Raw genomic sequence first — 275,896 nt, 5'->3', positions numbered from 1 at the left:
CTACATAGACCAAAAGGGAACCTGAGGGCGGGTCTTCTGTCGCCAGTACCCTTTGCAAGTCTTCAGATGTAAAATCCTTAAAAAGTCTCCGAATGTCCAGTTTCTTAGACTTCTTTGAGACTTGTGTTGTACCGTTTATAACTATAACAATGAAGGCAAACAAGATCCACCTTTTAACACAGCTGGGAAATTTAGTCTGGAAGCAAACATTTACTACAGGCTGTGGTGCATCCACTACCATATCTTCACTAGCATCACTTGTTTTCTCTGTTCTTTTAATTGCCTCCACAGGAGATTCAATTGACCGCCCTAACTTTTGCCACCTCAATCCCCTTCACTCTTACAGGGCACTCCAGGAACTCGGGATCATGATTCCCACCACAATTGCAACCCCGTCGTCCTTCTACACATCGTTCTTCAGTATACTCTGTCCATCTGCACACACTTGAAACATGGCCAAATCATTTACAATTCGTATACTTCAAAATCGAATTTTATTAGTCACATGCGCTGGTTAGTTGAGGTAATATGTACATGTAGGTAGAGTTAAAGTGACTATGCATAGATGATAACAACAGAGAGTAGCAGCAGTGTAAAGGGGGGGGGGATGCAAATAGTCTGGGTAGCCATTTGATTAGGTGTTCACTAGTCTTGTGGTTTGAGGGCAGAAGTGCTCTTACAGCGTATCTTATATAACCAAGCTACACATGCGTAGATATTTGCTCTTTATCAAAAACAACAGAGCCCACAGACTTTCTTCTTCTTCTCCATTCACCCAGCGGGTCAGACGCTGGGCACCAACTACACCTGGAATTCTCTTCAGGTATTCAACCGGAATATCTGTCACGCTTAAGGGACTCCTTTGACGGGTGGTCTTCTCCAAAGTTCGAAACACAACATTTATGTTGGCCCACTGCAATCTTCCTCTGTTCTTTAGAAATACAATTCATCAAAATAAGATCACTCTGACAGACTCCACTTTTACAAGCACATACTTCATCATTTTCAACACCTCTCCCACATATGCATCCTTACTTAACAAACGCATCTCAGCAAGAAGCGATTCATTATCATCCATACACGTATCCTCCACTCCATTTTGAGACAATTTCCTTTTTGTTTCAGTTTTCGATACTACTGTTGTCCCTTCAGAACATTTGTCTTCGCCTACTTTGCTCGACGCGCTGCTTGATTCGAATTTAGCATCCACTTCCGCCATCTTCTCCGCAGAGACGTCCAGACACGCTGACATAACTGGAAATTCCTAACGCATTCCAGATTTTACAATGCCTGGATAGTTTATGTATCAGCTACTGGGAACTGGGAACAAAACTAAAAAACAAGGTCAAATCTTGACGTCAGCGACCTTCAGGTCGGAAAGTTGGAGCTTGAGAAAGAGGCCCCGTTCCCGACTTGGAATTCCGAGTTGGAAAACCATTCAAAGCTATTTTTTCTCAGTCTGAGCTCTTTTTTTTCATAGTTCCCAGTTGACTTAAATGCAATGAATTCGGAAGTTGGAGATTTCCCAGTTCCCAGTTGTTTTGAACAAGGCATAGCAATCTGTTGCCCGACGGCACAGTCGATAAAGTGGCATGCTAATGTAACGGATGTGAAACGGCTAGCTTAGTTAGTGGTGTGCGCTAAATAGCGTTTCAATCGGTTACGTCACTTGCTCTGAGACCTTGAAGTAGTAGTTCCCCTTGCTCTGCAAGGGCCGCGGCTTTTGTGGAGCGATGGGTAACGATGCTTCGAGGGTGAGTGTTGTCGATGTGTGCAGAAGGTCCCTGGTTCGCGGCTTTTGTGAAGCGATGGGTAACGATGCTTCGAGGGTGACTGTTGTCGATGTGTGCAGAGGGTCCCTGGTTCGCTCCCGGGTATGGGCGAGGGGACGGTTTAAAATTATACTGTTACATTAACATTGGTTGATGCATGCGATATCTGCGCAGGGGAACGCGACCAATATGACAGCGCTATGGAACGCCGTTTGGGTCTTTGCGTGTCAAAAAAGATACACATCAAATAATACTATTTGAGGTGTCAAATAATCTTGTTGACCAATCAGGACCTGAATATGACTGTACGTCACGTAATAATTAAACGCGTTCATATTTTTTTTCAAGTAGTTATTACACATTGATTACACTATCACTCGTATTTCATGCCACAACCTTGTTTAACATGATTTAGTCTAAATATGTTATGATTCCACCAATTGTAACCTTCTGCATACCTTTCAAAGAGGTACTTTTATTTTGAAGGCAAACCGCAAATTCCACTGTTGTGTCTAATCGTTATTGTGGCTATTTTCACAACACATAACCCGGTCCGGTCGAGCCTCACTGGCCTGATAAAGCTAGCTTGCTGCTTATAACGTTATAGCTTTGGGCAGCACGGTTAAGTAGCTGGCTAGCTATTTATTTTCATGAACTGAAGTTCAATTTCAATTGGCGAACAGCAGGTGGCTACCTAGCTAATACTTGCTCACAATGATTCATAAATCATTGCAAAGAATAATGAAAATGACTGCAGTTTCTAAGTTACTGGTCATTGCTTTTATTCTGTTTGTATTGGTGCTAGTTTGGTACCAAATTAAAGCTAGCTACCCCATAAGTTGCAGTCGAACAAATAATACTTTATTACCAACGCGGTATTGTAAAACATCGTTCGTGGCCGGTGTTTGCTTTGTTTGCAGACTTTTTTGTACAGCTTTGGCAGTGCTACTGATAGTAGTGGTGGCGCTTGGCTTGCGGACGTGTCAAATTAAAAGCTTTAGAAATTTGTTTAAATTTAAAGCTTATTTAACGCATCAAATAGTGTTAATTGACGTGTATCCGTTTTGACACGTAAAGACCCAAACGGCGTTCCATTCGGGGCGGCCGGTCACGTGATGGGTCATAGCCGGGTCAAATATTATGGATCTACTGACGAGACACTCGGCTGTCAATGTGAGTCATTCTCCACAAAGCGACACGGCGGGCTGTCTAGATCCCACCTAATCCTTTCTTTGGATTGGTGGATATATTTCATTAATAATATATATATATATATTTTTTGAATAATCGATGAGGGTTGTTGACCTCAACCGCCGGTATTCATTTGAGAGAGATGCTGTGCTATTAGCCTCATTGACATTGATATAATGCATAGCCATCTCGATATAAAAAAAAAAATATTTTTTTTCTCAATGTTGCCGGGATGTCACATGTCCTATTTATATCAGTGCACTTGTAACAGTTTAAGCATTTTGAAACTTATATTTGTTCACATAGACCTCACGTTGCAAATAAGCCATTACATTTTTTGTTGACAAATTCGACACTCATTGACCTCCATACAAAAACTCATTGCTTTGGTGAGCGAAACAATGAAAAAACGCCACCTGCTGGAAGGAGATAGATGGTCCGCCGAGTTGGTCCTCTCTCGTCCTCATCTTCTCTGGCCGGGTTCAACCCGGGCAGTTTAATCTAATCCCCTCCTTCTTGCTAGCTAGCCTCGAGCCATAGCCGAAGATATTGGATAAATGAAGATGTCCCAATGTGGGACGTTAACCATTGAAAAAGTTGTCAGGTCCGGTCTGCTTAATGTGGTGGCTCCAATGATGTATATAAACCATGGCCATTTATTTGTTATTTATATTTTTTATTTAACCTTTATTTAACTAGGCAAGTCAGTTAAGAACAAGTTCTTATTTTATTTTTGTTTAGCTCACATAATATAATTTAAAAGTATGCATTATGGTGTCTGTAATAAAATAAATGTGGCAAAAAAATTATGTAGACATTAATAATATGCATAATATGCATTCTACAGCATAGAAAATATTTTTCACAACAGTGGGGGAGTGACAAGATGGAGGCACGCCTTGTCCTAGAGAGATTTACAAGGTTATCAAAACGTCACGTAAAGCCGACACAAAACACAGTTCTTCTTTTAAGTGTTTCTAAAATCCTCTTTGGGAAAAATGAACAGTGGAAAAATGTTTGGAACCATTTCCCTGTTTGACCGCTAGGTTTTATGGGTTATTATGACTCACACTGTGGTACTCTGCATAGCAGCCGGGTCTGGAAAAAAATAGGCAGTGTGATGTCTCACTTCCTCTTCCTTCTCTGCCATAGCCCTATAGGGGTACACTTATTTCAAGAGATGACACTGGCTGGAATGTCCTGCTTTACTTGGCATCCTTTTTTATTGTTGATTGTACCATATGAACCAAATCCATAATACGATTTTGGTGGGGTTTGTTTTAAACAACATTTTAAGTATATTAAAAAACACTGTACTTTAAACTCAATTGCAGACAAAAAATATATACTGAACAAAAAATATAAACACAACATGCAACAATCTCAAAGATTTTACTGAGTTACAGTTCATATACGGAAATCAGTCAAATTGAAATAAATAAATAAATTAGGCCTTAATCTATGGATTTCACATGACTAGTCAGGGGGAAGCCTAGCTCAGCCAATCAGAATGAGTTTTTCCCCACAAAAGGCTTTATTATGGACAGAAGTACTCCTTTAACAAATTGGCATTTTTTTCAAATTTCAGCTCATGAAACATGGGACCAACACTTAACATCTTGCGTTTAAATTCTTGTTCAGTATATTTTGCAATTATATTGATTTATTATTCATAATGTCTCAACTGTTCTTGGCTCCCTAATACTGTCTACCTCGATTACTAACCTATGTCTTGCATGCATTGTGCTTTGCATGTGCAAAAGATCAGTCAAATTGCCAAAAGTTCTCATGACCAAGGGCGCAACTTTGATTTTAGAAATGGGGGGACATTCTTTTTTTAATCCAGTCGGATAAACACTCCAAATCAAATCAAATTTTATTTGTCACATACACATGGTTAGCAGATGTTAATGCGAGTGTAGCGAAATGCTTGTGCTTCTAGTTCCGACAATGCAGTGATAACCAACAAGTAATCTAACTAACAATTCCAAAACTACTGTCTTATACACAGTGTAAGGGGATAAAGAATATGTACATAAGGATATATGAATGAGTGATGGTACAGAGCAGCATACAGTAGATGGTATCGAGTACAGTATATACATATGAGATGAGTATGTAGACAAAGTAAACAAAGTGACATAGTTAAAGTGGCTAGTGATACATGTATTACATAAGGATACAGTCGATGGTGTAGAGTACAGTATATACGTATGCATATGAGATGAATAATGTAGGGTAAGTAACATTATATAAGGTAGCATTGTTTAAAGTGGCTAGTGATATTTACATAATTTCCCATCAATTCCCATTATTAGAGTGGCTGGAGTTGGGTCAGTGTCAATGACAGTGTGTTGGCAGCAGCCACTCAATGTTAGTGGTAGCTGTTTAACAGTCTGATGGCCTTGAGATAGAAGCTGTTTTTCAGTCTCTCAGTCCCAGCTTTGATGCACCTGTACTGACCTCGCCTTCTGGATGATAGCGGGGTGAACAGGCAGTGGCTCGGGTGGTTGATGTCCTTGATGATCTTTATGGCCTTCCTGTAACATCGGGTGGTGTAGGTGTCCTGGAGGGCAGGTAGTTTGCCCCCGGTGATGCGTTGTGCAGACCTCACTACCCTCTGGAGAGCCTTACGGTTGAGGGCGGAGCAGTTGCTGTACCAGGCGGTGATACAGCCCGCCAGGATGCTCTCGATTGTGCATCTGTAGAAGTTTGTGAGTGCTTTTGGTGACAAGCCGAATTTCTTCAGCCTCCTGAGGTTGAAGAGGCGCTGCTGCGCCTTCTTCACGACGCTGTCAGTGTGAGTGGACCAATTCAGTTTGTCTGTGATGTGTATGCCGAGGAACTTAAAACTTGCTAGCCTCTCCACTACTGTTCCATCGATGTGGATAGGGGGGTGTTCCCTCTGCTGTTTCCTGAAGTCCACAATCATCTCCTTAGTTTTGTTGACGTTGAGTGTGAGGTTATTTTCCTGACACCACACTCCGAGGGCCCTCACCTCCTCCCTGTAGGCCGTCTCATCGTTGTTGGTAATCAAGCCTACCACTGTTGTGTCGTCCGCAAACTTGATGATTGAGTTGGAGGCGTGCGTGGCCACGCAGTCGTGGGTGAGCAGGGAGTACAGGAGAGGGCTCAGAACGCACCCTTGTGGGGCCCCCGTGTTGAGGATCAGCGGGGAGGAGATGTTGTTGCCTAACGTCACCACCTGGGGGCGGCCCGTCAAGAAGTCCAGTACCCAGTTGCAGAGGGCGGGGTCGAGACCCAGGGTCTCGAGCTTGATGATGAGCTTGGAGGGTACTATGGTGTTGAATGCCGAGCTGTAGTCGATGAACAGCATTCTCACATAGGTATTCCTCTTGTCCAGGTGGGTTAGGGCAGTGTGCAGTGTGGTTGAGATTGCATCGTCTGTGGACCTATTTGGGCGGTAAGCAAATTGGAGTGGGTCTAGGGTGTCAGGTAGGGTGGAGGTGATATGGTCCTTGACTAGTCTCTCAAAGCACTTCATGATGACGGAAGTGAGTGCTACGGGGCGGTAGTTGTTTAGCTCAGTTACCTTAGCTTTCTTGGGAACAGGAACAATGGTGGCCCTCTTGAAGCATGTGGGAACAGCAGACTGGTATAGGGATTGATTGAATATGTCCGTAAACACACCGGCCAGCTGGGCTGCGCATGCTCTGAGGGCGCGGCTGGGGATGCCGTCTGGGCCTGCAGCCTTGCGAGGGTTAACACGTTTAAATGTCTTACTCACCTCGGCTGCAGTGAAGGAGAGACCGCATATTTTCGTTGCAGGCCGTGTCAGTGGCACTGTATTGTCCTCAAAGCGGGCAAAAAAGTTATTTAGTCTGCCTGGGAGCAAGACATCCTGGTCCGTGACTGGGCTGGGTTTCTTCTTGTAGTCCGTGATTGACTGTAGACCCTGCCACATGCCTCTTGTGTCTGAGCCGTTGAATTGAGATTCTACTTTGTCTCTGTACTGACGCTTAGCTTGTTTAATAGCCTTGCGGAGGGAATAGCTGCACTGTTTGTATTCGGTCATGTTGCCAGACACCTTGCCCTGATTAAAAGCAATGGTTCGCGCTTTCAGTTTCACGCGAATGCTGCCATCAATCCACGGTTTCTGGTTAGGGAATGTTTTTATCGTTGCTATGGGAACGACATCTTCAACGCACGTTCTAATGAACTCGCACACCGAATCAGCGTATTCGTCAATATTTTTATCTGACGCAATACGAAACATGTCCCAGTCCACGTGATGGAAGCAGTCTTGGAGTGTGGAGTCCGCTGCCTGGAGCAGCCTATCATCACCTTCTAGTACTTGTTTGTCTGTACTGTCCTCTGCTGTTTGACAGCAGTTTTCACCAAAGTAATCCTCCCTGTCTGTGTTTTGACATTTCAACTGAACTCACCTTATCTATATGTTGACCTTTCACCTATAGTGCTTCACCCCAATACTATTGAGTGCAGTGAGAATGTTTGTAGTTGACACTTCAACATAGCCATATCTGGCTAGCAGGTTGCTCGTTCCAGACCCAAGATGGTAACCGAAAGATCAAAACAAAGCTAATCATGTACACAATTAAATGTTGGATGTAAATATCTTATCTAAAAGCAGATATGTGAAAGGTGACCAGGTTGAGAGTTTCAAGTTCCTTGATGTCCACATCACCAACAAACTAACATGGTCCAAGCACACCAAGGCAGTCATGAAGAGGGCATGACAAAACCTATTCCCCCTCAGGAGACTGAAAAGATTTGGCATGTGTCCTCAGATCCTCAAAAGGTTCTACAGCTTCCCCATCGAGAGAATCACTGCCTAGTTTGGCCGGTCTAGGCAATCATTGTAAATAAGAATTTATTCTTAACTGACTTGCCTCGTTAAATTAAGAAAGTCCAAATGCACTGTTGCCATTTAGTGGCAAAAATCAAAATTTCACCTAACCTGGAATAATACATTGTGATCTTGGTCTTGCATTTCAAAGATTATGGAAAAATATATATCTTACCAGATCTTATCTTTTACCAGATTCCAATCCCCCAAACTTAACACTTTGTATTCAGGACAGAAAGTGAATTGCTTTGCCACATTTTTTTGCAGTATTACTTTAGTGCCTTGTAACAAACAGGATGCATGTTTTGGAATATTTTTATTCTGTATTGGCTTCCTTCTGTTCACTCTGTTAGTATATACGTCAGTGTTGTGGAGTAGCTACAATGTTGTTGATCCATCCTCAGTTTTCTCCTATCACAGCCATTATACTCTGTAACTGTTTTAAAGTTACCATTGGCCTCTTGGTGAAATCCATGAGAGGTTTCCTTCCTCTCCGGCAACTGAGTTGGGAAGGACGCCTGTATCTTTGTAGTGACTGGGTATACTGATACACTATCCATAACTTCACCATGCTCAAATAGATATTCAATGTCTCCTATCAATTGGTGCCTTCTTTGCGAGGCATTGGAAAACGTCCCTAGTCTTTGTGGTTGAATCTGTTTGAAATGCACTACTCGGCTGAGGGACCTTACAGATAGTTGTATGCGTGGGCTACAGAGATGAAGTAGTTAATCAAATGTTATTTGTCACATGCACCGAGTAGACCTTACAGTGAAATGCTTACTTAAGAATATATATTTTAAAGTAGTGTCCTTTTAAAAAATAATAATACTTTGCCTTGGACCATTTTGTATTGGTACAAATATAGCTTAGCGCCCTTAACCAACAATGCATTTTAAAAAAATACAACCAAAGAAAGTAACAAATAATTCATAAGTACCCGTCTCCATATTTTCAAATCTGCTTCAAAACAGTTGTTTAGAAATGAACCATCAATTTGACAGAGCTCGTAGAATTTTTTAAAGAATAAAATGGGCAAATTTGGCACGATCCAGTTGTGAAAAGCTCTTTGAGTTACCTAGATAGAGTCACTTCCAAAGGTGTTTCTACAAAGTAATGACTCAGGAGTGTGAATACCTATGTATTTCATTTTCAATAAATGTGTAAGAATGTCAAAAATCATGCTTTCACTTTGTCAATATGGGGTATTGTGTGGTGGGTGAGAAAAAAATACATTTAATCAATTTTAAATTCAGGCTGTAACACAACATTTGGAATACGTCACGGGGTATGAATACTTTCTGAAGGCACTAAATGTAGGGATAAAGTGATTGAGCAACAGGATAATAAACAGTAACAGCAGCGTATGTGATGAGTCTAACGAGTTCGTCTAAAAACAGTCAATGCAGATAATCAATAGCTATCCGGACAAACTATTTAGCAGTCTTATGGCTTGGCGGTAGAAGCTGTTCAGGTTCTTGTTGGTTCCAGACTTAGTGCGTTGATACTGCTTACCATGCGGTAGCACAGAAAACAGTCTGACTTGGGTGGCTGGAGATTGACAATTTCTAGAGCCTTCCTCTGACACCGCCTGGTATAGAGGTCCTGGATGGCAGAGAGCTCAGCCCTAGTGATGTACTGGGCCATAAGCACTACCCTCTGTAGCACTTCGCAAAAAAATACCAAGTGGTGTACAGCCAGTCAAGATTCTCTCAAGGGTGTAGCTGTAGAACTTTGAGGATCTGATGACCCACGCTGAATCTTTTCAGCCTCATGCAGGGGATGAGGCGTTGTCATTCCCTTTTCACGACTGTGTTGGTGGTTGTGGACCATGATAATTATTTTGTGACTTGGACACTGAGGAACTTGACTCTGTCAACCTGCTGCATTACAGACCCTTTGATGTGGATGGGGGCGTGCTCGGCCCTTCGTTTCCTGTAGTCCACGATGAGCTCCTTTGACTTTCTGATGTTGAGGGAGAGGTTGTTGTCCTGGCACCACACTGCAAGGTCTGACCTCCTCCCTGCAGGCCATCTCATTGTCGTCAGTGTACAGGCCTATCACCGTCGTGTCGTCTGCAAACTTGGTGTTGAAGTTAAGCGTGACCAAGCAGTTGTGGGTGAACGGAGTACAGGAGGGGACTTAGCACCCATCCCTGAGAATCCCCCGTGTTGAGGGTCATTGTGGTGGATGTGTTGTTGCCTACCCTCACCACATGGGGGCGGCCAGTAAGAATGTCCAGGATCCAGTTGGAGAGGGAGGTGTTTAATCCCAAGGTCTTTACCTTTATGATGAGCTTGGAGGGCACTATGGTGTTGAAAGCTGAGTTGTAGTCAATGAATAGCATTCTCACAGGTGTTAATTTTGCCCAGGTAGAAGTGTAATATAGATTGTGTCATCTATGGATCTATTGGGGCACTATGCAAATTGGAGAGGGTCCAGGGTGTCTGGGATGATGGTGTTGATGTGAGCCATGAGAGATTAGAAACCCAAATTGGTCTAATCAGACAAGTTCTGGCCTAGTTTAGATCTTATCTGTCAGAAAGATATCAGTTTGTCTCTGTGAATGGTTTGTCCTCTGACAAACTGTAAATTTCAATGTTCCTCAAGGTTCCGTTTTTAGGACCACTATTGTTTTCATTATATATTTTACCTCTTGGGGATGTCATTCAAAAACAATGTTAACTTTCACTGCTATGCAGATGACACGAAGCTGTACATTTCAATGAAACATGGTGAAGCCCCAAAATTGCCCTCGCTAGAAGCCTGTGTTTCAGACATAAGGAAGTGGATGGCTGCAAACTTTCTACTTTTAAACTCGGACAAAACAGAGATGCTTGTTCTAGGTCCCAAGAAACAAAGAGGTATCCTGTTGAATCTGACAATTAATCTTGATGGTTGTACAGTCGTCTCAAATAAAACTGAAGGACCTCGGCGTTACTCTGGACCCTGATCTCTCTTTTGACGAACATATCAAGACTGTTTCAAGGACAGCTTTTTTCCATTGCAAAAATGAGAAACTTTTTGTCCAAAAATGATGCATAAAAATTAATCCATGCTTTTGTTACTTCTAGGTTAGACTACTGCAATGCTCTACTTTCTGGCTACCCAGATAAAGCACTAAATAGACTTCAGTTAGTGCTATATACGGCTGCTAGAATCCTGACTAGAACCAAAAATAAATATCATATTACTCCAGTGCTAGCCTCCCTACACTCCTGGCAAGGGCTGATTTCAAGGTTTTACTGCTAACCTACAAAGCATGACATGGGCTTGCTCCTACCTATCTCTCTGATTTGGTCCTGCCGTACATACCTACACATACGCTAGTCACAAGACGCAGGCCTCCTAATTGTCCCTAGAATTTATAAGCAAACAGCTGGAGGTAGGGCTTTCTCCTATAGAGCTCCATTTTTATGGAATGGTCTGCCTACCCATGTGAGAGACACAGACTCGGTCTCAACCTTTAAGTCTTTACTGAAGACGCATCTCTTCAGTAGGTCATATGATTCAGTGTAGTCTGGCCCAGGAGTGTGAAGGTGAATGGAAAGGCTCTGGAGCAAGGAACCGCCCTTGCTGTCTCTGCCTGGCCGGTTCCCCTCTCTACACTGGGATTCTCTGCCTCTAACCCTATTACAGGGGCTGAGTCACTGGCTTACTGGCAGTCACTGGTGCTCTTCCATGCCATCTCTAGGAGGGGTGCGTCACTTGAGTGGGTTGAGTCACTGACGTGATCTTCCTGTCTGGGTTGGCGCCCCCCCCCTTGGGTTGTGTCGTGGCGGAGATCTTTGTGGGCTATACTTGGCCTTGTCTCAGGATGGTGAGTTGGTGGTTGAAGATATCCCTCTAGTGGTGTGGGGGCTGTGCTAGGGCAAAGTGGGTGGGGTTATATCCTGCCTGTTTGGCCCTGTCTGGGGGTATCATCGGATGGGGCCACAGTGTCTCCTGACCCCTCCTGTCTCAGCCTCCAGTATTTATGCTGCAGTAGTTTGTGTCGGGGGGCTAGGGTCAGTCTGTTATATCTGGAGTACTTCTCCTGTCTTATCCGGTGTCCTGTGTTAGTTTAAGTATTCTCTCTCGAATTCTCTCTGAGGACCAGAGCCCTAGGACCATGCCTCAGGACTACTTGGCATGATGGTTCCTTGCAGTCCCCAGTCCACTTGGCCGTGCTACTGCTCCAGTTTCAACAGTTCTGCCTGCGGCTATGGAATCCTTCCCTGTTCACCGGACGTGCTACCTGTCCCAGACCTGCAGTTTTCAACTCTCTAGAGACAGCAGGAGCGGCAGAGATACTCTTAATGATCTGCCTTGAAAAGCCAACTGACATTTACTCCTGAGGTGCTGACTTGCTGCACCCTCGACAACTACTGTGATTGTTATTTGACCATGCTGGTCATTTATGAACATTTGAACATCTTGGTCATGTTCTGTTATAATCTCCACCCGGCACAGCCAGAAGAGGACTGGCCACCCCTCATAGCCTGGTTCCTCTTTAGGTTTCTTCCTAGGTTTTGGCCTTTCTAGGGAGTTTTTCCTAGTCACCGTGCTTCTACACCTGCATTGCTTGCCGTTTGAGATTTTAGGCTGGGTTTCTGTATAGCACTTTGAGATATCGGCTGATGTCTATATAAATACATTTGGTTTGACCAGCCTTCCAAAGCATTTCATGGCTGCAGATGTAAGTGCAACGGGGCGATAGTCATTTAGAGACTGGTTACCTTGGCGTTCTTGGGTCTGCTTGAAACATGTAGGTATAATCCATGATAGTTTGAAAGCCCTGCCACATCCGACAAGCATCAGATCCTGTGTAGTATGATTCTATCTTGGTCCAGTGTTGACACTTTGCCTGTTTGATGGTTCGGAGAGTGTAGTGGGATTTCTAAGCGTCTGGATTAGTGTCCCTGCTCCATGAAAGTGGCAGCTCTATTCTTTAGCTCATTGTGGATGTTACCTGTACATTTACATTTACATTTAAGTCATTTAGCAGACGCTCTTATCCAGAGCGACTTACAAATTGGAATCCAAAACTTCTGTTTGGTATATGTTCGTAATGTATGTTCACTGTGGGGACGACGTCGTCGCACTTATTAATTAAGCCTGTGACTGTGGTAAACTCCTCAACGGTGTCAGATGAATCCCAGAACATATTCCAGTCTGTGCTAGCAAAGACAGTCCTGTAGCTTAGCATCTGCTTCATTGGTCCACTTCCATATTGAACGAGTCACTGGTACATCACAAATGAATCCATTATCTGTGTCAGGCCTTGTGTGCCGGTGTAATTGCAGGTGAGTTACTACTCTCCCCTCAGCAGCAGAGTCTCTCCAGCAACCCAAACAGACAAAGACAATCTACACACAAAATGTGCATCTGTATTTGGCTTGCAGCAACATTCAAATGAAAGGCTCTAAAGCCTTACCAACCTGAAAACCCCTTTTAAATAGAAATTCCTATCCAATCAGATTCCTAACTCAGATTGAGCCCAGGTGTGATGAATTACATATGCCCATATGTGGAGTTCCTGCTAGGCCCATATCGGGAGATCCTGATAGGGCACCAATTCAACACACATTTTCCAGGAGCCAGCTATGCCCAGATATGGAGTTTCTGTCAGGGGCCCCATTTCAACATGAATTTGACCCAAATAAGACAGTCAGCTCATGACATTTGCATTTGGGTTAATTTAATTAATGTAATGTGTAATGTATTTTCATGATAAAGCTTCCTGTTTCCTGTTCCAGACATACATTTTGGGGGGTTCTTTCTGTAACACATATACATTGTATAATAGTGAGTTTATAGCCTATAATGTTTCTTTAAGTTCAAACGAAAGGTATTTTTACCCTAATGCTGCATTCGTAAACAAGTGGGAAGTGGGAATTTACCACATACAAATGGCAGAAAAATCACTTGAATGCCCTTCGAACAATACTATCTATCGCATCTTAGCCTATGTTGCTCTGACATTGCTCATCCATATATTTATATTTATACATTCTTATTCCATTCCTTTACTTAGATTTGTGTGTAGTAGGTATTTGTTGTGGAATTGTTCGATATTACTTGTTAGATATTGCTGCACTGTCAGAACTAAAAGCACAAGCATTTCGCTACACGCACAATAACATCTGCTAACCATGTGTATGTGACCAATACAATTTGACTTGATTTGAACTGATAATTAATAGGGGAAAACTAGTATATCATTCCTGAGCTCCAACTTCTCCCACATGTTGACTTCTGACATCGCCTACTAAGTAAATGACCTTGTTAACAGAATTTTCGACAGTTAAATGTAACAAGAAAACATGATTTATAAAAAGCAATCTATTAATATGGTTTCTAAAATCTATAATTTGTTTACAAGCATTATAGCTGTACTTTTGGTTTATGGTTGACACAGCTTGTTGGCCATTAGCCAATCGGCATTTCTCAACGAGTTCAAAGCACGTCAGTGCATACAACTGGTTTTTACGCCTTCACAACTGGTAAATTCCCACCTCCCACTTGGTTATGAACGCAGCAAGTTTATCTTTCTCTTAACAGCAATCGTTTACTCGTAACTGGACTTTGTCACATTACTCATTGTCTTATGGCTTACTGATTGTCCTATATATTTTTTATGTTAATATGATACTTCACTTCACTCAAAGACCAAATCTGGAGAGCACAAAAAAAGACAAAAAATAAGAGAAAATAAAAACCTTTCAAAAATGTGCCTTTTTTAATACATAACCATCAGTTGACTTTATTCTTTCACTATGGGCCATGTCTCTCCATCTCTTCTCGGTAAATGGTGTGAGGCAAGACGTCCTAAGTGTAAATCATTTCTGTGGAACACATGTCCCCTGTGTAATTTGCTTGCTTGGGGCATTTTATTTCTTCTCATTTTTTTTATCTGCTTAACCCTTTGAAGAACCCTTTTGGGCTCCAGGTAGAGCCTTTTGGGTTCCATGTAGAACCCTTTCCACAGAGGGTTTTTACATGGAACCCAAAAGGGTTCTTATTTTGGAACCCTTTTTTCTAAGAGTGTACTAATCATAGACGCGAATGTAAAGCTGACATTTAAATGAAGCATATTTGGCATATGATTTATCTGGACAGTTGATGGTGTCTACAACAGTCTTAGCTATGCATTACAGAGTTCTATGTGCAGAACTGATGTATTGAAGCATGATCATCTTTATAAGTCATCCATTTGTTAAATACAGGAAATAAACTAAAACTGCAATATTTAAAACACACAACTGAAACATTTGAATATCCAAGAATAATAGGCATTGTACTGTACAGTATATCATAAGTATTCATACCCCTTGGATTTCTTCACATTTTATTGTGTTACATAGTGGGATTAAAATTGATTTAATTGTATTCTTTTTGTCGACAATTTACACAAAATACTCTTTAATGTCAAAGTGGAAATAATTTTATTTTTTTATATGAATGAATCTGGCCTCTTTCTAGAGCTACGACCTGAAGATCAATGACATCATCATGATTCGACCTGGTCTTTCTCCGAGTTCTCAGTTGTTTTGAAAGCACCATAAATCCAGAGAATGCCAGACTTTGATGACAAAATTTTCCCATGAAGGACCGCCGCGCCACCTTCCTGTTCAAGTGAGCACAACAAGGTGAGCTCAAAAATGTATTGTATGCATAGGTTGTTGTGACAGAGTCAAAAGTGGCTGAATGATTATCCCCCTTTGAGATGCACGGGGGCTTTCAGGCTGGTTGTGCCTGTTTATGTGCCTTCATTAAGTTACCCGCCTATAAGTTCTAAATGTTCTGAATCATGTATATTCATCCTCTTGTTCTGTGAGCCATCATGAAGTCATCATGAGACATTTTGACACATGACTGTTTCCACCGTCTTTGACCATTTTGGCACAGTTAGCTGCCATCAACTCTATCACAGTGAGTGACGTGTGTGAGGTGAGGGGGTGGAGGAAGGTAGACACCATTGGTCAGTCGATAATGAGGGCTAAACCCCTCCCTACTGAATATAAAACAGTCCAGGACATATTAACCATCAATCCCACCATGGCCATTTAACCTGGGTTACTTCTCTAGAGCCCACGCCTGGGATTGTCTTCAACAATATTCATTGGCCAGTGGACCATCAGTCACACCGTTACTCTTTTGTCTGAAGATCTTACCAACTTCAGTAGAAAGCACTCTATTGTACACAATGAGTAACATGGTGACAGAGATTTTGGCCTTTATTCTCACCACCTCTGGCTGGGTCCTGATCTCCTCCACCATACCCACGGATTACTGGAAGGTGTCCTCTCTGGATGGCACGGTCATCACCACAGCTACCTTCTGGTCCAACCTGTGGAAGACCTGTGTCACTGATTCAACAGGAGTCTCCAACTGCAAGGACTTTCCCTCCATGCTGGCACTGGACGGTCTGCTCAAAGTTTATTTCTTGTCATTGGGAAAGGGTCTTATAGCAGCTGCTTTGCAAGCGTAAGAGGGCCTACTTGCCTATGGTGATACAATACACAGCTTTTAAACTGTAAGAGCTCCATATTACTGTGATTTCTAATGCCCTCATTGTGTAAATGTATAGTTATTCCCATTTTTTGATCCAGTTGATCAAGTTATTACATCTTAATACATTCATTATGTATGGACTAGTTGTAAAAGCCTGTTACATGGATTGTACTCAACTTCATGGGTGCTAATGAAAGTGTAGTCTGCAGGCTAGCAGTGTTTCAGCATCTGGTCAGTGTGTCTCAGATGAGGGTCAGTGGATCTGCCACATCAGTGTAACTGTGCCACAGTTCAATTTCAAGCTCATTACTTGGAAAGAGAAGGGCTCATTACTTGGAAAGAGAAGTGCTCAGAGCTTGCCAGTGCTAATAGATTTTAGGGGAAGGTACAATGCAGGTTTTCTCCCAGGGACAACTCATCTACCTTCAGAGATGTCAATGTTTAGCCTAACTTCATGGGAGTTGAAGGCTATAAATTAGATTTACTGGCAGCTTGGGGCTTTCTGCCATGGTTGGCTAATTTCTGGGGTTTACCACCAAGCTAATATTTGCCTGTTAATCACATCTCAAAGGCAGCTCCAATTTCAAGACTACAAAAAAAATATATGTTTTATTGTCACATACGCCGGATAGGTGCAGTGAAATGTGTTGTTTTACAGGGTCTGCCATAGTAGTACGGCACCCCTGGAGCAAATTAAGGTTGTGCCTTGCTCAAGGGCACATCGGCAAAATTAGCATATCTCTTTACTAAGAAACAATTACTGGTTATGCTTACAAGTCTAAGCAAGCCTAAATATCTTACATTGAGTGATAATTCACTTAAAATGTGTGTTTTTTTACTACCAAGCTACAATATTGGCAAGATATTTTACCTTAAGACGATTAAGGTAAAAAAATCTTGAAATAAGATAAATTACATGAATTAAGCCTTTTATTGGTTAAAATAAGCACAATTGTTAAAATAAGCAAAATTATCTGCCAATGATAATTTAGCTTTCACTTTTTGATGTGTGGTAATTCTGTATGTTGGTGTAATGAGATGGGGAGGGCATTGGGGGAAATGGCTGGGGGACATTTAGCTATTGGGAACGCTTCGACTATGCTTACAACTACAGCTGACCATGCATCAAATCAAGAAGCATGGCCTAAAGGTATGTGTAACAGATGTCTGACGTGGTCGACGCTTGTTCTTCCAGGCTACATCCAGGCCTGCCGGGGTCTGATGATCACTGCTGTATGTTTGGGCTTCTTTGGTGCTGTCTTCGCCTTGGTTGGAATGAAGTGCACCAAGATTGGGGGATCAGACCAAAGCAAGGCCAGGACAGCTTGCATCGCCGGAGTCAATTTCATACTCAGCGGTAACTATCATGTCACAGCCATTGATGGACAATACTGGCATAGTTTACCAAGTCTGCAGCACTGAACGCTCTTTTCTTCTCTGCAGGTCTCTGCTCGTTGTCTGCATGCTCCCTGTATGCACACAGGATAACATCTGAGTTTTTTAACCCCATGTTTGTCGCTCAGAAGTGAGTAACTAATTTGATGTACAGGATCAGACATACAGTGCCTTGCAAAAATATTCATCCCCATTGGTGTTTTTCCTATTTTGTTGCATTACAACCTGTAATTTAAATGGGTTTTAATTTGGATTTCATGTAATGGATATACACAAAATTGTCCAAATTGGTGAAGTGACATGTAAAAAATTACTTGTTTCAAAAAATGATATATATAACAAAAACAGAAAAGTGGTGCGTGCATATGAAGCCCCTAAATAAGATCTGGTGCAACCAATTACCTTCAGAAGTCACATAATTAGTTAAATAAGTCCGCCTGTGTCCAATCTAAGTGTCACATGGTCTGGCACATGATCTCAGTATATATACACCTGTTCCGAAAGGCCCCAGAGTCTGCAACACCACCAAGCAAGGGGCACCACCAAGCAAGCGGCACCATGAAGACCAAGGAGCTCTCCAAACAGGTCAGGGACAAAGATGTGGAGAAGTACAGATCAGGTTTGGGTTATAAAAAAATATAAAAAATGTTGAACATCCCATGGAGCACCATTACATCCATTATTAAAAAATATGGCTCCACAACAAACCTGCCAAGGAGGGCTGCTCATGGACCAGGCAAGGAGGGTGTTAATCAGAGGCAACAAAGAGACCAAAGATAACCCTGAAGGAGCTGCAAAGCTCCACAGCGGAAATTGGAGTATCTGTCCATAGGACTACTTTAAGCCATACACTCCACAGAGCTGGGCTTTACAGAAGAGTGGCCAGATAAAAGCCCTTGCTTAAAGAAGAAAAATGAGCAAATACGTTTGGTGTTCGCTAAAAGGCATGTGGGAGACTCCCCAAACATATGGAAGAAGGTACTCTGGTCAGATGAGACTAAAATTGAGCTTTTTGGACATCAAGGAAAACACTATGTGGGAATGTTTTTCATCGACCGGGACTGGGAAACTGGTCAGAATTGAAGGAATGATGGCTGGCGCTAAATACAGGGATATTCTTGCGGGAAACCTGTTTTTCCTATTTGTTGAAAGGCAACAAATAGGAAAAAATGCCAAGGGGGGGGGGGGGGGGTGAATGCCAAGGGGGGGGTGAATACTTTCACAATCCACTGTACAGCAGTGACCCACATGATCATGGATGAAGTAATGCTGCTGTTAAATAACTAGTCTCCTTTGTTCCCCTGTTTTGCAGGTATGAACTGGGGGTTGCCTTGTTCATTGGTTGGGCAGGATCTATTCTTTGTATTCTGGGAGGGGTGATACTCTGCTTCTCAATAGCAGATAGTTCCACTACAAGGTAAGTCATAAAGTTCAATAATATGTAATGACATTTGGTCAATTACATTATTGGTTTACTTAACATTTTTCTCTCTCTACTCTCCCTCTAGTCACACTGGCTATGCCTACAGAGGAGCTACCTCTGCCTCTAATGTTTCTTCTCACCCTAGAGGGCATGCACAGCCCATGAGCCAGAGGCCTCCACCAGAGTACAGTAGCTCTTCTAGAGTACAGCACTTTGATAAGAATGCCTATGTGTAAGGGATGATAGGACAAATGCAGAACCTGAACAGTGGCATGGTCTCGAGAGGCCAATATACTGACATACCAGTTAAGAGGAGAAAGAATGTGTTACGTGACTGGCTGGCCCATTGTGTCACAAATTATGACAGATCAGAAAGAGATCACTTTATATTGGAGTTGATCCCCATGTTCACCTATTTATGACAGCACTCATTTCTAGTCCAATGGAAATCAGAGCTTTTTTGAGTTCGTAGAAGATTTGCTGAGATTTGAGGCTCTGATATTTACTTTATAATAAAATGTGAGCCTTCTGGTAGACCTACGCTGCGAATCGAAATAGTGTCAATAATAACCACTTTTCTGTACAATTGTTGATTTTTTTTTAATTTTATTTTTTGATAATTGTTTGACATTAAAGTGAGGATGTGAACTGTTATATTGTCTTGTCTTGCCTGTCTCTTTATCTGCTAGACAAACATTAAAATGCTGTTAATCTTTAATGACAGACCATTTAAAACTATGTTTAACATCGACAACATCATGTTTCTAACCTACCATTGACATAACCATAAACTACAGCATGTTTTATAATCAACATATCTTTGAGGTCACTTTTGCAAAAGTGTTATCCAGTTACAGTACCTCTTGTATATTTCAAGAACTCATTATTTACAGTCCAATTTCAACTGGCACCTATTTCAGAAAATCCTAAACAACTTATATTTAGCCTATTATAAAATCCTGTGTATTTGTGCTTGTTTCAAATAATCCTCTCTCCCTAAAATATGATGTAATTACTATGCCATTACAATAGTACAAAGTGAATTACTACCACTAAATATAGAAAGTCTATAATATATGTTTTTTCAGAATATTACATATTAAATTAAACAAAGGGTTTTACCAGCATGGTTCAAATGAAACACATGCCCTTTGTGTAAAGCTGTCAGTGATGTGATTAATTTCAAGTTGGACCCACACTCCTTACAGTTTACAGTAAACAGCTTCCATCATGGTTTTGACAACAGAGTCCACATCAACACTCTCCTATACACACACACCATGTCATCCAGTCCAGAGAGACATGTTATCACCTACTGAAACAAGACAAGCACCAACATCCTACAGCAGTCCCGGCATCACGTGTGTCCTGAGTCTCGACCCTCACGCGCACCTCTTCAGGAGTGCCGAGGAGCAGCAGGTTAGCACACCCATCCTTTCTCATCTGGAACCATGAGGAAAAGGCTGATCCAGGTTTCTGGTTTCTTGATCTCAACGCTGGGATGGCTTTTTGTACTTTGTACTATGGCAATGGATTACTGGAGGATCACCCAGATAGGTGGCCAGGGAGGTTCATTCATTATCAAGGTGGCCTGGTACTGGTCCAACCTGTGGCAGGACTGCTTCACAGACTCGACAGCAGTCACCAACTGCAGAGACTACCCTGTGCTGTGGTCTGTCAAACGTAAGAACATTGTTCAAACATCTGACTTTCTGGTATATTAATTACATTGTAGGATCTCTGTAAATTGATCACCATCCTGTTGCATTATTTCATACTCAAACATGATTTGAATTCTTGAGAGCTTGTTGAGCTTTTCTAATGGAAAGAGCAACAACCAAAACGTTGTGCTGACCGATGATATGTTGACTCATATCTTCTCCTTTTATTTAAAAAAAAAATATATATATTATTTTACAGCTATCGTCCAGGGAGTGAGAGGCCTGCTGATGTGTGGACTAACCCTTGGGTTTTTTGGTGCAATATTTTGCTTTGTTGGCATGGAGTGCACTTATATTGGAGGAGGGGGAAAAAACAAGGATATGCTTTTGTTCGCTGGATCCGTATTTCACTTTGTCGGTGGTAAGTACTGTCCATGGTATGTTCATTTCTCCAGATGACTTGTTTTTTTCCCATCAACATTTCCAAGTATGACTGAAACCTCTTCACACAGGTGTGTCAGACTTAGCTGCATACTGCTTATACATCAACAAAGTCGCAAGGACAACTTTCACTCAATCTTCGCCAGGAATCCTAAAGTAAGATTAATATTTCAAATAATCTGTTTGAAATTAGAAATACAAATTAACAGCTGCACATGTTAGTAACTGTACTGATGTATGCTTTCTACTATTTTCTAAGGTATGACTTAGGACCTCCCATTTTTATAGGATTGGTTGGGTCTTTCTGCATCCTCTTAGGGGGCATTCTCTACGCTGTGACTGTATACAAAGTCCTATTCCCTAAAGCAAAGTAAGAAAACTGTTTTGAACAAGTCATTTGATCAGAATGATAGATATTCATTATATCTCTGAACGGTAAGATCCCATCATTCTAGTGTGCCATCGTTGTATTGCCTTCATTGAATAATGAAAACAATGAGAAATATGTTTTACTGTGTGTCTCATTATTTCAGAGTGGTGCTCGCCCATGGTGGTACTAGAACACGAACATACATGGCCTCTCGGGCCGGAGGCAGAACCCTTTACACTGGATACTACAGACCACCCAGACAGTACAGATCCTACGGCTCAGGGATAACCAGCAGCTCTAAACTCACTAGGATCTCCCAGATAACACCTGAGAAGCTGTCAGACAGAGATGCTTTTGTGTAGTGGCATTGGCTACAGTACTAGTTTCAGACAATGTGTTTGTAAATACCATTAAGATAAAGTCTATTAAGGAAATTGTGAACATTGTTTTTTTCCCCAGCTACATTATTTGATCTAGTCTTTTCAGGTCAATTTTCATTTGATCACTCTGTTGTTGTAGAGAATTTTCCTGCACAGAAGGAAATGCTAATTCTAGTGTATTTGAGGTTTTAAAAGGTTTCTAAAGTTTGTCATGTCCATGTTAAAATGTCAGATTTGCTTTATCATAACGAAAAATGTATCAACGCCGACAAAAAAAGTCCATTAATTTCAATCCACATAATAATTCACATTTCCTGTCCCTGCAGGATTATTTTCCTGCTGTTTAACTGGTCAAATTAAGATAGTATTGCTATGTATTGTATTGCTATGCCATAGGTTTTAATTTACAAATCTGCCACATACTGTTAAGCCTATCTGTTTTCTGTCTGTATGATTGATACACCCAGAAAAGATGAGATTCTGTGAAAGTATGACATGAGAAGGATCTTTGTATGCAATTATGATATGTTTCATATTTTGATGAATATAAATACAACTTTGGATATACAATAGAAATAATGGAGTGATTATTGCAGACACAACTATTTCGTAAAACCTCTATTGCAGACTGAAACCTATAAGGAAAACCATGGCCCTAGGACCGTGCCCCAGGACTACCTGACATGATGGCTCCTTGCTGTCCCCAGTCCACCTGACTGTGCTGCTGCTCCAGTTTCAACTGTTCTGCCTTATTATTATTTGACCATGCTGGTCATTTATGAACATTTGAACATCTTGGTCATGTTCTGTTATAATCTCTACCCGGCACAGCCAGAAGAGGACTGGCCACCCCACATAGCCCGGTTCCTCTCTAGGTTTCTTCCTAGGTTTTGGCCTTTCTAGGGAGTTTTTCCTAGCCACCGTGCTTTTACACCTGCATTGTTTGCTGTTTGGGGTTTTAGGCTGGGTTTCTGTACAGCACTTTGAGATATCAGCTGATGTACGAAGGGCTATATAAATAAATTTGATTTGATTTGATGGCAAAGCCATAACATGAACACAACCTGTGTTTTTAGGCCTATACGAAACAAACTTAATGTTGGTAGAATCCTGGATATTGTACCAATAACAAACATGGCATGCCCTCATGGGGAGAAAAGTCATCGGTCAGCATACACCTTGCCTCTTTTTCCATCCGTTTGGAGAGAGGAGGTGTGATGATATACACAAAGACACGCTCTCAATGCGTTGAGGAGAGGTGGGGGTGGTGGAAGAAGGTGAGCCTTCATTCTCCCGATAGCTCACAGTTCTTCTCAGTTTGAGTTCTGAAAGGGACGGCAACAGCTCAACTGTCATTACTTGGCTTTCTCCCTCTGCCTGGTGTCTGTTGCATACAGAGAGGCAGCAATCAACTACAGAACAGTAGCAATGTGCATGGAGATTGGCTGCTTAGTGCTCTGTGTGAGTGGATGGATCCTGGTCTGCTCTACAATGCCACTGAGATCTGGACCTGCTCTGAGGTAGACAGCATCGTTCTGACCACTTCAAACTACTTCTCCAATCTCTGGAAGGATTGCACTTCTGATTCAACAGGAGTGTTCAACTGCAAGGGTATCCCATCAATGTTCGCATTGAACTGTAAGTGAACAATTCAAGTGGATGAAGGAGTCTTTTTTTAAATGATAACAGTATGTCAAAATAATGAAACTGCATTAGGTTCATTGAGAGGTAAGAGGAAAATGTACTCCGGTATCTTAATGCTGTACAACAATGGATGAGGTATTGTGCAGTAGTGAATTGAAAGGCTTGTGACTAAACCATGGTCTCTTTGTTCCTCCTGGACAGGGGGCATCCATGTGCTCCGGGCTCTGATTATCACCTCTATTATCTTTGGATTCTGAGATAGGAGGATCTTCTGCACTAAGATAGGAGGATCTGAGATTGGATCTGAAAAGTGGGACTTTTGATGGATGGATTAACTATCTTGTGTCTGGTAAACATTTATTTTTGTTGATGTGGTTATTCTGATCATTGGGTTCCTGGGTGAACTCAAACAGTCGAGTTGTCTTGTTTCAGGGTTGTGTTCCATGACTGCATTCTCTTATTATGGAAACAAAGTAAGAGCAGAATTTCAGGATCTCAATTTCAGGGCACAAGAGTTAGTAGACATTTATCAATTCTATGTAGATCCAATACTTAAACTGGCGTTTAGATTTGTACTCAGTAATATATGAAAACACGTCACAGCTATTATAGTATAAGGGAGGGACATGGAGTTGTAAACAATGAAAATGAATGACACACCTTCATGGTATTTTTTAAAAATCAGATACTAATAGGTAAAGAAATCGAAGTAGGTGTTTCCATTGGATGTGGAGGCTCGAACCTACTGGTCGTTGGGGGCCTCATTTGCAGTTTCTTTGCACATAAGGGAGGGTGTCAATCAAGGTGTGTTTTATAGATTTTATTTTTTAAATGACATGCTCTAGATTTCAAATCATGTGCCTAATTAGGGTATCTAATGATGGTTCCATCTCCAATCCAACCTTCACAGATCAAAGAACAAACACATGCCTGTCTACAAGTTCCCTGATAGCTACATGGCACCTCCATCTAAACAGAGGTACCTACCTGTGTCAACAGAACTCACAGAGGGTGGAGAGAGCATAAGACCAAGACCAGCAGTAAGACTAGGAGCATAAGGAGCAGCAGCAAGACACCCTCCAGTTTGAACACGTATGTGTTGTGACCTGCAGTTTGACATTTGTAAAAAAAACAAAAAATAAAATAAAAACATTAAGCTCTTTCTATGAGACTGACCAGGTGAAAGCTAAGATCCCTTATTGGTGTCACTTGTTAAATCCACTTCAATCAGTGTATATGAAGGGAAGGAGACAGGTTAAAGATGGATTTTTAAGCATTGAGACAATTGAGACATGGATTGTATATGTGTGCCATTCAAAGGGTGAATGGACAAGACCAAAGATTTAAGTGCTTTTGAACTGGTTGTGGTAGTAGGTACCAGGCACACCGGTTTGTGTGTGTCAAGAACTGCAACGCTGCTGGGTTTTTCCATGCTCAACAATTTCCTGTGTGTATCAAGAACGGTCCACCCGCCATAGGACACCCAGCCAACTTGACACAACTGTGGGAAGCATTGGAGTCAACATGGGCCAGCATCCCTGTGGAACGCTTTTGACAGCTTGTAGAGTCCATGCCCCGACTAATTGAGGCTGTTCTGGGGGCAGAAGGGCATGCAACTCAATATTAAGGTGTTCCAAATGTTTTGTACACTCATAAGATATTTGTATTGTATTCATATATTGCTGTGAAGCCTTAAACTCTAAATTACACTGTGAAGGTATTAATCAATGGTCAACTGTTTTTCCATTGTACGCTTTGTATTGCATCCCATGTCCTGAAATGTATTTTATATGTGAATAAAAGATCCCAAACATTGATCATATGTTCCAATCATTCATAACACTACCTAACCTAAATCGTACTTGATTTCCATTGCACCCCGTATCAATAAGCATCTTCATCAGTTTAGGCTACAGCAGAGACAAATATTTAATTGTTGGCTGAGCCTTCTATTCAAAACCGTGACTGAACATGCCTACAGCTAGATAGATGCTTTTTCATACTAGCCTCTGGCCCTTCACTGAATGACACGCACTTACTGCTTACTTTTGTGCTGCCGTGGCTCGATTCCGTTGAACGAACAGTGGGGGGCGGAGTTTTCCAACAAATGGCCCAATCAGAGTAACCCACGACCGGTGGACTCGCTTTATGTCTGGTTGGTTAACTGAGTAACGTTAGCTGTCATCTAGCTAAAAATGGGACTGTCAAGTGTTTCGTGAGAGTTTGAATTGTCGTAGGTAGTATTTTCCTTTATTTCTAAGAACTAAGACAGTTACATTATGGTTGCAATAAACCCAGTTGTGCACAAAATAATAAGTTATGTTCCTTTTCTTCTTGTTTTGATTGACCTGCGATACGAAGGTAAGCCTTCTCAGACAATGGATTTCAACCTATGTTTTATTACAGTTATGCTACCAGGTTCAGTAACCTGCCATACAGACTAACTACAACAAGTATATTAGCTAGAACAGATAACTAGCTAGGTTGCCGGATTGAGTTTCATGGAAGATAGCCTTACAAACTAGCTAACGGTTAACAACAGCATGTGCTTCATGTATTCCATCATTTGTGTTGGCATTTGCATACATGCAGTACGTTTGTTTGCTAACTAGGTACCTGGCTTGCTAACGTTACACCACCGAGTTGTATTTACATGGCAACAATGTTGCTACTTTCACAGCTGCGGTAAGTTGCTTTTAGCAACGCGGGTGTATTTACATACACTAGCTTTGCTTTCAGTTGTACTGGGTTGCACAAACAGTCCGCCAGAAGTTGAAATAAACTTATTTAAACTTACTGTACCGGTGGGCGGGACTGTTGGTCATTATGACGGGGGGAATTTGATACAAATGATCGTATTATTTAACATACTTTCCAAACGTGGGTCTGTTGTATTCCCACGTCCTCTCTGCTGACCTCATGCCAAAATCAAAGTACTGCACGTGCGCCATGTGGACAAAAATAATTGACTTGTGGGGGACTTTTAGACTCATTTCCCCCTCATAGAAACCAACCGAAAATGGTCCACACCCACGTTTGGAAAGTGTTTTAATAATACGATCCTTTAGATATTGTCTCAACCCCCCCCCCATAATAACCAACCGCCCTGCCCACCGGTACAGTAAAATTGAGACAGAGTTGTTTAACTAGGGGAGAATGACTGCCCCCTAATTGAAGCCATGGTAGTTCTAGGCCAGCTGCTGGCTATACTGCAGGCATTCTTAGCAGCAAGCAGGATCCCCATTATAGTGAACGGAAAGTTGCATTCTTAGTGGGCAGCACTGAGCTAGCCTGCAACATCACTTCCTGGAGTAACTCAAGTTGTGGATATACATTCTTCCATGAGATGCCTTCTCACAAATAAAACAGATATTTCACCGGCTATATAAATGTGAAGTATCCGCTTACCGTTTCCACTCATATGGTAGTGAGAGGAAGCCCAGCGGCCGGCAGTGGGAGAAGATGGAAAGAGATGGATTTTGTCTGACATTCTGCTAATTTTCTCATTGAAACATTTGATCCCAATACAGTTTTATGTTCTCAAAACTAAAAATATGTTGTTAACTAAGCTTTGTAGACTTTACCCGTTGCCAAAGTTTAAACAATGGTGGTGTTTAGGAGTGCAAAGGTGAATTGCTTTATTGCACACGCGCACTTGGCAGAGTGGGTGTTCCCTAACGGAAATATGCAAATGTATGCTAGAACGCACCAATAGGATCTCGCTAGCTCATGCTTGGCTCTGCCCACCTCCTTGCTTGTCCTTGCTGCCCACTATGACTCATTTGTTTCCAATTGAATCGACACACCGTCTATCTTTGTTATAACTAAACCGACTTAATTTATCTTCAATGCGCTATTGAGTCCTCGCATAGGAATGCATGGTGTCACGTGATTGATTGGCAGTCATTGTATTTAACATCTGGCGTCCAATGGACTGTTTTTGTGCAACCTAATGCAATTGAAAACAACGCTAGTGTATGTAAATACACCCGAGTTGCTAAAAGCACCTAAGCGGTCACCATACTTTAATCATCAGTGAAGTAGCTACCTAGCCACTTTGTATCAAATCACAATGCAATGGAAGACTAGCTACGAGGTGGAAATACTGTAATATGCACAAATCGTGGTTACTTACATTTTGGATGACATTCTCCTTGGTTTCAGGGGTATGTGGCAAGGATGGAAGTTTGGAGAACCATTTGGAGATGGGGAAGAAACTCCTTGCTGCTGGACAGCTGGCTGATGCACTCTCTCATTTCCATGCTGCTATTGGTCAGTACTGAAGGGTTTACATTGTTGACAGTAAAATCAAACTGAATATTCATGTGTGCTTTTTAAAATAAAAAGTGTTTTATGATTAACAGATATTTTATAATTTGTTTAATATGTATATATTGTTTTGTCATTGCCTGTGTTTGATCATGTTCAGATGGGGATCCAAAGAACTACATGGCCTACTACAGGAGAGCGACAGTCTACCTGGCCATGGGCAAATCTAAATCTGCTCTGCCGGATCTGAGCAAAGTCATTGAACTCAAACCAGACTTTACATCGGTGAGTCCACTGTCTACTTTTAGCAGCAGAAACATAAGAGGAAGAGTGTTTGTCTTACGGTTTCAAGGTCAGTGTATGCTTGAAATGTTTATTAACAGTAGTTTACTGTTAATATGTTTTAAAGTATTTTTCGACTAGAAGAAGACTAACTAAAGTCAATTTGATTAAGATCAACCGCAAACGCGCACTTATCTCGTCTATCACTCTTCCAACAGGCAAGACTTCAGAGAGGCAATCTACTCCTGAAGCAGGGGAGACTAGATGAAGCAGAGAGTGACTTTAAGAAAGTTGTAAGTAATGCCAACATACAGTAACCATCTCACTGGAAGTGACTTGCAGTGGTGGAAAAAGTACCCAATTGTCATACTTGAGTATATTTAAAAACAAATATGTTTTTACTCAAGTATCAAAAATAAATGGAATTTCTAAAATGTACTTAAGTATAATCCATTTCAAATTCCTTATAAATTCCAAACCAGACGGCATAATTTTATTTTTGTTATTGATTGGCGGATAGCCAGGGGCACACTCCAACATTAATTACCAAATGAAGCATTTGTGTTTAGTGAGTCCTCCAGATCAAAAGCAGGTAGGGATGACAAGGGATGTTCTCTTGATAAGTGTGTGAATTGGACCAGTTTCCTGTCAAAATGTAACGAGTACTTTTGGGTGTTAGAGGAAAATGTATGGTGTAAAAAGTACATTATTTTATTTAGGAATGTAGTGAAGTAAAAGTAGTCAAATATAAACAATAAAGTACAGATACTACTTACGTAGTACTTTAAAGTCTTTTTACTTAAGTACTTTACACCACTGGTGACTTTAAGGAGTAGCAGCCAGGAGATGTCGGTATTGACCAGTGGAAACAGCTCCATCTACAGTACATCCCTCAACAACAAAAAATTCTTCAGATCAACCTAATGCACTTGCGCTAATGTAGATACTGGCGTTGTTGTTTGCCATATTCATTGGCAAATATCCTAAGGCTAAGATTTAACAATGCCTACCTGAACAGGAATAAGGATAATGAAATACAGTTATGAAATTAGATGGCCTGGTATTTTTATCATTTATATCAGACATATTCAATAAGCCAAATTAACATTGGAAATGTGAAATTGTCTGTCCTACTGAACACAATGTACAAACCAGGCTTAATTGAATGTCTAGTCATCTCTCCTCTCCTCTTGCCCATCGGGGATAGTTTTCAGGTGCCCATTTTATTTTAAGGATGAAGAGTGAAAATCACTGATAGATTTTCCATTAGTGTTACCGTTATGCCCGGAGCCTCATAACATTGCCAGAAGACATAAATGCCCTTGCAGTTCTACTTTTAATGATTTGACTCCATTAAGTGGGTAGGTATATGCAGTGGAAATGTTGAAGTAGCCTAATTCTTCTAGCAGTAGAGTTTGAATTTTAGCCACTTGTCACCTTAGGTATTGTCCTGGGTCTGCAGCCCCTTGGGCCTTTGTCATTTACACATCCCTCTTCAGATACAGGGAGGGGACGCAATGAGGAACACTATGCAAAATAATGTACTTTATTACAATGTAGAATAGCAGGATTGAGAGTGTTTTGTTTGGCTTAAAATGATGTATTCAAGGACACTTCCCAGGTGGCTTCCCAGACACAATGTAATGCTGGTTTTTAAAACGCTAGTAGAAGTAGATTTTAAGAGACCGCTCAAGGTGTGGAAAGTTCCATAATTGAAGTCAACTATCATGCTATTGCGTGGCACTGAGTCATAGCTGGAGGGCAATATGCATTTGGACCTGTACAGTTTTATGTGCCATATTTTGCCAATATGTTGTGGACAACTATGGCTAGAGGTGCATGCGCTCCTGCTGCTTCAGCAGTTTACTACACAGGCATGCTGTAACGCATCACACTTATTCATCACTCCCCTGCTTAGGGCTGAGCTAGCAAGAAATCCTCATAGGATAGCCAAGTCTATTTGTAAAGTATGTCCCATTAACTAAGATTGCTATCATGGCGATGATGAGCACAATGCTGGTGAATAATGGGTTCAGGGATCAGGACTGTAAGTACAGGGAGGAGTGATGGGTAAAAGCTTTTAAGAATGAGTGTTATTTTAAGTGTATTTGCAATAGTGGGTTCATCCTTTCAAGGAATGTTACTTTTTTTCCCAAGTAAATAGGCTGTAGTATCTAGTGTGCTTCCTTCCCTTTTTTACTGGTTAAAAGGAATGGTTCTCTCTTCCAGCTCAATTCGAACCCTAGTGACAAAGATGAGAAGGAGGCCCAAAGTCGTCTCAAGACCTCTGATGAAATCCAGAGGTGGGTGACTCAGTCACGGGCTAACTTTGACCGCAAGGATTACATCACCGCCGCTGCCCAACTGGACCTAATTATTGAAGTGAGTGGCACACCTGACTCAACTCCTAATGTCAGAGATAAAGCAAGTCTTGCTAGTACACTATGATCTGTGGCTGTTCTTCCTGAGACTAGATGTTGTCACTGTCATCACTAACATAACATTATACCAAGTCTGTTGACACATATTGAGCTGTACTGCTTCCCTGCCAGACGTGTGTGTGGGACGTCAGCTCTAGAGAGCTGCGGGCAGAGTGCTTCATCCAGATGGGAGAGATGGGAAAGGCCATCAGTGACCTGACGGCTGCCTCCAAACTGAAGAGTGACAACACCCAGGCCTTTTACAAACTCAGCACCATCTACTACCACCTGGGTGACCACGAAATGTCCCTCAAGTAAGACTGTCTGTGAATGTGAGATTGACACACACATTACTTTTGGACAAAGCTGCATCCCTAGATGGTTGTGTTTCCTCTCTGTCTCCAGTGAGGTTCGAGAATGTCTGAAGCTGGACCCAGACCATGAACAGTGTTACAGCCACTACAAACAAGTCAAGAAGCTCAACAAACACATCCAGTCTGCAGAGGAGTTGATCCAGCAGCAGAGGTGTGTCCCTGTGTGTCCCTGTGTGTCCCTGTGTGTCCCTGTGTGTCCCTGTGTGTCCCTGTGTGTCCCTGTGTGTCCCTGTGTGTCCCTGTGTGTCCCTGTGTGTCCCTGTGTGTCCCTGTGTGTCCCTGTGTGTCCCTGTGTGTCCCTGTGTGTCCCTGTGTGTCCCTGTGTGTCCCTGTGTGTCCCTGTGTGTCCCTGTGTGTCCCTGTGTGTGTATTAATAATATACCCTTGGATCAGCAGAGAACACATCCATTGTAGATACTGTGTGTATCCTATAAATGATTTATTTCTCCTCTCATACATATCCTCTCCCCCAATAAGCTATTAAAAGCAGACTCTCTCTAAATGGATCTGACATCACATTTAGCATCATCGGTACCAGTCAAAAAGGTGAACACATTCATTCAAGTTTTTTGAAAATATTGTAGAATAATAGTGAAGACATCAAAACTATGAAATAACACATCTGGAATCATGTAGTAACCAAAAGTGTTAAGTTTTTCAAAGTAGCCACCCTTTGCCTTGATTGTCAAAGAGTGTGCAAAGCTGCATTCTCTCAACCAGCTTTGAGGAATTATTCTCCAACAGTCTTTTGAAGGTGTTCCCACATATGTTGAGCACTTGTTGGCTGCTTTTCCTTCACTCTGTGCACCAACTCATTCCAAATAATCTAAATTGGGTTATTGTGGAGGTCATCTGATGTAGCACTCCATCACTCTCCTTCTTGGTCAAACAGCCCTTACACAGCCTGGATGATAGTCCCACTAAGCGCAAACCAGATGGGATGGTGTATCGCAGCAGAATGCCGTGGTAGCCATACTGGTTAAGTGTGCTTTGAATTCTAAATAAATCACCGACAGTGTCACCAGCAAAGCACCATCACACCAAACCTCCATGCTTCACAGTGGGAACCATACATGCAGAGATCATCCGCTCACCTACTCTGTGTCTCACAAAGACACGGCGGTTGGAACCAAAGGACAGATTTCCACCGGTCTAATGTCCATTGTTCGTGTTTCTTGGCCCAAACAAGTCTCTTCTTCTTATTGGTTTCTTTGCAGCAAGTTGACCATGAAGGCCTGATTCAGTCTCCTTTGAACAGTTGAGGTGTCTGTTACTTGAACTCTGAAGCATTTATTGTAGCTGCAATCTGATATGCTGTTAACTCTAATGAACTTATCCTCTGCAGCAAACGTAACTCTGGGTGTTCCTTTCCTGTGGCCAGTTGAGAGACAGTTTTGTCATAACGCTTGGTTTTTGCGACTGCACTTAAAGAAACTTTCAAAGTTCTTGAAATGTTCTAGATCTATTATTCGACAATGTAGAATAGTCAAAATTAAGAAAAACCCTTGAATGAGTAGGCGTGTCCAAACTTTTGACTGGTACTGTAGGTCTGGGGGTGTGGTGATATTCTCGGCAACGGTTGTGTAAAATTCTAGCGGCAAGACGTCACTAAGACTCCTATTTTACCCCAAACCCACGTGTAGGTATGGAGATGCAGTGAGTAAATACGAGTCCGTGATTAAGACTGAGCCAAATGTTCCCCAGTACTCGCACCATGCAAAGGAGCGCATCTGCCACTGTCTGGCACAGGTATGACTATCTGTCTAATGCAGATTTGACAGGACAATAAAGTTTTTTTTGAATTACTAATGAAATGTAGACTTGTCTTTTGACTGAGTTTGGTTTTGTAGTATGAGCATGTCCCTTCGTGTCCTTGTTCAGGAGCAGCAGGATGTAAGCAGAGCCATCACAGTGTGCAGTGAGGTCCTTCAGTCTGACCCTCAGAATGTGAATGTGTTGAAGGACAGAGCAGAGGCCTACCTACTGGATGAACAGTACGAGGAAGGTAATATCTAATTCATTTGTAATAATTGAATGGCTTTACAGTGTATAATTTACAGTGCATTCGGAAAGTATTGAAACCCCTGGACTTGTTCCACATTTTGTTGCATTACAGCCTTATTCTAAAATGGATGAATTCGTTTTTTTCCTTCCCTCAATCTACATACAATATGTCATAATGACACTTTTTGTTTTGTTAATTTGTGTATACATGCATACATAGTTGGAGTTTACATACACTTAGGTTGGAGTCATTTAAAACTAGTTTTTCAACTTAAAAATTTCTTGTTAACAAACTATGGTTTTGGCAAGTCGGTTAGGACATCTACTTTGTGCATGACACAAGTCATTTTTGCAACAATTGTTGAAAAACAAAAAGACTTATTATTTCACTATCACAATTCCAGTGGGTCAGAAGTTTACATTCACTAAGTTGACTGTGCCTTTAAACTACTTGGAAAATTCCAGGAAAGGATGTCATGGCTTTAAAAACTTCTGATATGCTAATTTATATAATTTGAGTCAATAGGAGGTGTACCTGTGGATGTATTTCAAGGCCTACCTTCAAACTCAGTGCCTCTTTGCTTGACATCATGTGAAAATCAAAAGAAATCAGCCAAGACCTCAGAAAAAAAAGAATTGTAGACCTCCGCAAGTCTGGTTCATCCTTAGGAGCAATTTCCAAACACCTGAAGGTACCACGTTCATCTGTACAAACAATAGTATGCAAGTATAAACACCATGGGACCACGCAGCCGTCATACTGCTCAGGAAGGAGACACGTTCTGTTTCCTAGAGATGGATAAACTTTGGTGCGAAAAGTGTAAATCAATCCCAGAACTACAGCAAAGGACCTTGTGAAGATGCTGGAGGAAACAGGTACAAAAGTATCTATATCCACAGTTAAACGAGTCCTATATTGACATAACCTGAAAGGCCGCTCAGCCACTGCTCCAAAACCGTCATAAAAAAGCTAGACTACGGTTTGCAACTGCGTTTGGGGACAAAGATCTTACTTTTTGGAGAAATGTCCTCTAATGCAACAACAAAAATAGAACTGTTTGGTCATAATGACCATCGTTATGTTTGTAGGAAAAAGGGGGAGGCTTGCAAGCCGAAGAACAACATCCCACCAGTGAAGCACGGGGGTGGCAGCATGTTGTGGGGGTGCTTTGCTGCAGGAGGGACTGGTGCACTTCACAAAATAGATAGCTTCACGAGGAAGGAAAATTGTGGATATATTGAGCAACATCTCAAGACATCAGTCAGGAAGTTAAAGCGTGGTCGTAAATGGGTCTTCCAAATGGACAATGACCCCAAACATACTTCCAAAGTTGTGGCAAAATGGCTTAAGGACAACAAAGTCAAGGTATTGGAGTGGCCATCACAAAGCCCTGACCTCAATCCCATGGAACATTTGTGGGCAGAACTGAAAAAGCGTGTGTGAGCAAGGAGGCCTACAAACTCGACTTCGTTATACCAGCTCTGTCAGGAGGAATGGTCCAAAATTCAGCCAATTTATTGTGGGAAGCTTGTAGAAGGCTACCTGAAACGTTTGTCCCAAGTGAAACAATTAAAGGCAATGCTACCAAATACTAATTGAGTGTAGTGTAAACTTCTGAACCACTGGGAATATGATGAAAGAAATGAAAGCTGAAATAAATCCTTCTATTATTCTGGCATTTCAGATTCTTAAAATAAAGTGGTGATCCTAACTGACTTAAGACGGGGAATATTTACTAGGATTAAATGTCAGGAATTGTGAAACTGAGTTTAAATGTATTTGGCTACGGTGTATGTAAACTTCTGACTTCAACCTGACCTTTACATAACTATTCAGCCTAGAGTCTTCTTGGATATGACGCTACAAGCTTGGCACACCTGTATTTGGGGAGTTTCTCCCATTCTTCTCGACAGATCCTTTCAGGCTCTGTCAGGTTGGATGGGAGCATCGCTGCACAGCTATTTTCAGTCTCTCCAGAGACGTTAGATAGGGTTTCTGGCTGGGCCACTCAAGGACATCCAGAAACTTGTTCCCGAAGCCACTCAAATCAAATCAAATCAAATTTATTTATATAGCCCTTCGTACATCAGCTGATATCTCAAAGTGCTGTACAGAAACCCAGCCTAAAACCCCAAACAGCAAACAATGCAGGTGTAAAAGCACGGTGGCTAGGAAAAACTCCCTAGAAAGGCCAAAACCTAGGAAGAAACCTAGAGAGGAACCGGGCTATGTGGGGTGGCCAGTCCTCTTCTGGCTGTGCCGGGTAGAGATTATAACAGAAAATGACCAAGATGTTCAAATGTTCATAAATGACCAGCATGGTCAAATAATAATAAGGCAGAACAGTTGAAACTGGAGCAGCAGCACAGTCAGGTGGACTGGGGACAGCAAGGAGCCATCATGTCAGGTAGTCCTGGGGCACGGTCCTAGGGCTCAGGTCCTCCGAGAGAGAGAAAGAAAGAGAGAATTAGAGAGAGCATATGTGGGGTGGCCAGTCCTCTTCTGGCTGTGCCGGGTGGAGATTATAACAGAACGTGCGTGGCCACTCCTGCATCGTCTTTACTCTGCTTAGGGTCATTGTCCTGTTGGAAGGTGAACCTTCACCCAAGTCTGAGCGCTTTGGAGCAGGTTTTTTATTTTATTATCAGGGATCTCTCTGTACTTTGCTCTGTTCATCTTTCCCTCGATCCTGACTAGTTTCCCAGTCCCTGCTGCTGAAACATCCCCACAGCATGATGCTGCCACCGATACTTCACCAAAGGGATGGTGCCAGGTCTCCTCCAGACGTGACTCTTGGCGTTCAGGTCAAAGAGTTGAATCTCGGTTTCATCAGACCAGAGAATCTTGTTTCGAGCGTCTTTAGGTGCCTTTTGGTGAACTCAAGCAGGCTGTCATGTGCCCTTTTACTGAGGAGTGGTTTATGTCTGGCCACCCTGCCATCAAGGCCTGATTGGTGGAGTGCTACAGAGATGGTTGTCCCATCTTCACATAGGAACTCAGGAGCTCTGTCAGTGATCATCAGATTTATGGTCACCTCCCTGACCAAGGCCCTATTCCCCCTATTTCTCAGTTTTGCTGGGTGGTCAGCTCTAGTAAGGTTGTTGGTGGTTCTAAAATTCTTCCACTTAAGAATGACTGAGGCCACTGTGTTCTTGGGGACCTTCAATGCTGCAGAATTGTTGTTGGTACCCTTCCCCAGATCTGTGCCTTGACACAATCCTGTCTTGGAGCTCTACGGACAATTCCTTCAACCTCATGGCTTGGTTTTTGCTCTGACATGCACTGTCAACTGTGGGACCTGATATAGACGCGTGTGCCTTTCCAAATCATGTCCAATCTTTTGAATTTACCACAGGTGGACTCCAATCAAGTTGTAGAAACCTCCTCATAGATGATCAATTGAAACTGAATTAACCTGAGCTCAATTTTGAGTCTCATAGCAAAGGGTATAAATACTTGTAAGGTATTTTGTTTTTTATTTAATACATTTGCAAACATTCCTAAACCTATTTTCACTTCACCATTATGGGGTGTTGTGTGTCAATAAGGATTAAAACAAATGTGTATATATATGTATGTATTTTTTAGAATAAGGCTGTAACTTTTTACAATGTGGAAAAAGGGAAGGGGTCTGAATATTTCCGGAATGCATTTATATAGTGCTCTTTCCAGTGTTTAAAGCACTTTTACATTAGTATGGGAGGAACTCTCCTCTTCTCTAATTGCATCTGACTTTTTCCTGACATGGATGAGTCTGTCCATACAACATGCTGAACAGTGGAATCTTGTCAGGTTTGCTGTTCAACATTGTCTTGGCTTCAGTTTTTTTGGAGTGGTGTTGAGGCTTTGTAGACTGAATTATTCTGAAGGATAACTAGAGGGCACTGTTTTACTATCGGAGTAATGTTCATCTATAGTCTATGAAAAACAATCATTTGTTAGACGCATTGCTACTACAATTTTTTTTAAAGGATGGGAGGAAAAATATGTACTAACTTTAAGTTTTCTGTTCAACAGTGATTTAGTCAGCTCAAAGTGATGCAATAGTATTATAAATGCAGAGGGAGCAATTTCCCCTCTAATCTGGACCCTAGTAAGCAGTAAGCAAAACCTGGAGTGATATACAGCTCTGCTGCCTCCCAGGCTGCACAGCCACTCGTTAATCAAGCCACTAGCAATTCAGTGGTGGCAGAGCCAACACACTCACACAGGCTCAGTGGTGCCATCTGTACCGGTCCAATCGGAAGGGACCTTAACACTTTGCCAAGTCTTACCTGTGGTCTCTGGAGTTGTTGCTACAGTGTAGGTGTGTACTTCCAATCCTACTGCTACGCTAGACCAACAATTCTCACTACCAACGATTCTCATGACAAATTGTTGAAAGGCTAGTCATGGATGTAGACTTGAAATAGTACATTTTTATACAAGGGTGCTAACATTTTTAAAAGGAGGAAAGTGTGAATGGAATTGTTCCATAACAATCTGGTGATTTTAGAAAGCTCCCTCTTAGCCTCGAAGGCGTGTTTGTGTGGTGAGTGTCTTTGCGGTGTATAAATAGCGTGGATGTGTGGCTGGCTGCGATGCGGCTCAGGCAGCTTCCATGTAGCCACAGGCGATCTGGGCAGTCGGAACTGCGCGCGCTACCCGCACCAGGGCTCCATCTCCTAAACACCAGCCTAGCAACCGCAGGGGATGTTGACTGGGCAGCAAAGGAGGCGTAAATTGTCATTAAGGCACTTTATCTGCTTAGGCGTGAACACCGAGAGCGGCGGGTGGGTGGTAGCATCACAGACTCGGTCATGTGGGCTTTTAAACTGTCAGGCTCCACAGGGCGCAGTAAACCGCAGCATCTCTTAAATCCTCCCTCTCGCCCAGCCGCCCGCCCGTCCGCCTCACAGAGTACGGCTGCCTTCAACCACCACACGCCACCTTCTAGTCCACACAGGCTGCTGGAATTGATGCACATCACACTGAACTTAAGATGATTGGGTTTACTCCATGACGAGACAGCGTATTATACAGACCTGGTTAATCACCAGAACCAGACTTCGGTACTGCAAAAATAATGGGGGTATTGTATAGACCCCCCCCCCCAATTGAATACACACGTATTACAGGTTATTTATGGGGGTTTACTCTCTCTGCAGCTATCAAGGACTATGAGACTGCCCGCGAGCACAGTGAGAATGACCGGCAGATCAAGGAAGGGCTTGAGAAAGCACAGCGCCTCCTCAAACAGTCCCAGAAGAGAGACTACTACAAGATCCTGGGCATTAAGAGGTGCATTACAAACTGCTATGGTGGTCGGGACTGGGGTGCTCTGCTAGTCATAGCTCATGTAGAACACTGTCGAGTAGAACCAAATTGTATTACCTCTGTTTGTCCCTGTCGCAGGACTGCCCAGAAGAAGGAGATCGTAAAGGCCTACAGGAAGCAGGCGCAGCAGTGGCACCCAGACAACTTCCAGGATCCTGTGGAGAAGAAGAAGGCAGAGAAGAAGTTCATTGACATTGTTCAGGCCAAGGAAGTGCTCACTGATCCAGGTAAATGGGCAGAGCTTACTCCCCCCTCAGCAGCTGTTCACTAACCAGATGTCAATGAAGACTGAAGCAGACAGATGTATAGGGTCAGATAACCCAGAGTTCATCATGCACCACTCTGTACAGACCCAAGTTCTCTAGTGCATTTTCAACGCAGTAGAAATGTTTATCCTTCAACTGCCAATCAATACTTTCATGACATTCTATATAAAATGTCACTTAGTATACTTCTAGGATTTATTTGGGCATATTGTATGCATCACCCTCTGTCTTCCTACCTGTTCAATTAATATCAAATGGTGTCTCCTGTCATATGGATGAAAAACTAGTCACCTGTCAAATATGCGTAGGGTTCTCAACTGCTCTCGATCTTTCAGTTTCAAAACGCTGAATGCCTCCACTCAGTCTATTGTTGCTCTGTTAACAGCGTTAACATTGCTGTGTCTGTGCCTGTACAGAGATGCGGCAGAAGTTTGACAATGGCGAGGACCCCATGGACCCAGAGAGCCAGCAGGGTGGACACCATCACAACTTTCACAGTGGTTTCCAGGGCTTTAACCCCTTCAGCTCCGGACAGTTCAACTTCAAATTCAACTACCAGTGAGCCTTAAGAGAGGAGCTTCTGGGCATTGATCCAGTATGGTTGTAGCTTAACCTCTCTCTCGTTCAGGGAGAGCACAATTACTTTCATGATGACATGTCTGAGACAACTTGAACAGATTAAAGATGTCTTTGCTGTTGAACGATATGTTTTTGGAGCTACATTCTCTGATGCAACTGACTTTTTAAAATGTTTAATCTTTGCAGCAACTCTCATCTTCAATTTGAGTTCTGGGTTAATTCCAAAGAGACGACACCTTTTGTGGTGTACACTGAAAATTGGTATCCATTCCTAATGTGTACATAGATACAGTACTATTTTTATATGAATGGAGTCATTGCGAATTGTAAATAAAGATCTATTTATGCTTCTAGTATCATGGCATTCCTTTTGGAATTCAGTAATGTCCCATTTACAGTGCCTTCAGAAAGTATTCAGACCCCTTGATTTTTCCACATTTTGTTTCGTTACAGCCTTTTGTAAAAGGGATTAAATAAATGCTTTCCCTCAATCTACACACAATACCCAATAATGACAAAGCAAATCAGGATTTTAGAAATGTTTGCTAATTTATTAAAAATAAAACACTTATGTAAGTTTTCAGCTCCTTTTGGCAGTGACTACAGCCTCTAGGCTTTTTGCGTGTGATGCTACAAGCTTGGCACACCTGTATTTGGGGTGTTTCTCCTGGCTGCCATCTGGCCACTCTACCATAAAGGCCTGATTGGTGGAGTGCTGCAGAGATGGTTGTCCTTCTGGAAGGTTCTCCCAGCTCCATATAGGAATTATAGAGCTCTGTCAGACTGACCATTGGGTGCTTGGTCACCTCAATGACCAAGGCCCCTCTTCCCCCGGTTGTTCAGTTTGGCCAGGTGGCCAACTCTAAGTCTTGGTTGTTCCAAACTTCTTCCTTTTAAGAATGGAGGCCACCAATGCTGCAGAACTTTTTTGGTACCCTTCCCCACATCTGTACCTCGATGGAATCCTTTCTCAGCTCTGCAAAAAAATCCCTACAACCTGGGCTTGGTTTTTGTCCTGACATGCACTGTCAACTGTGGGACCTTATCTAGACCGGTGTTTATAGACTTTTCCAATCAATTGAATTTGCCACAGGTGGACTTCAAGCTGTAGAAACAAAGGGTGATCAATGGAAACAGGATGCACCGGAGCTCAATTTTTAGTCTCATAGCAAAGGGTCTGAATACTTATGTAAATATTAACCGCTCAATATACAAGTGCTGACTGTAAAGGGTACAACGTGCTTTTAAATCTCTCCTTTCTCCCGAAGTGTGCACTTCTAGAATTCTCCCACGCTGCGGCAAAAATGGATATGCAAGGTATCCTGGACACGCCTAGGCCACCCACTCGAGGACAAGGAAGAGAGAAGGGTAAAACCGAAGATGGTGCTATATAATATACTGACTCAAGGCAGGGAACATATCGACGACAGTGTTACTGTTATAAATTACAAGGGTTATGGCTGAGTCATGAATAGGCTACGTTGCAAAATAGTCTGCCGAGATGAGTCGCTGTCTGAGCATTAGCAAACAGCGTCTGCATCAACTCCTAGATATTAGTCTCGAGCTGCAAAATACTGAACATGTATCCATTGCGGGCCGTAAAGAACACATTTTAATAGTGAATGTCCGAATCCAGCAACTTGGGCCTACGAGACTTTATGTAAGGGAAATGGCACGATAGTTACACATGATGTTGGGGCTCATCACACAGTGACCTCAACCTAATATTCTGTTTGTGGAGTGCAGAGACTGCAAGTGAATTAGAATGGGTCGTGATAACCAGTTTGAAAATATCAGAATACACTCTCAGACAAGTAATATTAGAATTCATATTCATAAGCATGTTCTGTACCTCTGCCAGGGCACACATCACACCTCCATCAATCACACTGACACAATGGCAGTTCATATACATAATGAGGTTTTGGTAGCAAAGAGATTTTATTCCTCACACCTGAAAATGACAAAGACAAGAAACACCTTCATTTGACACACTGAGGTGAAAGCTGAACTTTAAGAGCAAGCTATTGGCTGTTAAGACAAGACCGTGACAGGTATAAAAGGAGTTTTGATAATGCATCAACACCTATTTAATTCCTGAGAAGATTTGCTGTACATTAAGGTATTGAAAAATGCAGTCTAAAATATACATTAACCAACAAACACAAGGTATGTAAACAATGATAACTTAATTGTTTGAGATTGTACATATATTCGTAAATGGATAGTGAAATGCTTAGATCTATGTCCTCCCAGTGATTACAGGAAAAGGTGATCCCTATCTGGCAACAAAGCATTTGCAGTATTGCATCACTTGGCAGAGAATTGAAATGGTTGGTGAAGCAATCATTCAGACAGACAGCATTGTGGGACTCTCGGACCAGTGTGTGTAGTGTTGATTACATCCCCTATACAGCAGAGCACATTAATGTACAGATATGAGCCATGTGAGCCTCCATTACAATTGTTTGCAAGTAGTGCAAGAAATCAATTATCAAAATGTAACATTGTCTCCAAGCGCTGATGGGCATTTAAGTCAATGGCAATATCACACCAATCAATAACAGACAAACTGAAAAGGCCCATTAGCAGCCTACATTGCCAGGCAATTTAGATGTGGCTTGGTGCTCGAAAATGCTAAGAATGTTGTCATATAAAAATTCAAATGTCAGCTGAGCTTAACAGATCACAGAGACCACAAAGTCAGCTTATGAATGAGCCGTATTCATTTGATTCTTTGCATACAGTATCAGTGCAATCATTTCAAATGCCTTTTACAGACTGCAAATGGCTTTCACCAACAGTGACCTCTTAACCCTTTATACTTCTTTACATAAGAGAAGACCATGAAGCAAACTACTGTTCATAAAGTTTATATTAGACCACAAGAAAGGGTTACGTCAAATGATTTCCTTCGTAGGACTCCTTCGTTATAAAAATAATAATAATTCTCGTGTCTCTCTGTCTTTTCAAAGGGAGGGCGTAATACTTCTTGGCTAAGTACGTTTGTGGGAAATGTACATCATCTTTGTAGTCTTCAAGCTTCATTGGAGAATTAGGTGCAAATATGCCTCTCTCCTCTTCAGCAGTGTGGGCAGGTGCTAGAGTTCATCACGCTCGCTGCCTGGAAGTTAGACGGTGAGAAATGACTGCTGTTATCGGGTTACAGTTTAGACTTGTTAGGACATTGGGTTGTATTTGATGTAACTGTAAATAAGTAGAGAAAACTACATCAAAAAAGCTAAAAGAAAGGGACGAAAATAAATGGATACACACATCCCACTGGGCACACAATGGTTGAGTCAACATTTTTTCCATGTCATTTCAATGAAGTTTCGTTGAACCAACGTGGAATAGGATGTCGAATTGGCATCTGTGCCCATTGGGATATAGATTGATATGTTCAGAGACTTCTCTCCTGTATGGGAGCAGCTATAACGGGACTAGAAACTGAGTGACTCTGTATACTAACCCGTCTTCTCTGGAGAGGAGGAGGGTGCAGGCATCGGGCTCTGTGTCTGCGTCGCTCGGTCATTGTCTTTCTGCTCCTGGACGTCTCTCAGTAACTGTTTTATCTTGTTGTCGTACTCCACCCACTCGGGCACAATCCTCACGGCCGCTGACAGCTTGGGCTCCTTGGTCTTGGGGTTATTACACTGCAGATAACGCAGACACACACATCAGTCATGACTTCTTCCACCAGAACAATGTACCCCCCCCCCCCCCCCCCCCCAGTGTCTGCAGCTACCATTTAAAGCTGATCCGATTTCCTTCTCCATTAAAGAGACATTAGTCTTTCTCATGTATCGGTGGTGCCCAGTGGTGTCTCAGGGTCAGAAAATAGTATGCTTCACTTTCCAGTCATTGTGAGCCTGTCAGATATTCCCACAGCCAATTCTTCACTCTGTACTCATAATTAGTTTAGGAGATGGGGGAAATAACACCAATTTCCCATATTTTCTACTGTCATCACAAAAACTTAGAGCCGATAAATGCCAAACACATTAGCATTACTGGATGGATGATAGAAGTTATGGAGCCTAAGAGGATATGCAATAAAACAGTCAAAATCATGGACTTTACATAAGATTCACACTCGATAATGCATACTAAGGATATTGGCACTTAGTGTGAACTGCTCTTCCTCAATAAAAATGAATATGGGAGGTTGTTAGCACTTCTACGTTTTACAAGATCTTGAGGAATAGACTAAGAAAATGATGGCCTCCTCTTTGCACAAGTGGAATCGCAGCTATAGTCCCAATGCGGAAGTTGCTACGACTGTCAGGTTGTAACTGATAAAGCCACACTAGGACGGTCAACTGCTACTGTATAAAAATGTACTTTACTCTATATAATCCCATAACTAAACAAAAATATATATATATTTTTTTTTTGCAGCTCACAGCAGTGGAATTGAATGTGTAAATGACACTTCTATTCTTGACTATGTTAGCTGGTAAATATCAGCTAGGATTATTCTTGCTTCCTGCAGGGGTAGAGGATGGAGACTTCCATCAGTAAGAGTATGTCTGGCATAGTAATGAGATTCCCTTCCTCAGTCAGTCAGATAGATAGAAAATAGACCCACCAGGTCAATGGTCTTGGCGGTGGTCTTGGATGCGTTGTCACACCAAGTCTCACACCAAAGCCACTCCTGGGGCAGGGACTTGATGGCCACCTGGTGGATCATGTTGTTGGGCAGGTCCTATCAGAATGAAATCAAACATTTACTCTACATTTCAATGAATAGTAATTAGACATTTACTGACGGAATTGTCAAAAGGTAAGTGGAAACAGATCCTCTGCTACGGGGATGTCATTGTAACTCAGTAGTTGTCCTGCCATTGAGACAGAGAGAAGTGTGTGATGTCCCCTCTCACCTGGTCCAGGTTGGACAGACTGTTGGGGTCCTGGCTCAGGGCTTGGTACTGGCCACGCAGTCGGTCTCCTGCTGCTATCTTGCGGAACTTCTTCAGATCTACCACATACAGAGCACTGGACAGAGAGAGAGAAAGAGGTGACGTTTCTGAAATAATCAAAATGCTTTGAAATGGATGACCCACCAAGAGGGAAATACTGCTATCATAAACCAAAGCTAAATGTCCCAGTCATCCACATTTATAAGTGTATCTAGTGTAGCATGTTAACATACACAAAGGTGCCACGTACCGTGGCAAGAAAAAGTATGTGAACCCTTTGGAATTACTTTGGGTTTCCTGCATAAATTGGTAATCAAATTCGATTGGATCTTCATCTAAGTCACAACAATAGACAAACATAGAAAACTAATAACACACAAATGATTGTAATCTTCTTGTCTATATTGAATACATCATTTAAACATTCACAGTCTAGGTTGGAAAAAGTGTGTGGCTAATGACTTCAATACAAGCTAATTGGAGTCAGGAGTCAGCTAACCTGGATTCCAATCAATGCGATGAGATTGGAGATGCTGGTTAGAGCTTCCTTGCCCCATAAAAAAAACTCACAAAAAGCATTACCTGATGAGAACCATGCCTCGAACAAAAGAGATCTCAGAAGACCTAAGATCAATAATTGTTGACTTGCATAAAGCTGGAAAGGGTTACAAAAGTATCTCTAAAAGCCTTGATATTCATCAGTCCACAGTAAGACAAATTGTCTATAAATGGAGAAAGTTCAGCACTGTTGCTATTCTCCCTATGAGTGGCCTTCCTGCAAAGATGACTGCAAGAGCACAGCGCAGAATACTTAATGAGGTTAAGAAGAATCCTAGAGTGTCAGCTAAAGACTTACATAAATCTCTGGGACATGCTATCATCTCTGTTGACGAGTCTACGATACGTAAAACACTAAACAAGACTGTTGTTCATGGGACGACACCACGGAAGAAGCCACTGCTGTCAAAAAAAACATTGTCTGAAGTTTGCTTTGCTGCCTCAGGGCCTGGACAGCTGGACAGCTTGCTGTCAGACGGAAAAACGAATTCCCAAGTTTACCAAGACATTATGCAGGAGAATGTAAGGCTATCTGTCCGCCAATTGAAGCTCAACAGAAGTTGGGTGATGCAACAGGACAACGACCCAAAACACAGAAGTAAATCAACAACAGAATGGCTTCAACAGAAGAAAATACGCCTCCTGGAGTGGCCCAGTCAGTCCTGACCTCAACCCGATTGAGATGCTGTGGCATGACCTCAAGAGAGCGGTTCACACCAGACATCTCAAGAATATAGCTGAACTGAAATTCCTCCTTTCCCTTGTGCAGGTCTGATCTGCAACTACAGAAGACGTTTAGTTGAAGTTATTGCTGCCATAGAGGGTCAACCAGTTATTACATCTAAGGGTTCACATACCTTTCCCACCCTGCACTGTGAATGTTTACACGGTGTGTTCAATAAAGACATGAACACGTGTAAATTGTTTGTGTGTTACTGTTTGTCTACTTCTGTGACCTAGATGAAGATCAAATGTTATGATCAATTTATGCAGAAATCCAGGTATTTCCAAAGGGTTCACAACCGTTTTCTTGCCACTGTACTTAATGTGCCATGACTCCCATCACAGATCATGACAGTCTAAATTAAATTGGACTCATGCAGGAGAATTTACTAGCATTTCAGCAAGCTGTGTGGTTTGATTCATGTCACACCCTGTCCACCCTGCCTGGCTGCGGTTGGCCCCATGCAGCTGTGCAGCCCGCTGGAATCCAATACAAATGTTCCTGATTCGCTGGCGGCCTTTGTTCCAGCTAGCTAGCCTCCCAGGCAGTGGACTCCTGGCCCAGTGGATAGAGCATCTTGCTGGGGAGCTTAATCTGTTCAGCTGGCTGGCTGAATTAAGCCACTTCAAAATGGGCCACCAGCGCCCCCACACTCCCAACAAGGAACCAGTGCACTAGTCCCTTTACCACGCCTAGTTATTCATGTATAGCAATGCGGATACAGGGCCGTAAACATTGAAGCTGAAGTAAAGCTATTTCCTCACTTCTGGAAGTAACGGTCTCTTCAATGTGGTGTTCCACATACATATTGTATGGCTTTCATGGTTTAGCCTCACAGAGTGCAAGGAATAACACAACATGTTAGTGAAGACCAACCCCAAGCAGCGAACAGAGGTGCGATACTGTAGTTGTGATACAAATATTCCCGTCTGCGTGAGAGAGAAAGGGAATGTTTTATCAGAGGAGGTAATTTATCGATGCAGAGAGGGTAGCATCCTGCTGCATCTTCCTCACCCACTGTTCCCTCTGAGAACCATGTTATGCCTCGTTGTGAAGGACAGGAAATAAATCGATGAGCGTTTCTGTATGAACCGCCAACAGCCGACTCAAAGGAGTCACTGTCAAATAGTGAACGTTAATGTTTTCAAATGTATGCATTTATTCTGCTGAATACATTGAGAGGGAACACATTTTCCTTCAATTGTATTTTCCTTCATATGTTCTGTGAATAACTTAAATGAAATATCAATACAATGACAGTAGATCGGCCAGTAGATCAGGAGGATACCATAACTGTCAAGCTTGTATGAATTAGCAAAGAATATGTGTTTACTACGCAATAGTAACATTGTAAATATGCACTTCCAGTGGCTGGTGGACATTAATGGCATACACAGCACTACAAATCAAAATGTCAAACTGTGTAGGTATTGTAGCGGGGTTTACCTAATGTGGTATCTCCTGTTCCCCAGATGTGAGGCCCAGTAGCCAGTCTTCCAGAAGCGGTAGCCCTCCATCTCCTTCCGACTGTCACAGAAGGGAGTGTACCCATAGGGGGCGCCCTCCAGGTTCAAATCCCTCAGCTCCTTCAGATCGGCCCTAACTATCTGCGAGGACCAGGAACAACTGTGAATCAGCACCACGGACAGCACTAAAACCGTGTGGTTGCCTTGCACAAATCCTGCAGGTCTACTTCTAGATGATTTACTATTTTTATTATGGGTATGCATTTGGTTTTGTAAGAGCGGTATCAGTTACCTGGTCAGCATCCACAAAGATGATTTTGTCCACAGCCAGGGGGAAGAGGACATCCAGGAAGAGGATCTTGTAACCCCAGATGATCCTCTGTTTCTCAGTCTGCTGGTGGAGCCAGCGGGGCCATTTGTACTGGACCAGCTCATACTGGAAACCATAGGCCTCAGCCATGTAAGGTATGGACTCCTAAAGACACATAAAACCTCATATAATGAGAGGAAAAATATATCGCGCCCGGGCAGAAAACGATGATTTTTTCTCTCTTTAGGTTTATGAGAAAATGTACAATATGTCCTGACATTTGGTCTTAGGAAATAATTATTGTGAGAAACTGACTAAAATACATAAAAAACAGCAGCAATATTTTGAGCACTTGATCAGTGTAAATATATAGACACTGAGCACTTGGTAATGCACATTTCACAGATCAAGCAGAATGCCCTTGAGGCATAAAATAGTCGCATAAAAATATTTCATAAGTAGTGAAACATTCCAAATGCAGAACATTTTCATAATACTCGCCCTTTCCTGTGGCTCGTTTGACTATTTTAGATACATATGATGTAGCTTAGTAGGTGTTCATGTATATGGACTCATCCCTATAGTGGGAAGAACAGATGGATAAAAAGAGCACAATCACAAAGGAGAAGGCCTCCCGCAGTTCCTTTCATCCCTCAACACAAACAAATCTATTTCTCCCAGGGGTCGCGCTGCAGCGAGGAGAAAGTTATCACGACAATGCAGGAAGGCAGAAAGTTTGTGTGGAGTCAAGCCGTGAGGCGGTTACCTTGAAGGACGGAGAGAGGTAATTCTTGAGGAACCAAAACTTCACAGGGGTTTTGGTGTGCTGGAGGACGGACAGCATCATTATTCTGGAACAGGAGGAGTGAGAGGGAGAGAAAGAAACCGAACGAGAGGGAGGGAGGGAGAGAGGGAGTAAGTCTCAGAGGATGAGGGCTAAGAAAAGGCAAGAAGCGCGTGGGGCCTCCAGACCAGCAGTGTATGTCTCTGTGTGTGTGTGGGAGTCTCACCTCAGGAAGCGCTCGTATAGATGGCCTGAGGCCACAGAGAAGATGTTGAGCACATCTTCCCTGTTCTTCTCTCCGTCCTCTGAACTGGACCCACCACCTGCGATGCTACAAAGGACCATAGGTGTTACATAACCCGGATTGAAGTAGACTGCTCAGTAACCTCCTCAGACAAACACTACTACCTCAGTCATAATACACCACATCAGTAACAGAGATGATTCTCCAACCATAAATCCCTTATATTTACACTTGAGTAGTGTTTACTTGTGCGACAGAATGACAAAAGATCCTGACACCCCTCTGGTAGACCTAGATTGTTGTTACTGTCTGTCTACAGCAGAAAGTGCCACTGCTCTCCTGCTGGCTCTCCTCCAGAATAATCAACTGATTACAGCAGAGACACAATAAAAAGGCAGCTGTAATTTTTATGGGGCCCCTTCTGTTTTCCTCCACAAATATCAAATAAAGAACAGATAATGAAATAGACTCTCGCAACACCTCCAGAGCACGAGCTCCTCTCCATCCCCACACGGCTGCTAATGGCAGATGTTTTTGGACTAAAGTCATGAGATTGGTGAACCCTCTGGGATAGTCAGGTGTATTGACTGAATGGATATATTGTGGACATGGCATGTGAACAGAGTATTTGAGACGCGTTCAAGCCCCAGAAGCTGGGCAGGAAGTGCTGTATCCAGGTTCTAATCATTTTCCAATCCAAATCTAGCCTACACTGATCTGATAGTGTGTAGTATAAAAACAGTAGAATAAACTAAATGAAATCATTAACTTGTGTAAGCACTGTAAAAATAAACTGTTAAAAAAACAGTCAAAAAAAAGATGCCTTGAACTAATAATAATAATATTAATAATAATAATATTAATATAATAATAATATATGCCATTTAGCAGACGCTTTTATCCAAAGCGACTTACAGTCATGTGTGCATACATTCTACGTATGGGTGGTCCCGGGAATCGAACCCACTACCCTGGCGTTACAAGCGCCATGCTCTACCAACTGAGCTACACAAGGACTAAGATTAAAGGTAGGAATACAGGCAAGTGTTTATCAAACCAGGCACTGTCCAAACTCATAAGATCATGCAGGGCACATTTGGAGGAAACCAATCAGGGCTTGTGCTTGGGGCAGTGATGTCTGCAGTCAAACTGTGTGTCCTTCTCTGTAACAGACTGCTGATGAGGGGAGTCTCTCCTCCCACACTCAATCAGCAGTGCAAAGAAAGGCCCAGAGGCTCCAGCGCACAGAATTGAAGAGGGAAAGAAAGTCTCTCTGCCCTCACACACAATACTGTAGCAACCCTCCCTCCATGTCATACAAGGCTAAAGCCTGCCTCTCTTCCATCTCTCTATGTCTCATACAAGAGCCAGCCTCATAGTGTTACTGTAAGCCCCACCAATGCACTGCTGCTTGCCCTGGTGAGCTGGCTGCTGGGCCATCACCGCTGTGGTCCGGAGGATGCCTTGTGCCTGGCCTGGCTAAGCCTGTCATTATGGAGGGGGCGACGGCTGAGGGGCGCGAGGCGGCCTCCATTGTGAGGGCCAGATAATGCCATCTGCAGTGCTCCACTCCAGCGGGACCCCAGATAAGCAGCTTTAGGTTTTCAGCTTTTCAGGTGAGGGCCGGTTTGGCCGACATGCACCAGATAATCCAGACCTCTGGAAGGACCCAACCCCCAGAGTACTCTCCGGCCGTCCTCAGCCCGAGTACAATTACAGAGGAACGAACTCCAGAGCTGGATTGTAACTCTCCACATTTCAGTTCCTACTACAGCCACAACAACGTCAGTTTACTGTGTGGGCAGTCCTAGCAGCATTTCTCTACGCCAAAAGCATATTATATTCATTAGAAAATATCATTTTCAATAAAATAAGGGTTTATACCAGTGACTTGAAGTTCAATGTGACAGCAAGAAAATAACCAATGTCCCAAAAATATATACAAAAATAAAGCATAAATATCATTAGGAACTGAGCCTGGGAAGCAACCAATATTTACTTACAAAACACTTCTATGTTAATCAATATGGTAAACAGACAGGTTAAGTAGTTGCAGCAATACACGTCCTACCTTTTCTCAAAAGTGCTCCACACACTTCACACAGCAAGCATTAGGTGAGGAGACAGATCACACAGTTAGGGTGTGTCAATGGAAACACAACATGCTCCACACACACACACACATACACACATACCTAGGTCTACAGTAGCACATTTTTTTGGCAATAGATTTTACAGAGTAATATCTCAGCCTGGCTCCGAGGGCACCATCTCTCCTGCTGAAACCGCAGCATTATTAGTGTCCATCGATAGTGGATCAACTCGCCCACAAATCAATGCTCTTACCACCATTCTATTGATGTAACTTGATCGAATGAAGTCTATGTAACATATAGCTACTGCAAGTGAGAATGCGCCACACTCTTACCTAGCGATGGAGTCCCATATTCCCTTGTTCTCTGTGGCTTCACTTAGGAGGTCCTCGCTGATTCTGTCAGACTTTTTCTGAACCTACAGTGGGGAATTAGACAGAGGCACACTGTTTATTTATTTATTTTTCTCTCTGAAGCTGGGAAGTACACTTGAATCCATGCAACATCCTTAGATTAGGAGATGACACATTACACTAAGACAAATGGATGAATATCTCCAAACTACACTGTCTTGGAGTGTGTGCCTGTGTTAGAGCTACACTACATGAATAAAAGTACGTGGACAGCTGCTCGTCGAACATCTCATTCCAAAATCATGGGCATTATTATGGAGTTGGTCCCCGCGTTGCTGCTATAACAGCCTCCATTCTTCTGGGAAGGCTTTCCACTAGATGTTGGAACATTGCTGCGGGGGACTTGCATCCATTCATCCACAAGAGCATTAGTGAGGTCGTGCACTGATGTTGGGCGATTAGGCCTGGCTCGCAGTCGCCGTACCAATCCATTCCATAGGTGTTGATGGGGTTGAGGTCAGGGCTCTGTGCAGGCCATTCAAGTTAAAAGCGTCTGCTAAATGGCATATATTATTATTATTATTCTTCCACACCAATCTCGACACACTATTTCTGTATGGACCTCGCTTTGTGCACAGGGGCATTGTCATGCTGAAACAGGAATGGGCCTTACCTAACGGCCCTTACCTTTTGCCACAAAGTTGGAAGCACAGGATCGTCTAGGTCATTGTATGCTGTAGTGTTAAGATTTCCCTTCACTAGCCCCAGAACATTATTCCTCCTCCACCAAACTTTACAGTTGGCACTATGCATTGGGACAGGTAACGTATTCCTGGCATTCACCATTGCCAGGTGGTGAAGTGTGATTCATCACTCCAGAGAACGTGTTTCCACTGCTCCAGAGTCCATTGTGCGTGGTGATCCAAGGCTTGTGTGCGGCTGCTCGGCCATGGAAAATAATTTCATGAAGCTCCCGACAAACAGTTCTTGTGCTGAAGTTGCTTCCAGAGGCAGTTTGGATCTCGGTAGTGACTGTTGCAATCGAGGACCGGCGATTTTTACGAGCTACGCGTTTCAGCACTCGCCGACTATAGTTCTGTGAGCTTGTGTGGCCTACCACTTCGCAGCTGAGCTGTTGTTGCTCCTAGACATTTCCACTTCACAATAACAGCACTTACAGTTGACCGGGGCAGCTCTAGCAGGACAGACATTTTACAAACTGACTTGTTGGAAAGGTTGCATTTCTATGACAGTGCCACGTTGAAAGTCATCAGTAAGGCCATTCCACTGGCAATGTTTGTCTTTGGAGATTGCATGGCTGTGTGCTTGAATTTATACACCTGTCAACAGTAGGTGTGGCTAAAAATAGCCAAATCCTCTAATTTGAAGGGGTGTCCACATATCTTTGTATTTATAGTGTATGTGGTTAGAGAATACATACCCTGACTTTGATGATCTTGCTATGGAAGCTGTTCAGCACAACTTTAACGTCACCAGAATCAGCGGGAGAATCAGTCCCATCATGCCTGTCAGAGAGACAAGAATTAGGGGGAAATAGTTGTAATAGTATATAGTTATAACATGGACATAGTATTCCCAGAACAGCATTTGCCTCTCCCTCTATACCCTGTGAAAGGAATAGCTACAGTACCAGTCAAAAGTTTGGACACGCCTACTCATTCAAGGGTTTTTCCTTTATTTGTACCATTTTCTACATTGTCCAGTAGAATAATAGAAGACATCAAAACTATGAAATAACACAATGGAATCATGTAGTAACCAAAAAATGGTTAAACAAATGAAAATATATTTTAAATTTGAGATTCTTCAAAGTAGCCACCCTTTGCCTTGATGACAGCTCTGCACACTCTTGGCATTCTCTCAACCAGCTTCATGAGGTAGTTACCTGGAATGCATTTCAATTAACAGGTGTGCCTTGATAAAAGTTAATTTGTGGAATACCTTTCCTTCTTATTGCATTTGAGCCAATCAGTTGTGTTGTGACAAGGTAAGGTTGGTATACATAAGATATCCCTATTTGGTAGAAGACCAAGTTCATATTATGGCAAGAACAGATCAAATAAGCAAAGAGAAACGACAGTCCATCATTACTTTAAGACATGAAGGTCAGTCAATCTGGAAAATTTCAAGAACTTTTAAAGTTTCTTCAGGTGCAGTCGCAAAAACCATCAAGTGCTATGATGAAACTGGCTCTCATGAGAACCACCACAAGAGAGGAAGAGCCAGAGTTACCTCTGCTGAAGAGGAGAAGTTCATTAAAGTTACCAGCCTCAGAAATGGGCAATTAACTGCACCTCAGATTGCAGTTCAAGTAACAGACACATCTCAACATCAACTTTTCAGATGAGACTGCGTGAATCAGGCCTTCATGGTCAAATTGCTGCAAAGAAAACACTACTAAAGGACACCACTAAGAAGAGACTTGCTTGGGCCAAGAAACACAAGCAATAGACATTAGACCGGTGGAAATTTGTCCATTGGTCTGATGAGTCCATATTTGAGATTTTTGGTTCTAACTGCTGTGTCTTTGTGAGACACAGAGTAGGTGAATGGATGATCTCCGCATGTCATGTTTGTCATTTATTATCATGTCTTGTCCCTGTGCTCCCCATTCTATTCGTTTCCCTCTGCTGGTCTTATTAGGTTCTTTCCCTCTTTCTATCCCTCTCTCTCCCCCTCCCTCTCTCACTCTCTCGCTCTCTCTTCTCTCTATCGTTCCGTTCCTGCTCCCAGCTGTTCCTATTCCCCTAATCATCATTTAGTCTTCCCACACCTGTTCCCGATCCTTTCCCCTGATTAGAGTCCCTATTTCTTCCTTTGTGTTCCGTTCCTGTCCTGTCGGTTCCTTGTTTAGAATTCACCGTGCTGTGATTGTGTATCGCCCTGTCCTGTCGTGTTTTTGCCTTCATCAGATGCTGCGTGTGAGCAGGTGTCTCTGTCAGCTACGGCCTGCGCCTACCCGAAGCGACCTGCAGTCTGTGGCCGCTTCTCCTGTTATTCCCCTCTACAGACTAGAGGATTTCTGTTATTCCCTGTTTGGACATTTCCTGTTAAGGATTCAGGATTTGTCGTTTTCTGTTTGGACTTGAATAAACTCTGTTTCTGTTAAGTCGCTTTTGGGTCCTCTTTCACCTGCATGACAGAAGGAACCGACCAAGGAATGGACCCAGCGACTTCAGACGCTCGTTACACTGCCGTCGAGATCCAGGGAGCCATGCTCGGCAGACACGAGCAGGAATTGTCTGCTGCTCGCCATGCCGTGGAGAACCTGGCCGCTCAGGTTTCCGACCTCTCTGGACAGTTCCAGAGTCTACGTCTCGTGCCACCTGTTACTTCCTGGCCTGCCGAGCCTCCAGAACCTAGGGTTAATAACCCACCTTGCTACTCCGGGCAGCCCACTGAGTGCCGCTCCTTTCTCACGCAGTGTGAGATTGTGTTCTCTCTCCAACCCAACACATACTCTAGAGAGAGAGCTCGGGTTGCTTACGTCATTTCACTCCTTACTGGCCGGGCTCGAGAATGGGGCACAGCTATCTGGGAGGCAAGGGCTGATTGCTCTAACAAGTTCCAGAACTTTAAAGAGGAGATGATTCGGGTTTTTGACCGTTCAGTTTTTGGTGGGGAGGCTTCTAGGGCCCTGGCTTCCTTATGCCAAGGTGAACGGTCCATAACGGATTATTCTATTGAGTTTCGCACTCTTGCTGCCTCTAGTGAGTGGAACGAGCCGGCGCTGCTCGCTCGTTTTCTGGAGGGACTCCACGCAGTGGTTAAGGATGAGATTCTCTCCCGGGAGGTTCCTTCAGATGTGGACTCTTTGATTGCTCTCGCCATCCGCATAGAACGACGGGTAGATCTTCGTCACCGGGCTCGTGGAAGAGAGCTCGCATCAACGGTGTTTCCCTGCTCCGCATCGCAACCATCTCCCTCCTCTGGCTTTGAGACTGAGCCCATGCAGCTGGGAGGGATTCGCATCTCGACTAAGGAGAGGGAACGGAGGATCACCAACCGCCTGTGCCTCTATTGCGGAGTTGCTGGACATTTTGTTAATTCATGTCCAGTAAAAGCCAGAGCTCATCTGTAAGCGGAGGGCTACAGGTGAGCGCAACTACTCAAGTCTCTCCATCAAAATCCTGTACTACTTTGTCGGTCCATCTACGCTGGACCGGTTCGGGTGCTACATGTAGTGCCTTGATAGACTCTGGGGCTGAGGGTTGTTTCATGGACGAAGCATGGGTTCGGAAACATGACATTCCTTTCAGAGAGTTAGAGAAGCCTACGCCCATGTTCGCCTTAGATGGTAGTCATCTTCCCAGTATCAGATTTGAGACACTACCTTTAACCCTCACAGTATCTGGTAACCACAGTGAGACTATTTCTTTTTTGATTTTCCGTTCACCGTTTACACCTGTTGTTTTGGGTCATCCCTGGCTAGTATGTCATAATCCTTCTATTAATTGGTCTAGTAATTCTATCCTATCCTGGAACGTTTCTTGTCATGTGAAGTGTTTAATGTCTGCCATCCCTCCCGTTTCTTCTGTTCCTACTTCTCAGGAGGAACCTGGCGATTTGACAGGAGTGCCGGAGGAATATCATGATCTGCGCACGGTCTTCAGTCGGTCCCGAGCCAACTCCCTTCCTCCTCACCGGTCGTATGATTGTAGTATTGATCTCCTTCCGGGGACCACTCCTCCTCGAGGTAGACTATACTCTCTGTCGGCTCCCGAACGTAAGGCTCTCGAGGATTATTTGTCTGTGTCTCTTGACGCCGGTACCATAGTGCCTTCTTCCTCTCCGGCCGGGGCGGGGTTCTTTTTGTTAAGAAGAAGGACGGTACTCTGCGCCCCTGCGTGGATTATCGAGGGCTGAATGACATAACGGTTAAGAATCGTTATCCGCTTCCCCTTATGTCATCAGCCTTCGAGATTCTGCAGGGAGCCAGGTGCTTTACTAAGTTGGACCTTCGTAACGCTTACCATCTCGTGCGCATCAGAGAGGGGGACGAGTGGAAAACGGCGTTTAACACTCCGTTAGGGCATTTTGAGTACCGGGTTCTGCCGTTCGGTCTCGCCAATGCGCCAGCTGTTTTTCAGGCATTAGTTAATGATGTTCTGAGAGACATGCTGAACATCTTTGTTTTTGTCTATCTTGACGATATCCTGATTTTTTCTCCGTCACTCGAGATTCATGTTCAGCACGTTCGACGTGTTCTACAGCGCCTTTTAGAGAATTGTCTCTACGTAAAGGCTGAGAAGTGCTCTTTTCATGTCTCCTCCGTTACTTTTCTCGGTTCCGTTATTTCCGCTGAAGGCATTCAGATGGATTCCGCTAAGGTCCAAGCTGTCAGTGATTGGCCCGTTCCAAGGTCACGTGTCGAGTTGCAGCGCTTTTTAGGTTTCGCTAATTTCTATCGGCGTTTCATTCGTAATTTCGGTCAAGTTGCTGCCCCTCTCACAGCTCTTACTTCTGTCAAGACGTGTTTTAAGTGGTCCGGTTCCGCCCAGGGAGCTTTTGATCTTCTAAAAGAACGTTTTACGTCCGCTCCTATCCTCGTTACTCCTGACGTCACTAGACAATTCATTGTCGAGGTTGACCTTCAGAGGTAGGCGTGGGAGCCATTCTATCCCAGCGCTTCCAGTCTGACGATAAGGTTCATCCTTGCGCTTATTTTTCTCATCGCCTGTCGCCATCTGAGCGCAACTATGATGTGGGTAACCGTGAACTGCTCGCCATCCGCTTAGCCCTAGGCGAATGGCGACAGTGGTTGGAGGGGGCGACCGTTCCTTTTGTCGTTTGGACAGACCATAAGAACCTTGAGTACATCCGTTCTGCCAAACGACTTAATGCCCGTCAAGCTCGTTGGGCGTTGTTTTTCGCTCGCTTCGAGTTTGTGATTTCTTACCGTCCGGGTAGCAAGAACACCAAGCCTGATGCCTTATCCCGTCTGTTTAGTTCTTCTGTGGCTTCTACTGATCCCGAGGGGATTCTTCCTTATGGGCGTGTTGTCGGGTTAACAGTCTGGGGAATTGAAAGACAGGTTAAGCAAGCACTCACGCACACTGCGTCGCCGCGCGTTGTCCTAGTAACCTCCTTTTCGTTCCTGTTTCCACTCGTCTGGCTGTTCTTCAGTGGGCTCACTCTGCCAAGTTAGCTGGTCATCCCGGTGTTCGAGGCACTCTTGCGTCTATTCGCCAGCGCTTTTGGTGGCCGACTCAGGAGCGTGACACGCGCCGTTTCGTGGCTGCTTGTTCGGACTGCGCGCAGACTAAGTCGGGTAACTCTCCTCCTGCCGGTCGTCTCAGACCGCTCCCCATTCCTTCTCGACCATGGTCTCACATCGCCTTAGACTTCATTACCGGTCTGCCTTTGTCTGCGGGGAAGACTGTGATTCTTACGGTTGTCGATAGGTTCTCTAAGGCGGCACATTTCATTCCCCTCGCTAAACTTCCTTCCGCTAAGGAGACGGCACAAATCATTATTGAGAATGTATTCAGAATTCATGGCCTCCCGTTAGACGCCGTTTCAGACAGAGGCCCGCAATTCACGTCACAGTTTTGGAGGGAGTTCTGTCGTTTGATTGGTGCGTCCGTCAGTCTCTCTTCCGGGTTTCATCCCCAGTCTAACGGTCAAGCAGAGAGGGCCAATCAGACGATTGGTCGCATACTACGCAGCCTTTCTTTCAGAAACCCTGCGTCTTGGGCAGAACAGCTCCCTGGGCAGAATACGCTCACAATTCGCTTCCTTCGTCTGCTACCGGGTTATCTCCGTTTCAGAGTAGTCTGGGTTACCAGCCTCCTCTGTTCTCATCCCAGCTTGCCGAGTCCAGCGTTCCCTCCGCTCAAGCGTTTGTCCAACGTTGTGAGCGCACCTGGAGGAGGGTGAGGTCTGCACTTTGCCGTTACAGGGCACAGACGGTGAGAGCCGCCAATAAACGCAGGATTAAGAGTCCAAGGTATTGTTGCGGCCAGAGAGTGTGGCTTTCCACTCGCAACCTTCCTCTTACGACAGCTTCTCGTAAGTTGACTCCGCGGTTCATTGGTCCGTTCCGTGTCTCCCAGGTCGTCAATCCTGTCGCTGTGCGACTGCTTCTTCCGCGACATCTTCGTCGCGTCCATCCTGTCTTCCATGTCTCCTGTGTTAAGCCCTTTCTTCGCACCCCCGTTCGTCTTCCCTCCCCCCTCCCGTCCTTGTCGAGAGCGCACCTATTTACAAGGTACATAAGATCATGGACATGCGTTCTCGGGACGGGGTCACCAATACTTAGTGAATTGGGAGGGTTACGGTCCTGAGGAGAGGAGTTGGGTTCCGTCTCGGGACGTGCTGGACCGTTCACTCATCGATGATTTCCTCCGTTGCCGCCAGGATTCCTCCTCGAGTGCGCCAGGAGGCGCTCGGTGAGTGGGGGGTACTGTCATGTTTGTCATTTATTATCATGTCTTGTCCCTGTGCTCCCCATTCTATTCGTTTCCCTCTGCTGGTCTTATTAGGTTCTTTCCCTCTTTCTATCCCTCTCTCTCCCCCTCCCTCTCTCACTCTCTCGCTCTCTCTTCTCTCTATCGTTCCGTTCCTGCTCCCAGCTGTTCCTATTCCCCTAATCATCATTTAGTCTTCCCACACCTGTTCCCGATCCTTTCCCCTGATTAGAGTCCCTATTTCTTCCTTTGTGTTCCGTTCCTGTCCTGTCGGTTCCTTGTTTAGAATTCACCGTGCTGTGATTGTGTATCGCCCTGTCCTGTCGTGTTTTTGCCTTCATCAGATGCTGCGTGTGAGCAGGTGTCTCTGTCAGCTACGGCCTGCGCCTACCCGAAGCGACCTGCAGTCTGTGGCCGCTTCTCCTGTTATTCCCCTCTACAGACTAGAGGAATTCTGTTATTCCCTGTTTGGACATTTCCTGTTAAGGATTCAGGATTTGTCGTTTTCTGTTTGGACTTGAATAAACTCTGTTTCTGTTAAGTCGCTTTTGGGTCCTCTTTCACCTGCATGACACCGCATGTGTGGTTCCCACCGTGAAGCATGGAGGAGGAGGTGTGAGGGTGACACTGCCTGTGATTTATTTTGAATTCAAGGCACACTTAACAATCATGGCTACCGCAGCATTCTGCAGTGATATGCAATCCCATCTGGTTTGAGCTTAGTGGGACGATCATTTGTTTTCAACTTGACAATGACCCAAAATACACCTCCAGGCTGTGTAAGGGCTATTTGACCAAGGAGAGTGATGGAGTGCTGCATCGGATGACCTTGCCTCCACAATCACCCGACCTCAACCCAATTGAAATGGTTTGGGATGAGTTGGAAAAGCAGCCAACAAGTGCTCAGCTATGTGGGAACTCCTTCAAGACTGTTGTAAAAGCATTCCTCGTGAAGCTGGTTGAGAGAATGCGAAGAGTGTGCAAAGCTGTCATCAAGGCAAAGGGTGCCTATTTTGAAGAATCTAAAATCTAAAATATATTTTCATTTGTTTAACACTTTTTTGGTTACTACATGATTCTGTATGTGTTATTTCATAGGTTTGATCTCTTCACTATTATTCTACAATGTAGAAAATAGTCAAAATAATGGAAAACCCTTTGAATGAGTTGGTGTCCAAACTTTTGACTGGTACTGTATATAAAATTATATTTGAGTTTGTGGATGAATTTACATCTGCGTTTTATGACGATTTTGCTCTGAAGACCACTGCACTATGTTTTTGCCCATTGAATACAATTCAAACAGTCTAGGAAAAAAATTAAAGTCTGCTTCCTGGAAAACAACGCATCACTTGCGTAGCATATTGCTCTATATATCCACACACACATAGGCCACCAGCTAACATGTGTCATTAACTGTGAAGAAGCCCACAGTACGAGTGTCCCACACCCAGCCAAACCCATCAATCTAGAGGGAGGGGGGAAAAAACACAAGGACAACAACAAAGGTTATGCTCAGGAAGAAAACACACGGTGAGAGAAAAGCACTGGGGACCACCGACAAGGCATACATTGACAGACAACAGAATGATGCATGCAAACAGGCCTTTCTGGGAACTCCGCCAAGGTCTCGCTCTGATCATATTAATCCCCCCCCCTCCCCCCTACTCGTCATTCAACATCCCCTTTATTCCATTTTTATCAGTCGTTATTTTCCAACCGTGCTTTCGGTTTTATCCATTGACACATTCTTTATGCGGAACCACCTGTAGTGTCAATGGCGTGGCCACTGGACTTTGGTTGTGATTGTTTTAAGATGACCCAGTGTTCTGGTCTTAACACTTGTGCGGTGGAGAGTGTCTCTGTAGGGTAAGTAACATTAGACACCTCAGGTCTGAGGGTTAGAACGCCACTGAACAACCTGCAGCCAGAGATGATCAATAGGCTGTGGCTCAGCAAACCATCATCACTTCAGCGCTTACTAAAGGCAGAGAATTAACCGTATCACCATGATAAATGTCAGCCCTCATTGGGCACAAAGTGCATTTTCCCCAGCCGGAAAGTGCTGTTTGGTTTGGACTGGCACACTGTCGCCTCCGCCGAGGCCATTAGGTGCTGTGGTGGGAAAAGCGCAAGAGATCAATTTGTATCCGGGGACAGCTGGGCGTCTCATTCATCGCTGTCAGGGCCAGTACGCTACAGGAGAGGGCACGGCGTTGGGACTCGCAGTGAACAGACACTCCCACTCGGCTCCGATCGGCCCCCCTAACCAGAGCAGAGCGCCATTAACCGCAAGAATAATGGCGCTGCCAAGGTGAAAAATGACATCACCTTTTAGCTTCACCTGGAGGATTGGGGAATAACTCTTGTTGTCTGATATGATTGTGGTGGAATCCAGGGCTGGAGGTGTCCTAAATCTTCCCTGTGTGGTGATGAATGGGTGGGTAATCCCTGGGAGACCCAATGTACTGTACGTACGGATCCACGGATGGAATCATGGAATTGTCCAATCATATTCTCTAGGATTTCCATGCACAGTACTGCAAGTGGTGTCATGAGTGATACATTCATGAGGGTTTTAATAAGATTAATTTGGTCATTAGGTTGATGTGTTTTTAAGACATCGGATAGATAAATGCGTGGAATTTCAAAAAGGTTTGACCAAGCCGCAACCCTAGAGAGGAATGTCTAAAACCGACTACATTTAATATGCATGTACATCATGGGATATATTAAAACAGCAACGCCGCCTGTATTAGCAGCAATCCACACCCACACCGTTCCTAGCAGCCAGGAAAATATTGTGCTGCTGATTTTCCTGGGTTTAGAGAAGATGGCATGGCAGGTGAACGGCTGAATCATCCCTCCACCCGGTCTTCCCTCTAATAGCATCCCTCCTACCCTCCTTCCCTCCTCCCACCCATGTCTGTCTCCGAGGCCATACGCACACAGCACAACTCCCTGCGCCCATCAAAACCTTGAGCTGCAACAAAGTCAGCAGCTCCCTGCGTTACCATAGCGATGTGCTTGGTACCTCCAGCAAGCAGTTACTGAGGTAAAAAAAAAAAAAACTCGGATGTTGTACAGATGGAGACAGTTAATTACCAGCAGGCTTTGCATGCGTTCACACAAATACTAACTTCTATCTGGAATGCAGTGATATGATGAGAGAGAAAACTGTGGTGGCACACAGGCAGATTCAAAGGAAAATGAATGCAAAATCAACTAAAATATTGATTCCGTAGACTCACTATACTCACGCTAGAATTTGATAGATATCCTCTGACCTCCCCTCCCGTAGCTTCAAGATCCAGGCTCCAGGATTGGCTTTCAACTGGAAGTATCCCTATTGACAACATGGGTTAAGATAACATCAGAGAATGATCTGAGATCCATTTATTTTAATTCCTTGAGTCCATTATCAGAAGCATAGCTGTACACAGTTCTGCAAACTGTCCTCCATATGAGCACCAAACACTCCATAACAATACCATTCAAATTCCTATTTGAGCCATCATGAAACGTGGAGCCAAGATGGCGCCCATTCAACTACTACAACTGAGTGATTCTCACCAGGTTGGCCATGACAATGGTGTCCTGCATGAGGGGGTCCTGGCTCATGCCCAGGGTGAACTGCAGGCCGCGGGGGGGCTGGCCCGTAGACAGGTCAAAGCAGTGGCCCTCCAGCAGCAGGTGCTCCAGCTCGTACTCTGCAGTCACTACACCTTTCACCTGAACAGAGATCAAAAGGTCAGAGGGTAAAGGAGGAGTCATGTCTCTTCATTGGTTTGTTCTGGTTTGGGTTTTGTGCAGATACCCATTAGCCTAGCTCAGTACCTCCTGTAGATGGATGTTGTCCAGATCATAGGGGCTCCTGACAGCCTCCACCATCCAGCTCTCTGGGGTGATCATGTTGAGGGTGAGGAGGGGCGACTCAGGGAGCTCCAAGAAGTGAGCCACTGGTCCTGCAGACACGGTTTCATTGGCCAGGAAAGACACATCCGACTCCAACACAAAACGGTAGAAGCTAAAGAGAGAAGAGTTAAGTGAGGAGTGACAGAAGTCGATCGGTTCTCACCTACAACCGTGAGTGTTAACGATTATCATGATTAGGTCATTGGAGACGGAACACAACTGAGTAGCTTCTGTTAGCTATCGACAGACATGTTGTACACCATTTCACTTTCTAGGGAAGAGAGTCATTCTACTGTGACCACTGAGGATACGGTGTCTTTAACACGGAGGTATCTGAAACCGTATCGGCCAATAATAGGAACGTATACCCCAGATATAGAGTGTATTCTACTTCAATGGTATCAGTCAGCCATACTTTTCACATAGGTTATTGTCTGCTAATCTTTATGCTAATTGCTTTTCTTCAATCTGCCCTCTGACACAGTGAAGTTGTAATGAGTAAAGATAACGCGGCAGACAATCAATATTACTAACACCTTCTCTCTGTATTTAAAACTGCCATCCGATCCCAGAGGCTAAAGGATCCTCACATTTCCTCCCGAGAAGATTTTTCAAAAGTTAATTTCAGTTGCAGCAGCTTGCCTTGCTGCTGGGGAGAGTTAGAGAGAGGAGCGCTTTGACTCCAGGGTGGAAGAGAGCGAGAAAGCTGGTGCATATGAAGTTAGGGGGAAAGAAGGGACAGAGGATTAAATTACTGAGCCATAACCAAGTCTCCAGAGGAAACTCTCTCTCTCCCCCTATCTTTATTGGATTGGTCCCAATTTAGAAGAGTGAACCAATTCTAGACAGAGAGAAAAGTCAGAAAGAGCTGAAGAAAGCAGCCAACTGAACTGATATCCTCCTCGCCATCCACCTCAAGCCATGAAAGTCTTGGAAGACATTACAATGTGCTCGCAATGGCAACGGATGCACCGGTGCTCTCGCCAGTAGCAAAGTATCACAAATAGTGAGCGAAAGAGTTAGCGTCCCTCAGTCGCCTGCTGGGGCGTTGTAGTTGGATAGAGTCTTGCAGTCTAAACTGCCTTATTATTCATTGTTGCTTATTCTCCTAAACCCACAAATGAAGTAAACACTTACACATGGATAACGTCAAATATCGTTCCTGTCAAGAAAGAAACTCCACTCAATTGCACCTATGTGATCAAGAGAACACATCTACCTTAAACCTCCATACCTCAATGTACTACCATATGTGTTCAGGGGAGGCCCAGAGCAATAAGGTGGTGTTATTAAACAGATAGTGTCTGTGGGGCAGTCTCAGAGAGGTCCTGGGTGGTCACACACACACACACACACACACACACACACACACACACACACACACACACACACACACACACACACACACACACACACACACACACACACACACACACACACACACACACACACACACACACACACACACACACACACACACACACACACACACACACACACTACAGTACAGTACTTGGGCAGGAAGTTTAATTAGGAGCAGAGGAGGAAGCTTACCTCTTGAGGGGCATATCGGACAGCTTGGCCCGGCAGTTCATAAACACCTGCAGTTTCACATTGACCACTTGACTGAGCACCTGCAAGAGGGGAGTGGGCAGCCCGACCCAGTTAGCGTACACAGCGAAATAAACCACACTCAGCAGGCAGGATAAAACTACACGCTCAAAGTTCTACCGAGAAGCTCAAAGTCTGCTGTCCACCTCTACTCAGCTACTGTACACCGCTGTGGAAACCTGAAGGAACTAGCTAACACAAGACATAGTTTCTCCTTAATAAACACAGTGACTAGTGCTCAGGTTGACAGAAAGACTCAAACAGAGGTGAGGGCATAAGAACAGTGTGTCCGACTGTGTACAGCTGGTTCTCTCCTGTGTTGCCCAGCCGTGCCTGGCTGCCTGCAGCGGATTGAGTGGCAGGGTGATCACTTCCGCATCACAGCAGACTGAAACACACTCTCCTGGCCACCGTGACACACTCCACATCACACCAGAAGTGGCTGCTCAGGAAGTGATAGCAAGGTGACTCATAGAATTCACCTCAGTCATATAACAGGCAGGCAGGCAGCTGATGTACAGAGGGCAGCCAGTGGGTTTGTGTCCGTGAATCATCAGACTGAATAAGCAGGCAGCTCCAAATAACAGCGTCCTTTCCTTTTCCCGGAGGAACTCAAGAGCTGTACATTTCACACTGTGCAGCAAAAATAACTGGCAAATATCTGTCAAGTTGGATAATTAGCATGGAGTAGCCCTCGCAGAGCAATAGAGTTATCTCTGAATCTATTTACAAACGTCCATTTAGGGAAAGTCGCATTTCATGAATGATGAAATTGTAAAGAATTGAAAATGTACCTTTTTCAGTCAGCCTATATACAATTAAGAACAGTGTGATTGCAGAGAATGAAAAGTAATAACGTCAGTTATGGGTTTGAAAACATTTTCGCTTCCGCCTGCACTTTCACACATGCCCTTGTCGGAGGCTGTCAATATCTCTGTAGCCTTCCTGCAAATTAAACCTAATGTTGAACGTCCTTGACGTAGTCATAATTAACTATGGGTGACAGAGGGAAAAGGGGAGCGCTGCTCACAATCAACAGCGGTGACATCTTCTGGGCGTCCCGGGTCACGGGGTCCACGATGGCCACCACGTCGTAGAACACCTCGTCTTCCCGAGGGGCGAAATGGAGCACGCTGGTGAGGACGAAAAGGCAGTGTCAACACTCAGCCACACGTCGGCAATACGGCTCTACTTCCACGGAGCACTCCCCCTATTACGACAGCAAAATGATAGAACTAGCCATTTCCCAACCCATTACGACAAAAGGAAAGCCCGTTGAAACTGAAGGTGCAGTAGAGGGAGACATAGTGGCGAGTGAGAATTGCTATCCTTCACCTGTGCTCGTCTTTGACGAAGCGGAAGTCTCTCCTGCCCTCTCCTTTGGGGGCAGCGGCTAGGAGGGCGTCCACTTTCATGACTAGATCGCTGGCTCTGGGGGGCAGAGGAGGACAAGGGTTATTCCATCACTTATTGATGACGCTTATTATGGTGGTCAGATAGAGAAGCTAGAGACGCATCCCAAATGGCACCCTATTCCTTTTTTAGTGCACTACTTTTGACCAGGGTCCATAGGGGGAATAGGGTGCACGATGTGGTAATAGGGTACCTTTTGGAACACAGCCAGAGACATCTGTCCTCGGCTCAGAGTTGTGACTTCAATATTGTTCAAATGAATAATATGGCTCGAGACAGATCCTTAAATATTCAAAAATGGACAATTCTCCACATAAAAAAAAACTGTTTTTCCAAAAACAGTAGTCTTTTTTTGTAGAGAAATAGTAGTTTAGAAAATAAACGGAATGTGTGGCTCTAGGGGTTCTGTGAAGTGATTTGGAAACTGATGAATGGAAGACTTTCATCGTAGGGTATGAGAAGTGATTTTCACTTGACTTTCATCATAAAAGTAGGATTTGTGTAGCAGTGTCCATCACCTACGGTGAAGTACAGGGCACTGCTACAGACAGTGAGTCCAAACAGAGAAAGAGAAATGTTCACAAACGTACTGCTTTCCCTTGCTTCCCATCTGCTTGATTCTAGCTTTGACTTTCTCGGCTGTGGTGCTCAGCGTAATCTTCTCTAACAAATGGAAATCCTCCACGTTGAATTCCTCCTCGTCTTCAAATGGCCCCAGGATCTAGCATGGAGAGAAGAGAATACAATCATGGAGGCATTCAATGTTTTCAGAGGGATGGAACCGTGACGTGCCACACAGAGCAAACAACCCTCAGAAATAAAATCCCGTCACAATTTTCACTAATAGTTCCTCAACAATGTCAAAGTTCAACAATGTGCTCTGATGTACCTGTTTATAGACACTGAATGTTGTACAGAGCAGCCATCTAAAATAAATAACTTGTGTAAAGGGAGGTATTTCATCTCTTCCCGCCATATGGTCACTGTGTTCCAGGGCTACTGCCTCTCCATTTTTTCTTTCTATTTTAAAGAGGAGAGAGAGCATCCCCTACGCTGCCGGACGGACTGCAGAGGAATGGAAAATGATATTAATTGTTACAGCCATCTCAGGGTCTGGCCCCTTCATCCTTCGCTGTCAGCACTGCTGCTGCTACCAAGACATCAGTCATCAGCTCTGCTCTATGATAACACACACACACACACACACAGACGCGCACACAAACACACACTGCAGCCCTCTGTGCCACCTGTGACCTCTGGGAAACAGAGGTCATGCTGACTGGACAGTCTAGAGGAGCTCTGTGAAACACCAGAGAATAATACTCCCCTGCTACAGCGGCTTACTGTGAAATAACCCGCTCATCTCCCCCTGACAACACCGACAGCACTTACTTTACCGAAAGGTCAACGTGCTCTACTACCTCTCCCGACTGACAGTAATCCACGGTTCATATAATTCTTTGTTATGATGTTTAGTATGACTCAGTAAAGTAGGGATGAGTTCATATATTCCCTATTGTGTTAATGTCACTGCAGTGAACAGTATCACTAGAACACTGGGAAAGCAGGGACTGTAGAGTCCTGTCCACTCACCCTGCCGTTGCTGACCACAGCCCTTTGTCCAGTGTGCAGCTTCAGGACATCTCTGCAGAACAGCTGCTGACTGCGGATGAAATCCACCTCCATGGTGTTGAACTTCTTCTCAAAGGCGTCCGCGTCCATGCCCTGCAGTGGAGGAAAAGAAACACGGCACACTGTTGGTCTAAGCAGATATGTTGAGTGCAATCGTACTGTACATGCCTTAAGACCGGGTGATACATGATCTGATAGGCCTCCTGAAGGACATCGCTCCCATTCCAGTCCACTCAAAACAAAGTCTGAATCGTATTGATGTAACGTAGGATCCATGCCAGGCTACAAATCACTTTGTTATTGACAAATCGTTGAAGTCCAGAGCAATCACTGCTCCGCTTTTAAACATAAATATTTCATAGTCAGAGCCGGCTGAGCTAATAGCAATGCTCATGCTGGGAGGAAAAAAAAATCAGAAGAGAGATTAATCAATTTGTAATTAATCTAACACAATTTTAATTAAACATTGGCCATTTTGTCCATAACAAATCAGCCACCAGAGAGAGTGTTCAGTTTGCAGAGTCAGGTTATTAGTTTCTCAAACAATTTTTTCGCCCCCAAGGAGAACAGGTGAAATACCAATAATGTCAGCCCCAACTCTGTCAGCAAGTCTGTCTGGCAGCCAGTAATAACATCATATCCCCAGCTCTCTGGATCCCAAACCCCAACCCACAGAGCTCCATACACAGCGCCACTGCTGATATTTCCATCACTATTCCTCCCTCCCTCCTTCCTTTAACGAGGGCAGAAATTGAAGGCCGGGCTGCTGTGGTAACTCTCCCAGCCTCTCTGTGTTAAGGCCCCTGGCTGAACACTCACTAGACTCAGGATGGCTGTTGTCACTGGTGAGAGTGAGAAGGGGGGGGGGGATCTCCTGTCAGTTGATTGGCTGATCGATCCCCGAGAGGGAGGTTTGCTATGAGTCTGCCAGTGTGTATGAATCCTATACCGTAATAGTGTGCAGACAGACAGAGCAGGATGAACACCTGTGGTTGCAGAGATGGCTGAGTGGAGAGTAGAGTAGAGGAGGGGAGAAGAGACGTGGTCAGGCTTGATCAGGCACATGGCTGAACCACACGGGCACGAAGACCAGGCAACAGCTCAGCCACCACGGTCTCTCTGGGGATGGGGTATCCAAAGAACACTGGTAGTTCAGTATTCAGCACTTGGAGCTTGTGCGCACTACTCATGCTCTGACTGATCAAGTGTAACTGACAGTGAGTAGGTCTATGCATCCCCTGTCGGGAAGCTGTCAGGCATGCTCAATATTTATACTACCACATTATATTCAGGGTGTGGAGAAATGAGAAGAGGTGCTCAACCTTCACCAGTCCTGTGGCACAGGGTCTCACAGAGAGAACAGTGGAGATGAGTCTCCGTTCATTCAGTAGTAGCTAATAATTTAAGGGTTCCATGTAAAATATATGAGCCAACTACAGTGCCTTCAGGAAGTATTCATACCCCTTGACTTAATTCCATGTTTTGTTGGGTTACAGCCTGAATTCAAAACTGATTCAAATGTCTTCTAACACCTACACACAATAACCCATAATGACAAAGTGAAGACAAATATGTTTTAAAAATGATTGCTAAATTATTGAAAATGAAATATAGAAATATCTCATTTACATAAGTATTCACACCCGAGTCAATACATGTACAATCCCCTTTGGCAGCGCTTACAGCTGTGAGTCTTTCTGGGTAAGTCTCGAAGAGCTTTGCACAATTGGATTGTACAATATTTGAACTTTTTTTTTTTTTTTTATTCTTCAAGCTCTGTCAAGTTAGATGTTGATCATTGCTAGACAGCACTTTTCAAGTCTTGCCATAGATTTTCAAGCCGGTTTAAGTTTAAACGGTAACTCCCTAGTCCTTTCCGATGACAAGCATACCCATAAAATGATGCAGACACCACCATGCTAGAAAATACAGTATGTAGAGTGGAACTATGTGAAGTGTAGTGCTGAATTTGACAAACATAACGATTTCTATTCAGTACATAAAAGTAATTCCTTTGCAGTTTTACTTTAGTGCCTGATTGCAAACAGGATGCAAGTTTTGGAATAGTTTTTATTCTGTACAGGCGTCCTTCTTTTCACTTTGTCAATTAGGTTAGTATTGTGGAGTAACTACAATGTTGTTGATCCATCCTCAGTGTTCTCCTATCACAGCCAGTTTTAAAGTCACCATTGGCCTCATGGTGAAATCCCTGAGCGGTTTCGTTCCACTCCGGCAACTGAGTTAGGAAGGACGCCTGTATCTTTGTAGTGACTGGGTGTGACTGGGTGATACACCATCCAAAGTGTAATTAATAACCTCACCATGTTCAAAGGGATATTTTAATATCTGCTTTTTTTGCGAGACATTGGAAAACCTCCCTGGTCTTTGTGGTTGAATCTGTGACTGAAATTCACTGCTCGACTGAGGAACCTTACAGATAATTATATGTGTGAGGTACAGAGATGAGGTAGTCATTCAAATGTCACATTAAACTATTATTGCACACAGAGTAAGTCCATGCAACTTACTTACTATGTGACTCGTTAAGAAAATGTTTTCTCCTGATCTTATCTAGGCGTGCCATAACAAAAGGTTTGAATACTTATTGACTGAAAACATTTCAGATTTTCATTTGTCATTGACACAAAATCTAAATGGAATCTATTTTAAATTCAGGCTGTAACACAAACATGTGAAAAAAGTCAAGGGGTATGAATACTTTCGGAAGGCACTGTATTGTCTATGTGAGGGGGGGGGGAAAGGCACCCCTCTCGCTATTCAAGTTAAGTAAGAGTCTTTTGATGCACCCGTGTGTCAATCTAAGTAAGATTCTTTTCAATCCCCATCACAATCTGTCAATTTAAGCTAGAGACAGGACTACCTGTTTTTTTTTGCATGGGTTGCATCTCAATCTACTCTATTGTGGCCTTCCGTATCTGTGGTGGAAGGAAGGTGGTCGAGCTACAGGTGTTTGTCAGATCACGAGACATGCCAAAAACCAGTCTTCTGAAGAAAAAGCCTGTAGCGTCCAAATGGTTTGGCCCACAAACTGATATGACCACGATGGTGTTCTCCGTTTCGCTCTACGACCCCCACAAGGGACTCATCTGAAAATAACCTGGTACCAGTTTAAAAAGATGAATGGAAGTATGGAGGTCGTTTTGTGCAAACAAAAAAGAGGATTAAATGTATCAAAAAAAATATATATATATATTATCAGACCTTTCAGACACTTCAAAACCTTATTCCTTATGATTCATTTTTTACTTTCTGTTTTATCATTTATGAATGTGTTATACACTGTGTTTCTATGGGATAGTAGTATTGGTCAAATAATATATTTTATAAAAAAATGTTTTATATTTTCTGGTATAGACCTACAGGGGTCCTATGTTGGTTTAGAAGAACCTCCCTCCTGGTCACACAATCGTCAAATTCAGTTTTTCATCCCCAGTTTACCTTCACCAGTAGGTTCTTCATCTTGGTTCCTTGTTGAAGGAGCTGGACAGTTTCCTCTTTAAGGATTTTCTGCACAAACTCCACTGCGGCCTTGTTCTTCTGGGTGAGCAGGGCGGCCCACACTGCCCTGTAGAGCACAGTGCTGTCCTCGCTGGGCGCACCGCCGCTGGGATTATCAATCACCCCCACACGCACACCAGCACTGGCCCTCTACACACACACACACACACACACACACACACACACACACACACACACACACACACACACACACACACACACACACACACACACACACACACACACACACACACACACACACACACACACACACACACACACACACACACACACACACAAGGTTAGAGAGCACTCAGACTAGCATTGATTTACTATACACTTCTATTTACAGAGTGAAGGTGTCAAGAAAGGGGTGGAAAATGTTAATTTAATTAATATAACCTTCAAGGTTTATTCTCTTTTTTGTAAATACAACACACAATATCCACTTGTTTAACTGCTGTAATGTTCATCCTTCTCTCACTGTCTGCACAATGAGAGCTTTCACATCTGCTCACAGCATTATGTCAAGCTTAAAGGTCCAGTGTAGTCAAAAAGGTGATTTGCCTGTGTTTTCTAGACACTCACCGGACCATTTGTTACACCCATCTAGTACCGGTCGGACCCCCCTTTGTCTCTAGAACATCCTGAATTAATCGGGCCGGAGGTTTCGGAAATGTTCCATAGTGATTTTGGTCCATGCTGACGCTACGACATCACACAGTTGCTACATATTGGGACGGTTCATACATGATACAAACTGCCAGTTCATCTCATCCCAAAGATACTCTATTGGGTTCGGTCAGCAACAATGTTCAGATACGCTGTGGCATTCAATCGTTGCTAAATTGGTATCAAGGGACCTAACGTGTGCCAGGAGAACATTCCCCACACCAGTACACCCCCGCCACCAGCCTGTACCGTTGACACCAGGCAGGACAGATCCATGGAGTCATGCTGCTTACTCCAAATCCTGACTGCATGACACAACAGGAACTGGGATTCGTTAGACAAGGCAATGTTTTTTCCACTCCTCAGTTGCAATAGTCCATCCGTGACAAGGATCGACGAGTTGTGTGTTCTGAGATGCAGTTCTGCACACCACTGTTTTACTGCGCCACTATTTTGTCTGTTTGTGGCCCGCCTGTTAGCTTACACGGTTCTTGCCATTCTCCTTCGATCAACAAACTGTTTTTGCCCACAGGACTGTCGCTGACTGGATAATTGTTTTTGTCGCACTATTCTCAGTAAACCCTAAACACTGTCATGCGTGAAAAGCCCAAAAGGGCGGCCATTTCTGACATAATGGATTCGGCGCGTCTGGCACAGATGATCAAACCATGTTCAATCTAACAGTAATTTAACCTGTTTGGGATAGGGGGCAGCATTTTCACTTTTGGATGAAAAGTGTGCCCAGAGTAAACTGCCTCCCACTCAGTCCCAGATGCTAATATATGCATATTATTAGTAGTATTGAATCTGAAGTTTCTAAAACTGTTTGAATGATGTCTGTGAGTATAAGAGAACTCATATGGCAGGCAAAAACCTAAGAAGAAATCCAAACAGGAAGTGGGAAATCTGAGGTTTGTAGTTTTTCAACTCAGCCCCTATTGAAGATACAGTGAGATATTGGTCATGTTGCACTTCCTAAGGCTTCCACTAGATGTCAACCGTCTTTAGAACGTTGTTTCATGCTTCTACTATGAAGGGGGACTGAATGAGAGGGGAATGAGTCAGAGGTCTGCCAGCAGTCACGAGCCCAGTCACGCGCATTCACATGAGAGGTAGCTCTCGTTCCATTGCTTTTCTACAGACAATGGAATTCTCCGGTTGGAACATTATTGAATATTTATGATAAAAACATCCTAAAGATTGATTTCTTCCATCGTTTGATATGTTTCTATGACCAGTAATATAACTTTTTGGAATTTTCGTCCGACCTTTCAGCTGGAAGTTGCACACGCGTTCCGATTTGTTTACCAAACGCCCTAACAAAAGGAGGTATATGGACATAAATTGTATATATCGAACAAATCAAACATTTATTGTGGAACTGGGATTCCTGAGAGTGCATTCTGATGAAGATCATCAAAGGCAAGTGAATATTTATAATGCTATTTCTGACTAATGTTGACTGAGCAACATGGTGGATATTTATTTTGGCTGGTTTGGGCTCTGAGCTCCGTACTCAAGATTATTGCATGGTATGCTTTTTCCGGAAAGTTATTTAAAAATCTGACACAGTGGTTGCATTAAGGATAAGTTTATCTAACGTTCCATGCATAACACTTGTATTTTCATCAACATTTATAATGAGCTCTGAAAATGCACTGCATGTTTTGGAACTACTGAACATAACACGCCAATGTAAAATTAGATTTTTGGATATAAATATGCCCTTTATCGAACCCTTTATCCTATGAGTGCCATCTGATGAAGATCATCAAAGGTTAGTGATTCATTTGATCTCTATTTGTGCTTTTTGTGACTCCTCTCTTTGGCTGGGAAACTGGCTGGGTGTTTCTGTGACTTGGTGGTGACCTAACATAATCATTGTGGAGCTTTCGCTGTAAAGCATTTTTGAAATTAGACACTGTGGCTGGATTAATGAGAATTGTATCTTGAAAATGGTGCCTAATACTTGTAATCTTGAGAAATTTGATTTATGAGATTTATGATGATTTGTATTTGGCGCCCTGCAATTTCATTGGCTGTTGGCGAGTGGTTCCGGACAGGTTAAATCCTTGATGCCTGTCTCATTGTCTGTAGGAGTGGATTAGTTAATAGACCAAGAAGGGAGTTCCAAACCACGCTGCCAATAACAGCTCATTTTCAGTTTTCCCCTTCCCACTGCCAGACAGTCCTAGAGAAATTGCTGTTTGCTAAGAAGTTTTGTTTAATTGAATTTTTTTAAAGTAAGGTACCTTTAACATTGCCTATACAAAACATTTTGAGGATGTCCTTGAAATTACTGCAGACAGGAGATTTATTGTGGGGCTAGATGAGATTCCTCTAACTTGTCTCTTGTTGACAAGGTATTGTCTGTCTCAGTAGAGAGCTCACAAAAAATATACCTTCTTAAAAATAAGCCTCAATAGCTTGCAGTCTCCAGACTGCTAATAGTCTTTCTCTTCTTATCTGCAGTAAAGCGAGGTATAACCCTGGCTGGATTTTAAATCAACTATGGGATATTTATGTGGGTATTAATCACAGAACAACAACTGCAGCCTTTGTTTTTATTTCAGGCCAAGGTAAAATGTGTCCCACATGAGTTTTAACATTTTAATTCCATCAAAGATTCTCCATGGCGGCTGGATAGTAATTAAAGTCTCGGGGTATACCTACCTTGCTTGACTACATTAAAAGCTACATATGCATTGGTGTGGTGCAGGCCACTGCAGTGTAATAAATGAGGATTCCTAATTCACATTGGCGTGACTGATCGGTAGTACTGAGCAAAAAGTGTGATATTGGTTTATTTTATATGTAAATTATAATTAAAACATAGCTTAATTCATAGCGCCTTGTGTGGATAAGGCAAAGTAGAAGGGCTACAGTAGAGAAGGGTCGTCGTTGTCGGGGGGTCGCCCCCCGCCACCCCAGGGTGCACGTTTTGGTTGTTGCCCTTGCACAAACCACCTGTCTTCAAATAACCAACTCATCATCGAGTTGAATTATTTGAATCAGCTGTGTAGTGGTAGGGCGAACACCAAACCATGCACCCTGGGGGGCCCCACATGACAGGGTTTTGGAAGCCCTGCAGTAGCATAAAGCAGCAGAATCTCACCAAGTGTTTCAGTGCGTTCAGCAGCAGTCTTCTCCCTGAGGCCTTTTCAAAATCCCCAACGATCCACACAGTCACTCCATTAATCCCATCCTCATCTGGAAATCAACATCAATTACTGTACAAAGCAACGTTTCAAATACGGTGACATTTCTGAAAGCAGAAAAACTGCCATTGTCAAAAATCACTGAATCATTTCAAATGCTCAGTGACTCAGCCAGTCTTGACAGAAGATATAAAGCAGGAAGAGATGAAAGTATTCCTGACAATTTTCTCAGTTAAAAAGAGGGATCGCAATCTTAAAGCTCCAGCTTGCTTATAAGGGAATACTGCTAATCCCTTAAAAGGGTCTTGACACAGACCACCTACTGACAGTGGAGACGGGCAGTGAGAAGGGAAATTAAATCTGGCTCAAGTTATATGATCCAGAGAGAAGAGAGAGACAGTGTGAGAGAGAGGCACAGTCCTTGAGGAAAGCACACTAAATCAGAAGGAGATTGTGCCACCTGTCAAGGTTTACTGCTTCATCCCCCCCCCAGTCGCCTTCCTCAGCCTCTCAGCTTCCCTGGGCAGCTCCAGCCCCACCCTGACTCTGAGCAGGGCTCCATTGGCAGGATGCAGCAGAGTTGGGGCTGAGGCTGGACCACTGGCCTGAAGCCAAACTACTAACCAGGGCGCAGTGCAATTAACTCAGACCAAGCACAGACGGCTCCCCTAAAGAGCAATTTTACACATCCCTGGATCCATACTAATATGTCGGTATATTATCCGTGTGTAAAGTGTGAAGATCCGCCTGGTGAAATGAAATGTTTGACGAACAAACACTCCTCAGATGTTCCCGGTGTCGTTTAAGCTGCTCAACTTTTTTTGAACAAATTGTTTATTTTGTTCAAGTATACGCAACCATACAACACTACAGTATTTACACTCAAGGGAGAAAAATATATATAAAATCAGGAGTGCCACAAAAGTATACCCGGCCTCTTACCATTTTTGGTGAAATACTTCATTCTCTTTGCAATGACAGCAGTCTTGTCCTTGGAGTCCAGGTATGAGTACATGGTGGTGTCCTTCCAGTCATCTACAACTGAAAGGGGAAAATGAAAAGTACTGTAAATTGTATAAAGACTGTATTGTCAACATACACATTAACAAAAGGACAAGAATGTGGTATTTGTTACCTGGAGAGGCTGTGAGATCCAGATAGGTCCTGTCAGTGCTGAGGATGAGAGGGTTGATGCGTGGTACCATATTGGCCTGGTCCATCAGATGGTCCACCACATCTGTCCCCTCAGTCAACTGGCCCTGTTGCGTGAGTAAATCATATTATTTACATAACCTATTCAACCAAAACACTTCTCATATTCAATAACAAACTAAGATCTGTTTCCACAAATAAATTGGACACAAATGGACAATATGATAATGACTACAATTCCCCCGACAGTTCTTACCATGTAGACAGCTCTCTGGAAGAAGTTGGTGGTATCCATGATGCGCTGTAGGATGACAGTCTCCAGTTCATCTGGGTCCATCTCCTCAGCATTGAGTGGGACTCCGTTGAACAGAGCCAGAGGCAGAGGGCCCAAACCACTCTTCTTGTAGAACACTGCCCCTGCCTGTTGTCCCCAACACAGACCAGCGCCAGGGTTAATGGACACTCAAGCTATTTGATTTGAGTTCCTCGGCTTCAAGTACGCCCACACTCGTGAAGGAACTGCGACAGCGCCTCTTCCCCTAGGTTCTACAGCTGTTCTACAGCTGAAGCATTGAGAGCATCTTGACTGACTGCACCACTGCCTGGTATGGCAACCGCACCGCCCTTGATCGCATGGCGCTACAGAGGGTGGTGCGGACAGCCCAGTACATCACTGGGGCCGAGCTCCTTGCCATCCAGGACCTCTTATATCAGGCGGTGTTAACGGAAGGCCTGGAAAACTCCAGCCAGCTAAGCCATAGACTGTTCTCTCTGCTTCCTGTTTCATTAGTGATTTATGGATTATGGACAAACCTTTAGAGGAATGTAATCAAATTAATCTGGTATTTTGACACTGTAAAATACTTTATCTTATGGTTTACATTTGACAAGTAAACGCACAATAGAAACATACTGTCCATTAATCACACCTTTCTTTTGTCATCATACTCGGAATCTTCCCCAAGAATCCTTGCAGCACTGGCTTTGGGGAACTTCTTCTTGAGATATGCAGACACTGTGTCAACAGACAATGCCTCGCCGATCTCCACTTTGTTGTACATCTGCAAGTGCACAAAACGTCAGTGAGACTTGACCGTCCCTCTCCATTACATCAAAGGCACTGTCGATAACATAGTCTGAAGCCTCAGGCAAACCCTTACTCGTCTAGTCCAATAATGTCTGAGACAGCGGCCCAACTGAGAGAGGGCACTATAGCACTATTATACAACTGAGAAACATCAAAAAGAGACATGAGCTTGCAAAAGATTGTGCTTAAATAATTCCACAAGAAAGTGCTCGCTGGAAATGGGAAAGATTTACAAGCATGAGATACTCACAGAAACCATAGACATGAGAGCCTGTGATAAATCATACTCGTCGGCGATGTAATTCAGCAGCCGGAAAAATGCAACTCCAGCATCCGTAGTTCCATCGACTTCGTCGTCAGTATTGACGACAAACACAAATCCGATCCTTAAAGGAGCAGAAAGATACATTGTTTCAATTTGCAGACAGAGTTTGAGTCACCATCTGGTGGAGGTTGACAGGTGTAAAGAGAAACTGGTAGTTCTCTGCAACCTATAAAGTACCTGAGAGGAATCTTGTGTTTGTAGAAGAGCTCTGCCAGTTTCACCAGCTCAATGCTCTCTTCCTGAACTGGGTCCAGCAACAGCACCTGAAAACAACGGAACGTAAGACAGATTGACTTCTCAGCTAGATAAACATCCTTACAGAATCAGTTTACTTTGACATGTAGGTCTATTGTAGCGCAAATTCACCTGACCACCATCTATTATACAGGACTTCCTCTCAAAGATGAAACAACTGTTCCAGTGGCTTTGTGTTACAACCCTTCCCAACTGTCCTTTCTCCTCTCCTCCTGGGACTCACCAGGTTGAAAAAGTTGCGTCGTATCTGGCGGATAACCCCGGGGAACGTGGCTCTGAGGAGCTCCTGAACACCGGAGGGCCAGCTGCGGTACATGGAGTCTGTCTCGATGTCGTTAATCCACTGGGAAAGGCAAGAGGAAAGCTGGTTTAGTGTGGAAGGTTGTGAGAATTAGTTTAGTCTTAAACTGAGTTTAAGTGTCCCGAGGCCCAAATACATCAGAGTAATCAGCACAGTGAAAGCTTTGCGAGCGTAGCTGCGTTTAATTAGAATTCAGTATTTTAATAATAAAATAAGCCACACTCGCATCAGCCAGAAATATTGTCAACCGTAACTCAATACCATACATAACAGCAACTGACAGTTTTAGTCTTGGAAACGATCAAATGAATGCAATGCTACTGCACTTCACCCCATACACCCCCGGGAGCAGATGGTGCTATGTTTAAGCCATCTGAGTGAAAAGTGCATGGGACGTTAGCAACATGTATAGACTCTAGTGTTAGGAGGTAGGGAAGCAAATGCCTACTGTAGCTTAATAATAATCCATTACAAGCCAAACTGGCACTAACAGAACTCTCTCTCTCTCCTCTCAGAAGGCTGAGAAACCTCCCTGAGTAACAAAGAGTCACAATGGGATACCTACCAACACTCCTGTCGGTCTCTGCCCAGAGCAGACAACCCAAAGGGTAACATTTTCTACTTGCCTCACTGAGAGCAAAGACAGACAGCAAGCCTGATCGGAAGGAGACATTCTCTAGATGAAATGTCATGTTCATTTGTAGTTGCTTTCTTCAAGTTTTTTTCCATAATAAAATGTCAGAGTGGCATCATATTAAAGTTTGCAAGTAATTCTTTTTATTTGATACAGTAGCTTTCCTTGGCTGGCTGCCAAGTGTATAATTGAGGTTTTTGGCAGACTGGGACTAGTGCAATAGTCTGATGACTGATCCTCTAATCCACACCCCGATGCCAGCACTCAAGACAAAGCACCTGCAATGCTGATCTGGGCCAGGAGAAAGAAAAGGAAAAAAACAATCCCTTCTGCAGGACGATGGTTCTTGGCATGGGTTCATCTCTCAGGGTGTTTTAACATATAGTCCTCTTTAAAATAATCGATCTCAGTCCTCTTTAAATTGAACTCTGGGGTAAAAAAAAAAGAAGCTAAAGAACTCTGTTCTCTTTGTATTCACACTGCCCTTGCCTTTGAATGAGGACTCTTTTGCCAGTTCACTTCACCTATTTTGTGGTCCGAGTACACTTTGCCCTCACATTGTTATGTTCAGGAAGGAACCTAGATCTTTGTCCAACATTCACTCAATGCACTCTGGGCTTTTACAAAGTACAGGACAAGCCATTCCATCAGAACGTGTTATCGGACAGTTAGATATACAGTACCTAATTACATTTAGTTTAAAAATGAGACATACAGTAATAATTATACTTTGAAGATAATATTAACATGTAAATATGATTGGTAACAGAATAAATAGCAGTTAAAGGGCTACTGGCCCTTTAAGAGCTACTTTTGATGTTGTGGTTAGTGCTTTCTGGGATCTTTGGGACGTCCCTACCCTAAATCCTAACCATACCCTGGAACCATAAACCTTAATCCTTAACATAACCATTGTAAATGTCAACTTCAATGGGGTAAAGTCAGAGTTGGGACGTCCCAAGGTTCCAATAATAATATAATAATAATAATATATGCCATTTAGCAGACGCTTTTATCCAAAGCGACTTACAGTCCTGTGTGCATACATTCTACGTATGGGTGGTCCCGGGGATCGAACCCACTACCCTGGCGTTACAAGCGCCATGCTCTACCAACTGAGCTACAGAAGGACCACAGAGTTCCAAGATAGCAAGGACCTTGGTTTTGTACCCTATATTTTGATTCTCACAAAATATGTTGTCTTCTCACACCTTTCAAACCCCACAAACGAATAAACAGCGTATAAAGCTTTCTTAGCTTATAGATCAGATATTGCAAACAAATAATATGAACACCCTGACTCTCACCGTTATAGCTGGATGGCGGATGTCTAAGGCATAGTTTTCTTCCACTGGGTTCATGGGCAGTCTCAGTAGCTTGCCTAGGTTCTCTTCCTTAATGCCCAGGTTATGGAGGCCCTCCAGGATCTTGGCTTCTCCTCTGATAGTGTCCAAGATGCTACCAAAGACAGAGAATCAGAGAAATCGCAGGTCAGCATTCATTTCCCCCGAGCAGGGGAGCCGTCTGTCGGCGGTGCACTAGGCTAGTTTTAATCCTGTAGCCCTGGAGCACTGAGCTGTGGGCAGCCAGTGCTGAGGCTGGGGAGACCAGGGGGGAGAGAGAGCAGAGAGCAGGAAAGCTGACAGTTGATCCTCCCTGCTGAGTTGAGCTCCTACTGTACCTGAAGGGGTTGTGGACGTCCAGATCAATGTGAAGGCCGTTGATGAACAGGCCTCCATCTCCCGGATGGATCCCCATGGTCTCACTCAGCCGCTGGAACAGAGAGGATTCCCTGCGGTTAGTCTGATGCCAACCAAACCCTCATCCTCTCTATAGTGTATGCCGGATATCACAATGTAGAAATAGATTCTACGGGCTGTAAGCTCTAAGATGCCAGTGGAAAGAATGTAAGAGCATTTACATTAACAGATGATACGTCGAGACCTCACATTAGACAAACAAGTGCACAGTCTTAGGGACAAACTGCTGCTTTTGATATCCCACCTTCTGGTTCTCCTCAATTTCTCTTCTCATTTCTTGGTTCACAGACACTCTTGTCAGTGATCTGTGGGAACAGTAAAACATGTAGTCACCATCAGCTTTTTTTCTCCCCATCGAGCAGTAAAACCCCCGTTTAATCTCCCAAATCTGTGGGCCCTCAGATGGTGTATATATATCTACAGCCGACTCTCTGTAATCACGCGCCAGACCGCTGACTCGGCACTCCTGGTTTGTTGTTCATAACAGCCGTCTAAAACAAGTTGCACTCCAGGATCGGATTCAAGTCTACAAGCCGGGAGAACCTCTTCTTATTTCATGTCAAATAGGCTTATTTATTCCTACAGACTGTGCAAGGTTTTTAAATAGAAAGAGTGTGAGGTGTATAGCTTCACCTGGCTTTGCTGGGGAAGTTCTGACTGAGGTCTCTCATAAGCTTCAGAGCATCAAACGTTGGTACAGACATGATCCTGGCTGCTGCCTGGAAGCTTAGATCTGCAGATGTTTTCATCAGAAGTTGAAATCATTTGAAGTTGAACCAGTTGATAACTTTCTCTTGGAAAAGGAGATCACCTTGGGATGCCTACAGTACTTGGTGAAAAATGGCCATGCATAAAAATAAATGTTCATTTGTAATACATAGATTGAATCAAATATTGATTTCATTCAAATATTTGATTCAGACTGAGGCACTCCGTGAAACTCTGTGAAGTCGGTACATATATCATTAGCTCAACTTCTAAATATTTCAAATAGTAGACCATTTTCCCTTTTATAGGACATCATACCATTCTGTGTTGAACTGATTTGGCGTAAGGGTTATTTGAAAGCTTGCTTCGTCCTGCCTATTTCCACTCCACTTCACACAATCAAAGTAATAGCACACGGTTAGAGCAACACGTTGCCAAGCCCGGTACATTGAACCTGTGCTTGACAGTCTCTACTGAACATAAACTGATTGCTTTACTAAGCTCAAGAGTAAAGTGCTATCATTTCCATTCCATTCATCAAACTGTCACCATGGTGATCCTCACAGTCACTAAGTGCCACACAGGCTAGCACACAACTAATGGGTATGGCCAGGGGGTTTTCCTCAACAAGGGCTCAGACCTTTTCCTGCTCAGATCGAGTGGTATACACTGAGGTGTAGACAAACAATGTATAATGGGTCAGTAATCAAAAAGATGTTGCATAAAACTTACTTAAGAAATAGAAGAAATCGTTTTCTGTCAACTATATACTTACTTTCAGTGACAGCTGTGACGGCATCAAGTCTATTGTCAATAAGCACAGGTATACTTAGTGTATGTAAACTTCTGACCCACTGGAATTGTGATACAGTGAATTAATTATAAGTGAAATAATCGGTCTGTAAACAATTGTTGGAAAAATGACTTGTGTCATGCACAAAGTACATGTCCAAACAGACTTGCAAAAACTATTGTTTGTTAACAAGAAATTTGTGGAGTAGTTGAAAAACGAGTTTTAATGACTCCAACCTAAGTGTATGTAAACTTCCGACTTCAATTGTATATAAATATAATTCTGTATTCCTGCAAGGTATAAATGAATAACTCGATTTCATCTCCTTCCTATTGGCCAAAAGATATACATCAACACTGTCCATATCAGATTTTACATGTCGTTTATGAGTTAGCCCCACATATTTATGAACATTTGAGCCTGATGTCCTTTGTGGTAAGCTATCTCATGAATTGATATAATGTACCCAAGTGAGCAGCCACCTGAGGCAATTGATTAATGAACGGTTCACGCCTGATGCCCTCAATTGACCTTTGTGCCCGCTCCCATACCCGATAATTCTGTATTTCTTCGTGACTAACTTGAATACAGGTAGACCAGAAAAGCTACATCCGTGATTGGCAGATGAGTGGCAACCCTAATTAGAAGCACCTGCTGCTCATCAGTGGTTCCCTACAAATGCTGTTTTGAATTCAAATAAAATTGTACCTAAAACACTGAAGGCTGCAAAGCCTAAATGGCTACGTATGCTATCCATTATGGAGTGAAAATAATAATTAAAAGAAAAAATACAAATGATGTAAGCTTTATGTGACATCTTTTCGAGAGTGGACCCATTACATCTTTTGTTTGTCTGAATTCGAGGGTTTTACGCACCAGCCAAGCTTCAGGGAGAGCGCAATGGTCCCCTTCTGACAAAATATTAAGAGCATCATCCTAATATTGAGTCGCACACTCTAATATTGAATTGGTACACTCGAGGTATCTATTAGCTTGGGCCTTGAGTTTTCTCGTCAGGTCATGTGGTCAGGAAAAACTTCTAGCATAACTAATGGATGCTCAGTACCTTGAAGCTCCCACACTTTGAGAGGAGCCATGTCATTGGTGCTCTCTAACAGATGCTTCCGGAGCTCCCCTAGCTGCTCCTGCAGGTCTGGGTGAGAGTTTCTGGGATGGAACAAGACAGAAGGTGATACTAAGGTTCTAATATTATTATACAAATACATTGACTCACAAATTCATTAACTCACTTCAATTTCCCAAAGAGAAAGCCTTGGACTTCATCAATGTCATCCACATCAGTGTTCACTGTTCCTTTGTCTGTGGAAAAGCAGCAGAGTTGCCATTAATATTCTTCAATTGGCATCAGTTAAATATATATTTTAATACAGAATAGGCGTGCACAAACATACCTTTTACTTGTGTGTCATCCACAGCTTTGTACTCTGTGCTTTTTATGGCCAATTCCACACCATATCCAGACAACAGCATCTTTTGGGGCCTTGGCTCCTGTAGTGGAAATCAGCAATGGAAATATAATCATAAAAGAATCTGTTTTAATTCAATCTAAGAACCAACGGTACTGATGTGTGTTTGTCATACTGACACCGAATAAGGGAGAAGCAAAACACTTATTTAACACTTAAAGGCCTATAAGAAATCATGTTTTTTTCTTCATGATCGGACCAATCAGTAGTGCATGCCAAAGGGCCTGGCATGTTAACTTCAACTCCACGACCCTGTGATTCTTCACATTTTATTCACATCTTAGAGACACGAGGCGCTCTGAATGTGTAGTCTTTTACACCTACACGGTAGCTCGTGAACTCTGTGGTACATCTCTGAAAAGAACACATTAGTGCTGCTTCTCACAGTGTCAGGCCATCCGTTACTCAGGCCCCAGCTAAACTTCCTCTGGCTATCTGTATTCTCCTGCTGAACACTGGCAGCTAATGCAATCCATTTGTTGTACAGCCCTGATGACCTCGCCCTTTGTGGATGTTGTTCTTAAAGCTGCAATGGCCTTCCTGTCACCCCCTCCATTCCATCTTCCCACGGAGCTCAAAGTTGGGACCAGTGACCACAATGCACAGTAAAGCACAAGCCTGTTCCACATTAGCATGAACACTTCCAAGCTTCCAACAACACGCAATCTTACATCAGTCCAATATTGGACAAAACCAAATCAGATTTTCACATGTACAAGAGCACAGCCAACCATTATGAGTTATAGCAACTGAGGATCAAAAACACCATACAGTGGTAATTTAATAAATTACTGTTCAAAATAAGTGTAGTAAAGCACCCGGTTTTAAGGAGGGTTGTTGCACCCCCTATAAAATCCCACTTCAATCCCTGGCTAAAGCACATCACTCTTTAAATACCGTTCAAAGCTGTTAAGGAAATCCAAAAAGCCTCACTACTCACGGCTACAAAGTGACGCAGCACATAGATGAGCTTGCCCTCCGCAGCCTTCTCAGCCAGCACCTTGTGGAAGGAGCCAAACTTTTTGGTGCCGATCTCAGCATAAAGGATCACAACTGGGACATCTGTCTTATTGAGTCCAGGGTATCTGTGCTCATTCTTGTATAGATAAGGTTTAGGCCTGCAAACATGTAAAAAGAGAAGTTAGATTCCACCATTTACATACAAATCTATCATTTGTACTAATAAAACATGAATAACATCATTTATTAACTGTTAATTATAAAATAACATTTTCATTTATTATAATTTATGTTGTTAGTTCACTCTTGCACTAGAGTGAGATAGATCCTCCGAGGAGATGAGAACGAAGTGGTGTGTAGCTACCTGCCTGCAGCTGCCTTCAGGAGCTTCTTCAAATCCTTTGTGCTGCAGCCATGTTGGCCATGGACCGAAACAAAGGCAAGGCATGCCTCAGGCGGAGACTCATCACTGCCTATCTATTGAGAGCAGAGGAGCGACACAATTAGGCTACAGCATTAGGGCTGTGGCGGTCATGATATTTTGTCAGCCGGTTGTCATGCAGAAGACTGCCGGTCTCACGGTAATTGACCGTTAATTAACATAAACACATTTAGCATCTCCAGGCCCCCACACATACAAGCCGCTGATGGGCGCCATTGGAACATCTACATTTTAAAAAGTATAATAAAATCGATTTAATATACACCATCACAATAAATGCATTATTTATTTCAGTAAGGTCTAAAGAAACATTATGATATGAAGAAAATGTATTTCAGAACAGAATATGAGTTGGCTACTGTATGTTTAGTTATATGGCTATGCTCCAAAGACATAGGCTGTAGGCTTGTTCATTTAGCTGACAAGAAATGCTTATAAGTCCCTTGCCATTATTTTATTTTATATGGTTTAAAAGTAAAAAATAATAGAATTGAACTTAGCTGAATGAAATAGAAAGGATATTTTTTTCCATTATGGAGCAAGTGAAGTGGCTATGTTGGACGTAAAAGTGATCATTTGAAAACCGGTCTGACAGTCAGAAAGTATTCAGACCACTTCCCTTACACATTTTGTTACATTACGGCCTTATTCTGATGTAGTTTTTTTATCCCCTCATCAATCTACACACAATACCCCATAATGACAAATCAAAAACAGGTTTTTAGAAATGTAAAAAATTTAAAAAATAAAACGTATTTACATACAGTGGAAAGAGTGTAAACCCTTTGGAATTACCTGGATTTCTGTATAAATTGGTCATTAAATGTGATCTGATCTTCATCTAAGTCACAACAATAGACAAACACAGTGTGCTTAAACTAATAACACACAAATGTATTGTACTTTTCTTGTCTATATTGAATACATCATTTAAACATTCACAGTGTAGGTTGGAAAAAGTATGTGAACCCCTAGGCTAATGACTTCAATAAAATCTCATTGGAGTCAGGAGTCAGCTAACCTTGAGTCCAATCAATGAGATGAGATATGTCGGTTAGAGCTGCCCTGCCCTTTAAAAAAACTCACAAAATGTTTGTTTGCTATTCACAGAAGCATTGCCTGATGAGAACCATGCCTTGGCCAAAACAGATCTCAGAAGACCCAAGATTAAGAATTGTTGACTTGCATAAAGTTGGAAAGGGTTACAAAGTAATCTCTAAAAGCCTTGATCTTCATCTATAAATGGAGAAAGTTCAGCACTGTTGCTACTATCCCTAAGAGTGTACGTCCTGAAAGATAACAAGAGCACAGCGCAGAATTCTCAATGAGGTGAAGAAGAATCCTAGAGTGTCAGCTAAAGACTTACGGAAATCTCTAGGACATGCTATCATCTCTGTTGACGAGTCTACGATACGTAAAACACTAAACAAGAATGTTGTTCATGGGAGGACACCACGGAAGAAGCCACTGCTGTCCAAAAAAAACATTGCTGCACATCTTAAGTTCGCAAAAAGAGCACCTGGATGTTCCACAGCGCTCCTGGCAAAATATTCTGTGGACAGATGAAACTAAAGTAGAGTTGTTTGGAAGGAACACACACTATGTGTGGAGAAAAATATCAACATCAAAACCTCATCCAACTGTAAAGTATGGTGGAGGGAGCATCATGATTTGGGGCTGCTTTCCTGCCACAGGGCCTGGACAGCTTGCTATCATCAACGGAAAAATGAATTCACAAGTTTATCAAGACATTTTCCAGGAGAATGTAAGGCTATCCGTCCGCCAATTGAAGCCCAACAGAAGTTGGGTGATGCAACAGGACAATGACCTGACCTCAACCCGATTGAGATGCCGTGGCATGACCTCGAGCGGTTCACACCCGACACCCCAAGAATATAGCTGAAATTAAGCAGTTTAATAAAGAGGTATGTTAAAGATTCTTCCTTTCCCTTGTGCAGGTCTGATCCGCAACTACAGAAAACATTTGGTTGAGGTTATTGCTGCCAAAGGAGGGTCAACCCATTATTAAAGCCAAGGGCTCACATACTTTTTCCACCCGGTACTGTGAATGTTTACATGGTGTGTTCAATAAAGACACGAAAGCGTATAATTGTTTGTGTTATTAGTTTAAGCACACTGTGTTTATCTACTGGTGACTTTTTGATGACATATTTTTGCAGAAATCCAGGTGATTCCAAAGGGTTAACATACTTTTTCTTGCCACTGTATGTATTTAGACCCCTTGCTATGAGACTCAAAATTTAGCTCAGGTGCATCCTGTTTCAATTGGTCATCCTTGAGATATTTGTACAACTTGATTAGAGTCCACCTGTTGTAAATTCAATTGATTGGATATGATTTGGAAAGGCACACACCTGTCTATATAAGGTCCAACAGTTGACGGTGCATGTCAGGGCAAAAACTGAAGGAATTGTCCATAGAGGACCGAGACAGAATTGTGTCGAGGCAGGTCCCCAAGAACACAGTGGCCTCAATCATTCTTCAATGGAAGTTTGGAACCACCAATACTCCCAGAGCTGGCCTCATGGCCAAAATGAGAAATTGTGGGAGAAGTGCCTTGGTCAGGGAGATGACCAAAAACCCGATGGTCACTCTGACAGAGCTCCAGAGTTCATCTGTGAAAATGGGAAAACCTTCCAGACGGACAACCATCTCTGGAGCACTCCATCAATCAGCCCTTTATGGTAGAATTTTCAGACAGAAGCCACTCCTCAGAAAAAGGCACATGACAGTCCTTCTGTAGCTCAGTTGGTAGAGCATGGCGCTTGTAACGCCAGGGTAGTGGGTTCGATCCCCGGGACCACCCATACGTAGAATGTATGCACACATGACTGTAAGTCGCTTTGGATAAAAGCGTCTGCTAAATGGCATATATTATTATATATATTACAGCACGCTTGGAGTTCGCCAAAAGGCACCTAAAGGACTCTCAGACCATGAGAAACAAGATTATCTGGTCTGATGAAACCAAGATTAAACTCTTTGGCCTGAATGCCAAGTGTCACATCTGGAGGAAACCTGGCACCACCCCTACGGTGAAGCATGGGTGTGGCAGCATCATGCTGTGGGGATGTTTTTCGGCGGCAGAGACTGGGAGATTAGTCAGGATCGAGGGAAAGATTAAAGTACAGAAAGATCTTTGATGAAACCCTGCTCCAGAGCACTCAGTACCTCAGACTGGGATGAAGGTTCACCTTCCAACAAGACAACGACCCTAACAATACATCAAAGACAACGTAGGAGTAGTTTCGTGACAAGTCTCTGAATGTCCTTGATTGGCCCAGCCAGAACCCGGACATCTCGGGAGACCTGAAAATAGCTGTGCAGCGACGCTCCCCATCCAACCTGACGCGCTTGAGAGGAAGAATTCAGAGAAGAATGGAGAATCTCCCCAAATACATGTGTGCCAAGCTTGTTTCGACATACCCAAGAAGACTGGAGGCTGTAATCCCTGCCAAAGATGCTTCAACAAAGTACTGAGTCTGAATACTTATGCAAATTTCATATTTACGTTTTTTGTTTTCATAAATGAGCAATAATTCATAAAAACTGTTTTTGCTTTGTCATTATGGTGTATTGTGTGTAGATTGATGAGGGGACTTTAAAAAAATCAATTTTAGAATAGACTTAATAGTTATTTGGTAACTTTAGTTGTGAATGATACAAACCTTAGAATGTCTTAGAAATGAAAACATATATGGGCTGCATGGTGCGACTATAGACTATTGATTATTTGAGAAAGTAGCAAAAAAAAAAGCTTGCGTTCTGTTCCTTGCCTCAGGCTGCACAGCTGTTCCTTCATCAAGTGACCATATTTTCACCCATCAGACTATTAATCTTGCCTTTCGATTTAAAATGGCTCATTATCAAATGGACAGGAAACAGGGGGGGGGGGACATGTCATCTGTATGCACTCAAATAGCAAATGAGCAAAAAAGGCTGTGCTTCTTTGCAGCCGGTACGTTTTGTGGGCTACTTCGGTTTTATAGCGGAGCATGTGCTTATTATGAGTAGCTGCGAAAATAAATATAGCAACACTTATTTCAATCCACTTATCAACTACTGTTTGAGGTGCGTGCTCTCGCTGCCCGACAGGTGATATTCCACCCAAATGCTGTATGCCATTAACTCTCCAACCTTGTTCCTGGAGCTACCCAGTGCTTAGTCTGCAAGCTCAAGAAGGGAATAAATGAGGAGGAGATGGAAACGCATGGTGGTGAGATATTCTGTATAGCTAAAGGTAATGTGTTACCCAATTAATTATGAAAATATTTTAAAAATCCCCGTTACTAGGCTATTCGATATCAAATTCACTAATTGTAGGCAAACTGTATGCCGCCCTCCACAATCAATGAACCAACAGCATTGCCTATGGCTATAAGTTCTCTTGCAGACTAATTGATATACATTTTGGAGGGTAGCATAACAGACCATCCAGTATGCATAATAATACAGTCCACACTCACGACCAATTATGTACCAAAGACACCTTAAATCAGTTTTGGTTGATGTTTTTCTGCTATGCTCAATATGCATAGTCTATGTATTGTATAACTGCACAATCATAATTGTAATTAATAAATAAACCTATGCATAAGCTCTTGTTTGCGTATGGGTGTCTAGAGTTTAAATCATCACCTTAGAAAGCCCTGTCCATTTTGTTGTGTTAGGCTTTGACACAACATCTACAAAAACCTGCTATTGAACGCCTTTCTTCAAATTGATCATCACAGTGAGGTGAGTTGTAAAAGTATTTCAGGGCCTACCTGTTGGGATGCATGAACAGCTGGTGAGTAGGACCTCAAGGAGAGAGCAAATTTGAGGAGATTGACCTGGAGCACAGTCAAAAACTGTCCAGCCTTCTTGATTACCAAGTTGTAATAGGAGCGCACAGACTCTGTAAAGGAAATCTGAGTCAAATGAATGCGCAACGAATCTTGACTCTCGCAATCAAAATCCACATAAATGAGTTAGTAGACAGATTTATGAGGTTTTCTCATGGACCATTGATCTTTATTATTTATCAAATTCAATCCACATTTACAGATCAATCAGGCACTGTCTGGAAGTGCAGGAAAGGGGCAATGTAACAGATTGTGTGAGAGGCATTGTATCTGACATAGAACACATATTTGTGTGGTAATAAAACTGTAGTGTTTGCTTGTCACATCATAGTGTCCACATACCTCCATTTTTGTAAACTGTTAACTCCTTCACAGTGTCAACAAAGTCCCAGAATTTCTCATTTCCATCCTCTGCAATAAACTCACTAAACAAAAGATCAGGAAATAAAAAAGGTATGAACACAGGAGCAGGTACGTTCATTATGATCGAGGAACTGCAACATGTTACATTTAGTTGCTCTTACACAGTAACACTGTCATTACTACACATTGTACTTTAGTAATTACATTTGTTAAACAGCTTAGCCGTTTTGGTAGAAAAAGGAGCAGTCCCTATTTCTATTGTAATTAGTACACAAGCATAATCTACATGCATGTAGCCTAACGTTTACAAAATGGATTGCCCTGCATATGTGGTATTCAGGAGAGACATGACTGGTAGGCCTATGCTATCCTGGAGACAACGAGTTTTTGTTTTCCAGCTAATTTATTCCGTAAAATATACCTGGTCTCCAGGAGAAAAGGCGTCATGCTCCACTTGGCTTTCAGACTGGCAGAGACGCCTTTCGATGCGGACTGGACATACTGGACGTTCAGCAGAAGCAGCGACGATAACAACAAGATGTTTTTACTCATCCTCTACACAAGACACGATGGAGAAGATTGACATGTTCGGCAATAGATTAGATTTATAGAAAAGAGAGTGAAATGTAACATGACCCTGTAACGTTTTGTCGTCTCAAAGTGCCACGTAGCTGTAGCAAGCAATTGTTTACAGATGTAATAGCAACCAACATATTGGGTAAAGGGATAGCTTATGCAGCCCATTGAAGAAGATGATGAGATGAAAGAACGTGACATAAAATAACAGGGGCGGGAAATCGTTCATGTGAGAAAGTCTCAGTTAGCCAGGATAACAAATGATAGCCTCACGTTTAATTTAACACACACTATAGGAAAGCTGCTTATGGGAATGACAACGGATGCAAGCAGCGCTACAATAATGTCAAGGAAAAACGGGCTATGACAAGATTGTGACTTTGTAGCCCATAAAGCTCCCAAATGAAGCTTCGAACATTCTACAGACATTTTTAGTGGTTACAATGTATTCATCTTCCTTACCCCGGTAATGCTGGCCGCTGCCATTGATAGGTCCTTCGCTGCTTCTTTTATTGTAAAATATATTTGTTTGTATTCTTTTTAACAGCCAAAGGAAAATAAACATTGTATAATATGTATTGGATTTTGTATTACATAATGCACACCTTTCTGAGAAGTGTACTCGGGCGTAGCTAATAAAATAACTAGTTTTTGGTGACAACATTTTGGGACATGCAATGTCATGGCCACCTACATGTTAGATTATTTTTTTTATTCAAGGGGTTTGCGGAGCAACATCCCTACCCCCCTATCCATATCGCTTACCGGAATAATTTTTCATATCATTTAAACGGGGTAGAGATGTCTGAAGGATACCGGATATGGAACCGAAAAGGCAGCATGCTGCAAAAAAATTGCTGCACCTTATATATAACCAACTGTGAAATAATGGGAAATCACAATCGAATTTTATATTAATACAGCATGCCCTACATATTGTCTACGTAGGCCTATGTGTTAATTTCGAGACTCGTTGTGTCAAATCAAATCAACAGGTGTTGACCATACAGTGAAATGCTTACTTACAAGCAATACAGTTCTAAGAATATACAAAAACAAGTAAGAGATAAGAATAACAAATAATTAAAGAGGAGCAGTAAATAACAATAGCGGGGCTATATACAGGAGGTACCGGTACAGAGTCAATATGAAGGGGCACCAGTGTCAAGGTAATTGAGGTAATATATACATGTAGGTAGAGTTATTCAAGTGACAATGCATAGATAATAGAGTAGCGCCAGTGTAGGGGGGAGGGGGGGGGTAATGCAAATAATCTAGGTAGCCATTTGATTAGATGTTCAGGAGTCTTATGGCTTGGGAGTAGAAGCTCTAAGCCTCTTGGACCTAGACTTGGCGCTCCGGTACGCTTGCCATGCGGCAGCGGAGAGAACAGTCTATGACTAGGGTGGCTGGAGTCTTTGACACCGCCTGGTATAGAGGTAATGGATGAATGGAAGCTTGGCCCCGGTGATGTACTGGGCCGTACGCATTACCCTCTGTAGTGCTTTGTGGTCGGAGGCCGAGCAGTTGCCATACCAGGCAGTGATGCAACCCGTCAGGATGCTCTAGATGGTGCAGCTGTAGAACCTTTTGAGAATCTGAGGACCCATGCCAAATCTTTTCAGTCTCCTGTGTGGGAATAGGTTTTGTCATGCCCTCTTCACGACCATATTGGTGTGCTTATACCATGTTAGTTTGTTGGTGATGTGGACGCCAAGGAACTTGAAGCTCTCAACCTGCTCCACTACAGCCCCATCGATGAGAATGAGGGCATGCTCGGTCCTCCTTTCCTGTAGTCCACAATCATCTTCTTTGTCTTGATCAGGGAGAGGTTGTTGTCCTTGCACCACACAGTCAGGTCTCTGACCTCCTCCCTATAGGCTGGGAGGTTTTTAGTCCCAGGGTCCTTAGCTTAGTGATGAGCTTTGAGGGCACCATGTTGTTGAAAGCGGAGGTGTAGTCAATGAATAGCATTCTCACATAGGTGTTCCTATTGTCCATGTGTGAAAGGGCAGTGTGGAGTGCAATAGAGATTGCATCATCTGTGGCTCTGTTGGGGCAGTATGCAAATTGGAGTGGGTCTAGGGTTTCTGGGATAATGGTGTTGATGTGAGCCATGACCAGCCTTTCAAAGCATTTCATGGCTACAGACGTGAGTGCTACTGGGCGGTAGGCAGGTTACCTTTGTTCTTGGGCACAGGGACTATGGTGGTCTGCTTGAAATATGTTGGTATTACAGACTCAGACAGAGAGAGGTTGAAAATGTCAGTGAAGACACTTGCCAGTTGGTCAGCGCATGCTCAGAGTACACGTCCTGGTAATCCATCTGGCCCTGCGGCCTGGTGAATGTTAACCTATTTAAAGGTCTTGCTCATATCGGCTGCGGAGAGCGTGATCACACAGTCGTCCGGAACAGCTGATGCTCTCATGCATGTTTCAGTGTTACTTGCCTCGAAGCAAGCATAGAAGTTATTTAGCTCGTCTGGTAGGCTTGTGTCATAGGGCAGCTCTCGGCTGTGCTTCCCTTTGTAGTCTGTAATAGTTTGCAAGCCCTGCCACATCCGACGAGCGTCGGAGCCGGTGTAGTACGATTCATCCTTAGTCCTGTATTGACGCTTTTCCTGTTTGATGCTTCGTCGGAGGGCATAGTGGGATTTCTTATAAGCTTGTGTGAAGTATTTAAAACAATTTCTACTATTCTACCTGAATTGCATCTGGTTGTTTGTTCCCCTAAAGTATTAAGCCCACTAAATGTGATTCCTGCCACAAAAGAAACAGATGTAGACAGATAGAAGTAGACAGATTTGGATCAAAAATAGAATAATATTGTATTTGTAACATCCGCTGAATACTATAGGTGTAGACCGTACCGTGAAATGCCCTTAACCAACAATGCCGTTTTTAAGAAAAATTGGATTTAAGAAAAATATTTACTAAATATAAACTAAAGTAAAAAAATTAAATTTGATTTGATTTGCAGCTGCTGTTTAGGCTTGTGAAGTGGCTGTGTTTAGACAGGCAAGCCCGATTCTGATATGTTTTCCACTACTTGGTCTTTTGACCAATCACATTGAATCTTTTCACATCTGTTCTTTTTCAGAGGTGATCTGATTGGTCAAAAGAGCAATTAGTGGGGGAAAAAAGATCAGAATTACACTGCCTGTGTTAAACCAGCTGGAGAGTCCTTCACTATGGACTCAATTACTCTTTTTAAAATGTATTTATTTAAAGTATTAATTTAAATTTTTAAACTGTAGACTAATGACCATCATTGGTCACCGCCTTTCAAAGTGTGTTGCATTATGGGGATAACAATTGACCAATTTGGGCCTACACGTCGACTGCATGAACGGTAAAACAATTCTGAAATCATAGGTCATGAAGATTTGACTGCAGTTCTGCAGTTGCTCTTTACCAACTTCATCCTGCAGCCATTGGCTGCATTGAGGATGGGAGGCTCTATTGTCAACCAATCATTAGGGTGTTTTTAATTTGTCTGCCTTAATTAATAGTCTACAAATGAGGATCTCTCTCACTCTGATTATTTAACACATGCATATGATTTCAGATGGTGAGTGTGTGATATTGGGTTTGGAGACATGTTAAGTTCGTCATTGGCCGTCATTGAAAATAAGAATATGTTCTTAACTGACTTGCCTGGTTAAATAAAGGTAAAATAAAAAAATTAAAAGTTCGACATTTTAAAGAAAAACTTTTATAAACAATGGCAACACTGCCATGTCAATCTGAGTCTTGCTGTTGGAAAACCACATTACATGCTGACTACACCTGGCACGTGCATATGCCACAGCGTGCACATTGATTTTGTCCATCCATGCCAGACTTGATCAGGACACGCAGGTTGAAATATGAAAATGAACTCTGACCCAACTATATTAATTTGGAACAGGTCGAAAGCATTAAACATTTATGGCAATTTAGCTAGCTAGCTTGCTGTTGCTAACTAATTTGTCCTGGGATATAAACATTGAGTTGTTATTTTACCTGAAATGCACAAGGTCCTTTACTCAGACAATTAATCCACAGATAAAAGGGTAAACTTAGTTAGTTTCACAGTAATCTCTCCTCGTTCAGACTTCTCCTTCGTTTTTGGACTTCAAATGGTGGTTGGCAACCAACTTTAAGGTGCATTACCACCACCGACTGGAGTGTGGACCTCAGTACATCATTCAATCACCCACGTGGGTATATGCTCCTAGAAATCAATAAGGAGATGGGAGAGGCGGGACATGCAGCGCGTCAAGCATCATAAATAGAACTATTTTAGCGCCTGGCTACTCAAACACTCGTTGACGCGCATGAGCAGTGTGGATGCAATGATTGAATAACATGTATGTGTGCATTTATTTAGCAACGCTCGCGCACGTAACACGAGCGGTGTGGTCGGCATGTTAGTGTCTGACTTTTGGCTTTCTTAAATGCACCTACCCCAGGGCTGGACTGCCGCATTTGGGGCCCCTAGGCACCTACCTACAGGGTGCCCCACACCCCCCAAAAATGGGGCAGAGAGAGATATGTGCCAATTTATAATGCTATGCTGCACATTTTGTCAAAAGTGCTGAGAGAATATTTGCAATTTCAAGCTAATTTACAACAATTCTACACATTTTGCCATAGGGCAGAGAATTTAAAAAATGCTGTTTTATACAGTGCCTTGCGAAGGTATTCGGCCACCTTGAACTTTGCGACCTTTTGCCACATTTCAGGCTTCAAACATAAAGATATAAAACTGTATTTTTTTGTGAAGAATCAACAACAAGTGGGACACAATCATGAAGTGGAATGACATTTATTGGATATTTCAAACTTTTTTAACAAATCAAAAACTGAAAAATTGGGCGTGCAAAATTATTCAGCCCCTTTACTTTCAGTGCAGCAAACTCTCTCCAGAAGTTCAGTGAGGATCTCTGAATGATCCAATGTTGACCTAAATGACTAATGATGATAACTACAATCCACCTGTGTGTAATCAAGTCTCCGTATAAATGCACCTACACTGTGATGGTCTCAGAGGTCCGTTAAAAGTGCAGAGAGCATCATGAAGAACAAGGAACACACCAGGCAGGTCCGAGATTCTGTTGTGAAGAAGTTTAATGCTGGATTTGGATACAAAAATATTTCCCAAGCTTTAAACATCCCAAGGAGCACTGTGCAAGCAATAATATTGAAATGGAAGGAGTATCAGACCACTGCAAAACTACCAAGACCTGGCCGTCCCTCTAAACTTTCAGCTCATACAAGGAGAAGACTGCTCAGAGATGCAGCCAAGAGGCCCATGATCACTTTGGATGAACTGCAGAGATCTACAGCTGAGGTGGGAGACTCTGTCCATAGGACAACAATCAGTCGTATATTGCACAAATCTGGCCTTTATGGAAGAGTGGCAAGAAGAAAGCCATTTCTTAAAGATATCCATAAAAAGTGTCGTTTAATGTTTTCCACAAGCCACCTGGGAGACACACCAAACATGTGGAAGAAGGTGCTCTGGTCAGATGAAACCACAATTGAACTTTTTGACAACAATGCAAAATGTTATGTTTGGCGTAAAAGCAACACAGCTCATCACCCTGAACACACCATCCCCACTCTCAGACATGGTGGTGGCAGCATCATGGTTTGGGCCTGCTTTTCTTCAGCAGGGACAGGGAAGATGGTTAAAATTGATGGGAAGATGGATGGAGCCAAATACAGGACCATTCTGGAAGAAAACCTGATGGAGTCTGCAAAAGACCTGAGACTGGGACAGAGATTTGTCGTCCAACAAGACAATGATCCAAAACATAAAGCAAAATCTACAATGGAATGGTTCAAAAATAAACATATGCAGGTGTTAGAATGGCCAAGTCAAAGTCCAGACCTGAATCCAATCGAGAATCTGTGGAAAGAACTGAAAACTGCTGTTCACAAATGCTCTCCATCCAACCTCACTGAGCTCGAGCTGTTTTGCAAGGAGGAATGGGAAAAAAATTCAGTCTCTCGATGTGCAAAACTGATAGAGACATACCCCAAGCGACTTACAGCTGTAATCGCAGCAAAAGGTGGCGCTACAAAGTATTAACTTAAGGGTGCTGATTAATTTTGCACGCCCAATTTTTCAGTTTTTGATTTGTTAAAAAAGTTTGAAATATCCAATAAATGTCGTTCCACTTCATGATTGTGTCCCACTTGTTGTTGATTCTTCACAAAAAATACAGTTTTATATCTTTATGTTTGAAGCCTGAAATGTGGCAAAAGGTCGCAAAGTTCAAGGGGGCCGAATACTTTCGCAAGGCACTGTAGCTCATCTCATGCTATTCTCCACATTTTGCAGTTTTAAAGCACATTTCCTACTATTTTACACATTTTGCCATAAGGCTGAGAGAAAATGTTGCAATTTTAAAGCCAATTTCCTACAATTCTATGCATTCTGCCATTGCTTATGAAGTGCTCTTACGATATTTGCCCCCACCCCAGCCCCCACTCCTGCAACCATTTTTAAAAAATGCTTTGTGTGCCTTGAATTCTAAATAAGTCACATTGTCACCAGCAAAGGACACCTACACAATCACACATCCTCCTCCATGCTTCACGGGGGGAACCACATATGCGGACATCATCCGTTCACCTTCTCTTCGTCTCACAAAGACACAGTGGTTGGAACCCAAAATCTCAAATTTGGATATCAGACCGGTGGACATATTTCCACCGGTCTAATGTCCATTGCTCGTGTTTTTTGCCCCAAACAAGTTTCTTCTTCTTTTTCTTCTTCTTCTTTCCTTTAGTAGTGGTTTCTGTGCAGCAATTCAACCATGAATGCCTGATTCACGCAGTCTCCTCTGAACAGTTGATGTTGAAATGTGTCTGTTACTTGAACTCTGTGAAGCATTTATTTGGGCTGCAATTTCTGAGGCAGGTAACTCTAATGAACTTATTCTCTGCAGCAAAGGTAACTCTGGGTCTTCCTTTCCTGTGGCGGTCCTCATGAGAGCCAGTTTCATCATGGTGCTTGATGAGTTTTGTGACTGCACTTGAAGAAACTTTAAAAGTTTTTGACATTGTCCAGATTGACTGACCTTCATGTCTGAAAGTAAAGATGGACTGTCATTTCTCTTTTCTTATTTGATCTGTTCCTGCCATAATATGGACTTGGTCTTTTACCAAATAGGGCTATCTTCTGTATACCACCCGGACCTTATCAAAACACAACTGATTGGCTCAAATGCATTAAGAAGGAAATAAATTCCACAAATTAACTTTTAACAAGGCACACCTCTATATTGAAATGCATTCCAGGTGGCTACCTCATGAAGCTGGTTGAGAGAATGCCAAGAGTGTACAAAGCTGTCATCAAGGCAAAGGGTTGCTACTTTGAAGCATCTCTACAAAATACTCTATATTTTGATTTGTTTAACACTTTTTGGTTACTACATGATTCCATATCTGTTATTTCACAGTTTTGATGTTTTCACTATTATTCTACAATGTAGAAAATAGCCAAAATAAAGAAATTAGTAGGTGTGTCCAAACTTTGTTTTATATATACTGTATATGTATATATTATCATTTTGGGGGGTAGGGGGACCCTGGAGGTCGGGCACCGGGGCACGTGGCTTGCATTAGGTAATCCGTCCCTGACCGCCCCTGACATCACACCTCGACTTTTTGTCTACAGTTGGTTGGTGTAGCCTTACTACTCAAACGCCCATTGTTTTCACCAGCCATGTGCAATTTACTCTGGAAGTCTGCCTTCAAAAAAATAAATCAAGTACTTTTCTAAAAATGTATTTCTCAGCTCCTCTTTTAACGCTTTTTAGATGACATAGTATTGGCACAAGGCTCTTTTAAAATAGAATACCTTTACATGAAGTGATCTTCGTGGTAATGATTCGTTCTCGCGTCCAATTTCAGCACCATGGACAGATACCATGTGTCAACAATTTACAACAAACAACCTCTTGTGTTGCTACTTGATACCTGGCATCTGTCCATGGTGTTGAAATCGTAAGTGATGATGGTTCATTCACTAGCGATTGGTTTTGAACTTTTATATGTATTCATTTTTTAAATTAATCTAATTATCTATACATATCGTGCTAATTGGTTTAAATGCTTTTGGTTATCATGAAACCATGTCAATGCATGAAATAGGCTGCCTGAAGTTAGTACAGTATTTGGATTGGACTGGATACATTGTTTCCCCATTTGATTGGCTGGCAATATTGTAATGTCGTTTGTATTCTATTATTCTGTCGCCATTGGCTTTCGTTGCAATCTTCAAAGTGCTATTGGTTGCATTTTCTTGGTGTAAGATTAGCCATCATTGGTTAATTAATTGCACGGCACTAAACTCACATTCCGTTCTCAATTTCTCATAGCTTACTTTAAAAACATCGAATTGTCTAGTCACTTGTGTGTGCTGACTGATACGTAAGAGCTAAATGTAGGCTATCTGTTCTACGAGACAAGAAAGATTATGAGCCTTTTATCCTATGCTAGCCTATAGCCAAGTTACAGTAGCCTTGGTTATGCCCACAAAAATCGATAGAGAGTATATTACCACGAAGAGGGCGTAACGTGATCACCGGGTCTTGAATGCAGCAGCATCTTCAAGTAATAGCCTAAGCTAGCCTGCAATATTTGAACAAAACTGAACCGCGCGATGTATGAGGATGCTTCAGGACCCATCCCACTGTAGTCGGAGCAGCAGTCGCTTGCCCCTTCATGCGCACGCCTTGGACATAAGGATATATGAACGCCGACATTTCTCCACTTCCCTACAAGCACGTTTGTGGTGCTGAAGTGAATCAGACAACTGTTTCCCGAGATGTAAAGTTGTAATTTTGCGGGATCAGAATGAAACATGTTGACAGGTTCGGTTTCACTTGAAATTCTAGCACGGGGGACGTCAGTGTGCAGCACTGAAAATACCGTTTGTGAAGTTGGACAACCATGACGAGAAGTAACCGGAATATGTCATGTTTCGGCGAGCCTGCCTCGTTTGAAATGATCTGCTCTGGTGTGATATGACTGCAGTATCCTTGAAACATAAAGGTAGGCTGCCTGCTTAGACCAAAATATGCCTTTTGATAGCAAGAACAATAACTAAATCTTGTCCAGATCAACATGTGGCACTTTGAAGATCCATAGACATTATTGTGATGAACCAAGCAGCAGCTACTGAAAGGATCATGTGTAATAATTCACACTAATGGCATGAAAACATATTCTTGTTAACATGGATGATAAATCCAATAAATTGATCTTAGTTCCTATTTTAGCTGTTCTTTTTGTAATGATAGGCTATCAATATATATGTCCAGCCGGCAGCAATTCTTGCCACTTTAAAACTGGGGAAAATTTGAGAGGGGTCAGTATACTTTCTACCCAATATCGGACAAACGAAGACTTTTACACAGAACTGGAGGATGACAGCCCTCCGAAATTGCCGTCAAAATTCAACTTTACTGAACGAGACCTTCAGCGGCACGTGGATTTCAACATCAAAGGATACGATGTGATAGTGTTTTTACACATTCAAAAAACCGGGGGAACCACGTTTGGAAGGCACTTAGTTAGGAATATTCGTTTGGAGCAACCATGCGACTGCAAGCCAGGGCAGAAGAAATGTACATGCCACCGACCAGGGAAAGAGGAGTCCTGGCTGTTTTCTCGATTCTCTACGGGCTGGAGCTGTGGTTTGCATGCCGACTGGACAGAGCTCACCAATTGTGTACCTGTCATCATGGACAAGAAGGAAGCTCAAAAGAACAAAAGGTACTGTATAACATTCTATTCGCTCTCTCTCTCTCTCTCTCTCTCTCTCTCTCTCTCTCTCTCTCTCTCTCTCTCTCTCTCTCTCTCTCTCTCTCTCTCTCTCTCTCTCTCTCTCTCTCTCTCTCTCTCTCTCTCTCTCTCTCTCTCTCTCTCTCTCTCTCTCTCTCTGTCTGTGTGTGTGTGTGGGGGGGGGGAGAAATACCTTTACATTCATATTCACACTTTCCATAGCATTACCTTCATGAAAATGTGCTTCTGTAACTTCTGGAATTACAGCACGGCCTACAGTTCAATGTGCATTGAACTCTGAGACTATGAACTGTAATACAACAAAACTATTTTGGTAGTTACCTGTAATGCAAACAGTCTTTTGAAGTTATCTGAGGCAACAGGGAGTTGTTGGTGATAACTTACAGGTCTCAGAGATAGACAGACTGTGGACCAGTTAAATTAGAGATCCCAAGTGCAGCTGGTGGAAATCTATCTCTCAGCACAGAGAGATAGTGTAGAAGACAGTGAATGGATGTGATAGAAGCCTGAAATCACATAAAAACTTTGGTCATAGTGTTAAAATAAGGTCAGACAGAGTGGATTTTGTAAACCAATTAGGTGTTACCAATAACATGGGCATTCCTGCAACTAAAATGAATTGAACCATAAAATGGTGCCACTGCTAGGAATTGATGATGCATGCTATATTCTCAGAACTGCTAAGTAGGTGCTTTCTGTTTGATCTGCGCATGACTTTCCCTTGAAAACATCACAGGGTGCAAGGTAAAGAAGGGTGGGAAAAGTCAGATGAAGTTCATCCATCTCAAGTGTGAAGAAGCGTCACTCTCCTGCACTGCTATGAAAAGGATAGCATGGAAACTCATGTAGAACATAAGGGATGTATGTCTATGTTGGCCACAAGGTTCACAGTCTCCCTGGAGGACAGAACACAGCCCTGTTTTCTCAGAAACATCTTCACCACCATTATCCACCACAGCTGTAGCAAACACAAAAACGACAGTTTACTCTTAGGCAGGGGCGACTTTTCACTGTGGACAGGGGCGGGGCATGCCCCCCCTCCCACATTCTGAAATTGCACTTTGTCCCCCACCGTTTTATGATTGGAATGTGATATTAAACGAGGCAACGGTGTGCTTTAGGACGAGGCGGACGTCTCCGAGCGGTCTGGTTGGCTGTTTTTTAGTGTTTATCTGACTGGGGGGAAAAAATAATTAAAACAAATATTTATGTCCCCCCTACTTCTAAAACCAAAGTTGCACCCCTACTCTTAGGTCTTTTCTACAGTTTAGCCAAGGACAGTGTTCAAATATATTGTATGAGGTGGCCAGTCTGGAATGTATACACCGATGAGAAACACTCCGATTTTTCGAGGATTACAGGTGGGCTATTCAAGTGGACTATCTGAATGGCATGCCAGTTTATCCGTTTATAGTGTGGGTTATATCCTTTTGTCTGGTATCTGCTTTTGTGCAAAGGCTCTCGACACTCCTCATGTCAACCATGTCATCTCTAATCCATTATAGTCTCCTTTAATCATTTTATATCCCCAGCTCACTATCTGTAGCATGTATTGTAATGTGTCCATGCTGTTCATTTTCTGAAACATTATTTTTCTCTGGTCACTTTTCAAAGTCTTTTTTTTGTCCTTGAATTACCTTTCAATGATGCAGGAATACAGTCACAGCAGCTACCATTCTCCCACTCTCCATCTCTCTACCTTGTATATCCATTGTTCTCTCCCTGCCTACTGTTTACCTAGAAGCACCCTGTTACGCAGGCTTCACGCCCCTCTGCCTTTTTGTCTGCATCCTCTATTATGAGAAAATAGGTCTGTCTCAAGCATATCCTCATTATGTCCCCACCTCTGTAAAAGCTCCTGTTGCAGTTGCCCTTACTTTTATTTCCTGGTATTAAAGCCCACTGCAAATAAATGTAGTCTAGACCAAACGCTACATAATCTCTGCAATCAAACCATGACCTTCAGAGATTAGGAAAGTGACATTTAAAGTGATCCATTTTCATGTATTCACAGATTTGCATACAATTGAGGCCCACTGGGCGTACCAAGTCATTTCAACGTGGATAATTGGGTAATGTTTGGTTGAGACATTGATTACAACCTATATTCACCCACTCAAAAAGTTTGTTGAATTTCCAATGTGTTCCAATGTGTTATCACTATGCTTTCAACCAAATTCCAATTGAATAACAACGTGAGTTTTTGGTTTAGTTGTAACCCAAATGTCTGTCACTGTTCTTTCACTCATTTAAAAGCACAGCAAAATTCAAATGGGAATTCCATGTCAGATATTTTGGTTATTTATACAACAAATTAGTGTTATCACTGTGCTTTATCTAATAGCACAAAGAAATTGCTTGATTTGCAGTTGATATTGCATAATAAGTACATAGTGCAAGTGATCAATGCAGTTCGAGATTCTGCACAGATTATTACAGCAATTGTGAAGATCTCCACAGACCTGCGACAACCTATTCTTGCTATCTTGAACATGCCCGCTTTATATGATTACATAAGAAGACATTTATAGTTACAGTAACCTCAAAATATGGCCATGGATGTGTTACCCATTTTACAGTATATTGTTACATTAGCGATATAGGATCTTCATTTGAGCCAGTTTGCTACAGCAGGAAATGAATGAGGCAACAGGAAATGTGAGTTATGATATGTGGATTATAATTAATGGACATCTTTGTCGCGGTTAATACATTTTCCATAAGGGAAAATCAAGTCTGAAACGTCAAAGGGGAAATTAGACACTTCAGAAGCCTTTTTAAGCCTCAAATTACACTACAAATTCTCCTGCAACAGGGGATCAAATTAAGATCCTACACCTGTAGTAGGCTATTTACTGGGCTATTTGCTGTGTTACAAAAGTAATATGGAATTGTGTTTGGTTGACAACACAAAATAATATCAACATTTAAAGAAGATATGTGTACTGCTTAGAATAGTTCCATCTGAGACACTGACTTAATCCCATTCTTTAACCTTTATTTTTGGTTGAGTTTGAGACTTGAATCCAACATATCATTTGTGAACTTGTCGACAAGTTAATAGGCTATTTATTGTATTACAAAAGTAATATTGACTTGTGTTTGGTTGACAACGCAACCAAATATCAACATTTAACGGAGATGTAATAGTTCCATCTGTTCCCCTGACTTAGTCTGGCTTTAATTCCAGTTTTTCTACATATTACATATAATTCCATCTCAACCAAAAATCTAAGTTAAAGAATATGACTGAATAAATGAAATCCAACTTTAAATGCACATTAGTCCTATTCTTTAACTTAGATGTTTGGTTTGCTCTGTTAAACCTGCCCTTTGGAATGACTTCGATAGCAACAGTAAATCTATTTAGTTGTTAAGTGGAGATCTCTCTCTCAACAATCATTCTCACGATAGCACATTAGTAATAGTCAGTTACAAATATCATACTCAAGCAGGGCTGGGCTTGGTTAAAACCCTGGATAGGAGACCAAAAGTTAGCTGTAGATAGATCAATTCTCCAGTAGGATGTGCTGCCCAGCCTATTGTTATATTTTCTGATAGTGGAAATGGAGTTGAAGATGTTGTTTTAAAAGGTACAAATTCAACATACAGTATTTTATACAAGGTTTGTCTATGTTGAAATTTGGTGACCGTGGTGACATATTCCTGTGGTTGAAATGTCACCCTCAAAACAACAGTTTTACATGATAACATCTTTCAAATCCATTGAATTTTCCATGTACAGTTCATTCTGAAATTTTTCAGAACTCTTGACTTTTTCTACATTTTGTTACGTTACAGCCTTATTTTAAAATGTATTAAATACTTTTTCCCCTCATCAATCTATACACATTACCCAATAATGACAAAGCAGAAAGAGGCTTTTAGACATTTTTGCAAATCTATTACAAATAAAAACCAGAAATATCTTATTTACATAAGTAATCAGACCCTTCAATATGAGACTCGAAATTGAGCTCAGGTGCATCCTGTTTCCATTGATCATCCTTGAGATGTTTCTACAACTTGATTGGAGTCCACCTGTGGTAAATTCAACTGATTGGACATGATTTGGAAAGGTACACACCTGTCTATATAAGGTCCCACAGTTGACAATGCATTTAGAAGTACAGTTCTTACCATTTAGAAATATTACAGGGAGAAATTGACTGAAGGCGAAGGGCAAAGACTTTTCTCCATTTCATGATATGTATTATGAGCCCTAAGATCCTCTGTCGGTGTATTATTGAAACGTGCATCTGCAGCCTTCTTCATCAAATCATTTGACATGATGGCGTGTACTTCATAACCTTGGCCCACTGACTGTCTGAATTTGTCTGAACTGCCCCGAGTCGATGATGTATGTGATCGGTTATTCCAACGACAGCAGATATAATGTATAATAAATACTCAGTATCTGTATGTATAGTTTAAATACAGATAATTAGTGTCACAAAATCATTATTTCTGCATTAAGGATTCCTCAAGCTTTAATCCCAAATTCACAAGGCAGAGTTTAATCAACCAAAACCCAGGGACTCTAGGATCATAGGAAGGGGTAAAGCTGTAGTGATTATATATTTTTTTAACTGGCTTTACATCCATATGGATGAGGGCATCTATCTATGTTCACTCAGAGGTTTAAAGAGTTGGCCAGTGGGCAGCATCATGCCAAAGACACACACACACACACACACACACACACACACACACACACACACACACACACACACACACACACACACACACACACACACACACACACACACACACACACACACACACACACACACACACACACACACACACACACACACACACACACACACACACACACACACACACACACACACACACACACACACACACACCTTCCCTTCACTCTCTGGCCTTTGAAGTCTGGAGATCTACTGATGATCTGTCTATGAGTTTGAAGGGGCTCGTGTTCTTGTGTGTTCACGTTGTACATAATATGTGAACATTTCTTCACAGCTGTGATGTTTATAGTGACCCCTACAAAATACCATATGGCTAATGCTGGTTAAGGTCCACCTAGTTTTAGATTGACGTAATTTACAATATATTGCACAAATTCCATGTAATTTGAGTTTCTTTCACATTATAATTACACAGTAACTACCAAACAGTTTTATACCAGTTACCATGTACACTACCGTTCAAAAGTTTGGGGTCACATAGAAATGTCCTTGTTTTCCATGAAAACATCAACTCTGTAAAAATCGGAACTAGAGGTCGACCAATTATGATTTTTCAAGGACCGAAAATTGGAGGACCAAAAAAAGCCGATACCGGCCGATTTAGTATTTAAAAAACGTATTTGTAATAATGACAATTACAACAATACTGAACGAACACTTATTTTAACTCAATATACAGAAATAAAATCAATTTAGCCTCAAATAAAATGAAACATGTTCAATTTGGTTTAAATAATGCAAAAACAAAGTGTTGGAGAAGAAAGTAAAAGTGCAATATGGGCCATGTAAAAAAGCTAACGTTTAAGTTCCTTGCTCAGAACATGAGAACATATGAAAGCTGGTGGTTCCTTTTAACATGAGTCTTCAATATTCCCAGGTAAGAAGTTTTAGGTTGTAGTTATTATAGGATCATTTCTCTCTATACGATTTGTATTTCATATACCTTTGACTATTGGATGTACTTATAGGCACTTTAGTATTGCCAGTGTAACAGTATAGCTTCCGTCCCTCTCCTCGCCCCTACCTGGGCTCGAACCAGGAACACATCGACAACAGCCACTCTCGAAGCAGCGTTACCCATCGCTCCACAAAAGCCGCGGCCCTTGCAGAGCAAAGGGAACAACCACTCCAAATCTCAGAGAGAGTGACATTTGAAACGCTATTAGCGCGCCCCCTGCTATCTAGTTAGCCATTTCACATTGGTTACACCAGCTTCATCTCGGGAGTTGATAGACTTGAAGTCATAAACAGCGCAATGCTTGAAGCGCAGCGACGAGCTGCTGGCAAAACGTACGAAAGTGCTGTTTGAATGAATGCTTACGAGCCTGCTGGTGCCTACCATCGCTCAGTCAGACTGCTCTATCAAATATCAAATCATCGACTTAATTATAACATAATAACACACAGAAATACGAGCCTTAGGTCACTAATATGGTCGAATCCTGAAACTATCATCTCGAAAACAAGACGTTTATTCTTTCAGTGAAATACGGAACCGTTCCATATTTTATTTAACGGGTGGTATCCATAAGTCTAAATATTCCTGTGACATTGCACAACCTTCAATGTTATGTCATAATGACTTAAAATTATGGCAAATTAGGCGGCCCAAACTGTTGCATATACACTGACTCTGCGTGCAATGAACGCAAGAGAAGTGACACAATTTCACCTGGTTAATATTTCCTGCTAACCTGAATTTCTTTTAGCAAAATTTGCAGGTTTAAAAATATATACTTCTGTGTATTGATTTTAAGAAAGGCATTGATGTTTATGGTTAGGTACAGTCGTGTAACGATTGTGCTTTTTTCGCAAATGCGCTTTTGTTAAATCATCCCCCGTTTTTGCGAAGTTGGCTGTATTTGTTAGGAAGAAATAGTCTTCATAGAGTTCGCAACGAGCCAGGTTAGCAGGCAATATTAACTAAATATGCAGGTTTAAAAATATATACTTGTGAATTGATTTTAAGAAAGGCATTGATGTTTATGGTTAGGTACACATTGGAGCAAGACAGTCCTACACACTGCATCGATTATATGCAACGCAGGACACGCTAGATAAACTAGTATTATCATCAACCATGTGTAGTTACTGTAACTGGTGATTATGATTGTTTGATTGTTTTTTATAAGACAAGTTTAATGATAGCTAGCAACTTACCTTGGCTTCTTACTGTATTCACGTAACAGGCAGTCTCCTCGTGGAGTGCAATGTAATCAGGTGGTTAGCTGAAAGGTTGCAAGATTGAATCCCCGAGCTGACAAGGTAAAAATCTGTCATTCTGCCCCTGAACAAGGCAGTTGACCCAACGTTCCTAGGCCGTCATTGAAAACAAGAATGTGTTCTTAACTGACTTGCCTAGTTAAATAAAGGATAAATAAAGGTGTAAAAAAAAATAGCCCAAATTGGTGTCCAAAATATTGATTTACGATTGTTATGAAAACTTGAAATCGGCCCTAATTAATCGGAAATTCCGATTAATCGGCCGACCTCTAAAAGAAAGGTCCTCTCACTGTATTCAGATGTACCGATCCTGTGCAGGTGTTGTTACACGTGGTCTGCCACTGCGAGGACGATCAGCTGTCCATCCTGTCTCCCTGTAGCGCTGTCTTAGGCATCTCACAGTACGGACATTGAATTTATTGCCCTGGCCACATCTACAGTCCTCATGCCTCCTTGCAGCATACCTAAGGCACGTTCACGCAGATGAGCAGGGACCCTGGCATCTTTCTTTTGGTGTTTTTCAGAGTCAGTAGAAAGGCCTCTTTAGTGTCCTAAGTTTTCAAAACTGTGACCTTAATTGCCTACCGGCTGTAAGCTGTTAGTGTCTTAACGGCCGTTCCACAGGTGCATGTCCATTAATTGTTTATGGTTCATTTAACAAGCATGGGAAACAGTGTTTAAACCCTACAATGAAGATCTGTGAAGTTATTTGGATTTTTACTAATTATCTTTGAAAGACAGGGTCCTGAAAAAGGGATGTTTCTTTTTTTGCTGAGTTTACATGAAATTAGTTGCAAAATGAATAGGAAATATAGTGAAGACATTGACAAGGTTATAAACAATGATTTTCAATTTAAATAATAATTGTGTCCTTCAAACTTTGCTTTCGTCAAAGAATCCTCCATTTTCAGCAATTACAGTCTTGCAGACCTTAGGCATTCTAGTTGTCAATTTGTTGAAGTGATCTGAAGAGATTTCACTTCATGCTTCCTGAAGCACCTCCCACAAGTTGGATTGGCTTAATGGGCACTTCTTACATACCATACGGTCAAGCTGCTCCCACAACAGCTCAATAGGGTTGAGATCCAGTGACTGTGCTGACCACTTCATTGTAGACAGAATACTGCTTCTTCCCTAAATAGATATTGCATAGTTTGGAGCTGTGCTTTGGGTCATTGTCCTGTTGTAGGAGGAAATTGACTCCATTTAAGCGCCGTCCACAGGGTATGGCATGGCGTTGCAAAATGGAGTGATAGCCTTCCTTCTTCAAGATCCCTTTTACCCTCTACAAATCTCCCACTTTACCACCACCAAAGCACCCCCAGACCATCACATTGCCTCCACCATGCTTGACAGATGGCATCAAGCACTCCTCCAGTTTCTTTTCGAATGCTCTTTGTGATCCGAACACCTCAAACTTAGATTCGTCTGCCCATAACACTTTTTTGTCCAATCTTCCTCTGTCCAGTGTCTGTGTTCTTTTGCCCATCTTAATATTTAATCTTTATTGGCCAGTCTGAGATATGGCTTTGCAACTCTGCCTAGAAGGCCATTATCCTGGAGTCGCCTCTTCACTGTTGATGTTGAGACTGGTGTTTTGCGGGCACTATTTAATGAAGCTGCCAGTTGAGGACTTGTGAGGTTTCTCAAACTACACACTCTAATGTACTAGTCCTCTTGCTCAGTTGTGTACCGGGGATTCCAACTCCTCTTTCTACTCTGGTTAGAGCGAATTTACACTGTTCTGTGCAGGGAGTAGTACACAGCTTTGTACAAGATCTTCAGTTTCTTGGAAATTTCTCACATGGAATAGCCTTCGTTTCTCAGAACAAGAATAGACTAACAAGTTTCAGAAGAAAGTTCTTTGTTTCTGGCCATTTTGAGCTTGTAATCGAACCCACAAATGCTGATGCTCCAGATACTCACCTAGTCTAAAGAAGGGCAGTTTTATTTCCTCTTTAATCAGGACAACAGTTTTCACATGTGCTAACAATTGCAAAAGGGTTTTCTAATGATCAATTATCCTTTTAAAATGATAAACTTGGATTAGCTACTACAAAGTGCCATTGGAACACAGGAGTAATGGTTGCTGATAATGGCCCTCTGTACGCCTATGTAGATATTCCATTAAAAAACTGTCCGTTTCCATCTACAATAGTCATTTACAACATTAACAATGTCTACACTGTATTTCTGATCAATTTGATGTTATTGTAATGGACATAAATGTGCTTATCTTTCAAAAACAAGGACATTTCTAAGTGACCCCAAACTTTTGAACGGGAGTGTATGTATATATATATATATATATATATACTTGAATGAGTAGGTGTGTCCGAACTTTTGACTGGTATTAATAATATAATACCAGCCAAAAGTTTGGATACACCTACTCATTCAAGTATTTAAAAAAAACTATTTTCCACATTGTAGAATAGTAGTGAAGACATCAAAACTATGAAATAACACATGGAATCATGTAGTAACCAAGAAAGTGTTAAACCAATCAAAATAGATTGGAGATTTGAGATTCTTCAAAGTAGCCACCCTTTGCCTTGATGACAGCTTTGCACACTCTTGACATTCTCTTAACCAGCTTCATGAGGAATGCTTGTGCAACAGTCTTGAAGGAGCTCCCACATATGCTGAGCACTTTTTGGCTGATTTTCCTTCACTCTGTGGTCCAAGACATCCCAAACCATCTCAATTGGGTTGAGGTCGGGTGATTGCGGAAGCCGGGTGATTGTGGAAGCCAGGTCATCTGATGCAGCACTCCATCACTCTCCTTGGTCAAATTGCCCTTACACAGCTTGGAGGTGTGTTTTGGGTTATTGTCCTGTTGAAAAATAAATTGTCCCACTAAGCGCAAACCAGATGGGATGGTGTATTGCTGCAGAATGGTAGCCATGCTGCTTAGGTGTGGCTTGAATTCAAAATAAATCACAGACAGTGTCACCAGCAAAGCACCCCAACACCATCACACCTCCTCCTCCATGCTTCATGGTGGGAATCACACATGCAGAGATCATCCGTTCACCTACTCTGCGTTTCACAAACATACCGCGGTTGGAACCAAAAATCTCAAATTTGGACTCATCAGACCAAAGGACAGATTTACACCTGTCTATTGTCCATTACTCGTGTTTCTTGGCCCAAGTAAGTCTCCTCTTATTATTGGTCTCCTTTAGTAGTGGTTTCTTTGCAGCAATTATACCATGAAGGCCTGATTCACGCAGTCTCCTCTGAACAGTTGATGATGAGATGTGTCTGTTGAACTCTGTGTGCTGCAAATTTTATTTGGGCTGCAATCTGAGGTGCAGTTAACTCTAATGAATTTACCCTCTCCAGCAGAGGTAACTCTGGGTCTTCCTTTCCTGTGGCGGTCCTCATGAGTGCCAGTTTCATCATAGCAATCCAATGTATATTCCATGGAATGTATATGTATATATTCCATGTAAAGTTCATTCGGAAAGTTTTCAGACCCCTTGACTTTTTCCACATTTTGTTACTTTAAAGCCTTATTCTAAAATGGATTAAATAAAAATGTTTCCCCATCAATCTACACACAATACCCCATGATGACAAAGTGAAAAAAAGTTTTTAGAAATGTACTTATTTAAATAAGTATTCAGGCTCCTTGTTACGAGACTCGAAATCAAGCTTAGGTGCAATGTGTTTCCATACGAGTTGATTATCTATATCAGGTCCCGCAGTTGACAGTGCACGTCAGAGCAAAAACCAAGCCATGAGGTCGAAGGAATTGTCCGTAGAGCTCCGAAACAGGATTGAGTCGAGGCACAGACCTGGGAATAGGTACCCAAAAATGTCTGCAGCATTGAAGGTCCCCAAGAACACGGTGGCCTCCATCATTCTTAAATGGAAGAAGTTTGGAACCACCAAGACTCTTGCTAGAGCTGGCCGCCCAGCCAAACTGAGCAATCGGGGGAGAAGGGCCTTGGTCTGGGAGGTGACCAAGAACCCAGTGGTCACTCTGACAGAGCTCCAGAGTTCCTCTGTGGAGATGGGAGAACCTTCCAGAAGGACAACCGTCTCTGCAGCACTCCACCCATCAGGCCTTTATGGTAGAGTGGGCAGATGGAAGCCACTCCTCAGTAAAAGGCACATGACAGCCCACTTGTAATTTCCCAAAAGGCACATAAAGACTCTCAGACCATGAGAAACAAGATTCTCTGGTCTGATGAACCAAGATTGAACTCTTTGGCCTGACTGCCAAGTGTCACGTCTTGAGGAAACCGGACACTATCCCTAAGGTGAAGCATGGTGGTGGCAGCATCATGCTGTGGGGATGTTTTTCAGTGGCAGGGACTGGGAGACTAGTTAGGATCGAGGGAAACGGAGCAAAGTACAGAGAGATCCTCAATGAAAACCTGCTCCAGAGCTCTCAGGACCTCAGACTAGAGTGAAGGTTCACCTTCCAACAGGACAACGACCACAAGCACTCAACCAAGACAATGAATGAGTGGCTTCGGGACAAGTCTCTGAATGTCCTTGAGTGGCCCAGCCAGACTTGAACCCGATCGAACATCTCTGGAGGGACCTGTAAATAGCTGTGCAGTGACGGTCCCCATCCAACCTGACAGAGCTTGAGAGGATCTGCAGAGAAGAATGGGAGAAACTCCCAAAATACAGGTGTGCCAAGCTTGTAGCGTCGTACCCAAGAAGACTCAAGGCTGTAATAACTAACAAAGGTGCTTCAACAAAGTACTGAGTAAAGGGTCTGAATACTTATGTAGATGTACTATTTCAGTTTTTTTTCTTTATAAATGCTTTTATTTGTCCTTATGGGTTATTGTGTGTAGATTGATGAGGGAAAAAAATACATATTTAATTCATTTCAGAATTAGGCTGTAACATAACAAAATGTGGAAGAAGTCAAGTGGTCTGAATACTTTCCGAATGCGCTGTATATAAAATGTGATGTTGCAACTTTTGGGTTTTGATTTACTCATATTGGTAGGCCTAATTTAGTTTAAATGGGAGAGGTTGAGCTGTGGAAAACAGTCAAGCACCATCCACAAGTTTCACTGAGTGATGTAAAATATATAGCCTTAGGAGATAATTAAAAATCCACATTTGCACATAATATGATTGCCTAAGTAAATAAAATGCCATCTGTTTGTTACTGCCTACCAAAAGGCTGTTATACTTATGAGATTCACAGTCAATTATTAAATGAAGAAGCCTGTTATTTGGCTGTTCTGACCAGTCAGTCCATTGAATTAATTAATTAATTCACCATGAGTTTAATTCTCTCTTTAGCCTACAGTCGATTGTACCCAAGTAGCTCCTTGATCTTTTAATGTCAGAGAAGGGCGCAAATGAGAGAGAAATGTGTTATGCGAAGCACACCCTTGATGCTGAAACCGCAGTGTTTGTAGCAGAGAAATGACCTCCCTGCTTTGAAGAAGAAAAATACAATGGTGCACTAAACTGCAAGGGCATGAGCACATGATTTATTTCTGCAGTGCCAAGTGTTTCCTTTGCTCTGGAAAGCGCTCACTGGATGCGACAGCTCCTCGTTTCATAGCTGCAGCATCAATTCTGCACTCTGAGTCCTCCCCTCCCTGTCTCCTAAATGGGCCCCCAACAGCTATTTCAAGAGCATATTACCACTGCCTCTATTGAGACTCTGAGAACAAACATGTCACCTCAGACAGTTCAGTGACAACATTATGAAAATGTAAAACTCCAAACACCACTTGTTTAAAACAGAAAATTATGGAGAAATGTTCTTCGTCATTTATGCACAATTTCCTCTCTCCTCATTGTCTTGCTTAATCTTAAATTAAGTGAAAGGCCTCTCACGTGCGTTGACTGTTAATGTTAATCGTTTTAGCTCTGAATGGAGCTTTTAATGATTGATATATAAGTTAATGAGATATCTATAATGTGACACCATTAATGGTGCCATAGATTTGGATGCATACTTATAAGCTTCTTTAAAACACTTATACAGACCTTCTGTATAGGTTACATATATTTTCAGCAGAAGCTAGATGAGTGCTTAAAAGTGGCCCAACCTGCTGATGGTGTTGTAGAGAAGCACAGGGTTCATATTTCACAACCAGATTCTGATGGCACGGCCCTTGTTTTGCAGCTGAGAGCCCCTCAGACTGAGTGGCTGTCTGTCCCAGGGTGAGTGTCCATGGCAGCCAGGCCTGAGGCGGCAGCTAGTGCAGGGGCTGAGGTGAGGCGGGGTGGTGAGCATGGGGCGGCGGGGCCTGACTGCCTGGCCTGACTGGCATGGCCTTTTCAGGCGGGCACGGCGAGCCAGCCCAGCCGTGCAGCCCGGTGAAAGGTCAGGCATGTCAGAGAGGATCAGCGTGTCGTCCTGCAGCGGGGCTCCACTGGAGTGTGCTGCCAGTCAGAGGAGAAGAGGAGAGCAGCGAGGGAAGTCTCAATGCTCATTTCTGCAGGGCTTTGGGGAGAGAGATGCCTCTCCGAGCTGTCCTCTTACGTTGCTGCTGTTTGGAGAGCAGAGTGGGTAGATGCATGATTTACCAGAACTGGGAGACATCTAGAGCAACATCGGCTTTTGTCACGCAACGAGATAATGGTCCTTGATTCATCTCAAATCATTCAAAGTTTATTGTTCACGTAGAAAGATTTGCAGATTTTATCGCAGGTGCAGTGAAATGCGTATGTTTCTAGCTCCAACAGTGCAGCAATTCCTAGCAATACAATAACAATACACACATAATCCAAAAGTAAAATAAATCAAACATGATACAAATAAATGGACGAGCAAAAACAGAACGAGCAATGTCAGAGTCTGGAATATAAATATATATACAGTGAGTATACCAAACATTAGGAAAACCAACACCTTCCTTTGGCCCTCAGAACAGCCTCAATTCTTTGGGGCATGGACTCTACAAGGTGTCGAAAGCATTCCACAGGGATGCTGGCCCATGTTGACTCCAAAGATTACCACAGTTGTGTCAAGTTGGCTGAAGGTCCTTTGGGTGGTGGGTCATTCTTGATACACACGAGAGTTGTAGTTCTTGACATAAACCAGTGCGCCTGGCACCTACTACCATACCTAGTTCAAAGGAACATAAAAGTTTTGTCCTGCCCATTCACCATCTGAATGGCACACACACAATCCATGTCTCAATTGTCTCGTATGGACTCGGGAGAGGCAAAGGTCGAGAGTCATGCATCCTCCGAAACACGTATGAAATATCACATTTACATAGAGTACCAGTCAAAAGTTTGGACTATCAAGAGTGTGCAAAGCCGTCATCAAGGCAAATGGTGGCTACTTTGAAGAATCTAAAATCTAAAATATATTTGGATTTGTTTAACACTTTTTTGGTTACTACATGATTCAATATGTGTCATTTCATAGTTCTTCACTATTATTCTGCAATGTAGAAAATAGTAAAAAATAAAGAAAAACCCTTGAATGAGATTTTGTGTCCAAACTTTTGATTGGTACTGTAAGTATTCAGACCCTTCACTCAGTACTTTGTTGGAACACCTTTGGCAGCGATTACAGCCTTGAGTCTTCTTGGGTATGACACTACAAGCTTGGCACATCTGTATTTGGGGAGTTTCTCCCATTTTTCTCTGCAGATCCTCTCAAGCTCTGTCAGGTTGGATGGGGAGCGTCTCTGCACAGCTATTTCCAGGTCTCTCCAGAGATGTTTGATCGGGTGCAAGTCCGGGCTCTGGCTGGGCCACTCATGGACATTCAGAGACTTGTCCTTAAAAGCCACTCCTGCATTTTCTTAGCAGGTTTTCATCAAGGATCTTCCTGTACTTTGCTCCGTTCGTCTTTCCCTCGATAGTGAGTAGTCTCCCAGTCCCTGCTGCTGAAAAACATCCACACAGCCTGATGCTGCCACCACCATGATTCACTGTAGGGATGGTGCCAGGTTTCCTCCAGACGTGACGCTTGGCAGTCAGGCCAAAGAGTTTCATCTTGGTTTCATCATACCAGAGAATCTTGTTTCTCATTGTCAGAGTCCTTTAGGTGCCTTTTGGCAAACTCCAAGCTGGCTGTCATGTGCCTTTTACTGAGGAGTGGCTTCCTTCTGGCCAGTCTTCCATAAAAAAAAGGCCTGATTTGTGGAGTGCGGCAGAGACGGTTGTCCTTCTGGAAGGTTATCCCATCTCCACAGAGGAACTCTGGAGCTCTGCCAGAGTGACCATTGGGTTCTTGGTCAACTCCCTGACCAAGGCTCTTCTCCCCCGATTGGTCAATTTGGCCGGGCGGCCAGTTCTAGGAAGGTTATTGGTGGTTCCAAACTTCTTCCATTTAAGAATGATGGAGGCAACTGTGTTCTTGGGGACCATCAATGCTGATTTTTTTTGTACCTTTCCCCAGATCTGTGCGTTGACACAATCCTGTTTCGGAGCTCTATGGACAATTCCTTCAACCTCATGGCTTGGTTTTTGCTCTGACATGCACTGTCAACTGTGGGACCTTATGTGGACAGGTGTGAGTCTTTCTAAATGATGTCCAATCAATTGAATTTACCACAAGTGGACTCCAATCAAGTTGTAAAAACATCTCAAGGATGATCAATGGAAACAGGATGCACCTGAGCTCAATTTCAAGTCTGAATACTTGTCAGAGTGTTTATGATTCTTTAAAAAAATATATAAATTAGCAAAAATGTCTAAAAACCTGTTTTTTCTTTGTCATTATGGGGTATTGTGTGTAGATTGATGAGGGGGAAAAAATAATTTGCAATGAGCTTGTAACCTAACAAAATATGCAAAAAGTCAAGGGGCTCGAATACTTTACGAAGCCACTGTATATGTAAAAATCTTGTGGGTACGCTACAATGTCTTGAATGACTATTTAACGGCCTAGGAACATTATAACAGTTGTCTCCCTCTGGATGAAAACCATGCACAGAATAATTTCCCACAGTATTGAAACACTGTAGGCAGGCTTCATGTCTCCCCTCTGTTGTCCTCTGTCATCTGATCACATTCTGCAGGAGTCAGGCTCCTCTCTATTAGACACAGAATGCACCTTCTGCTCCACTTCGTCATCATTACTAGGGCTGCTCATCTGATCGGAGAAGATTAAAGGTACCAAACATATGGCCCGGAGCCTCAACAATAACACAACTCTGCTTCCTTAATAATGAATCGAAAGAAACCCAACCGAAGCCTTTTATGCACCAAAAACGGCCAAGAATCATATATTTCATGAACATGAAGAGACCCAACATCATTACATTATCACTCTCAGAACAGGGTCAGATTGCTCTCTGTTCAACTGGAATGGAGCATGGTGTGATTTTCACACACTATCCCAGAGAGCTGAGAGTGTGTGAGCGCAGGGTGCTCAAGTCACCTTAGTTGCTAACCAGAGAGAGAGAGAGGGCTGACTGTTGATTTTCCTACTGCTGCTGCTTTACCCAGCAGGCTCTCTGTCCTTGCTTTAATTATTGACAACGTCCCTGCAAATTTGGTGAAACTGCAAATCAAAGTTCCGCTCGGCCAGATTACTATGCCATGCAAAGTAATAAGCCTAAAATTGCTGTCTCATTGATTTACCAAAATGAATACAAAGTATCTTACCTGTGAAACCCCCTCTGTTTAGCAGTTGTCTTGACATTTAACAAATCACTGGCATAGCTGTGGAAAAAGGAGCGGATTAACTTGTCATTTCTCAGCATATTTCTATATCCCCACCTTAAAACTGCTTAAGGTTCAATTATTGAAAGTATTAGTACCTTTAATATTAGCTGCAGTGCTTCTCATCATCCATTCTCATTTACATTTCAAAGCTTAACGATTAAGTCCTAACTATGCAGATGCTGATGAAGCAGTTGTGAATGAAGTATAAAACTTCATGAATTAACCCACTGTTTTTGTCTTATGAACATCAGTCCAGAAGTACAAAAGAGCCTAACAGCAGGAGTTTTTAAAATTTGTTTTACTTTTACGGTAGCTCAAAATAGGGGCTACCCATCACCAGACACTTTGATTCTAGTCTTAAGAAAAGGGGGATGTGTGCACGCGTGCGTGTGTGCGCGCCTGCCTGGGTGCATGTGTGTGTGTGTGTGTGTGTGTGTGTGTGTGTGTGTGTGTGTGTGTGTGTGTGTGTGTGTGTGTGTGTGTGTGTGTGTGTGTGTGTGTGTGTGTGTGTGTGTGTGTGTGTGTGTGTGTGTGTACAGTGTGTGTACAGTGTGTGTGTGTACAGTGTGTGTACAGTGTGTGTGTGTACAGTGTGCGTGTGTGTACAGTATGTGTGTGTGTACAGTGTGTGTGTGTGTGTGTACAGTGTGTCTCAGTTCAGCTGAGCTCCACAGCGCGTACAGCACGGTAATAGCTGCTCCCGCATTCCCCTCAAACAATTTGGAATATAATAGATTCACAACCTCTTCATTTCCAAGACAATCAGAGTAATGAGCAACCTGCAGCAGCAGTAATGGCCCCGTTATTACTCACATGGCACAGCGATGACACGCTACTGCCCAGCTCCTGGCTGAATAATACCCCACATCATATTTTATTCATTATAGCCTACGCAGAGAGGGCTGCAATTACTGCATGCCCCTTACCACTTACCGCTCAGATCACCCAGCCATGTCTGCCTGCCTCCACCTGTCCCCTGGTGCCTGGGCTTTAGCCAGTTAGATATCCCCCTGCATGTGGGCACGTGGGTGGGCATGGACTGTCAGGATGACCCAGACAGACCAATTGTGGTGATACAGTGTGGTGTGTTTTTGAACTAATACAGTGCTATTCCATAACGTCATCACATGCCCAAACCACAGCAGTCAGCCAGTGTGTCACCAATGCTCTGTCAGTGAGGTAGGCATAACCCAAATGTAATGTCATCTCTCATGTACATCCTCAAAGCCAAGAAAACCTAGTTTGGCCATTAACATACAGGTGCGTTAGTAATGTTTGAGTAGTAAATAGGAAGCCTTATGTAAATAAATAAGTACATTTGTGGATCTAGGAGTTCCCAATGGTCAAAATGGATACATTCCATTCATAAGAAATACAGCACTGGACCTAGTTATCACAGTGAAGGTTTTATTCTCTCAGGGATCTCCTGTTCAGTGAAACAACAGCAACTGAAAATGCCCCAATAAGGGTCTGACCCAACACATGCAGCAGCAGCAGCAGGCTGTAGGCCAGGTGCCTTAAGGGAGCACAGATGAACCTGTAGAAGTAAAGTTTTACAGATTTACAACCTTGGCCGCATCAGCAGGCCTGCCAGGCGAGCGATCCCGATTATGGGATGTTTATTATGTGTGGAGTGTGCCCTTGTGGTGCCAGTCCTCTCAGGGTGTGGGGATTGCTTTTCATGTGCCGTTAATCCAAGCTGTCATCGGTTCGATAATGAAGTGTAACCTAGACAGGGGGTGTTACAGCATCAGTCAAGCACTTATTCACTGTCTTGACAAAGCAAATTAAAGGGAGTCAAGGTTTTAAATATGATTTAAGATGAGATATATTATCAGTATCATCGGTGTTGCAATTTGAAAACACGTTCAGAGATGATATAGTCAAGTAGTCACAGTGTGCTCAGGATCACATGCAATCATCTCAACTCTTCTCATATGTGTGGTGCTTGTGGAAACGGGGTTCTGGGAGGTATGCTGATTTGTTTCTGAGTAATGTTTTTATGGGCCTTAAATATGCCTGTTCTATGATTCTGATGTTTATCTCTGTAATGGAAGATGTGCGACAAACTAGCAAATATTCAATACTTCAGAACCTAACAGGTAAAGGGGTTAGAAACGCTAATAACTGCTAACCTGGTTTTGTTCTGTAAGTGGCACTTTTTGCTCTTTTCAAGGGATGGGTCCCAACCTCTTAAAGGCCCTAGGATCCATGTGTACGGGGGTGGAGGGCCAGTGACATGGATGACAACCCTACTTGGGATGGGGGAAAGTTTGAGGGAAATTAAAGGACAACTGGAGGTCTACTTAGATCCAGTTGGTGCTGCAGTATGTTTAGCAGGGTATCATGGTACAGCTACGTGGACAAAGGACAGACAAAGGTTCTGGTGGTATTGGTAAGTATGGATAAGTATCTCAAAATAATGTCCAGGAAAGTGGTACATTTCTCAAATATAACCCATCATGGTAATTGGTGAATTGAGGAAATGTAGCTATAATTCCAATGGTTTGGCTGATAATAAATAGGAAAAAGAGGGCAGTTTTTACATGGTTAAAGGAGGACAACCATTATTATTTATTTTTTACAGCAAACTCATTCAATATACTCTGACAAAGTGGCTTGGGAAAAAGAGTGGGATGGTCAAATCTAATTCTGTCATGGGCTAAGGAATTCGAAAGGTGTTATGATTCTATTAAAAAACAATCTAGATCTTGAGGTGTAATCCATTATCCATCCTCAAGGAAGATGGATTGCATTTAATATACTGCTTAATGATAAACAGATATGGCTCGTTAATCTATTTGGACCGAATAATGAAGATCTGAACTTGTTTGAAAATGTTTATAATAATTAAATTACTTTCCAATATAGAAGTAACTCTATTATAATTGTAGGGGACTACAACACAGTTTTAATTACGTCAATAGACCATAAAGGCAATCATACTACCAAATGTCACCCTCTGGCGCACAAAGAGATTGCGAATATTATAATCACTTTGTAATTTACTGATATTTAGATGGCTTAAAAGCAAGGATCTCGTAGAATATACTTGGATGAGGCGTAATCAAGATAGTCATATTGATTATTTTCTTGTATACTTTTTTTAAGTTAAAAAAGTATTGAATGAGGATCGAAAGCAATCAGATCATCAACTTATATCTTCCCATTTAACTATGAAAGACTTTTCACGAGGATGGGGATATTGGAAATGTAACTAGGGTTTATTGACTGACATTACTTTATTTTTAAAAAACTAAGGAATTCATAACAGACTCCCCCTCTCTGGCGCTCGAGGGCGACAGGCAGCCCATCATTACGCACACCTGTCACATTATGTGCATCAGCGCAATATTGGACTCACCTGGAATCTTTCACTTTGTTGATTTCCCCCTCTATATCTGTCTGTTCCTCAGTTTGTTCCTTGTGTCAGCACTAATATCGTTATGTTTGTCATGTCCAGACACTGTACTGTCTTGTTTCATGTCTGTTTATTAATTAAATGTTCACTCCCTGTACTTGCTTCTCTTCTCCTAGTGTCTGTCCTCACAGAATTCTGACACCACAATTTGAAACATCAGGGAATTTTTTTGTTGTTGTCTTGGTTGGTGACGTTTGGTCTGGGCCTGCTGCCGAAGTAACCGGGGGTGCATCAGCTCTCTTCTCGGGATTCCACGCCTTAGCTGACTTGAGAGGTTTCCTTGCCTCGGGTTGGCTCAGCAGGCTCCCACTCCACGTCATGCCTCAGCCAGTTCGTCAGGCTCCCACGCCTCAGCCGGCTCGTAAGGTTCCCATTCCTCGGCTGGCCTGTCAGGCTCTCCCAGGTGGGATGCCGGGTGGCACCCCTAGAGGGAGGGTACTGTCACACCTGCTCATGCTCCCCCTCTCGAGTGCCAGGCGGCCCATCATTATGCACACCTGTTACCATCATTACACGCATCAGCGCAATATTGGACTCACCTGGACTTGCCCCCTCTATATCTGTCTGTTCCTCAGTTTGTTCCCTCGGTCAGCACTAATGTCATTACCTTTTTCATGTCTGACGCTGTCCTGTCTTGTTTCATGTCTGTTTATTAATTAAATGTTCACTCCCTGTACTTGCTTCTCGTCTCCAAGTATCTGTCCTCACAAATACAGGTTCAGCGCACCCACTTATCTTATGGGATGCCTTTAAATGTGCCTTTAGAGGCCATTCAATAAAATGTTAACACAAAAACAAAAACAAAACGCTATCGGTCAACTCTAAAAAATCTAACATTACACATCGATGGTGTTGATAAATGTAGTACAGAAGTACTGAATCATTTAATAATCTAGACACAAAACAGGAGTTTGAAGAATTTATTCAGAAAATATTAGGTTTTATTTATCTAATAAAACTGAGCAAATTGGATGCTAAACCTTCAATATAGAAACATGGCCAAAAATAACCTAAAATAAATTGTTCCAAACGATGGAGAAATCCTTATCTCACCAAAGGACATTGTGAATGAGGAAGTAAAATATTTAAAACAAACATTAGATGCTGTTCTTCCACTAACCTCATTGCAACTCCCCTCCAAGTCTCCGACCACTACCTTGTATCCTTTTCCCTCTCGCTCTCATCCAACACCTCCCACACTGCCCCTACTCGGATGGTATCGCGCCGTCCCAACCTTCGCTCTCTCTCCCCCGCTACTCTCTCCTCTTCCATCCTATCATCTCTTCCCTCCGCTCAAACCTTCTCCAACCTATCTCCTGATTCTGCCTCCTCAACCCTCCTCTCCTCCCTCTCTGCATCCTTTGACTCTCTATGTCCCCTATCCTCCAGGCCGGCTCGGTCCTCCCCTCCCGCTCCGTGGCTCGATGACTCATTGCGAGCTCACAGAACAGGGCTCCGGGCAGCCGAGCGGAAATGGAGGAAAACTCGCCTCCCTGCGGACCTGGCATCCTTTCACTCCCTCCCCTCTACATTTTCCTCCTCTGTCTCTGCTGCTAAAGCCACTTTCTACCACGCTAAATTCCAAGCATCTGCCTCTAACCCTAGGAAGCTCTTTGCCACCTTCTCCTCCCTCCTGAATCCTCCTCCCCCCCCCCCTCCTCCCTCTCTGCAGATGACTTCGTCAACCATTTTGAAAAGAAGGTCGACGACATCCGATCCTCGTTTGCTAAGTCAAACGACACCGCTGGTTCTGCTCACACTGCCCTACCCTGTGCTCTGACCTCTTTCTCCCCTCTCTCTCCAGATGAAATATCGCGTCTTGTGACGGCCGGCCGCCCAACAACCTGGCCGCTTGACCCTATCCCCTCCTCTCTTCTCCAGACCATTTCCGGAGACCTTCTCCCTTACCTCACCTCGCTCATCAACTCATCCCTGACCGCTGGCTACGTCCCTTCCGTCTTCAAGAGAGCGAGAGTTGCACCCCTTCTGAAAAAACCTACACTCGATCCCTCCGATGTCAACAATTACAGACCAGTATCCCTTCTTTCTTTTCTCTCCAAAACTCTTGAACGTGCCGTCCTTGGCCAGCTCTCCCGCTATCTCTCTCTGAATGACCTTCTTGATCCAAATCAGTCAGGTTTCAAGACTAGTCATTCAACTGAGACTGCTCTCCTCTGTATCACGGAGGCGCTCCGCACTGCTAAAGCTAACTCTCTCTCCTCTGCTCTCATCCTTCTAGATCTATCGGCTGCCTTCGATACTGTGAACCATCAGATCCTCCTCTCCACCCTCTCCGAGTTGGGCATCTCCGGCGCGGCCCACGCTTGGATTGCGTCCTACCTGACAGGTCGCTCCTACCAGGTGGCGTGGCGAGAATCTGTCTCCTCACCACGCGCTCTCACCACTGGTGTCCCCAGGGCTCTGTTCTAGGCCCTCTCCTATTCTCGCTATACACCAAGTCACTTGGCTCTGTCATAACCTCACATGGTCTCTCCTATCATTGCTATGCAGACGACACACAATTAATCTTCTCCTTTCCCCCTTCTGATGACCAGGTGGCGAATCGCATCTCTGCATGTCTGGCAGACATATCAGTGTGGATGACGGATCACCACCTCAAGCTGAACCTCGGCAAGACGGAGCTGCTCTTCCTCCCGGGAAGGACTGCCCGTTCCATGATCTCGCCATCACGGTTGACAACTCCATTGTGTCCTCCTCCCAGAGCGCCAAGAACCTTGGCGTGATCCTGGACAACACCCTGTCGTTCTCAACCAACATCAAGGCGGTGGCCCGTTCCTGTAGGTTCATGCTCTACAACATCCGCAGAGTACGACCCTGCCTCACACAGGAAGCGGCGCAGGTCCTAATCCAGGCACTTGTCATCTCCCGTCTGGATTATTGCAACTCGCTGTTGGCTGGGCTCCCTGCCTGTGCCATTAAACCCCTTCAACTCATCCAGAACGCCGCAGCCCGTCTGGTGTTCAACCTTCCCAAGTTCTCTCACGTCACCCCGCTCCTCCGTTCTCTCCACTGGCTTCCAGTTGAAGCTCGCATCCGCTACAAGACCATGGTGCTTGCCTACGGAGCTGTGAGGGGAACGGCACCTCAGTACCTCCAGGCTCTGATCAGGCCCTACACCCAAACAAGGGCACTGCGTTCATCCACCTCTGGCCTGCTCGCCTCCCTACCACTGAGGAAGTACAGCTCCCGTTCAGCCCAGTCAAAACTGTTCGCTGCTCTGGCCCCCGAATGGTGGAACAAACTCCCTCACGACGCCAGGACAGTGGAGTCAATCACCACCTTCCGGAGACACCTGAAACCCCACCTCTTTAAGGAATACCTAGGATAGGATAAGTAATCCCTCTCACCCCCCCCCTTAAGATTTAGATGCACTATTGTAAAGTGACTGTTCCACTGGATGTCATAAGGTGAATGCACCAATTTGTAAGTCGCTCTGGATAAGAGCGTCTGCTAAATGACTTAAATGTAAATGTAAATGTCTTGTCAAGTTCCTTGGCAATCGATTCCTTTCAGATGGGGAAAACCCCTGGCCTCGATGGCATTCCAATAGGGATATATCAAATTCTTTATGAACTACTGAAAGATCCATTACTATCATGTTTTAATTACTTGTATATAAAAGGCAAACTGAGAAAGCCTTCGATACAGTATGTTTAGAATCATTTTATAAGTGCCTGGATTCTTTCAACTTTGGAGAATCTCTCATAACGGTTTCTCTGAGAAATGAATTGATAAGAGGCGTAAAACAAGGTTTCCCTCTGTCAACATACGTACAGTATTTGTTATGGCCATTGAACTGTTAGGTATAAAAATCTGATCTAATGATAACATTAAGGGGCAAACAATGCATGCCGGTGATTAATTCATTTCACCTTTCACATCACTTTTCATTATGAAGCTTACAGGTGGTCCCCAGTAACATTGTTTGATTACAAGCACACAATGATGAGAGACTGTAGCCTTGTGAGTCACCCACTGTTGTGTAGCCAGGTGATCTAGGTGATCTAGTTACAGTATGGAATTCACAACGAAGTGTTTGCCAGCTAGACATCTAATAACTATTAAGTTAACTGTTAAAAATGTGATAAATGCGCTGCAGTTGTGCATTTGGTTTGCTAATTTAGTAGCTAGTTCGCTGTCTAGCTACATGTTTAGCTTATTCCAAAGGTTTCGCTTGGTAACAGCAGAAGATGTGTGCAATGCACTCGTTAGCATTTAGTTAGCAGTCTCAATGGGATTTGATCATGCACTCGTTAGCATTTAGTTAGCAGTCTCAATGGGATTTGATCATGCACTCGTTAGCATTTAGTTAGCAGTCTCAATGGGATTTGATCATGTACTTGTTTAGCATTGCTCAACTTCGGATAACGATAGCGCCCCTTGTGTTCAGCGCCCCTTGTGTTCAGCGCCCCTTGTGTTCAGCGCCCCTTGTGTCAGTTGAGAACTAACTGTTATTTACAATGACAGCCTAGGAATCTGCCTTGTTCAGGGGCAGAACAACAGATTTCTTTTACCTTGGCAGCTCAGGGATTCTCTCTAGCAAACTTTCAGATACTGGCACAATGCTCAAACCACTAGGCTACCTACCGCCCCCATTAATCCAAACTGGTTTTCCAGTAGGCTACTAAGAGAGGCCCATCCTATGTTGAAGAGTGGGCTCTTTGCCTTTTTGCAGATAGACGAAGGGTTGGCTGACAACGTCACGGAAGTTATGAGCACGGATCAATGTGTCCGGAATGTGTGCTTTGTTATGATTCTGAACAGTCAGATCACTAGCAACAATGACAAGGATCTGCCACGTGGGGAATCGTAGGTGGCTTGTTTCAGCTCGTTCTATCTTGTTATTGATACCATGTCTTGTTGTTTTTACTGATGTCATGTCTATGCTAATATAGCTTAGAATCACTAGCTAGCTGGCTAACCAACAACTGTAACAATGTATTTGAAAGACAGCAAGTGGTAATTGAGGAAATATCACATTTTCAAGGTATTGCAGGACTTTAACTTCTGACCTTCAAATGTGAGTAGGCTACTTCAAGCCCCTTGTATTGTTTCACATTGCAGGTGTAACATGGAAAACAACATGTATTTGTCGTGTCATTTCATTACCAGATCATATTGTGACTAAGCCCATTGGGCTATGTCATTTGCTGTCATTATATCCAGAAGAATGAATAGGACTATCTTTGGGTGGTGTGCAATATTGTATCCTTCCCAATTGCACACAGTAGTGGACACAGTCTGTGTCCAATTTGAGGCACAAAAACATAAACTCATCACCTTGATGGTATCTTTGTTAAATCAAGCAAGACCCTGCAGTAAATCAAGCAGACAACAACAGATGATCAACATCAATTCTCTAGGGATTTTAGATCCAATGTAGATCCAGGCACAACTGTCTTCACTGGCATAACGAATGAGACATCAACATTTGATGGACATTCCTCGCGAATCCCTTTTTCCCAGCGAATCCCTTTTTCCCAGCTCTTGGGCTGTTGTTGCATCGCATACGCTATCTCAACAGCTGTTCATTACTCGACTGTCTTTGTGAAAATTCCTTCCAAGATCAGATGATGATGTGTGAAAATATCACAGCGTAACAAAAAATGCTCATCCAACAGGTGTTATGTATAATTATTGAAGAACCACGTCAGTGACCGTATCGATTTAGGTTTTAGGTATCAAGGTAAGGTGACTCTTTCAGGTAAGAAGTATTCGATTTTGGAATCACTGTTATTATTTTGGATTTGTGTGCCCATAAAAAAAAACAGTTTTCACCCCCTAACATAAGAGGACACAAAGTGTTCTCTATACAAAACGCTAGATCCGGGATTCTTACAGGGTTCAAGTTCAATGTCTAATTTAACCGATTGTTGATTAATATATGATATAATGACAACTTACACTGTCATAAATGCAAGGACAGAGAAGTTATGTTTTATGTCACATGATTTTGGACAAATCCATCAAGACACCAACCATGATATGATTACACGTAGGTTTTAAATGAACTCGGGAACGTTATGCTTGGCGTACACACAAGACCCCATCATGTCAAAGTGAAATTATGTTTTTCGAAAATGTTGAACAGCTGAAATGTCTTGAGTCAATAAGTATTCAACCCATTTGTTATGACAAGTCTACATAAGTTCAGGAGTAAATATTTGCTTAACAAGTCACATAATAAGTTGCATGGAGTCTTTCTGTGTGCATTAATAGTGTTTAACATGATTTTTGAATAACTTCCTCATATCTGTACCTCACACATACAGTTATCTGTTAGGCCCCTTAGTCGAGCAGGGAATTTCAAACACAGATTTAACCACAAAAACCAAGGAGGTTTTCCAATGGCTCACAAAGAAGGGCAACAAAAAAAGAAGCAGACATTGAATATCCCTTTGAGCATGGTGAAGTTATTAATTACACTTTGGATGGTCTATGAATACACCCAGTCAATACAAAGATACAGGTGTCCTTCTGAACTCAGTTAACGGAGAGGAAGGCCAAAACAGTTACAGAGTTTAATGACTGTGTTAGGAGAAAACTGGGGGTGGATCAACAACATTGTCGTTACTCCACAATATTAACCAAAATGACAGAGTGAAAAGAAGGAAGCCTGTACATATTAAAAATATTCCAAAGCATGCATCCTGTTTGCAACAAGGCACTAAAGTAAAACTGCAAAACATGTGGCAATGAAATGAACTTCATGTCCTGAATACAAAGCGTTATGTGGAGTATGCTTGTCATCGACAAGGACTAGGGAGTTTTTTTTAGGATAAAAAGAAACAGAATAGAGCTAAGCACAGGCAAAATCCTAGAGGAAAACTGGGTTCAGTCTGCTTTCCAACAGATACTGACAGACAAATTCACCTTTCAGCAGGACCTAACCTAAACCACAAGGTCAAATATACACTGGAGTTGCTGACCAAGATGGCATTGAATGTTCCTAAGTGGTGTAGTTTACACTTTTGACTTAAATCGGCTTGAAAATCTATGGCAAGGCTGGAAAATGGCTGTCTAACAATGATCAACAACCAACTTGACAGAGCTTGAAGAATGTTCAAAAGAAAAATGTGCAAATGTTGCACAATCTAGGTGTTCAAAGCTCTTAGAGACTTGCCCAGACAGACTCACAGCTTTAATCGCTGCCAAAGGTGATTCTAACATGTATTGACTCAATTGAATCTATTTTGAATTCCAATCCTATTTATACCACCCATTTTTGGTGGATTAATAATGGATCCCTGTTTAAAGTATCCTCCTTTTTAAATGAAGCCACATAGAGATGTTCATACAGAATTTCAATGTCATCCTCTAGAAAAGGCTGATCAAATATTACAGCAATAGCGAAAAAGAGGGCAACATTTAGAGAGAAAAACGCATTAGAAATGATGCAAACAATGAAATTGACGGAACCCAAAACCTATCTGCAACTGTAAAGCGACAATCAGCCGTAGAAACAATAACAAAGCGTGCTTACCACCTTTGTTTTGGTAAAAAAAAAAAAAGCTGAAGGACGGGGCTGGAGAAATGTAGCACCCTCAAATTCATAGGCAGAGCTATGGATGCAATGGACTGACTATCCGTGATATACATTATAGATGTATCCATGTTTTGAGGCTATATATTGTTGGTTTACATGTACTTATTTGACAAACATTGGAGTAAAACAAACTTACATTTGGGTTCTGATGAGGTATGACAGTTGAAATAAGCTCATGAGCCATTTATAGGTTAATTTCTTCAAGAATCAATGCATACATATCATTCATGTCCAAAAATCAATGTATCAACTGCTGATTGCCCCTTTAAAGCTGATCTACCCCCCCCCCCCCCCCCCACACACACACACAATAGAAAGACATTTTAAATCTCTAGTTACTTTGAGGAAGATTAGTGTAAACACTGTGAAGTCTTTTCAGCAGAAAGTAGATTATAGTTCCAGATTTATGCAGAAATATTTAGCTCCGTTCGTAACACATCAAAATGGGGGACCAAGTTGCCTTCATGTTTTTTATTGTCTAGTGCGCTTTGATTAAATAGTAGGAAGTTCTGATTTGAGATTACAGGCTCTGGACCAGCACTATTAGCATTTGGGAAAATGAAAATCCCTGCATGTTTATGAGACCATTCTGCATATTTAATGCTATTTCATCTGAAACATTTCGATACGGGGCTCATAGTGTGTCTCTAAAAGCCACTCTGGGTAATGAAAGGAGTGCAGCTTGCCAGAACAGCCAGCCAGGCAGGCACACAGCTCCCCTGATCTGACACCACTGCTGCTGCTGTCAAATTCTTGCTGGTCTGGCAAATATGAATCTCCAATAGTTGATTCAGCTCTTCTCCTCTGATTAAAGGGGGACTCTTGGACTGGACCAGTGGGTGGCCAGGACCTCTCCTCTTTGGTGAGTGTTCAGGTCTCCCGGGTTTCACTGTAGTAGTCAGATAGTTCTGGGTGTAAAGCTTTGGTCCATGCACCAAATACGTTGTAGCATTTCAGTCTATCTATATGATTTGCACAGCACATCTCTGTAACATCCTCTAATTGAGAGCTCATTGCATTCTGCTGGATGCTAGTTGGGGCCTGTTTCTTATTTAGTTGTTGACTCCGAACATTATATAGAAGGAATGTGCCATAGGAGTGGTGAGCTCAGCCACCATGCAGGCAGTCCTCTGGGGGACATGCGGTGCACAATGTCTCTGAGACACTCCACTATGTGTGCTGTGACTCACTTCCATTACATTGATGACTGTATTTAACTGATTCTCAATGTCCTGCCACGTCCTCTGTCCCTCCACCATTGTATTTGCGATCAAAAGGAGATCATGCCAGACGGCCTGCTTCAGGGAAAGGACGGAGAACATGGCAGCACATTGTATCAAGTATGAAGGTAAGACCCAGATGCAGACAATATCGAATTAACAATGGTTTAATAATCCAACAGGGGCAGGGAAAAGACAGGTCCGGGCAGGCAGGGGTGAGTAAACCAGAGGTTGGACAATGGTACCGGATGGTAGGCAGGCTCAGGGTCAGGGTAGGCAGAGATCAATAATCCAGAGGTGGGGCAAAGGTACAGGTCGGGCTCAGGGTCAGGCAGAGTGGTCAGAAAATAGTTATTTTCCACCATAATTTGCAAATAAATTCATATAAAATCCTACAATGTGATTTTGTGGATTTCTTTTCTCATTTTGTCTGTCATAGTTGAAGTGTACCTATGATGAAAATTACAGGCCTCTCTCATCTTTTTAAGTGGGAGAACTTGCACAATTGGTGGCTGACTAAATACATTTTTGCCCCACTGTGTATATACACAGGGGATAATGTAGAAGATGGGTGACACCTGGAGGGGGGCAGAGACAATCACAAAGACATGTGAAACAGATCAGGGTGTGACAGTACCCTCCCCTCTAGGGGCCCCACCTGGCGTCCTACCTGGGCGCATACCTGGTTGACCAGGGTGCAGGCGGTGGTAGTCGGTGATGCGGGCTGGGTCCAGGATGTCTCTAGCGGGGATCCAGCACCTCTCCTCCGGGCCATACCCCTCCCAGACAACCAGGTACTGGAAACCCCTGCCCTGTGGTCGAACACTCAGGAGGCGTCTCACCGTGTACGCCAGATGGCCATTGATGACACTGGGAGGAGGGGTGGGCCTGGAAACAGAGGACAAAGGGCTGTGAGGTAACCGTGGGGTTATAGCGTTGAGGTGGTGGGAGAAGAAGGTGCAGGGATGCAGCTTAAGGTCCAGGGCAGAACGTTGGGACAGAACAGCCCCCACTCTGACATCCGAAGTATCGGCTTCCACCACAAACTGACGGGAAGGGTCAGGATCAACCAGGATAGGAGCAGTGGTGAAGTGGTGTTTAAGGACCCGGAACGCCCGTTCAGCGGCAGAGGACCACATGAACGGAACCTTGGTAGAGGTGAGTGCAGACAGGGGGGAGGCAAGTGTGCTGTAACCCCGGATAAAGTGGCGATAAATGTTGGCAAACCCCAGGAAGCGTTGTAGCTGCACCCTGGACGTAGGCTGAGGCCAATCCACCACCACTCTCACCTTCTCGGGATCCATCTGGACACTCCCAGCAGAGATGATGTAGCCCAGAAAGGGAACAGTGGAGACATGGAACTCGCACTTTACCACCTTAACAAACAACTGGTTCTCCAGAAGGCGCTGGAGAACTAGTCGGACATGGAGCACGTGTTCTATTGGGAGCGGGAGAAGACGAGGATGTCATCAATGTAAACAAAGACAGAGAACATCATTCACCAGAGCCTGGAACAAGGCAGGGGCATGATATTTGTAGTGGCCGCTGGCCGTGTTAAAGGCTGTCTTCCACTCACCCCCCTCTCGTATCCACACCAGGCGGTAGGCGTTTCGTAGATCCAGCTTGGAGAAAACAATGGCCCCCTGGAGCGGCTCAAAGGGCGAGGAAATGAGTGGTAGCATATAACGGTTCTTCACAGTAACAGGGTCTTGTCCCTTTTCTCCACAAAGAAGAAACCTGTGCTAGCGGGAGTGGAAGAGGGGCGGATAAATCCGGTAGCTAGGGAGTCCCCAATGTAGCTCTCCACAGCCTTGATCTCGACAGAGGGTGCAGACATCCCCAGGTCGGCGTGGTGCTAAGGAGAAGGTCAATCCCGCAGTCATAGGGTCGGTGCGGCAGAAGGGAAGTGGCCTGGGACTTGCTGAAGACCTCCCGGAGGTCCTGGTACTCCACAGGAATGGCAGAGAGGTATGGAACAACTTCCAAGCCCCCAGGAAAACATCTCGGGGCAGGTTGCGCCGACTTCAGACAAGGGGCGTGGCAGAACAGACTGCAGCCCATGAAAGCACCCATAGACCAGTTAATAAGGGGATTGTATCACTGGAGCCAGGATAATTCTAAAACCACGGAAATCTGGAAATACTTAATGAGCAGGAATTGAAAGGTCTCGCTGTGATTCCATGACACATGTATGTTGATGGAGGTGTTATTATGGGTGACCCGACCTATAGAGCGCCCGTCCAGCGCTTTAACATCCATGGGAATGGAGAGGGGCTGAGTGGAGATGTTCAGCTCGGAAGCCAGTGTGGTGTCCAAAAGGCTCTCATTGGCCCCAGAGTCAATTTGGACTGGTTTCCCCACATCAGAATGAGTACTGATGGTTTCCCCACATCAGTACTCCATATGGCCCACCAGAGTCCTCGCTCCTACCGATGAGCCTGGTGTTTTTTTACCGAGCAAGAGGACACAAAATGACCAAAAGTCCCGCAATACAGACTACTCCTTGTGTTGATCCTGTATTGCCGTTCCGTTGCCTGGTTGCATAACCCGGGAAACAGTGCCTCGGCCGTCTTCGGTGACTCTCGTGGAAAGTCGGGAAACCTCGGTGCTCTCGGCAACGGGACCATTGGAGACTTCCGGGATGACTCTGAGGCGAGGTGGAATCCCTGTACGTGAGAGCAAAATCGAATGTCCTCTCCATCTGTTGTTCCCTCAATCGCCCTTCACTGCGGATGGTCAAAGCGATGAGGGAATCCATATCTGTGGGTAACTCACGAGCAGCAAGCTTGTACTTAACCTCTTCTGAGACGCTGTGCAGGAACATGTTGAACAGTGCTTCCTGGTTTCACGCACTCTCCGCTGTCAATGTGCATAAATCCGTCACATAGTCGGCCACTCTGCAGGAGTCCTGCCGGAGCTGGATTAGCTTCCGGGCAGCTTCTCTGACGGAGAACGGGGCATCAAAACCTTCCTCACCTCTCCCACGAACCCATCCAGACACACGCACATGGCCGGCTGTTGTTCCCATATGGCGGTAGCCCAAGTGAGGGCCCTCCCAGACATCAGCGTGATGAGGTAGGCTATCTTGGAGTGATCTGAGGGGAAGGAGGAGGGCTGAAGCTCAAAAATGAGGGCATACTGAGCTAAAAACGCCCGACAGTTGCTCGGCTCTCCATTAAAGCGTTCCGGGGAAAGTAAACGGGGCTTCCGGGAAGGTGGAGTGGCCAGTGGGGCGTCAGTGGGGTTACCAATTGCTCCAGTAGCATGTCCAACGCACGGTCATGGCTCTCAGCCAACGTTCGGAACCCCTCTATAAGACCACAAAGCAATTCCTCATGCCTACCAATGGAGGCACCTTGGGAGGAGATGGCATTGTGCATCTGGCCCGGGTCTGCTGGGTCAGTCATGGTCAGTTTGTACTATCAGGTATGAAGGTAAGACCCAGATGCAGACAACGTTGAATTAACAATGGTTCAATAATCCAACAAGGGCAGGCAAAAGACAGTTCAAGGCAGGCAGGGGTCAGAAGTGGTGGGGCAACGGTACCGGACGGCAAGCAGGCTCAGGGTCAGGGTAGGGTCAGGGTAGTCAGATGTCAATAATCCAGGGGGGGGCAAAGGTACAGGTCGTCAGGCAGGCTCAGGGTCAGGGGCAGGTAGAGTGGTCAGACAGGTGTGCTCAGAGTCAGGACAGGCAAGGGTCAAAACCAGGAGGGCGAGAAAAAGAGAGACTGGAAAAAGCAGCAGCTGAGACACAAAACACAAAACAGAGAAGACAGGTATATATACACAGGGGATAATGGGGAAGATGGACGACATCTGGAGGGGGGTGGAGACAATCACAAAGACATGTGAAACTGATCAGGATGTGACACATTGAGAACCAGTTAAATATAGTCATCAATGTGATGGAAGTGAGTCACAGCACACATAGTGGTGCACCGCATGTCCCCCAGAGGACTGCCTGCATGCATGGTGGCTGAGCTCAACACTCCTATTATCAGAGGCACAATTAACTTTGGTGCACATCCCTTCTAATTGAGGAAAGGACTTTTTGCTTCGGCAAACGGCCAGCTAAATGTACACTAACTGTATCGGCCAGTGCAAGGCTCCTCAGAGGAGGAAGGGAGTAGGACACATCCTACACAATTAATTTAAAAAAGAAAAGAAAAGAAAAAGTGAAACATTAAAAAGTTAGCCTTTTAGATACAAGTACACTAAATATATTCACGTCAAAAAATAATTGATTAAAACACTGTTTGCAATGAAGGTCTACAGTAGCTTCAACAGCACCCTCTAGGGTAGCACCATGGTGAAGCTGGAGGACAGCTATTTTCCATCTTCCTTTGGGTACATTGACTTCAATACAAAACCTAGGAGGCTCATGGTTATCACCCCATTCCATAGACTTACACCCCAGAGTTTCTAAACCCAGAGGCGCAACATTGCGAGACTTCGTTGAATGCTGACCAACAGACCAAGTAGACCAGACCGGCATTTGAGAAGTGCAAAATTAGGTGTTCAGTTTTTTTAAATCTCAAGGCGCAACCTAGATTCAAGCCATTAGCTAGGTTTCCATCCAATTGGTGACAGATTTTCATGAGAATATTCAAAAATCAGCATGAAAACAATACGCATATTTTTACCGTCAAATGTACTTGTTGTGGATAAAAGGCTGTGCATGACGACATAGTGCACTTAAAAATACCTTTTGTAGTTCAATTCCCATGTACCTAATAAAAAATACATGTTAAATCGGTCTCCATCCCTTGTTCAACTCTACTGATGGTTTTCTCACAAACAAACATGCAGTTATATAGCAAGTGGGGAGACTCCGGTATCAGCTGCAGATACAGCGTTGGTATAGCCTACATACACTATGAGATTATTATGGACAACAGAGAAAGATTATTTTGATTTGTCAAACAGCAGCCAAGCATCAATCATCATGTCACCAGAATAAGACCCTCGATATTCTTTGGAAAGGAACATTAAGCTCATCACATTGCACTTTCACCACCCTATGAAGTTCACCATAACTTATTTGTTCTGTAGCCTAGTAAACTGTATGGTTTCCCAAAGAGTCGTAGTGGGAGGAACACACAACATATCATATAAGGGTTATTATATTATTATAATAACGGACTCTTATTATAATAACGGACTCTTAATCCTACGTTTATTGGCGGCTCTCACAGTTTGTGCCCTGTAACGGCAAAGTGCAGACCTCACCCTCCTCCAGGTGCGCTCACAACGTTGGACAAACGCTTGAGCGGAGGGAACACTGGACTCGGCAAGCTGGGATGAGAACAGAGGAGGCTGGTAACCCAGACTACTCTGAAACGGAGATAACCCGGTAGCAGACGAAGGAAGTGAGTTGTGAGCGTATTCTGCCCAGGGGAGCTGTTCTGCCCAAGACGCAGGGTTTCTGAAAGAAAGGCTGCGTAGTATGCGACCAATCGTCTGATTGGCCCTCTCTGCTTGACCGTTAGACTGGGGATGAAACCCGGAAGAGAGACTGACGGACGCACCAATCAAACGACAGAACTCCCTCCAAAACTGTGACGTGAATTGCGGACCTCTGTCTGAAACGGCGTCTAACGGGAGGCCATGAATTCTGAACACATTCTCGATGATGATTTGTGCCGTCTCCTTAGCGGAAGGAAGTTTAGCGAGAGGAATGAAATGTGCCGCCTTAGAGAACCTATCGACAACCGTAAGAATCACAGTCTTCCCCGCAGACAAAGGCAGACCGGTAATGAAGTCTAGGGCGATGTGAGACCATGGTCGAGAAGGAATGGGGAGCGGTCTGAGACGACCGGCAGGAGGAGAGTTACCTGACTTAGTCTGCGCGCAGTACGAACAAGCAGCCACGAAACGGCGCGTGTCACGCTCCTGAGTCGGCCACCAAAAGCGCTGGCGAATAGAAGCAAGAGTGCCTCGAACACCGGGATGACCAGCTAACTTGGCAGAGTGAGCCCACTGAAGAACAGCCAGACGAGTGGAAACAGGAACGAAAAGAAGGTTACTAGGACAAGCGCGCGGCGACGCAGTGTGCGTGAGTGCTTGCTTAACCTGTCTTTCAATTCCCCAGACTGTCAACCCGACAACACGCCCATAAGGAAGAATCCTCTCGGGATCAGTAGAAGCCACAGAAGAACTAAAAAGACGGGATAAGGCATCAGGCTTGGTGTTCTTGCTACCCGGACGGTAAGAAATCACAAACTCGAAACGAGCGAAAAATAACGCCCAACGAGCTTGACGAGCATTAAGTCGTTTGGCAGAACGGATGTACTCAAGGTTCTTATGGTCTGTCCAAACGACAAAAGGAACGGTCGCCCCCTCCAACCACTGTCGCCATTCGCCTAGGGCTAAGCGGATGGCGAGCAGTTCGCGGTTACCCACATCATAGTTGCGTTCAGATGGCGACAGGCGATGAGAAAAATAAGCGCAAGGATGAACCTTATCGTCAGACTGGAAGCGCTGGGATAGAATGGCTCCCACGCCTACCTCTGAAGCGTCAACCTCGACAATGAATTGTCTAGTGACGTCAGGAGTAACGAGGATAGGAGCGGACGTAAAACGTTCTTTTAGAAGATCAAAAGCTCCCTGGGCGGAACCGGACCACTTAAAACACGTCTTGACAGAAGTAAGAGCTGTGAGAGGGGCAGCAACTTGACCAAAATTACGAATGAAACGCCGATAGAAATTAGCGAAACCTAGAAAGCGCTGCAACTCGACACGTGACCTTGGAACGGGCCACTCACTGACAGCTTGGACCTTAGCGGAATCCATCTGAATGCCTTCAGCGGAAATAACGGAACCGAGAAAAGTAACGGAGGAGACATGAAAAGAGCACTTCTCAGCCTTCACGTAGAGACAATTCTCTAAAAGGCGCTGTAGAACACGTCGAACGTGCTGAACATGAATCTCGAGTGACGGTGAAAAAATCAGGATATCGTCAAGGTAGACAAAAACAAAGATGTTCAGCATGTCTCTCAGAACATCATTAACTAATGCCTGAAAAACAGCTGGCGCATTGGCAAGACCAAACGGCAGAACCCGATACTCAAAATGCCCTAACGGAGTTTTAAACGCCGTTTTCCACTCGTCCCCCTCTCTGATGCGCACGAGATGGTAAGCGTTACGAAGGTTCAACTTAGTAAAGCACCTGGCTCCCTGCAGAATCTCGAAGGCTGATGACATAAGGGGAAGCGGATAACGATTCTTAACCGTTATGTCATTCAGCCCTCGATAATCCATGCAGGGGCGCAGAGTACCGTCCTTTTTCTTAACAAAAAAAAACCCCGCCCCGGCCGGAGAGGAAGAAGGCACTATGGTACCGGCGTCAAGAGACACAGACAAATAATCCTCGAGAGCCTTACGTTCGGGAACCGACAGAGAGTATAGTCTACCCCGAGGAGGAGTGGTCCCCGGAAGGAGATCAATACTACAATCATACGACCGGTGAGGAGGAAGGGAGTTGGCTCGGGACCGACTGAAGACCGTGCGCAGATCATGATATTCCTCCGGCACTCCTGTCAAATCGCCAGGTTCCTCCTGAGAAGTGGGGACAGAAGAAATGGGAGGGATGGCAGACATTAAACACTTCACATGACAAGAAACGTTCCAGGATAGGATAGAATTACTAGACCAATTAATAGAAGGATTATGACATACTAGCCAGGGATGACCCAAAACAACAGGTGTAAAAGGTGAACGAAAAATCAAAAAAGAAATAGTCTCACTGTGGTTACCAGATACTGTGAGGGTTAAAGATAGTGTCTCAAATCTGATACTGGGAAGATGACTACCATCTAAGGCGAACATGGGCGTAGGCTTGTCTAACTGTCTGAAAGGAATGTCATGTTTCCGAGCCCATGCTTCGTCCATGAAACAACCCTCAGCCCCAGAGTCTATCAAGGCACTGCATGTAGCACCCGAACCGGTCCAGCGTAGATGGACCGACATAGTAGTACAGGATCTAGATGGAGAGACCTGAGTAGTAGCGCTCACCAGTAGCCCTCCGCTTACTGATGAGCTCTGGCTTTACTGGACATGAATTGACAAAATGTCCATCAAATCCGCAATAGAGGCACAGGCGGTTGGTGATCCTCCGTTCCCTCTCCTTAGTCGAGATGCGAATACCTCCCAGCTGCATGGGCTCAGTCTCTGAGCCAGAGGAGGAGATGGTTGCGATGCGGAGCAGGGAAACACCGTTGACGCGAGCTCTCTTCCACGAGCTTGGTGACGAAGATCTACCCGTCATTCTATGCGGATGGCGAGAGCAATCAAAGAGTCCACACTGGAAGGAACCTCCCGGGAGAGAATCTCATCTTTGACCACTGCGTGGAGTCCCTCCAGAAAACGAGCGAGCAGCGCCGGCTCGTTCCAGTCACTAGAGGCAGCAAGAGTGCGAAACTCTATAGAGTAATCCGTTATGGATCGATCACCTTGGCATAGGGAAGCCAGGGCCCTAGAAGCCTCCCTACCAAAAACTGAACGGTCAAAAACCCGAATCATCTCCTCTTTAAAGTTCTGGTAATTGTATGAACAATCAGCCCTTGCCTCCCAGATAGCTGTGCCCCACTCTCGAGCCCGGCCAGTAAGGAGTGAAATGACGTAAGCAACCCGAGCTCTCTCTCTAGAGTCTGTGTTGGGTTGGAGAGAGAACACAATATCACACTGGGTGAGAAAGGAGCGGCACTCCTTGGGCTGCCCGGAGTAGCAAGGTGGGTTATTAACCCTAGGTTCCGGAGGCTCGGCAGACCAGGAAGTAACAGGTGGCACGAGACGAAGACTCTGGAACTGTCCAGAGAGGTCGGAAACCTGAGCGGCCAGGTTCTCCATGGCATGACGAGCAGCAGACAATTCCTGCTCGTGTCTGCCGAGCATGGCTCCGTGGAGCTCGACGGCAGTGTTACGAGCGTCTGTAGTCGCTGGGTCCATTCCTTGGTCGGATCCTTCTGTTATGCAGGTGAATGAGGACCCAAAAGCGACTTGGCGAAAACAGAGTCTTTAATCCAGTTTAAGGAAATAGCAATACTCCTAGACAAATCGGAGCGGTAAATAAAACATAAAAAACAATTCCACTCGTAATCACGAGAACTGACTGGAGACTCGATAATAAACTGCAGGTTGCCTCGGGAAGGCACTTGACCGTAGCAGACTCAGACACCTGCTCACCACGCAGCATCTGAGGGAAACACGACACGACAGGGCGATACAAAGACACAGCACGGTGAACAATATACAAGGATCCGACAGGACTGAAACGGGGAGAAATAGGGACTCTAATCAGGGGAAAAGATAGGGAACAGGTGTGGGAAGACTAAATGATTGATTAGGGGAATAGGAACAGCTGGGAGCAGGAACGGAACGATAGAGAGAAGAGAGAGAGAGAGGGAGAGAGAAAAAGGGGAACGAACCTAAAAAGACCAGCAGGGGGAAAACGAACAGAAGGAAAAGCAAAATGACAAGACAATATAAGACAAAACATGACAATAATAGTGTTTCCACCAACATTTCCCGCATAATTCATTTTAGAGACACAAAAAGGTCCCACCTTGTCTAGCGTATTTTTTGTTGCTGTCGACATTTGGAAAGTTTACAGACAAATGTTTACTCACATAAAAAGGTCGGATGGAAACCTGGTTAATATCTTAAGTAGTTTAACATTATTACTCCAACCTCGTGAAAGTGACAAAGTGACACGTTTTCCTTTTCGTCAGAACAACTTTATAGTGAAGGAGTACCTTTGAATCGATGGCCCCTGCACATGTGCAGTTTGGTGTGAGTAGACCATTAGACCCGATGACGTGTTTCTACGCATGAGCTTAGCTAGCCAAAGTCGCCATGGCATCGCCTACAAGTGTGGTCAGGGATTTATATTGGAGAAGCAGTTTCTGCCTATCTTCATACTGTACTGTCTTTGCTTACCCAGTAAATATGACAACTTCTGGAGGACATCCTCCAACCTATCAGAGCTCTTGCAGTATGAGCTAACATCTTATCCCTCCAATCAAAGGATCAGAGAATTAATCTAGTACTGAAAGCATAAACTACAGCTAGCTAACACTGCAGTGCATAACGTGTGGTGAGTAGTTGACTCAATGCGAGAGAAAGACAACTGTTTTGAGCTAATTGTGTTCTTAAAAAACATAAGAGAAGCAGCAGAGAGAGATAGAGAGCGCTATCTATATTTCAATCTATTGTTTTCTTAGTTTACCTTTCACTCAGCTAATGCAGCTAAATTAACCTACTCAACAATTTAACTCAAACATAGAGGAATGCTGTTTATGTTAACTAGCAGGCTATATGATACTGCAACTCTTCAACATCAAGGTAAGCATCCGGTTTATAAATGTATTGCCACCAGGACCTGCCAATGTAACTGCTAAACTGCTTGCTGTACACTGTATTGTGCGCGTGTTTGTACACGGATTGGATTGTGGGTTTACTAACGCGTTAGTTCTAGTTTGTTGACTATAACGTTAATATGGTGACAATGATCTAGGCTGTGTAGCAGTTAGCATTTATGGTATGAAGGTTTGGCTCTAAGAAGTTTTTGCGCCTGGTCACAGTTGTGTTATGCACTGAAGTTCAGAAGCGAAGGGAAAAAGTGAGAGGAGGAGAGCATGTAGATGGGAGAAGGAAATATGCAATGAGTAAAGTGATGATGCTGTATGTGGCCGCTATGAAAGTGAACTGTGTGTGCTGGTGATCAGGGGTGTATTCATTCCGCTGATTGGGTTGCAAAACGTTTCTTAGAGGGAAGCGAACGTAACGAAATGGGGAAGGACCTACAGTACCTGAGTTTGTCGTATAGAAACTCTCATTTGAACTAAGGATTACACCCTAGATCAGCTAGATGCAGGCAAGAGTGTGCAAGGTGGTATTGATTGTGTCACTGTCTGTCAAATAAAATAAAATAGTATTTGTCAAATGCACCGAATACAGCAGGTATAGACTTTACCGTGAAATGCTTACTTACAAGCCCTTTCCCAACAATGCAGAACATTGATTCGTCTCTTCACCTGTGCAGCTACATTATCAACATTAATTTGTCGGCTAGGTTGTAGCAACCTCATGATGGGTATTATGTAGGAAAAATTCTAGTAAGATGTAGTAGCCTAAACCTATCGATGTTATATTTAGCTGGCTGAAGGGAATATGATTGACAGTTATCTAATATGCTGTAATAGAAGTAAGGCCATGCTCATAACAACAACAAAAAAACGTAACTGCTTCCGGCGATACAACTTTAAGATCGCGGTCATACATTCTTAATTGAACACCAATGAAAATAGCCTGATCAGCATTTTCTCACAACAAATTGCTCTGATGATTCAGAGAAAACAGCCTTAAACAGCTGGAATGTTGTAGCCAAGCGTATTTATTCTGCCGTCTTGCAGATCTGGGTCTTTGCTTAATAAAACTCCTTTAAGTGTTTGTCTCCCATTAAATGTGTTATTGTCTCAAGCTTGAAAGTGCAAGCATATGTAATATCAATAGACGATGGTAGTTTAGATAGTGTTTACCTCAACAGAAACATATATATGATGTTACAGTACATAGAATAATATAAAATATTATGTGAAAACCAGGCACCAACCACCCCATGGTACTTGGGGAGTTAATGGCGCTATCTACCATTGCTGTCTTTCATACGATTTCTCCATCTCTTTAGGATTATTCTTTACATAGGTTGCAGTGTATGTACTGTTTGTGAGTCATATAGAGTCAATGTTGTTGTTGTATGTTATTGTGTTACATAGCAGTCATACTCAATATCTCATGTAAGGGTTTTTGCTCTCTATAACCTGAAAGAGTTCTTCGGCTGTCCCCATAGGATACATTTTAGAAGAACCATTTTTGGTTCCAGGTAGAACTCTGTTGGGCTCCATGTAGAACCATTTCCACGGAGGGTTCTACATGGAACCCAAAAAGGTTCTACCTGAACCTGAAAATGGTTCTCATATGGGGACAGCCGAAGAACTCTTTTGGAAACCTTTTTTCTAAGAGTGTCGGTGTCTGTCTAACACAGTCTTAAAGATAAGGTAAGCTCGGTGGATTTCGATGTCTACAGCCAGGGATAGACTTTCCTTTCAGCAGCGTGTTGTTCCTGCTTCTTTATTTAGGTGACAGACTGACAGCTCAAACAGCGACAGGGAAAACGCCAGCTCAGATACTTTGCACTATTATTTTTCAATTGATACGTGTAAGGCGTGACGAAAGGTTTCTGCCAGGGAAAGCCTGCGCTGGGGCTGATTTATCATAACAACCTGGAGAAAGGTCATCTGTCCTTATTTGGGGCAAGCTGCTGACAGGTAAGTTATGCTGCAGGGCCGGCGAGGGGAGGCTTGCCGGTAACTGGGCTAGGGCTGGTGCTGCCTGTGCCGCGAGTCTTTCTAACATGGATTTAGTGGTATAGCAACCTGGCACGTTGTGAGTACAGGTACAGAGTCACCTTCACACTGCCTAATCTCCTCTCCAGTGCAGGGCCGGGCCCACCATACCGCCTCAGCTCTGCTGCCAGGGGATTGGTTCAGCCCTATGATGTCACGGTGCCAGCCTACAGGGCAAAGCACCACACTGCATTTAAATGTGCCTCGGACCCCACCGCTGTGCCCATCACTGTGCCGGATATGAGCTTCAGAGACCCCTATTCCAGGACCTGGCAGGTGCCTGGGGTGTGATGCTCACAGATGTGGACAGTGATCGACAGATATGAGGTGACAGTGACAGGGACCTTGCAGAGGCTTTTGACAGTGCTTTTAGTGGCTCTTCCAAGAATCGGACATTCTATTTTATTATGCACATGGAGAAACACTTCTACAAATGTAATTCGCAAAATCTCCATGGCATTTCATAGACATCCCTTCTAGTCTCTTCAACGTGTACAGTGCCTTCAGTATTCATACCCCTTGACTTTTTCCACATTTTGTTGTGTTACAGCCTGAATTTAAAATGGATTAAATTGAGATTTGTTGTCACTGGACTACACACAATACCCCATAATGTCAAGGAGGAATTATGTTTTTAGAAATGTTTACATATTAATAAAAAATGAAAAGCTGAAATGTGTTGAGTCAATAAGTATTCAAACCATTTGTTATGGCAAGCCTAAATAAGTTCAGGGGTAAAAAGGTGCTTAACAAGTCACATAATAAGTTCATGGACAATATGTGCAATAATAGTTTTTACCATGATTTGTGAACGTCTACCTCATTTCTGTACCCCACACATACAATTATATGTGAGGTCCCACAGTTGAGCCGTGAATTTCAAACACATATTCAACCATAAAGACCAGGGACGTTTTCCAATGCCTCGCAAAGATATACCTATTGGTAGATGGGTAAAAAAAGAGACATTGAATATCCCTTTGAGTATGGTGAAGTTATTAATTACACTTTGGACGTTGTATCAATACACCCAGTCACTACAACGATACAGGCGTCCTTCCTAACTCAATTGCCGGAGAGGAAGGAATACGCTCAGGGATTTCACCATGAGGCCAATGCTGACTTTAAAACAGTTACAAAGTTTAATGGATGTGATAGGAGAAAACTGAGGATGGATCAACAACATTATAGTTACTCCACATAAATAACCAAATTGACAGAGTGAAAAGAGGGAAGCCTGTACGACAAGGCACTAAAGCAATACTGCAAAACATTTGCAATAATACAAAGTGTTATGTTTGTTGCAACACATTACGGAGTACCACCCCTCATATTTTCAAGCATAGTCGTGGCTGCATCATGTTATGGGTATGCTTGTAATCATTAAGGACTGGGGAGTTTTTCAGGATAAAAAATAAATGTAAAAAATCCTAGAGAAACATTAACAGGCAAAATCTTAAAGGAAAACCTGGTTCAATCTGCTTTCCATCAGACACTGGGAGATTAATTCACCTTTCAGCAGGACAATAACCTAGAGCACAAGGCCAAATCTACACTGGAGTTTCTTACCAAGAAGACAGTGAATGTTCCTGAGTGGCGTAGTTACAGTTTTGACTTAAATCGACTTGGAAATCTATGGCAAGACCTGAAAATGGTTGTCTAGCAATGATCAACAACCTATTTGATAGAGTTTGAATAATTTTTAAAAGAACAATGAGCAAATGTTGCGCAATCCAGTTGTGGAACGCTCTTAGAGACTTACCCAAAAAGACTTAGAGCTGTAATCACTGCCAAAGGTGCTTCTACTCAGGAGTGTGAATACGTATGTAAATTAGATATTTCTGTATTTCTGTATTAGCAACATTTTCTAAAAACATGTTTTCACTCTATCATTATAGGATATTGTGTGTAGATGGGTGAGGTTAAAAAAAATATTCATTTTGAATTCAGGCTGTAACATAAGAAAATGTGGAATAATTAAAGGGGTCTGAATACTTTCTGAAGGCCCTGTACCAAACTGGCTGCGTGAGAGGCTAGAATGATCTCACTGAACAGATTGCAGCTCAGATTGCTTCATAGACTCTTCTGTTTATAAATAGGCGCTTGTGTCTGTTCCTGGTTTCCTTTGCAAGATCATTTCTGATATTTGATTAATACTTGATTAGCACATATTTTTGAATCTGTACGTTTTAGTGAAACAAGGTTATTACAGTAAACTGTTTTTTAAATTTATTTTTTACTTCTGAATGTGCCAGGGAAATGCTACGAATAGAAATCACTATCACTTGCTATCACTAACTCTAACAGGGAGGAGAAAAAATAAGAAAATAAACATTTGAGAGAACTAATCAGAGCTCAGACGAATACTGCATTTACACCAGACCAGTGTGTCAAGTTTGAAGTTTATTCGCCTCGTGCACAGAATACAACAGGTGTAAAACAGCACAGAGAATCTGTGGAAAGACTTGAAGATTGCTGTTCACCGCTGCTCCACATCTAATTTAACAGAGAAAATTTGAAGAAAGGGAGACAATCCCCAAATCCAGATGTAGATAGCTGATAGACACATCCAAGATGACTCAAAGCTGTAAGGTGCCAAAGGTGCTTCTACAATGTATTAACTCAGGGGTGTGAATACTTATGAAAATGAGATATTTCTGTATTTCATTTTCAATACATTTGCTGATATTAAAAAAAACATGTTTTCACTTTGTCATTATGGGGTATTGTGTGTAGATGGGTAAAAAATGTAAATAATTTGAATTCAGGCTGGAACACAACAAAATGTGGAATAAGTCAAGGGGTATTAATACTTTCTGAAGGCACTGTACTTATGGTAATATACTAATGGTAATATACACTGAGAGTACTAAACATCAGGAACAACTGCTCTTTCCAAGACATAGTCTCACCAGGTGAATCCAGCTGAAAACAATGATCCCTAATTGATGTCACTTGTTAAATTGTAAGTCGCTCTGGATAAGAGCGTCTGCTAAATGACTTAAATGTAATGTAATGTTAAATCCACTTCAATCAGTGTAGATGAAGGGGAGGAGACAGGTTAAAGAAGGTTTTTTAAGCCTTGAGACAATTGAGACATAGTTTGTATATGTGTGCCATTCAGAGGGTGAATGGACAAGGCAAAATATTTAATTGCCTTTGAACAGGGTATGGTAGTAGGTGCCAGGCGCACCGTTTTGTGTCAAGAACTGCAACGCTGCTGGGTTTTTCACACTCAACAGTTTCCCGGGTGTATCAAGAATGGTCCACCACTCAAAGGACATCCAGCCAACTTGACACAACTGAAGGAGGCATTTGAGTCAACATGGGCCAGCATCCCTGTGGAAGACCCTGACGAATTGAGGCTGTCCTGAGGGCAAAAGGGGATGCAAGTCAATATTAGGATTTAGGTGTTCCTGGTGTTTTATACACTCAGTCAGTCGGTGGTGGAAAAAGTACTTAAAACTCATACTTGACTAAAAGTCAAGATATCTTAATATAAAATGACTAAAGTGAAAGTCACCCAGTAAAATACTACTTGAGTAAAAGTCTGAAAGTATTTCAAATATACTTAAGTATCAAAAGTAAATGGAATTGCAAAAATATCATATTCCTTATGTTATGCAAACCAGACCACACAATTTGTATTAGATTTTTTATTTATGGATAGCCAGGGGCACACTCCAACACTCAGACATTAATTTACAAATGACGCATTTGTGTTTAGTGAGTCCACCAGATCAGACGCAATAGGGATGACCAGGGATGTTCTCTTGATAATTGGACCATTCTCCTGTCAAAATGTAACTTTTGAATGTACTTTTGAATGTCAAGGAAAGTGTATGGAGTAAAAAATACATTATTTTCTTTAGGAAGGTAGTGAAGTAAAGGAAAAAGTTGTCAAAAATATCAATAGTAAAGTAAAGTACAGATACCCCTAAAAACTACTTAAGTACTACATTAAAGTATTTTTACTTAAGTACTTTACACCATTGCACTCAGTGTATACATGTTAAGCAGGAGTAATAGTGACCATTAGCAGGATAAATAGATACTAATGTTAATGGGAACCAATAATCAATGAACAGCTTTGTAATGGTAGCAATAAATCAAATCAATAGTCATTATAGCAGCAGCTTAGGTGTGAGGGGGTGTGTGGGTGTGTGGGTGTGTGTATGTGAGTGTGTGTGTGCTTGTGAATAAGAGTGACCGTGAAGGTGTGTGTATCAGAGTGGGTAGAGACCTGTTAAGGGGCGTACAGTCAGTGCAGATAGTCTTTGGGAAAGCAGTAGTTGTTAGTCATTTAACAGTCTTATGGCTAGTCCATGACTTGAGTGGCTGGAGTTCTCAGACACCGTCTGGCATGTACGTCCTGGGTGGCTGGGAGCTCGCCCCCCAGTGATGTGCTGGGCTGTCCGCACCACCCACTGGAAGTATGAGAGTGCTGGTGACTTCATGACTGTGCTAGTGTGAGAGGACCATGTTAAGTCCTCAGTGATGTGTACACAGGAACTTGTAGCTTTTGGCCCTCTCCACTGAGGCCCCGCCGATATGGATGGGGTGTGCACCCCACCCCTGTTTCCTGTAATCCACGATCAGCTCCTTGGTTTTGTTGACAATAAGGGAGAGGCTGTTGTCCTGGCACCACACTGCCAGGTCTCTGACCTCCTCTCTGTAGGTTGTCTCATCAGTGTTGGGGATCAGGCCTACCACCGTCATGTTGTCAGCTCCCGTGTTGAGGGTCAGCGTGGCAGAGGTGTTGTTGCCTACTCTTACCACCTGGGGTCATAGTCGATGAACAGCATTCTCACATAGGTATTCCTCTTGTCCAGGTTGCTAGCTTGTCAATGTTATCAACATATTCCAGTCATCACTAGCAAAGCAGTCCTGGGGCATAGCCTCAGAGGACCATTTCTCGACTTAGCGATTCACTGGTAATTACTGTTTAAGCTTTTGTTTGTAAACAGGAAGCAGGTGTATAGAGTCATGATCTTATTTGCATTGGGGGGACAAGGGAGAGCCTTGTATGCTTGCTTGTGCATTGAATAATAGGGATCTAGGACTTTATTGCCCCTAGTGACGAAAGAGACGTGTTGATAGAAGTTGGACATCACGTGTTGTAGTGACCGGCAACAAGAAAAGCAGCCTCGGGGTGCATGGTTTCCTGCTTGTTTGTAGCTTCGTACAGTTTGTCAAATGCCAGCCAGCTTGTTGCTGTTGTTTTCCTGAGGATGAAAACCCTCTCGGGAGGTAGAAGGGTTGGCATTTGACTATCAGGTATTCCAAGACGAGTGATCAATAGGTTGAGACAGTCTGCACGTCATTTGTTGTTGATGAAAATACATTTCCCTGAATCCAGTGTCCTGTCCGCACGGTGAATGGAGGATCCATTGAGTTGGATAGACAAAGGGGCTATCTGGTTCAAAAGCCGTGTTTCAGAAATACAGACAATATTATCATTACGAGATTCTCGTTCATAGCGAATCTAATTATCAAGTGGCCAATAGAATGGAGGGAAGTGGTGGCCATTTTTTTCTTAGCCTTGGTCTCACCAGGACGCCAACTCTCCTGCCTCTTTTTCACCTGCCTTTCCTCTTAAGTAGCCCAAAGATTGGGTCAGATATACACAGAGCCCAGGGCAGATGAGTCGAAGTCGAAGTTGAAGCCGGAATTGAGGCTAGTAACTGCCTATCCGATGTTCAAAAGTTCTTATTGATCAAAGGAAATAATAGAGGATACATTTAGTGCAAAAAAAGTAAAGATCATAGTGTTTAGGACTGGCATCATGATGAGAGAGCAGATATTGCTACTGTATAGATATAATTTTGCATGTCCTATGTTCTGCTGACTAAACTCCTTATTATAATATATCTTATTGCAATGGGAAACTATAGATCAATTGCAGGGCATGACTGTATTGCAGTATAAATTGGCTCCCCAGTCCACAGTAAAATTACTATGGATTGAAAATCCATCCTAACAATTGGAATGGCACTGGAGAATAGAGTAACATCTTGCGGTATCACAGAGTGGTGATGTGGAACAAATAGCATTATGTTCCAGTGTGGGCTGTGATACAGCACATAAACTTCATCATAGGAATCCAATGTCCCTCAATTGAAGCCAGTCCTCCTGAGGCACAAGAGACAGGGTTACTATCTACAGCTCCAAATCACATTCACAAATCCAGGGATCACCCTGCTCTCATTTATCTGGTTTTCTGCAGTGAATCATATACTTTGTGCCAAGCGACGTGTGTGTTATTCAATATTCTAGCCCAGTTCCTCATGTATTGTCTGGGAATTCAGGGATGATTTGTTTGCTTACTCTTCGAGGGTGGTAAAGGAAATTGTCCTATCACTATATACATTGAAAGTACTTGTAATGCCAAGCATGCTTTTGAATCGTAATAAGAAACAGACAAACGGTATTAAATATCTGGGTCTGAGTGGTCCCAATTCTTCTCCGTCTGAATATTTTTCCTCACTTCTAAGTGGTGTAAAGTACTTAAGTAAAGATACTTTGAAGTACTACTTAAGTCCATTTTTGGGTATCTGTACTTTACTATTTATATTTTTAACAATATTTACTTTTACTCCACTACATTACTAAATTAAATAATGTACTTTTTACTCCATACATTTTCCTTGACCCCAAAAGTACTCATTACGTTTTGAATGCTTAGCAGGAAAGAAAAATTGTCCCGTCCCTGGTCATCCCTACTGCATCTGATCTGGCAGACTCACTAAACACTAATGCTTCGTTTGTAAATGATGTCTGAGTGTTGGAGTGTGACCCTGGCTATCCTTACATTTAAAAAAAACAAGACATTTGTGTGATCTGGTTTGCTTACTATAAAGAATTTGAAATTATTTATACTTTTACTTTTAACTTAAGGTATATTTTAGAAATTACATTTACTTTTGATACTTAAGTATATTTAAAACCAATTACTTTTAGACTTTTACTCAAGTAGTATTTTTCTGGGTGACTTTGACCTCTACTTGAGTCATTTTCTATTAAGGTATCTTTAATTTGACTCAAGTATGACAATTGGGTACTTTTTCTACCACTGACAGCATCGGTGCAATGCGGCATAGCCTAGTCCTTGTCGCTTAGCGAGCGATTTCCAGGTGACCAGCCACAGTGGTCACAGTAGCCAAGAGTCCTGAGACCCCCACTATCCTGGATTGACACATTCTAATTGTGCGGCCATTGAGGGCATGGCTTCATTTCTCATCCATGGGTCTGGCCTAGTGTGGGGTGTAGGGAAGGCTGGGTCCCAGCCCCAGGAGCACTATACTGGGTGCCAACATGACTAATGTCCCTTACCTGGACCTGCTATCGACTGGACAGAAATACACTGTGATTGATTTGAGCGCTTATGCCACAGCCATAATCTGCCCACATATCATGGATATGTTGTGTAAAAAAACAATGCTCCTGCAACAAGGCAGGAGGTGCCATTTAATATCATTCGGAACATCCAACCTGTAAAATGACCAGTATGGTGTGCTTCATTTACTTTGACCTTATTCTGACCCTGGGGCGGCAGGGTGGCCTAGTGGTTAGAGTTTTGGACTAGTAACCGGAAGGTTGCAAGTTCAAATCCCCAAGCTGACAAGGTACAAATCTGTTGTTCTGCCCCTGAACAGGCAGTTAACCCACTGTTCCTAGGCCGTCATTGAAAAAATTAATTTGTTCTTAACTGACTTGCCTAGTTAAATAAAGGTAAAATACAAATAATAAAATCAACAATGTATGATGTTGTTTTGGATTAGAGTATGTTATCTCTACAGCTTAAACTGATTGATTTCCTCTTCATTTGTGTCTGTTTATGACAAGTAATTAGCTCATTAACCTTTTACTGTAATGGACAAAATCAGGGTGTGTCCATGTGGGTGTTTGAGTGAGAGACACAGAGGAGAACCAATCCGTAAAAAAAAGCACATCCCTTCATTATCGACGCATCTTGCCGACAACATCAAAATAGCCTTTCCAGACCTGGAAGTCAGGAGGACTTTGAGTTAGTTGTCAGCCAGACGGACTTCTTGGCGCTGGTTAGCAGTAATAATACACAAGGTGGTGGGTTAGGTTAGGTTTAAATTGAAAAGTCAATCTCAATGAGACTTGGATTTAAATATTCTGAGTATATTTCAGCCTGCCAATTAACTCACCCTTCCATCTTAGTTTTAAGGAATATGAATGTCTGTGATTTTGTGCTCCCTGCAACTGAGAACAAAACACTACACGTCTTCATAATTGAGTAACGTCTTGGGTTCAAGTCCAGCAATACTCTGTGGAGAAGTCCTTGACTGAAGTCTGTGAATGACATTCACAATCAGAAAACCATTATATACTAAACCAAAATCTAAACGTAACCTGTAAAGTGTTGGTCTCAAGTTTCATGAGCTGAAATAAAAATATCCCAGAAATGTTCCAAATGCACGAAAAGTTTCTTTCTCTCAAATATTGTGCATAAATTTGTTTGCATCCATGTTAGTGAATATTTCTCCTTTTCCAATATAATCCTTCTATCAAGAAGTTGATTAAACAGCATAATCATTACACATGTGCAACTTGTGCTGGGGACAATAAAAGGACCCTTGAAAATGTGCAGTGCCACAGATAAATCTTTCAGGGAGCGTGCAATTGGCATGCTGACTGCAGGAATGTCCACCAGAGCTGTTGCCAAAGAATTTAATGTTCATTTCTCAACCATAAGCAACCTCCAATTTGGCAGTACGTACAACCGGCCTCACAACCTCAGACCACGTGTAACCACCCAGCCCAGGACCTCCACATCTGGCTTCTTCACCTATGGGATCGTCGATGGTAGACAGTGTGAATATCGTCGTGCGGTAAAGCGGTTTGCTGATCTCAACATTGTGAACAGAGTGCCCCATAGTGTTTGAGGGGTTATGGTATGGGCAGGCATAGGCTACGGACAACAGACAAAATGGCATTTTATTGATGGCAATCAATGTACAATGATACCGTGACCAGATCCACCGTGATACTGTACAGAATTCCTGGAAGTTGAAAATGTCCCAGTTCTTCCATGGCCTGCATACTCACCAGACATGTCACCCATTGAGCATGTTTGCGATGCTCTGGATTGATGTTTACAACAGTGTGTTCCAGTTCCCGCCAATATCCAGCAACTTCACACAGCCATTGAAGAGGAGTGGGACAACATTCCACAGGCCACAGTCAACAGCCTGATCAAGGAGATGTGTCGCACCACATGAGACAAATGGTGGTCACACAAGATACTGACTGTTTTCTGATCCCCGCCCCTACCTTTTTTTAAGGTATCAGTGGCCAATAGATGCATATCTATATTCCCAGGCATGTGAAATCCATATAGATTAGGGCCTAATGAATTAATTTCAATTGGCTGATTTCCTTACATAAACTGTAACTCAGTAGAATCTTTGAAATTGTTGCATGTTGCATTTATGTTTTTGTTCAGTGTAATTAGTTAACTTTATTCATCAATCAAGCACAAGGGTTGGAGAAAAAATCTGCAGGCACTCGGCCCCCCGTGGAATGAGTTTGAAACATATGACCTCAATCTAAAGCATTGTAGTTCATACCTGTCAGATCAGGTTGAGCTCATAGTGGATTGGTGTCACACAATAATACTCCAAATTTGACATACAAGACTGAAAAACTGAATGGCTGTTAGATTTCCGGGGATTCTCTTCTACTCTAGTCTTTCTCCTTCGTGTCCAATAAATGTGTGGTTGGCTCTCCGGCCTTCCTTTTTGTGGGCCTGGATGGATTGGGCCTGGATGGACTGGGCCTGGATGGATTGGGCCTGGATGGACTGGGCCTGGATGGATTGGGCCTGGATGGACTGGGCCTGGATGGATTGGGCCTGGATGGACTGGGCCTGGATGGATTGGGCCTGGATGGATTGGGCCTGGATGGATTGGGCCTGGATGGACTGGGCCTGGATGGATTGGGCCTGGATGGATTAGGCGTGAGCTGCGAGATTGCGTCCAACATTCCCTTTAGACTGAAGCCTTTGGTCTTGTGTGATAAATGCCTTCTGTTTGCTAATGTAGCATGATTAACGAACACAGCCCAGAGCCTCTCCCTCCTTGCCCTCCGTTCCCTGTTCACTGCGCCTGAATCAATCATCTACAGTCCGTGGAAGGGACACTTTCTAGCTTTAGAGAATGCTTAGAGCGTTCAGCTCTTTCTCCCACTCTTAGTTTTAGGATATTGGTGTTGCTAAAGGATTTGCTCTCAGATATAATAAATATCACGCCCAAAAAGTCTACTGCTGTGGAATTTTCAACGCCATCCTAGCACAGCTATAGCTGAAGAACATACACACAACCCCTCACTTACATACATCTACACACAGAACAACTAATTGAACTGGTGCGATGACAGATTTAATACAGTATATTATCTTCACAGAGGGTTAGAATCAATTAATCATAGTCAACAGTGTGGCAACACTGCCATTACAATGTAATCATACAGCAATTGCTGGTATAATATATTGCTGGTATAATATTGCTGTAATATTATAGCAATTGCTGGTATAATATATTGCTGGTATAATATTGCTGTAATATTATAGCAATTGCTGGTATAATATATTGCTGGTATAATATTGCTGTAATATTATAGCAATTGCTGGTATAATATATTGCTGGTATAATATTGCTGTAATATTATAGCAATTGCTGGTATAATATAAAAGTTCATGTGAAATGTTCAAAAAGAAAGTGAAATCATCAGTGGCCATTAGATGGATCCTGCGGTGTCCAGAAACAGATGTGAAGCTGGCACAGCCTGACTGGCACAGTCACATCCTATTTACATATCAACTGGATAGCGCTTGCTCATTTGACTTGAGGCTGTGCTTGTACTTGCAGGAGAAAGGAAATGAGAATTGCCAAAGAAATGCAATCAGAGAGGCTCAAAGAGAAAGCGCCGAGCACACAATGCAATTCACATCGGTTTACTCATTTCACTCATGCTTTGACATTGACAGGAAGGTCAAGTGTGTGCATATCGCACCATCTGTTTTACTCTGTCTGAGTCTCTGTACACATGGCCTTTGCTACTATAGTAAAAAAAAAAAATCCCCTCACCTGGTTGTCTTGGTCTTAATTAAAAGTAAAAACCAAAAACCCGCAGACATTCTGCCCTCTGTGGAATGAGTTTGACACCCCCGATTTAGGTGCTATCTGTTTTCCTATTCTTTCTGCAACCAGATCTAATTTTGTACTTTCCCCCGTGTCTTTTTCCTATAGTTGAATATTTTAGAGAATCCTATACATTGTGATGCTACTTTATCTGTGCCTAAATGTGTATTCTCTCTCATTTGAATGCCTAAGTGTCACTCTAGCCCAACTTTTAATGAGCTATGTCGTGACAGGTGTGAGCTAACTACCAGTGTCATTTTACCTGGCATGAAAATGATTGCCAGGGGGTATAATGGCCCCCATAGAGCTAGGGAAGCCTCAGTACCTCACACCCCTTAGCCCCAAACATGGGCTGTGGTAATGGTTCTGTCAGTGGGGGGATGCTTTCAATCCCTGAAATAATGGGCCTGGAGCTCAGTGGGGCCTTCCCATTGTCCTGCTGAGAAAGCTGAGATAAAAGCCACTTAATGCAGCTCAGCCAGTCATGTGAGAGGTGTTAAGCTTTTAATTGGGAGATAAATGAATCTTGATGCTCTTGTTTACTTTAGTGTGTGGTGTTTTTTGGAGTTTTTTATAAAAATCGTTGGTGGTATTGATCAAATGTCACATTCGACTGGGAAAGGGACCATACGGTTTACTCTTGGATGAGTAAAAGGGGTCTTACATTCTTTGTTTTGTTCCTAATTCATGGTGACAGCCACGTACTGTACCTTAATAAGAGGTGTTAACCATTGGAAATCAGGTCCAAAATGGTTGGCTTCACATTTCCCAGAATCACAGAGTGGTTCTTCGTCTGAAATTGGTTGATGAATTAGGAGAGGGTGATGTAGCAAACCACCGCTTCACTTCTCTTCATTTGCATATGATTTTGGCTGTTAAGTGACAGAATATAATATTCTTCATAATGTTTGTGAAAAGCTAAGACAGTGATGGCTATAGACAGAGAATATCAACTGTAGTTGTAAAGAACTATAGGTTAGTATGCCTTGGTAGAGACCTATGGTATGTATCATAGCTTCAACACAATGACAATGTTAAGATCCCAAGCGCGTAAAGAGGGAAAAATATTTAAAGGTATTTATTTAGGGAAAATGTTAATCATGATGTTGGGGGGGGGTGCTGTGATACGAAATCAGCGTTCCCAAGCCAAAGAAGCGTGTATCTGCTGTGAGGAAGTCATAGTTTTTTATTTCAAATATACATCAATAGAGCATTTCAGGCACACAGAAATTCCAAATGCAGACATTGAAATGTTTTACAAAACGTCCACAACCAAATATTGCATATTTCAAATTGAGTACTTCTAAAGTACCAGAAAACACATTGTAGCGTGAGTAGATTGCTACATCAATGATAGCGTCATAACTCAGAACAGTAAATAAAAGGAAATTATATTCACTACCCATTTAACAAACATTTCCCTCTTCAAAAACATTACAGGTTACGTAGACAGGATCCTGGATCTCCTCTTCAATGGGGTCAGTCTTGATCCAGTGCTGTATGTGGAGAAGCTGTGTGAGCTGTCCATCCCAGGACACCTATCTGCTCAGTGGAGGCCATAGCTGGATTTGTCTCCCGCTTCAATCTTGGGGGTGACTGAAGCAAAGTGGGTGACTGAAGCCAAGTGGGTGACTGAAGCCAAGTGGGTGACTGAAGCCAAGTGGGTGACTGAAGCCAAGTGGGTGACTGAAGCAAAGTGGGTGACTGAAGCCAAGTGGGTGACTGAAGCCAAGTGGGTGACTGAAGCCAAGTGGGTGACTGAAGCCAAGTGGGTGACTGAAGCCTGCTTGATTACATGGAACCCCTCCTCTCCCCATCAATCTCTGTAGTTGTTTACAAGTAATTCACTTTTACATGATGTCACATTTAGTTTCTTTGTATGTTTTTTTTAAGCATCGGACGGGAAATGAGGGTTGCAAGTTGTACAAATCGATGGGGCCCTGGACAGTGTAGGGTGGCCGCTTGCCGATATTAGGCATTTGTTTCTCATTTCGGCAATACCGGCCGATTGTAAATGATCAAATGTCTGATCGATACATACAATTATGTATTAACATTTCATTTTCATTTTATAATGCGAACGCAGAGGCACCAATAAATTGTCCAGAATTGTATGCCGTTTCCCTTTATGTCTAAGATTCTAAGGTGACTCAGACATGGCTAATTATTGTGAAGAAGTGTATCAATGAACTGCATTCTGTCATTATTTCCAAAACACTAAGAATGCAGTTGTGTATTGCTGCTGTCTCTCTAATATCCAACAGTCCGTGAACAGCTCTGTGGACCATGAGAACATGTTACAGAGAAAATGGATTGAGGCGTACTATTTAGGCTCGGAATGACATGTGGCCCATTGTTTACCTTGTCATCAATGATATGTGGACCATGAATATAAGCTCCCCGCCCATACAGGCTGTTATTTCAGGCTTCCTGGTAGTTAGAGATGAGAGAAAAGGCAACACTTTTAAAAAACTTCTTAAAAAAAAAAACACTTTAATAAGGTAAAAATATTATGGGTGATGTTTTGGTCCCTGAAAGGCTATTTTTACTTGGGAAACAGAATGACTGTGCGGGACCTTTAACAAGACGTCAAGCATATCCCCACCATATGGATATGAATGAAACCCATCTGCCCTGGGCTGTCTTTCAATGCAAAACACGTTGAGTCCATTGGGAGTCTTTGCCCAGGATAAAGCGCTCTGACATTTACATTATAATGCACAGTGTCACAAAGTTTAGGCAGTGTGCCTGATCTCCTTCCCTTCGCAGTCCCCTTGTATATCTTTTCTCGTTTTTTTAAAAGCACGGGCGCCGCACCACACGCTCCCTTAGGTCCTAAGCGCTGATGCTTGATAAGCTAACGCAAACAGGCTCATGTTTATACAGGGCTTTGATGAATGCGCTGTGCTTTTCATGTTAGGAAGACAAACAACATCGATGGGAGGGTAACTACTGCTGGTTTTAATTAACGTGCCACACGTAATCACAGCAATAAACCTGTCCACCGTCGCTGTCTAATGAAAGTATATCAAAGTCAAACCCAACTGAGCAGTTTGAGGTGAGCCTCTTGTTCCCCAACGTGTTTGAATGGGTGTCATCTGGGAGCTGCAGGGGGAAATATAAATTGCGGGTGTTTAATGTCACTCCACATTTGGAGGCTTCCTGTCAGGATGGAGGTGCTGTGACATTCCCCTCTGCCTCAGAGAGTGGCAGGTCCTCCTGAAATTTGTATTCATGGGAGCAAATGGAAATTAAATGAGTGCGAGAGGTGTCCTGAAGCGCCGGCCCCTGTTATTGATGTGTGGCATTGGGAAGAGAGTGACATTTAACTGTGTGAGGAGGAGACTAGCCTCCCTCCGTCCAGCTTGAGTGCACAGCCACAGTCGAACAGCAACAGAGGCCCCACCCACATACATTCTACAAGTCTCTATCTGAGTCTAGTCATTATTATAGAGGAGAGCGAGGACGGAGGAAGCAGAGAGGAATGAATGGGCCATAGGGCTAAAGAAGCCATCCCAGCTATGACTACCCCAGCCTTGCCCTGCCGCAGTCAGAGGAGACAAACAGGGAAATCAATAGTCCCACTCAGGACAGCTCACTACAAGGGCCTCCCTCGGTAACATTGTCTGTCACAGGCAAGACGGGAACTGCTGACAAGAGAGGTGTCAGACCACACTGAGCACACCATCACAGAGAGATTGAGAGGGAGACGGAAAGAGTTCAGAGAGAAAGAGGCTTACAGAGAGAGAGAGGAAGAGATGGAAGGGTTCTGAAAGAAAGAGAGAGAGGTGTCGAGCGAGAGATGTCTACAGAGAGAGAAAGAGAGAGGTGTCCAGACAGAGGTGTCCAGAGAGAGAAAGAGAGAGATGTCCAGACAGAGGTGTCCAGAGAGAGAAAGAGAGAGGTGTCCAGACAGAGGTGTCCAGAGAAAGAAAGAGAGAGGTGTCCAGAGAGAGAAAGAGAGAGGTGTCCAAACAGAGGTGTCCAGAGAAAGAAAGAGAGAGGTGTCCAGAGAGAGAAAGAGAGAGGTGTCCAGACAGAGAGAGAGAGGTGTCCAGACAGAGGTGTCCAGAGAAAGAAAGAGAGGTGTCCAGAGAGAGAAAGAGAGAGGTGTCCAGACAGAGAGAGAGAGGTGTCCAGACAGAGAGAGAGAGGTGTCCAGACAGAGAGAGAGAGGTGTCCAGACAGAGAGAGAGAGGTGTCCAGACAGAGGTGTCCAGAGAAAGAAAGAGAGGTGTCCAGAGAGAGAAAGAGAGAGATGTCCAGAGAGAGAAAGAGAGAGGTGTCCAGACAGAGAGAGAGAGGTGTCCAGACAGAGGTGTCCAGAGAGAGAAAGAGAGAGGTGTCCAGAGAGAGAAAGAGAGAGGTGTCCAGACAGAGAAAGAGAGGTGTGCAGAGAGAGAAAGAGAGGTGTGCAGAGAGAGGTGTCCAGAGAAAGAAAGAGAGAGGTGTCCAGACAGAGAAAGAGAGGTGTGCAGAGAGAGAAAGAGAGAGGTGTCCAGACAGAGGTGTCCAGAGAAAGAAAGAGAGAGGTGTCCAGAGAGAGAAAGAGAAAGAAGGGACAGCACTACAGTCAAAATATAATGCATGGCAATGAGAATGTAACACTAGCAGATTTGTTTTACAGGCCATTGAGGACTTCCATTCTTTATGTAGGACTAACTAAAAATGTTTTTTGAAGCCCATACAGCAGCTTGTTCAATGCAGATATTAGGCTACACCTATGCCTTTACTGACAGCTTCAACATTCCCCCAGTAACAGCTTCAACATTCCCTCTGTTACGGCTTCAACATTCCCCCAGTAACAGCTTCAACATTCCCTCTGTTACGGCTTCAATATTCCCCCAGTAACAGCGTCAACATTCCCTCAGTAACAGCTTCAACATTCTCCCAGTAACAGCTTCAACATTCCCTCTGTTACGGCTTCAACATTCCCCCAGTAACCGCTTCAACATTCCCTAAGTAACAGCTTCAACATTCCCTCAGTAACAGCTTCAACATTCCCTCAGTAACAGCTTCAACATTCCTTCAGTAACCGCTTCAACATTCCCCAGTAACAGCTTCAACATTCCCCCAGTAACAGCTTCAACATTCCTTCAGTAACGTCTTCAACATTCCCCCAGTAACAGCTTCAACATTCCCCCAGTAACAGCTTCAACATTCCCCCAGTAACAGCTTCAACATTCCCCCAGTAACAGCTTCAACATTCCTTCAGTAACGTCTTCAACATTCCCCCAGTAACAGCTTCAACATTCCTTCAGTAACAGCTTCAACATTCCCCCAGTAACAGCTTCAACATTCCCCCAGTAACAGCTTCAACATTCCCCCAGTAACAGCTTCAACATTCCCCCAGTAACAGCTTCAACATTCCTTCAGTAATAGCTGACTATTGAGATAAAGGAGGAGGCACAGACAGTCAGTCAAGTTGTTCCCACAGTATATTTCCACAGTGTAGAGATGGAGGGGGAGCCCATCAGAGAAGGCTGCCAATGGTAATGAAGCCACCATTATAAATGGGCTAGACATTCATGATTAAGTGGCGTGTCATGCCTGAAGTAATTGCCTTAATTAGCTATTGAACAGGTTTCAGGGTTAATGGGACAACAGGTTGGCAGTGAATGTGATTTACCTTTGGAACTTAATGATTTTACTCTCATCTTCCTTTCATTCCTCGAAATGATTTGATTAACAGTAGAGGAGAAACAGATCCCCTTGTTTGTTAATACAAAATCAATTTCATGGCTGGCTGAACTATCTCTGACAGTGTTTTTGTTGGGCGAGCAAGGTCCTCAGTCAGCCTCCAGAGAGAAGAGAAGACAGACAGAGGGGCTGTGGAGGAAGAACAGTGTAAATCTGCCTAGCCTGCAGAGCTTGCCTCCTCCCAGGGAATTGAATGCACTTCCATTTGTCCATTCGTAAAGGCTGGCATCCCTCACCTTATTTCCTGCCTGCTAGTTTACCTCACTAAGCTTTTTGTGACGACTTGCGGCCAACCCAACCTATGTGAGTAATTGGAGAGCAGGTACTGTAGAATCCCAGGAAGGCTAGATCGATAGGATTTGAAACATTAGGGGAATTTAAAATGCCAGAGGGGTGAAAATGTAATGATATTACCTTTAAATCCACAACCAGCGGAGCCGCCACATTTGGGAAACATGGTCTTATATTAAACTGAGGTCAAAATAGAACAACCTTTTTTGTTAACCTAATTCTCTCTCTCAATGGAGAAACTCTTTGATAGTGAGGCCCAATTTAGCCCTTCTCCTCCATGGCACTGTTTGCCTGTGGCATGGCGAGAGTAGAGACATTTTGGCAGTGAATACATTTGGTTTCAGAGCTTCCAGGGCAGATTGAGATTCACTATAGAAATCACATACAACCTTTAATTTGCCTTTCATTCTTCCAGACTGGTTTAGCATATAAATGCCCATGATTGGAATACCTACGAGACAGCTATGTTTGGACAATGAATTCGGACCAGTATGCATCAGTCTGACCATCTGTATCAGTTTACTCTGACTCGCCACAGTAGGAGCTTTGAAGGGATACATTGCATCTACAGAAACACAGCTGGAGGTTGGAGCTGTTCAATTGGATGCTTGTGTTTTGTTGTTCTATAGTTCTGTGCTTTATACGTCCAACATAATATTTTTTCCCCATGCAGAAATATACTGTGCCTTGGGCTTTTATGATTATGGCAAGTTGGGTTTGGTTGACAATAGCCTTAGTGGTTGCAGTGGTCATCTTTAGCTTATTGACGTCATCCCTCTCACACCACCTCTTAAGGTTGCCCTTGTGTGTTGGCGTATTTCGTAGGAGATCAATAAAAAAGAGTCTTTGCTGGGATGGTTGAACTGAGGAAACGTACTTTGACAGTCTCTGATATACGTCTTGTAGGTACCTATAGAGATTAAAGCCAGACGGAGCAGTTAAAGTGGAACGTTTCTGCTGAACTGCACAAAGACGACTTTTGGGTACCTCTTGGGAGCCATAAAAGCACCGGGCACAGTAAATGAAGTGTGAGTGTATTTCACTGCCTCCGTTGGGCTGGTGGCTGAGTTTGGGCTTTCACAAAAACCTGTCTTTGTCAGTCAGAGGAAAAGATGAAAAGAAGGGAGGAAGATAGAGGAGGACTGTGATAGAGGAGGACTGTGATAGAGGAGGACTGTGATCGAGGAGGACTGTGATCGAGGAGGACTGTGATCGAGGAGGACTGTGATCGAGGAGGACTGTGATAGAGGAGGACTGTGATCGAGGAGGACTGTGATCGAGGAGGACTGTGATAGAGGAGGACTGCGATAGCGGAGGACTGTGATCGAGGAGGACTGTGATCAAGGAGGACTGTGATAGAGGAGGACTGTGATAGAGGAGGACTGTGATAGAGGAGGACTGTGATCGAGGAGGACTGTGATAGAGGAGGACTGTGATAGACGAGGACTGTGATAGAGGAGGACTGTGATAGAGGAGGACTGTGATCGAGGAGGACTGTGATAGAGGAGGACTGTGATAGAGGAGGACTGTGATAGAGGAGGACTGTGATAGAGGAGGACTGTGATAGAGGAGGACTGTGATAGAGGAGGACTGTGATAGAGGAGGACTGTGATAGAGGAGGACTGTGATAGAGGAGGACTGTGATCGAGGAGGACTGTGATAGAGGAGGACTGTGATAGAGGAGGACTGTGATAGAGGAGGACTGTGATAGAGGAGGACTGTGATCGAGGAGGACTGTGATAGAGGAGGACTGTGATAGAGGAGGACTGTGATAGAGGAGGACTGTGATAGAGGAGGACTGTGATAGAGGAGGACTGTGATAGAGGAGGACTGTGATAGAGGAGGACTGTGATAGAGGAGGACTGTGATAGAGGAGGACTGTGATAGAGGAGGACTGTGATAGAGGAGGACACCCTTTTGGTGTTTTAGTCTCTAGAACTCCTTCAACTTTAAAGAAACTTGCCTTTCACATTATCAGCCGTGCTGTGTCATTGGATCAACCACACAATTGATTCATGTTAATTATGTATATAGTTCTCCCCCACTGGTTATCAATCACATTACCAATACAAACAACAAGCTTGTTCATGCAACACTTGAGTTATAGCCATTATTACACTGCTGAGACCTCTTACAGTGTTTGCCTCGGTATTCTTCGCACATTCACACACACAAAAAAAAGTCATGCGATGTTTTTTTGCGTCTGTTGGAACAGCATTTTTTTTTATTCAAATACTTCATGTGCTTTAACTGAGAGACCCATGCTCTGCCAAGAAGGTGCCAGCCTGACAGTGAAAGGAGAACTTGTCTCGCAGAAGAGTGAGGAAAGCAGTGCGTGCCAGTGTGCGTTTGTGTGTATGCGAGAGTGCCACTGTCACCCCCAGAGTGTCAAGCCAGAGTTGTCTTTAACTGATAAGGACTTTGTATGAAGTTTGCACATCTCCAGAACAGCGACATGAAAACCAGCAGCAGCGAGTAGCAGCAGTAGCAGTAGTAGCAGCCAGAAGAACGTACTCCCTCTCCTCCCTGTAGTCCTCTGATCAGGGTGTCAGCTCTGACAATCCCTTTGTTCATTGAACAAGTCTTTCTACTCAGATTGTCAATGAAACTTAGTGTCTGTGCTATAGCGAGGCAGGCAGTCAACGTTCTTCTCGTCTGTCAGGCTGAGCTGTTAGTCTATTGGCCTGTAATCACAGCGAGGCTGTGGGGGATTTGCTGTAGCACTGATTTGTTTGCTCAACTGCACTGTGCTATGTGAAATCCTTCAGAAACCTTCCATGTCCTCTTCTTAAAGCTAATGCGTGCCAGGGTAGGAAACTCAATTAGCATTTTCTTTTTCGCACAGACAGAACAGTCCCCACAAATCAAAACGGTACACAAACACGATCTCAAATGACTGCGCCTTGGTTGGTTGAGACTTTCATAGTGGCTGTTTCTGAACGTTCCACTTACAGTGTTTCTACCATAATCCAGTGTTTAAAGACGTCCAACTGAATGCACTTATGACAGTCTATAAAAACCCCTGTTTCCAGTAGTTTGAGTTACATGGCTGAGACTGTCTGTGTATCTCATCCTGGAAGGGGAGCTGCTTTGGCTGTAACTGAAGCCGTGCTGCGGTGCTGTGGGGCTGCGGGGCAGCATACGGCCAGGTTGTCTGCAGCCGGCTGGCTACAGGACACGGCCTGTAATCGAGCAGGAGAACATGGAGGAGATAAATCACTGATGTTATCAGTTGGAGAGTGGGACCACGGCGCTCCTTCACTCAAACTCTTAGCGGATCAGAGGAGCCGTCCGGCCTGGTTCCTCAGAGATGCCCTGGCCTGATAACTAAATGCTCCGGAGCAGCAGAGAGAGAGCGAGAGCGCGCCGCTGTAGCGATGAAACAATGAAACGCTACACTGCACCACTACTGCTAGCTACATCTGTCTGATAATGATGGTCAGAAAAGACGGATTGTATTTCTCCTCGACCTTGGCGGACACACATCACAGGTAACAGAGAGGGAGAGAAGGAGAGGATATTACACAAGAGGTTCACCTGACCCTGTCAGTGTTCCTGACATACAGCTTCACTAACAAGCATCTGAAGTCTGCTCTGAGACAACACACTATAATGGTGGACTTTATGAACTGTACTGGATTCAGTCGGAGGATAGGATACCCAACCTCTTCACTTCCATGGCCTGTCATCTGCTTGATGATGTTGAATGTGCGATTTATAGACAAATAAATGTCTAATTGTGGGAGTTGGACCCAGATCTATGATAGACTGCAGCATGACGTGTTGGCGGGGAGGCATTATGAACCCACGGACTAATAGAATGCTGCTGCGTCCATCTGTGTGTCCATCTGGTGTGATGGGTCGGGATGACGGAGTTTACAGCGCCTCGGGTACTGGAGGATTCTCTATCGATAAACAAGATTATACACAGAACATGACCTGACACGACAAGACGTAGCATAGCTTAACACAAGAGTAGCATTACGCCACGTTGATTTGACTACCCTGAAATGGCTTTAAACATCACTGTACAGTAGCATCAAATAACTCCTTCCTGACGTCCGCTAGGTGTGAGGAAAAACTTTAGTGTGTGTGTGTTTTATCTGGGTGTGTTTTTGATCATCTATATCTCTGTCGGCAGGCTACATGCTTGGCTGATTAGCTCCAGTACTGTAACCTCAATCTCTATACCGTATCTCCAGGGCAGAAATGCCACAATTGACTGAAAGCTTGAGGAAAGGCCCAGCGTTTTGTGAAGTATGACCTTACCTATAGTTGTGTATGACGAACCCTATCGATTATGGCCACACACATTATGTCTGTGATGAACAGGGTTTATCTTACCCTTCTGGTATTGATCATGCATGATTTTGAGGCAAGGTAGGGAAATATAGAATGTTATTATTTTGTCTCAGACCTCTTGCCTGGATCGATAAAAAGCAACATATTACATTTCGTGTTTAGTGACCAGAATGTGTGTATTTTGTGGGCAACATGCAAGTGTATAGTATAGCACGAGGTCTCTGTCTGCCCTAGTCCATAACAATAATATCTGCCAATTAGAAGCCTTCCTTAGAGGCCTTGGGAAAGGTCACCATGGTGGTTTCATATTTCCACAGAAATGCCCTTCACATGGTCCGAAGCACAAGCAGAAACCCAATTTTTGTCAAGGGGAAAGGACAGTGGAATCTGAGCTTAATCCGGGGGTGGGACAAGTTCCTCTGTGATGATATCATGCCTGTTATCCTGTCAGGAAATGTGGGCTGTTAGCAGTGGGATATATTGGTGTAATGAGGTAACAGAGAGCAGGAGCAGAATGAAAGTGTCACCGTGGGTCCTTCCACCTCTCACACAGCCAACGGCGCTAGGATGGCAGAGACACTGTGAAACTGTGGGGATGGAGCTGGAATTCAACAGGACAGCAGATGCACAAGCAGTTGTGTGGTGGTGGTTATGCATCACACCTTTGTGTGTGATCTGATAATACATAATACATGGATCTCAGTAGAGTTGGTACAGGAGTTGGGATTAAATGCATGTCCACTTTGAACTGTTTGTGTGTGTGTGTGTGTGTGTGTGTGTGTGTGTGTGTGTGTGTGTGTGTGTGTGTGTGTGTGTGTGTGTGTGTGTGTGTGTGTGTGTGTGTGTGTGTGTGTGTGTGTGTGTGTGTGTGTGTGTGTGTGTGTGTGTGTGTGTGTGTGTGTGTGTGTGTGTGTGTGTGTGTGTGTGTCCGTATGTGTGTTTTATACAGAACATGGCAGGGATGTGTTTTGCTGGGAGGATTCCTGTGTGATCTGTGATGTGGTCTGTCAATGCACTTGGCTCTGCGGGAGTGTGTAGATCAGCCAGGTCTCCAGAATGGTGCAGTATTATCTATGCTTCACAGGAGAGCAGTGAGCAGGCAGGAGGAATCAGACAGCAGTACCAGCTTCACTGCCCTGGAGCTGCCTGCCTGCCTGCCTGCTATCCACACTACACTAACATCCACACTCCTCTTAGCTGCATCACCCCTGTCACTCCCATTTCAGAGACCACTGTGCAAGTATACATTTTACACCACCCTTTAGCCTGGCACATGTCTAATGATAGGTAAGTAATCGTGCATAGTGAGGTGCCAAGCCTTTTTGGGATTCTTCAAGAGAATGAAGTGGTTGTTCCTGATAATGGATACACTAAAGGCCAGCAGCCAGGAGTGGAATGAAATCTTTTGAGAGAATTAGGCCTCTCCTCAACACCTCTCAAAAATAGTCTCTTGAAGAACTTTTCATCTAGCACTCAAAATCCTTTGTGTATTGCCTTAAAATAATCTAACCGTTTCCCATGGTGCCGCACTGAATAATATTTTAGAGGGAGGGCTTTGGAGTAGTTTTAATGTCAAGGTGAATCAGATCTTCTCCCTCAGATAAGAGAAAGGATGAATGGGCTATAGCCCAGATGCTGTATACAGGCCAGGGAGAGGCTTGGAGAAAAGATCAAAGAGACACTTTTACTGAAGGTGAAACTTCTGGAGATTAATGAACCATTAAAGCCTTTTTGCTCTCCAGACTACAGTAAAGGAAAATAAATTTGCAATGGTTTCAATAAAGGCAGAATCTCTGCTTTTGTACTCCATTGAATCTCGTAGTTCTGGAGGTGCTTTGTTAGTTCACTGAACCCTAGAATATTTCACAACAGACTTCCTTTTCAAAGAGCTGGGATGCTGAGAAGAGGAGAGAGGCCAGACCAATGGTCTGCATCCAGCCGGGTCTATAGAGCGGAGGGCTGGGAGGGTCATTTCTCTGGTGCCGGTGGAGGGATTCTATCTGACGGTAATAGGGTCCCTCTAGGTCAACTGAATCTAATGGACTTCTTTTTCCAGTAGGATAAACACAGACATACAAACATCCAAAATGGTGGGTTCACCTACGGCAACAAAAATAGTAATAGTCAGATGGAACAGAGTAAATAGGCATTTTAACATCATAGATTTAGCCGGTGGTAACTTGTGGAATAGACACCGGCTGGAATGCGGTTTTAACCAATCAGCATTGAGGATTAGACCCACCGGTTGTATAAATGAGAGCATATAACACAGAATCAATGTCATTTTGGAGGCGTGTTTTACAAAAATACATACATATTTCAATGACAGTATTTGACAGTGACAGTACATCGTTGGCATTAAATGTGTTTGTTGATATTGTTGTTGTACCGTGGCTCACAAGCACCATGTGTGTATATTGTTGTGCTGCAGATCTTTAGAGGTAAATCCAGAGAGATCCTCTACACAGAGAGCTCCCCATACCCAATCACAGGAGCCTATCTTCAGCTGTGGAGGGAGTTCACAGCCGTAATAGCAAATCAGAGATGAGTATTTGATATCGCTGCTGTAATTCAGAGACACGTAATCCAGTTTGGGCCAAAACAGAATGATAATTCAGCTGCGGCCCCAATAATCCCCTGAAATAACAAGCTTATGGGCTAAACCCTCTATAATTTTATATTGAATCTTCCATACAGTGGAATTATAATGAGATCAAAGAACGACTGCTAATTCGTGGCTAACAAATCAATAGACAGACGAGCCGTATTAATGCTTAATACGTGGCAAATTGGGGAAGGGGCAGAGCTATGGTTTGGAACCTGGGTAGAGCCTGGAGAGATTGTCTGGATGGGAGATATCCGGCTTACTATGGCACTACTCCCATTGTGCTCTGTGGCTTATAGCTGCTGGGTGAACCCTGACCCAAAGTTCTGTTTTATTCCAATCGGATGGGTTATTCTCATGGGCAAAATGGGTTGTGCTTCTTTAGTTCATTCGTTGGGAACGAGTATGTTTACTGTACATGTTTTGTGGCACCGTGGGTTAGCAGATGAAGATTTCTGTATTCCTACATTTCTGCATAGATCTGCGAGGATCCCTTCCTGAAGCCTACTGCTGTTGTTAGTCAAATGTATGAATAGGCCAACAGTTTCATCTTACACTGCCATTTGAAATATTTGAAGTTGGCAAAAGCCACTGGACTGGACTGGACTGGTTGAAACAACGTTGTTTCAACGCAATTTGTCAATGTATTGTGATGTCGAATATATGCGGGAAATACTGTTGTTTTGAGGGTGACATTTCAACCACAGGATTATGTCAAATCAAATCAAATTGTATTTGTCACATGCGCCGAATACAACAGGTGTAGACCTTAGAATGAAATCCTTACTTACAAGCCCTTAACCAACAATGCTGTTTTAGGAAAATACTTTAAAAAAAGTAAGAAATAAAAGTTACAAATAATTACAGAGCAGCAGTAAGATAACAGTAGCGAGGCTTTATACAGGGGGTACCGGTACAGAGTCAATATGCATGCGGGTGCAGTCAAGGTAATTGAGGTAATATGTAGATGTAGGTAGAGTTATTCAAATGACTATGCATAGATAATAACAGAGAGAAGCATCAGCGTAGAGGGAGGAGGGGGTGGGGGGGGGGGGTAATGCAAATAGTCTAGGTAGCCATTTGATTAGATGTTCAGGAGTATAATGGCTTGGGGGTAGAAGATGTTTAGAAGCCTCTTGGATCTAGACTTGGCGCTAGACCGCTTTCCGTGCGGTAGCAGAGAGAACAGTCTATGACTAGGGTGGCTGGAGTCAATTTTTAGGGCCCTCCTTTGACACCGCCTGGTATAGAGGTCCTGGATGGAAGGAAGCTTGGCCCCGGTGATGTATTGTGCCGTTTGCACTACCCTCTGTAGTGCCTTGCAGTCGGAGGCTGAGCAATTGCCATACCAGGCAGTGATGCAACCTGTCAGGATGCTCTCAATGGTGCAGTTGTAGAACCTTTTTAGGATCTGAGGACCCATGCCAAATGTATTCAGTCTCCTGAGGGGGAGTAGGTTTCGTTGTACCCTCTTCTTGACTGTCTCGATGTGCTTATACCATATTAGTTTGTTGGTGATGTGGACACCAAGGAACTCAACCTGCTCCACTACAGCCCTGTCGATGAGAAAGGGGGCGTGCTCGGTCCTCCTTTTCCTGTAGTCCACAATCATCTCCTTTGTCTTGATCACGTTGAGGTAGAGGTTGTTGTCCTTACACAACACGGTCAGGTCTTTGACCTCCTCCCTATAGGCCGTCTCGTCGTTTTTGTCGGTAACCAGGCCTACCACTGTTGTGTCATCGGCAAACTTAACGATAGCGCTGGAGTCGGGCCTGGCCGTACATTTGGTTACCATGGTAACCGCATTTAAACATCGACAAGGCTTGTATCAAATATGTTTCGTTTGTACCTTTAAAACAGCGTCTTACCTTAAACCTTATATAGACGACGAGAAAAAAACAACAATAGGTTGGACAGCACCTCCAACTGGAGCGATGATCTATCAACAGCTAACCTTTGGTCTCCTGTCCAGGGTTTTAACCAAGCCCAGCCCTGTTTAGCTATGATGTTTACCACGGACTATTACCAACATGCTACCGTGAGAGTGATTGTTGAGGAGTCTCCACTTAAAAATGATTTACTGTTGCTATCGAAGTCATTCCAAAGGGTAAGTTTATCAGAGCAAATGAAATGGGACCATACTTTATCAGTCATATATCATCAAGGAACATATAGCATTTGAAAAGTCATCTACAGCTATTGTTTCAATTCAACCCTGGGTTCAACTTAAAATAGTCGATGGAATTACAGTGCCTTTGCGGAAAGTATTCAGACCCCTTGACTTTTTCTACATTTTGTTACGTTACAGGCTTATTCTAAAATGGATTCAATAAATAAAAATCCTTATCAGTCTACACACAATACCCCATAATGACAAAGCGAGAAAAGTGTTTTAGACAATAAAAAACAGAAATACCTCATTTACACAAGTATTCAAACCCTTTGCTACGACACTCAAAATTGAGCTCAGGTGCATCCTGTTTCCATTGATCATCCTTGAGATGTTTCTACAACTTGATTGGAGTCCAACTGTGGGAAATTCAATCGATTGGACATGATTTGGAAAGGCACACATCTGTCTATATACAGTGGGGCAAAAAGTATTTAGTCAGCCACTAATTGTGCAAGTTCTCCCACTTAAAAAGATGAGAGAGGCCTGTAATTTTCATCATAGGTACACTTCAACTGTGACAGACAAAATGAGAAAAGAAATCCAGAAAATCACATTGTAGGATTTTTAATGAATTTATTTGCAAATTATGGTGGAAAATAAGTATTTGGTCACCTACAAACAAGCAAGATTTCTGGCTCTCACAGACCTGTAACTTCGTCTATAAGAGGCTCCTCTGTCCTCCACTCATTACCTGTATTAATGGCACCTGTTTGAACTTGTTATCAGTATAAAAGACACCTGTCCACAACCTCAAACAGTCACACTCCAAACTCCACTATGGCCAAGACCAAAGAGCTGTCAAAGGACACCAGAAACAAAATTGTAGACCTGCACCAGGCTGGTAAGACTGAATCTGCAATAGGTAAGCAGCTTGGTTTGAAGAAATCAACTGTGGGAGCAATTATTAGGAAATGGAAGACATACAAGACCACTGATAATCTCCCTCGATCTGGGGCTCCACGCATGATCTCACCCCATGGGGTCAAAATGATCACAAGAACGGTGAGCAAAAATCCCAGAACCACACAGGGGGACCTAGTGAATGACCTGCAGAGAGCTGGGACCAAGGTAACAAAGCCTACCATCAGTAACACACTACGCTGCCAGGGACTCAAATCCTGCAGTGCCAGACATGTCCCCCTGCTTAAGCCAGTACATGTCCAGGCCCGTCTGAAGTTTGCTAGAGAGCATTTGGATGATCCAGAATAAGATTGGGAGAATGTCTTATGGTCAGATGAAACCAAAATATAACTTTTTGGTAAAAACTCAACTCGTCGGGTTTGGAGGACAAAGAATGCTGCATTGCATCCAAAGAACACCATACCTACTGTGAAGCATGGGGGTGGAAACTTTGGGGCTGTTTTTCTGCAAAGGGACCAGGACGACTGATCCGTGTAAAGGAAAGAATGAATGGGGCCATGTATCGCCGCCGAAGCAGTGGCTTCGTAAGAAGCATTTCAAGGTCCTGGAGTGGCCTAGCCAGTCTCCAGATCTCAACCCCATAGAACATATTTGGAGGGAGTTGAAAGTCCATGTTGCCCAGCAACAGCCCCAAAACATCACTGCTCTAGAGGAGATCTGCATGGAGGACTGGGCCAAAATACCAGCAACAGAGTGTGAAAACCTTGTGAAGACTTACAGAAAACGTTTGAACTCTGTCATTGCCAACAAAGGGTATATAACAAAGTATTGAGATAAACTTTTGTTATTGACCAAATACTTATTTTCCACCATAATTTGAAAATAAATTCATAAAAAATCCTACAATGTGATTTTCTGGATTTTTTTTCTCATTTTGTCTGTCATAGTTGAAGTGTACCTATGATGAAAATGACAGGCCTCTCTCATATTGTTAAGTGGGAGAACTTGCACAATTGGTGGCTGACTAAATACTTTTTTGCCCCACTGTAAGGTCCCACAGTTGATAGTGCATGTCAGAGCAAAAACCAAGCCACGAGGTCGACGGAATTGTCCGTAGAGCTCCGAGACAAGATTGTGTTGAGGCACAGATCTGGGGAAGGATACCAAAACATTTCTTCAGCATTGAAGGTCCCCAAGAATACAGTAGCCTCCATCAGTCTTAAATGGAAGAGGTGTGGAACCACAAAGACTCTTCCTAGAGCTGGCTGCCTGGACAAACTGATCAATGGGGGGAGAATTGGCCTTGGTAGAGGAGGTGACCAAGAACCCAATGGTCACTTTGACAGAGCTCCAGAGTTCCTCTATGGAGATGGGAGAATCTTCCAGAAGGACAACCATCTCTGCAGCACTCTGCCAATCAGTTTGGAGTTTGCAAAATGGCACCAAGGCTCTCTCAGATGTGAAACAAGATTCTCTGGTCAGATGAAACCAAGATCGAACTCATTGGCCTGATTGCCAAGCGTCACTTCTGGAGGAAACCAGGCACCGCTCATCACCTGGCCAATACCATCCCTATAGTGAAGCATGGTGGTGGCAGCATCATGCTGTGGAAATATTTTTCAGCAGCAGGGACTGGGAGACTAGTCAGGATTGAGGGAAAGATGAATGGAGAGAGCCTTGATTAAAACAGAGCGCTCAGGACCCCAGACTGGGCCGAAGGTTCACCTTCCAACAGGACAACAACCCTAAGCACACAGCTAAGACAACGCAGGAGTGGCTTCGGAACAAGTCTCTGAATGTCCTTGAGTGGCCGAGCCAGAGCCCGGACTTGAACCCAATCAAACAGCTCTGGAGAGACCTGAAAATAGCTGTGCAGTGACGCTCCCAATCCAAACTGACAGAGCTTGAGAGGATCTGCAGAGAAGAATGGGAGAATCTCCCCAAATACAGGTGTGCCAATTTTGTAGCGTCATAACCAAGAAGACTTATGGTTGTAATTGCTACCAAAGGTACTTCAACAAAGTACTAAGTAAAGGTTCTGAATACTTATGTAAATGTGATATTTCATTTTTTATACATTTGCAAAAATATCTAAAAACATTTTTTTTTGCTTTGTCATTATGGGGTATTGTGTGTAGATTGATTAGGACAAAAAACAATTGAATCCATTTTAGAATAAGGCTGTAACGTACATTTTTTGGGGAAAAGTCCAGGGGTCTGAATACTTTCCGAAAGCACTGTAGATTGTAATCTCATCAATCAACTTCTCAACCAAATAGTTCCCAATTGTCCGTGGTAAAATGACATGGTGTTCCCAGTGGGAAGTGTACTAATGGCAATTATTGTCACTGAATCATTCAATATGAATTTGTCTCTTGATTGGCACTGCACGCAACACGTCAAACCACAGGGCAAAGGTGAAAGTGGTAAGGAAAAGTTGAACAGTAAAAGTGCAAGTATGTTGCTTTCTAAATTCTTCAGAAAAATACATGCAACGTAGGCTATTTGAAATGACACTGTCCATTTCGACGAGAGTGGCACTTTTTTTGTGATGTGAAAATGTGCCCCTGTATGTAGAGATGCCAGTATTCCCATCCAGAGATCTGTGCCACCGCCAGGCCAAGCAGCATGGCCTCTCTGAGGTAATTATCCTGGTAGGGCTACGACCTTGCCTCTCCCAAGGACTCTACTCTCCTCTCCCTTCCCTTTCCCTCTCCTCTCCTCTCACTGACTGTCACTTGTTCCCCTTTTATGACTGCAAAAGCCTTCCCCGTATTTCTCCTCTGAATATTCCCTGTTGCCTTAGGAAGATATGGGAACAGGGGCGCTTTGCCTGCTCTTTGTGTCTTTATCTGAATGCTACATCATTTCAAATGAGGAACTGTCTCTGTGTAGGAATTGCACAGGGAGGACGCTCCGAACAAAATCCGTGATACAGTACAGTAGATCATTTTATCCTCTGCTATCGGCCTTCCCTAGGTCCCACAGAGCATGTACGAAATGCATAGTAGGTCTTCAAAAGGGCTTTGGAGATTATAAAAGAGAGTGCAGAATATTGCGTGAAATATGATATCCAAATAATTTGACAAAGTCCATTGAAACACGTATGTGTGAACACTGTTCTCTCTTTCTCTTTCCAGGAAAGACGAGGGAATATGGGGAGTGGGACACACAAAGAGCACAGGGAGTGCTGGTGTGAATTAGTCTCACTTTGCATCTGTCCGTAGACCACTAGTTTAAAAGGGCTGAGCATTTGGCTCTGAGCTCTGCGCAAGCAGAGACAGATGAAGACGAGTCGAGAGGAGATCGATTAGGGTAACGCGCGGCTACACGACCGAGCCTTGTCATCCTTGCACTGGGCCACGCCTGGCAGGGACCTCAAGTGCTCCCTTAGATTACGGCGGTGCACAGCAGAAGTAATACATGGCTAAAGGAACACAGATGCCGGATGGCAGGCTGGGCTGTGGGGAGAGAAGAGAGATGGGCTCGGTAATAGGTCAAAGCTATTACTGGGGCCTCATCCTCAAAACTCCAGCCCTGTGGACTTAGCCTGAACAAAAATAAGCAAACTGAATATGTCAACTGACCATATACTGTACGTCATTGAATAATACTGTATAACCAATATAGAAAGGAATACAGTGTTTAGATGTACTGTGTATTGGAATTAATTTATAATAGCCTCACTAAATATTTATTGACTTAATAATGTGGTGAGATCCATGCCACATATTGCTCTTGTGTTGCTTGGTTACCTCTGGTGAGTAATGATTTTACAGTCTCTCTTAGGGTTCTTGAACATGATTCTGAAAATGATTATCTGATTTGAAACAGTGGCATGGACTCCCACACACCGTGTGCTGTATAGCTGCAAACGATTGAGGTACACAACATTTAGGTTATATAGACCTTTGTCGAAGCAACACAGCGTCCGTACCTGTATGCAACATACACAACAAAGAAATACCTTTTTTTTTTTTTTTTTTTTACAGTTGAACCAGTGACTTACAATGGCATTCTCTGAAACCCAATGGGAAAGACCTTGTCTGATATTATACTAACTGTTTATACTTACCGTTGGTATGTTTATACTTACCGTTGGTATGTTTATACTTACCGTTGGTAGGCCTGTGTACATTCACCCATGAGCAGAAAGCATCAATGAAATTGTTAATACACTAACCTGGACATAAAAGCGAGACGAACTGAATCTATGGACTAAAAAGGACCACTACATCTGGGTACAACATCTCAGCCACAGCACTCGGTAATACACAAGGCAAATGATGTTATTTATCTGTGTTGCAGTAGGTCTTATGTATGAAGCCCAACAGCGCATGGAGGAAAGTATCTCTGAGACTGAGCTAAGGTCAAGTTGGAGGCAAAAGCTTTATTAGAGGAGCCATCAAATAGGAATTTCTGTTATTCACCACGTAGCCCTGCCAGTCTCATTTCCATGCAAAGAGAACAATCTTCATTCCTGCATGATGAGCCTAAATAATTGATAGAGGATAGACGAAGGCCAGGAAGAACTCAGTGGGATTTTACTTCAAAGGGAGGAACTGTCACCAATCACCTTGACACCTTGATTTATTTGTCTCAATCAGGGTCCCGGCTTCTGCCTCCTGCTTCTAGATTCCACACCGTTACAGAGACCAGCCCAGGGAGATAAATCACATGTCTCTTTAACCAACAACACGCCACCGCTGTATCTGCAACATCAATAACATAGCCACAAAACAGGCCTTTAAACACCTCTCCCACTCATTATCGCTGACACTCTGATTTAACGACAACTCTGTCTTCAAGGCGTTCTGTTCACTGGTATTTATCAAACCTCCTTTCATGTAAGAGCATGATAAATGCCTACAGAAATGGTCAACATGCACACTGAATTTCTTTGGGAATGCATTGATGCAATCATTTAATACATGAAAATATGGAATGTAAATAAGCACTGGATTTACAAGTAATGAAATGTCAGTACATAGCCTAACACCTTGTCCAAATCTTATTCCATTAGGCTGTTTAGTCCGTTTTAAGATGATTATCTCAACACTTCTCGCTCTTAATGAACAGCACCCTGTGTTATAAACAGTAAGCGTATTTGAATGTAGTAGCAGTCCCTTCAGTATGAAGTGTCCCAAAGCCCCTCTCAGGTCACTCATCCCACAGTGTTAACGCTGCTGGGATTTACAAGGGCAGGGAGCAATATCTGTTCACCCCTATGACGTGGTGCTGCCTCTGTGGCAGTGCCCCTTGTGCCCTCTGCGCCCCACTGTGCCCCCTTGTTGCCCTGTGTAGACCGCCGGAACACAGGGCCCCGGGGCGATTTAACAGACCTTGCCTTTGCCTTGGTTACAATGCACTTAAAGTCACCCGAAAGCAGGGGAGATTAACCTCATCGATCCGCATCCGTTCTCTACAGAAAGCAGTGTTCACTGTGTTGATCATTAGCTTGAATAAGTAACCTGCTCCAGATGCATATATTTTATTCCCTTACAGTCCCTCAATTGAATGACAGTCAAACAGAGAAAAATGAGACACACTATAGCAGGCATTGCAGTGTAATTGCCGTAGGAGTTTTCTGCTTCTTTGGAGAATGATGGGCAATAGCTTCAGGATAAATGATGGCTGAAAGAAATGTCAGTTAAGCATGAAAGGGCGTTTAAACATTAGTAAAAAGTTTTGTAATAAAGATTCCTTTTCACTCCCCCTCCCTCTTCCCTCAACCCTCCCCAAAACCGTTTGATCTCATCTGCATTTAATCATGCAAATGCTTCATTTTAAATCACCACAGTTACGTTTTCATTATGCAAATTATTTTATTGAAATTGATAGGCCTATTTAGCATCGGCGTTTCATATGAACTGAGAATGTTAAAGAGAGAGGAAAATTTCAGCAGCCAGTCTCAATTGCACTGTACCTACAGAAACAATTACAGACTGATGCTCAGTAAATGTATTGTACAGAGCATGAGATACTCTGGGTATGGGAAGGGTTTATAAAGCATGGGAGTTCCACAGCGCTTGTGTATATAGTAGAGTCTCTGATATATTAGGCATTGTAAATGCATTTTCCTGGAATTGACTCTGAATAACGTCCGCGACCTTGATTATAATGACGGAAAATTGTCTTGGCAAGTATTGATTTCAGGGTCTTCATTTCTCAGTTTTAGCAGCATGACCAAGCTACGAGGTGAAGGAACAGACGGAGTAAACATTTTGGGCCCTGCTACAATTCCTGGAGATCGATCGCATTCCATTTACGAAGCAGACAAAGGTTGACTCAGTTAATTTGACCACGAAAAGACCAACTTGATTTGTCAGCCTGGATAAATGGCTAAGATAAAGACAAACGGAACATTGATTATGAGAACTGGAAATCATTTCAGTGATTGTTTGAGCGAGTGTGTGTTTAGGATTTCAGAAATGTGACGACTTAAAGGTAGACTCGGTGACATGTTGAGGATGCAGGAAGTAAACAGCAAAGTGGGTCAATTGGCGCAACAACTAATAATGTTGAAGTGCGAGGCTCAACTTCTCCGCTGTTTTGGTCCCCTGGCACCCACGCTGTAACAGTGCACATGCGCAGATACTGCGTGTGAATGTGTGAGAGCGAAGTGTTGCTTCTCGCTCATCCCAAATATCTGCAGAGTTGCTCGTGGCAACATCATCTTTGCTGAGTCTAACTATAATAGCACACGGCTATGTTGTTAGTCTGTATATATCAATCGCATCAACTAATACATGGGTAGTCCGTCAATGAATTACAGCGTTATTAGATATCTCGACAGCTCCATGTTTTTCTCCATTAATGTTGTTTTATGAGACCGACATGACAGTTTGACCGAACCAGAGCAGGAGATAAATCTGAGAGAGCACCATGCTCCGTCTCCACCTATTGTGTCAGAAATGGTTGAATGGGGACCTTGACTGTAACCAGTGTTAGCAGCTCTTATCGCTCTCCTAGTTTAAGGAGAGCAGTCTTAGAGTGAGGGTGCTTTTCAAGTTCAAGACCTTTCTCTCTAGCCCAAATATTTACATGAGCAAGACCTTTAAAATGTGCAAAAGACCTCAAGCCGAACCCTTTTGCCACATTTGTTATTCTTCAGTCTGCACTTAATGTGACGTCCCTGAAAACCTTCCCTGAGATTCCAGCTTAGCTTTTAACAACCGACCAGAGAGACATGTTAATAAACCATTGGCTCAATAATTGAAACTGTCAACAAAACATCTAGGGTGAATATTTTATTGCTATGATTTATAGATTCCAATACAGTTCTCACTCTGCTCAAGTTTACCAAAACATCAACTTGGCTAGGTCAATTGCATTGAGTGTTGATGCTTGACTGATTATATTTGAGTCAGAATCAGTGATGCATCTTCAGTTTGACTTAACCGAAGGGTCCAGAAGTTCTCTCAAACTCTGTGGGCCTGGCGGTTGTAATATAGAGTAGTGTCCGTGGTGATTGTGTGTGTGAGTGACATACAGGTTCTTGAGATTCCAGTAATTACACACACACACACACACACACACACACACACACACACACACACACACACACACACACACACACACACACACACACACACACACACACACACACACACACACACACACACACACACACACACACACACACACACACACACACACACACACACACACACACACACACACACAGATCGCCTGTGGTGTAATGAAGAGTCTCTGATGCAGTCTGCCCAGGAGGAAGTCAGTGAACCAGCAGTAATCAAAACTCAGTCACTCAAACCCATTGATAAGGCCCTGAAAGGTCAACTCCCCGGGACAACTGGAGGTGTGTATGCGTGCGTCTGGATCCATGGGTGCAGCAGTCTCCGGCCTGGCCGCTGTGGAGGAGTGACAGTGAGAGTGATGGGGCAGTTGGCTACAGTTGGCTTCAGCACAGGGAGGGCAGACAGAGGCTTTGAGCCTGCCTAGGCCCCTGTCTGACACCACCTACCAAGGCCTATATGAATAATTGTCGAATGTGGCAGAGATGTGCTTCTGATCTAGTTTCTTCAAGACAAGATCAGCCCTCACCGTCTTTTGCTTTGCATTAATATACAGAATAATTGCCATTTCCCCAGCAGCCTTTCAGCACCGTAGGATTAGAATGATTTATCCATGTTCACTGTATCTTCATTCAGTTCATTGGATTACGTTTAGATATTGTGGATAAAGGGCTAGGCTCTGTAAATAATACTGACTTGAAGATTGTGCCACTGATAGTTGGAGGACAAGTGCATTGGAGCCCCCCGAGCTCCACTGCGCTCAATTTGAGAAATAAACCTATTGAATATTTCATTAAACAACAGGCCAGTGTTTCCACTTGGGAACCCTTAGCCCATGCACTTTATCCAGCTCTGTGTACACACTGTCATGATACACCGTGTGAGTAATGAGATAATATAAAATATTGTATATGACTCTGTACTTGTGCTGCTTTCCCAAGTCATGAAATGACTTAATTGACCAGTTGCTGGTGTACTATTGTAGACACAGAATGCTAGTTCCCTCATGAAGGTATTTGTGTCAGTCAGTGTCCCCCAATTCTATACACTTCTCAGAAGTAGGATATAACACTAGGATTTCATTCAAAACACATTTCATCATAGCACAGACCCCTGGAGGGTAGCTACCACACACACACACACACACACACACACACACACACACACACACACACACACACACACACACACACACACACACACACACACACACACACACACACACACACACACACACACACACACACACACACACACGTATCCCCCAACCCACGCACACACACACACACACATATCCCCCACCACACACATATCCCCCACCACACACATATCCCCCACCACATAAGTATCCCCCACCACACAAGCATCCCCCACCACACACACACAAGTATAACCCACCACACACATATCCCCCACCACACATACACGTGTATCCCCCACCACACACACACGTGTATCCCCCATCACACACACAAAAACACACACACATGTATCCGCCACCACACTCACATGGCTACCTCCTCAGGATGTTTGTGACAGCTGTAAATAATTCATCCAGTTCTATTCCAGGTTCAGATATGTGTCTGTTGTTTGATTAACCTCCTGATCTGAGGAGTGGGGATGAATTCCTGCTCCCTGGCTGTCAATAAGCCCTATGGCTACACACCACTGTGAAACCAGCCAGCTCAGCCACCTATAACCTCTTCTCCCCAGCCCCCTCCACCAGACCTGTCCTTGGCTCAGACAGGAAATCAAAGGGCATCTTCGGAAAGAAATAGAGAAAATAAATCAAATCCACCCCGACATTAAGAAAAAGTGAAACCTGAGAGAAAAAGAGAGAGACAGAGAGGAACCCTAAAAAGAGAACATTCATTTTGATTAGCTGCTCTGTTCCTGAGATGCAAAATACCTTTTCAGGGCGCGTTTTGAAATGTTTTTCAAGAGTAACAGCCAGTCTGAGATCACTTTTGCATCAGATCAGTGATGTTTGATGGCCATAAACTCGGATGTCTTGCAGAACCAGGCGCTCTTGGAAGGTTGATGTCTATGTCCATTAACCTGAGATAAACGGGCACCTATGCATTATTAATCTGCAGTTATCACATTCGTGGTAAAAGCGTCAGCAACCAAGAGCACCGGCAACGCTGTATTGGAATGGCAATTATCTGATGATCTTCTTCCTAAATTCAGAGCTCAGTGCAGCAACATAACTTGCAATACTTCTTTTAATAATTCCATTGACATCAGATACAGCATTCGCATGGACGTAAATGTTACATATTATTAGATATGTGTTACATATGTTACATATTGTTACATATTACGTGTTGGTCCCAAAGAAATGTGAGGATGTTTCTTGTGGTGTGTAAAAGGTTAGGTAACTCATGTTTTTTTTGTGCAGGCCAAGGACATCGCTATTGTACAGTAGTTAGAACTGTCTCTCAGTTTGTAACGTCATTATCTGTGAGCTTGTGTGAGGGCTTCTAGACTGACATGTCTGTCTTAAGCTGCTCTTTCTGGCAGACTGCTCAGAGGCCAGTGCCCTACCACAGTGATTACTGTGAGGGAGTAAGGCAGAGAGAGAGAGAGAGAGAGAGAGAAAGATAGGTAGAGGGAGACAGAGAAGGAGATAGGGGGAGAGGGAGGGAGGGAGAAAGGCTGTTTGCACTGTCAGACGTCTGATTGGCTTCTCTGAGGAAAGGAGACTTAAGAGTGAGCGTCTCTCCCTCCCCACTCTCTCTCTCCTGTTCCATCCATATTCTATAGCTTTTCAGCAGAGCAGGGATAAGCCCTAGTTGAAGCTCTGCCAGTACTGGGTTGATCTGAGCCACGGGCTAAGGAAGGACCAGGATCAACCAGACACCCACAGAGTCTACACTATCGTTAGCCTTCCGCTGTCTTCTATGTACAGTCTCAGCGACAATACCAGTCTCCATACCTTTAGAGACTTCAGTCTCCATACCTGAACAGACAATGCTGTTGCTAACATGCTATGTTGGCTATTGATTCAACACCACCTGGGGGATTTTATTGAGTGGTTGGTTTTAATAGGTCTGAGGATATGCTGATATTGAGGATGGAAAGATAGGGTAAGTCAAGTGGAAATGGAGTCAGTCAGTGTACGGGCTCCCTGCACAGGGAAATGTGCCCTCAACGGGGTGAAATGGGCCCTCGTTTTCCCCTCACCGGGTTCAGCACGGACCCACAATGAAGCTAAATAGGCAGACAAATAATTCCATTAGAAATATTCATTAAAGGAAGTAACAGGTTTTAAGTAAGTGGTAATGCACATAAAACGTTATCCACAGGTCAAGCAAGTGGGAGAGTAACATTACTATACTTACAAAGTCATTTAGGCTACCCTGCTTGTAAGAATGTTTAACTAGGGGGCAGCAGTTGTCTATCTGCTAGGTCGTTCTATCTGGATCTCAGCTCGTCTAAATCAGGTCTAGAACCTGTAACTGACTGGTCAAAATCAAGAATGAAAACTGTCTGTCAGTATCCTTGAGCTGCGGGCCAACATTACTCAGAGAATACTGTGTCTGGCTCGCGAAACGAGTACAATAATGGTAGGTGATGCATTATTTGTGCGTTGTGTAAGGGAGATATTTAGCTTGATGGATGTCAGATTCGCTCAGTCTGAAAAGTGAGTGAGCTACCACCTTGACATACCAACACTACGGTATATCTGGGAATGGATCTTTTGTGACAGGGGGTGCTTTATGTAGCTTCCATTGACTGGCTCATGAAAAATAAGTCTGGAAGAAATGCGTGCGACTAGAATCTGCTGATTATTATACCCGTATGGATCAGGCATTTAAAGAAGGATTCACTTGGTAATCCCCATTCCCACTACTGACACATCGTTATGACTATATCATACACCTAATCCACAATACTTTAAATGATGGTGTAAGGGACGTCATGTTGGTGATGAAGATGCTGATGGTATGGGCATGATGGTAAGGGAGATTAACGGTGGGGTTTTGCCACCGGGAGGTTAGGGTGGATGTAAGTCTCCCACCGTCGCATAGAGTCACTGTGATGTAATGTGATGGGTGCCATTTTAAACCCCAGTCTGCCCAGTGCACATGCATCTCTTCTGCCATTATCATTTATTCAGAGATTGCATGACGCGTGTGAAGGAAATTAGGCCTGGTCTCCTCCTCCTTCTTCCCTAGCCTCTTGGAAAAAGAGAGGGGGGGGGGGGAGAGTGAAAGAGAGGGAGTGAAGGAGAGAGGGAGGGAGAGGGGGGAGAGAGAGAGAGAGAGAGAGAGAGAGAGAGAGAGAGAGAGAGAGAGAGAGAGAGAGAGAGAGAGAGAGAGAGAGAGAGAGAGAGAGAAAGGAGAGAAAGGAGAGAAAGGAGAGAAAGGAGAGAAAGGAGAGAAAGGAGAGAAAGGAGAAAGAGAAATATCTTAGTTAGGAATGAAGGAGAGGGCATAATAAGACAGGAGGTTTTTCAGTGTCATGATAATTGAATTGGTGCTGTCAAATTAGAATATCTAATTGGCCTCAAATTACAAGAGATCAATCAGAATGACGGAGTACAACTAAGAGTTTTTCTCACGTCAACTCACTTCACAGTGGGTTTCACCTCAAACAATTGCTATTTTGTGGACTCTGTAACTTACAGTGCACATACTAGTATTTCAATGTTTCAGAGAATATCAATTATCTTCCTGTGTGTTACATAAATAATACTATATGTCATTTAGCAGATGCTTTTATCCAAAGTGATTTAGTCATTTGTGCACACGTTTTTAAGTATGGGTGGCCCCGGGAATCAAACCCACACCCTGGTAGTGCAAGTGCCATGCTCTACCAACTGAGCCATACAGGACCACCGATTTGATAAATGATAACCTTGAATTTGTGTTCTAAACGTTCATTTCTATAACACTAGAGAGTAGTTGTAAAGATAAGGAAAATGAAAAGTACAAAATGCACTCACCACTAAGTCTCTCTGGATAAGATAATCTGGTAAATGACTAAAATGTCAAATGTAAATTCCCCGTACACCTAGTATCTCATAGCCACCCACTTATAGCCTTGTTCTGTGCCGATAAACAAACAGAGGGTCGAGGAGACGCTGCTGTCCGTGGTGCTGAAAGAGATGTTAGATCTCATTACAGATAGACAGTCATTCAGAATAGACCGGAGATGCTTTAATTAAAAAGGCCTTTCCCTAAGCCGCCTCCTCAGTTGATTCTCCTGGAAGTAAACTGTGTATTCAGCATTCAGTCGCCGGCTGCACTAACAACTTTGGAAGTAACCTCGAAAAACGTGTCTTCTCCTCTGGCTCTTACATGACTATGTTAGTCAGACAGGTGTTTAACACGTTGGGACCTATTGATCTAGCATGATAGTATAGTTCATGTAGTCTGTAGCATTGTGCATTTTAGTCAAATTCTCTTCCATTGCAAAATGTTAAAGGCATATATTTTTAACACCAGAGTGTTATTATTCTCTTGAAGAGAACAACCACCTGAGACTGCCCTTTGAGGTCTTGTCTCTGTCACTAGAGACTTGCTGTGTTCAGCCAGCAAATGTCTGTGCTTGCTGTTGTCACCATCCATTAAGTGGATTCTCATGTCTCAGAGCAGGCTGACTCTAACTACTGTACATCCTCCTTATGTCAAGCCACCACTGTCTGTCTGTATGTCTGTGGAGATGCGTTGGAAAATCCTTTGTCCTTCAACGGGCAGATTCTGGTTACAGCCCAAAAGTTTCGAATGATGACACGCGTAATAGGCAAGATTGTGTGTCAATTTTAAATTGAGTAATGTCATATTTTCTCTCACTCACTTTTTGATTCCATACCATAACCGATGACCTAATCTGTCATGCAGGTAAAAGAGGACCCAAAAGCGACTTAACAGAAACAGAGTTTAATAATGTTCAAAACGGAATAACTGACATCCTCTAGATTTGTAGAGGGGAAAACAACTGGAGAAGCGGCCACAGACTGCAGGTCGCCGGGTAGGCGCAGGCCGTAGTCGACTGAGACACCTGCTCACACGCAGCGTCTGATGAAGGCACAAAACACGACAGGACAGGGTGATACACAATCACGGCAAAAAACACGACAGGACAGGGCGAAACGCAATCACAACATGGTGAATACAATACGAGGAACCGACGGAACAGGAACGGATCACAAAGGAATAAATAGGGAGTCTAATCAGGGGAAAGGATCGGGAACAGGTGTGGGAAGACTAAATGATGATTAGGGGAATAGGAACAGCTGGGAGCAGGAACGGAACGACAGAGAGAAGAGAGAGCGAGAGAGTGAGAGAGGGAGGGGGAGAGAGAAGGATAGAACCAAACAAGACCAGCAGAGGGAAACGAATAGCATGGGGAGCACAGGGACAAGACATGACAATAAATGACAAACATGACAGTACCCCCCACTCACCGAGCGCCTCCTGGCGCACTCGAGGAGGAATCCTGGCGGCAACGGAGGAAATCATCGATGAGCGAACGGTCCAGCACGTCCCGAGACGGAACCCAACTCCTCTCCTCAGGACCGTAACCCTCCCAATCCACTAGGTATTGGTGACCCCGTCCCCGAGAACGCATGTCCATAATTTTATGTACCTTGTAAATAGGTGCGCTCTCGACAAGGACGGGAGGGGGGAGGGAAGACGAACGGGGTGCGAAGAAAGGGCTTAACACAGGAGACATGGAAGACAGGATGGACGCGACGAAGATGTCGCGGAAGAAGCAGTCGCACAGCGACAGGATTGACGACCTGGGAGACACGGAACGGACCAATGAACCGCGGAGTCAACTTACGAGAAGCTGTCGTAAGAGGAAGGTTGCGAGTGGAAAGCCACACTCTCTGGCCGCAACAATACCTTGGACTCTTAATCCTGCGTTTATTGGCGGCTCTCACCGTCTGTGCCCTGTAACGGCAAAGTGCAGACCTCACCCTCCTCCAGGTGCGCTCACAACGTTGGACAAACGCTTGAGCGGAGGGAACGCTGGACTCGGCAAGCTGGGATGAGAACAGAGGAGGCTGGTAACCCAGACTACTCTGAAACGGAGATAACCCGGTAGCAGACGAAGGAAGCGAATTGTGAGCGTATTCTGCCCAGGGGAGCTGTTCTGCCCAAGACGCAGGGTTTCTGAAAGAAAGGCTGCGTAGTATGCGACCAATCGTCTGATTGGCCCTCTCTGCTTGACCGTTAGACTGGGGATGAAACCCGGAAGAGAGACTGACGGACGCACCAATCAAACGACAGAACTCCCTCCAAAACTGTGACGTGAATTGCGGACCTCTGTCTGAAACGGCGTCTAACGGGAGGCCATGAATTCTGAATACATTCTCAATAATGATTTGTGCCGTCTCCTTAGCGGAAGGAAGTTTAGCGAGGGGAATGAAATGTGCCGCCTTAGAGAACCTATCGACAACCGTCAGAATCACAGTCTTCCCCGCAGACAAAGGCAGACCGGTAATGAAGTCTAAGGCAATGTGAGACCATGGTCGAGAAGGAATGGGGAGCGGTCTGAGACGACCGGCAGGAGGGGAGTTACCCGACTTAGTCTGCGCGCAGTCCGAACAGGCAGCCACGAAACGGCGCGTGTCACGCTCCTGAGTCGGCCACCAAAAGCGCTGGCGAATAGACGCAAGAGTGCCTCGAACACCGGGATGACCCGCTAACTTGGCAGAGTGAGCCCACTGAAGAACAGCCAGACGAGTGGAAACAGGAACGAAAAGGAGGTTACTAGGACAAGCGCGCGGCGACGCAGTGTGCGTGAGTGCTTGCTTAACCTGTCTTTCAATTCCCCAGACTGTTAACCCGACAACACGCCCATAAGGAAGAATCCCCTCGGGATCAGTAGAAGCCACAGAAGAACTAAACAGACGGGATAAGGCATCAGGCTTGGTGTTCTTGCTACCCGGACGGTAAGAAATCACAAACTCGAAACGAGCGAAAAACAACGCCCAACGAGCTTGACGAGCATTAAGTCGTTTGGCAGAACGGATGTACTCAAGGTTCTTATGGTCTGTCCAAACGACAAAAGGAACGGTCGCCCCCTCCAACCACTGTCGCCATTCGCCTAGGGCTAAGCGGATGGCGAGCAGTTCACGGTTACCCACATCATAGTTGCGCTCAGATGGCGACAGGCGATGAGAAAAATAAGCGCAAGGATGAACCTTATCGTCAGACTGGAAGCGCTGGGATAGAATGGCTCCCACGCCTACCTCTGAAGCGTCAACCTCGACAATGAATTGTCTAGTGACGTCAGGAGTAACGAGGATAGGAGCGGACGTAAAACGTTCTTTTAGAAGATCAAAAGCTCCCTGGGCGGAACCGGACCACTTAAAACACGTCTTGACAGAAGTAAGAGCTGTGAGAGGGGCAGCAACTTGACCGAAATTACGAATGAAACGCCGATAGAAATTAGCGAAACCTAAAAAGCGCTGCAACTCGACACGTGACCTTGGAACGGGCCAATCACTGACAGCTTGGACCTTAGCGGAATCCATCTGAATGCCTTCAGCGGAAATAACGGAACCGAGAAAAGTAACGGAGGAGACATGAAAAGAGCACTTCTCAGCCTTTACGTAGAGACAATTCTCTAAAAGGCGCTGTAGAACACGTCGAACGTGCTGAACATGAATCTCGAGTGACGGAGAAAAAATCAGGATATCGTCAAGATAGACAAAAACAAAAATGTTCAGCATGTCTCTCAGAACATCATTAACTAATGCCTGAAAAACAGCTGGCGCATTGGCGAGACCGAACGGCAGAACCCGGTACTCAAAATGCCCTAACGGAGTATTAAACGCCGTTTTCCACTCGTCCCCCCTCTCTGATGCGCACGAGATGGTAAGCGTTACGAAGGTCCAACTTAGTAAAGCACCTGGCTCCCTGCAGAATCTCGAAGGCTGATGACATAAGGGGAAGCGGATAACGATTCTTAACCGTTATGTCATTCAGCCCTCGATAATCCACGCAGGGGCGCAGAGTACCGTCCTTCTTCTTAACAAAAAGAACCCCGCCCCGGCCGGAGAGGAAGAAGGCACTATGGTACCGGCGTCAAGAGACACAGACAAATAATCCTCGAGAGCCTTACGTTCGGGAGCCGACAGAGAGTATAGTCTACCTCGAGGAGGAGTGGTCCCCGGAAGGAGATCAATACTACAATCATACGACCGGTGAGGAGGAAGGGAGTTGGCTCGGGACCGACTGAAGACCGTGCGCAGATCATGATATTCCTCCGGCACTCCTGTCAAATCGCCAGGTTCCTCCTGAGAAGTAGGGACAGAAGAAATGGGAGGGATGGCAGACATTAAACACTTCACATGACAAGAAACGTTCCAGGATAGGATAGAATTACTAGACCAATTAATAGAAGGATTATGACATACAAGCCAGGGGTGACCCAAAACAACAGGTGTAAACGGTGAACGGAAAATCAAAAAAGACATAGTCTCACTGTGGTTACCAGATACTGTGAGAGTTAAAGGTAGTGTCTCAAATTTGATACTGGGAAGATGACTACCATCTAAGGCAAACATGGGCGTAGGCCTGTCTAACGGTCTGAAAGGAATGTTATGTTTCCGAGCCCATGCTTCGTCCATGAAACAACCCTCAGCCCCAGAGTCAATCAAAGCACTGCATGTAGCACCCGAACCGGTCCAGCGTAGATGGACCGACATAGTAGTACAAGATCTAGATGAAGGGACCTGAGTAGTAGCGCTCACCAGTAGCCCTCCGCTTACTGATGGGCTCTGGCCTCTTACTGGACATGAAATAACAAAATGTCCAGCAACTCCGCAATAGAGGCACAGGCGGTTGGTGATCCTCTGTTCCCTCTCCTTATTCGAGATGCGAATCCCTCCCAGCTGCATGGGCTCAGTCTCAAAGCCAGAGGAGGGAGATGGTTGCGATGCGGAGCAGGGAAACACCGTTGATGCGAGCTCTCTTCCACGAGCCCGGTGACGAAGATCTACCCGTCGTTCTATGCGGATGGCGAGAGCAATCAAAGAGTCCACATCTGAAGGAACCTCCCGGGAGAGAATCTCATCCTTAACCGCTGCGTGGAGTCCCTCCAGAAAACGAGCGAGCAGCGCCGGCTCGTTCCACTCACTAGAGGCAGCAAGAGTGCGAAACTCAATGGAATAATCCGTTATGGACCGTTCACCTTGGCATAAGGAAGCCAGGGCCCTAGAAGCCTCCTCACCAAAAACTGAACGGTCAAAAACCCGAATCATCTCCTCTTTAAAGTTCTGGAATCTGTTAGAGCAATCAGCCCTTGCCTCCCAGATAGCTGTGCCCCATTCTCGAGCCCGGCCAGTAAGGAGTGAAATGACGTAAGCAACCCGAGCTCTCTCTCTAGAGTATGTGTGGGGTTGGAGAGAGAACACAATCTCACACTGCGTGAGAAAGGAGCGGCACTCAGTGGGCTGCCCGGAGTAGCAAGGTGGGTTATTAACCCTGGGTTCTGGAGGCTCGGCAGGCCAGGGAGTAACAGGTGGCACGAGACGTAGACTCTGGAACTGTCCAGAGAGGTCGGAAACCTGAGCGGCCAGGTTCTCCACGGCATGGCGAGCAGCAGACAATTCCTGCTCGTGTCTGCCGAGCATGGCTCCTTGGAACTCGACGGCAGTGTAACGAGCGTCTGAAGTCGCTGGGTCCATTCCTTGGTCGGTTCCTTCTGTCATGCAGGTAAAAGAGGACCCAAAAGCGACTTAACAGAAACAGAGTTTAATAATGTTCAAAACGGAATAACTGACATCCTCTAGATTTGTAGAGGGGAAAACAACTGGAGAAGCGGCCACAGACTGCAGGTCGCTTCGGGTAGGCGCAGGCCGTAGTCGACTGAGACACCTGCTCACACGCAGCGTCTGATGAAGGCACAAAACACGACAGGACAGGGTGATACACAATCACGGCAAAAAACACGACAGGACAGGGCGAAACGCAATCACAACATGGTGAATACAATACGAGGAACCGACGGAACAGGAACGGATCACAAAGGAATAAATAGGGAGTCTAATCAGGGGAAAGGATCGGGAACAGGTGTGGGAAGACTAAATGATGATTAGGGGAATAGGAACAGCTGGGAGCAGGAACGGAACGACAGAGAGAAGAGAGAGCGAGAGAGTGAGAGAGGGAGGGGGGAGAGAGAAGGATAGAACCAAACAAGACCAGCAGAGGGAAACGAATAGCATGGGGAGCACAGGGACAAGACATGACAATAAATGACAAACATGACATAATCTTCTTCACAAGTCACCTCTTTCAGAATTTAGACTGGGAACAATGTGACCAGTGTCCTAATATCAGCTATTTTCAATATACTTGTTCTAAAAACTATTTACAAAACTATTTACAGTAGTTCTATAGAGATAACATGGCATTCCATTTGACACTGGTGTACAGCAAGACGGAAGGGGGTGGAATCTGTCTTTCTCGGCTAAAGGGCAGTTTTTCTCCTTGTTGATATCAGCCAGTATGAGCACTTTCAGTATGCGCACCATGTCAAATGCCGTCTATGCAAGCTCTCTGACAAGTAAATGAAAGACCCCCTCGTTCTTATTCCTTCCCAGGTGACACACTGTCCCCATTCCGTCACCATCAGAAAGCTGAACAAGATGCAGAGAAACTCCGAAAACTCCACATTATGGGCTGCCAGGGGGAAAACAGACCCCATTAGGGAACGATATTGGTTACAAATAATGCATGTCTCCAGTCCCGGGTTCGTTTTGTCTGAGGGAGGAGGGGAAGGGAAGTCGCAAAGATGTAGAGAGAGATGCACCAGAGAGTCGCCTCCTCACTCCTACACACTCATCTGAATCTAAAGATCTATATTTTTACTCACCAGTCTTTAAAAAATGTCTTGGTTAATGCCTTCTCATACAACAATCTTTAGTGTCTTACAGATACAGATACAGTAGATACAATGTTGTACGACTCTAACTGTCCTCTGTATCCTCACTAGGGTTGCATAATTCTGTGAACTATCTATAAATTCCTTGGTTTTCCCGAAGTCCGGGTCTGAGGTTTTCCGGATTCAGGAGGGAATAAGAAGTAAATTCCGGAATCCAACCAGGATTTCTGAAAAAAAACAGGGAATTTATTGAAAGTTCCCATAATTTGGCAGCCCTAATCCTCACATACCACTGAATCGGCAGACAGTATTGAACTCTGATAACTGGCCACAAATGTGATGTGGTCACACCTCTGTATTCATTCTGGGTTTCCTTCATTACATTAATGACCAAAGAGCAGCAGCATGCACTGAAGGAACCCCGCATAGCCCACTCAGCAATTTTCCGCTCTTAAAATGGGATCCTCACATCCCACATCTCCCTGTAGCAATACTGTAGCTTTATTGGCCAGGTTTGGGATGTGTAAGCCGAGAACAGGTGTAGGGTGAAACTGTGGGTTGTGGTGGATTAGCTAGAGAACAACATTATGCCACTCTGCTAAGCATTAAATCCCATACTCACTGGGGTCACTTCCTGTGGCCATGGTGGGAAATCATCTTGGCAGAAAGATCCGGAGAGAGTGATGCAAATCAATTTACCACAGACTCTCATGGGTCAGTTAAGAACATGCCCTCGTAAGCACTGTAAATACAGTGGAGGAACTGTACCAATTTCACTATATGATCTTTATCTAATTTAGCGTCCATCCGGTTGTCTTAATCAGAACTTGATAGTCAAATAGTTGGAGGAGTTCACATTTGGTAATTTTCTTCAAAATTGGAATGAAAAAGCAATGCTGCTGAGTTTATAATAGTACTTCCAGTTGTATAAGTGTAGTAATCTTAAAATTGAATCTCAAACCTGTAGGCTCAGTCTTTTAGTTCTAAGATGCTATTAGGCTCTGAGGCATTTATGGATTTTTAATGGAGGAGAAAAATTGCCTTCATTCGCATGTGAGTTTTATGCAATGAAAACCTTACAGACTCCTGGCTTATGACTGCTATTGTATGGGCCATAGCATTAGGATCTTCACTGATGACCATGTGGAAGACATCTGCAAAAGAGTGAACATTTTATGGAAAAATGGCCGATTTACGTAGACAAAAGATTGCCATGACTATTCACAAATAGGATGCCTCTCACAGTTATACTGTTAATCAAAGTATGGAAGTAAATACAAACTGTGTCAAGAGTAGTTATCCTCTGGGAGAGCAAGTCAGACATGGTATCTTACTTTATAAATAATGTACAGTTCCTTTTTAAACCTCATAAGTGAAGCATCTGTGTTATGCAGGATAGTTGTCCGGGCGAATTTATCAGTCTTTGGTTTTATCAAGATTTGAATATGCTACAGTCTGTATGAAATAAACAATGTCTCCCAGATATGTTTTCTCTCCAGAGTAGCAGTAAACACTACAAAGATTTGCCACGTTTATTAATGGAAAGGTTCACCCACTTTGAATGTTATATTGTTTTTGTGAATTTCTGAGTGGTATTATATTGATTCCCTGGGTCATTTCGTGTTTTCATGTGTATCTGAGATAATGGCGTTCAATCAGGCAGATACCCAGACGGTATGACATAGCACCGTGATTAAGTTGCTCTCACTACACTGGAGTTTGCTACAAATACGACTTTTAGATCGCGAAAACGTGTCTCATACATGCTAGAATTCAATTCTAGCCAATGTCGTAACTCGGGAGGATGTCTTCTCTGGAATGAACCATTGATCTTTTTTTTTTTGCGATATTCCTACCTCGAGAAATGTGTAATTTAACTGAAGGCCTTGAACATTTTTCTTGTTTGTCTGCCTCTCTGTTTGTCTGCCTCTTTAGTCCTGAGTGCATTGTGCCGTTGCCAGAGATATTATAAAAAGGAGAAAAAGGAGAATCCAATGAATAAAGGAATGTATCACTCCCACCCAGCAGACTGTCGCCCAATCATCTTCACGCTGCTGAATGTCGCCCAATCATCTTCACGCTGCTGAATGTCGCCCAATCATCTTCACGTTGCTGAATGTCGCCCAATCATCTTCACGTTGCTGAATGCCACCCAATCATCTTCACGTTGCTGAATGCCACCCAATCATCTTCACGTTGCTGAATGCCACCCAATCATCTTCACGTTGCTGAATGCCACCCAATCATCTTCACGTTGCTGAATGCCACCCAATCATCTTCACGTTGCTGAATGCCACCCAATCATCTTCACGCTGCTGAATGCCGCCCAATCATCTTCACGTTGCTGAATGTCGCCCAATCATCTTCACGTTGCTGAATGTCGCCCAATCATCTTCACGTTGCTGAATGTCGCCCAATCATCTTCACGTTGCTGAATGTCGCCCAATCATCTTCACGCTGCTGAATGTCAGACGACTCTGCGAGGCACATCAATCTGCAGGTTGAATAACGTGACATTGTACACTCCTAAATGTACAGTGCAGTTTGTTTAGGCAACTTTACAGCTAACTAGCTGCCTTACATGCTGATATTGTCCTGGCGATTATTGTGTGTAGCTTCGTTTGCTAGCTAGCTTGCTAGCCCATAGAGATAATTGTATTGTGGATTTTGTAGTCGACTTGAGCTGCAACAGATTCCAATAACGATTCCTGTGTTGCTATCAGCCTCATTATAACGTCGACATGAAACATTTATTCACAAAAAATATCCTTCTCACATATTAATGTTATTTAACACTAAATTGAAGAAATGTGAGGTTTTGGGTGGATTTTTCCTTTAATAAAATTAGGGCTGGAGAGAGCTGGGTCTCACTTTGCTGTTACCATAACAGCATGGATCTGTTTCTATGGTGCAGCCTCCATGTTTAGTGTGATCCCTCATAAACTCCACCACGTACTTTTGGTCACAAACAAACAACGTTTCGATCCTGCAAGGATCTTCACCAGGTCATTTCACCTGAAGTGTACCACACCCATATTTATTGACCTAGGTCTAGTACAAGAACCAATTAGGACAGTCTATACATACAGAGTTTACGTTTAAAGGGGCGCTTATGAGTGTTATGAGTGTGCGGGCTCTATTACTTTTATACCAGCCTCCCTGTTTCCCTGGTTACATTAGTTATGAGTCGTGATAATACATGCTTTTAATACCCCCTACCTCCTATAGACCAGAGGAGGTATAGATACAATATGTTGTCGTAGTATTCCTATGCACACATGGTTAGAGCTCATATATTGACAGACAGTGTACTTATGTCAAACTCCTCTAGAGATGTAAGTTATAACTCATCCCATAGAAGCAGGTTAGCTTTTTTAATATCAATCTTGTTCGGCAGCTCTGCAGAGCAGAGTGGTCACTAGCTGGCCAGCCTGGTCTCATAGACTAGAGGTAACATAGTAAATGTCAATCTGGGACACACAAATGAGTATGATACTCTATGTTACGTTTGGTATGGTTACATATGACACAAGGATAGTTACGCAAAACCAAAAGTAGGGTGGTTGGTCAGGCATATATGAAAATGGACATCCTCAAATGAATACATACCATACTAGTTGGAAGGTCCTGGATTTAGTGTTACTATTTTATGTTTACCCCTGATGTAACAGTATAGCTTTCTTCCCTCTCCTTGCCCCTACCTGGGCTAGAACCAGGCACCCTCTACACACAAACAACAGTCACCCACGAAGCATCGTTACCCATCGCGCCACAAAGGCCACAGCCCTTGCAGAGCAAGGGGAACAACTACTTCAAGGTCTCAGAGCGAGTGACGTCACCCGATTGAAACGCTATTAGCGCGCACCCTCGCTAACTAGCTAGCCATTTCACATCGGTTACACTGAGTCCAGGTTGAGCTGGCACAGCCACAGTCATAAAATACCATTTAAAACTTAACCCTAACCTTGACCACACCGCTAACCCTAACACCTAACCCTGACCTTAAATTAAGCAAATGTTTTGTTTTCATATTTTTTTTACAATATAGCTAGCCTATCTAAGGGGAAATCGCTCAGTCCTGCCTTCAGAATAAGACTGAATGACAATAAACGTCAACCTGCTACATAGGGCGGGAATCACATTTTTGTCATTTGGGTTGTGAAATGAGAATGATAGTGAGGAAATGAATCTTTCAAGTTTGAAATTCATTCGATTCTGCTGTATGCTCTAATGATTAGACCATGTCTCCTATGCCCATTCTCTGTTTACTTCTGTCTTCAATAACCATGAGAGAAGCCTTTCGTACTTACACTGTAATCATGCCAGATGAACAATACCGAGGGATAGTTTGCCCCTTGATTGTGGTCATGAAGGTCTTGGAATAATTGGCCCAAATTGACAGGCACAGTAGTGAACCATTACTGAAGAGATGAAGGGAGGTTTGAGTGCTAATGTTATCTTGTCAGTGGATGAGCCTAAGTGGAAACAAATACATTGATATACATTTGATAAAAAGCAGGGATAGAAAAAATAACATTGTACTGTATGTTTGCTACCATCAGCAATTAAGATCAATCATAAGAAAAATAAAATATCTACCAGTTTTCCCACACACAGTACAAGCCTGTAGCTATTCTGTTTATAACAGCGTAGGCTTACGTACTGATTCTGTTGTAGTGCCATTTGCTAGACTGTTTCACCTACTTAAAGAAGAGAAATAGCAAACTCTGACAACATCTGTCCTTGGCAATACCGCAGGCTGAAACTGATGAAATGATAAAAGATTGCAGTTCCTGGTGGAGAACACTTCTCCCTGAAGGTTAGGCTATTTCTTCCTTTCTCAAGGGAGTGGAAATTGAAACTTTCTCCAAAGCCTGTGATGTAATTGCATTGTTTGGTCTGGCTGCAGTTCAGTGCTCTTCTCAGTGTGTGTGTGTGTGTGTGTGTTCTCTTTGGGAGTGGAAGTGATTACGCCACCGGTGTGGCAGTGGAAGATCAGAAGGGGCAAACAGCAACAGATCTGATGTCTGTCATCCTGACTGCCATAAATAGGCTAGCGATTAAAAACATAATTGTGGCTTGTCATTGACTCAGATGAGAATGTTGAAATCATGCACTGCTTCTTGTGCTGCGTATCTATCACAGAACTGTGAATACAATGTAGCCTATTGTTCCCCTGGTTTCTCCTGAAATTATCAGACACTTTAGGAAGGGCACTTATTCTGTCTTACTGTAACACCGTCATTAACCTCATGGGTCTGAAGAGCAGAATATGAGAGCGATGTTGAAGGTCACCAATTACGCTAGGCTAAGTCCCCCCCCCCCCAAAAAAAAAACTGTATCCTCACGTTAGCTGAACAGCAGAAGATTTATTTGAGCAGGGACCCGTATCGTGTGGCGGAGCAGGGGGCAGTATTTATAGTGAATAACCCCAGGCTACGTTATTACTGAACTTATTTCTTGGCTTCTGGCCAGACAATCCCCAGGGAGATGCTTGGAGCAGGGCAAAGACGCGGCACCACCGGGTTCTTCTTTCCTTCACTTTCTAGCTGTAAGACCGCGGCTTGTGTGTCTTCCTCCATGCAGCTAACCTGGTGAGGAGGCAGTGCTCTCCTCACTGCTTGGAAGCACATTTCTCCCACAGGATACCACTCCCGCGTTAATGAGACGATGTAGATGACGGAACCACGAGGACATTGTTTGCCCTTTATAGAATCTGCCATCTGATGTGTACACGACTGTGAACATTGCCCTGCTTTTTCTATGTATATCGAAAGACGTTGAGTTGGTACCAAGACTCTATGTTGCTGAGCACCAGCGCGTTTAGAATGTTGTTTGCAGGCCGAGGAGGATGAGTGCTCTTAAGGCTGAGCGAAGCAGCAGTTTAGCCTGGGGCGGCACTAGTGGCATACCCCTATCTCCATAATGTCATGCTGTTGCCTGGCTAAGGCCTGACATGATCTGGTACTCAGATACATGCTACTCAGATCATGTCAGGGGGTAGTGAAGTAACTGAGGCTGATGCTGTGGGGATAGGGAGCACAGAAACCCTCTATTGACAGGAGAGCACAGCAGGTGAGCCTGACGGTCAGGGGTAGACGAGGAGAATAATGCAGTATTGTAGCTTAATGGTAGTGTAGCCTGTCTAAGGGATACTAGATACAATCAGGTCTCAAATGATTGATAATCTTGATAAAGATTAGCGAAAAAGGCTGTATAAAATAAGTAAAACAAAATATATTGCATGAACAACCAAATGAACAATTATATTTTTTGTCATACTAATACAATTGCTCAGAGAAAGATATTTTGTTTAACAAGTAATAAAAACTAATCGCTAAAAGATAGGGGTCAAAATGATTGGCAGCCATTTTCAGTACCACAGCACCTTCCCCTTGTGAGGATAATGACATGGCCTTTTTCAAAAATGTTTTATGAGATTGGAGAACACATTGGGAGGGATCTTGGAACATTCCTCCATACATAATCTTTCCAGATCCTTGATATCAGCTTATGGACTGCCCTCTTCAATTCAAACCACAGGTTTTCGATGAGGTTTAAGTCCGGAGACTAAGATGGCTATTGCAAAATGTTGATGTTGTCGCCAATGGATTTGGATTGTGAGCTTGGGGTTATTGTCATACTGAAGGATGCACTTGCTGCCAAGTTTCAGCCTCCTGACAGAGGTAACCAGGTTTCTTTGCAAAAAGTTCCTGGTATTGGGCATAGTTCATGAGAGCTGGTCATGCAGATAAATGAAAACACCATTTTTGCTGGGCTCTCAGGACTGATAGGCTTAACAAGGGCCCCAGGACCAGTGGAAGCAAAATAGACCCTTAACATTAAAGATCCACCACCATATTTTACAGTAGGTATGGGGTTCATTTCTGCAAAAGCATCATAATTTAGACTCCAAACCCACCACTGGTGTGCTTGGCCAAAGGGGTCTATTTTCATGTCATCCAACGAATATAAACCGGGAGTTTGCTAAATGACATTGGAACTTGGATTGGAACCGGTGCTACAGTCAGATGACATGAAAACAAAGCTCTTTGGCCACACACCAGTGGTGGGTTTGGAGTCTAAATTATGATGCATTTGCAGAAATGAACCCCATACCTACTGTAAAATATGTTGGTGAATCTTTGACGTTATGGAACTATTTTGCTTCCACTAGTCCTGGGGCCCTTGTTCAAGTCAACGACATCATGATCTTTACACAGTACCAGGACATTTTAGTCAAAACACCTGGTTTAGCCAAACACTTGGCCGCAAGTGGATCTTCCAGCAAGACAATAACCCCAAGCACAAATGAAAATCCACAAATAAACGGTTCATTGACAACAAAGTCAACATTTTGCATTGACCCTCAGTCTCTGGGCTTGGACCCCATTGAAAGCTTGTCATTTGAATTGAAGAGGGCAGGCAGAACATAAGCACAGACATGGGATCTGTAAGATCTCTCTATGGAGGAATGTTCAAAGATCCCTAACATTATGTTCTCCAATCTCATAAAACATTTTAGAAAAAGGCTCAGTGTCGTTATCGTTAACGAAGAGCTGTAGTTAGTTTCAGAATGGGTGGCAAGGAGTAAGTTAGTCCTAAATATATATATTTTTAAAAAGCTTTGTATTTGGGACAAATCATTCACTAAACCGTAGTTTATTCTTGTAATGAATAATGTGGAAACTGAGCAAATTGAGGTGACTTAAACTGCTTGGAGTAACCCTGGATTGTAAACTGTCATGGTCAAAACATATTGATACATCAGTAGGTAAGATGGGGAGAAGTCTGTTCATAATAAAGCGCTGCTCTGCCTTAACAACACTGTCAACAAGGCAGGTCCCACAGGCCCTAGTTTTGTCGCACCTAGACGACCGTTCAGTAGGGTGGTCAGGTGCCACAAAGAGGGACATTAATGATATGCATGCAATCTGTCATGGCTCAAAGTGGAAGAGAGATTGACTTCATCACTACTTGTTTTTGTAAGAAGTGTTGACATGCTGAATGTACCGATCTGTTTGTTTTAAACTACTAGCACACAGCTCGGGACAGCCATGCATAACCCACAAGACATGCCACCAGAGGTCTCTTCACAGTCCCAAAGTCCCGAACAGACTATGGGAGGCGCACAGTACTACATAGAGCCATGACTACATGGAACTCTATTCCACATCAGGCAACTGATACAAGCAGTAGAATCACATTTTAAAAAACAGGTCAAAATACACCTTATGGAACAGCGGAGACTCTGAAAAGACACACACACACACAGGTACAGACACACGCATACACACACAAGCGCAGGCACACGCACTCTACACACACATATTGTTGTAGGGTGGTATTATACATGTTGTATTGTAATTATGTAGTGGTGTAATAATGTTATATGATGTATTGTTTTATCTTTTGTTTTATATGTAATGTAAGTGCCTTAATGCGTTTGGACCCCTGGAAGAGTAGCTGCTGCCTTGGCAATTACTTTTTTAACAAAATCTATTTCTCTGAGCAACTGAATTAGTATGCTCCATATGTATAACCCCCCAGTCATGTATTGGGTAAAAAAAAACACCAAAAACACTATTAGACAATTGTATTAGTATAAAATAATATAATTTCCCAATTTTTGTTGGAGCATAGAGTATAGCTCAGTACTTGTGTTATTTGTTTTATACAGTCTATTTTGTTCATATTTGTCAAGGGTGCCACTAATGTTGGACCTGACTGGCTGCATGCGGAACCTTATGTCCGCATTACTTTGTTAAGTGGCAATTCACTGAGGAGAATAATAGCCAAGGATTTCTTCTTTGACAAGTATCTCCTTCACTTCTGCATTTCATTGGGTTGTTGATTCAGGTGTATGAAACCCAAATGAGTGACTGTTTTTTTAATCAAACTTGCTAATATGAGTAATGAAGTAGAGTAAATAATCGTCTCTCTACGGGCAGTGTGATAGAACTAATACACCGTCCCAAACCGTCAGCTCAGTTTCTTTATTAGGAATTGATTTCTCCTCTCCTGAAACAGCTTGCACTGGATCACATTCTCCCTTATAGCGATTTCAGATATAGCGAGCTGCAATCTCGGGTGAGGCAGGCATACAGTAGCAGACTAAATTAGTTTGTCCCCTTTAAATCAAACCGTCTGCTGGAGTTTTGCTTCTTTTTTTGTCAACACTAGGCTACATACAGAGACTTTTTTTTCACTGCAATTTAATATTTTTAAACAACCAGATCTAACACTAAAATGTATGAACAGAAGCTCCACAGTTGTTAATATCAGTATGAGAGAGAGGAGAGAGCAAAACACAGGGAGAGGGAAAGAGAGAGATAGAGGGGGTAGAGTGAAGGAGGTGGTGGAAGAGACTGACGACTGGAATCGGAAGCGTGATTAATCTGACAACCTTTAGAGCACTGAAAGGTTGGGAATCCTGAGGGAGCGCTGATGTCTGTAGGCCATGGAGGAGAAGCAGAGTGGAGAGCTAAGGAAAGGCCAGGAGTCAAGTGAGGTGTAAATCTACAGGAAGAACATCTCCTCAGGTGAAACCCTTGTCATTGGACAGTCTTCTTGTATATTGACAAAGGACTGGGAATGGAAACGGTCACCTCTAACTATAATACAGTGCTTGCTCTGTGGACATGTACTGGATTGGTTTGAGTAAAGTCAAACTCATTAAGGCGATTTATTGACAGGATACTGACAATGACACTTGCATAATAAGCCAAGTTTACACAGACACTCCTGCTCCAATGACTTTGTCATGACGTTGCACTCTTTAGGTACAGCGAGCAACATCCCCCTCTCTCTGTCTCCTACACTCAGGCTGCTGCAACCTCAGGTTGTAAATTCCCGGAGGAGATTATCTCCTCATGGCCACAGTATAGAGAGAGAGTGAGTTTTCATAGAGAGAACAAAGGAATTTCTTCCACCTCACAGAACTTGAGGTCCAAACAACATTTATGTTCTGGAGAAGGTATAAAAGATCAGTGAAGAATCCAGCTACGAACTGGTCCATTTGGTACAATTTTGTGAAACTCATGGGAGTCAATACGACCACATTACCATAACGCTGTTTATACACTAGCCTCAGATATGAGGCTTACATCTAATTATTGTATAAGATGAATGAGTGAGTGTAACGGTTCTCTTAAGGTGAAGTAGAGTCAGACCAAAATGCAGCGTAGCTATTGCGATCCATGTTTAATGAAACAAAGTAAACACGAATGAAATACAAAAACAATAAACGTACCATGAAAACCGAAACAGCCTAATACTGGTGCAAAGTAACACAGAGACAGTAACAAGGACAATTACCCACAAAACCCAACACCAAACAGGCTACCTAAATATGGTTCCCAATCAGAGACAATGACGAACACCTGTCTCTGATTGAGAACCATATCAGGCCAAACATAGAACTAGACAAACTAGACATGTAACATAGAATGCCCACCCAGCTCACACCCTGACCAACCAAAACATAGAAACATACAAATACAATTACATATTGTGTAATGTGATTTTGGACTGTTTAATGAAGGAAACTCCAATTCCCTTTGGAGTTTAAATAAATCAGAGGACCGCCCATGAGCACGGTTATGGTCTGGTGTCCAGGGACAGCCCTTTCTGCTCTTCCGAATAAAACCCCCACCTTGAGAATTTCTCAACAGACCATGTTTCTCTCAATTATGAGAGGACTAAGATTGAGACTAGCTTACCTCGATAACGAGAGGGCCAAGGTTTGAGAGGAGACCGAGCTTAAGGTTTGAGTAGATGGCGGAATCTTTTAACCATACCACGTGGTTAAACTCTTAGACTATCGATACCGACAGAATAAGAACAAGTCTTTGATATTAATTACTAGTCTGCAGCTAGGAATTCGGTATCATTGAACGCAAAGACCGACAACCGCCAAAACATCTATCCTATAACGACATGAATGAATGTCTCTCTGAACTATCTATTCTAACCACGACAGAGAGAGAGAGAGAGCGGACAAACTCTCCAACAGAAACAAACTTTTCAACAGAGATCCCGACGACACACTGAGCGTAAATATATATATTGATTGCAATTGTTCCCGAATGAGTGAGCGTTCATGTGCAAAGGATTAGCATTTCAATTGTTATAATTATCAACTGTGTGTTTCCTTATCTCAGTCGAACCCCCACTTCCCTTTTGTACACCAAGCTGCGATGCCGGTTTATCCCACTAGGGAAACTCCTTTATCATTTCCTTGTAACTATCCACTGTTTGTTATGCATTTATGTGAATTACTTAGTTAGTAAATCAATTATTTTAAGACAATTGATGTATGGATGACTCATAGTGAAGACTGGGTTTGTGCAGATAACCAACAATTTACGACGTTTGGAATGAGACTAACGTGAGGTAAAGAATACGTCATTAATCAGAAGACTAAAGGATCAAATATTAAAATATCTGAAAGTTATATTAGGAAAATTATAACTTTGTCATCTGAATATTTTCCTTGGTGCCCCCTAGTTAATTACAGTTACATGATTAATCAGTTTAATCGCCTAATAATAATTACAGAGAGTTATTTGATAAAGATTCATCTTCAGTTTAATGATGCCAAAGACACGACAACATGGATGTTAAACGAGTCACTGGAAGTGTCTGTCCCAAAAGCATGACCTGCGATGCATATTGAAGGTCGGATATAATGCTTTTAAAAAATTATGTCTAGGGGGACAGACAAATATGAATATTTTCACATGATTTAAAGCACAGACTAGTTCATGCTTGCTTTTGTCAAGCTTTATCATTTTCTCTGTGATACATCTCTTTAATAAACGGAGACCTTTGAATAAAAGGTATCAGCACAGAGAGTTATTTGACCCTTGTAACCCTGCTGGGCAGACTGTGAACTTCTGAGGCTCCTGAAAAGCATCGTCTGATCCTTATTATACCTCAGTGGTCTGATCAGCAAGCTTTAGACGGAGGGAGCAGTAGGTTTGAGGTTTTTGCCAGGTCCAAGATGAAACGCAGCGCGCCCCTCAAGCGCAGTCCACTGGAATTTGTTGCATATTCATTTCTGTTGCATGATGCAGGGCACAAATAGGTGTCGAGCAAGTCTAATCAGCCGCCGAACATAAAGTTTGTCTCAGCATACACTACACATCCCCTATCTAATTCCAGCAGACCACATCGAGCTAGCAAACAAAGCGATCAAAGCTTTTCTAAAGCAACTGTAAACCAGACATGGCACAATAGCAAGTGAACAGATTGAGGGAGAACCTCAAGGGAAAGATATCAGAGGCAATTTCTTCAAACACCACTCCATAGTTCTCCCTGACACGAGATCAGTCAGCTTTGGTGCTGAAGTTTCTGGACAAGGTTTGCCTTACATATTTGCAGGCACACAGTGGTAGACATTTAGTAGCAGAGCAGTTTATAGCAAAGTTCTGCACAGTTAGCAGACAGATCTGTAGTTTGGTTCTACCTGCAGGCATCTGCTACAAGTTTCTGCCCAGACTTCACAGATTCCCGTTCCAAATCCAATCCAATTTTATTGGTCACATACACGTGTTTAGCAGATGTTATTGCGAAATGCTTGTAAAGTTGGTTGACTTGTGAAGCCAATTCCCTCACCTTCAGTGAAGACCATGTATCTTGGGCTAAATGTATACTTTCTTTTTTAGTAGCATGCCATCATGGAGGGGCTGCGGGCTGCCATCATGTCGTTGAGGTTAATTACAGGCAATTAAAAGCCAGTTGGCTGTTGAGCTGACACTAGCTTGGATGAATAGTAGTTTACCGTCTGCACAGATGGGTCCCTGTGTGGAGAGATGGGAGAGGAGGTTGAGATGGAGGAAGAAGGGGCAAGTCTCTGTCACTCTTCCTGTGGTGCTGTGCCAGTCTTTCGGAGAGGCTGATGTCCTTCATACTGCTTTTATCCAGCTTGGTTTAGGAAGAAATCCTAAAAGAGAGAGGTACTGTGTTGGTAGGTCCTCAGCTACTGTAAAGCCACTATTGCTTGCCAGTAAATAACTCTCTAATCTCTCAAATTCTCGATTGCGATAGCAGAAATTGGAGCATATTGTGTTCATAGTGATTGGACTTGAAGTTATAGTAGACAGATAAATCAGACATTTTAATCAGATATTCATCAGAGTCCGTAAATATGATGTCTTCCTCATGTGCATAGTGCACAGTTTCTATAAAAGTTTAAACATCCATAAACATCCAGAGCCGCATTCCTTCCTCTCAGCCTTATTGGAATTCACATGCTCTTATAGTCCTCTTCCATGTTAATGACCTGTCGTTAGTCTCCGCTCCAGTTGGGTCTTGCTGCAGCTTCTTAGAGGTAGGCATTCTGGAGCTGACTGAGATGCAATATGCTTCACATCCATTATTGATCCATGATTAACTGGGGTTCAGCAGGCCTCTCAACTTAAACACTTTAAGTGGGCTGGAAATTCTTGGCACAGGATGTGTCTCTGTCTGCATCCTGGGGGCTTTATGGAACGACGCCAAATTTAAAAAAATGTTTTATGACCTTTAATCATTTTCTGTTTACCCAATCACGCGTAAACAAATCAACAGGGAGAAATCATCAGCATATGAACAAGCTCCAATTATTATCTCTGAAGATTCAAGATAGCAACTGCCAGCTCCACTTGTGATTGCGGATAACGGCTATGTGAAATGATTATTAAAACAGGACGATGGGCGGTAGCTCGCTGGGCCGACTCACCCCCCTGTCTAAAGTCCTTCTGTGGCGTGCAGGGCCAGTCTCCTTTCTCTCTCGATACTTTGATGCCGATGCACCGTGACACTGATGGTGCACACGGATGACCTTTGAGCGTGCTGGCGTGCTCAGGCAACACTTGCTGCATGTGTTTGTGTCCCTGATACAGGCTAATGAGGATGTGTCTGTCGGCTGTAGCCGGAGCTGGGCGATCCACTCCAGTATGAAGAGAAGAGCCAGGATACAGCTGCTGCCAGCGGGGCTCTAATCACAGCTTACTGCCTGAGACACACTGCCAACTCACCACGGGCGGGAGAGAGAGAGAGAGGGTGCTCTACTCTGCTCACCACCCACTCACTACACTGCACTCTCGTGCACCCATACATACTGACGCCATGGCACATCGTTACATCATATGGGGGTGATTGGAGTGTTAGGGTATACTCTCTGAAACCATTTCCCAACAATATTTGATTTAGTGATAATCATGGTAATCATGATTGATCGTGTCATTGCTGTTAAGTAATTGATGCATAAGGAACAAACAAGTTTTTGTATTACGTACATTAGTGTCATTTAATAATAATATGCTATTACTGTGAAGATGCCATGTGTTGCCTGGTGACACAGAAAAACAGGCATAAATATTGCTGTTCTATGTTGCTAATATTCAGGGAGTCTTAATATATGCAGTGCCTTCAGAAAGTATTCACACCCCTTGAATTTTTACACATTTTGTTGTGTTACAAAGTGGCTTTAAAATGTATTTAATTGTCCTTTTTTTTGTGAATGATCCACACACAATACTCTGTAATGTCAAAGTGGAAGACAAATTATATGTTTAAAAAAATATATTATTCAAAATGAAACACTCATATATCTTGGTTAGATAAGTATTCAACCCCCTGAGTGAATACATGTTAGAATCACTGTTGGCAACAATTACAGCTGTTAATGTTTTGGGGTAAGTTTCTAAGAGCTTTGCATACCTGGATTGTACAATATATGCCTATTATTCTTTTTAAAATTCTTCAACTTCTGTCAAGTTGGGGGTTGATCGTTGCCAGACAGCCATTTTCAAGTCATGCCATTGATTTTTCAAGCCGATTTAAGTAAAAACTGTAACGAGGCCACTCAGGAACATTCAATGTTGCCTTGGTAAGCAACTCCAGTGTATATTTGTCCTTGTGTGTTTGGTTTTTGTCCTGCTGGAAGTTGAATTTGTCTCCTAGTGTCTGTTGGAAAGCAGACTGAAATCATTTTTCCTCTATAATTTTGCCTGTGCTTAGCTCTATTACATTTATTTATTATCCTATATAACTCCCTAGTCCTTGCCCAAGACAAGCATACCCATAACATGATGCAGCCACCACCATGGTTGAAAATATGAAGAGTGGTACTTAGTTAAGTGTTGTGATGGACTTTCCCCAAACATAACACTTTGTATTCAGGAGGTAATTACTTTACCACATTTATTTTGCAGTTTTACTTTAGTGCCTTATTGCAAACAGGATGTATGTTCTGGAATATTTTTATTCTGTACAGGCTTCCTTCTTATCTCTTTGTCATATAGGTTAGTATTGTGGAGTATCTACAATGTTGTTGATCCATCCTCAGTTTTCTCCTATAGTGACTGGGTCTATTGCTACACCATCCAAAGTGTAATTGATCATTTCACCATGCTCAAATAAATATTCAGTGTCTTGCTTTTTTATTTTCACCCATCTACTAATAGGTGCCCTTCTTTGTGAACCACAGGGAAACCTCCCTGGTCTTTGTGGTTGAATCTGTGCTTGAAATTCACTTTTCGACTGAGGGACCTTACAGATAATTGTATGTGTGGGGTACAGAGATGGGGTAGTCATTCCGAAATCATGTTAGCCACTATTATTGCACTCAGAGTGAGTCCATGCAACTTCTTATGTGACTTGTTTAAGCACATTTTTACTCCTGTACTTATTTAGGCTTGCCATAACAAAGGGGTCGAATACTTATTGACTCAATACATTCAGCTTTTCATATGTTGTTCATTTGTAAAAAAAATAAAAATAAATAAATAAATAATAATAATAATAATAATGTAAAAACAAAATTCTACTTTGGCATTATGAGGTATTGTGTCTAGATCAGTGACACACAATCAGTTAAGTGTAGACAGTCAACAAATATTTCTAGATTCTTGAATGTTACTTTGTGGTGTATCCTTTCAGACTGTGACGATGGTCATGACAGTGTCATAATCGCAGCACTCTTATTTTTCAAGTGCAGATTTTACAGAACTGACAAAGGAGAAATATAATTTGTTGTAGAATACAAGGAACAGGACATCCTCCTCAGAATACCTAAAACCATGACTACACGAGACTGTACCATTGGTTAAAAAACTGGGCCATGAGTGTGTGCATGCGTGTATACCTGCGTACGTACAACCCTGCATGTGCATACGTCTGTTTACCTGTGCGTGCGTGTGTGTGTGTGTGTGTGTGTGTGTGTGTGTGTGTGTGTGTGTGTGTGTGTGTGTGTGTGTGTGTGTGTGTGTGTGTGTGTGTGTGTGTGTGTGTGTGTGTGTGTGTGTGTGTGTGTGTGTGTGTGTGTGTGTGTGTGTGTGTGTGCGCGCTTGCGTGCGTGTGTGTGTGTGTGTGTGGAGGACCTGAAAAGCCGAGCAGCTTTGGAATCAGTGTGAAGTCTCAGCGGCACATCCCACTTTATCCGGCCAGTCTGCTCTCCCGGGTCATATCCGAATGCGGCCCCATTAAATATTCACTGGCACTCAGAGGACATCACCTTAGGGGAGGCCTGCCCAGCCAACACCTGCCCCAGCCCTTCACTGCTCTGTACCTCAGGCTGCCTTGACATACCGACCTGGAGTTTGGGAGTGTGATGTTTTTCCTTTGAAGTTGTCAGAAAGCCTTGTGTTGATAGAGCAGCTGTGGAGTTTTTGTAAATAGACAGCCCTCTTTGCAATGTAAAGTGAAGAAAACATTATATCAGGTCTCTCTTCAAAGGTGTATTTATTTATTTTGACTATTTCATTCATACAGTACCAGTCAAAAGTTTAGACACACCTACTCATTACCAGGTTTTTCTTTATTTTTACTATTTTATATAATGTAGAATAATAGTGAAGACATACAAACTATGAAATAACACAAATGGAATCATGTAGTAACCAAAAAAGTGTTAAACAAATCCAAATATATTTTCTATTTGAGATTCTTAAATGTAGCCACACTTTTCCTTGATGACAGCTTTACACGCTCTTGGCATTCTGTCAACCAGCCTCGTGAGGTAGTCACCTGGAATGCATTTCAATTAACAGGTGTACCTTGTTAAGTTAATTTGTGGAATTTCTTTCATTTTTAATGCGTTTGAGCCATTCAGTTGTGTTGAGACAAGGTAGGGGTGGTATACAGAAGATAGCCCTACTTGGCAAAAGACCAAGTCCATATTACGGCGAGAACAGCTCAAATAAGCAAAGAGAAATGAAGGTCAGTCAATTTGGAAAATTTCAAGAACTTTTAAAGTTTCTTCAAGTGCAGTCACAAAAACCATCAAGCGCTGTTATGAAACTCGCTCTCATTGGGACCGCAATAGGAAAGGAAGACACAGAGTTACCTCTGCTGCAGAGGATTAGTTCATTCGAGTTACCAGCCTCAGAAATTGCAGCCCAAATAAATGCTTCACAGAATTCAAGTAACAGACACATTTCAACATCAACTGTTCAGAGGAGTCAATGTGAATCAGGCCTTCATGGTCAAATTCATGGTCAAAGGGACACCAATAATAGGAAGAGACTTGTTTGGGCCAAGAAACACGAGCAATGGACATTAGACCAGTGGAAATCTGTCCTTTGGTCTGATGAGTCCAAATTTGAGATTTTGGGTTCCAACTGCCGTGTCTTTGTGAGACACAGAGTAGGTGAATGGATGGTTCCCATCGTGAAGCATGGAGGAGGAGGTGTGATGGTGTTAGGGTGCTTTATGATTTATTTAGAATTCAAGGCACACTTAACCAGCATGTCTACCACAGCAGTCTGCAGTGATACACCATCCCATCTGGTTAGTCCCATCTGGGACTATCATTTGGTTTTTTTAACAGGACCATGACACAAAACACACCTCCAGGCTGTGTAAAGGCTATTTGACCAAGGAGAGTGATGGAGAGAGTGATGGAGTGTGGCATTAGATAACCTGGTCTCCATAATCACCTGACCTCAACCCAAATGAGATGGAAAAGCAGCCAAAAAGTGCTCAGCATATGTGGGAACTTGAAGACTGTTGTAAAAGCATTCCTCGTGAAGTTGGTTGAGAGAATGCTAAGAGTGTAGAAAGCTGTCATCAAGGCAAAGGGTGGCTACTTGTTAGAGTCTCAAATATATTTACATTTTTTTAACACTTTTTTTGGTTACTACATGATTCCATATGTGTTATTTCATAGTTTTGATGTCTTCTCTATTATTCTACATTATATAAAGTAGTACAAATAAAGAAAAACCTGGTAATGAGTTGGTGTGTCTAAACTTTTGAATGTATGTTTTGCCATTTGGAGCTCGTGTATTTAAAAAAAAAAGTTTTTACCTTTATTTAACTAGGTATCGTGGAATTGTAGTACTGTATATGATTTTGACTGCCTACATATCGTTTTATTATGATTCCTACTGCCTACATACATTTTTATTGAGTAGGTTGCAGAGTATGTTCTCAACATCTTTTTGACAATGTTTTCACTCTGTACTACATTGCTTACTGCTATGCATTTTTCCAGCACATTCTCCAATTTTACTGTAGCCTGTACTGAGCTCCTCTCCTTTGAATGTCCTTAAGTTGGCACTGCAGGAAACTGATTAATTGAATTTTTTTTTATGTTCAGTGGCTGTCCCTAGGCTTACAATGATTGAGGAGATAGTCCCTCTCTGTAGGAGAGGCAGTGATGTGTATACAAATAATATTTTTCATTTAACAGCTCTCCTCTCCAAAGTGCTACTGGAATTTCTCCTCTAAAACATAGAGCTTCGTTTGGTAGACAACTGATGGGTAAAGCACTTGATTAGGACTGCAAAAGACTTCTGTCAAAAACACTTTCTCCTCATTCCGATAATTCAGAACATTGAGGAATGGATCTGATAGGTTTTATATCCATCATTGGTCAACTAGGTTTTTGCTTCAGGTTATTTCTGATGACTAGACATGCTCATGATCAAATAGTACAACCTCAGGTGAGTTGTAAAAACACCCATAACTCTGTTGATATTCCCCTACCATTGACACGATAAATCACTTATGTGTTCAAGGACAATAGGGAAAAAGACCTGATAATCTCTCTAAAGTTTCAGTTTGGTAATTAGCGTCCAACCTTGAAGTGCGATACCCAGTCAAAAAAGTCACCATCTGTCAGTACAATGCTGCGTGGGCCTGTGTGATGTTGATGTGTTCGTAGCTCTCTGACTGTGTTTGTTTTGGCTGCAGGGACTTCTACTACATAACCATGCTGCGTGACCCCGTCTCCCGCTACCTGAGCGAGTGGAAGCACGTGCAGCGAGGTGCCACCTGGAAGACCTCCCTGCACATGTGTGACGGGCGCTCGCCCACACAGGACGAACTGCCCACCTGCTACAGCGGGGACGACTGGTCGGGCGTCACCCTAACCGAGTTCATGGACTGTCCGTCCAACCTGGCCAACAACCGACAGGTGCGCATGCTGGCCGACCTCAACCTGGTAGGCTGCTACAACCTGTCCTCCATGAACGAGAGCGATCGCAACCACATCCTGCTGGGCAGTGCCATGAACAACCTGAAGAACATGGCTTTCTACGGACTGACAGAGTTCCAGCGCAAGACGCAGTACCTGTTTGAGCGGACGTTCAGCCTGCGCTTCATCGCCGCCTTCACTCAGATCAACAGCACGCGCGCCGCCAACGTGGACCTGAGCGAGGCTGTGCGCCGTCGCATCGAGGAGCTCAACTATCTGGACGTGCAGCTGTACGAGTATGCCAAGGACCTGTTCCTCCAGCGCTTCCAATACACCCGCCAGCGCGAGCACCAGGCGGAGCGATTGAAGAGGCGTGAGGAGCGCCGATGGCTTCGGGAGCAGAGGGAGCAGAGCAGGGCCTCACTCCCCAGACGCCGGGGGTACGGGGGCGGAGGCGACCTGGCCACGACCACTGAAGACTACACCAGCCAGGTGGCCCGCTGGTGAGGTGTTATCCTGGCCACGCACACAGAGAGAGGTCACTGGTGATCACCTCCAGAATCATCTCACATGGTACTCTTTCTCTCTCTGCCTCTGTCCATCTCTCTCTATCGCTCTATCTTTTTCTGTCTACTATCTCTATCTTTATCTCTTTCTCAGCTTCAGTGTGATCCTAGCGCTCTGCTAAAGTTTCTTTCTGGTTATGAAACTGCCAAGTCTGTGAGTCAGTTTCACAGAAGCTCTGCCTTGGAGTGCCCTTTGGTGTCTTAAATCTTCAAATGGATGGTTTAATGTATTTATTTGTAATGAATTGTTTTGCTGCTCCTTTGCTTTCCTGCCTCTTAGTCATGGTTATTTATTATCATGTAGATTATGATAACTCTTTAAAGGCAGTAAATTAAGCTTAAAGAAGACACAATCAAAAGACGCTGCTAGCAAATACATTTTTATTGGGACTCAATGTCAAGGGGTGGATATCAATCAGTGTTTTTTTTGTTGCGACTGGCAGGAATATAGTAGTTCAACAGAAAACAATATAAATGTGCTGATTCTCGCATGTCATGTGTCCAGTCCATATTATATCTGAGAGACGTTTTGAGGATGGAGAGTTAATTCCAAAAGAAATGATGAGAGCCAAAAGTACGCCGACTTAGAAAATATTTGTCTTTGTTTACGTAGCTACTGTTTTCTTAACGGGACCTTGCAAATTGACAACTTCTCAGAAATAAGATAATGTATTTAGTTTCATTTTATCATGGCAGTTTCAATTATATTTACATTTCCCTCAAACAAATATAGTGTAGTTGTAGTCAGTCAAGATAATGTCAGATGTTTTGATTATGGTGCAAAAATGTTTTCTCGGGTGCAATATTCAGTAGCGTTTGTCTACATGCAACACCGTTCAAGTTTCAACTCAGAGGAACTGCTGTTTCTGTTCATCCACTATCTGTGTGTTGGAATGTGAAGTCAATCATAAACTCACAAAGAGAGGATTACCCTGAAGAAAACCCGCCTGATTTCTATTCTGCCCTGACCAGACTTAACACATTCAGCTTTCACATTACAAATGGAAAGAACTCCTCAAGGAAGATTTTTCAAAAATGTTAAGCTTGGATTGTGTAAGTAGTCTTCTCCAGAAGGTAAAGATAACCAGTAGGTAAATGCTCTAGGTGAGGACTGAGGAGCCAGGTCAGTGTGGTTGGTGTGTGGACTGACTGTCAATGAGGTGATCAGCATTCGGCCCTCGTGCTCACCCCGTCACACTCCGTGGTTTAACATGTTTGTGGAGCCCACGCCAACGGCTTTGTGGGCTGTGAGGGGGGTTCTAATGCTACCAGAATAACAGCCTGAGATGACACGGTAGCAGAATACAGTAGTTTCCTGTAGTAGGAAGGAGATGAAATGTACCACATCTAGTTTCATGTCTGATTGTCCCTCTCAAAACACAGGTAACTTCTGAATGAACATTAAACAAACTTGAAAGTATCAAACGAGATTCATCTAATTGTTATGGTTGAATTACTTACTGTGATGATGATGTCATGTTAGATTAAATAATGGATTTGCTATTCTGATCTGTTGTTCTGTTATGAACATTTCAACTCTCCAATGACAATATTTTTTTAAATAAAAATATGAATTTGCTGCTGCTTTCATTTTCACATTTATCCTGTGTTTACTTGATTTTTTCAGAAGATGTTGGTCTGTCTGATCACTGAGCACAGCTTTGGTGCATTAACCTTAACCGATGAGTGGAAGTTTTTGTTGTTTAAGTAAGTTTGTATCCAGTTAGTTGATTGACTGTAATGTAATAGTAACCATTATCACAGTTTGGGTTGGTATCCCTAATCCAGATTAGGCCTGCTCTTGGACTAGAAAACCTGCTAAATGGAAAAGCTCTATTGAAAATGATTTTTCATTCAGGAATATGCAGCATCTGTTTGCAGGAAACTGTTTTTTGTTTTTGTTATAAGTAATTGTTCAAGCTATACAACTATTGGAGTGTGTGTGCGTGCGTACCATTATTGTATATTGATCACAAGTTTGCCTGCAATTTCAGTGAGCCAACGCACCATGTTTATACATTGCCCCAGCATTTTCAAACCAACCACCAATTATTTTTTTGGGGGGGGGGGTGGAATGTGCTGTGAAGCAATCTCCCTGATGAAAAAACAGCTTATATTCATGCAGTTGTTATCTGCTCAAATTTACGGTAGTGTGATGTGTATATTGACGCAAAGTCTGAAAAGTCTGAAATGAATATTTCAAACCTATTATCCTTATCAGACCTCAGTGTAAATATAGCGGTGAAATCAAGCCTAAAAAGAGAATGTCACACTAGATATTGTACTGCCATCCCCACAGCCCTGTGAAATGCCATGTTGTGAAAGAGTGATTTGAATGAACTTCAACTGCCACTCAACTTAAGTGCACATCTTTGAAAAACAGGTAATCTTGCATTTATTTATTGCAAACAAGGGAGTTTGTCTAAAAGGAAAAAGGTTATAATACCATCACACGAGGGAGAACTTTCTACATTTATGTATCTGTATGTTCCTGTTCGAATTGTTGTGTATGAAAAGGACAGTCTTGATGCCATTTGATGTGTTATACTTTATCAGCAATGTTCTTGTCAGGTCTGCAAGGCTGGGTGAATACTACTTCAGATATTAGAAATAAATGCATTGAACAAACATGACCCTTTTCTGCCTGGAATCATTGGTATGAAGCCATAGACATTTGGAAGGTTATTCAACGACATTTAACCACATTCATGAGGTCTTGACCTTTAAAATGCAATACAAGCACTAGCTTCGTCCGCATTAGCAAACAGCCCAGATAAACACAGTCCCAGTCAGGTGACCAGGCGTCCAACATCTATCTTCATCAGTAGGTCATGCACTGTCGAAATTAAACTTGTTTACGTGAATGAATAGCATTGGTTGTGTTTGCAAGATGTTGGCCTGTATTTTCTCCACCAATATTTTCATAATCATGCATCACAATGAAGTGTGGTATAAAATGGATGTGTTTCACTTCATGTGTGTGTCTGTCTCCTGAGGATTACATTTCAATGAGATATATTATATGCATTGTAAAACACGAAAATTAGGCAGAAAGGAGAGGACCATTGAGAAGAACACTACTTGTTAAAGGAAATATTCAAGTTCCTTTCCTGTTGCTATAGTGAGATTATTACTAAGGGAGAAATAAGGGAACAAGGGAGAATCATTCAGAATGTTCTGGTCCAGAAATAGCAGTTTATATATACAGGTATATGCACTGTACAATCATCAGTCTCTTTCATTTGCTGTTATTCAGCAGTGACAAGGGATGGGAATATTGGTCTGCTTACAAGACACTGATTGGACTATTACCTGCCTAATACAAGCTTCTCTCTATGCAGGAAATTGCCCTGACTCTCAACATAGTGCAGTTAATAAGTTGAATGAATGAAGACTCATCTTCTTTCAAAAAGCTCATTCATTTTATTGCAAAAAAAAGTGGAACCACCAGACAGGAACCACCAGACAGACAGACAGACAGACAGACAGACTCTGCTGTCTAGTCTACTCCCGATAGATCCCGCTTATTTCCTCCTAGCTGTGGTATGAGGAAGGAAAATGACTCATACCCACAAACAAGGAGAATAGCTTCTCAGACAGGTAACATAACATGTACTGTATTATTTTATATGCTCCTGCTTTGTGGTACCAATCCTGCTGGGTTTGTTTGAGGAAGTTCAGATGTCTGGATTATTATTGTGTACAGACAGGCACCTTTAGTGAAATGTGAAATCACTGTTGATTTTTTTTACTGTTGGCTGATGTGAAGAAACAGTTGTCCACCTCCACAAACGGATCGTTACACTATCAGGATATAATGTCATGTAAAACCCATTGTCGTACATATATACTCTATTTCTTCCCTAAATAACTGATTATTATTATTCTATTGTGAAAGCTTTCTGAGCTTTTCTACTAATTGTGCCCCACTCGAGTGCCAGCCGTATGAAAGGAAAAGGTTCACATCTGTTCTAAGCAATCACCTGCAGCGAAGTCTGACATTCTTATTAAATCTATGACTCTATAGCTAGATCATAGATGACAGTGTTCTATCCTCGGTCCAATGTTTTGAGACAATATTTAAGTCCAACATTGTAAGTCTTCGCTGTTCTTAAATGTGATGTCCTGGTGCCTCGAGGGCAATTCAGAAAGATGATTGAGGATCTTATTAATGATGAATGTGTTTTGCATTTGATGAAGATGTTTTTCTTTCTGCTTGAGGTTTTGTATTTATATTTTGATGTGTGTATGTTCTGTAATTGATGTAATTCAGGGCTCATCTGTAAAAGAGACATTGGTCTCAGTATGACCCCCCTGATCAAATAAAGGTTCAATCAAATCAAATACAAGTCCAATATTTACTGACAGCGATTAACACGTTTAATTCTTAACATGATTATATGTTGTATGATTGTACAGCTTGTTATAATGCAATGTATTGTCAATTAAAGACTGACCCAGAAACCTAGCATTTCCCTACTGAATCCAGTCTACTCAAGATAAGAGCACCCTGCTGTGATTTATCTTGCACGGCAGTTGACAGAACCAGTTTTATGGCACAAACATTTCGACAATATCAGTAACGTTCAGAAACATGGTCACCCTAGAAAGACAGCACCTAATAAAGTTACTCAAAGGCGAGCAGTGCATTTGTAAGTTACTAAGTTAGTAAGTAGTAAAAAGGACATAGTTATTTTTGTCAACACCAAAAAATAGACTTCTGTGTTTTGAAATGAAGTAAATCAAGCATATGTATACAAAATGTTGTGTAGTATTTTGACTCAGCTCTTTAGCACGTTCGCCTGTGACATACTGTTTCTGCCTGGTTGGCCGATCACTGCCACCATGATGGGCCTCTTGGTCTTGAGAAACTGCGGTCTCCAGCGGAGGAGGCCAAGGACCGCCTGGTGGAACCTGTCTCCAGCCAGAGTGTACAGAGCCAGGTTGAAGAAGGTGTTGAGCCCTGCCAGGGGTCTGGAGATGGTGTAGGCTGCATTGACCCCTATCAGCAGCATACAGGGCAACGGCCTTTGGGCTTCCATCTGGGTGTACACCCGCAGGGCACGGAGGATGTGGAAGGGTGTGAAGCATAGCACAAACACAACCAGGATCAGCACAGTCATCCTGCGGGCACGCACCCTGTTCGGACGGCCCTCATGTGGCCCACCGGCCAGCTCACATGCAACACGGATGTAACTCAGGCACACCACCACTAGGGGGAGTAGGTAGCCCAGGACAGTGAGTAGCCAGCCATAGACCCACACCTCTTCTGGATCATTACTAGCAAAATCCAGGCATGACGTCATATTGTTCTCAGTCTTCTTCACAGTGATCATGTGGACCATGGGTATAATCTCCAACACAGATATGAACCACACAGCCAGGCAGGCGATCACACCCCAGCTCGTCCTCTGCACCTGGGCTGCCCTCAGCGGGTGGACCACGACCACATAGCGGAACACACTCAGGCAGGTGAGGAAGAGGATGCTGCCGTACAGGTTGAAGTGGAAGCTAAAGCGAACAATGCGACACATGGCCTCGCCCATGATCCAGTCGTCGTGGATGTAGTAGTGGACCAGAAAGGGCAGACACAGAACATACAGGAGGTCTGCCAAGGCAAGGTTCACCATGATGATGCTGCTGCTCTTCCATGGGCGCAGCCTGACCAAGTAGATGATGATTGAGGTGATGTTACCCACAAGCCCCACTACAAATATGATCCCATACATGATCGGAAGGTAGGATCTCTTTATGTAGTCATCCACTGGAAAACATTCAGGAGTCTTATTATCCCTGTCTTCGCTAGCCATGGTTGTGTTGTGTGAGCCAACAAAATGTCCTAAGACAAACACAAGTGGAGATTTCTCATGCTTTTACAATAAAAATCATAGAAAGAAATAGAGAATCATAGAAAGAAATTGGATGAGGAAAATGCGTCTGTTCTTACTATTAGCTGCAATGCTGTTCCAGTATGTGTGTGTCACTTCTGAATTTCCTGATTCTTCAGGCAGCAGTCAGTTTGAACAGCATCCCAGAGCCCTCCCCCAAAGAATGTGTAGCGCGCCCATTAGTTCTTCAGCAGAATGCATTAGGTGTCCTTGCAGCTTTAAAGGTATCAAAGATCTACTCTAACTAAGCCCACAAGAATCAGTAGTAGTGATTTAGACAGTACAGTTGTGATTTGACACAATGGTTAGATTACTTGAGATTTGTGGGTTTAAATAGAAAGTAGAGAATTATACCGTTACAACCTCATTGAGGGTGATTTTAGGATACACATTAAACCAAATTGTGCAACATCTTACTTTGACATGTTTTATGTAAATCATTGTGATTAACTGCATTTGTTGTTTTTAAGAATTCCCTGATCCCACATACCTGGAAGATGTGTCACCCCTGTCTGCTTGACTGAGGACACAAACAGCAGACATACCTTCACCTCTAAGTTATTGTTCAACTAAGAATGATCACATAGAATGTCCTTTCATTTCCTTATTAGACAGCCTGGTCTCATAGACTAGACATAATATTGTAAACATAATCCGGGAGAATCAAATTAGATGGCTACTTACGGCAAAAACAATATAAGGTGGATGGTTGGGCGTACAACGCGAATGTCTAGCAACCCCAATGGTTGGGAGAATCTCATCACGGACAACTTCAGCATTTTAGCTAATCGGCAACTTTTCAACTACTTACTACTTTTTAGCTACTTTGCAACTACTCAACATGCTAGCCAGCCCTTCCCCTAACCTTAACCTGAACCCTTTTAGCTAATCCTTCCCCTGTACAACATTAACGTCTAGTATCCCAAAGGTTGCGAGTTCAAATCTCATTACGGACAACTTTAGCAACTTTTCAACTACTTACTACTTTTTTTAGCTACTTTACAACTACTTAGTATATTAGCTAACCCTTCTCATAACATTAACCCTTTTAGCTAACCCTTCCCCAACCCTAGCCTTAGCCCTTTTAGTTAGCCCTAACCCTAACCTTAACCCTTTAACCTAACCCTAAGCCCTAGCCTAGCTAACATTAGTCACCAAGCCAGCTAACTAGAATTCGTAACATATTGTACGTTTTTCAAATTCGTAACATATAATATGAATTGTAATTTTTAACACCATACGAAACGGAATACATACCATACGAAACATATCATACTAAATGGAGTGTCTCGTATTCACATACATAATAATATGACATTTTCTGAGACCAGGTTGCAGCCACCGAATAGGCCTACCACAGAGGGGAAATACTATTTTCATGCCACTTTGATACCGAAGTGACTTAGCGAAAATGCTCTCCTAACCTGCTACAAAAATCACTTTGTATCGAAGTGGCGTGAAAAGAGTGTGCACACCACAGAAAGCCAACAGTTGTCCGGTGAATCCTCCCTTCATGCAAAAGGAATAGTGATAGGACATTTCAATGCATTTGATAATAGAAAATAAAAAAACATTCCATGGTGATAATGAATGATTCTTTGATGATGGTCGAGTTGATCATGTAGTCCTGAAAAACAGACAGGAGGAGCATGACATCTAGAGGATATATACTGAAATTGCATCTGTTTGCAATATGATTGATACATTATTATGAAGATATTTTGATATTTCAAATACACTGAGCCAAAATAGATTTGATTTTGTTTTTCATTTTCAGTCAAGCTATTAAGTCATCCCAACCCATTTTTGTAAAAATGTCAGTGCCTTATGTTCTGGCAAGAATAAATAATATTGCAGAATTGCATCTACATGTGATGCATGGGTTAAATTCTAAAGTAATCGTTGACTAGATTTGCTGCAGTTTTTAAACATATAACTTCACATTGCAAGTACAACAAATACAGAATATTGTTGTGATTATTAAAGTGGTCCTTTTTTAAACCACTAGATGGTGCCTAATATCAGAAACTGATTCTGAAGAGAGCAGAAAAGTAATGTAATTGTATTGTAAGTTGATGGAATTAATATTATATTAAAACCTGATAGTATAATACATATTTTTTCCTCGCATCTGAGCAGTATCAAACAATATAAGATACTGTAGGCAATGAAGACTGGGAAGTTTATATCACAGGCAATGACTGCAGTAGGCAGATGTATGAAGTGATGTTTATGGCTGTGCTGACAGGCACCGACAAGTGTAGGAGGGACCTGGGCGCTAGACAGCCATCCCTTTCACAGTGACCTTCTGCCCACCTTCAGATCGGCTCAGGATAAATCAGAAGGTCTGATGCAAATGCTGGAGAGATAGTGTTGTCCTCTATTCCTATTTCTATGCACAGTACTTCTTCCTTCATCTCTAGCAGTCTACTGTATGTATCTCACTCTTAGTCTTTCACACATTATCTCACACACACAGAAGAAAACAAAATCACACAAACACAAAGAGACACACAGGTTTGAATAGACTTCGTAGGACCTTACCCTTTTATCCAGTAATCTCGTCTCAGAGTTGTATTGCTTGAATTTCTTGGATCTTATTGATTTGAACACATCAACTGTGAACATTTTCAGCAATTGAACAAAGAGATAATGGTTAAGGTCAAAGAAATCCAGCACAACCATGACTTCTGTTGAATAAAGAATGCCTCAAGGTTGCTGCTATACTTCGATACAAACATCTCCAGGGTGTGTAGCGTAAGCTACTATCAAACTAGGACTGTGACAAGCATTTCGCTACATCCGCAATTACACCTGCTAAAAATGTGTACGTGACCAATACAATTTGATTTGATGATAGAAAAAGGCATTACCTCAATTATCAGTCATTCAAAAAGATGGTATAATTTGTTTTTATTGTTTGAACATTTAATGACAAATAATTGGTTGATTTTCCACAATGTTTTATCTTGTAAATTAGCTTGAAAATGCCAACGTAGCACACTAAGGAAGGATTATTCCATTTGATGCCCCAACAAGTCCAAAGAATAACCCAAGGGTGGCTGTTTCCACTCTCATGCTTCCATATCTCAGTCTGTTTGACTGTGACATTTCTCCAGTCTAGAAGGGAGCAAGGTTGTGACCTTTCCGCATACAGCTCTGATGTCTCTGCTTCATTCTTTTTGAAGGGGATAGTCAATATGACAAGATCAAAGATTGGACCTCTCCTGTGAGTCAATATTTAATCTCACAACTGTATCAAATGAATGTGACATCTGAATCTAGAGTTTAATAAAGGCACTAGGATGGAATGAATGGAAAGTCATAGTGCTAGAGGTTTCATAAATAATTTAGCCTGCTACTTTCTATAGCAAATAAACATACAAACCATCACACAAAAATACATATATTGTCTTTTGATGTTGGCTGTGACCAAATGCTGCTGTTGATCAAGTTAATTAATAAACCATCAATAAACGTTTTAATTATCACTGAAACACTGTATAGATGTTTGATCAGTCCCCTTGGTAATTCCAAGTCTCCTCCCAGACCAATTAGCAGAGAAAGAACCACATGAGCACTGTGCCTCATCCAAAACTAGAACTCTCTTCATTAGACTATGCTTCCCTATCAACTATACGGTAATAGATGCTGGAAACACTTCCGTCAGATTTCCAGATTCATTGTGAGTAAACCACTTTACAGCAGAGTAGAATTTACATGGCTGTATCATTTGATAGCTCATTGCGCTGCTGTATTGCCCACCTCTGCTTGCCAGCCACATGGTTGGCATGGAGGGTGCCATGTTGTGGAATAGCCAAGGTAGTGGAGCCTGGTCAGCAGGCTTCCCCCCACCACCAGTCTGGCATTCCAGTCGGGTCCTTTTTTTTCTGATGCCTACAACAATATTCAACAGATACCACTTTCAATTTAGTGGAAGGAATGTGTTTGTCTCCTTAAATACCTCCATAATCCCATATCTGGCACTCAATAAATGACAGGGAAAAGAGATGGTCCATGGTTATGTGACGGAATATAGGCGGTCTGTCACAAGAGATTAAATAATGACAAGGACGTCCTGTGACTTACTGACTAGAAATGGACCAGCTGTGTGTAAATGTCCTAACAAGCCAGAGTCCCACTAAATAATATAATAATAATATATAATATATATATATATATAAATCCTCACAATATTCCTCAGATCATTTTAGAAATGTCACACGTATATGTGGTGTTCTGCCTTGTAGATTTCCATAGATTCATAGGTTGGCTAATTCGATACCTCATTAGGTTGTGATATCTTCAAGAACAATGTTAGGATTGATACATTATGTCCAGCTGCTGGTGTGTGTCCTGCATGCATGTGTAACAGAATGGCCACACAGTGGCTACGCATGCATGTCACAGGAAAAGTACAGGGTTGATAGATTTCAATGGCCACTTATCCAAGGTTAACAAGTTTACAATGCATACTAAACCCTTTCCTATAGCCAATCTACCAGATAATTTCATTACTCAATTTGCCTGACTGATAATCTATTACACGTCCTCTCTGAAACCTATTTCGGCATAGGCCTAGCTATTTGTCTTTTTATAATCTGTCAATTATAATCTTGTGAGGGTTATGATTATTTATTATTATATTATTATGTACTAATAAATGATGGCATTAATGAAAATGAATTATAATGTCACATAATGTGTGTGTCTGTTTGTAAATCATTTATATGAATAATTATGATCCGTTTCAGTAGGCTAGATGTGGATAATCCACCTTCAGGTCTAATTGTATTTTTGGGGGTATTGTTGTAAGTAAGCATTTCACTGTAAGGTCTACCTGTTGTATTTGATTTGATAAACCTATAGAGGCAGCGACACAACATCCCATCAATCAACAAGGTGCAGCCTTTATCTTATCCACATGGTTTGGCTCTGGTTTTCTATGGCCTGCTGTAGATCTATTCTGTGATGACCTTGAGTGTTATGCCGGGTCAGGAGGACGCTTGACTTGCTCTTTATTCCCCTATGGCCCAAGGCAGACTATGAGTGAAAAAAGAGCATCCTTGTGAAGAAAAGGTTAAGATTTCAACTACAATATGTACATTCAGATCTAATCAGTGTGAAAATATTATTGAAAGGTCAAAAGTCCTATCTTCTTGTGGCATGGATTTCTCTATTCTGATTTATTCACCTACGAATTTCATGCAATAAATCCGTTTTGATGCTTTTGAAACATCCCATAGTACAAGGTCTATTTTTTATGTTCAATCTCTAGTGATTAATACTATGACTAACAGATGAATAACACGAAATGAAGTGTTTTTACATCCCAGAAAACGGGGAAGAACGCTGGCTTGATTTTTTTTGGGTGCGAAATCCTTGTATTAAAACCCTGTAATAAACTAAAAATCCCGGTAATTTTCCTCACGGTTCCATTGCTGTTCCCTTGGTAACAAGCAAACCCTTGCCCTTCTGGAGCCTCCTGACATTCGCTTGGAACGTACCAAGCTGCTGTGGGGAGATCTGTAGATTTCCATTTCACAAATACGTTTTTTTAAAACCAAAAATTGGGTATTTTAAAAACAAATAATAACGTGCCTCATCTTTTAATCTTCAACGTATATTTATATTCCAACGAATCTTCTAGATGTTCCAATTTTCGTACGCACATTGGCACAGAGTGGCATTACGTTACCCCTTCAAATAAATCAAACTGGCAGTCGTAGAACGAGCTGTCAAATGCTTGTTGCTTGTTGTGTCAAATCCGTGCTAGCTACAAAGTAACGAAGATAAATCAAACACCCAGTTACTTTCTTCTGAAAGTGGTTATAGCTCATATATAGCTAGGTAATACAACAATAATTAAGTCGACCGTTGAAGGTTGAACAGCACCTGTCCTCTCCACATTTTGTTTTTCTCTGTTCCATGGTGCTTTCTACCCTGGCTGCGTGACTGGTGGCTTGCGCTGGGGAACGAGTCGTCCTGATGATGAGGTAAGCAGGTAGAAATGCTAGCTTCAGCTTGTCAGTGTCCTAGCTAGCTCGCTATGTACCCAAATATGATGTGTCATGTATTGCAGGTTAGGAAAAGTACCTAATAATAAAGTGTTATCCCGAAGACTTAAATGGGAGTGCATGCAGTCAGAAACTAGCATATTATGTTTGTCATCAGAGAGTAAGAGGCGAAGCGAGGCTTTACTCCACCCCAAAATGTATCCACGAAGACAAGACCATGAAGTAATACATTTAGGTACGGTGGTCAATGAGAGTGTCGAATTCGGTCAACGACAAAAAAATGAGTGCTAATTTGCTACGTGGGTTTTATTTGATCGAATATACGTTTCTTAATGGTTAGGTTGTTACGAATGCAGCATTATAAAAGTGGACGCACGTGGCATTTCGTCAAGTTAAAAAACGACTTTATTTTGGAGTTGTGCCTGTTGTTCACACGCGTATCTGCCCTCATTGGCTAGAATGGTCCTATATGACATCGCCTCCCGCCGCATTCCATCTTTGAGGACGTATTTTCATTGTTAGAGCGGTCACGCGATTATCTTGTACATATAATATAAAATCTTTGTTTTCATGATAGCGTGTGCTAGCTATCAAAGTTCCAGATGCAGTAGCTAGCTAGCTAGCTAGCTGTGATGGTGGCTCGTTCACGGACTTTGCTTAACGTTGGCTAACGTTATATAGCCAGCCGTAGCCTATTTGCTTACTAACTACTGATGGCTGGCTACTGTGAACGTTAGCTCCCAAGACTTCAGCCAAGTTACTTGTTTATTGTTGGTACAGTGTAGATAGCTAGCTATAAGCTCAGATCACATTATAAGTTACTTTGATGTCACTTGCTTTTTAAAATTCAGATTCAAAGAAGGGGGAACGACCTTTATTGTGATACCTCATTTTTAAAGAAACAGGTTACATAGAGAGAAAGATAGCTAGCTTGTTTTCATAATGTGTAATGTCAAATTGTTTGCTTATCTTCATGCAATTTTCAGTGCAATCATTATAACTATTTTTGTCCTCTTGAGAAAGCATAGTGGAGAAAGTAGGCTCTTATGTGTTATTACACATCCACTATTTTGTTTATCAATATCTGTACATGATTATATTAATTTGTTTATAACAGTGAACAATAATAATTCCAAACCAAAGGAGGAATTATGTTAAGACTTGGGTCAAGATGATCTGAAATAGCATACAGGTTTGCATTAGAGTATCTGCAGCTAGCCTGGTTGTCTGTCTGTCTGAGCTTTGCAGCCAGTACACAGCAAATCCGTGCCTGATCTGCTATTGGCCAGAGAGGGCTGGGAGGGTCTTCCTGGAGGCGGAGGAGCAGGCAGGAAGGGGGTGGCTGGAAATGTTTCAGCTAGAGAGTTAAGCAGACAGTCTTTTCCTCCACTGTCGTGGAAAGAAAATCCCTGTCTAGGCATGGGCCTGAGCACACAGCACTGAGAAGGGAATGAAAAATATACACATGGTGATTATCGTTAGACAGAAAGTAATTAGAAGAAGTCGGACTACCGACACAGACTCTGTGGTGGATGTTAGAGAGACTGAGGAGCTCCAGCACTGCATGAGGTAAGAGGATTTTTTCCCTTGGCTGCTCTGTTTCCTGACTAGTTCATAAAGGAATTTGCTGCATTATGCTGCATACCATGCGGTGAGAGGGAGAGATAGGGGACTTCACTCGTAGAGGTGGTTAGAATCTGCTTCACTGATCATGCTCCTCTTGCAGTTACTGCTTCTTCTATTTGCTTTTGGTTGGTTGTTCCTCTTTATTATGTACATTTAGCTGGTTAATGTTGAGAGTTTACTTCTCCCACACTGCCAGCAAAGAACAAGGTGCTCCCTTTACGCTTGCTCTGCAATTTCCTGTGGCGTTTCACCACTTACCCAGTCTGTCTGTCGTATGTCTGAATGACTTCCAAAAGTGTGTGTGTTTGCACAAGGTTCATAAGAGTGTTTTCTTTATGTACATGGCTCTGGAGGACTGGGGGCCAACATCTCATAAGCATGATTTATTCTCTGATGCACCAGGTGTTAACTTTTCATCAAATCTAACACAGAAAAAAAACCACCAAGAAAAGTAACTTGAGAGGGTCTGTCACAAATAGAAAAATGGAAAGGTCTTCCTAATCCCCCTTCCCAATTCAAAGTTTGAGTTTGGGCCCGGGGACAGTTTTCTTCTGTACTATCCTATTGACACATTTTTTAAGTTAGGCTACAAAATGTTTATGTTGTAGGTTCCATATTAACGTTGCAACATTCAATTCCGTACTTTACAGCCCTACATGAATAACCATTTCTTTTTCTATTTTGACTCAAAACCAGTAGTTCCAGCCTGTGCTATTTCCAACTGTTTTGGAAGTTATAGGTTACATGTTTTTTTCCCCCTGAATCCAACTAAATTACAGCGCACACTGATAGGAAGGATCTATTTTCCTCTCACATTTGTTTGGTCTCACTGGTGGCTAGACTGCTGTAGATAAGTACTGCATATTTTCTCATACAGCAGTGCAAATTGAGCCTTAGTAACTAACATGAAGAAGATAATTAAGGTCGTGCCAGTTCAGTTGGTAGTTGAAGACTATTAGAATATGAAGTGCATATGCTTTCTGATTCAATAAATTGCTGCTTGCATTGCCCATGGCTGAAAGCTGGATGGTTTACAATAGTAACCTCTGTAACTGTTAGGCCCTAGAGCTGGTTGTTCATCCCAGGCGAGCAAAACAGAATGTCAGGGTTAACACTGACCAAACTAGGCCATGAATCCATAGATGCGATAACGAGGTAGAGATACAGGAACAAGGCCATACAGTTACATATCAGGATATTTTTAGGACGATTTATTGTATCGTTTTGACAATATTGCAATATTATTTTTGTGCTAGTTGGTTGTACTCCATTATTCTTCCTTCATAGCTTGTCCTTCATCTTTTTAAAATATATAGCCAATTTGTTTTCAGCACATTTAATTCCATGACTGATCAAAACTTGTTCTGTCAAGGCTCTCTCTTGTCCTTCTGCAGAAGATATATGGTGAGCAATATGTTTGGAACAATGAATCGTAATTTAATCACAGTATAATACAACATATATCAACAATAACCTAAACGTAGGCTCATTTTGCAGGGGGTATTGAGATTCGGGATCTTTCCCCCCACGGCATCTTTCTCCCATGCGTTTCCATGGCATTACCACTGTTTTGGTCGAGTTCCGTTGACCTCTTTACCGCATCTATAGATTGACCTAGACCTATTTTCATTTGTATACGCAGCTAATAATTTAACTCCCTTAATGAAAGTAATGATACATTTGCCAAGACCTCTCACATGTCAAATTGGAAACAATATTTTCATGATGAGTTCAGTCTGTAGGAAATGTAGGCTATTTTTTCACCAAAGTATCATTCTCTGGGCCATGGGATTATTCAAGGCTCTCCCTTAATTTGCATTTTACAGCTGCCTTTAGGGCATCCAACTGATTTATAGGGAATAAGTATAAACAAGAATCAAAACCAGGGCTACTGCAAAACAGGATGAGTCTCCCCTCTCTCTCTCTCTCTCTCTCTCTCTCTCTCTCTCTCTCTCTCTCTCTCTCTCTCTCTCTCTCTCACACATTGACAACCTTGTTACTGAATTCACAAGTGTTGCAGTACAGAGCCTCCCACACTAAGCTAAAGGGCAAACTATTGAGTGATAGTGTTGCATTTCTATATTTCTGTTGCCCTGATATGTTTTGCCAATAACAACAAAACCATGCTGACTTTTACGAAATTTATACAGAAAATACAGAAGATTGTAGGACTCCTGTTTACAGTAGAATAATACCTCTCATGAGAGATGTGCAAGTTTACCTTCTAATTTATTAATTACAAGTTATTTAAAGTTGCTTCACAAAGTACCAGACATCACAATTACCCCAATTACATGCATTTCTGACCTTGGAGAAAAGGATGTTGAATTAAATTGTATTTTTTTTCTTTGACGTGATGTCCTACTTTTTCCCCCAAGGCCATCAGCTAGAATTTGAACGATATTGTTGCTGCACTTTAGTCATTAACTGGACTTGTAGGTAGCCTAGGTATCAATTGAATTTATCTTCAACCATTTGTTTATGATGTAGCGTAATACAATGCATTCAGTAGTCTAAGCTTACATAATAGAGTCAGAAATGTGGGTGTAGGACAATGTAAAAATGAATAGCAGACATGCCCTGTACTGTAGGCTTTACCTCTCTGTAGGTTTTACCTCTCTGTCCCCCTTCAATTGTTGAATGCCACATTGCATCATGCTGACATTGAGGCTAAAATTGAATTCTGTCCTTCCATCCAGGATGTCAACAAAATTGATATCGCTGCATGTTATTATTAGACTCAGTGTCCAAGGCCTTCACACTGTTTGGGGTCCTTCTCCTAGTGTACCCCCAGCAGCTCTGGCTCCCGCCAAGCATATTTATAATGTGGTCGTATTGGACTTGTCTGTCTGAATAGAAAGGCTGTCCGGGGATAAATACAGTGCCGAACATAGAGTGCATGGAATTAAAATTTCATAAACCGAAGGCCGAATACAGATTCAAGGTCAGAAGCATTAATCAGTCAAATATATCACTCTGATTGTAGGAAGAAGGCTGCTGTGCGGGTGGCTGTCGATTAAGACACAGGCCCACGTCACAGGCTGACATTTGCAATAGCCTAGCTCGTAGGATTTTAGCACAGGACTATGGCGTAGGCCAACATTATCCCACGGGAACAATACCCCACCACCTCAAATGACAGTTTAGCAGTTTGAGGGGGGGACTGGACTAATATGGAGAGGTCACAGGAGTGTTATAGGCACCTCCCTACCTGTGTCCTATAATCTATCATGCCTCATCAGCGTTATCCTAGACGCACATTTACCCAGGCTGCCAATAAGGATCATATTATATTGTCAGACATAGTAAGCCTTTTAAGAATAGCCCTTATGTAATTTTGGCATTTGCAAATTTGCATGCCTCCCTCTACTCATGCTGTTTATTTAGCTCTTATTGTAGACTAACTGATGTAGACTGTAATTATGTCATTAATGGTATTGTGCAATTGATATGTAGAGTTGACAGGTATTATTTCAGGAGGACAAATTACATTTCATACACCTTTTTGTATTCACTTTCCCCAAATGGACTTGCCTTTTACCAGATCTGAACATGAGTTAGGACTAGGCTAATTGCAAAAGGTCTCAATTGATATTAGCCTATTCATTACGTATCTTTCCATAGAAGTTGAAAGTCCTTTGGGAGAAAAGGAAATTAGATCCTGCCTTGAGTGGTTGATTATTTTTTAAATGATTTTCACAATTATTTTGTTCATATAGATGGATGTGTATGTCCATTAGATGGGATGTAATGGAGGTGGTTTACTCATACTGTATGGTCCTATCATAGAGTAGCCTACATCATTTTTTAAAAACACATTTGATTGCTTGACACAATTCATCAAGATATTTTTAACCCAAGCTATGCTGTTGCCATGCCTCAGTTTGTGAAAAGAGCCCATAGCAACTCGAGCAGTATAAAATGGAAGTAGGCTAATAGTATAGTAATAACAAGAGCACTAACATACATTATTTATAAAAGAACTAGGCTAACCTAACTCTTTCCTATCTTCCAGATCACCAACAGAAAGTGCCTTTCAGACAACATCTCCAACTTGAACCTGCTCTGTGGTCCATATGTGCATGGAAAGCCAACGCTCCCTTTAAGGCCAGGTCTGAGCTGTGACAGGGGACACCTCAGCTGCAAATCTTCAGTAGCCTCCAATTCATTTCTGAACAACTCCAGTGACTAAGAAATCCAAGAGGAAAGCATTATTGTGGAGAGGAGAACTGTCAAAGCACAAAGAGCTGACAAATTAGAAGTTGGCAAAGTCAATACCAAGCACATCTTCGTTAATATTCTATCAACGAGCTCCATTGCCTTGAAATACTATTGTTGAGAGTGTTCTTGTCAGTGGAGGAGGAGAGACACTTGGGGGTGTCACAGAGAAAGCCCCTCAACCTTTTCAGAGGTCTGCCATAGGTGCAATCTGATTGATGAGTGATTGATCATTAATCGATTAGCCTTCCTCCCGGCTTATGATGCGAGGGCCTGTCTAGTTGCTACATATGATTTGAGAACTTTTCAAACACAAATAAAACAGAGCCAAAAGTTGTGAACTTTTTTACGTGAGGCCATTTTTGAGTTAGAGTCAACCGATATATTGAACTTGCAGCGTTCAATTGGAACCTCTTAACATGGCTCTGAATATATCTTCGATAAGAGACACAAAATGGCTGACATTGGAAGTTTGTCGGCAGTTTCAGAGAGGAACTTGCTCAAGGAGTGATGAGGAATGCAAATTTGCACACCCACCAAAGAGCTGCCAGGTTGAAAACGGAAGAGTTATTGCCTGCTTTGACTCGCTAAAGGTAAGCAATGTCATGCACCATTCTTCTGTTAGATTCATGATTCTTTGCCTTGTGTGCTGGGAGAACTGTATTAGGCCGACCTAGGAGCCAACACAGATAAAGAGATACTAAATTGTTTATTGTTAGGAAATAGAGACAGAAAATCTCTGCAGTTTGCTGTTTCTCTCATCCCACTAGACATCCCAGTGCCAGGTACAGTTTTTTCTGTTTATTCTAATCCAAAATTGACATCCCCCATGGGGTGTATATAAACTATAGCCTAGTGCTGGCTTCCAGTGGGATTACTGCTGATGCATTCTCCCTCTCACCTCAGTGGCCCTGGCTGTCTGTGGCTGGGCCTGGGTTAATCCACAGAGAAGCTCTCACTGCCCCTCCCCCCGTGGATTATTCTTATGTTCAATCATCTCCTTATCTCCGCTGGCCAAAGGGCCTGGTCCCTTTCGGTCAAGGCTGGTGTTCCGACAACCATCAAGAGGAATTGATACAAAGAACCCATTTTTCCAAAGTGCCTCTATAGGTTTGAGTCCTTTATTAAGAGGGTGAAAATGGGTTGCTTTTGATTTTGCCCATTGAATTTTCACCTCAAGCCGTTAATGGAGATGGCGATAGTGTTGCAAGTTACTTTTTGTTATTGCTATGGATGGCAGGACATTTAGGGCCTCACTAGTTGCCCAGCCATTAATCTTAGAAAGAGTCACACACTGTTGCCCAAGCTCCTTCCAGAACAGTGCAGTCATTGAGCTGCTTGTCCTCCAAGGCTTGTATCTACCAACCATGCATCTAATGTCTTAGCCTACTTACTGGGCCCTCGGAGACTGGAGCCATCACACCACGAGGCTGGTGATTAGAACCTGGGGGGGAAAGGCTGCTCAAGACTCATAGGTTCCTTCAGAACAGAGACTTGCAATGGATTTTAGTTTGAGGTGAATGTGGAAGAGGCTTTACAACTGGGGGCAGTATATTGAGTGTAATACTCTTGCTCCAAAAATAAATGATTTGCTTAACTTTTCAGTTGTTTATTCTGAAATATTGTGGTGGGCTAGGGTACATTAATGCCCTCGGCAAACAGGATTAAAATCCTCTCTGGCTCAACCCACCCACACACGCTTCATTTCACCCAATATTGTCTCTATTGTTATGTCACAGTTGCTCTTGTAATGAGGGTTTTTTTAGACTATAGGGTTTCATAGACTGCACTTCAACTGATTTTAATGACACTAGGCTCAATGTCATCACTTCTGTTCTGCACATCACTATAGCAACTGAGTCTGTCCAGCCTCTGTCCTGAAAGGGGATACTGTAATGCATGCTAACTTGTTCATTTCTAAGGTGAATTGATTTCCTGCTGCAGTTCAAGTGAAATATTGATTCATAATCAGGATTTTCATGTGCTTGCATCAACCACTATCTGTGATGATATTAAGTGATACATCTCAGCCTAAAACATGTAGGCCTAGGATTTCTATATGGACTGTTCAGAGCACACAGGAGAGAGAATGAGAGAGGCTCTGTTGTTAGCTGATGGAAGGGGGATGGGAAGAGACTGGTTAGAAAATATACAAATGCCTCAGTCATGTGATTATGTCACGATTCGTTCTGCTGAATAGCCTCTTGTCTAAGAAGAGTTCCTCGAGTGTTGTCTGTAACTGACATTCCTATTGGCTCAACTTTGACAGTGGTTTCCGCTGTGATTTAGCCCACATTTTCCCTAAAACATATTGATGTGTTCTTTAGTAAACTGAATGATAGGCTAGCCATGTTGGCCCACTTTTACAGTTTTGATGTAATATCATATGAACAAAAAACGTGTTTGTTCAGCTTGTGGATTTATTCTGTTGTTTTCATAAGTACCCCTTATCAACCTCTAACTAAAGTACTTTTGGAGGTGAACCGTTTCAATAAAACACTGACTGGAGCTTAGGCTTAAGTCTGAACAACTGGTGAGGCAGCATCTCTTATGCATGTCACATGTCTGTTCTCCTGATTCAACCTCCTGCCCTAACATGCCTAACCTCATTTTGTGCATGTGATTCCACTTTCCCCAGCAGCAACAAATACATGACAGTAACTACTTTCTCATGACTGGCTGCAAATTGACGAGGAAAGGCAGACAGAAACTTGTGTTGTCCACAGATTTCCCCCATCTTTTCCGAATCGTCTGCATGAGAAGCTGTCCTTTGCCTTACTGACCTGCCGATTTCCTCGCCAGAAATAGGGATGGGCGTCAGGCCCTGTCTTTCCCACTGCTCTCGGCCTAAACCAACACTGCTGTGTTGGCTGACTGGCTGGGGCTTGGCTGTCATTCATGATATGGCTGAGAGGAGCTGTTTCCTGTGGGCTGGTCCCAGGAGACTGTGCTGAAGCTGGGTCAGAGGAAGCCTCTGAAGACAGAGAGAGCAGTGAAGTGAACAGTGCTGCTGATGCCTGGAGCTAAGCTCGATAGCTTCTTAACTTACAGAGAAGTAGGGTGAGACGTTATGTGGGCTATCACATATGATTAGGAGCTCAGCTGATTAGGAGCTCAGCTCAGCACTACATTATCACCACTTGATGCAAAGGCAGTGAATAGGAAATATCAAATTCAGTTGGATGGATACTTAATTCGTTGGGCCTTACCTAGGTTAGCCTACATGTTTAGCCTACTAGGTGTAATCACCATATGCCAAATAGCCTAGCTATGGCACTTTCTGGAAAGATGAAATCTAGGCCATGCGTTCATTGTCAACTGCAGGGGTTTTCAAACTTTTCTTGACCAGGGATCCCCTCCCAGGCAAACCGGCGACCCAGGGACCCCCATCATACGTTAGCAAAAATATATATTTTTCACGTCTTTATCATGACACAAGGCGAGACCCAGATGCAGACACAGGAGGCAGATGGTTGGATTATAAGATGTTTAATGATCCAAAAGGAGTAGGCAAGAGAATGGTCGTGGACAGGCAAAAGGTCAAAACCAGTTCAGAGTCCAGGAGGTACAGAGTGGCAGACAGGCTCATGGTGAAGGCAGGCAGAACAGTCAGGCAGGTGGTTACAGAGTCCAGAAACAGGCAAGGGTCAAAACCGGGAGGATTAGGAAAAGGAGAATAGCAAAAAGCAGGAGAACAGGGAAGAAATGGTGGTTGACTTGGGAACATACAAGACGAACAGGCACAGAGAGACAGGAAACATAGGGATAAATACACTGGGGAAAACAATTATAATTATAGGACTATTTCTTTCTATACGATTTGTATTTCATATACCTTTGACTATTGGATGTTCTTATAGGCACTTTAGTGTTGCCAGTGTAACAGTATAGCTTCCATCCCTTTCCTCGCTCCTACCTGGGCTCAAACCAGGAAAACATCGACAACAGCCACCCTCGAAGCAGCGTTACCCATGCAGAGCGAGGGGAACAACTACTCCAAGTCTCAGAGCGAGTGACGTTTGAAACGCTATTCGTGCGCAACCCGCTAACTAGCTAGCCATTTCACATCGGTTACACCAGCCTAATCTCGAGAGTTGATATGCTTGAAGTCATAAACAGCTCAATGCTTGAAGCACAGTGAAGAGCAGCTGGCAAAACGCACGCAAGTGCTGTTTGAATGAATGCTTACGAGCCTGCTGGTGCCTACCATCGCTCAGACTGCTCTATCAAATCATTGACTTAATCATAACATAATAACACACAGAAATACGAGCCTCAGGTCATTAATATGGTCGAATCCAGAAACGATCATTTCGAAAACAAAACGTTTATTCTTTCAGTGAAATACGGAACCGTTCCGTATTTTATCTAACGGATGGCATCCCAAAGTCTAAATATTGCTGTTACATTGCACAACCTTCGATGTTATGTCATATTTACGTAATATTCTGGCAAATTAGTTCGCAATGAGCCAGGCGGCCCAAACTGTTGCATATACCCTGACTCTGCGTGCAATGAACGCAAGAGAAGTGACACAATTTCACCTGGTTAATATTGCCTGCTAACCTGGACTTCTGTGTATTGATTTTAAGAAAGGCATTTATGTTTATGGTTAGGTACACATTGGAGCAACGACAGTCCTTTTTCGCGAATGCGCACCACATCGATTATATGCAACGCAGGACATGCTAGATAAACTAGTAATATCATCAACCATGTGTAGTTATAACTAGTGATTATGATTGATTGATTTTTTTTACAAGATAAGTTTAATGCTAGCTAGCAACTTACCTTGGCTTCTTACTGCATTTGCATAACAGGCAGGCTCCTCGTGAGGCAGGTGGTTAGAGCGTTGGACTAGTTAACTGTAAGATTGGATCGTTCTGCCCCTGAACAAGGCAGTTAACCCACCGTTCCTAGGCCGTCATTGAAAATAAGAATGTGTTCTTAACTGACTTGCCTAGTTAAATAAAGGTGTATAAAAAGAAAAATCAGCAAAATCGGCATCCAAAAATACCAATTTACGATTGTTATGAAAACTTGAAATCGGCCCTAATTAATCGGTCAACCTCTAGTTGAGACTATGCATCTTAAGGTTGTCTCCAGGTCCTGATTAGCTTGCTCCAATTGTCCGTTCGATTGGGGATGGAATCCGGAGGATAGACTGGCCGATGCCCCAATAAGAGGTCAGAACGCCTTCCAAAACATAGATGAGAATTGAGGACCCCGGTCGGAAACCATGTCCACTGGGAGACCATGGATCTGTTCTTCTTCTCCACAAAGAAAACCCCTGCTTCTGCAGGAGATGCAGACGGACAGACGGCCCCAGTAGCCAGAGACTCCTCCATGTACTCAGTGGAAATGACAGAAACATCCAAAGCCTTGCTGACACCCTGAGGAAGACGTCTGGGGAAAGGCTGTGCTGCTTGAAGACAGTGGGAATGGCAAAATGGGCTCCAACCCATGATGGAGCTTGTGGTCCAGTCCATAACAGGGTTATGTTTTTGAAGCCAGGTAAACCCCAAGACAACAGGAACATAGGGAGATGCAATGAGGAGGAACTGTATGGTCTCACTGTGGTTACTGGAAATCCGTGACTCCACCTATTGAGCGGCCGTCCAGTGCACTGGCAATCATGGGAATCGAGAGCGGTTGAATGGGAATACCTAGCTCAGAAGCAATAGTAGTATGCATAAAACTTTCATCCGCCCCAGAGTAAATAAGCACTCAGAGACTTAGATTGTGCTTGTGCTGTGGGGAGACCAAAGAAAGGTGTGCGGGTGATGGGAATTAGGGAACTCCCAGTCTGACTCACCAAAGGTTTCATAACAGAGCAGGTAGGTATGTAATGTCCTGCCCCTCCACAGTACAGACAACAGTTGGAATTCAACCTACGTGAGCGTTCCCCAACCAATAACCTAGCTCTTCCCAATTGCATAGGCTCAAGAGAATCCAACTCAACCATCGTTGATAATTCATGAGGGAGCTCAGGTGGCTTCTAATCCTCTCAGGAAAACAGCCTTCAGGAACTTCCGGATTCCTTTAAAAGTGAGCGACCCATAGCGGGTGAATGAGTGTGCCCGAGGCCAAGCCTCCTCTCACTCCTACGTTCCCTTAAGCGTCCATACATTTTAAGATCCACCTGCAATTCTCGACCTCATCCTTCACCACCTCGGATAATCTGTGAAGAAAGGTATCGAAGAGAGACTCCGGATTCCAGGAACTCTTGGCGGCCAACGAGCGAAAATCAACCTTGTAGTCTGCCACACTATGGGAGTTGAGTTAAATCAAGAGGTTTACTGGCCGCCTCGCTCCCAGATTCCAGAGACTCAAATACATTCCTCACCTCTACCATGAATTCCTCCAGATGACAACAGAGGGTGAAATGTTGCTCCCAAACAGCCGTAGCCCAGGAGAGCGCCCTTCCCGACATTAGCGTAATAATACACGCTATCTTCGATCAGTCCGAAGGGAACAAAGATGGCTGTAACTCAAAAATAAGCGAGCACTGAGAAAGAAAGCCCCGACAGGTACCAGGATCTCCAGAATATCTCTCCGGAGGAGGTAAGCAGGGTTCTCAGGGATGGCAGACAGCATATGAGTTAACTCCTTAATAAGCTCCATAGTAGTCCTTGTGCCCAAGGAAGCGAAGGGCAGTATTTGAGAATGCTGTTCAAAGACTACAGCTCAGCGTTCAACACCATTGTGCCCACAAAGCTCATCACTAAGCTAAGGGCCCTGGGACTAAACACCTCCCTCTGCAACTGGATCCTGGACTTCCGACAACAATGAGACAGCCTATAGGGAGGAGGTCAGAGAACTGGCAGTATGGTGCCAGGACAACAACCTCTCCATCAATGTGAGCAAGATAAAGGAGCTGATTGTGGACTACAGGAAAAGGCAGGCCGAACAGGCCCCCATTAACATCAACAGGGCTGTAGTGGAGCGGGTCGAGAGTTTCAAGTTCCTTGGTGTCCACATCACCAACAATCTATCATGGTCCAAACACACCAAGACAGCCGTGAAGAGGGCACGGCAAAACCTTTTCCCCCTCAGGAGACTGAAAGATTTGGCATGGGTCCCCAGATCCTCCAAAAGTTCTACAGTTGCACCATTGAGAGCATCCTGACCGGTAGCATCACCACCTTGTATGGCAACTGCTCAACATCTGATCGTAAGGCGCTACAGAGGGTAGTACGTATGGCCCAGTACATCACTGGGGCCAAGCTTCATGCAATCTAGGACCTACATATTTGGCGGTGTCAGAGCAAAGCCCATAAAATTGTCAGAGACTCCAGTCACCCAAGTCATAGACTGTTTTCTCTGCTACCGCACGGCAAACGGTACTGGAGCGCCAAGTCTAGGACCAGCTTTTACCCTCAAGCCATAAGACTGCTGAACAATTAATCAAATGGCCACCGGACTATTGCATTGACCCGCCCCATTTGTTGACAGAATCGTCATATAGACACTGAAACACATTGATACATTATTTTACTGTCGTAGGGATTATTCTGCCATTGAAATCCTTGGACTGGCCGCCTAAGAGTTTTTTCAGGTCGCCTAAGTCCAAACAGTGTAAAAATATATATATTTGGGGGGATGCTTTCAATGTTGACTTAAATTATTAAAACCTGCTATAAATTTATGTAGAAAATATAATGCAGATATAGTTTTAAATAATATCATCTTTGAGAACTAACAATCACCAAAAGTCAGGGAGAATTGAAAATTCCAAAAACAATACATTTAGCAATATAGATTTTGATATTATATTTGAGCAAAATATCATAGCATTGGCAAAATGTATAGAATTTCAGGAAATTTGTTTTATAACTGATTTTTTTCTTCTCTTAGCTCCATGGCAAAATATGTAGATTTGCAGGAAATGTGCTTTAAAACCGCAAACATTTCTCAGCTCCATGGAGCTCCAATTTGTAGAATTGTAGAAAATGTCTTAAAAATTCCAACATTGCTCTACACCACCAAGGTGGGGGCGTCCATCACCTAAGACCTCTTTTGATACAGATAAAAACTTTAACTATACCCTTTGTATGTCTCAATTCCTCAGATTGTGCGAAGAGCAGAGCCTACTAAAATGGTCATTGCAATTCCTGGATCCTTGGCACATCCCTACTCAAAAACCCAACCTTATCTTAACCATAACATTTACTTAACCCTAACCTTAACCATTTTAAATGTCAACTTCAATGGGGTAGTGACATCCCAAGGATCCCGGATTGCATGGACCCTACTAAAACAGGAGTATCAATGAACATTGATTCTGGCGGATGGCATTGCGATACCACGTACCGCTATACTAGCTGTCTAGTCTGTGTTTTATAAATGTGCAATAAGCATAAAACACAATTGTATAAGCAATTGGCAACTCATTCTCAATCTGAGAAATAAAGTAGGCCACTTGATTTCAACATCTGAACAAAGTGGATAGGCTAGCACGCTGTACAAACAATTGGAAATGGAGAGACGGGTGTGTTCATAACAATTCAACTGTTCTGCCTTGTTAACTAGCAAATAGATCCAAGTTGGCTAAACTTGAAATACACCACATGACCAAAAGTATGAGGACACCTGCTCGCCTGCTCGTCGAACATCTCATTCCAAAATCATGGGTAAATCATGGGTATTAATATGGAGTTGGTCCCTTCTTTGCTGCTACAACAGCCTCCACTCTTCTTTGAAGACCTTCCACTAGATGTTGCAACATTGCTGCAGGGACTTGCTTCCATTCAGCCACAAGAGCGTTAGTGAGGTCAGGCACTGATGTTGGACTATTAGGCCTGGCTTGCAGTCGGCCTTCCAATTCATCCAAAATGTGTTCGATGGGGTTGAGGTCTGGGGTCTGTACAGGCCAGTCAAGTTCTTCCACACCGATCTCGACAAACCATTTCTGTATGGACCTCGCTTTGCACACGGGGGCATTGTCACGCTGAAACAGAAAAGGGCTTTCCCCAAACTGTTGCCAAAATGTTGGAAGCACAGAATCATCTAGAATGTCATTGTATGCTGTAGCATTAAGATTTCCCCTCACTGGAACTAAGGGGCCTGAACCATGAAAACAGCCCAGACCATTATTCTTCCACCACCAAACTTTACAGTTGGCATTATGCATTGGGGCAGGTAGCGTTCTCTTGGCATCCACCAAATCCAGATTAGTCCGTCAGACTGCCAGATGGTGAAGCGTAATTCATCACTCCAGAGAACGCGCTTCCACTGCTCCGGAGTCCAGTGTCGGCGAGCTTTACACCACTCCAGCTGACACTTGGCATTAAGCATGGTGAGCTTAGGCTTGTGTGCGGCTGCTCGGCCATAGAAACCCATTTCATGAAGCTCCCGACGAACAGTTCTTCTGCTGATATTGCTTCCAGAGGCCGTTTGGAACTCAGTAGTGAGTGTTGCAACCGAGGACACTTGATTTTTATGCGCTACGCTCTTCAGCATTCGGCAGTCCCTTTCTGTGAGATTGTGTTGCCTACCACTGTTGTTGCTCAGAGACGTTTCCACTTGACAATTAAAGCAACGGGGAAGCTCTAGCAGGGCAGAAATTTGACGAATTGACCTGTTGGAAAGTTGGCATCCTATGAATGTGCCAACCTGTCAGCAACGGGCGTGGTTGAAATATCAGAACACTAATTTGAAGTGGTGTCCACATACTTTTGTACATAGTGTATAAAGATTAGCTGGCCACTCACTAGCACGTGGGCTTGTGCTTCAAATCAAATTGCATTGGTCACATACACGTGTTTAGCAGATGTTATTGTTTCTAGCTCTGACAGTGCAGTAATATCTAACAAGTAATATCTAACAATTTCACAACATATACCCAATTCACACTAAGTAAAGGAATGAAATTAAGAATATATAAATATATGGATGAGCAATTTCAGAACGGCATAGACTAAGATACAGTAGAATAGTGTAGAATACTGTATATACCTATGAGATGAGTAATGCAAGATATGTAAACATTATTAAAGTGACTAGTGTTGCAATTATTAAAGTGGACAGTGATTTCAAGTCTATGTATATAGGCAGTAGCCTCTAATGTGTTAGCGATAGCTATTTAACAGTCTGATGACCTTGAGATAGAAGCTGTTTTTCAGTGTCTCGGTCCCAGCTTTGATTTCCCCTGTACTGACCTCGCCTTCTGGATGATAGCGGGGTGAACAGGCAGTGGCTCGGGTGGTTGTTGTCCTTGATGATCATTTTGTCCTTCCTGTGACATTGGGTGCTGTAGGTGTCTTGGAGGGCAGGTAGTTTGCCTCCGGTGATGCATTGGGCAGACCGCACCACCCTCTGGAGAGCCCTGCGGTTGTGGGCGGTGCAGTTGCCGTACCAGGCGGTGTACAGCCTGACAAGATGCATCTGTAAAAGTTTGTGAGGGTTTTAGGTGCTAAGCCAAATTTGAGAGATTGTTTTAGATTTTAGGTGTTTTAGGTGCCAAGCCAAATTTGAAAGATTGTTTATGAGACCTGTGCTCATTTTCTTAAATGCCTGCTACAAGAAGTTAGTCATTATTAGTGAAAGTGCATTATGCGTAGTTCCGGTTAAATTTGTAACAAAAAGGGCATTTTCATAGACTAACTTAAAATCCAGATCAGGGATTTTTTTTTTTTAAAGCAGGTTAAAATATTTTGATGAAATAATTAAAATAACAGTAGGTCTTATGATGTGGAAGGCTATATTTTGCTTATAATTTCACAAGCTGTAAATTCATTACATTATTGCTGATTGTTTTACATGCAGTGTATTTTATCTTTTAATTGTACAATAAAGATTATTTAGAGAAAGCATTATATCGTAAATTGACCATAATTTTGAAAAACTCAAAATAGGATTTTTTTTGGCCATATCGCCCAGCCCTAGATGACATCCCTGAGAGATATTGAAAGCAGCAGGAATATTAATGGGACACGCATTCCATGCCTACTGAATGGCTGTCAACATAGCTCAGAGTGTGAAACTGAATCTAGTTCTAATTCCCTCCTGACACATTTGGGAGGAAATGAGACTTGAAGACTTCATGTTTCAGGTGGTTAAACAAGGCTGACACCAGAATGGTGAAGTGTGGTGAGCAATACAAATGTTTATTCTGCTTCTGGGTACGGGACAAAAGCTTATAGGCTTATAACATGTCAAAAAGACAATACACGCACTGTCCTCAGAATCACTTTTAATCCCCTTAACCTGTATCCCAAACAGTACTGAGGAGCAAATATGAATTGTATCTTTTATGCTCAGGCCACTCCCCAGCATTTCGGGCTGTTTTGTTTATTGCGTGGTGTTTAACATTCAGTGTGTGGGTGGGGTGGCCAGCATAGCACAGCACATGCTGTTATACTGGGATTAGTCTAATTTATCCGCTCCATGTCTGCTGCCGCGCTAACAAAGATTTATGAACCGAGCTGCCACCAGATACAGTACATCACAAAAATGGCCACTCTGTTTCGTGAGCTTGTACTTTTATTGCCCGGTAGATCATGTATTGTGTTTCCTGTTTTTGATGTGGAGGGTTTAGGCTACTCCAATGGAAAACATAAAATCTTCTCTTGTTATTCTGTGATATCTCCTCCAAATAGCCTAACGTTGAAGGCAACTATTTATTCTCCTCTCATAATGTAACCTGAGACAATGTGTGATATGACATATTAATATTATATTATGTTAATTGATCATTGAACATCTGCCTCATATTAAGGGTGACTTTGGCATTAGGTGGGTGAAACATGAATAATGCATCGTTGTGAAATTAAATTCTCTAAAGCCGGTGTAAATCCTATTCTGTTAATAGAGCTGGAATTATTTCTAAACAGTGGTATAACTTTTTAAAGTTGTTTCTACCCCTGTAAATCCAGCACTGCCCTCTTGTATTAAGAAGGCCTCCACCATTGCCATTCTTCTACAACAGCTGTGCATTGAGGGCTAGAGCCAACAGAGGGGTGGACCAGGGGTCGAGTCCACGTGTGAAAGGGAATGGAACTCCACCAATGCTTAACATTTCACAGTAGGAACACGGCTGTCACACCAACCCACCAGGTGAAAGTAACAGAACCAAAGACGGACAGAGAGAACGACTCTACACCTCATGAAGAGATCAGAGCTACAGTACATGAGATCTCTACACTCCTTTCTTCTAATGAGGGGGGGCTAAATCACGCCCTCACCCCTATTCACCCCGTTCCCTCAGCAGTCGGCACCTGCTCCACCTTCCTTTGAGAAGTAAAGCGAATTGAGGCTCCTGTTCATCACCCAGGGTCATTATTTCTGATTTCCTGTATTTCTCCCTCATTCACGGCAGTTTTGTTAGTGTTTAAACAGCAGCTGAGCCTGCCGTGCCCCATAGAACCATGTGCTCCCTTTTAGTGTGTTGAGGACCAGGAAATACATGAGCAGAAGAGCTGAATGCCATGAAAGGACATGCATTGTACAGATGAAAACACTAGAGTATTAAGCCTAATGGCTTCAGACCCAGAATTCCCCCAGACATCGACAGTACCTCCTCTGTTCCCTATACTCACTCAATTTACATAAATCTATAGGCTAGTATGGTATGCTTACCATTTGCATGCGTCTCCCAAAGACCTTTCTGTGCTGCTAACGTCATTATCATTGGTTATTTATACTCCCTACTAGCCTAAGCACTGATTATTGATTCAACATTTCCTCTTAACCTGAATAATGTATATTCACGTCAATATTATTCGCGTCAATTAAAGCATTTCTTGGAAAGGAATACGGCACACACACTTGTAAATGGATCTTGGATAACATTGTGCCCATTCCACTCTCCACTCTGTGTGTAAAATAGTTTATGGTAAGATGTTCGTTTTAGGCACTCAGAGGATCAATATGCCTTCTTCAGAAAAGCTGAAAATTATACCAGACCTTTCATTACATTAAACCACAATGAGAATGGACGTATCCTAAGTTCAAGTGTAAATAATGAGTTCAACATCTGGCTGATTAGTGAGGAGTTGGAACCATATTTAGACTTCACAAGCCAGCATGTTGTGTTTTTATTCTACCTACTTCCTGTTGGGCATGGCTATGTAGCCTACCAGACAAAGCCATGAGATCAGATAATCTAAAGAGCACATTAGGGGATAGCTATTGTAGGCCTTCTCTCTTAGAAAAAAGGGTTCCAAATGCGTTCTGTGGCTGTCCCCATAGAAGAACCCTTTTTGGTTCCAGGTAGACTCTTTTTGGTTCCATGTAGAACCCTATGTGAAAAGGATTCTACGTGGAACAAAAAGGGGTTCTTCCAAGGGTTCTCCTGTGGGGACAACCGCAGAACCCTTCGGGGTTTTTAAGAGTGCAGATGCCTTCATGCATGCGAGTATGAGCAGTTGGTGATTGTTGGTTCAGGTGCTACACTCACACGGTTTTCACATTCCAGGCTCATCCAGCATCCTGTTCATGACATCAAAGCCCTCACCACTACCACCTGGAGAGAGAGATGGAGCTGAGCAGGGCTATAGCAGCCAGAGAATAGCTGATAGGAAGCTGCTCTGCAGCTCAAAATCAGAATCAGTGAAGCAGCAAGAGCCTCTCGTGCTCTTTTACATTACGGTGTATGGCAGTTGGTGGTGTAGGTTGCTGTTGATGTTTGCTGAAGTGGCACACAGTGCGCTGTGGGCCTTTGCCCCCCCCCCCCCCCCTGATGTGGGTTAGGCTGTGGGCTGTGCAGTATTGGGTTTAGTGTGAGAGCTGGGTGGGTGAGCGTGTGGCCTAGCTGCAGGAGCTCACTGCAGATGATATGATGTGGGAGAGCAGGAAAACAGGAGGAGGGAAAGGGGAGAGTTTGTGTGTGTGTGTGTGTGTGTTTGGAATTAGCACTCTCGCTGCAGTGGAAAGCCAGGCTTAAGAGACAACAGCTCAGCTATGTATATTAGCATATTAATTTCTAGTTTCTCAGCAGTTTTTGTTATAGTCCATCTGTAGGATTATTAGAGGAGACACAAACAGGCTACTTAATTACCCCGGGGAATATGAGGTAAGTAAACAATGAATGGTCTGAGGCTGTGTGTTTATTGACAAGGAGTAGCCATGTGAGAGAGATTGTGAAAGTGAAACACAGACCACTCTAAATAGGCCTAGATGTTGACTTTGAAATGTTGTCCCAAATGTTGTCTTTTATTAAATATAAATCCGATCAGCTCCAGATAAGTGTCCCACAAACGGATATAAACAGAACTTATGGAGCCAGTGGAGGATTTCCCATTATTGTTTCTCATTGTGTCAACTTAGGCTACCTGACACATCGATGAGCTCTCAACCAAACGAATCCACATGCTTGGAGGACAAAATGCAGCTCTCCCACCACAAACCATTCCCATGAGGCATTTAACACTCACTGAACAATGATCCTTTTATCCTGCTGCAGTATTCACACCTCCTCTGGCTGCGTTCGAAACGGAACGTTACACCGACACAAAGCATTTTCCTTCATTTAAGTGCTACGCTAATGAATCAGCCCATTACTCTATAGAGCCATAGAACATTCTAACTGCTGATTGTGAATTGCACAAAGAGTATAAGTGTAGATCCCATTTCTATGTCTCACTATTTTGTTGGGATAATTTCTAGTCTTCATATAGGTTACTGTCGTTAAATGTTGTCACGTGAAATAGCCTTTGAAATAGCCTAACCTGTGATTTGATACTTAAACCAGACACTTTGAGCTAGGCTACCTGCAGCTCTCTGTAAACCTTAAACCATTCTGATGTCTGGCGGTCTCCAATTCTGGCCAAGGAACAACTATCATCCTCTCACACCTGAGAAGGATATTACGCTCCTTTAAGCGCAGATAAGAGACCAGTGTGTAGGTTCTGCTCTCTTGTCAGAAAGCAATTGTTACCACTTTGCCAGCTTCCTGGCCTGGCATCAGACTCCAGGATGTCTGGGGCGACCAGAACCTTATAGCAGCCAGCAGAAAGAACTGAGTACAAGGCTGGGGTATCAGGATATTGTGGCTTAAATAGAGCCTTAAGTTGATAGATAACATGAGCTATCTGGGACAGGCCAGAGTACAGACTAAAGCTCTTTTTGAGTTGTGCACCTAGGAATAAAGGCTATTACTGTACCTACCTTCAAGGGGAAGGAATTGGGCTAATGGTTGTAGTTCCACAGATCTCTTTAAGTGTACCTGCCTACTCAGTTTATACTGATTGTTCAAAAGTATCCATTGAAGATGCTGTGGGTGTCAAGGAGAAAGATTAAAAAAGCCTATTTGTCAAACTGATGACATTATCTCTTCTTCAGAGACTAGATGCATGGCTGTGTTTTGTGAGCAGTGAACAGGGAGCCTGTGTTGTTTGTCACAGCTGCATGTATGCTCTTCACATCTCTAAATAATTCAGACCCTCTCATTTGCCATGAATGGAAGACACGTAGATGAGGGGCCTGGGTAAGAAAGCCAATTTGAACTCATGCATCCCTAAAGGACTTGGAACCTTTGTTAATGAAGAACACAGAACTGTGTTTTAGCTCTTTTGTTGGCTGAATAAACAGTTCATCTGTGTCTCATTAATGTGGAATAGACTTCCATTGATATAATGGAAGTCTGTGTGTGTGTGTGTGTGTGTGTGTGTGTGTGTGTGTGTGTGTGTGTGTGTGTGTGTGTGTGTGTGTGTGTGTGTGTGTGTGTGTGTGTGTGTGTGTGTGTGTGTGTGTGTGTGTGTGTGTGTGTGTGTGTGTGTGTGTGTGTGTGTGTGTGTGTGTGTGTGTGTGTGTGTCCACAGCGAAAGCTGACAAAAGCACTGTCTGCTTCCCATTCATTGAATAAGCAGCATGACTCAGTTAGCACAGGAAATGCAGAGTTTGCAGTAGACTATGCTGTGTTTTACTTTAGCTAAATGTTGTTATTCGAATGAGCTCGTCTGGGGGCCACAATCGATCAGGACTGGTAGGCAAAGAGGTCAGGCCAAATTGCATTACGCAATAGCTCGACTTTAACCCTGATCCACACCCTGACTTTGATATATGGCAACTTTCCAAAAGGGTTTGTCATTCCCTTATGTGGCAGTCCATGTGGGCGTTCCCTGGTAATAATTGATATAAATCTCAGGGGAGAGTCACAAATGAGTTCAGTAGCTCTAATCTGTTTATGAAATTAGTTCCATTGACATGAATTATTGAAGGATTTCCTCATTTGAATATGTAGGACATAGACAGCTAATCTCTCATTAATTCACTCTTTTGACTGACAGTGATATCACTGCTTTAATGATTTGCCAGCAAAATATTATTTAGTGTAATTCAAGTTCAGATTGCTGTCTATTTCAGGTCCCTGCTACTCAGAAGTGAGCTACTCTACTTGTGTGCAAAAAATATTTTGCAATGGGTTTGAGGTCGGGCTAAAAATCACTGCCGGGTCAAGTGAGCAGAGCGGAGTAGAGGACGCTATCAGGCTGACATCTAAATAGTTGTGAATGGACTTTGGATTCTACTGTTCCATAACAAAGAGGATGGGATGTCAGTGTGAAGAGATTCCCTACATTGGCAAGCTCAGAGACATTTTCTGACCATTCAGCTTTTCCCGTAAGCCTCTTTTAGCTGGTAGGTTTAAAGCCTACGGCTAGTTAGCAATAGTGCAGTGGGTCACAGCTAGCTTTCTTGTCCTCTGTTCATCATCCTACACAGCCATCCTTCATTAGGTAAAATTAGCCTATTGAACACGAGCCTACTACTACATTTACATTACATTTAAGTCATTTAGCAGACGCTCTTATCCAGAGCGACTTACAAATTGGTGCATTCACCTTATGACATCCAGTGGAACAGTCACTTTACAATAGTGCATCTAAATCTTAAAGGGGGGGTGAGAGGGATTACTTATCCTATCCTAGGTATTTCTTAAAGAGGTGAGGTTTCAGGTGTCTCCGGAAGGTGGTGATTGACTCCGCTGTCCTGGCGTCGTGAGGGAGTTTGTTCCACCATTGGGGGGCCAGAGCAGCGAACAGTTTTGACTGGGCTGAGCGGGAGCTGTACTTCCTCAGTGGTAGGGAGGCGAGCAGGCCAGAGGTGGATGAACGCAGTGCCCTTGTTTGGGTGTAGGGCCTGATCAGAGCCTGGAGGTACTGAGGTGCCGTTCCCCTCACAGCTCCGTAGGCAAGCACCATGGTCTTGTAGCGGATGCGAGCTTCAACTGGAAGCCAGTGGAGAGAACGGAGGAGCGGGGTGACGTGAGAGAACTTGGGAAGGTTGAACACCAGACGGGCTGCGGCGTTCTGGATGAGTTGAAGGGGTTTAATGGCACAGGCAGGGAGCCCAGCCAACAGCGAGTTGCAGTAATCCATTACTTGATCAGTGACCACCTCTTAATGTGTAGGCTGTAGGCCACTGATTTCCTGCTAAATTAAAAGTTTTGGCCTATCTATAAACTTTGTACGTTATTATTCTCATAAATGACTCATAGTGTGTCTGTGGATTACCCCTGATCATAGAAGCACTTATGAAGCACTTCTGACAAAAAAGTGTTTCAAACAGTTTTCTGTTCCATTACTCTGCGGGCATCCATCCCCTGTGTGCTTTTGTCATAGGGAACAATGTTATCCTCTCTGTCAATCGTACTGCCTCTATGCCATAACAATAGCATGATCAAAACGACCTCACTACCTGTCCCCACAGAAAAAGATATTGAGTGTGAAGGCGTGATTCATGTCACCGTGATTGTGTTCCCCTGTTATCGCGGTGTCCTGTCCTGTGAGCTGAATGGTCTTGGTCTGAGAGGAGTGGGGTAATGCACGGTGAGGACATGGAAATTGTTGACCCTCAAGAAGAAACTTTCACGAAGGCCATGTTCCTTCCAGCAGTGGTCTTTTGTGTCATTTTGTCATTTTGTACTGGAGGTCTTTGATGCTTTCCTTGGCTTTCCTTGGCCCCGTGTTATTTCTTACATTAGTACCCCAGGTCATCTTAGGTTTCATTACATACAGTCGAGAAGAACTACTGAATATAAGATCAGCATCAGTACGACCAAGAATATGTTTTCCGCGACGCGGATCCTGTGTTCTGCCTTACAAACAGGACAACGGAATGGATCGCATGCAGCGACCCAAGGAAACGACTCCGAAAAAGAGGGAAACGCGGCGGTGTTCTGGTCAGACTCCGAAAAAGGGCACATCGCGCACCACTTCCCAGTATTCTTCTTGCCAATGTCCAGTCTCTCGACAACAAGGTTGATGAAATCCGAGCAAGGGTGGCATTCCAGAGGGACATCAGAGACTGCAACGTTCTTTGCTTTACGGAGACATGGCTTACTGGGAAAACGCTATCCAGGGCGGTGCAGCCAACGGGTTTCTCCACGCATCGCGCCGACAGAAACAAACATCTCTCTGGTAAGAAGAGTGGCGGGGGCGTATGCCTCATGACTAACGGGACATGGTGTGATGAAGGAAACATACAGGAACTCAAATCCTTCTGTTCACCTGATTTAGAATTCCTCACAATCAAATGTAGACCGCATTATCTTCCAAGAGAATTCTCTTCGATTATAATCACAGCCGTATATATCCCCCCCAAGCAGACACATCGATGGCTCTGAACGAACTTTATTTAACTCTTTGCAAACTGGAAAACATTTATCCGGAGGCTGCATTCAATGTAGCTGGGGATTTTAACAAAGCCAATCTGAAAACAAGACTCCCTAAATTTTATCAGCATATCGATTGCGCAACCAGGGGTGGTAAAACCTTGGATCATTGTTACTCTAACTTCCGCGACGCATATAAGGCCCTGCCCCGCCCCCCTTTCGGAAAAGCTGACCACGACTCCATTTTTCTGATCCCTGCCTACAGGCAGAAATTAAAACAAGAGGCTCCCACGCTGAGGTCTGTCCAACGCTGGTCAGACCAAGCTGACTCTACACTCCAAGACTGCTTCCATCACGTGGACTGGGACATGTTTCGTATTGCGTCAGATGGGAATATTGACGAATACGCTGATTCGGTGTGCGAGTTCATTAGAACGTGCGTCGAAGATGTCGTTCCCATAGCAACGATAAAAACATTCCCTAACCAGAAACCGTGGATTGATGGCAGCATTCGCGTGAAACTGAAAGCGCGAACCACTGCTTTTAATCAGGGCAAGGTGTCTGGCAACATGACTGAATACAAACAGTGCAGCTATTCCCTCCGTAAGGCTATTAAACAAGCTAAGCGTCAGTACAGAGACAAAGTGGAATCTCAATTCAATGGCTCAGACACAAGAGGCTTGTGGCAGGGTCTACAGTCAATCACGGACTACAAGATGAAACCCAGCCCAGTCACGGACCAGGATGTCTTGCTCCCAGGCAGACTAAATAACTTTTTTGCCCGCTTTGAGGACAATACAGTGCCACTGACACGGCCTGCAACGGAAACATGCGGTCTCTCCTTCACTGCAGCCGAGGTGAGTAAGACATTTAAACGTGTTAACCCTCGCAAGGCTGCAGGCCCAGACGGCATCCCCAGCCGCGCCCTCAGAGCATGCGCAGACCAGCTGGCCGGTGTGTTTACGGACATATTCAATCAATCCCTATACCAGTCTGCTGTTCCCACGTGCTTCAAGAGGGCCACCATTGTTCCTGTTCCCAAGAAAGCTAAGGTAACTGAGCTAAACGACTACCGCCCCGTAGCACTCACTTCCGTCATCATGAAGTGCTTTGAGAGACTAGTCAAGGACCATATCACCTCCACCCTACCTGACACCCTAGACCCACTCCAATTTGCTTACCGCCCAAATAGGTCCACAGACGATGCAATCTCAACCACACTGCACACTGCCCTAACCCACCTGGACAAGAGGAATACCTATGTGAGAATGCTGTTCATCGACTACAGCTCGGCATTCAACACCATAGTACCCTCCAAGCTCGTCATCAAGCTCGAGACCCTGGGTCTCGACCCCGCCCTGTGCAACTGGGTACTGGACTTCCTGACGGGCCGCCCCCAGGTGGTGAGGGTAGGCAACAACATCTCCTCCCCGCTGATCCTCAACACGGGGGCCCCACAAGGGTGCGTTCTGAGCCCTCTCCTGTACTCCCTGTTCACCCACGACTGCGTGGCCACGCACGCCTCCAACTCAATCATCAAGTTTGCGGACGACACAACAGTGGTAGGCTTGATTACCAACAACGACGAGACGGCCTACAGGGAGGAGGTGAGGGCCCTCGGAGTGTGGTGTCAGGAAAATAACCTCACACTCAACGTCAACAAAACTAAGGAGATGATTGTGGACTTCAGGAAACAGCAGAGGGAACACCCCCCTATCCACATCGATGGAACAGTAGTGGAGAGGGTAGCTAGTTTTAAGTTCCTCGGCATACACATCACAGACAAACTGAATTGGTCCACTCACACTGACAGCGTCGTGAAGAAGGCGCAGCAGCGCCTATTCAACCTCAGGAGGCTGAAGAAATTCGGCTTGTCACCAAAAGCACTCACAAACTTCTACAGATGCACAATCGAGAGCATCCTGGCGGGCTGTATCACCGCCTGGTACGGCAACTGCTCCGCCCTCAACCGTAAGGGGGTAGTGGGTAGTGAGGACTGCACAACGCATCACCGGGGGCAAACTACCTGCCCTCCAGGACACCTACACCACCCGTTGTTACAGGAAGGCCATAAAGATCATCAAGGACATCAACCACCCGAACCACTGCCTGTTCACCCCGCTATCATCCAGAAGGAGAGGTCAGTACAGGTGCATCAAAGCTGGGACCGAGAGACTGAAAAACAGCTTCTATCTCAAGGCCATCAGACTGTTAAACAGCCACCACTAACACTGAGTGGCTGCTGCCAACACACTGTCATTGACACTGACCCAACTCCAGCCATTTTAATAATGGGAATTGATGGGAAATGATGTAAATATATCACTAGCCACTTTAAACAATGCTACCTTATATAATGTTACTTACCCTACATTATTCATCTCATATGCATATGTATATACTGTACTCTACATCATCGACTGCATCCTTATGTAACACATGTATCACTAGCCACTTTAACTATGCCACTTTGTTTACTTTGTCTACACACTCATCTCATATGTATATACTGTACTCGATACCATCTACTGTATGCTGCTCTGTACCATCACTCATTCATATATCCTTATGTACATGTTCCTTATCCCCTTACACTGTGTATAAGACAGTAGTTTTGGAATTGTTAGTTAGATTACTTGTTGGTTATCACTGCATTGTCGGAACTAGAAGCACAAGCATTTCGCTACACTCGCATTAACATCTGCTAACCATGTGTATGTGACAAATAAAATTTGATTTGATTTGATTTGGTTGTCAATGAATTCTAGTGACCCTGTCCAGTATTAATGCTTCATTTATGAAGAATAGGCCTACATATGTATAATCAAATAAACCTGTGCATACTCATGTTAGGCTTAGGGTAGCCCTTTCCTGCAGTCAAATGACCTAGTGGCCTCATGGGGGGAATGTTATTAATATTTTTCATAATTAACAAAGATTTTTTTAAAGCTGAAAATCTGGTATTTCTATGTCAAACAATTTTGTGATGTATATGAAGTGTAGTATTGGGATGCAAACTCAAAATGTAATACATTTGAACTCTATATTTGACATGGTACAGATGTCTTCTTTTTTTAAAGCTCATAACCATGTGTGAGAGGTGTATACTTTTGTTTCAAAGTAGATTTGTTTAAGACTACCTAGGAACACTGTGTGACACTGATTTAGCCCACTGCAGTAAAAGGTTCAGGGAATTTTTCTTTATCTAAGGGTTGGCTTTTTTTGTGTTCTTACTCTAGGGTCGATGTTCAAGAGAAAACTGTAAGTACCTTCATCCACCTTCGCATTTAAAAACCCAGCTAGAGATTAACGGACGCAACAACCTCATCCAGCAGAAGACGGCAGCAGCCATGCTGGCCCAGCAGATGCACTTCATGATCCCAGGCACTAGCATGCAGCCTGTAGTAAGTTACTCATATTCAGTAGTAAGTACAGTTTATTATACACACAACTCAGATCCTTCATTTCAGGTGTGTAGTAGTGTTTTTACTGACTGTTGTCCCTTCTATTTCACAGCCTACGTTCAATATGAACCAGGGGCTTGGTACAAACCCTGGTCTCAGCTACTCTCCATATCTTACACCCATGACCTCTATGAGCCATGGGATGAGCCTGATGCCCACCGAGATGCTCCCCAGTACCCCAGTGATGGTCCCTGGAAGCCCCGGTGTCACAGTCCAGAGCTCCAACTCGTCCTCCTCTTCCCCCTCACAGAAGCTGCTGCGCACAGACAAACTGGAGGTATCGAGTCACTTTCACACAAACAAGATCAAGGACGTATTACTGTCTGATATATGCTGTATATATACATTCGTTATGGAATACCTGTTGAGTGGGTCAAACAGGATCCATTGCCAGGGTGCTCTACCGTCCTCAACCTCCCTCCCTGTGTGGTTGTCGTGCTGTAGGTGTGTCGCGAATTCCAGCGGGGGAACTGTGCACGAGGCGAGACTGACTGCCGCTTCGCCCACCCCAGCGACAGTCCCATGATCGACACCAGCGACAACACGGTCACCGTCTGCATGGACTACATCAAGTCGCGCTGCTCCAGGGAGAAGTGCAAGTACTTCCACCCCCCTGCACACTTACAGGCCAAAATCAAAGCTTCTCAACACCAGGTCAACCAATCGGCCGTGGCAGCCCAGGCAGCAGCTGCAGCCATGGTAAGATGCTTCCGTCCAGACGCGTGGACAGCAGCTTAGAACACACACTATTGGCTAGTATAGCTACTGTACTTCTTACTTAAGGGCAACTTGTCCTATTTATTTTCAATACAATGTATTCTACATTCACAGCAGTAGGCTTACTATCTTAATCCTATTCCATTACCCTGAGTTGATTGATTAACCAACATCATAGAATGTGGAGCACCGCTTTATTTTTTATGTATTAAGTAGCTTCATTAAACATTAAAGACTGTTACATCTAATATACGCTCTTAAGACTCGAAATGACAGTTGCCCAGGATGCAGTAGCCCTCAAGTTGCCTTTAAACGGTTACATAGCATAACCATTCATTTGCGTACAATGGGGTCCGAAATGATTGACACCCTTAATAAAGATGCGCAAAAGTCATTCAAATACTGAGCTATATTCTATGCTAAAAATATTGGGAAATTATATTATTTTATACTAATACAATTGCTCAGAGAAAGAGATTTTGTTTAACAAGTAATAATTTGTTTTCTCTCAAAAAGGTAGGGGTCAAAATGATTGACAACCCTGTTTTCAATTTCTTTCAATACCTCACCTTGCCAGGATAACTGAACTGAGCCTTTTTCTAAATTGTTTAAGAAAACACATTGGGAGTGTTCTTCGACCATTCCTTCTTACAGAATCCTTCCAGATCCTTGATATCATTTATCTGCGCTTATGGACTGCACCGCAGGTTTTCAATAGGGTTCAAGTCCGGAGACTGAAAAAATGTGGATTTTGTGGCCAATTAACCATTTCTTTGTGGATTTTCATGTGTGCTTGGGGTTATTGGCTTGCTGGTATGTGTGGCCAAAGAGCTCCATTTTCATGTCATCTGACCAAAGCACCGGTTCCAATCCAAGTGCCAATGTCATTTTCCAGGCATTTAAACATTTGTGACCACGCCAGAATGGCTTTTATTTACAGTCATTTGCATACATTCATTTGGTGACCCCACAAGCGCCATGCTCTACCAACTGAGCTACAGAAGGACCACACACCAGTGGGGGGTTAGGCGTCAAAATGAGAGTACATGAGCAGAAAATAGCCCCATACCTACTGTAAAATATGGTGGTGGATCTTTGATGTTACGGGGCTATTTTGCTTCCACTGGTCCTGGGGACCTTGTAAAGGTCATCGGCATTATAAACTTTACAGAGTAACAGGATATTTTTGCCAAAAATCTGGTTGCCTCTGCCAGGATGCTGAAACTTGGCCGCAAGTAGATCTTACAGTAAGACAAAAACCCCAAGCACACATTCAAATCGACAAAGTTGTTAATTGACCACAAAATGAACATTTTGAAATGGCCATCTCAGCCTCCGAACTGGAAACAGGGCAGCACATAAGCTCAGACAAAGGATATCAATGATCTGTAAGATCTCTCTGTGGAGGAATAGTTATCCCTACCATATGTTCTGCAACTCATAAAACATTTTCTGAAAGAGGCTCAGTGTCATTACCCTCGCAAGGTGAGGTTTTGAATGGTACTGAAAACAGGGGTGTCAATCATTTTTAGCCCTACCTTTTTGAGAAAAATATGTATTACTTGTTAAACTAAATACATTTTTTTCTGAGCATTAGTGTAAAACAATAGAATGCCTACACTTTTTGAGCATACAGTGTAGCTCAGTATTTGAATTATTTATTTTATAGTCATTTTTGCTCATCTTTATCAAGGGTGTCAATCATATCGGACCCCACTGTATATCTCCTTATGTGACATGTGACGCTAACCTTTACCTAGCTAGCTGTTTAACTAAAGATTCGCTTTGGCCCTCTCCTTTTGCTTCCCATGCTTTTTGAAAATATATTTTCAAATTGCCAGCTACTGCAAAGTTAACCCTGTTTCTATAGCTACTGTCTTGTTTCATTGCCATCTATTGCCTACTGTTGGTTTTGCCTTTATCTTAAACTTCCAACAAGTCTAAGAATAAAGGATCTGCTAATTACTATGGGTTAAGAAAAACGTCCATAGATTCACCAGCAACCTTCGAACAGCTGATTCAACATTTAACATTACTCAAATCAAATGTACGCAATTCCCGTAATAGCACATTGAGACTTTTATTTTTGCACTTAAAAAACAACAACATGCATGGCCTTTCTTAGAATGTGCTGTATCTTCCACCCTAGCTCTGCTACTTTCCATTCCTCCATGTATTTTTATCATCAGTTGTGTGGTCATTTTTTGCATGGTTTTTCAGTGATATTATTGCTAGAGAGTTGGTAAATACGTTAGGGCCTTGATACGTCTGTAATGCTGAGGGATTTTGTAGTGTAGTGAAGGTATACTTTGAACAGGAAAATGTGTTCTTGTGACAAATGTGCCAAGAAACAAAAATGGCAAATTCGCTGCCTAATATCATAATAAACAGAGCTCCACATTCTGTGTATAGGTTATCATCAATGCAGTGGTTATAACATTCTCTCTCTGCTCCCTATTTAGTATGTCATTAAAACACACAAGATGACATGAATCACGCCTATCTCTCGGTAGAGATACATTTCCCAAGGATGACCTCTCACAGTAGCCTAGCTAAAATGCCCTTTAGCGTTACCTTCTGTCTCCATTTCATATTGACGTGTGTCATGTACAATTCTGGTCCTTTAAAGCAATTGTAGGTCAATGAATGCATTATCACTACATTTATTTAGTAGTCCACACTGTATATTCAAATTGATAATGTATTGATAATGATGAACAACTATTGATTAACTACTGTTGTGTTTCCTACATAGCAAATAACCTTAGTCCCAATGTTGTTGCACAGTATTGTTGTAATTGTAAATCCTATTAGATTAAGCTATTAACGAGTATAGTAGACGCTTACATACTAATTCAGGAGTCAGTCGTATATTTCCTTGAATCAGTTAATTTTGTTTATTGTGCATGCCTATTGTTTTGTATGTGGTGGTAAACTGCATTCCGATTATTTTGTTTTGTTTTCTCCTTCTCACCTATCCACAATGCAATGCTGTCCCCATGACGCACCTCTGCTTGCTGTTACCTGTATGTTAATACGCTTGAATCCCATTGGCCCACTGCCATCATGTGCTCGCTGCCTGCTATTAAAAGACTCAGTCGACTGCCAAAGCAATGAAGCGACCCCTCGAGGCAACTGTAGACCTGGTACTTTGACCTTTCACCTTTTGCTTTGCATGTAGCTATTAATTGTACTGTAGCAACTCACATAATTTAATTTTGGCATTTTTTGTTTTTACAACCTCTTAAGACTCATCTAGTATGTGTACAAAATCCTTCACCATCAGTTATCTTTCAGTAATTGAATAGGTATTTAAAATGTGTTTAATTAACAGTATGAAGTTTTAGCCATTTTCTAATTTCATCATAAATACCTTTATTTTGTCATTTAGTAGTTGTATACAGTTTTGCTCTACTGTTTGGCAATGATTGTACTATAATCTACATATAAAGCTCATAGCCAGTGGATGTTTATAATAGAACTACTGATAAGTGTTTTGGTTGTGTTAACGTGTCGTTTGTACTCGGCAGGCGTTCCCCCATGGTTGCCTGCAGCCCCTACCAAAGAGACAAGCACTGGAGAAGAGCAACGGGGCCAGCTCCTTCTTCAACCCCAGTATGTTGCACTACCAGCAGGCTCTGGCCAATGCACAGCTCCAGCAGACGTCTGCGTTCTATCCCCCAGGTACAGCCCAGCTCTGAGTGGGCCAACTGCCCCTATATGACTTGTCCTTTCTAATTCCCTCCCTGCTAATGTTTGGTTGGTTATTTATCATGTAGTCTAAAAAGTAGCATATTGTCAGTCAGGTGTCTTTCCTTGTTTTTTTTGTGCTTTCCTCGTGGCCCTATGTAGCTAGCTAGCTATGATGATTTAATGCAGCACCTTATAATTTGAGTTGTTGATTTTTTTAAATGATGCACGTTTAATGCCGCTGTCACATACTTAATAGCTCAATGTCCTGGCAGGCAGATATATCAGTGCTTCCAGATTACATCATCCAGGTTAGTTGAAGGAGACCTGCTTTAATCAAATCTATTCAATTCAGGCCATTGGCCTACATTGCTGTGATACAGTACATGGCTAAGTAGGACACTGGATTATTATACCATTAGCTCTTTCTCTCAACATGGCCTTCCTCTGACAGCCATAATCAAACAGCAACAGCCACTATGCACTCTTGTTAGATGCTTTGTCTCACTGCTGAGTTAACTACTGTACTGCCTGGTTGCCCTAGCACTGATGCCCATGTCAGTCGATTAGAGCTATTTTATTCAGCATGTGCCTCCCTCCTTGGAAAACAGTAATCTATCCACACTCTACACGTACACCCACACACTACACTCCCCAAGACGCATTGTTTCTCATGGGCTTGTTTCTGTGTGTGCTCACCAAGCAAAAAACTTTAAAAACTTGGTTTCCATTGAGAGGTTCATGTCTTGCTTGTATTTGGTTTAGAATGTGTAAAAGCATGCTGAAAACTCTAGCTAACCTGTTTTTCCTCCCTTATTGTCCTCCACTCACTTTCCACTGCATAATCACACAGGGTCAGTGTTTTGCATGTCTCCTGCTACCGGCATTGGTAGGTCCCTTGCTTATTTTTTCTGATATCACCTGTAATGAATGGAGAATATGGGTGAAATGCTCTCGCTGTTCATTTAAAAGATTATTGTTATTCCAATGTGCCCTTGGATAAACAGTCTCTGGGTCAGGGGGTAAGGGTGGATTATATATGTTAGGTACCGGCACATTTGAGATCACATGTGAGAAAGTGTATTTTATAATATGTTTGGGCATTTTCTTCTGTTAGCCATGTCCCTGACAAAGCTCAAGGCTTCAATTTATACTCTTATACTCTTATACTCTATCTCTTCATCATCACCCATTGACCCACTTTGGATTTAATTTGTTTTTTTGAATGTCCTTTGTTCTCTGCAGTGATATTCTCACCGTTGTAAATAATGCAGATATTCAAAACACAGGACATCACTGCTGGTTGATATTTATAGTTCTTTGCTGCTCTGTGGATTAGGACATTTGATTCGTTTCCCAGAGATGTTATCTAAAGTGTCTTGGTCTTTCCTAAAGATCAAATACATCAAATGACGTGTCCTTTATTTGTATAAAATAAGGAACTTATTTCTAACACGACGGTGAAAATTGCCATTCTAATGATGCGATACTGTAGGGTATGTAAAACATACTTTTTGAATGTCGTAATTGGACACCTTTAGTATCAAATGACAATCTTCTCTGGGAATCGGACAAATATCGGACAAATTTCCTAAACTAAATCAGCTTTCCTCTATTATTTATCCAATGCTTTCTTGCTTTGCGCTGTGATTGCATGCCATCTGCTGGTCTAACCTAATGATGGCTTGCTACTAATGTTTTACTGTATTCACCATGCAAAAAAATATATAGACAAAAAAAAACGTTGCTATGGTTATCATAATGCTCCACCTACCTGTTCATTGCTTCCATGGTTCCCTTCCTGAAAAAGTACCCATGATGTACAGTGCTACGCCTGCTACTGTCTCTGCAGCAACTACTCCTGCCACAAGTGTCCCCTACGCAGCAACAGCACCAGCCAATCAGGTTTGCTCCTTTTAAAGCTTTCTTTCATGAATCCCTGAGCTCTAAATAAGTGCTCGTCATGGCAGCAGGAGACAGTTGTCATCATAGAATATTTCTCTCCTGCCTGTTGCCTTTATTAGCAAGCTTAACTATCATTATTGTAGATACTGTATTAAATATAGTAATGACAGAAAGCACTTATTTAGAGATCCCCCATCTGCAAATAGTAGTTGTGTTGTGTTGCATAATTTCCTTCATTGTTTTTCGCATGTTTTTGCTTTATTTAGTTTCAAGTGCCCCTAATTTAATTCAGGCGTTACTATAATTCTGTCAAGCAAGGGAAAGAAGAAAACTAAATATATTGATTTGAAGCAGCCTAAATTAGCACCTCAGACTAAAGAGATCAACTGAATGAATGAAAGACCAAGGAAGCTCATACATGGATGTTATCATCACAGGAAGGTCATACTGTATGTCTTTATGGATGTGTGTGATTTTGTGACAGCTCTGTGCCTGTGACTGCCCTCTGTTGCCCCTTTTAGACTCTTCTACCTGGGGGGCAGGTCAGGTGATGTGCTTCTTTCTTTCCAGCAGGAGAGGAGGGGGCTGTGGTTTGGGTCGGGAAAAACATACTTGCCGACCACCAGCCTTCTCCTGCAGCTTATTCTGCTTGATTTATTTGTCTTTTATTTCTCCCAGGTATTAACATGGAATGCATAGTGTACTATTTCAGTTTGTTTTTGTCATTGAGATTTGCAGCATTTTAGCTTTAGCAATAACTTTGGTATGTAGACCACTGCCTCAGCTCTGAATCTTATCTAAAAGGTTCCTAACATCAACCAAATTCTCTTTGTTTTACATGTGGGATTCAAATGTATTTTTACTAGTTTCTTTGTTTCTTCAGCATTATATGATTATACTGGTCACAGTTTTGCTACTGTTCTACTTCTGCAAATAAGAACCCTTATTCTTTAATCATTTACCGCCATGACTCTTCAACAACACTATATTGTATTGTGTTTGTCATCCAAGAATGTACTGGCACTGTTGCTTGGACCTAAGGGCAATCGGTCACGTTCATTGTGAATGCCACCATTGAGTAACATGATGTCTTTCTCAATCTCTGCTTCTAAAACAGATCATCCTCAAGTAACCTACAAGAAAGGAACAGAGTGTCAAGACGCTCCCCTTAGAGGCCCTAAACAGCCCTTCTGTAAATACTACTTTTGCTCCACACGAGAACTACAGCAACCTGCATGCTGAGAAGAAGATTACTGAGGAAATGTAGAACATTGAGCTATGTTAAAATATACAAATTATATACCTGTATTGCTAGGAATAATATCGTTACTGATATGTAAATGACTGATTTATTATATGTATACACACATGATTGGAGATTGTGAAGATTTAATCATAAAGGTATTCAACGATGACTTTTATTTCCTTTTTAATGTTTTGTTAAAAGTGCACAACACTCATCTAATTCAAATGTATTTTTTTTGCAGAAAATGATTGTGCATCTAAGTGCTTGATTGCTTGTATTTAAAACAAAGACCATTGGAAAGCGCTCTTGTTTATACACCGTATACAAATTGCATTTGGCTTGTGAGTGTCCTTCTTGCTCTTGTAAAGGACGAATGTGACAGAGGATAGCATGTTGTTGTTTACCTTGTGGTTATTCTCTGAGTACAGGATCACTGCTCCCCCTCCTGGTGTGCCTTGGCCTCTCTACGGAGGAATAACCAACTGAGTGAGCCTCAGCAAACCCAATGATAATAGCAGAAAATGAATTAATGTACCTTATGGCAGTGATATAATCAGCCACTAATTCCAGAAATGAGAACGGAATCTAGCTACCACGGATTCCAAGTGTCTGTCTGTGGTGCACTGTTTTCTCAATGTCTCTTCGTTCGAGGTTTTAGTTGAGCCTCGTCTTGGCACCCATCAAATAAACACCATATACCAGATGTTGTGCCAATGACCTAGCAGAGTGATGGGTGGGCTGAAAATAAGCCACCTTAGAGGAACTGAAAAGCTGAGTGAGTGTCTGCCAAGCTGTCACAGACATGTGAGGGGTTAGGTGGTCATAGTGCAGAGGCCACAGACATTAAAGAGGGAGCAGAATGATAAGACTTCAAAAGGAAAGACGTGGTGATCTTTTGTTAAAAAGGCTGACGTACACGTGCAAGGACACCTTGCGGTGACTCGAGGTCACTTATTAATCCTGTCTTATTTGAACTGTAGAAGTGCCTAAAGTAATGTACATAACAAGCATCTTGAAAAGGCTCTGTGTGAGAAATATTCAACTTTGAGTAGAAAACCCTGCAGTTTCTCAACGTACTCCACGGCCTTGATAAATACAATGAACAACTGTTTGTGTGAGGTGAATTCAGTGCATTGGTAGTCTTTGTACACTGGGTTAGTTTTAGTGCTTTAACCTTTCATTTACTTTCAAGTTTCAATATCTGGCAGATCGGAACATGGCTGCTTTGGCATGAAGTTCAGTGATTGTTCATTGTGTAAAATGGTTTAGCTTAATTCTTAATGAGTTGAAAGTAGTTTGCAACTAAAAAGTGATTGGAGATGAGTTTGGAGAACCGGATATGTGTTGTGGTTCTATGTTGGTAACTCATTTGTCTTTATATACAACCGTCTTTACAACCATATCCTCGTGTTTAATGCGTTGTTATCATAGTCTGTCTAACGTCTTTCGAGTAGAATGTATCACAGTAAATGTTTTAGTAGTAGGACGTAGTCACATAACTAATCACATTGTGCAATGAAACTCATATAACTCTACATGTGTTTTTGTCAAAGCTTCATTGTATATACAAACTGCACTTACAAACACAGACCGATTTACCCACCAATGCACCTGTGCAAAGTCTACACCAGTTATTTACAGTAGGATATAAAAGGCAAAACTAAGCTAGAAACATGGAACTATTTACAATGATCAACATGTAACATTATTTTACCTTTTGCTTAACCTTTTATGTTTTATTTGCTCTTGAAAATAACCGTTAAAAACTTCACACAGGTGCAAACTAAATCTTTCCCACAGTCTTTCATTCTCCCTTTTCATTTTCTGTGTGAGTGAAATCAGTATGCGTAGCAATTCTCATCAGTATCGTGATATTGTCATGGTGTTTGATCAACTCAGACAATCCACAGAAAACTAAAATGACCCATGTTCTTACCATCTTTGTCCTATTTCATTACTTTTCATTTTCTTTTCAGAAAAGTTCATTTTTATGTTCTGTTTGATGGAAATATATGGAATTTACTTATTTGTTTAACATTAGTTATAGAACAATGTTGTATTCTATTTTAAAATGAATGTAATTTATTAAGCTGAGTTTTGCTCTGCTGGCGGTTATTCAAATGACCTGTCCTGTCACGTTAGCCTATGAAAAGCCGTCTGTGACCAGGGATGGAATGTTGGAGCTACCAATGGCAAGCTTCCACATCTCATCCTTGTCACTGCCTTGTCACCTATACAGGACAACACACTGCAGTACGAGCAAGGCTGTAGAATTGCTTTTATTATGTATAAAAACAGTTTATTGTATAGGTCACAGTCTACCAAAAAAAATTAACATTTAAGTAAATTTACTTTTCATTGTAGTACGGTATAATTTCATAACTATATTAATTTGTCTCTGTGGCAACCTAAAGTTGCAATGACGGAAGCTCTGTATTTTTGTAAATGATGTAATTGTTACGTTTTCTAGAGCACTGTAACACACTAGATTGTATTGCCAGAATCTGAACATTTCCTATTTTATGGCAAAATTATATACGACAATATTTTCAGTATCATAATGCCTTTGTATTACAGTAGTATATTCCTTTTGCATTTGACAGCCTACCCATGACACTTAAATGTCCCTAAATACATGCTCTAATCTATTCTACCAAAAATGAGCTCTCTCCTCTTACAAAGCATCCCTAGACTCATAAAGGCAAGGGGAAACTCAAAAAGATGTGTTTTGATGGTTGTTCAGCTGTTTAGAATTGCACTTTGTTCCCAGAATAAAGTTATTTTTACACTGCAGAAAAAGTATGTTAAACATGTAGTCATGGGTATGGCTAGTCTGGCAGTGATACTCTTAAATTATTTCAATTGTTCACCGAAGGCGTCTTTCACAACGAAAAAAATGCTCTTTGAAAACAGATGTTAATTTTAATGGTAATTTCAACTCAAGTTCTGCTAAATGTTTCCAATGTTATTATAGCTAGATACAGCTGTACCTGAAAGTTAGTTGAGATTTTAGACCACCCAATCAAAAGAGTTGAACAGTCAGAATGTGTTCACTTTTACTGACCCAATGGTAACATGATACCTACCCACTGGGCACAGACTTCAATTGAACGCATATTCCATGTTGGTTCAACGTAATTTTGTTGAAATTACGTGGAAACAACGAGGATTTAACCAGTGTGTGCCCTGTGGGTAAGCACTTTCTGAACAGTTGGTAAACTGAGCAGACAAACTTATTAGTGAACGTTGCCTTACCTTTGATGTATTGTTCTTAAGTTGTTATGTGTTAGGGTTCATTAAATATAAGGATTGTATTTAGTCTATTGCAATTAGTGAAATATGCTGTTTTAATTCTCACTACAGACATTTTCATTTTGAGGCCAAAATGGTAGATTGTAAAGAGTGCAGTCAAACACTTTACTGAGAAAAGCTTGATGATGAGAAAACTGGCGGGTGCCATTCTAAATGGCTGTGGTACAGTTACTGCAGAGTTGTGTTTAAACTGCTGTGCCAGTGCCACATATGGTTCCATCGGTAATGCCGTACTCTTTAACAGAGGGGAAAAGTACAAACCCTTACTCATTTTGAATCTGTTCATGTGGCAATTTTTTTATGTTTTATTTGTGCATAATTATGTGCTCTTTTATGATATATATATATATATATATATATATATATATATACAGTAGTTTTGTTTTGTGTAAAATCTAATGTAAAAAAAAAAACAAATAAAAGTTTAAGTAAATGCCAAGTTTGTGATGCCTTTGTTTTGCTGATTCACATAGGAAATAATAAGCCATTTTATTTGGTGTCTTTATATATGCAGAGGACATGATTTCAAAGGCCTACATAATAAAAATGCACCATCTCAGGAATGCAATGCACGTGTTAGTTTTAGTCTTATCCCATTCTCTGGAAATATCATCAATTATTGGATATTTTGTTATGAATATGGTAAATTGTTGCAAAAAAAATACTCAATTTTTGAATATATTCAATTTTTATTGAATAGTCTGTTTATGCACATCTGCATCTGATAACACAAGCAGATATTGCAAAGACATTGACTCATACACATCGTTGTGTCTAGTTATGTATAGGCCTATACAGTCTAGTCCAATAAGTTATTTTGCTAGAAGAGGTTCCTCTGATCGCACATTGTGTTGCTGTTTGTTTAAATGACAGTTTATAAGTAGTCTGGGTACCAGTCTTCAACTAATATGCCACACTTATCATTTGCCAAAGAGAGGCGTGGAATCTAATAGCTAACCAGAGAAGGCAACCAGGCTAGTTTATAATCTGCTTTTATACTCTCCTTATGCAAGTGATGCTGCTACACTGCTGGCAGCGTTACCATAGCAACAGCATCTGCGCGCACTTTCCTCCTCATGGATACACATCCTCAAGCTGCTTCTGTGATTGGGTGAGCGCTCAGAGGATGTCACTTCGGTTACCGAATGATGGGAAATTTTGCACATGAACGGAAATCCAACCCTTTATTTGACTGGCTGTTTCCGTATGGCATTCAGATAGTCATGAGTGAGGTTAACAGCAAATATTGGTAGCCATTGGACTCCTTGCACATCTGTCTGGTGGGAAAGACCCGTCTCATTTTCGTTGGTACGGAAGCCGAGAGGGGACCGGTTGATTACACGGCGGCGGTGGGTCTCCACCCGAGAGTATGGCGGTCAGGATTGTATTCGTGAACGCATAAGGAACGGGGAGATGAAAGAGATGGTGAAAAAGCAAGGAAACTTATATTAATAGGCTTAACTCTTAAATTTGTATTTATTTATCAACATTTATTGAGATAAAACGCGCAAGTCTTGCAGAATCCATCAGGAACCGTCCTTTTCTCCAATGTCTTCGCTGGAGCAAGTTTTTTTTTTTTGTGATGCATAGAATGGTGAGCTAAGCAGATGAAAAACCACACGTTTCACATTGTCCAGCGTTTTGATACCTTTTAATGCACATTTTAAAAAATTGCAGTCGTTTCGATGCGCATAGCCTAGTAATCAATGTCTGGTGTGCCTGTGGGAATTTCTACAATGAAATCCATCTTCGGGCAGCGAGTCTTTGTGCTCAGCTTTTTATTTGCCATTGCTGAGCGGTGGTAAGCAAGGCTGTATTTTTTATATCCGTTCAAAATGGGACACGAATGAATGCCATTTGCACGGATATATTTTATTCTATGTCGCGCGGAGAGTGATAGCTTTCGACAATCTCTTGAAATCATCAAATAACAAGGGAGCAATGCGCGAGTACAAAGTGGTGGTCCTCGGCAGCGGTGGGGTCGGGAAATCCGCCCTCACTGTTCAGTTTGTGACCGGGACGTTTATTGAGAAGTACGACCCGACCATAGAAGATTTTTACCGCAAAGAAATCGAGGTGGATTCCTCACCCTCTGTTCTGGAGATTCTTGACACTGCTGGTACCGAACAGTTCGCATCCATGCGGGACCTTTACATAAAAAATGGCCAAGGCTTCATACTGGTCTACAGTCTTGTCAACCAGCAGAGCTTCCAAGACATCAAACCCATGAGGGACCAGATCATCAGAGTGAAAAGGTGAGTGATTTTGGATCAAATCCGTGTATTATGGAAGGCCTCCAGTAGGCCTATGTCAGAACTGCAACGTCTCATTGTAAACATGCATAGACGTGGATGATAATTCCTGCTTGCATTTTCCCACGAGCACATCTAATCTGACTCCTATCATATACCCCATTGACAGAAAACATAATTGATCTATGTAATGGTAGGCCTACTACACAATCTATGAAGAAGCACCTTTGTGCAGAATCTACACTCACATAACACTCATGTTGAGGATGTGTCCTGTGGTGATACACAACACACAGGCATAGTGCCTATTTTAGCCTATTCAAGCATTCTGACCCTGCATAGGCCTACTACTGCTAAATCCAACCAAGTGGTCCTGTATCATCCAACTCTAGCCGATATTAATCTCTCTAAAGGCAATGCAACTGGGTTCTTCAAACAATATAAATGATATATTCAGCGTTGTCTTTACGGCATGCCTGTGTCTTATTCAGCATGATTGGAGACATATGGTTGGTTGGTCATCTGCTATTTTTGCCTGTAGCTCTACAGCCATTTTAGTTTCAAGGCCATGGTGCTATTTCTCCTCAGTTAGACTCTACTGTACTACTGTACCACATCAGGCCTTGTCCACCAGTAGATGTGAGACCAGCTTTCCCCTGCACTTTATTACAGTGGAGAGATAGACACTGTCTGTCTGGCTACCTTGGATGCAGCTCTGCTCTGTGTGTTTGATGGGCTGTCCACAAGACTGTATGCTGGCTGAGCTTAGATGCTGCAACCCCAGTGAAACAGACAGCTGGAATACCCAGGATTCACAGCTCCAGTGACTCTGCGGAGAGAAACAAAGGCCTGATTCTAATAGACAGACAAACCCTCAAAATACAGCTAAAGCAAGGGGGGCTGGCAGGAGTTGCTAAATTTGGAGGAGCACACTGAGAAGTCGGTTTCTGAAGAGAGGAAGTGATGTTTTTCATTGGAAACATGCAATCTGTTTGGAAAGGAAGACAAAACACTGAACAAACAGGAATCATACGTATGATAAGCACTGTTATTATAGGGATGCTCCAGACATGAGGTCATCTTTAGTGGCCGCATCTCTCATTGTCCCAGCATTGTCCTAACATGTTTACAATCAAGTTACAACAATGTGACATGCTATCCAGACAACTCGGTTATCCCTTAGCATACCAAAGTAATTCATATAGGTCGAGTGTGCAGTGGCCTAATTTGTGGCAGACTTAAAAAGTGACAACATGAATGAGTCATTCACACTCAAGACCTGGTGACCTCGTTAAGACCCCACACTCCGCCATATAAATGCTATATTATCGTCAAACCTTGGCTACATTCACATGTTCGTGACTCCCTCTTCTAGAGTTGGTGTGAAGTGGGACTCCACTACACACTGAGCTGTGACAGTGTGGGTTCATCACTCATTGGAGGTGTCAGTGTATCTGCCTGGGTGAATGGAGGAAGTCTGATGAGCCACAAAGAGACAAGGCTCTCTGCTCACTGAGAAACCTCACAATGGAGCAATAGATTAACAACACAAAACTACCAAATTACTCCTCAACTTTTCAGCTGGATCCTCCCATTGACATGTTACACAGTGCCATCCATCGCTCCGTATGAACATGGCCTCTCAAGTGATCTGACTTCAAATAAGTAGAAATCTCTGTAGCTGAAATTGCATTCTCTCTAATATTTACTATCGTCATTGCCATTACCAATTTAGTTCTTCTTCTTCCTGGCTATCTTACCAATTCACAAGTTCCTTTTCCTGGCTATCTTACCAATTCACAAGTTCCTTTTCCTGGCTATCTTACCAATTCACAAGTTCCTTTTCCTGGCTATCTTACCAATTCACAAGTTCCTTTTCCTGGCTATCTTACCAATTCACAAGTTCCTTTTCCTGGCTATCTTGGTGTGTGTTTGTTTCAATAAATTCACGATCGCTTGGACTTTGGATTGCATTTAAAGCCATTCAAATAAATGTACGACTCCAGATGAAAGAATGAGGTCAGCATGTGTTTTCCCCATAAAAATGTGAGTACAGGGAGAGGTATGTGAGGGAATCTGGAGGGGAGGGAGCGATGCTGCCTATCTGGCGGGGCGTCATCCCCTAGTGTGTGTGTGCACCAGGTGTGGGCCAGCTGTGGTGTGTGGAATCAGACACACACCCAGGGACTGCCTCCTCTCTCCTCAAGTCTGGTGTCAACTCCCTAAAGGCGTCAGCATGCGAACGAGTGTTCTAGCAATACTCCCTTAAAAGACCTTTGCTTGAAAAACAAGAAAAAAGTGGTACTGTTTTGTCCGTTTTGAGATGCCGTAGCCAGTATACACTTCCTCAAAACAGTCCGAATTAACCTAAGATAACTGAAGAAATCTGTCTTTCATTTTGACGTTTTTCCCGGGGAGAATTTTACTTCTAAGATGTTTTGGTGCAGTATTTCTCAATATTTTATTTTTTACATGAAAACAGGTCGTCTGTCGTTGTGCGACAACAAAGACTTTATTGAAGAATCCCTACTGTTGACCAATCTTCGACGAAGGGGCGTAGACTTCGGCTTGTATCCAGGAATAATGCTGTGTGCCCGAACAGCCCGAAAAAACCCTACCCGAAGTCCAAAATGAACAAAACGTCACAAAATGTCCTAACATAACATAACATTATGAACAACCTCTTCCCGAAATGTTTTGGCTGGGGAGCATGTGGATGCCACCCATGTTACCTATTCTACTGTCAGACTATCCAATACCTCATCACAGCCCCACAGGAACAAAGGCAATGCACGTTTATGGCGACATGTACAATAAATCACGATAAACACTTTGCATGATAGTTTCCCCTATACAGTGTGTAATCACGCTGTAATTACACATTTATCAACATGTTATGACTTTGTAATTACATTGCATTTCTTCTTGTGTAACAAAAACCTCTGTTCTCCATTACTAAGCAACAACAACACGTGAATAAAAGGTTGTTACTGGTTATTTGCAATGTTATTACACAGGTTTAACAACAGTAAAGGGTAGCAAGTACACATGTACAGTATTGCAATTTCTACTTTAACGATCGTACTATGGAGTTACGGTTGATGGGCTAGTGCGATGTCCTCCAGTCCTACCTCTGAGATTGTGGGGACCCAAGGGTGACTAAATCTCTCCCATCCCAAACAGTTTGAAGAGAAGAGCATGGGAACCATGTTCTCTAAAGTTGAACAGTGTGTTTACAGTTAATGTGGGTAGTGTAGCGGTTCAGTTGGAGTGCTGGGGGGTCTAGACAAGACCGTGGCCATGGCCAACTCTTCCCATGGCTTCCTCTGATGATATCTATCTGCAGGTATGACGGCACCACTAAAAAGAAGAACACCGTATCCACAGATGGTGTTGACTGTCCACTCTTTGTTTAGGGTTAAAAAAAACATGCTCTCTTCACTTAGGTAAATGTTTACAAGCTTACAATCTACTGGTGGTTTACACTAGAGCTGTCTACACTTACATTCAGGTCCAAGCAGTAAACCAGGAAATGTACCATCATTTTGTAAAGGAAGATAATGCTGTCAAAGAGTCTAGTTGAATGATTTAGAGCAGTCAGTCAGTTGTTTTACTGAAGAGTATAACAATGTTTAAGACTGTATTAATAAGAGTGGAGAATATATTAAAATACGTTTTATGGCACTGCTAAATGTCACTACACCCTCCCAACCTGCAGATGGGTGAAAGTGGAATGGGGCTCTGGCGCATAGCCCAGCCAGCAGCCTTGACTTCTCCTCAGGACCCCATGGCCAAGGAGGCCCAATGCCCAATGTCCCTCCTCCAGGGCTCCATGGCCAAATCCACGTTGCCCTGTGGATTATGCAGCTGTCACTGCTGTTCACTTAGCCTCTCCTGTCCTCGTTACTGTCTCACACAGGAGCCGTCCCGGCGCCCGCCCAAGTCAGAGGCGCTGGTGTGTGTCGCGCCTGTCTCGAGACCTGTCAGGGCGCATCAGTGTCTTCCACCTGTCAGTGGCACAGGGCGGCAGTAACAGAGGCCACTGGGGCAAATTATTAGTTCCACTCGCCCCCTGCCCCCCCATGACGGCCGGGGGGGGGCTCATCATCTTGCTTCAGCAACAGTTAGCCATGCACAGGTGATGCTGACTGATGGGTGGCACAGGATGTGCCAGTGCACCCAGATATGATGAAGAGCATGGCAAGGGAGGAGGAACGGGGATGATTTACCTACTGGGTGACATAGTTTTTTAAAATGTTGTATTTATCCGTTATTTTACCAGGTAAGTTGACTGAGAACACGTTCTCATTTGCAGCAATGACCTGGGGAATAGTTACAGGGGAGAGGAGGGGGATGAATGAGCCAATTGTAAACTGGGGATTATTAGGTGACCGTGATGGTTTGAGGGCCATCATCTTTTTAGCCTATGTTATGGTCACAGGGTCATTATGAGACTATCACAGAGGGTTATGTAGTTCGCACAGTATTTTCATGGTGGAAGGCGGGACTTATCCTATGTTGCAGTGATCTAGTACTGCAGAACATACCAATCAGGTCAACCTTAAAGGAGTTTGCCATGTGCCGAATGTCGATTGGTTAAAATTACCTTGGGTATATGGTTGTCCAATAATGTCCTAATTAGGCTTTGGCAGTATCCAGATTGTCATACCTTCATACCGACCGTGTGCCATACCGGGATGTTCGGTAATACCGGCACTGAATACAAGGGGCGCTATTTTCAAACCCCTCTAAGCCTTTGTAGTCTGATGATTAGCAATGCTAACAAGAACATGTAAAATCCCAAAGAGAATGCTAACTAGATGATAATGAGCAAATTGCAAAAAATGTTATACATTCTCTGACTGAAACTATTTACTACTAATACTACTCAAAGTTTGCTACACACACAGAACAAATATTAAACATTAAGGCTCTTGATCCAGGAGGGAATTCTCTGCTGTTACCGCCAAGCGAAGTGTGATTTTGGAAGAAGCTAACCACTTAGCTAGGTAGCTAACTAGCTACTAAATTAGCAAACCGAACATACAATTGCAGAGCATTTAGCACATTTTAGACTGCTAACTTAATAGTTATATAAGATCTAGCTGGCAAACATTTAGCTGTGACTTCCATACTGTAACTAGATCACCTGGAGCATGCTGGACAACAGTGAGAGATTTACAAGGCTCCGATCTCTCGTTGTTGTGTGCTTGTGAGCAAACACCACGTGACTGGGTACCACTAGTAAGTGCTATAATGAAAAATGATGTGACAGGTAAAGTGAAAGATGCGACCTTCTGTATCTCTTAACACATTGCACAAGTTGACTGCAGGTGTTTACTTTAAAAAAGTAGCGGGAAAGAAATGGAAATAGTGTCCTTCGGTATTGATGGTCTTGAAAAAACATCCCATGGCTATTTTAGAATACCCCGGTATATGGTATATACGCTATACAACCCAAGCCTAGTCCTAATTTCTCCTTGCACAGCATTCGGGTGAATTACTTTGGTCTTAATCTTTATGTTATTGTCAAAGCCCTTGCTCAAAGTCACAGACTAACACGCCATGAATTCTGTCCTGCAGGCTGCATATTTCTATAACACCCGTGTGATTAGATGGGGGACTGTCCTATTTGATAGAAAGTGAACTTGTCAAAACCCCACAGATGCATCATTTTCATGTGAATTTCAATAACAATGTTCCCCCTGTCAAGACCCCCCCCCCCCCCCCACATATTTGTTTCACCCAGATCAAGTGCAGCAGGGCCTTTTATAAATACTTACGCAGGGAACTCTTACTTTGTCTATTTGTCTAAGCCTGGCTTGAGCATCATCAAGCAGAGCTACTCAGAGCATAAAGGGCAAGGCAATCGGAAAATAATGCCAGTCTGCATTGGCAGCCAGGCAGTGTGTCGCAGAGTGACAATATACATAATTGCACTGTTGTTAAGAGTGACATTAATGTTTGATGCTGAAGCTGTTATTGTTGATGACGACTGAGGGGGAGAGAAAAGAACATGTGATGACTAGAGCAACAGAGAAACAAGCAGCCTCAAGCACACATTTCTTCTTTCGGAGGTTTTAAGCTTACATTTCTGCGTATCCTGAATATAAGTGATAGAGCCAGGACGAGGACGTGTTACCAAATAAAAAGTCATGTGTTTGCTGCGTTTAATACGTTTTATTGGTGACCATTTCCAATTACAGACGGTGATCCTGCCACTGTTTGTGGTAAATGGGTGATACTAGATATAGGATGCAGGCAATCTTCATGTGCGTGTCCAGGGGATCCATCCCATGGAGAGCTGAAGAGAGCTTCATTCACTTTCATTATGATGTACATGGGCTCATGCTCCATAGCGTGAGCCACTGTAATCTTCATGTAGACCCAGAGGTCAGGGAAGAGAGGGTGAAACTGACTGACTGTGTCACTCCGAGCCCCAGTTTCTATTTATAAAACCCATAAATTAGCCCAATCTAATCTTAGCTACTGTACTTCTCCTCTCCCCTCTCTTCAGCCAGCATGGGGGGTGGGGGTGGAAACACATTTCAGATTAAACACAGTCAGTGTTCATTTCAGATTTAGTGATGATGATATTTCATATAATTTGTAGGATTGTTTGGTTAATTTCTTCGCCCTCTTCCTCCAGGAAGAGGAACAAGGTCATTCATCAGACCATGACCGAATGTTTGAGGGGGGCCTAATGTGGGTGTATTTTTGTCCTGTGAAGAAAAGCACCAAATCACCCATAAAAATGCAGTCTGCAGACAGGAGCATAAGTGGGCCGTCTAACATCTCCAATCTAGCAATGACAATAATGCATGTCTCGCATTTGTCACTCCCTTCATTTCTAACTGGAATATTTTCAGTTTTTGACAAACTCGTCTTGTCATATTCTGAGAATAGTATCAGGAAAGCTTTACAGGAAACGGGAAGGAGTGGATATCCTTTTGCTACCTTGAGACAGTCGGAAGGATCCAAGGAGATTGTTTCAAGGAGCCCAAAGTAATATCTCAGCTGTTGTCTGCTTTTGTCATTTATGAGTCATCCTCCCAAATAGCAGAGGGATCCTTTTGGCACATCCCGACATTAGGGCGATGCAGCCTTTCTGAGATCAGGAGCTGGAGATGTGTTTAAACGTCCTCTCCCTTGGACTGTGGTGGAGCTCATTTATACCCCTGACTCAGCTTTATCCAGCCTCCCGAGTCAGCTACAGTCAGACCCACCCCTCAGCAGTGTGTGGACTCACTGAGACACAGACCCACCCCTCAGCAGTGTGTGGACTCACTGAGACACAGACCCACCCCTCAGCAGTGTGTGCTCACTGAGACACAGACCCACCCCTCAGCAGTGTGTGGACTCACTGAGACACAGACACACCCCTCAGCAGTGTGTGCTCACTGAGACACAGACCCACCCCTCAGCAGTGTGTGGACTCACTGAGACACAGACACACCCCTCAGCAGTGTGTGGACTCACTGAGACACAGACCCACCCCTCAGCAGTGTGTGGACTCACTGAGACACAGACCCACCCCTCAGCAGTGTGTGGACTCACTGAGACACAGACCCACCCCTCAGCAGTGTGTGGACTCACTGAGACACAGACCCACCCCTCAGCAGTGTGTGGACTCACTGAGACACAGACCCACCCCTCAGCAGTGTGTGGACTCACTGAGACACAGACCCACCCCTCAGCAGTGTGTGGACTCACTGAGACACAGATACACCGTCAGCCTGAGGTACAGGAGACTCAGGACAGACTACATCTCACTGTGGAGGGACCTGGCTAGACCTCTTTCACCGTGTAGGCCAGGCTGGCTGACTGTCTCTCAGGTGGGGCCCGATAAACCCAGCGGCCGGGCCCAGAGACCACCAGACTGCTCCGTCCCTGCTTCCCTGCCTCCCTCAGCTAGGCCCAGATCTCTATCAGGGGATGCATCATGCATTATACATAGGGGTGTCTAGGAGAAATGTGCTGGTTGTTTTTGAGGCGAGAGTGTTTCAGCCACATGCATGTAGTCAGACTGACAGACAGACATACAGACAGTGGGAGGGAATGTTGGCATGCTGGGCCGCTGATATGTGTTGATGACTACTGCTCACGACTTCCGAGTGGAGAATGCATAACCGACGGGCTCAAACCTCAGTTGAGGATAAGCTAAGCTACCCTGGACCTTCTCTGCCCACTCCCATCCTCACTTCCTGCACCCAGCACCAGGCCCAGACTCCGAATGGCCATTGTGCCCAACACCCTTCATGCGAAGTCCCTGTGAGGCTCTGGTATCCGTGGCAGCCGTCCTCACACACCTCCTGAGATTGCAGGTCTCCCCTCTGTTATTACAGCTATTTATAGCCCCTCTCCTCCTTTGGCACCAGATGACAAGTTTTTTCTTTGTGCCGCCTGCACTCCTCCTGCATGACGGAGTCGGAGTGGCTGTTCTGCTGTGAGACAGTTAGGTAGCCTATCAAGTCTGTTATTTTGTTATTGGATAGAATGGATGGCTGGATATGTTTCCATTTGACTTCTTCTCTCCCGTCACTGCTCTCTTCTCTAGCTCATCATCCGTCACGATCGTCTGGGGTTCTTTGGGGTGGTTTTCATGTGGATTTTACAGTGAGTCCCATTGCTATAGGATTTAATTTTCATTTCAGAGCGCTGAGAAGCAGACAGCTGTGACAATAGCACCGAGGACAGAGGCTGTGTTATAAGCTCTTCAGAGGATCAGAAATCATTTTCCATCAGAGCTCACTGAGTCTTAGAGCCAGGCTCAATCCCTTACCGAAATAGTGCTAATTTTGCTCTTGTCTCAGTGCACACACAGAAGCACACATGCTCACTTACCGCGCACACAGACGCACAAACTTGCTCTAGCATAAACACACACTCCCATCCCACTTTTATCCATGTTCCATGGGCCGCAGGGTTCCTCATGGGGCATGCCTTCCCATGAATGTGTGGAGAGCAGGTTGTAATTGGAGGTGGCGAGGCAGTATGCGAACTCGTGACGGTGGCCCCAGGCCTCGGTATGAGCGGGGGCTAGTAGCGACGGCCGTGCGACCACAGCCCTGTTTAAAATAGAAACGGCCACCCATGCAGGGGACCGTCATTACCTCCCTAAACGCTATGTCCCATGTGGGTTTTCTCTTTAGCGAGTACAGCCACCACAGAGCCTGTCCCGGCCCTCCATTCCACACGCCCACCACTATGATTAGGGCCTCTCATTGAGCACGGAGAGGGAGTGTATAGTTTGACTGCATATTTTTACTTTCGCCACAAAGATGTGTTCCAAAACAGCACCATTGCTATCAGGGGCCTCCAATGAATTGTTGGAGTCAGGAATGCTATCGATGCCATTTTCTCCTCAGTCGACGGCTGTTTCAGCTGTTTGAACAACAGACGGACTGTAAGTTTTGGGTTGAAAAGGCTATTGTTTTCTAGCTGTACTGTGAAAGGCTGTGTGGTGGCTAACTAACTGGTAGTCAACTGTCTTGTGCTTCACAGTCACACACAGTAGCTCACAGGCCCCTGTTGTCTACTGTTTTATCCCTGTAGTTCTTGGCTTGCCCACAGAATGGGGATGGCAGAGATTAGAGTTCACTCTGGATAATATATTCAGTACCAGATCAAATTGAGCTCCTTATTCTTTGCCAGTTTAAGCTTATTTAGCACTGGAGTCTGCAGACCGTCGCCCCCGTGAGAAGCTCAGTTTCCTCTACTTAAGAAAGTATTACAGTCATTGATTCTCTCCATCTCTCCAGCCTCCAACACTATGAGTGTCCTTGTGTACCTGTTACCATAGCGATCAAGGACGGGTGTTTTCCCCCCCCCGTCAAATAGTGTTAAATAATTTAGGAGGCATGAATATTTCATACGGGGAGGCTAACCTTTGATGCTGAAAGGTGTCAAGGAGCATGATTCTCCTGTGATCTGTTTGTGCCCAATAACATGAGAAGAGAGGCATTCTGAGTGGGGTTCATAGCGGGTGTGTGCTGGTTAATATTATCACTAGTGAGGGAGCTCCTAGTTGCAGATAAGAAATAAAAGCGGAGCCTTTATTCTCTGTGACGTGTCCAAAATAGAGATGCCTAATTCCTTGGATGCACCACGCCAATATCAGCAGATCCTCCCGGCAAGTCTCCAATTTACTGAAATGTTGTCAATTAAACAGATTCTTTGGCTTGACCAATAAATGCAGACATTTTGAATCATGTCCATTAAATGTTTGTGGTACTCTTCATTGAGAGTGTTAGTATTATACAACGTTCAAGACTTAAGGTCCTTCATTAAAAATATGATGTAACACTGTCTTTCTGGCCCTTGTGCAAGTAGCCCAGTTCCTCAGTGGGAACACTCAACCAATTTGGAGGAGAGTTTAAAGCTCACTGGATTATTGTCTCTTCCTGCCCCTAAGGGATTGTGGGTGATTTTGCCCACTTCCTGTTGACTGCTGGCCTTGTTAAGTTCTCGAGTTGTCACTGATAGTAATAGGAATAAAGCATTTGGGCAGTATAGATTTTTCTTCCGCGACAAGCCACCTCTTAGAACTGTGATTGCCAGGACTTTTAGTTTATATATTTCAGGGAAATGTGCCACACGGATTTAATGTAATTATTTATGGCTGGCATGATTTATTGACAAAATCTTGATGTGCCAATGAAGCTTTCATTCTAGATTGCAATTATGCCTATCAACTGTACATTTAGGAGAGTGCAGAGAGGACGTCAGGTACTGTTAAAACTAGTCAGATCTTCATGGACAGCAACCCCTAAATCTCAGTTAAACATTTTAGCAAATCACATCTCCTCATGTGTGTCATTCCGATCTGCCTTGACAGTCAGTGACTGTCCATATATTCATGTCACAAGATGGTTTCTGATCATTTTCTCCATCTGTTTGTGTGTCGTCTGCAGGTACGAGAAAGTCCCAGTGATCCTGGTGGGGAACAAGGTGGACCTGGAGAGTGAGAGGGAGGTGTCGGCCAGCGAGGGCCAGGCTCTGGCCGAGGAGTGGGGCTGCCCCTTTATGGAGACCTCGGCCAAGAGCAAAACCATGGTGGACGAACTGTTCGCTGAGATAGTTCGGCAGATGGACTACGCCGCCCAGCCAGACAAGGATGACCCATGCTGCTCCTCCTGCAATATACAATAGCCCCAGAGCCTAGGGGACGCCAGGGGGACAGGGAGAGAGGAAGTCTGCATACACCAAGATACTGTACACCGAGAGGAGGATTATACTCACACCAACAACATGGATGATTAATAAACTCATGGTAGAACTGTGGTGGATTTTAACTCATTGGTGCATAAAATCAGTCATGATGTAATTGATAATAATGATATGTTAATAATTAATAGAATGAAATGAGGAATGCAAAGGATTTGCGCAAGAGAAACTGACAAACCGGAATAAAGAAAAGTGCACTCGCCTTATGTTATCCTGTTTTCTCTGGCGGAGAAAAAAAATATGTCTTGAGTCGTCCGTGCAGAATTACAGGTTTTGTAGTCTTTATGTTTTCTGCGATCGGCCTCAGTAATGTTTATTTGACATTGTTTTGGTCTTGTTGATATGACCCAGTTTCTCTGAGCACATCAAGCTGGAGCCTTCTTTCTCCATTTTAAGTTACCATGACAGCGCAGAGCGGCAGATAGAGGGGAGGAGATAATCCCTCTGATCAACTTGTTTGAAACATTGATGAGTAATTGATTTGCGTACTAAGTTTTCCTGTACAGAGAAAGAGAGGGCCTACCTACCTTCATCCAAGGGGATGTTTTTTGTTGTTGCACATCACTAGGACATAACCAAAGAGGTGACTTGAAAGCACCTCCATTTTTTCCCCTCTAATTTCCTTTTTAGTTGTTTTGAGGAATGGAAAGAAAATGGTGGAAAAGTCAGTGTCATTCTTGAAACAATGTTGTCTTCTTCCTATTTTGTTTTGATAAGTGTAGCAGAGGTGTCTGTCACATATCCTGTGATTTGTTATAGTTTCAGGAGGTTCTGACAACAGATTCCTGAATATTGTAACAGTTTCATTCGGATGGGACAAGGAGGACTCCATCTTTCAGTGTTTGAATATCTCAACAGACTCTTGTCTCTAGAAACGGTCTTCTTTTCAGGAATGAAGATGTCATCACTCATCATTCTGTACATTGTATTTTTTTGGTTGGGTATCACAATGAAATGGGATGCGACGTTGTCTCAACATCCCACTCTTTATGTATTCAGAGTATTGAAATTCATAGTAGGCTAATAATAGTGATGATGATGATGATGATGATGATGAATAACAATTATAATTAACGGTAGTGTAAATATTTTGTATGGAAAGTGCCAGCTCCTAGGAAGACACTGACTCAACACATGTGGAATTGTCAACTGTATGCATGGCTAGTAAATTTTAAAAAGGACTTCATCGTTTGAGATTATAATAGACTGTGGAAACGTGCAAACCAAACACATACACGTCTGGGTCTGGACACTGTCTCAACTGTATGTCGTTGTTGCCACGGGGAACCAGACCTTCCCTGGTTACCATTTTTCATTGTTAATTTTATATTTTTTTATGTGACCATTTACTCTTTCTCCCTCCCTAAATGAATGGTGACACTGTTTCATTAGGCACCCAAACAATAAAAGTGTGTTTAACACAATATATCCAAGCTTGAGTGACACTATTTCTTTATGAACTTATTGGAGGGACATGCATTGTCCGCCATTGCCATAATCTCTCTAAATTGTTCTGGGAGAGAGAAATCTATTTGGGAGGAAATTGTTTCTGTTTCTAATCCAATTGCAGTTCTAAATAACACAGTGAACAGGCAGTCATTTTGGGCCCGATTCCGACCCCAGTTAAATGCACATAAATGGAGCGTAATTCCCTTTTGATGCACTTTTCTCTCTATGCGTATTCTGACCTCGAACTTAAGCATGAGAATAGCATGCTATTCACCTGCTATTTGTTTCTGGGTGGAGTTTGAATGAATGAAGTTCTGTCAGTGGTGTGTTTACAGACATTCCATATTCTGACCTGGAATTAATTCCCTAATAATTCCACCATCTTTATGCGCAAGGAAACCATGAATAAGGTCAGGGGATAATTAGTAACAGTTGATAGAATAAAGAAATGTAGGCTAATTGAATCATTATGGAGTTGAGTGCAGACCAAGCCGTAACAGTTTGATCCCGATGCATGGCGTAATACTTGGCTGTGTCATCACACAGATCCATCGTTAGTGCAGGCAATTGTACACTATTCTCCCTATTATAATTCTATGTACAATAATCTTCCAACATTTCCATGGTTTCAAGAATTGAATGTGGCAATTTCCCACATGAATCAAGCCAATGTTTTCTTTATTTCATGTGGTAAGGCTCTCCAAACCTGTTTATGTTTCATAAATACTTTCCTAACCCGAAATAGTGTACAATATCAGAGTATTTTTAAATCTACCAACTAGTGCTGAAACAGAGAAGAATATGTGTATATTTAGATGGCTTTCTTTCACTGATCCCTAATATTCTGAACTGGTCTCTCAATATATTCCACTGAGTGTCGACAAAATTCAAACTAAAAGGTACACCGTATTTAAAGGTATGGCTTAAGATAAATGTACTGAAAACCCTATGGAATGAAAACTGAAAACCCCATGGAATGAGAACCACGCCTGCAAAGCGTGTTACGCACCTTTATGAAGTAAGTCTGAATACCAACTACTGAGAAGTGCGTAGGAAAGGCGTGCATAAGAAAAGCATCATTTCCTTAAGTCAGAATCGGGCCCTTTATGAATTACAAGAACCCATTGTTGATTGCTCCAGCAAGAGCTTGATGAATTCAACTTTACTTTCTTCTTTGTTTATATGGGGGTTGTGCTTTTGTGTTCTTTGATGATACAAAAAATATGTATATTATGAAGACTTCAAAGGAATTTGAACCCAAACCTCATATGACATCTCTTCCGTATTCTACTTTATATTGGCCTCAGAAGTGGGAAGAAAATATTCTCTGCCCACAAACTTCAGTGGTATTCGATTTCCTGGATTTTATTTTCAGTCCGAGCTTTAAACAATTCAAAGTCGAGTCTCACTAAATCTCTCTTGATCTCTCCAATAAAATAGATTTCATCCTAACCCACATAAAAAAATACTACAGTTTACTATAGAATACTACAGTACTTACCAGTGTTGTGTTCGAGACCACCTAAAGCGAGACCAATTCAAGACAAAGACCGGAGGGGGGTCGATACTGAGTCAAGACCAAGACTAGAAAAATGTCAGTCCAATTCCAGACCATTATTGTAATTGAGTCAAATCACCACCATAATAACAGTTCAAAATGTCCAGTATTTCTGTATTCATGTTTCAGAACAACATATGGATTCTTTAGACATTCAGAACGGTGTAAAAAGACATACTGAGGGCAAATAGAGCTACTCTACATATTATTACTAACCCAAACACAGTGGGGAACAATGGTCCTTATATACCTTCAGAGAAGGGATAAGGATTTATGTAATAATGATATAATAAATATGATACTTATATTATTATTTTGAATGATGTTCTGATTTAATCTCTTCCATTTTTGTTGGAGAGGAAAGGGTTAACACAAGACAAAAGAATATCCAATCAGGATTTTTCTTTTCTGGTCTCTGGGGAGATAAATCTAGCTAGCTAAGTCAGCCATTGGCTAGGCCATCAGAAGCAGGCATCTGCCATTCAATTGTATTAGGGCAAAATGTTGGAGTGACAGAGGAATCAACCAATCAAATTTGGATTTAATGGGTGGGACCGTTTTTACAAAAACTAATGGAAACTTCTGCCTTCTTGAAGGCCAACAGGCCACTGTGCAATAGCCAGCTGTAGTTAACCCACAGTCTAGCTAGCTTTTGGTGTCGTCAAGTTTGCAGCATGTATTATCAAAGAGGATGTTGCTAATGTTTTTGCTTCTCCCTTTTCAAGTTAACTTTCAAATTATCATCATCTTGTGAGTGGAACTGTGTTTTTTTTTATTGTAGCACGCTTGAGGTTGTTAGCCATCTCTTTTAAAATAACTTGTGTGTGAAACAATGTTACATTTAAAGTGGAAATGAAAGCATTTTAGTAACCTGAAATCTTATAGAAAAGGTGTTCATATATGCCTCCAGGGACAATATGACACTTTAAAAAAACATTTTCTGACAAGCAACCATTTTCATAAATTCTTAAAATGTTTGGGAATTACTTATACTAAGACATTTGTGAAATTTTTTCAGTAATCGTCCAAAAACACACGGCTGTGCGTTTGGATAATTAATAGACACTGCAGTAAATAAAACAGAATAAAAACATCTGTCTTGTCCAGGACCAGAGTCTACATAGACCGGTGCGCTATACCCAATCAACGCCATAGTAGGCCTTTAAACAAACAAGCAAATTGCCACACGGGCCTACCATCATTCACTTTGAACTGGACTGTGTGTTTACAGGCAGTTGCAACCGAGCGACTTGAGATCATTAGAACGCATTCGCCAAAAGTCACAAAATACACTTGAATAGATTTCTTCACATTAGTAAACACCATGGGAGTCTTCTTCTATTTGGGAACTTTACAGTCCAATTGATCCAACAACCACGGACAGGTGTGCATAACTGAGGGAGAGAGCGCATATCAACAACAACAAGATCAATAACTAATATTGCCAGAGCAAGATGAGCTTAAATCTAACGAAGGAACATCAAACTTTTCCAGCTAGTTGGCCGTCACAATTGCATTGACAAACAGTGGGGAATTGTGGCCTCCTCGTCCTTCTGCAGCTTGCCTGCCAATGCATGCTTATACCAACCTACCAACCAAGCACCCAAGTTAACTGGCTAAAGCTGGCTAGCTTGCTTCCAGACACAAATGAGACACCTCACTCAGACCATTTTACTCGCCGTAGCAGAACTGGTTAGGTGTTAACATGT

The 275,896-nt window shown here is 43.0% G+C and overlaps 8 protein-coding genes and 1 long non-coding RNA gene across 32 annotated transcripts; 7 read left to right on the top strand and 2 right to left on the bottom strand.

The window, feature by feature from the left end:
• Positions 1-15,843: 15,843 nt before the first annotated feature.
• Positions 15,844-19,759, top strand: cldn10b (claudin 10b). The gene is made up of 5 exons (XM_046363059.1): positions 15,844-16,199; positions 17,483-17,644; positions 17,731-17,812; positions 18,995-19,099; positions 19,191-19,759. The coding sequence occupies exons 1-5, from the start codon at positions 15,980-15,982 to the stop codon at positions 19,339-19,341; spliced, it is 720 nt and encodes a 239-aa protein (XP_046219015.1). The 5' UTR covers positions 15,844-15,979; the 3' UTR covers positions 19,342-19,759.
• A 641-nt stretch (positions 19,760-20,400) lies between these two features.
• LOC124043910 (claudin-10) lies at positions 20,401-22,694 on the top strand. The gene is made up of 5 exons (XM_046363058.1): positions 20,401-20,788; positions 21,026-21,187; positions 21,279-21,363; positions 21,467-21,577; positions 21,741-22,694. Exons 1-5 carry the CDS (start codon positions 20,557-20,559, stop codon positions 21,937-21,939), a joined length of 789 nt encoding a protein of 262 aa, XP_046219014.1. The 5' UTR covers positions 20,401-20,556; the 3' UTR covers positions 21,940-22,694.
• Positions 22,695-22,933: 239 nt separating this feature from the next.
• LOC124043912 lies at positions 22,934-24,843 on the top strand. The gene is made up of 3 exons (XR_006840405.1): positions 22,934-23,595; positions 23,803-24,405; positions 24,512-24,843. It is a non-coding gene; the product is annotated as an uncharacterized LOC124043912 (long non-coding RNA).
• An 853-nt stretch (positions 24,844-25,696) lies between these two features.
• Positions 25,697-39,465, top strand: dnajc3a (DnaJ (Hsp40) homolog, subfamily C, member 3a). 2 transcript variants are annotated; one of them, XM_046363057.1, is made up of 12 exons: positions 25,697-25,838; positions 27,766-27,873; positions 28,031-28,155; positions 28,371-28,445; positions 30,382-30,534; positions 30,705-30,886; positions 30,978-31,097; positions 32,590-32,695; positions 32,828-32,951; positions 38,099-38,231; positions 38,346-38,494; positions 38,950-39,465. In XM_046363057.1, exons 2-12 carry the CDS (start codon positions 27,807-27,809, stop codon positions 39,093-39,095), a joined length of 1,380 nt encoding a protein of 459 aa, XP_046219013.1. In that variant the 5' UTR covers positions 25,697-25,838; positions 27,766-27,806; the 3' UTR covers positions 39,096-39,465. The 2 variants fall into 2 exon arrangements, with proteins under 2 accessions (XP_046219013.1, XP_046219012.1); XM_046363056.1 differs by having other exon boundaries at positions 25,732-25,962.
• A 1,564-nt stretch (positions 39,466-41,029) lies between these two features.
• On the bottom strand, positions 41,030-90,159 carry uggt2 (UDP-glucose glycoprotein glucosyltransferase 2). Of its 3 annotated transcripts, none has more exons than XM_046363052.1 (41): positions 90,087-90,159; positions 89,470-89,603; positions 89,028-89,110; positions 88,608-88,738; positions 83,743-83,855; positions 83,359-83,536; positions 82,344-82,440; positions 82,182-82,251; positions 81,998-82,098; positions 80,064-80,163; positions 79,675-79,735; positions 79,352-79,443; positions 78,978-79,128; positions 76,959-77,078; positions 76,658-76,743; positions 76,406-76,541; positions 75,998-76,129; positions 75,325-75,489; positions 75,052-75,175; positions 74,859-74,957; positions 73,874-73,968; positions 70,027-70,236; positions 66,529-66,660; positions 65,526-65,656; positions 64,858-64,953; positions 64,553-64,655; positions 63,466-63,545; positions 61,834-62,023; positions 61,570-61,728; positions 61,257-61,342; positions 52,008-52,092; positions 50,549-50,631; positions 50,316-50,399; positions 48,103-48,207; positions 47,859-47,943; positions 47,075-47,257; positions 46,763-46,923; positions 43,996-44,110; positions 43,704-43,820; positions 42,585-42,768; positions 41,030-42,236 (listed from the first exon to the last, which is right to left on the bottom strand). In XM_046363052.1, the coding sequence occupies exons 1-41, from the start codon at positions 90,108-90,110 to the stop codon at positions 42,214-42,216; spliced, it is 4,704 nt and encodes a 1,567-aa protein (XP_046219008.1). In that variant the 5' UTR covers positions 90,111-90,159; the 3' UTR covers positions 41,030-42,213. The 3 variants fall into 3 exon arrangements, with proteins under 3 accessions (XP_046219008.1, XP_046219009.1, XP_046219011.1); XM_046363053.1 differs by lacking the exon at positions 50,316-50,399 and adding an exon at positions 50,192-50,215; XM_046363055.1 differs by lacking the exon at positions 50,316-50,399.
• Positions 90,160-98,019: 7,860 nt separating this feature from the next.
• Positions 98,020-210,126, top strand: hs6st3b (heparan sulfate 6-O-sulfotransferase 3b). The gene is made up of 2 exons (XM_046363050.1): positions 98,020-99,398; positions 206,278-210,126. The coding sequence occupies exons 1-2, from the start codon at positions 98,860-98,862 to the stop codon at positions 207,005-207,007; spliced, it is 1,269 nt and encodes a 422-aa protein (XP_046219006.1). The 5' UTR covers positions 98,020-98,859; the 3' UTR covers positions 207,008-210,126.
• A 215-nt stretch (positions 210,127-210,341) lies between these two features.
• LOC124043907 (2-oxoglutarate receptor 1) lies at positions 210,342-213,863 on the bottom strand. The gene is made up of 2 exons (XM_046363051.1): positions 213,014-213,863; positions 210,342-212,905 (listed from the first exon to the last, which is right to left on the bottom strand). The coding sequence occupies exon 2, from the start codon at positions 212,874-212,876 to the stop codon at positions 211,848-211,850; it is 1,029 nt and encodes a 342-aa protein (XP_046219007.1). The 5' UTR covers positions 212,877-212,905; positions 213,014-213,863; the 3' UTR covers positions 210,342-211,847.
• Positions 213,864-218,693: 4,830 nt separating this feature from the next.
• On the top strand, positions 218,694-258,144 carry LOC124043903 (muscleblind-like protein 2a). 21 transcript variants are annotated; one of them, XM_046363030.1, is made up of 11 exons: positions 220,145-220,540; positions 224,613-225,408; positions 246,608-246,793; positions 246,885-247,109; positions 247,277-247,531; positions 250,642-250,695; positions 251,080-251,233; positions 251,515-251,550; positions 252,093-252,128; positions 253,050-253,144; positions 254,262-258,144. In XM_046363030.1, exons 2-11 carry the CDS (start codon positions 225,235-225,237, stop codon positions 254,274-254,276), a joined length of 1,230 nt encoding a protein of 409 aa, XP_046218986.1. In that variant the 5' UTR covers positions 220,145-220,540; positions 224,613-225,234; the 3' UTR covers positions 254,277-258,144. The 21 variants fall into 21 exon arrangements, with proteins under 21 accessions (XP_046218985.1, XP_046218986.1, XP_046218984.1 ...); XM_046363029.1 differs by lacking the exons at positions 220,145-220,540; positions 253,050-253,144 and adding an exon at positions 218,694-218,950; XM_046363028.1 differs by lacking the exon at positions 253,050-253,144 and having other exon boundaries at positions 220,149-220,540.
• A 719-nt stretch (positions 258,145-258,863) lies between these two features.
• LOC124043902 (ras-related protein Rap-2a) lies at positions 258,864-272,613 on the top strand. Its single transcript, XM_046363027.1, has 2 exons — positions 258,864-259,957; positions 270,868-272,613. Exons 1-2 carry the CDS (start codon positions 259,644-259,646, stop codon positions 271,103-271,105), a joined length of 552 nt encoding a protein of 183 aa, XP_046218983.1. The 5' UTR covers positions 258,864-259,643; the 3' UTR covers positions 271,106-272,613.
• The last annotated feature ends 3,283 nt before the right edge of the window (positions 272,614-275,896 follow it).

The sequence above is a fragment of the Oncorhynchus gorbuscha genome, linkage group LG09, assembly GCF_021184085.1.
Source record: "Oncorhynchus gorbuscha isolate QuinsamMale2020 ecotype Even-year linkage group LG09, OgorEven_v1.0, whole genome shotgun sequence".
Classification (NCBI taxonomy): domain Eukaryota; kingdom Metazoa; phylum Chordata; class Actinopteri; order Salmoniformes; family Salmonidae; genus Oncorhynchus; species Oncorhynchus gorbuscha.
The sequence above is the reverse complement of the archived record's forward strand: the minus strand, read 5'-3'. Positions and strand labels throughout refer to the sequence as shown.

Coding starts and splice junctions, on each gene's coding strand:
- cldn10b (XM_046363059.1), top strand. CDS start 15,980: ATGAGTAACATGGTGACAGAGATTTTGGCCTTTATTCTCACCACCTCT. Junction 17,813..18,994: donor CCCATGTTTGTCGCTCAGAA/GTGAGTAACTAA, acceptor CCTGTTTTGCAG/GTATGAACTGGGGGTTGCCT. Junction 19,100..19,190: donor GCAGATAGTTCCACTACAAG/GTAAGTCATAAA, acceptor CTCTCCCTCTAG/TCACACTGGCTATGCCTACA.
- LOC124043910 (XM_046363058.1), top strand. CDS start 20,557: ATGAGGAAAAGGCTGATCCAGGTTTCTGGTTTCTTGATCTCAACGCTG. Junction 20,789..21,025: donor TGTGCTGTGGTCTGTCAAAC/GTAAGAACATTG, acceptor ATTATTTTACAG/CTATCGTCCAGGGAGTGAGA. Junction 21,364..21,466: donor TCTTCGCCAGGAATCCTAAA/GTAAGATTAATA, acceptor CTATTTTCTAAG/GTATGACTTAGGACCTCCCA.
- dnajc3a (XM_046363056.1), top strand. CDS start 25,881: ATGGTTGCAATAAACCCAGTTGTGCACAAAATAATAAGTTATGTTCCT. Junction 32,952..38,098: donor GGATGAACAGTACGAGGAAG/GTAATATCTAAT, acceptor CTCTCTCTGCAG/CTATCAAGGACTATGAGACT. Junction 38,232..38,345: donor AAGATCCTGGGCATTAAGAG/GTGCATTACAAA, acceptor TCCCTGTCGCAG/GACTGCCCAGAAGAAGGAGA.
- uggt2 (XM_046363052.1), bottom strand. CDS start 90,110: ATGGCAGCGGCCAGCATTACCGGG. Junction 76,542..76,657: donor AAACACAAGATTCCTCTCAG/GTACTTTATAGG, acceptor TGCTCCTTTAAG/GATCGGATTTGTGTTTGTCG. Junction 64,954..65,525: donor ATGGGAAGCAAGGGAAAGCA/GTACGTTTGTGA, acceptor TCTGCCCCCCAG/AGCCAGCGATCTAGTCATGA.
- hs6st3b (XM_046363050.1), top strand. CDS start 98,860: ATGGATGATAAATCCAATAAATTGATCTTAGTTCCTATTTTAGCTGTT. Junction 99,399..206,277: donor GAAGCTCAAAAGAACAAAAG/GTACTGTATAAC, acceptor TTTTGGCTGCAG/GGACTTCTACTACATAACCA.
- LOC124043907 (XM_046363051.1), bottom strand. CDS start 212,876: ATGGCTAGCGAAGACAGGGATAATAAGACTCCTGAATGTTTTCCAGTG.
- LOC124043903 (XM_046363029.1), top strand. CDS start 225,235: ATGGCTCTGAATATATCTTCGATAAGAGACACAAAATGGCTGACATTG. Junction 225,409..246,607: donor CCTGCTTTGACTCGCTAAAG/GTAAGCAATGTC, acceptor TTCTTACTCTAG/GGTCGATGTTCAAGAGAAAA. Junction 252,129..254,261: donor GTCTCCTGCTACCGGCATTG/GTAGGTCCCTTG, acceptor CTTCTAAAACAG/ATCATCCTCAAGTAACCTAC.
- LOC124043902 (XM_046363027.1), top strand. CDS start 259,644: ATGCGCGAGTACAAAGTGGTGGTCCTCGGCAGCGGTGGGGTCGGGAAA. Junction 259,958..270,867: donor CAGATCATCAGAGTGAAAAG/GTGAGTGATTTT, acceptor TGTCGTCTGCAG/GTACGAGAAAGTCCCAGTGA.